At 39.0% G+C, this 205,308-nt stretch overlaps 3 protein-coding genes across 9 annotated transcripts; 1 reads left to right on the forward strand and 2 right to left on the reverse strand.

Moving 5' to 3' along the window:
• Positions 1 to 1,077: 1,077 nt before the first annotated feature.
• TMEM242 (transmembrane protein 242) lies at positions 1,078 to 24,865 on the reverse strand. 3 transcript variants are annotated; one of them, XM_056343458.1, is made up of 5 exons: positions 24,695 to 24,865; positions 22,540 to 22,640; positions 17,227 to 17,364; positions 6,492 to 6,546; positions 1,078 to 2,299 (listed from the first exon to the last, which is right to left on the reverse strand). In XM_056343458.1, exons 1-5 carry the CDS (start codon positions 24,822 to 24,824, stop codon positions 2,280 to 2,282), a joined length of 444 nt encoding a protein of 147 aa, XP_056199433.1. In that variant the 5' UTR covers positions 24,825 to 24,865; the 3' UTR covers positions 1,078 to 2,279. The 3 variants fall into 3 exon arrangements, with proteins under 3 accessions (XP_056199433.1, XP_056199435.1, XP_056199434.1); XM_056343460.1 differs by lacking the exons at positions 6,492 to 6,546; positions 24,695 to 24,865 and adding an exon at positions 24,634 to 24,652; XM_056343459.1 differs by lacking the exons at positions 6,492 to 6,546; positions 24,695 to 24,865 and adding an exon at positions 23,090 to 23,146.
• An 8,839-nt stretch (positions 24,866 to 33,704) lies between these two features.
• On the reverse strand, positions 33,705 to 47,067 carry LOC130151150 (uncharacterized). The gene is made up of 3 exons (XM_056342966.1): positions 45,834 to 47,067; positions 37,561 to 37,777; positions 33,705 to 36,762 (listed from the first exon to the last, which is right to left on the reverse strand). The coding sequence occupies exons 1-3, from the start codon at positions 46,378 to 46,380 to the stop codon at positions 36,678 to 36,680; spliced, it is 849 nt and encodes a 282-aa protein (XP_056198941.1). The 5' UTR covers positions 46,381 to 47,067; the 3' UTR covers positions 33,705 to 36,677.
• ZDHHC14 (zinc finger DHHC-type palmitoyltransferase 14) lies at positions 47,067 to 160,212 on the forward strand. Of its 5 annotated transcripts, none has more exons than XM_056342960.1 (9): positions 47,067 to 48,713; positions 106,716 to 106,888; positions 121,584 to 121,742; positions 135,034 to 135,171; positions 139,064 to 139,112; positions 143,914 to 144,016; positions 145,703 to 145,812; positions 148,838 to 148,940; positions 158,959 to 160,212. In XM_056342960.1, exons 1-9 carry the CDS (start codon positions 48,463 to 48,465, stop codon positions 159,358 to 159,360), a joined length of 1,488 nt encoding a protein of 495 aa, XP_056198935.1. In that variant the 5' UTR covers positions 47,067 to 48,462; the 3' UTR covers positions 159,361 to 160,212. The 5 variants fall into 5 exon arrangements, with proteins under 5 accessions (XP_056198935.1, XP_056198938.1, XP_056198936.1 ...); XM_056342963.1 differs by having other exon boundaries at positions 159,004 to 160,212; XM_056342961.1 differs by having other exon boundaries at positions 106,716 to 106,876.
• The last annotated feature ends 45,096 nt before the right edge of the window (positions 160,213 to 205,308 follow it).

The raw sequence follows: 205,308 nt of genomic DNA on the forward strand, positions 1-205,308 counted from the left end.
TCTACACAAACCTTTAGCTAGAGAAAACCAGTTTCCAGACAGAAACAGAGAGTAAAGCTTGGAATAAGATGATCTATGAATTCCTCTGTCTTTGGAAGATGTTTTATGTTTGGCCTTATACCTCAACGTGGATTTACTTGATCACTCTGTATTCGCCCTATGAGTGTGATTCCGCTTTAAAGATTTCTGTCTGTATATTTCACTATGTTAGGATTTTTTGAAGAGCATCATCTGGTATGCCCATATAACTGGGCACCTCCAGGTTTAATTCATTCTATCTGTCATAAGGGATTTTTCTTATAATAAGTTACATTGATCCACTGGCTAACCATTACCAGAAGGGACAGCTCTCCCTTCAAGAACCAGCACCTGTCTAACCCTCAGAGCTCTAAGCACTAGAAACCCACTCGTTTTTTCTTCTGAGTTTCTCCTGAACTGTGCCCATGCAGTCACCATGCTGATGGGAGGTAAGCAACGGCAGAGCGGCTCTTTTCAGAGGCAGCCAGCAGGTAGATCAGGTCAGATGCTTCGCACAATTCCAGGAGCAGCCATTCATTTCAGTACAGGACAAGTCACCCTCTGAACAGCCCTGTCTTTCCCCACTGATCGTGCACGGAACTTTGGCTGACTGATTTGGGTGAGTTATTTAACCCAACAAAGACAGATATCCAAATCCCACCTTAGAAACTAAAGCATTCTTACAGACATCATGTAATTTGCCTTTATTTACTTCAGTACTTGACTGGTTTTAATGACACGGCTACTTGGCTAAACTTGGTAACTCAGCACTAGTACGCGTAAGTGTAGGCAATACAGGTATCACCCTGCACACGAACAGAAATATGAAAATAGCACCATTTTTCATGTGCAAATGATAGCACATGTATTCACCACAATTTACTTAATATTGATTACAAGCATCAAGCTGTGGAGAAGATGTCAACTATTAAACTTCAGTTGCTTTAAAGATACTACTTTACATGTTTCATAGGAAACCCATACTTCTCTATTATTGATCTGACATTTACAGGTTTTTTATGTTCTTCCCTAGGAATATAAAGACTTAATCACAAAAGACAGGTTTTAAGAGAACTTTATTAAACCTGACAACCTACTAACTGGACTGTGTGCAATTAATAAAAAAAATCCAGATAACTGCAAATTCAACAAAGGATTGTTCACCGATAGCTTTTTTTATTATTCTTTCTGCATTTTTACAGATCTACAGTTCTGCAAACACAATGTTTGAATAAGACATTATTCTTCCTAGTTTACACCCACACTTCATGAGATTGCTGCAGTGTGGAAAATGTCATGTTGCTTCTCCTGATGGAAGATCCACAGGAACCACTGAAACAGAAAAAAACAAGCCCTGCCCATACACTTTCTTAGCTGAAAATACTTGTGTAGGACAGACGGGTATCTCACTGTTTTATACTATCTTCACTGACAACTTAAATTGCTATACAAATATACTAAAGAGTTTTATGCAAACTGTCTGGTTCAGTATTGTGTAATCCAATAAAAAAGCTAATACTGAGAAAACTGCACTTTGTAGAGCTCTCTTCTGATGCTCTATAGAGCAGCTCAGTATGTCTTGCATATTGGATGTTTTAAACTTTCCCTTCAGACATACAAAAATAATTTGGCTTAGATACTTTCTCTGTTGCAAATTTAAGTAGCTCCTTTATTTTTAGAAGAGTGGTATGCTTTACCTTCAGGCTCAGTAACAGATCTGTTACAATTGACTTGATGGTCATATTCTTAATTGAACATGTAAATGTCACTCAAAGTACTGTTATCTGTCTCCTACAGAAATTTCCTAAAATTCCTCTTAAGACACAGGATGGGATAAGAGTTTATTGGGGTTTTGTCCTTGTATTTCCTACTGAAGATCAGTTTCTACTTTAAGTGTTCATAAGAGAAAGTCTTTTTTCAAGTTGGAACCAACTTATCTTGGAGGGTTTATTTCCTCACAAATCAACTATACCAAGCACACTGAAAACCACAATATAAATTGTTTTTCTTTGTTTTGTTTTTAATTCCCTTGCTGCTACATGTTAACTGGTGTCCCCAGGTTCAGTGAACTCAGTCAGTAACTTGCTCAGTCTGAGTTTTCTTTATTTTTCAGATGGGACACTTCTGCTACTTCTGCTCCTGTTCTTGCTGAACGAGACATCTCCAAATGGCTCTGAGTCTTTCACTTTGATTTAAGTAAGTCTTCCCATTCAACAGTGGACTCACTATTTTTAGGAATTGCAGGAAACATTGACTGCATTTTAGTTCGGAATTCTTTCATCTATAAAAGAGATTAAAAAATAAAATCAGTTAACCATTAATAAGAAGCAAATAAAGTAGTATCATGAATCTCGGGCTTATTCCACAAAATAAGTTGTGTGAGGTAAAGAAGAGGTAAAAAGACTTTAAAAATAACAGAAAAGTAAGACTTTCCCTCTGATTATGTTGGTTTGATTAACAAATGAAAAAAAGTATGAAGGGACCCACAACAATCCCCCCTTCTAAAGCACCACACTGGGCTGCCTAAGTTGGACGACTTGCCTGAATGATTCACTACTGTTACACGAACAACTACATACATATATACACACACATATAAAATCTTCTGTTTGGAGGAAAACTAGTTCCATAGAATGTGCCCATACGTTCACTTCTTCTACAGTGCCTTTTTCTACACTTGTAATGCATTAAAGGCCCAATAGGTCTGTTCAAGGATTTTAAAACAAGGATTAAATAAAAAATACTGGTCAGCTCTGACAGTTCAGGTTTATCCCACCATATGGATACAGCTGAAAAAACAAAGTCTTGTTCAAATTCACACATTAGTAGGAAGGAAAACAGGATTTATAATGATATACAGGACCAAGCTTTTCTTGCACTGTTGTTAAATTAAGAAATTGTGAAAGAGGAAGTTTGCTAGTTTCATATTCTGTATATCAATATATTAACAGCAATTTCCAAATCTATATTTATGATAACCATTTTACCACCGATGTCTGATTCAATAGCCCTGGCAGGCCAGAACTGAAATTTATTTAAAAGTCACTTCTGTTTGAAGAGAATATTTAAATTTAGCAGGTTACTTTCTTCCAAGATTTTTACATATATTTTTACGTATAATATATTTTTTAAGGATAGGCATGGAAAAGTCAAATCAGTGAAAATTCTGTTACACAAACAGCAGGATGTACAGGCAAGTTTTGGACTGCTATTTTTAGGAAGCCCTACAGAATCTATGGCATTCACACAGAGAAGACAAGATGTGGTATTCAAGTACTTGATGCAACGACCTCTTGAAGACCAAATGTTGTCTCAGGCAGTATGTCCCACGGAGGTTCCAGGAAATCCAGATATTCTAAACAGCCACATAGGAATCTTCTCTAATATGCCTACATTTTGTGTGTTATGGGTCATCAGGTTTTTTTACAAATACCTTTGAGCCATTTTCTGTTCAAGTCCTTCTGCATATGAATAATTCTGACAAAGAATTGGTACTTCTTTAGTGAAACCTTGCTGGAATGCAATTATTCAAGTTACAGCTGGTACAAAGAATGAAACAATTTACAAAGAAATTACCAATCCTTTACTAAGACAATAACTAACTATGATGGATGAAAGCCTTTTAGAATTAAAGTTCTTGTGTAAAAATACCTGGGTACTGCTAATCAAATGAAAATACATGTTATATAAAGTAGGAGAAAAATGCAGAGCCAAATGGTCTTTTTTTGGTTTATCCTGATTGTGTTCTTCTGTAAAAGCTAATTCACTGTCTGCTTTGTATTTTATTCTGATCAGATAGCTGTTTTGATTAACTATTCATTCTTGGTTTTTAAAAACCTTGGCAATTGCACACAATTGCTCCTGAACTAGTATTTTCGCTGCTTATTTAAAACTGAAAACCTCTCATAGACAGCTAGCATTTCCAAGAATAATAAACACCAGTATCAGAGCTGATGTAGGGGAACAGCCCAAACTACATTAAACAACTGTTGACAATTAAATACAAGCATTCACAATAAGAAATGCTTTAGGAGCTTTGGCTTAGCTCTTTTTTCCAGTCCTCTGTAATTAAGCTACCCCAGCTCTCTGATGTTCAGGAAGTACTCAATTTACTTAACACTTCTGACTTCCTAAAGAGTGAACCAACTCTTCTACTCTTCCGTCTCCCTCTAAGAATTACCTGGCTGTTTGGTAACACAGGGATGGTCAGATCTTACCCTGATGTAAACTGCTGTAGCTCAGCTGGTGTAACTGGAAATAAATCATTTTATATCCGCTAATGATCTGGTGCAATGTAGATTTTTTTGTATGTTTCTAAACACAGACTTCTAAATTTCTTTTAGTGTCAAATTTAAATGATGCACTCATAAGCTCTACAGGATGCCTCTGTTACTCCACTGAAGACACACAAAACCAAAGGAAAACTAAAAGCATTTATATAAAGCCTCCAAAAGGGGGATGATGGCTGGGACAGCCATTCAGAAAAGTACAGTGTTTCCTCATTCTTAACAACTACCTTGTAATTACTAACATGCCAAACTAACCCTCGAATGCAAAAAAAATCTTGTCTGTGAAATAATACGGCTCTGCTCTAAAAGAAAAACGGTATCTATTTAGAAAGTACTAAAACACTGCTAGCAGCTGCAGATTTAAAAATAGTCAGATTTTTCTCCCCTCAGAACGCTAATTTATGTTCTGCATGTAAAAGCAACTAATTTCCTGGAAAAACAATTTTTCCTTAACACGTGGACCAGATCTGAAATATTCAATGTCTTTCTTTTGCTTTGAACACTCCCTGAAAAACCTCCTCAGCCTTGTCTTCCCAGATTTTGACGCTTACTTGTAAAATCATTTTGCAAGTGATGCCAGACGCAATGCCTCACTTACCACTTCCTCTCTTACCAGCATCTATGCCCTTTTCCACAAGGCCCCTCTGCAAAAAAGTAGTTTTTCACTGCAATTCACAACTTTGACCATGTTTTATATTTCTCCACAAACTACCTTCCTTTGTGATTCCTGGACAGTGAGCTATCTTAATAAATCGTAATGCCAAGCTGATCACCATTGTGCATTGTCTTCCCAATGTTATGCTTTAGGTTGTCAGCGATTTAAGAAGGGTGTCATCTACAGCGACTGGCATGGGCCCCACTAATACAGTATGTCCAAACAGGGCCAATTTCTTCACAATACAAATGCACAGCGACTCTTAGCAGAAATTTTCATTTCAATACAGCTTAAAAGATACCGCATCCTATTATTTCTCTCCACAACAGTTTTTCAGTTCTTACTAACAATACATTAAGCAACACAGTACTAGGCATGGACTTCTATCTTCCCCATCTCCATCTCCTCCCAGTAAGAAAGTGCAGTACAGTATTTATTAGGGCTTTGATCTGGACTTCTAAGGTATCTCCTCTTTCTTTTCTGTTCCACTAAATAACATCAGATTCTGAGTTTCTTCCTCCATTTCCACATTTGTGCTTGTTGCTATCCTGAATGTACTTCCAAATCCTAGCCACTGTTCTCGCTGCACTCTGAGCTCCTCTAAAGCCCACTTGCCCCACTGCCTAAAAGCATGGAGAAGACTTTGAAAAGTAACTGTTCTCTGAGGTAATGGAACCAGTGTACACACACGAATGACAGTGGAAGCCACATCCCCAAGTTCCTATCCCTTCTGTCCTAGTCACAACGTCTGCCTGATTATGAACTGTTCTAACACCAAATTTTAGGCTGACATCTTTCAGCCAAAGACTATCAGCTTGATATTCTGGGCCTTGACTGGCCAAACTCTACTTAATGTATTTATATATTTAGGAATATATTTGGCCTCCAAAGTAACTCACGCTGGCCTTGGGGTTGTTCTTGTTTGCATCTAGTTGACAGCATCATACCAGGTGTATTGCAGCTTCAGATGATCCTTGTAGTGAATTTGTTCCCTGAACATGTACCAGCTGTCCTTCAACAAACTGGGCTTACCAGTATCCAGTCACCTCCTGCAGTGTGGTGAGCTTCTTGTAATGATGAATCTGGCTTTATGTTCTATTAAAACAGCACACTTGAGGTGCAAGAATTGGGATCTTGTCTTTACCTGCTTTACCTCTCAGGGGACAAGCACACTTCTCGATGAGGGAAATGCTGCAATTAGGAATCTGTGTCATGCCTTGCCTTTTGGATTTTTAGCAGACATGACATTCAGGAGGTCTCTTCTCCCCTCTCCCTTCCTGGAAATCTGTATTTCCTCCAGATTCCACAATACACATACCAGTGGTCTCAAATCAAAAAGCATTAATTTAATTATGAAATCTAATGTGCCATATGTGTACTAAGTACTTGATTGTTTTGAAATAATTCACTGAAATGCCTGCCTCTTTATTATTGTCAGCCACGCTGACACTGGGGTACTCGGTTCAACTGTTATGATGTCTTCAATTAACAGCGCAGTAAACCAAGCAAAAAAGCTGAATGTATTTTACCTCGTTCTGCTGCCTTCAGTACTGCAGGCCACTCTCTTAGCTGTTGCTTCTGAACCTAGTGGTACATGAGCGATTTGTAACACATTTCTTAACATTCCAGCATGCTCCATTCCTGGAGGCAACTCTCTGAAGTGAATTTCACTCAAATGAATTTTATTTTTTTATCACAGATATTGCAAAGCTTGACGCTGTTTTTTCTTGCCAAATAAATTACAGTAACTGTTCCACCTCTGTCAGGCTTCTTTCTAAAAGGGTATCATCTACCTTACTGCATTAAATAATCTGTAATAGCTACAGATCACTGTTATTTTCTTATCTTAACCTAATGATCCTGCCTCAGATGGCAAAAATATGGGGACCTAAAAGCATCTTCCATTTAATAATCTCTTTTTAATGTACATCGTTGACAGAATGTCATGCAAAAATTGGGATAGCACTATTACTGAGAGCACTTATGTGGCCGTTCATATTAAAATGAATGAAAGAGGGGCTAAAAGAGTCTATTTGAATCCTAGAATGAAAGTTTTACGAAGAAATGTTCTCCTTAATGTCTGACATTCATAATAGGCCAACCCAGATTCTAGGAATTATTAGTTTCCTATTTCAGTACTTGCACCAGTAAGAACTGCTTACATTAGCTTCCAAGTGAAATGAGGTTAGATGCCCTGAACTGGAATATCGACTGGCAGCAGAATACAGTACGTACATTCCCTGCGTTCTCCTCAGCCACCTTCCATTTCCTAACGCCCGAGGATGAGATGGGCTGCCCTGGATCTAAAAGCATCAGCAAGGACTGTGCTTGCCACCTTTTCCCATATCTTAAAATAATTGCTACTGCCCTTGTGAGCAAACAATTACCAAGGTCCACATACAGAAATAGCAAGTTATTTGTAGAAAACGGCAAGCGCTGAGCCCTTACAGTACTGGAAGAGCAGAGCAGGCAGCCTGCTGCTGAGGGTGATTCTCTGAGTCTCAGTGTAAACTGGGGCACTCACTGCAGGTCACCCTGTGCCAGTTTGCATGTCAACCTCTAAAGTAAGCATGGAAAATAGAGCCCTGGTTCATATTCTCAGACCTTACACATCATTGGCAAAGGCATTATGAATGCTTGGATTATTCAGAACTACAGGTATATGAAAATGGCCCTCAGAGGGTCAATCCTGGCAGAATACATCCCAATATTTAACTGTCTTACGCTGCACTGTTACAGTACACTGTTCAAATCCTGTTTGCCGATTACAGTGTTTCAGGCTTGCAAAGAGAAAAGAAAAGCAGCAGCAGAATTTTATTAAAGCATCTAGAGAAGTCAAGAGCTCCTATTAACCCCCTATCCCATGGAGACTTACACACATGCTTAACTTTATGCAGTGTTGAATACTCTCTTTGAAATCAAGAGGGCCATTTACAGTGCCGAAAATTAAACAAACACGTAGACATGTTTTCCAGAAACTTATCCCTATAAATCCTGTGTAATTGGATAAAACAGTTCCCATGCTTTTAAAAAGAAAAATAACATGAAAATAACCTACGTGAACTTTACAGGGAGAGGGGGAATGGGTCGTCACTGTTTAGAACGCAGCTGTCAGTTCCCAATTCATTATACATATGTAGTAGCTTCCTACAGCTACTACATATTCTGTCTCAAATTACCAGTGAACTACCGAGAGCTGTCAAGTCACAAGGGTCAGGCTGCCTCTTTTCCAATGATTGGGTCACATGAAGAGATAAAACACATGAAATATCTTCCTCATCTTACTTGTCCAAGTATGCAGCAGCCATGTTACTCATTCAGAAATGAATGCATATCACAAATGGGAAGATAGCTGGTCTGCATCACAAACGTGTTTTACTAGCTCCACTTTGTCTGCTTTAATTTCTGTGTGAATGTCACTCAGCTCCCAAAAGTGAGATTGTTAACTGGTAGCCTGAAAGTGTCTTTCTATACATCTATTGTAAAAGGAAGAAGATGCCATTCTAGTAGAAAAGCCTAAAGAAAACAAAACTGTTCTGGTTTATGGCTAGATTATTTTGAATTATTAAAAATAAAATAAAATAATGATAAGCTATTTATGATCAATGGGAAAGAGCTATTAATTTATATGCACCAAAACAGTGATTTTGTAAACCACAATCCGAAACAAAAAAGTAACTTCCTTAGGTTCAGAGATATGGAAATACCCTTTTAAAATTGGATACATGTCCATGTTAATCTTTCTGAAATAAAATGCCAAGGATTTAAGTTTTTGTTGTATATTTTGTAGTATACAGTATGTCAAAGGTGACTAAGTAAGTGTCTCATTCTCAAGTATTCTCATTGATTTCAGTGATGCTACATCAGGCTTCAAAATAAAAGTAACAGTACAAAGTTTGGATTATACAACCTTGTTGCAAAAGGCTTTCATGTCATGAAGAAAAATGGAGTGAAATACTTTTGAAATCACTGAGGAACATGACATTTAGTTCTGCAGAATTTTACTTTCAAATCTGAGTGCCTGGAAAGGACATGCACAGAATTAGTCTATTATAGTGTATTAGTCACTGCTCCTTAGTCACCCTGGGCAATTTGAAAAATTAATATTGAAGTAATTTAAAATTTAAAATAGTTAAATACCTAACTGTATAAAGCAAGTTGGTTAATGGACCCGAAATCTCAGGATGTGTCCCAACTCCATATGCTCTTCTGTGCTGTAACTTGGATTTCTGAATTAAATTAAAAACACAAATTGTCTGCAAGCAGGCAGTTCCTGAAAAGGGCAACTTGAGTAATTTTTTCCCTCTGCACATCCAGGAATTCATGATATGTATCACCCCCAAGTAAGATTCATGGCTGGGAAAAGAGCCAGCACAAAACCAAAACTCTTCAGTGATGCATAAGCCTCGACTGGAGCTGAATTCCAGGCAGGAAACCTGCCAGAGCCAGTGTGACACCCAGAGCCAGGCAGGGACGGCTGGGTGCCTCCAGGGAAGCAGAGCAGCTGAGGTCTTGGACCACAGAAGGGCGAGACCAGCAGGGCCATACCACCCCACTAAATGAAGCACAGGAAGATCCCAAGGGACCAAGATATAGCATGAATAATTTGCACCTAGCAGGTAAGCTTTTACTCAGATTTCAGTTGTACACTTGCAGTTCACAGTTAGTGCAGCCAAGAAGTGGATCAACCCACTTATGGTGATGCAGAACTGCTCCACAGAGGCAATTTCAGACCACAGACGAACATGGTTTTGTTCTTTCTAGCTTCTTAACGGGTTGGTGGCAGCAAACAGCTACAAGTCTGTCCCAAGACATAGCAGAGTAACTCCTCAAGACAGCTACAGTTACAGTCTGCCCATATTCAAGACCAATACTTACAACTGTCCCCTGCTACATCTGCAGCTTTCCAATAAGAAAATTACGATCTTATTCCTTGAATAAGCATTCTGCCTGATCAAGTACACAGTGAAGTTCATAGGTTACTTTTTATTTTAATTTACTTCTTGGATAAAATACCAGTGGTACCTATATGTCTTCTCCACACCAAACTAATCAGGCAATAAAAGCAGTATTTTTTCTGTGTATGTTTTCTGTACGTATTTTATGCTTTACTGTAAAAACAGGAGGAGGAAGAACTAACTTGTACTCCATCTTCTTTCTAAAAGCTTAAATTTTGGTTAAGTGTTGAGGAAATAAGAGAACATTAAAAAAACCTGGGCAAATTTGATTTATATTGAAATACATGATCATGAAATAGCAAGGAAAATACATGCTTTATTATGCAATCAAACATAAGCAGGATAAGGAATAGAAACTTCATGAATAATACTTAGATGAGGATTAGGTACAACTATAATTAAAAACTAATATCAATAAAAAATTTAGGAATGACTCTAGGATGACTCTAGAATGATTCTAGCAGATACATTGCTTTTACAGCAACATTTGTTTATTTATGAAATAGCATAAAAATTTCAGCCCCTGCAATATGTCTATACTTGGTTGGTACCTACAGCTCTTAGTACTATTTACAGATGCCAACACCAATAACTTTTGAAGACTATGTCTCCATGTTCTCATTTTATTTTTTAAATTAATCCATCCTTAAAACCAATATTCTTTTTTATACTGTACCTATGACTACAGTCTCACAAAATTGTATCAAATATCTCTCAAAGTAAGCGGGAGGGATGTTGTTATTTGTGTGCTTAAAATGGTGATTTAGAGGTTTGATTTCCTCTAGAGAAAATCTGCCCACCGAGGAAATGTCCTTACCAACAAAACCATGGTAAGCATGTATTCTCTATTGCTTTAATTGTTTTAGATGTCTCTTTACAGCTGTGCAGTTGTTTTAGTCTGTTAATATTTTAAAGGTTGAGACCAATGAAAACCAGGATATTTCATTAGGAGTCACCATAAAAATGATAAACTAATATTTTATAACTATATTAGTTACAATTTGCTAAGCAATTCTTCTCACTATTTTTACAGCTTTCCATGGAACAGATGTGGAAGCAACAATCAGAATCACACAAACCTTCATATGAATCATCCTGGCCCTTTTCCTATGGGAGAATGAATGCTTTTATGTCTGAGGAAATAAAACCTAATTTATTGAGGGCATGAAGAGCAAAAGGGTTTTTAAAGTATAATTTATCTTGTTTGTTAATTGTGTATGCTTCAGTCTACAAGGGCTGAGGGTATTGTTCTGCATTTAAAAGGTGGCTCATAGTTACTGACGGTTTAAAAAAAAAACCTAAAAAGAAGAACATCAGGCATTCACAGGTATGTTTTAATACCTGTCAAGTATTCTATTGCTGCAAATTTAATATAACAAAAAAAACCAAAACAACAAACAAACAAAAAACCCCAACTGCTTATTTAAAACAAGGGTTTACAGCTCAACTGTAATTTGTAGAAAATCATGAAACTAACATTTTTCCAAGCAACCAAAAGGTATGGTGGATCACACTTGTAGAACAGGTAAATAAAATAAGAAAGGTTTAATTTTTTGACACTTCCACGAAAACACTTGTTTAGGTCAAGTGTAACAACAGGGGTTTTAAGATCATTTTCAATTTTTTACTGAGTGAAACACCATTTACTATTCAATTGAAAATTTAAAACTTCATTGAGCATTTCAGATGGAGAATGATGGAATAAGATGTTTCAAAACACTTCACAACTTCAAAAAAATATTAATAACCAATTGGCCAAACCCTTTTTTTTTTTTTTTTTTTTTTTTTTTTACACAAAATTTATTTCAAGACCTCTGTATTTTGCATCACAAACAGTCAGCCCACTGCACCAGGAGTGGGCAGCTACAGGGTTCTGAGGTTACAAGCTCAAACCCCTGTAAGATAATGACACGAGGTGGAAGTTGTTAAATAGCAAACACACTTGTTAAAAAAGGGGGTGCCACTTTGTTTCAAGCCAGATGCCAATTATTAAGCTTGTGCTTAACATTTCACATGCCCTTCTATTTTTTGAGGGCCTAGAGAGGAAACTGTGGGTGTGTCTGGATAAGCCTGGAGTTCAGATCAGGAGTGCCCTCCAGCAGCAGATCTCCCAGATGTCCATGCTTACTAGGCATGAGTTTGTGTACTGTCTCAGAATACATGAACTGAGTTTCTTTACGGTGACACAAAACTGAAGCAGCGCTCTAGGAGCGCACATAACATACTCCAACTGCAAGCAGGCATTCAAGCCATGGGGCAAGGCCAGAGTCAGTCCAAATTTGAAAAAGCCCCTGAATGGTTGTAGGTGTCAGGTCCTCAGGCCCCAACTGCTTCACTGCTCCAGCGCTGCTGGTCGGTGATACTTGCTAATATAGACAGCTTCTACGACCAAAGATAATCAGAGCGGGACTGACTTTAAATATTTTCCTAAGCCATGGCTGGGAGCAAGTTGCAAGTTCAAAAGGTTTATTACTAACAGCTGGTTATTTTCTGCAAGAGGTACTATATAAAACTTGATAACCACCATCTCCTAAGGTTCTGAAAATGAAGATTTCTCTTTTACATTATTGAAAAACAGAACTTAAACCATTGTCACACCAAGCCCTCACTGATCTACCACTTCTCCACTTAGGAATAAAAGTTGACTGGAATTTAGTTGGGTTTACTACTTACCAGCCTGTTCTTAGATTACAAGAGTGGTTACTGCAGTCAGGGGATATTAACAACCCAACCTGAAACAGCATAAAATCTTTTATATCCCTTAGATATAAAGATCAGTTACTTACTATCACCCCTGGGTTTTCATGCTGGCATAAAAAGCAGCAGACTAAAGCTACAGGGAACCCACCTTTAACAATAAAGCCATTTAAGAGCTGGAAGTAGGCACTGTCATAGCACTGTTTTAAAAACCAATAAACCACAAAGATTAAACAAAAATCTATTATCACCAAAGCCAGTGCACCACCTCAGTGTCTGGAACAGATCTTAGCAATGACTTGCTTCTATGGCAAGCACAGGCTGCCTCAGAAGCTGTAAGGATGAGGCACGCTGAACCGTGGCTTCAGCTTCTTTCCACGACACAAACTGCTGAGCAATGGCGACGCTGCTTCAGAATGACGGACATGGACTAATTACAGCAATTATAACTCATCAAGGAAATATCGTGCCAGTTTGCTCTTGTCATTTTATCTCTGACTTTGTAAGTGGTGACAAGATAATTTAAACAGTCACAAAGCTTAGAGAAATACATATTATCCTAATAATACCTGATAATTTGTGCTTCTAGGAAACACATCCCCAAACGTTAAAAATCAGTGTTCTGGCAATGATACCATGGGAAACCGCTCTTCCGGGCTCTAACTAACGGCAACACCGTCTGCCACTACCGCACCGCCAGGTCTGAAATCCGGGTCGGTGCGAGACGATCAGACCCGCTCACCCCGACCGGGCTCCTCTCGCCGCCGCCACTGCTGCCGCGGCTCCACCAGCAGGTGTCGCTGCAGCGCCGCGGAGCCGCCCCCGCGCTCCCGCCTCGCCCCCGAGCGGCGCCTGGCGGCGGCGGGCGGTAACGCAGGCCCCTTCCCCCCCGGAGCGCCAGAAATCCTGGCAGCGCGTGGGAGACGCTCGCCACCTCTTCCTGCGGACACCGGTATGATCACAACGGGTTTATGGCTGGCACGCTGACAGGACGATTGGGGCAATTCAGTCACTCCCCTTGCACAGCCCCGTTTCGGCCCAGCCCATGGCTAACGCCAGCAGAGTTCACAGCGCCAAGAGCACTGAGCACAGCTTTCACCGCACATCTCCAAATTCACCGAGGAGCTTTGCTCTCCTCCTCCTGCAAAGCAAAGCCAGCCCAAGCTGTGGCATGCACGAGGTTCAGCCGTCTCCACGGGATGGCCAGTCAGGAGTGGAACTGCTCAATGGCTTTCCTGGCCAAACCAGCTACGCTTCAAGATCTGCTAGCTCCCCTGCTCCTTTTTGGTGTGATGCCTGCCAAACCATCATGTCTGATTTTCCGCTGTGGCTTCTTGTATTTTACTCCTGGAGATGACATGAGGCATTAAACAACACTTAGCAACTCAGTCTTACTTGACTCGGAACTCCCCTGCAAACTCTGCAAGCGAAGGTCAGTCCTTTATCCACTAAGATCCCACCAAGACAGTCACAGTGAATATAGTTGACAATGGATTTCAGAAAGCGCTGGAGTTAACGAACTCCCACATGTGACAGAAGCAGCTTGCTTGTTTGCTAAATGAAACATCTGCATTGCTTACAATCCGAATGTTATTATCCTTAATAATTTAATATCAAGAGACTATATTAACTGTCAGGACTGTTACCACTATTACCAGTAGCTCTACAACACATCAAACTGCTGCCTAGCAGGGCCGGATCACAAATTAGCAGGTCCCAGGAGCTGCTGGTTACTGTTAAAGGCAGTTAAGGTGAAGCAGCTTTGTCCAGCTGCCAAAGCTTTAGTTACAAGTTCACAGACTCCTGGCATCAAAATCAGCCGAGTCTCCCCTCAGGTCATGTATAGTACAGCACTTTCCAGGGCTAAAGTCTGCGTTAAGTTCATAGCTTTCTAATCTTGATACTGTGTTTGAAACTGTAACTTGAACTTCTACAAGTATTGGGAACCTGCAGGTACTACAGAGCAACTGAATTCACAGCGCTCAACCACGCTGAAGGCTCAAGACATTGTTATTCAGGTAAATCTGTAAGACCCTCTTTTTAAAAAGCTTAACTGAAACTAAAACGTTCATTTGAAAATGCTGAGCTTAGTGCAGTATCTGTGGTGTCCTGTGGTCTGAACAGATCATGTGGAAAGAAACTATTTCAGTGATCACTTCAGTACTTTCCCACAAATAAAACTTAATTTTTTTGTGTCTATCTTATAATTATTAGACACAACACATGCATCTAATGTGTGTCCTTAAAAATCAGTATTTTAAGTGACTGATTGTTAATTTATTATCTCTGGTTACATGATAGCAATTAAGAATTTTCGAAAGTATCAGAACGTCCCCCTGAAATAGGAAAATTTAAAAAAAAAAAAAAAAAAAAAAAAAAAAAAGAGGCCCTCCTTAAAATGAGCTATGTTAAAGAGTTCAGAACTAATGATGTACCAGGCAGCTTATAACCCTTACCTAACCTCACCTGTTCAGGAAGATGATATTTAAGGACAAAAATACTATCTTTCAATAGCCAGTGTTTGCTCCTGAGTGTTATGTTAAAGCAGTATCCAAAAAGAATCAACAACAGTAAAAAAAAGAAATATGACTTACTCTAGAAATATATTTTAATGCTAATAAACCTCTTCTCTTTGGTCAAAATATTTCATTTTTAACATACTTCCGCTTTTGTGCCTCCAGCAATTTTAAACATATTTGATTTCAACAGATATATAGTAAAACAGGAAAAAGAAATGTGTGACAGGAAATCTACAAATCGCTAATTTTTGATTCTGCAATAATGAGTAGCACTATTGTATGTGGTTCCCTTCTGCCGTGGGAATTTAAAAGTCAATAGTGAATGCAATAAGTATGTCAGTGGAGAGCAGAGAGCGAGCTGTTCGAAATCATGTGCAGACACAGTCTCCTGACAGAAATCTTGCTTCCGTCAGCGTCTGCAGTTCTCACCACGCACGACAGTGAAACGTAAGCGCTCCACAGCAGAAACCTATACCAACAGGCATTTGCAAAAGCCTCTTAAAACAGCTTCCCCCAACTCCTTTCAACAATAACACAACACACAATACAATAAGGTAAAGCTTTCTGACTAGGCACAATGCTCAACGAGTCTCTCCCATGGCCTGCAGCATGCTATATGCCTCCGACACAAAAGCCGCTGCTGTCAGGTAACCAGAAGCCCCATTAGCCTCTGGCATGTCCTGGGACTTGGCCATCTCAAGCTTACAAGGATGTTCCATGTCAGCAGTCCCAAGGAAAGCAGCCTCAGAGGGAAACCAGGCAACTGTGGGTCTAGGCTAGTACAGAAGTCAAAGGAGGTAAAAATCAAGCTCACCAAAAAACGGTTCATGTAAATTGCAGACTAGGGTCAGATTCCGCTGTCCTTCAGCAGGACCAGAAGTACTCTGACAGAACGAAAATCAGAATCGGCAGCATAGCGTGAAACGAATCCTTTTGGCTGATAATATAACTGACAGTAAACTGAGTGGACTGATGGAGCTCAGCACGCAGAGCATAAACGGGTACTCCCGCCCTTCCTACCCCTTCTCTGCCGTTCCACTACAGCCTCACAAGAAGGACTGGAGTTTAAACAAATTGTGTTGTTGCTGTTTCCTGTGTCCTGCTATGCTTTTTTGGCGTTTTGCCTTCCTTTACTGCCTCCTATTGAGAATCAACATTGAAAACTAAGGAATAAGGAAGGCACTGTGTAGTGCTGCATGTTGGGATCAAAATCATGACCTACAGGATACATCAGCAGAGTAGACAAGAAGTGAGAACTTGAATAAAGACATTAATGAGAACAGTACTGGGATGAAGCAGTATCTTCTTCCTTTTAGTTTTGGGAGACACTTTGCCGAATATATAAATAACTCGCCATGGAAGGTAAAGGAAGTCTATTCATTCCTAGTCCTAAAGAGGATGCAGACAGCTCTGCCGAACTTAAAGCTGCAGGGGACTCTCAAGTCATGGCTCATTACTGCTTACATACACTTCAGTGTTCACACTCAACACTGTGAAACACTGGAACATAAGCAATTTACTAAAGACAGCCTCAGCCTCTTGGGATGTACAGATGTTTCCTGAGTTTCTTTGCCTTGATGTCACATTCTATTGCATGTGAAACTCAATCTCCTGCCCCCTTGTCCCTTCCAGAAATGCACTAGAAAGCAAGCTGGTTTCCCCTCGGTTTTTTCTTATGCCCAAGTGTCCTGATGCAAAAAAATGGAACTTGGACAAATAAATACTCTAAAGATAGGATTCAGGGGGTAGCCTTCAATTCAGTAAGCAAAAGATACAGAAAGTTTGTGGCTACTATTTTAGTCTCTAAATTAGAACACTGTGTCTTTTGTGAAGAATCTGAAACATCTGTGCAAATAAACATAAGCAGGACAAAATTGTTCCTCCCCCCAAATTGTCTCCTCCCACAACATCCCATTTTTTGCAGATATAAGAATGCCTTCCCTGTGTGCATACACTCTGGTTAGTCAATCTATCTGTGAATGAATGAATGAATGTGTAACTCCTAGGCTGAAGCAGTGCAGAAATGCCCCCCCAAGATGCATTACCCAAGGAAAAATATGGCATTTGAGGGGATCACACTTGCTACTCACACTGTGCACACCCAGAGCCTTCCAGATGGCAAAACTTAGCAATCCAACTCCGCACCACGCATAGAGGGAGCCCCATCCTAGGGCTCGTAAGGCCAGTGATGAACCACTCTCTGGTAGTGCAGCTGTGGCAGTAATCCCCTACAACCAAAAATAAAGTGATCAATACAAAGTGAACAATAATTGGGAAAAAAATATAAACTAAGTAAGTTCACTTAGTGATCTAGCATTTTTCCTGACTTGCCAGCTGTACTAGTATGACCACAGAAACTGTTATGGCTGCCAGCAGACCCAAAGACCCAAGGAAGCGGGTAGATGAGCTGCCTTCCCACCAGGATCAGCTTTCATGGTTGCCAGTACCACCTGGGGATGATTTTTATTACCCAGAAATGCTGAAGTCAACCGTTTCATTGGCACAGAGTCCAACACTTAGTTATCCCACCAGTCAAAATACAAAACTTAACCAAAATCAGTTACAAGCCCTTATGCCAGTCACATCAGAACATAATCACTGTAGGTCATTGATTTTGGTACTTTTTCTTGAGGGGTACAGGTGTGGGGCAACTGTTGGCCTACAAGGTCTTTATCTGCACTCCTGAAACAGCAGGGTAAGCAACTGGAAGAACCCAAGTAGCTTTCATCTGGACACAGAGAGGATATAACAGTGACTGAGAGACTAATTTCAAGGGGCTGCAATTCTGAAGGAGCTCTGGAAACCACTTAGGGAAATTTTGTGAAGAGCAAATAACGCTGAACCCTTCCCCCTGCGGAGTTCACCAAGGGGCAACATGGAAAATGCTCTGCAGCCTCCATACTTCTCATTTTTATCAGAAACAAGAGTAGGTGGTTTTAACCATTTGTTAAGATACAGCTGCATAAGAGTCTGCCATGAGTCCTGAAAACACAAAACTGTCACTTGGAAAAGCCACCTCAGGCCAAGAACAACAGAGCCCCAGCCACAATGAGGTCCCAACAGCAATGAAACCTTCTCCATCACAGCACATAAATTGCAGCTACTAAGGGCATAAGCCACACACTGGCTGATGTCAATCAATTTCCACCACACATTCACTGTTGGCCAGTTGATCTCATCTCACAACACCCACCTTACTGTACCTATTTGGTATAGGACAGCCTCAGCCTATGTAGCCTGCAACAGCAGTAAGACAGACATAATCCTTTTGCTCATTGTGGTAAACATCAGCAAGAGGATTTGGTTGGGTTTTTTTCCTCAAAGGATCACTGTTCAATTCTTCACATGGAAACCCAGACTCCAGATGGTAAATGTTAGACTGGCATCTATGGTCCTTAGACAACTGAACAGTCCTACTTACTTACTGGGTATCTTGGAGAAAAAAAAAAATTATTGCTCAGAGGTAAACATAAATAAGGCTGCAAGCATACAAATATATTCAGAAAAGAATTAGTTCATCTACAGTCTAAAATACTGAAAAGTAAAACTAACTTGCAAAAGGATCCAAAACATTTTCCTCCAAAACATGCCAAAGAGCTGCACTTCTCTATTAATCACAAAAAGTGGGAAAAAAATATTTTGTATTCTTGCTTTAAGATGATGATTTTTTTTTTAATGGTTCTTCTTTCTTCTTTGATATAATTAAACATATGTAGTGTTTATCACTATGGTGTTAGGTCAGTGAAATAGCTCCAGCAGGTTTTTTTCCTCCTGGCTTCCTAATTATTGAAATATTAAAATGATCCTCAGACAGTCCTCAGCATTAACACATTTCCTTAGGATTTAGCTGTAGGCACAGTTACCCAAGGACAAATCTTGATCCTTATTTATTCTGATTTGGACATCCTGAAGTGGAAGCTGTTAACAAAACAATGCTCTGCAAGCACACACACAGACACAAACAGCAGAAATCTCTAGTCACACTATATACCACATCCTATTGTTTCCTTACCATAGCTAATGAACTTTCATAACTCTTTCAGCAGTGACTGCTTTGAGTAGATTTAAAATGCTGATAATTATTTGACATTTTTCCTGGTTCTATAGTCTAACCATATGCAACAACATGCAGAAAAATTTCGCCCATTTGAAAGATGGGAAATGAATGGACAAAAATATCCTCTACACAGAATCTTTAAATAGGAGTCATTACCTGTGAAAATTGCTGAGGAAAAAAACCCCTAACCCATTCAAATACTATTTAAATGCTTGATTGCCCCAGAAAAATAGTGGTAAGTGGAAACAACTGATCTGGTTTTACTGACAGCAGTCAAACAGCATTCAGTTACACGCTGATTCCTCAGGGTATTAAGTACACAGAAAAGGACTTATGTAAACAAGACAGTTTATTATATGATTATCAGATACACTGTTCAGAGCATCAAGAAAGCTGATCAATGAAATGCTAAATAATTTAAAAAGACAACAGTAGCATGGCAGAAAAGATGTCACCAACGAAAGCACATTTTTAAGAGAACTGAGTTTTATTCACAAGCCCATTATACTAAGCACAGATTGTCTTACCTTCATTACTGGTCCTGTATTTTTCTTTAAAAAAGCAACAACTTAATTTAAAAAACAAGCTATTAAACAATACTTGAGTCTTTCTAAAAACCAGGCCAGGAAAATATAGGGCAGAAATAGTTGATTTGGTTACCAAAATATATGCTTCTTTTTTTTTTTTCTGGAGGATATAAGCAGGAAGTGGGAGCAGGAGAAATTATGTTGTTTTTCACAGACACAGGCCTCAACCCTTTAACTATCCCCTTGTGGATAAGAACGTGTCTGAAAGGCAGCAGTGCCTAAAATAAATGGTGTGTTCAACTGCTCTCTTAGATTGTATTCAGCATGTTAATCGTTTTGTATGACATAATCCATTGTGAAACTAAACACCTGGATAGATGCCGGTAAAACTGGACACATCATAGGAGGCTGCTGCATCTGAGCATTTAATTTTAACCAATAATTTCTTAACTGAAGTTCTCTGCAGTGGTTCATACTAAACAGAATTATGTAATCTCAGTTTCGAGTCAATTTGGGCATGAGTCCCACAAATGCTTACATTTATTTACTTCACTGCCACAGAAGAGGTACAGTAGGTGAAATTTCAGCTTCATCTCTTACCAGTAACATCAATGCTACTCTACAAGAGTAGGGTCTCATATTGTTGCTTCCTGGAAGTCTGAATGCAATCATGAGTTCATGATGCTGTGATGCTACAGCCTCCCCTCTAAACTGCTATTTTTTTGCTCCCATAAAACCATTTAAATCTGTCCCAGGCTGCATTATGTTTGCTTCCTGTTTCCACCTGACTTCCATGCTGCCATTTCACTGACATAAAAACTAGCACAAGCCAGCAAAGATGCTGAAAGAATAGGTCTTGCATTTCTTCTCAACATTGAGCATGAATTCTCATTCCTTCAGACCTTGCCCCAAGCTTGTGCCAATGCAGTCACTCCAGCCATGCAGTGAAGGGGATCAGAAGACTGATTTGGACTAAAACTAATGCAAGAAATAAAAACCCCACGGAATTAACCAGTATCATCACACCAACCCAGTAGCACAAGTATTGGTGCCTTTACAGGGGCTGGCATGAATTGCCAGAAACTAAGAACTGGCAGGATTACGTCTTTCAACAGCAATGCTGGCTGACGACTGCTTGAAGTACCTGTCAAACTACAGCCTCACCCTAACATGGATAAAAATAATATTTAGGTACTGAACATGTAAGAAGGATGCAATCATCTGTAGTTATTCATAGTTACGCTTTTGTTATTATACATGATGTGTTATTAAAAATTACTTGCAGTTAAGTAACTATAAATTTAATTAAGAATGCCACTGCAAAACCGTTTACCTTGTTGGTGCCTCAGAGAGCCTCTACAGACAGTTAAATCATTCTCAAAGTCTAGCCTCCCTTTTTGAGATTGCTCACCTACAAGTAGCTCGACAAAAAAGCATCTTCCTACACTTTGCAGTATTTAAGTTGAGGGGCCCAAGGAATCACAGATTTTTGCTAGCAAACCGTTGTAATTCATTTTCACAGATAGTAGCAGATACAGGTTTTCAGCAAAAATCGAAATAGTATGTATCACTTGGTGGCATTTGTAGCATATATATTCACGGATGTCAATGTAGTGTCACTCTTGATAAATTTCACACTGATAACAGGACAGCTCAGCCAGCCAAGAATATGCGTGAGCTGGAAAAAATGCAATGCTCAGGAAAAAGGAAGTTTTAAAGAGCTTTTTTTTAAAAAAAAAAAAAAGTTAAAAAAATACTGTAAAATAACTTCCCATGCAGTTTTCCATTTTGCCTATTTCAAAAAAGAAACCATACTGGCTTTATTGTTGCTGGAAAGGCAACAGATGGGTTATGCAACAGCAGCCTACAGAGGAAAAAAGAATGGCAATAGAAGGATCTCATGCTCTCTGACCACAAAAGGAGATTGTGAGTGATCTGATTCAAAGGCTCTGACAGAAAGTGCAATGGAGAAATTTTTTTTCTATTGATATGCACTGTTATTGAATTAACATTTTAAAAAGTTATCAGCTCCCTAAAAACATCTTTAATATATGTTGTATTTTATGGGCTTGGTGGAGACAATACTGAACAATTTTAAGGGTCCATTTTTGACATTTTGCGCAGTAACAAAGCTTTAGCAAGGAAAAAAGCATTCGTCAATTAAATACGCTGTATTTCAGATTAATATACCAACATGGTATAATTGCTAGCTTTGCTATGCATTTTTTTGTCTTCAGAATGCTCAGGTCGATCCTGTTAGTAATTGCGTAAGATCAGACTATTTTTGGCCATCAGATCTCATAGTACAAAGCCAATACCCACTCTCATCAGTCCCCTTACACAGTGGGAAGGGAGCAGAGAGAGCTTAAATTTTGACTAAATTATGCTACTTGCATGTTCCACAACTTACAGGCTTCCTACTTACTCATTCTCATCCTTACTGCAGTTACCTCGCTCCCTGATTCACTGTGGCACTGTAGGACCACATGGTGAACTGGATCACTGAGGCGGATACAGGCTCTGGAGCGTGTTCACATCACAGCCCTTCAATTATAGTCCATTATACAGCAGCAGTATGATTCCAGCAAACAGTGTAAGCTTTATGTATTTCAACTAATTTTGAATACTAAAGTACTTAGCAGTGCCAACTCTGAATCAATTTTTAAATTAATCCTACCCCTACTGACTTCAATTGTCTAGCGCTCTCACCATCAACTTTGTACAGCCAAACTCCACATACATCAACATTTCTATGCAGCATTTGATGCATTCTTATTTCCTGCATATCACAATCAGAAAACAGTTTAAAAGCAACAAACCTTACTGAACCAGTCTGGGTTCTTCTTTTTTGTCATGGCAAGTGTGGTGCCAAAACCTGCCATCATTCCTGCTGTAGCAACGGTACCTAGAAAAATTCCACCTGCCAAGAAAAGTTTAAGAAATAAAAATGAAGATTTCGTTAAGGGGAGGAAAAAAAAAAATCAACAAAAACCAAAACCACAAAACCAAACCTTTTTGAAAATAAAACCTAAAAAATTAAGATCTGTCAGCACATGCTGAAGGGAAAGGCACAGCTGTCTACATTATTTACATTAACTCCATATGGCAAGAAATAATATTGATTCTATGAAATAGAGCACTGTCAAGATTAATGGCAAGTGTACCTATTTTCAAGCCACACACACACACACAAATCATTCAAATCCCATGATGCCTTTTCACAGTATTTTGAAATTTCTCACTCCAGAGCCAGGCTGCTAAAATCATCTTGTTCTCTAGTTATGCCTCACCCTTCCCCAACAGGCAGATGTAGTTATATTTGTTGCATCACTTGTTATTTCAAATGGCCACCTGAAAATCCACCAGCACCTCTGAAGACCATTCCATATACAACACTTGTTCTTCAGCTTTCTTCGTTTTATGTTCCAATGCTCTATTTAAAAAAAGAAAATGAGACGAGCAGGAAGCTTTTCCAGGACAGAAAGTATTGCTCGCTTTTCAGTTCTTTCGGAGTGTTCCCAAAGCCACTTCGGGTCCCTTGATCCTTCTGGCTCTTACATCAAAGGCACATGTAACCATACCTGCCCACTTTTTAAAAAAACAGGCATGTTTTTAAAAAAACAGGCATGTTACCAAGACTAAGTACAAACCCATCTGATTCATACTAATATTAAAAAAATTCAAGGGATTACAAGTTATTCCTTTGCAGCTATCGACACCCAGCCTGTTTTCCCCCGTATTCCTTTCCAAATACCAGTTAGGTAATTAAAAAACTGGTCTGAACAGGAAGTAAGAAGCAAAACATGTTTATATGTCTTACTTATAAAAAATTAATGATCCTGTTATTATGATGTAGAAGTTTGCTGTACTTGTGTCAATGAAATCCATAAAGCACCTCTTGCGCCTGGGAGCTGAAAGCCCTCACGGGCTGCCTGAGCTCTGCGCGCCCCCTGCGCTTTACATTTCAAGGTCTGCCAACCGAGATCTCCCCGATTTCAGAAATAACTGCTTTTAAATTAACTTCTCAAAGCGGCGGAGCTCGATGCACGGCCTCCTCGGGAGGGGCCGGCTAGCGCTGCAGGGGTGGGCAAGGTGCGCGGCCGCAGGGGACAGCGCCCTGCCCGACACGCTCGCAGAGGCACGGACCCCGCTGCGAGCCGGGGAGCACCCACCCGGCGGCCCGGCCCCGCCGCTGCCCGCCTCCGCCACGGGACGGGACGGGACCGGGCAGCCTGGGCGAGTGAGCGGGAGGAGCTGCGGCCGCCGCTCCGCCAGGGGGCGCCCGGAGCCCGGGCAGTGGCTGGGGCCGCCCGGCGGGGGGCTGCGGCCCCGCTCCCAGGCCGGGCTCTCCCCGCGCCTCAGCTGCTGCGGCCGGCACCGGGCCGGGAGACCCGCTGGTCTGGTTACGGGAACTGCTTCAGGAGCCCGCAGCGCCTCTGTGCCCCGTACGAGCCGCCTCTGCCAGCGGCTGCTCAGGGGTTCCCGGCAGTGCTAGGCGCGGACCCCGCTCCCACCCCCGCAGGGTTAATCTCCCTCCAGCCCCCGCCGCCATCTCGCTGCCGTCCTCGGCCCGGGCACCTTTGCACCCCGCTGCCGCCCCCGCCTCAGGGCCCCGGACCCCGCTCGGCAGCGCTGGGGCAGCCCGCGCCGAGCCCGAAGCCCCGCGGCGGGGCCGGGCGGCTGAGGGGCGACGAGCGCCGCCGCCGGATGGGGGGGGAAAGGCGGGCGGCGTTGCGGGGCTCCCTCGCTGCATCCAGACGCCTTGCCCGAGGCCGTCCCAGCGCCCGGGCGGCTCCGCGGGGACAGGAGCGGGGCAGGCAGACCCCGAGCTACGGCAAAGGAGGCACGGGCAGCCCTCCGGCTGCGATGCCGCCCTCCCGGCGGCCGGGACCGGCGGCACGGGGCTCCCGCACCTGCTGCTCGCCGCTGACCCGTGCGGGCGGAGGGGGGGGAGGGGAGGAGGGCGCTCTGCACCTTTGATTAAGAAGAGCTTGTCCTGGGACGCCGCAGGGCTGCCAGCCCCCCGGGGCAGCCCGCACCCGGCATCCAGCGGAGCCGCCGCCGCTGCCCCCTCCCGGCCGTCCGCGCCGACAGCCGCCCCCATGGCGCCGGGCCGGGAGCAGGAAGAGGCGGTGGCTGCGGGCCGCTACCCGGAAGGGAACGGAGCTGGGCCGGGACGCGCAGCCGCCGTCCCTCCTGCGCCGCCCGGGCCGTGCCGGCGGGCACCAGCTGCCCCCGGGGGCCTGGCCGGCCGCTGTGGCCCCGCGGACGGGGCGCGGGAGCCCCGGGGGCGCCTCACTGGTGGCCGAGGCGGCTGCGCCCCCCTGCGCGCCCGGGCGGCGGCTCGGGGCGCTGGCGCCGGCGGCAGAGCGTGCCCCGGGGCGGGGGCGCCCCGGTGAGCCGGGGCCCGGGGGTCCCTCGGCCGCTGCCGGCTCCGATGCCGCTGCCAGCCGCCCCGTCGGCGAGGGCCCGTCGTTGGGGCGCAGTCGGTGGCCCCCACAGCCCGGGCCGCGCAGAGGGACACTTGGCGGCAGATGGCAACGCCTGTGACATCGGGGCTCTTGTCGCAGGCTCCCGGGGGGGGGTGTTGGAGCCTGCGGGACAGCGGCATGGGCATCGCGGAGCAAAACCGGGAGAGATTCCTACTTCTCGTGAATTGTACTGTATCTTGGCGAGTGGTGTTGCTCAGGAATATGTCTTCTTGTTCAAAATTCTCATTCTCCTGAGTTACATAAATAAATCTTAATATACATGTAAATTATGTCCGGGATCAAAGTAATACTGAGAACCACACATCGCTGTTTTCTGTCATGCCTGTGCCACAGTAATTATCAGCTGCTGTTGCTGATGGGTATCGATTGCTGTACACTTACCGATCACTCTACAGAACGTGTTCATTTATTAAATGGTATACTAACCTACAAGCATTCGGTACAGGCAGGTAAAGTATACTTCTATTTATAACAGTCAGTGCTTTAACAGCAAGCAGAGAATGTAAATAAATCTAAAACATATTTTTTTCCCCAGCTTCCTTCTTTGTTGTCTTTTCATCATCATTTATAGTCTGTATCTAAAGGGTCTAATTATAGGGGCTTGGGTTGCTAGGCAAAAATTTAGTATTTTGGGAAACTTCCTGTTCATGGTCCTTCTGAAAAAACAACCCAAAGATGTTTCCTAATAGCCCATGTACCGTGTCAGTTAAAATTCCACACACTTAAGCAGTTACTGCAGAAGAAGTAGGCAGTATCTCTGCTCTGTAGCTGACCCATTGTCACTAACTCAGTTTTTCTAATCTGGACAGCACCTAAATGACTTCTAGTTGTCTTCCTTCGTTTGGAAAAAGCACCCCAAAATCCTGCGTGTGTGTTTTGGAATAGCATTAGACTTTGCCACAAATAGTAATAAAACCTCCTGGAAAGGCTTGGAAAAAGGTAGTCTTAGAAAAACTGCACAGCAATAGTATTAAAAGAAGAAAACACTTTTTGTTTTATCTTCATACTGAAGTGTATATGACTATTATATAAACTAAATGTTATTAGTATGCATAAAACTAAATAAGCAGCATACGTGTCATTTTGCTTGTAAATTGTGTCAAGATCACCATTGCATCTGCTAGAAGAATCATTGAACTATGCGAGAGACTAATCTTTTTTTTGTGTCTTTGATGATAAAGTCCTAGATTTTCTTCTCAGGATTTTTTTTGAGTTGGCATCAGTCAAGACATCACTTGCTTTCAAATCTTCTCTGGAATGAGGAAGAAAGAGGAAAGGTATGATGTTATTTAATCCTTGTTTGAACGATGCCATGAATCTATCTTTTTAGAGAGTCTGATAAAATCTGTCTCTATTAATCATTCACAGAGACTTAAAGTAGGGCAATAAAACCCCTGAAATCCACTGTGTGTTAGTGAATAACTAAAAATTCTTAGTGTTGTAAAATAAATTGTCCTGGTTTAAAAACATGAAATTTTCAGCAAAATTAGTTTAGGTTACAATATTAATATCTTGTTATATAATTGAATATAATGCTTTATCTCCCTTTATGTATACCTCACCAAAGAGCCTTGCATTTTCCATTCTTATTCCTTCTCTGTCACTGTTACGTTACGCATACAAGTGTAGTCATCTACATATGGCTACTCAGAATTAATATTCAGAGTACTCTGAATTCATACTCAGGTAGCTTTTCCTATAATTTAGTTCTGTTTTTCTAAAAGCGGACACATTTTGTTTGGATGACAGATTTTAATGATTCTAGTATCAAATAATCAAATATTCATAAAATGAGGGCATGAAAAAATATATACAAGTAAGTAGACATAGGTGATGGCAGAGGTGAAAAATACATTACTTTTACTCCTTCCATTTGACCACAGGTCTGAGCTCTCATAGCTCTGAATTTATACGAAGCAACAGTAATTGCATGACCAGGTTCACACACTGTGCTCATGTTTACTTTCTGTCGAGGTCTACAATAGCCAGGATACCCTGAGTTTCTCAGGGAGGCAATTGTGCATGGTGGGCTTCCTTCTGTGGTCGTCTTCTTCTATTACAAAAAACTTGGTGAGCCAAAAGCAGACAGTGAAAGGCAACCGAAGTTTTCAGCTTCAAAAGTACATGTAAATCTCCACTTGTGATTCTGAAGTTATGGTTAGGATTTCTACATCAGCCCCTGGGTTTTAATGAAAAATTGGTAACATGGTGCCCCTCTTGTGGAAGTTCATAAAATCCTACAGTATTGGTGAGGGAGAAGTGTGGAAAGAGAGTAAGCAAAACCACAAGATGGAAAATAAATTTAAGAAAAATACAAAAGAAACAAGTTTGCATAAATATATTCCCTAAGAGATTTCTATAATCTTTGCAAATGCATGGTATTCCTGCCAATAGCAGCTCTATCATGAGATAAAAGCACGGTTTGCAAACTTCTTAACATAATGCTGCAAAATATTTCAGTCCTGGCCTGTGTTTCTCCCACTCCCCTTCCTCTTCTGTGCAGGACTGCACCGTGATACCTGGCCATCTTCTACTGAAGGCTAGTTTCACTTGAGGACCAAGCCTGTAATTTAGTTCCTTAGAGGAGAGGCAGCTCATTTATAAGCTAACTGGGACATAATAAATGCAGTAATTTGATATATTTGCTAAATTATCCAACTGTCTGATTTTAAAAATCCAAAACAGTTTTGAGTGCCACTGCAAAAAATGTTGGCAGCAGAGGCACAGAATCCTGCTTGGAGTTTGAAAATCCAATTCCAAACACAGAGGAGGTTGATTTGAATACTGGTTAACTGTCATGTTCAGTAACAGAACTGGATTATGTAATAGAATTTGGAAAAGAGCCAAACACTGGTTTTGGAAAGAGAGAAAATGAAGCAGTGGAGGTACTCTCCGGCTCTCAGGAGAGCTGAGCTTTGCTCTCTGCCTGACTCACTGGGGTCATTTCTTGCATTTATGGAAGCTTTGATATTCCTGAAAGCACCATGCAGCCTCAGTGCTGCATACAGGCAGGGGCATGAAGAAAACGTGTTATATATTTCCAAACAATTTTCTGGTCAATTGGACAAGAAATGAAAGTGTTCTGCAGCTACGATTAGGTTTCTGTTTTTACAGTAAACTGGTTACTGCTGTGCATCTCTTAAACTGGTGGCTGAAATTCCCATGTTAAGGGTAAGTCCTCAGGTTTCTTGTCTCATATTGCAGCACGAATCTGGGCACTGAATAATGATTTATAGCCTTTAACCACAGAAATATTGACAGTGCCAGTGCTCATTTGTCAAATGGAAAAACAATTATCAGAAGAGCCTTGCATCAGAGAATCAAAAGACACTTTAAAAATACTAGTTAAGCTAGCTTCACATGTTTGTGGGAGGGGTATTTTTCCATTTGGTGAAGATGAGGAAATTAATCAGTTTGCACAAAGTTCTGCTGCAGTTCTCTGGCAAAGGCAGGACCTGAGAGGCCAGATCTCCAGATTCCTGGTCACCTCCCCCAGCCCTGGAGCTGCCTTTCTAAGACGCAGCTTACCTCTACAGAGTATGAAAAGCTTCTTTTTTAATTTCACTTTTACATTTGGTCATTCCACAGGGCATGTCAGGCTTAACGTCGGACAAGACCAAGTGTGCTGGCATGCTGCACTGACTCCGCAGCGGCATTGCTTTTTATGGCCAGAGCCTGGCCGCATTTCAGTAAATGGCAAAAGTCCCATTGGCAGTATGGCCAGAGTTTCAGTTATAAATCCCAAATTAACACTCATGGATGATGACATTATGTCTGGTCAGAGGCACACTACAAATTTCAGAGCTGTTGATAACTCATATCAAGGCTGTCATATGCCTTGGACAGCATTTATGTGGGCTGTAGAGATGAGAACACTTATGGAGGGTCTTCTTGTGTATCTACTTGTTTTCTGTTCTTACCCTTTACTAAATGATGTGTGTTTTATTACCTGCTCAGTGTTTACAATATTCTCTCCTGGCAAGTAAAATATGCCCATGTCTCTTTGGCTCTGCCCACATTAACTAAAGAGGCAAATCATGGATCCCTTCCCAATTCCTGTGGTATTACCACTGTCTTTAGAGACCTAGCAAATATGTTTTTAAGCTCTTTTTTAGTTTTACTGGGTAGTATGTCTTTAATGGTGTCAGCATGTTTTTCATTATAGAATAGTACTCTAGCAACTTTTAATAGTTACTTTTCTGTACCGTAATAGAAAAACCTTTAACATCGTCCAGAAAAAAATGTATTTCTGACTGAATTAAAAAAAAAAAAAAAGAAACAGCAAAAATTAACTATTATGTCCATGGTGACATTAGACCATGGCCTGGTACTTTAAGCTCAGCCACTCTGCCTGGATGCTGCAACCTGGGGTAGCAGCGGGTGGTCCTGCACCACCATTTAGGTTGACCAGCTGACCAGGTCTGCCTGATGACAGCCTGGATGCAGCATTTTCTCCAGAGAAAATCTGCTCCTGGCCTACACGGCCATAATCAAACTTCCAAAATTACGGTTGGCAGGACAGAGGGGGCCTCTTGGTGACAGTGCAATAGGCAGGGCTGTCCATTCTCTGGGAGGTGACTGCTGTAGTTCAGACAGGTCCCCATGGGACGGTCAGGCTCAGATCAGACTGCCTGGAGAGGCTGTGCAGTTCCCTTTCAAGGAAGATTTCATGAGGATAGAGCCCTGAGCTCACAGCTGAGCCTCCCTTGGGGAGGAGGCTGGGCCAAGACCTGGATGTCTAGGTAGAAACACCCCCGCCAAATTAGTTTGTGGGTAAAGGATAACTTAAAGCTCAGATCACTTGCACCTGGGTAACACTCTGTGCTATGGTGGCCTTGGCCTTGGGGCAGGAGGGATGCGCCACTGCTGGGCAGTAGAAGCCCCTCAGATGCCATCTTCAGAGGCTACTGCTTGGGTGGGCCTGTGGGAGGGCTGCTGTGCCCACCCCATGCCACTGGCTGTCCTTGTGTGGCCAGTGATACCGGTTCGGGGGCCTGCGGTGCTGGCATGTGCTGCAGAGCACCTGGCAGAGGGAAGCAATGGGACTAGTGTTCCATTTGTCACGGGGAGGTGGCCGGTATAAACTTGACTCATGTATAGTAGTAGTACATCACCTGCTGAGAAATCCAACTGTCAGATTTGTTGGCATGAATACGAGATCAGCTTCAATCCAATTATATCCAAAGGCCCTTTTCATGGTCATTCACAGAGCTTAATTGCTATAGTTTAATATTACAATTAAAATTAAAAAAGGCCTGGAAGGAGAGCTGAATACTAGGCTCCTGATGGATGATAATTATCAATTTATGTAGATGGATGGAAAACATTTCTAATTAAATTATTCTTGTTACGTAATAATAGTGTGATCTGGATAAAATCTTTCTGATTTCACATCTAGAATATTTCTAAGGGCACCAAGTTTGTGCCAAAATTTCAGTTGGCAGGTCAAATTTTCAGTCAGTTTCGCAGCTTATCATAGGTTTATGCAGTGAAGATGTTCAGCAATGATAGAATTATTCAAACGTTGCACAGAGAATAAAATTAAATAAAATAAAACTATGCAGCTAGCATAATCTCTTAGTTCTACGAGCATGGGAAATTCACAGTCTAAATGACAGGGATTCATAGCGTAACTGTCACACATTTTCTTCCTGTATTAATTTCATCTCCATCTGAGGCTTTTTGCAAGACATAAGCCATTAAGCTAATACTTTGAAAACAGGAAAGCTCATTAGCAGCTCTAGGAAGGGAGTGTGATGGGCAAGGAAGGTGCAGGTCATTAGGGTTTGAAAGAGAAGGAAGTGTGAAAGTTTTAAGAATTAACATACAATCTGTCTGTGCTCTGTAAAAATTCAATTTATATACCTCGCATTTCTTTCTCATTAGTGAGGCATGGAATGAATTAAGTAAACAGGCAAATGTAAAGGTCTCAGCTGAAGGTGTCAGGCTGCATTTCAAGAAATGGATTATAGATAATTCTAAGATGACCGCTGGCTTCATGGCCTAATACATGTAGTTGACATGTTGGGTGATGACAGCAGCCTTTCCCAACAAGCCTCATTGGGCATTAATTTTAAGTTTCTAGAGCAACTGTCTGTGACTCCAGCAGGCTATTTTTGAAAGGCATAAAGTCGGAGCTAGATGGCCAGTTTCTGTCAGAAGATAATGGGAATTCTGTGTCAAGGCACTTTCTGTGCATACGGAAGACTGTCCCTGAGATTTTCTGCATGCCTGCCCTCTTGAGTATGCACTACATTAGTGCTTACTGTATATATCAAAATTTGGCACTACTGTATCTCTCTAAACATTGCATTAATCCATCTGTCTGTCACCATGGTAACAAGGCTCCCTATTGATGCCTGAAGAAGAGCTAAACCATTAAAACTAAATGTACATAGTTAAAAAAAAATTGAGTAAGCTCACTTGGTGTAGCGCTACAGAGACACAAATAGTTGAAAGTGGGCTAATTAATATTTTCCCTTTTTTTCTATTTCTATTCATAGTTATAGATCTGAAATAAAGCCTATTGCTAAAATGATCCTTAAATCTGATCTTTGCTTCTTCACATTTTCACATCTATTTATTACATACTCTGCTGAATTTAATATTTTAAAATGTGCATTTTTTCCAGAATTTTACGTGTTCTGTGGTAGATATGTGTCCTGGAGGGTAGAAAGATTAAATGAATATCTTAAAGATACCAAGTACAAAGCAGATTAGAAATGTTGCTGAATATTTCACTGCACATGTTCTTTCACCCGCTCGCTTCCATGCTTGTAACATTGCCAAAATATAATCAGTAGACTGCACACATTCATTAGAGGATCAATGTCTAACTGAGCACTGTTAGTTGGACCTGAGATGTTTTGAGAAGCACAATGTTGTGGAAACACTGACATGAAATACTGAACTTCATAAATCATTCTTGGACAACGAATTTCCATTTTTTATTACACTGGCGCCATGCATGCTATTAATGGTAGACTCGAGTCTATAATTCTATTAGGCTATAAAGAGGTCTTTGATTTTAGAGCAGAAATAAACCTTAAAACTAACAGCTGACATCTCATTTCCTTCTGTGTTCATTGGATGGTGCTTTTTGTTCTCTAGAAAAATGCTGTGTATTTTCTTGACCCTTTGCAGAGTTTCTTTTCTAATCTTCTCTGCTTTTCTCACAAGGTTAACACTAATAATGGCTACAAAGTGGATAAAATGAGGGGAACCAGAGAAGGAAACAGGAATACTGCACTTCAGAATGCTTTGCCACATTCACTGAGCTGAAAATATGATTATTCTTTTTCATGTCAGGATTTACAACTCTTTGATATCTGGTTTAAACTATAGCCCTGATCTTATAATAAGCCCTTGGGTCAGGAGGTAGCTCACAAGAGAGTTTTATCAGCCTCATGGAAGGCTGACTGGTTGGAAGGTCAGATGGAGCCATTGCTCTGTCTGCCTGTGCATGTGGGGGTAGAGTTTGTACATATGCATGTATGTTGAGCATATGTATATGAGGCAGATTTTATTAAATCTGAGGTTCTAGTAGGCAAACGTGGATGGTTTCTCCTGTTTCAGGGTATACGAATCTCTGGAGGACCTGGAAGGTCAGCAAAACCTACTTGGTAGAACAAGGAGGTACAGATGCTACCAACCAGCCTAGGGTTTCTGATTCATGGCTGGCATTTAAAATGTTTTCCGCTCAGCAGGAGTCTAGAGGAACTTGCAGGTGTGGAGAAAAGCAAGCAAGCAACCCACCAACCTCCCTCCTCTCCATCTTCAGGTGAAAGAGGGTGATCTCTTGAACTGATAGAAGAAAGTACTTCTATCTGATATGGAGCAGAGGAACAAGAAAGAAGTAACAACTGAAGAGAGTCTTCCTAGTTTTCTCTTTGTCAGAAGATAAAAGATTAAATCTGAACTTCATGAATGCCAGAGTTGTGGCGCGTATTGCCCTGGGTGAACAGAGACATGACAATGTGATCTGACCACAAATGCTTTTGGGGCATTTGGCATGCAGATGGCACTTGGCCATGCAGATCAGGGCCACCTGTGATGTACGTTGTGATCTAATTTGTCTTTGTTCCAAGCAGTACATCACCTCCACCACTGGATCCAGCAGGCCTTCCAAAACAGTGGCAGCCACTAGCACATACTCTCAGTGTTCCTCTCATGAGCCAAGCTTTCGAAGATTTTTAAGGAGATCTTTGTTGATCAATACAATTCATTCTGCTTTCCCAAATGTTAAAACAATGTAGTATGTTCCCCTGATACAATGGATTTCAGATAGTTTATTCTGTAAAGAATCCTACAGTGCAACCAAATGGCATTCCTAGGGATGGAAAGAACTTTGCTTTTTACTTACAAAATCATACATTGCAGTAACTTTTTAATTAAAGTGCAAAAGATTGTGTTAATGTTCAAAATTTAAAAGCCTTACCTATTAAAATTATTCCAATATTTTTAATTTTTTCAAATAGAGTATTTTCAAAAAAAGTATTCTTGTTTTCATTGGTTTTAGAAATAACAAAATTTATCTTTGATTCTTTTTTTTTATACTGATTTTTGCAAGATCTGGACAACGTCCTTTGTCACTCCAGTGAATTCCTTTCTCTCCTGAAAACTCTTCTGAAAATTTCCTTTTCTTCAAAATGTGCTGTGCTAATAAAAACTTACTTTGAACCCTCACCTAGCACAAGAAAGTTACTTCCTTGCCAGCTCTATTTCTGTCTTCAAGCAAGGTAGTACCTATGTCCCCTCACTCCAGAGGGAGAAATCTGAGCATCGATGGAGGGCATACTTCTGCACTGTCTATATATTTGGCTGCTATTCATATAAAATGGAGCGTGTTCAACTCTCATTTCAGTTCTCAACCACTCAACAGAGACAAAGCATTTAATGATCAAAGATTTTATTCAAACAGCATAGTTACAGGCCAGCTAGGATTCTTGCTACAGCACTGCTATGATTCCAGCTGTCTTATACCAATGTCCTCTCCCAAAGTTTAATTTTATCCACATACTATGTGAATTGTACTCCATACACACATGGAAGCATCTTAGGTGTATTTCAGATAAATGTTCAATCTGACAGCTGCTGAGGATATCCGTCAGGCGCTTGCTGGACTCCAGGATCTATGTGGTCTGCTCCCACCTGGAAGAGAAGCCTCTGCTTTCACAGTATCTCCCAATACCGCAAACGACATGTTCCAGGCAGGTGCCATTTTTCAAAGAAATACAGAACTGAAGATCTCCTTTCTGCTCTCCTTCCTGACCATGCGTGATAACGAAAAGCTGTGAGCCACACCAGGGATTCAAGAGATCATTGGTTATCCCATATATACATCACTGAAAAAAACCTGTTTCCTGCACTTGGTGATAAAGCCATGGGAAATTGCTGAATCACCTTGTTCTCTTTCACCTTCTCTACTAAAACTGAGGAAGATGTGGGCAAGATGCCTGCATGTAGCCGTACGAAGTTCTTGATCCACTTGCTGCCCAGAGCAGGCTGCCAAGCTGTGACAGACAAGTGCTATTAAGGAGGCAGTGGGTCTTGATGGAGATGGGAGATGCATCTTACCCACTAGCAAGGTCACAGTGGTTTATTACTGGAATGACAGGTTCTTCAAAAGCTGTTCAGGCACCTTCTGACTTTCACCCCTGTTAAAACTTCATCCACGGAGGAGCCACATACTCTGTCAGCCTATCAAGCAACAGAACCAGCCCAAGCAGCTTCCAGCCTGAGCATCTCTTATTCATGGTGGCCAAATCCAGTGCGTCTCCACTGAAGTGCTCTGCATAGCAACACTAGATGAAGCCTTAACATGTAAGCACTTGGTTTTATTTAATTTGAAGGATTAATTATGACAAACTCTTCCAGTTACAAGAAATATTTTTGCATACAGATCTAGATGTATTTTACAGCATGTTTTTATTTAAAGTTTTCTGCTTGCCATCTGTTTTAAGGGCTTGGAAGGCAAGTTATTTCCTTCCCTCAGCTCCACAGCTGGCCTTCTGGAGAGGGATGGTGGGAAATGTGGGCTGTTTCTGTCTGGAGGGGATATGGGGCAGGCAGCAAAGCAACAAGATACTGTCAATCTGCCTGAGAGAGCTTGTGGTTTGTTCTTGTGTGAGCCTTCATTGCACCTCACCACTGACCTTTGCAAAGAGCATTCCTCTGCCTGCCAGCTTCTCAGGGGCAGGGGAGTAACTGAGCTTACAAGGTGTTAAGAAGATGGATAGTAGTATCCTTTGGGTGGGTTGGTGGAGAAGAGACATGAACAGGTGCTTTTCATGACTTTGGAAGGAGGTGGGAAAAGGAAGTGGGAGGACTGGTTTTTTCTGGTCTTTTTGTATAAAGAGGAAACTCTTGCTTTTGTCTACTTTGAGGAGGTGTGGAGGAAGGAAGGAAATCAGTGCTTTTTTTTGGTCATGTATGGAGAGAAAAATTCTGCCCTGTGAGTACCGGTTGGAATGAACATTCATTAAAGTAGTGCCTTTCTCACCCCACAGACCCAGGTGGTGCTTGTGAGGCTGTGCTGTTGCCAACACACATTTGCCGGCCATCCCAGGGCTCAGGATTGCTTGGAGGCAGCAGCAGTGCTGAGATGGATATAGAGAAACATAATCTTACAGGGCTAATCCACACTGAAGGGTTCCTCAAACCCCTCATAAAGAGATTGTGTGACATGCATCTGGTCGTAGGGATTCTCACAGAATGTGGGAAATTGGCATCCCCTGTATCCTGGCAGTCCGTGTGGTCAGCAAGCTGAGTGCACCGTCCCTCCCAATGCTGCATGTGTGCAGCTTGGCTAGGTATGGACATGTCATCCAAGATTAAAAAGTTGTGCCTGAAATAAACACAGGTTCTCTGGCTTTGCAGAAGCCATGATTTTGCAGAGGGGGGAAGAGTGCCAGCTACCCACTCTGGAAGAGTGGAGAGGTGACAATGACTGATATGTTTTCCCTTACTGTAGTTGTAAGAACTGTGTAGACACAAGCCTGTGGGAATGAGAATTCTGTCTTTTGTTCCCTGCAGTGGGGAAGTCCACACTGCGAAAAGAGCTGACAGTATTTTCAGTGTTGCTGAAGAAGATTATATGGGAATATAGGCTGTAGAGAGTGGCTTTGAAGATCTTGACCGTAAATAGACCACCTTGAATTTCTTGAAGCTAATCTGAACCAGATGCCTCCCGAATATGCATGGATGCCCAGAATACTAGTTAGTGCTGAATAGCAAGTGCTAACTCTGAGACAGGCATCTCACATGTGGCTTCCTGTGGCCAAGAATTCTTGATTATCTACTGCTTGTCCCAGATACAGACCATAATGTAGTGCGACAAGGAATGTAGTCTCCGAGATGCAAAGCTTCCTAAATTATGAAGTATTGGTTATTGCAGAAAAATTGGTCCTTGGAAAAAAAAGCGGTTTTATGTAAGTCTAGAAATTTCTGCAAGGTGTCGAGACATTTTACTTGGCCCAGGCAGGCTCAGGAGAGGTCTGAGATGATGTCATGATTTCTTGAGCTGTGCACAAGGAGCAGGTACAGTGGCAGCTGCAGAAAGCAAAATAATGGTAGGTGAGGTGTGCCTGCAGCATAGGCTATGCAAAGGTTACCGATGTGTGCTAGGCTTATTCTGAGCAACATGTTGTGGTTAGGTATTGTGGTTAAAGCAGACAATTGCTGAGCGTTGTGCATAGTGCATAGCAGACAGGGCTGTGGTACGCAGATAAAAAAAGCATGGGATGGATTTTACACTAAAATATGCTTCTCTGAGTGTGAAGAAAGGATGAAGTTGGTCTGCTAGGGAAGTCCTAGCTTTGACCTGCCTGCTGAAAGCTGGTCTGCACCAGTTGGCCTGGATGAGAATCACAAAAAATGGAAATTAAATTGCGTTCTCATAAATCCCCGTGAGCTGCCTCTTCATGCCACCAGTAATTTGCTTTTTGCTAGCATTACTCTGTGGAGGAATCCTTCCTAGTTGCAGTTATCTTCAGAAGTGGAAAAATACAAGGTTTTAAGGATGGTTTCCCCTTACAAGATGTTCCTTATCAGTGAGGTGTCCCTAAAAATCCACCTGCAGTTTCTCTCATGGGCAACGAGCACCAGACTTTTCCCCTCTTGATGTCCTCTGTCCCTGCTCCTCAGCTCTGAGCAGCCACCTCAGCCATGAACTTTACCAAGTATTTAGCATCTCTGAGGCACCCAGGGCTGATGCTGTTTGCATGAAGAACTCAAGGCTCCTTACTGTGGGTATTTGGAGACTTCCTCCTTCTACATGTAACCCCACTTTGCAAATTTCCACACAAATATTTATGGTTTACCTCAAAGCTAAAAGGGTAGCCTACTTACTAGTAACTGAAGCTCTTCAAGTTTGAATATTCCCACAAGCATTCCCCTTGAGCTCTCTTTCCTTCTGATATTTGCTGGTCACTTGGGGCTGTGTAGCCGAGAGGCAACTGAATTAGGATGGTCCACTTCATGTGCTCTGAGCTGGAGGGAAGGCAGGCTGAGTGCACCCTGCGACGGTCAAAGGGAAAAGGTTTCTCCAGTGTCTGCTTACACACACCTGTGGTGAAAATAAGTATGTGGATTTCACACTGCGAGGAACTCTGGTTACTGGTAAACAGTTCTGCTATCTTTACATCAAGTCTGAGTTTAAATTGCTCTCCCAGCATTTCATTCTGAAGCTGATTTTTTTTCTGTTATATTCCTGCTAGTATTCTATACCTACACTCCTTTTAATCAAATAAAACATACCAATTCATAATGCCTCCAAGACTAATCTTTGCATATTATTTATTGCATGAATAATTTTCTTTAGCATTCTGAATCGTTTTTCTGCATTTGCTGGTTACAGTTTTATTAGTTTAAGATGTGATTATACTGCAGACTGCCATTTGCTCGTCAGAATTCATTTCTATGAATGTTAGTAGATTAGTATAAACTAATTCTACAAAAATTAAGATTTATAAACTCATTCTCTTATTTTGGTTTAAAAAGCATATGTTCTATATCTCAGAATGTTGGCCAGAACCTTTTCTTAACCATACAAATAATTTTTTACCTTTTCTTCGAAGAAGTTCTTGAATTTTTTGAGGAATAATTGTTAGTTAAAATAAATAATGGCTAATAATCTTAAGGAAAAAACTAGAAATATGTCTTATGAGGCCCACTTGGGCATACTTGAAGAAAACATATTTCTGAGAATGGTTAAAAGTAAGCCATTACATTGATTGCAATATGAAATATGCATTTATTAAGTTAAAATCACATTTCCATCAGAACATGTTTCATCAACTAGTAGTAGAAGTAACTGCTAAAACTCTGGTGCCATAAACACACATCTAGTTAGGCACAAGCTTCTGAGCAAAGCAAAGCCCATCCATTTAAGTGTTTGTAGAAATAAGGGAATGATAACTATAGTAAATAAGTGAACAAAAATAGCAGAAAAAATATTTTTGTTTTATGCATCGGACCACACTTTTGTATGATCAGTATCACATTTCTGTTGATTGTCAGACTTCCTTTCTCTACCACAGTGTTTTCAGCCATATGACTCATGAGTCATATCTAGTCCTTTGTATACAGAGCTCATTGAATATTCCAATTCTACAGAGTATAAATTATAAAGTAAATTAAATAATTTTTTTTATCCTGTTTGCTGGGGGGAGAAGGAAGGGAACCCAGGCTCTCCAAATCTGAAATTAATTCAGCCCTTGCAGTGTGAATCTGTCATGGCTTATTGTCCTGAAAACAATAGCTCTGAGAGGTATAAAATGACCTGTTCTCCCTTATTCTTTCTGCTTATTGTTTTATGGTAGAAAGGTAGGAAAGAGGGGTGGGTATGAAACCCAAGACCAACACTGCTGTTTTCTGAAGGAAAGTATATGCAGTGAGGGAGGGCAGATCTAGAAGAGACACAGAAACAAGGCAGGGAAAGAAAAGAAAGGAACAAGAGAAAAGCAATGAATCTTCCCCATTAATGATGCTGAATTGTGACAATGAAGCATTAAAGAGATTTTCAAAAGCAGTTAGTTCCATTTTGGAATGGCCTAGTTAAGTGTTTAATGATGCAGATAGCCCCCCTCTGGGATTTACAGAAGTCTCTAATTGCATAAATTCCTCCAGGAAAAGTATTTTGTATTTCGTGTTAATCCATATAAACACACATCATGGATGTGTTCCACTGACAGCAATGGATGGTTCTGCTGTAAATGCTCAGAGCGTATAGTCCTAAACAGTGAAACAGCCCACAACTATAATTATAAAGAAAGCTTTTGTCAAAATGAACACCATGCTCCTGCACGAGCTGGAAGGAATCACTTTCTTGCACTCCACTGCAGAGCACAAGTTCTGACTTTCCCCCAGTACCGTAAGCGGCTGTTTGCTGAGGCAGCGGAGAAGAGAAAGGAAGAGGCAGCCAGGAAACACACACAGAGGAGGGCAAAAAAGGTTGTGTGTAAGATAAATGGGAGCATATTTGTGGTTATTCTTTTGTCAACCAGGACTCCCGTCCCTTCTATAGCCCCAAGTAGGAAACAGGAGGAAAAAAGAAACACCTGTACAAGGAATATTCTTTTACACAGCAGATATTAAAGAACTCCATCTCAAAACATTTTTACTATTTTAATTGGTTAATTAAAATAATTGCAGTTGACAGCATTCCTTTAATTACATAACCATTTGTAGGTGTGTATTTTATTATTTTTGTTTTGTTTCCTATGGGAACAGACTTAGCAACTGTTTAAAGTGTCAGTCAAGACTTAACTTCTCTCCCCATAGGAAGACTTTGGAACTTGCTTGGCTGAATAGGAAAGAGAGTAGAAGTTTCAAGTACAATAAATTCTTAAAGGTTTCCTGAAAATCAAGGGAAGGCAAATCAATGCCAACGCTGTGGAAAGGACTTGGTCATTATGTACTGTCATCCTGACCAAGTCATAATGAGATGACCTGAATTTATCTAACACCACTACCAGAGGCAAAGGTCCTGCTCTCCGATCCTTTCCTGTCTTTAAGCTGTGTGTTGGCTCCTCTCATTTTTTGCCAGCTCTTGCACCTATGGGATGCCTCCATGAGCACATCTGATTGAGCCTGAAGTTCAGTGGCAGCCTAGACCAAGCTAACTGCTGTCGGTAGTCCTGTCTCTGCCCCTTTATTTCATATATATTTGAACATATATATTTATAAGGAGGAAAACTTTCCTCTTTCACTTCTCTTTTCCTGGGCAATGTGTTCCTGCCCTTCCATTGTACCAGTACTGGATGCTTTGTCATGTCCTTTGCTGAGTCATTTCAGCATGATAAAGTGGCACAAAATTAACTCGGTGAAAAAAAAAAGTGAATAGTTTTCTATTTCAGCTGATACTTTTGTACCAAGACAGCTCAGCAAAATATCCAAAAAGCAGTGTAGAAACTGCAAGGGAGACTGTGGAAAGGTCTGAGCAGAGGGAAGGACAGGACAACTGCCACTCCTCACTGCTAGTTTAGGAGCAGGGAAAAGTGGAGAGAGGGAGGCCTCCCTCCCTTGGTGCTAGCGAGCTGCTAGCTCTGCTCAGCCACTCACCCATCTTACGTCATTTCACTTTTGGTCATTTGGTGGCAGCCAGCTGGCCCCTGGTCAGCATCTGTGGAGCTCCCAGTTAGTGACAGTATATGATTCTCTTGTCACAGGGGGGGGAGTGTAATGCAGACCATGGGGGAGAAGCAAGGTTGTTATGATGGGGAAAGGAAACCCAGCTCCATTTCATCCACTGCTCACACAGATGCTTGTTTTAAAGCTAATTGTGCTGAACACAAAAATGTGGCCTGGCTCAATAGTAAGGAGTTTAGCAACAAAGACACTTAAAAATTGGAAAGCTGATGTGTGTGACGAGTACAGATGGGTATGACCCATGATTGTATGTTTATTTCTCTGAAGTACTAAGTTCATTTCCTGTATGTATTGTGAAAAGGAAAAAAAGAAAAAAAAAAAGTGGTTTTAAAGAGGAAGTTTACTGAACAAAAAATACCGGTTTGGTGAACTGGGGTTAGGATAAAGCTGTATGATCTGTGTTAACGAAGAATCAGTAGCGTGGATGCCTGACCTTCACTGAAGTGTACAGAAATTTCTGTATAGTACTGACTGATGCAATGACGCTGTTCTGCATCAAGCAATGATGAATGCAAGGTTCTTCACAGGGAAGCAAAATATCAAACAAACTGTAACTCACTCCACTGTTTGAACAGTGTACTTTACTAATACATGATGTAAGACTGAGGAAAATTATTTCCTGGCTCCAGTGAGGGAATGTTTGATTTGCTCCAAGGCTGATAACACTGGAAAATTTGGATTTTTTTCCTCATGTAACTGTACTTTCCTGGCCCTTCCTTTTGGTTGGCTTGTATTCTGTGTCAGCTTCCCAGAATGAATGACTTTTTTATTTCCTTCACTCGAATTAAGCAAGAAAAAATGTTAAATATGGTTAAAATACCACACTGATGACCTTGCACAATGCTCGTTTTTATTTTTTCAGTTTAAATTGTAAGATTTTGAGGCGGTCTCCCTTAAGTTTGGAAGCATTAATCATTAATCAGGGAAGCATGGACAGTTCTGAAAACTTCTGGATTTTGGTTACATTTTTAAGGAGAATTTGCATTTTATTCTACTGGAATAAATTAAAATATCCATAGATTCTAACTTCTATCCAAAGCAATGAAGCTATATGGTAAGAAGCCAAAGTTAGAAGATGAAAAACTACAAAAATATTCCAGACTCTATATGATTAAGCCATTTCAGATTTTTAAATTATAAACAACTGTGTTTTTGTAATGCTTCTAAACAGAGAAAAAGCCACCTTGATCAAGAGATATGGTTTTAACATGCAGTGGATAAACGTAAATAAAAAATTGATTCTGATCGCCAGAGCTTGCTTGCCATGAAAAAGCTTTCTTAGGTCCTCTTGCCTGCTTTACTTACCTACTGCAGAGTAGTATATGTTACACTTTGTTGGAAGGCTGTACAATAAATGACTATTCATCTCTGTTCTTCAAAAGCAAGACTTAAGAGACACTTAAAAGCTTTTTGGACCTGCTTAACTTGATCACGTTGTAATGAAAACCTTGCTTTATTTTTTTGATTCCTTAGAGTGGTTCTGATTTGCATTCTCACTCTCTCTTCCTGCCAACATTTAAGAAATTTAATATTCCTAGTTTACCCGAAACTTTTTTTGAGGAAATTAAGTATTTTCACAAAATGAATAGTTGATATTGATAAGACTTTAAAATGATGGCTCACTGTCCAAGCAGTGGTACAGGGAGAGGTAACTTCTGAAAAACAGCTGAGAAAATGAGAAAAATCTTTGGTCAGGAAAACAGGTATATTGTAGAAAACTCTTAGCATTACGCACTCTTGACATTGTCAACTGGCATGTATGATGTACTGTGTGTAGTATTCAGCAAGTCTGGATCCACAAGGCTACATTCAGCATCTCACATGACAATGGTATTATCAATACATTGTTCGAATTCTTTTAAATTTATTTTTCAAAATTAATTGTGAAAGATGTGGAAAATGTGCCTAGAAAATGTGTCCACTGCAGTGCCTAACTTTCTTTCCACCTGTAAGAATATCAGAAGATCCTTCAGTTCAGTACCTGTCACTTCATCCCCCTTTTTTGGTTGGAAGTAAAAAGCAATTGGTTTTGGCAGTGTAGGATGTGTAGAATACAGATATCTTATGTCCAAAATGCTAGTTCGCTAGTTTGTGTTTCTTTAATCACTTAAATACTTTGTCCTGACAATGCTTCCAGCATAGTCAAGCAGATTCTGCCATGAAACATGGCAACAGATGTTCTATATGTGTAAGGTGACATGTCATCTCAGCAAATTAGCTTCCCTGTTGTTTTAAGACTTGCCCTTACGACACCTCTACACTGCAGGCAGGGCAAGAAGTAGCAACTGTCAGTGGCAATAGCTCTTTTATTAGTCTTTTCCTAACAAAGATAATCTGTCTTTTTTTTAAAGCGAGTAATATTGCTGCAACATATTTATTTATTGCATGAGATCAACCTGAGTCACAAATAAGAGATCGGAAGAACACATACTGTAACACATGATCCTACAAAGTTTTATGAGGAGAGAACATTTGTCCTACTGTATTTAAGATTTAATCTATTCAGTGCTTCAAACCAATTTTCATTAATGTTGTGAATAAACGATAACAAATGCTTTCAAGAATAACATTGAATTTTATGAAATATTATCTGTATACAGTCCTTTTTCAAATTTTTTTAAGAAAGAACTTCAAAGAGGTGTTGATAGTGTGTTCATAGTGTTTGCAAAAGGACATAAAAAATACTGTACATTCCAATGCAATACTGGTACTGATTAGGGACTAGAACAGGCTATTATGTGAAAAGTACAATGTGTGGCACTGGATGATCCTGTTAGAATCAAAGCAGATTCACTATTGAAAGTAAAAGTGTGTTTGTTCTCTTAGTTTGACTTTTAGAACTATTTTTCCAGGCACTCCTTAAATTCCTTTATGTATTTCTCTCAATTAATGCGGCTGAAGTTCACTTTCCAGCCATAACATCTTAAAACCCAAGGGGAAGACTGTGGAATGAGACAGCAGCTTGAAAGAGGTGCTGGTATTGTTTACAAATGTTTTGCTTCTGAAGAGTATTTCTGAAATTAGCCTGAGTGCTACCTGTGAGGATAAGCCAACAATGACATTTTTACATAAACTGTTTGCTCTGTTTGTGAATGTCTGAAATATTTCATAATCTCAAGAGATAATAGTGCCATTTGACATCATACAGTGATTAATATTGTCAAAGCACTGAAGACAGATCTGCAGCAATATGCTAATAAAAAACTGATGAAGACTAAAAATGCTTGTCAGTGAACCACAACATTTCTGTCAGCAGCCTTCTGGTGGCATATATTGATGCTGTATTCACGAAGATAGAAAAGTTATTAGCTGTTTATAAAGAACATTTCAAAGAATAAAAAATGCTGTGATATCTAAGTTACAAGATTGCAGGCAAACTATTGACAACAAGCACTACAGCAGGAGGAGGAGATGGGAAGGAATAATGCAGCAGCATCTGTTGCATATGGGGAAAATGGATGCCAATGCATTTGTACAAGAGATTCTATCAGAAACTGTTTTTAACTCCTGCTGCCCACTTGCCAAAGGACTACTCCTTTACATCTTGCAGAGGGAGACACCCCTCCATATTTTTCCAATGTGGCATTAAATTTCCAAAATGATTCTTCTGTATCAATAAAATGGATGATAGACTCATGGGGAGAGTGTCTACCAGGCTACTTTATGATTTGTTTACCAAAGTAATTAATTTCCTCCAAGGAATGGAGAATATCCAGTGCTGGTCAATCTGTTCCATGGTTCCTTTGTTATCAGGCACTGTTTATGGATAAAAAAATTAGCTTATCATATTAAAGGGGTAAATATTTAATTCCAAAATTAGTAACAGAATTATGAAAACAGAAAACACATTGCCTATGTACTAGAACTCAGCTGCATCCTCATGCTGTGTTATTGGTGTCTCTCCTAGGACCACATTCAACCATGAAAGATGCAGGTCGACTGTAATATATCTTAACTTTTTCCAGAAATTTGTTCAGTTTGCTTTGGATTTTTTTGAACTGAGGGTTGATTCCTACTGCATGTTCCAAGGTAGTCCATTCTCTGCAGATTACATAGCTCTGCTAGGAAGTTGCAAACCTTTGTAAAAGATGCATCAAAGTGAAACACTTGTTCGCACTGTGTGTGCCTGCTTATCTCCAGCAGTTCATAGAATCACAGAATCATTTAGGTTGGAAAAGACCTTTGAGATCATCAAGTTCAACCGCTAACGTAGCACTGCCAAGTCCACCACTAAACCATGTTCCTAAGTACCATATCTATATGTCTTTTAAATACCTCCAGGGATGGTGACTCAACCGTTTCCCTGGGCAGCCCGTTCCAACATTTGACAACTCTTTCAATGAAGAAGTTTTCCCTAATATCTAACCTAAACCTCTGCTGGTGTAACTTGAGGCCATTTCCTCTTGTCCTGTGCTTTGTTACTGGGGAGAGGAGACTGAGATCCACCTCACTACAACCTCCTTTCAAATAGTCATAGAGAGGGGTAAGGTTCCCCCTGAGCCTGCCTTTCTGCAGGGTAAGCAACCCCAGTTCCCTCACTGCTCCTCATGAGACTCACGCTCTCCTCAAACTACAGCCCGCGGGGTGGATACGGCCCCCCAGGGTCCTCAATCCGGCCCCCCGTATTTACAGACACCCCCACCGGGGGCTGGGAGGGAACCAAGCAGCCGCAGATGACTGCCTGCCACTGCACCTGCGCGCCGGCCCCCTGGTTAAAAAGTTTGAGGACCCCTTGTCTAGAGCCTTCACCAGCCTTGTTGCTCTCCGGTGGATGGGCCTGCAGAACATGCTAGGTGGAAACAACAGCAAGCAGCTTTGATTGCGGTTCTGCCTTAGCGGTGGGAAGCCTCCCTCCCTGGGCTTGCTGCAGGGGACCCTGCCACCAGTGCCACTGCACACCAGGGCTGCGCTGTGCAAGAAGGTCTCAGTGCAGGACTGTGCTTCTGGAAAAGCATTTCCTTCGTGGCTCATACCTTTCTGGGATGGCCTTGTTAAGCCAGGACAGAGCAAGGGTCTGTACGAACATGTCATCCTTGGTGTACAAGCCCGTTTCTTCCAGCCAGTGTAACGGAGTATGCGGGCGCTGCTCCTGAAGCCGTGAAACATTTGCATATGCGAACAGCAGCAGGGAGAGCCGCCCGCCGGCCCACCGCACCGGGCGTGCGGTGGTTGGGACAGACCAGCCTCAGGTTGTGCTGCGACCAGGACGCCGGGGCGGGGCAGCGCAGCGCGGCCCTCAGGCCCGACAGGAACCCCAGCCCAGCCATCGCCCCCAGCCGCACCCATCGCCTTCAGTCGCAGCCTCGCCCGGCCCGCGGGGCAGGCGGAGGGAAGGCGGGGCGGCCTCGGGGGAGCGGGGCACAGACCGGCCGGGCGGAGTCGCCTCACGCCGCGCACGAGCCCGCAACCGCCCCTCAGCGGCCGCCGGGGCAGCCTCCCCTCGCGGCGGGGCCCGCCACCGCTCCCGCACTGCCCCGCGGGCCCGGCCCGCCCCCTCCCGCCGGGGCGGCCGCAAGGCATGCCGGGGCTTGTAGTCCCCCGCCGCCGCCCTCCGCCTCCGGGGCCGCTTCGCTGGAGCGCGGCAGCGAAACTACAACTCCCGGCGGGCGGAGGGGCGTGCCCCGAGCGCCCGTGTCTGAGCCCGCACGGGGCGGGAGGCCGGTCCCGCTGGGTCGGGCCGTGTGGGCGGGGCTTCTCCTTCGCCGCCGCTCTCCCGCCCAACTCGTTCGCTTTCGGCCCGGCAGCTGGAGCGGGGGAGGACGGGGCCGCCGCCGCCCGGGGCTGACGGCGGACGTCGCTGGCGGCTCGTGCCTGTGTGCGCGCGTGCCGGGGGCGGCGCGCGGTCGGTTGCGCGGGCCGGGGGCGGCGAGGGCTGAGCGGGCGGGGAGGCGGCGGGAGCGGGGCTGCGGCGCAGGCACCCGCCGCCCGGGTCGCTCCCCTGCGCCTCCAGCGCGCCCGGCGGGCGGCCGCCTGCGGAGGCGGCGATGGAGAAGAGTTAGCGCTGCCGCCGCGCTCCCGCGGCCGGGGAGTGGGCTGGGCCGGGCCGGGCCGGCGGCGCGGCGTCCCCGCCGGGGCTGGTGCGGGGTACCTGCCCGCCCTCTCGCCGGGAAGCGACTGACCGACCGACCGCGGCGGGGGGTGCGCGCCTGTGTGGTCCCGTCCCTCGCCGCCTTCCCCCGCTTCTCCCGCGGGCGGCCGCCGCTGCGGCGGTTACCGCCTCCCCCTGAAGATGAATAGGTGGCAGCTGCTGCTTCTGGGTCTGGCTGCCGGGGAGAAACCTGGATAGAGGCACTAAAACAAGGGGGCGGGGGGGGGAAAGAAAGTCGCCGCTCTGCGGCTCGGGGAGGGGAAGCCGGGCATTTCTCTCACCTTGTTCCGAGCAAAAGCCCAGCGAAACTAGGGACGCGGGCGGGAAGCCGCTCCCCCGCGCCGGGAGGAGGGGGCAGGATGCAGTGGGGACTCGGCACCGCCGCGGGCCGTGGGCGAGAGACTGCGCCGCGACGGCCCTGAGGGCGGGCGGCGAGGATGGTGAAGGCAGGGACAAGTCCCGGCAGCGATCTCCCGGCGGCGGCGGAGCTCCCCTCTCCTCTCCCTTACCCACCTCCCTTCCGCACGGCCGCCCTCCCCGCGGGGCTGGGGAGCATGAGGCGCCGGCGGGGACCTGTTGTGTAGGGGGAGGCGGGGGTTAAGCGCGGCGGCGGCGCCGCCCGGGGCGTGAGGCGGGGGAGCGGTTCGGCGGGAGGGAGGATGAGGACCTGCTCCCGCAGCGCTGGTGTCTGTCGGCGATCGGCCCTGCCCCGCGCTGCCTCGGGGGAAGCCTCTTCGGTGGAGTCGTGACGGGGGACAGGGGTCGGCGGGGAGCCCTGCGCCCCGGGTCTGCGCGCGGCGGCGGCCGCTTCCCGCTGAACTGCGGCTTCAGGAAGAAGAGAGCTCGAAGTGTTTCTCGGAAGCTGGAGTTGCAGCCTGGTTTCTTGCTTTTTTTTTTCTTGCCTTTTTTTTCTTTTCTTTTTTTTCTCCCCCTTAACGTTTTGTTACGCGTGTCTCTTGAGGGGACGTCTTAGGAATGGTCATTTTTAGCAGTGAAATCTGCTGCGCAAAGGAGGATTATAACAAATCTCTATGAATGATAGACTCGATTGCTAAACCTTGCCTTGACCAACCTCCTGACCCTCGGAGAGATCTCTCAGGGTGTGTGTGGGAAGGAAAAAAAAAATCCTCCCATTTGAAAATAAACTTGACAAAAAAGACTAATCTTTTTTGGACAGCCTAATTGCTTTATAATTACTTTTTTTTTCTTGTTTTGTGATATGTTGTTTTAAAAAGGATTTACCTACATGGTTGTTTTGTAACTGGTGGAGGAAGGAAGGATCCCTCTGAAGCATTTCTGATGTGACAGCTTTGGTTTCCGAAGAGTTAACTGGTGTTTGCATGATACACCTATTGCTTGTCTGGTAGCAGACTTTTCATCTTTTTATTTGCTTTTTTTTTAATTAACTGGGGCTGGTGGAGAGGGTTATCTTGGTCAGAAGAATATTTGCACGTATCTCTCTCTCTCCTGTATACATTTTTGGTGGGGTTCTCCCCACATTTTACTCTCTCTTGATGACTCCTGGAGGTGGTAGTGGGCCCATGAAAGACTGTGAATACAGTCAGATCAGCACACACAGCTCTTCGTCTCCCATGGAGTCTCCCCATAAGAAAAAGAAATCAGCTCCCAAGAGAAAATGGGAGGTTTTTCCTGGAAGAAACAAATTCTTCTGCAATGGGAGGATCATGATGGCTCGACAGACTGGAGTCTTCTACCTGACGCTTGTTCTCATCTTGGTCACCAGTGGACTCTTCTTTGCGTTTGAGTAAGTGACGTTAAACTCTTCATATTTTCCTTCACTTTCTCTAGTTACTTATTTTCTGTCTGAAAGCAAACTAAACATGGTTATCCAAATGTGATGGAGAATGCTGACTGAATTCAGCTAATGTCGGTTTATATGATTGAAAATGTGATCGGATAAGATGCTGAGGGACACTCAATCCTGTTATGGTTATTGTACTTTGTGGAAAACTGATACTTGAAGATTAAGGTTGTAGTGCTTTTATACTGCAGGTTTCCAGCTCTTGCTGATGTTGAAAGAGGAGTGTGAAATAGCAGGTTTGGGATGGTCAGGAAATGATGTAGCTTCTTGTCTGTCAGTTACTCTGCTGAGAATCAAAACCGGCAGGTGCAAAAATACTGACCCTTTGTCGCAGAACCAAATGGAAGAAAAGCAGTATCTGTCATTAGTTTATGATTATGAATTAGGCTGGCTTTTTTTTTTTTTCTCTTGAAGTCATTTAATAGCTTGTAGATGAGAATTCCAAGTTAAGAGAGAAAGAAAAAAAAGCTGTACAATTTTGCATGTACCTAGCTTTCCACCACTAGGTAACAGCATTACTTTGTGATGATAACTTGTATGTGAGTTTGGTCTTAGTTTAAGCTGTGTTTGTTTTGGATGTTTGGATTTTTTCTAAGCAAGCTTCTGGTGTCCTCCTAGGGCTATTATTCTCTTGGCCTGAATCTTCAGGACTGCTTTACATCTATATGAAGTGAACATACAGTGACAGCAAATCAAATATACTGATATTTGCATGTATGTTGGAGTGGTTAAATTAACTATGCACACCGAGAAAGAATTAGTCACTTCATGTGAACGATACAGTTTAACTTCTATTTACTTTTTTTTTTTTTAAAGCAGAGTACAAAGGTGCTCACACTGCTAAAACACTTCCTATAGGAATAATTCTTTTTAAGGAGTTAATGCAACTTTACCTGTTTTAAACTATTGTAGCTTGATTTGTGGTTTGTGGCAGGAAAAAAATCTTTAAGTTATTTATACAGCTCTTACAATTTTGTGAATAGGAACTATTATTTATAAGTAAGCTTCAGTGCTGCCTCCAGAAATTCTGTTCGCTTTGCTAAGCGATACAGTTGAACAACAAAGGTCATTCATTGCTTGGTGTCTTCAAGGAAGAAGATGGTGACACTAACAAACCCTAAATTGTACTAGTTAAATGCAGACCATCTTAACATACTGGTAGTAGTAAAGAAGGAAAAAATGCTCAGCAGGTACCCAGGGAGACCAGCAGATTAATTGTCTTTAGTGGGCTCCAGATCACTTTAGAGGGATTTATTAACCATGTATCTTCTGCAGACACTATGAAGCTGCTTGAACATCCTTTGAGTACTTGAAATAACACAGTCAATGATGGTATCCATGTATTGCAAGTGTGTTTACTTTCCTGGTTTTAAAGAGGTATTAAAGGTGTAACCTGATAGTATTGCATCAGGACTGGGTGCTACTCTATTCTGTTTGCCGTGATTAGGCCTAGTTTTGGAAAGCATTTCTGTGTGGGCTGACACTTGTATCTGCATGCGGTCTCATCACCTCTGAAGGCAAGTGCTGGACTTACATTCTGGTATTTGCAGGAAGTGTAGGATCAAAACTGTAATGTTTTATAATCATAACTGTACAACTTATTTATTAAGCCATCATTTACAGTTTGGTTATATGTTTGAATCCTTTGATCCTTCAGAGATAAATATTCTCTGCAGCTGCATGATTCAGAACTGCTAAAGCACGATGAGCTGCTAGTTGTTCATCACTTTATGATTTCATTACTACTGTGGGTTATGTGCTCTACCATAGCTGAACACTATTAACTTCTGTTGTGTCTTTGAGCTTATTTGCAGTGTAACCGTATGTGATGGACAACATTTTTAGTCAAGCTACAACATTTTGGTATATAATTGGTGCTTATTCTAATTGGCAGTCTTGAAGCAGGGAAAAATCTTGGGCTTTATATAACTATATAAATTCTCTGTGTGTCTACTGGTCTTGAGTCATTCTTGTATCACTTGCATTCTCCTTTTAAGGAAAATCAAAGTAGAGGGTGGCAATCATATTTCATTTTTATAATAATAAGGTAGATTTTGGTCTTTAAAAAGCACTTGCACTGGAAAATTATTACTTACCCTCTGAAGGCTAATTAAAAAAACAAACCTTAAGACTATGAGAATGGTATTCAGCATGTTTATGATGCTGTAACTGCAGAAGGTTGTTAATGTTACTAAGAGAGGTTAGTCTCTTTGATTAAACAGTGTTACTTTGAAGTGGTTCCTGATTGCAGCTCTTCCTAGTAGTCTGAAGTTACTATTTATTGATCAGTTAATAGCATCTTCAGTTGTTAGTGTCACTTCCATTATTTGACTGGTTTGGTTATGATGCTCCTCATTAACCAGCTGTTTACAGAATATGACAGAACTGTGTTTAAGTCCTATGTCTACAAGTGGAGCAAAGTGATTTTTAAATGGACATGTGCCTTATGTTTCTGAACTGTAAGGTCAAACTGTCTTTGAAGAGGACAATAGCGTTTTTGTCCTTGGAATTGTTTGGTCTTTTTGCTACAATCAAAATGAATTATTTTATTCCCTTTGGTTTTGGAAACTGGAAAATAGGTACTCATGTTCCAAGTCATTCCCTGCTTGCAGACAGTGAAGAGAGGGAGTAGGAAGGAGATTAATTTGACAGCTAATTCCTGGAAAAGCATCGTGCTCACATAAACACTTGTCCTTTATCCTTTTGGCTTCATTTGTTCCTCCAGTGTGATACCCCTGCCTCCCCCTTCTATTTTACTCTTGACACCCATTCATCCAAAGCTGTATCTCATGTGCTTTGGAATCCTCTGCACGGGAGAAATAAATTTCTCTGAATCAACAAGTCCTAGCACTCCAAAAGCAAACATATTTTATACATCTTGACCTCTATAGCTTTTGACATTTAACCATGCCTTTGTAATCTTTGTTTCTTCATATTTGTGCTTCTGTGTGTTTTCCTACCTACTTTTTCCAGCTCTTATTTTCAGCTAGTTTTATTACTTTCTCCCTGTTGACTTTTATCTCTCATATACCAAGTGCATCACCACTTCTTTTTATCATTTCAGTGTTGTTTTCTATTTTCAAAGAGGTAAGCCAGAATTTGCTTAAAAGAAAAACAACAAACCATGTGCTTTCAAGCAGGTAAAATATTTATAATTCCTGCCTCCCTCATCCTCCAAAGGAAGAGAATGCAAATAGCAAGTAGTTTTATTTCTGTAACTTGTCTATTAAATGTAACATGAATTATTGTGAGCCCTTTTGGGCCTCAAGAGGGATGCTGTACTTGAGGTATTCTTAAAAATTATGCCTGTTTTAAAATGCTCAAGATGAGGCACCATAAATTACTTAATTTGTCTTTAAAATCTGGGTGTGTTATTTTATCTTGGAAATATATTTCCTAACTCTAACCTCATGATATTTAGCTGGTTTTCGTCTTTTCTTGGAAATTTGGCTTTGTGTTGCACTTTTTTTCCTTTGCCTTGCCCTGTTACACAGGCATACCCATTTTTTTTAAACTATTCAGTACTCATGTAAAAGTAGCTGCATAAAAAACTTGGAAAACAAATTTCTTTCCCCAGAGCAAAGATAGCATCTGTAACTGAAGGGCAGATCTCACTGCTGCACCTCGTCAGTTCAACCACTGAATTTACACATATGTGAAGTCCTTTATTGGTGCAATAAAAAACCTAAGGCACTTCATACTTACCGGTTTTATTTAGCTACGTTTACATACTCAAGAGAGAAAAGAACCCTTTGTGCCTTATGGTTATCTGAGGTATTGTTCCTGTAGGTTACAGGAAAGCAAAATGGAGGCTGAATGACATATGTATCAGAGTAGGATATGTAAAACAGGCATGTTGTTGTTCAGTAGCAAAGCTTGTATGGATGCACAATCTTCACAAGTTCCAGAGCACTGGTAGATGAGCTTGGCAGCTTTGATACTGTGAGTTAACTCTGCCCCTGTGTGCCAGCTCCCTTTCTTCTGGACCTCACTGTGCAGGTAGCAGGAGGGAACGTGTCTGCACCTGAGCTGCTGTAGTTCAGGCAGGCAAATTAAACTTCCTATAAAAGGTAGGTTTAAGTGAAGATGCCGACTGAACTGAGTTGACTCAGGCACAGTCATGTTTTCTTCTGTCAACTCAGTTGCAGGGTGAGTGGCTCTGGAGGAAGGCTGGAGCAGATGGTAGGATGCCGGAAGGGCTGAAGCAGTGCAGCTTTTTTCTCTGTAAACGTGAGTCAGAGCCCTATCACTTCTGATACCGTTTGACACTTGCACTGATTCAACAAACTGGAGATTTTTAAAGGTTTTTTTGAGCTAATTAACATTTTATTTTTGTGGGTATTTCTGTAACTGCATGCCTTTCAAAAGATGGATGGATGCTGGAAAAAGTATTTAAACTGAGACTGTTTATGTGCATATGTGTGTACAAATCATTGCTTTCTATCTGCTCTTGCAGCTGCTGGCAACCTGCTCCGTGCCTCCCACTTCTAAAATGAGTGTGACTGGAGGACATTCATGAGTCACATTTTCTGATGCGGTGTAGATTGTTCAATATTGAACTTCTATAGCATGTGCGCTATGGCAAAGTGGTGTAACTTGCTGCTCAGTGTGACAAACCTCTATGTGTAAACACTGATGTCGGTAAGCTGAGCATTTTCACTGTGTTATCAATAATCACCTTCATCTTATGGCAAATGTGTTCTGCTCTTGCAAGAGGTGGATTTTTAGTGTGAAGTTGTATTCCAAGAAGGTGAAATGTTCTTCTAATAACCTCTTTTATCTTTCTTCTTCGGCTCCTAAGATGAGTAGGTTACTTGTGTCTTTTGATGACCATGTTCTTAAACTATGACTTCCTTAGTAGGAAGTGCTACCAACCTGACTTCGGCTGTTAAAGTCTGCTACAATCGTGTATGGCACTTCCTGCTGAAAACTGCAAAATGGATTTTAAAGCAAAAATCATGGTGTATAAGCTAAAATGATTGTTCAACAACAGAACTGCATCCTTTTCTACATGGAAGGCGGTAGCTGTCTAATAGTGCATAGTGGCATAGGTGAACGCAGTGATGAGTAGGTGGTTCCCCACCCCACCCCAGTTTTCTTTGTTTTAAAAAAAAAGTCATTAAAATTAAACCAGAGCAATGTTTCTGTTTCTCATTTTGCCATATTATGCATCTCTGATAACTTAGTGAAAAAGACATGGAATACAGTAAGCCTAATCTTCAGGGTTTACTTTTTGTACTGAATTTATATAGATATACAAAATGATACAGCAGACTCCTAAGGGATGGTGTGCATTCCAACCAGATGTTATTTATTCTTTACACTAAATTACTTTGAAAATACTAACTGTCAGAATCTAATGTCTTTCAGGTACAAAGTATATCTAATACTTTTTCCCTTGACAAGGGACTTTCCTTGGTCACAAAAAAGTTTACTTAATTCCTCTCATCTAAGTTTCCCAGTGATCTGTGCAAGTATGTCTGCTGGTTTCTCCCTGGCCAAAAGGGAATAGTTTTGTACTACCCTAACTTAAAGTAGCACTTCACTGAGCAGGTACATCAGTTTAAACTTTAAAATCTGCTTTGAATGAATTATACGTTATAAATCAAAATCCTTTTGCCCAGCAACATACTAATAGCATTTGATATTAGGTCATGCACTTCTGCTTTTCAAGGCTAGGTCTATTTATGAATAATGATAAAAATAATTATGTAAACGTAATGATATAGATGGATAATGATTCAAATTTTTCATTTTTCAGGGTAAAATTCTATGAGGATAACGGAAGGATAGCCTCTTGTTTTTTGGAAGTCTTACCTCCTTCAGTTCCCCTGAAACTGCAGAGGCTTTTTATGGTTTTGTAACACTAACTCCTTTTCCAAAAGAAGTGTTAAATAGCTTTTTTCTCCAAGGGTGGGGGTTTTTGTTTTATTTTGGGTTTGGGGATTTTTTTGTTGTTTGCGGGTTTTTTGTATTCAGGTTAGTTGATGGCCTTTATCTGCTGTTTCATGGAGAAGACAAGTTTTGAACACAATTTTTGGTTTTTTAATTTACTTCTTTCTCACCTATAGTTCTACTTACATTTCCACCTTTTTGGAGGTGGAGGGCAATGAAAATAGTGGGTATAATGGTGTAAGAAGTGATGTTGGCGTCTCAGATACCGTGTTCTCTTAGGACCTCGAGGAAATCACTGTATAGCATTGGACCATCGACATATGCATCTTCAGAGTAAAATGTGAATGTTTGTGATTTTTTGCCTGATGTTACCGTGACCCCTTGGAGAAAGAGGGGAAATTCCATCATAGCCCGCTGTGGTGGTGTTTTCTACACTCATCATAGCTCAGCCTGATTGTTGTAGATAGGTGTAAATTCTCACCTGGGATATTTGATATTCCTTCCAGAATGGGAAAAAAGGTAATTTCAAAAGTTTGGTTATACTTAGCTATATAAATGTCTTCAAATATTTACAAATGCTGATGGATAAAACTTCTGTACATCTTCAGCCTCCAGAATGTGAGGTTAGATGTGTAATTTTGTGACAGATGCTTGGTAAAATCTATTTTAATTTATCCCTCAAAGTTTGAGGTTTGTATTGTTGATATAATCTGTATAGTATGCCAATTTTGTTTTCTGCTTCCCTGAGTAGGTACTGTTGCCCCTTAATGGCTGTGTACCAAAGATATACAAAATGTGTCTTCTGGAGACTAATGTAGGGAGAGTCGTACCAAATAGACTTAAACTATTGAAAAAGTAATTTCTATTCGTTGTTCCTGGAAGATTGACGTTGTCAGGTGACCATCTCTGGGACTCTTCTCACATCAACCCTGCAGAAATTTTCATACCTTGTTTGAAGGAAAGACTTTTTTTCCAGATGTTTTCTCAAATCAGTTTCTCAGGAATCATGTTATGTGTTTAGGTTCATGTAAAGTATTCTTACTCATGTTTGAATTTGGAGTAATGATACCAAAAATACTTTTGTTCCTACCTGATTTATTTTCTGTCATAGCTGTGTTGCATTATTATCTTGTAAATGGCGTTTCATATGAAACTAAGTATATCAGTGGAACTGGATGGCTGAGAAATTACCTTTCTTTAGAATGGAAAGAGAATTAGTCTGTGCAGAACTTGAACCAAACTGTTCTGTTCATTCTTTTATTTTTTGGGGGCTGGAAAAATATATTATTAAAAATACCTGGGCATATTTGTAGATTCAGTAGAAACTGAAATGCTGAAACTTGAACTGGACATTAAATATATAAATTATCTTTTAACAACTAAGTTATACCTTCTAGGTCGCCATTCTAGTGTAGCATTAAACTGTTATTTGTAACATTCAAACATCAACTAATTAATGAGAAAGTGAAGATGACTGCAGAAGAGGAGAAAGCTGAGAATATTTTTGACTTTCTAAGCTGCATGATTGTTTCAAAATAGTTCAGTCAAAACCCCACTGGCTTAAAATACTGCCATATTTTGAAAAATCGCTTAAAACTATGTAACTTTATCTAGAATGTTTTTGTTATCCTGATTGATGATCCTTCCAAGAGACTGTAGTAGCTGATAATCACTTAAGTTCCAGGCTGCCAGTAAAGGCTTGTACATATCAATGCAGCTCATTCATTTGGCAAAGCTGATGAGGAAGGGGACAAATCCCCCAAAGTTAGCTGGGACTACCAAAGTTTATTAAACTTCATATAATTACAGCCTATTTTTTTCAGAACTCAATACAAACACTTTAAAGTGGGTAAGCTTTTTACAAACTAACAAAGCGGACTAAAATCAAGATTAAGCCTATCTGTAATAGCCAAAGATAAGATTCTGTTCATGTTTCTCACATTACAGAAGTGTAAAATGTACTTGGGGAAGGAGGCTCAAGTGTTCTGGAGTTTCAGTTTTATCTAACACCCCCCCTGTCCCTTAGCCTTCTGTACATGTTCATATTCGAATGCCTGTTGGTACAGCAGTTACTAGATGAAGGGGGCTTTGTATTTGCAATACCTGACCATGGGCTTTCTGCAGTGTGCATTAGTGGAGCTCTTACCCAGTTGCATTTCAGAACTTCAACTGCTAATTTGACAGCGCTATATGATTATTTAGCTTCTGTATTCCTGATCGCTTCTTTTTCATAAGGGTTTATTCACGTTATTGTGGGATAGTGGCTAATGAGGTCTTACATAATGAGCCTGGCTAATGAGATCACAGCTGGTTTTGTTTTATGTTTTTCCACTCCTGCTGTTCTCTTAAGTTGCTTACTGCAATAAATACTGGCAGTGTGCATTTATTGTGGTGAATGTGCAGTCAGTTCAGTTTCTTTTTCAAATTTTACTCTTATTTAAAAAAAAAAGTACAAAAAAGAGATTAAATAGAATACTGAAACTAAGTTGAAAACTTGGGAACCTGAACTCAGAAATGAAGACATACGTAAAATCTGTATCTTGTTAATTTCATGTTATAGTTTAAGTACAAGAAAACAGTTACATTGCCTGCATTGAGTGAATGTATGAAATAAATTTCTGGGGTTTAGCATACTTTTCTTATACGTGTGATCAATATGTACTAGTTCTTAAAAGCAAGGAACAGATACATTAGAATTTGTTACTATTTTGGCATAAACATTCAGTATATTACTAGAAGTTAAGAATGTAGATTAAACAACATTGTCTTTTTTGAGCTGTCTGAATATCAGGAAATTGCAGTCCTGGTCTTGTGTGCAATACACTTGTCAGATATCCTACTGGTTATGAATGCTGTGTTTCAGGGTAGAGAAGCAAGTGTCGGACCAACTTGTACTTAAATTTTGCTGTCATGCCTGTTCTCATGGTATAGGTTTTTATGACACAACTGTCTATGCATGTTCCGTAGTAAATACTGTTTTATTGGCAAAAAAGGCTTTCTAGTGTTGAATTAGAATGTGGAAGTGTTGTAATTCTTTTTAATTGAGAACTATGTAAAGCAGTTAAAAGCACTAAGAAGAAAAGTAAAAGCTAGATAGCGGTGACTTCTCTCATCAGTTTTGCAACTCTGTAATAAACTTGCTTCTTGTGAATGTGGTTTTTTGAAAGCTGAAGGTCATAGTGCTTCTATATAGTGAAAAAATACAACTTTGAAGATACATGATTTGAACTCTTTCCAGGGCTGGACAGGCATTGAGTGTGGAAACAGCCAAGTAAACTTTGTCATTAGCCTGAGTAGACTGGTACATGAAACGTGTTGCATGGTGTGATATAAAAGATTGGAGTACACTGTGTAAAGAACAGTCGCTTCTGATTTGCCTCAGTGAATTAGCCTGGAGAAAGGAAGGCTTGGGGGGCATCTTATTAAAATAAGTACCAGACTGGAGGGTGGGAGTGGAAAAAAAAATATAAAAATTGAGCCTTGGACTCTTCTCAGCAGTGCCCAATGACAGGACAAGACACAATGGGCATGAAATGAAATACCATTTAAACGTAAGAAAAAGGGTTTTTGGGGTTGGTTTTTTTTGGTGTCTGCCTGTTTGGTTTGGGGTTTTTTTTGCTGTGAGGATGATTGAACAGTGGCCCAGGTTGCCCAGAGAGGCTATGGACATACTGAAAATCAACCAGATGCAGACCTGAGGAGTTTCCTCTAGTTGACTCTGGGGCAGGGGGGTTGGACTTGCTGACCTCCAGAGGTCCTAGCCCACCTCAGCAACTCTGTGAAAATCTGAGAACTTCTTCCCTTAAGACAGCAAAAGATAAATCTAGCGAGATAACTTTGATCTTGTTTTAATGTCCCTTTTATTACATGTGTATTTCATAAGAACTTCAGTCTTATGTAGTCTTAGGATCTGAACCTAAAGTCTCAGTCCAACAAAATGTAAACATTTTCAAGTGAAATATTCGTAGCTGTTCATTGTCCCCTCTTGTGTTTTCTCACCTTTGAATATGGCTTTCTCAGTTCAAAGTGCATTTTCCAACATTTCTTGGGAGTTTCTTTTCCTGCTTTCTTTTGCTGATCTGCTGTTCCTCACCAAGCTTTGTCATCTACTATCCACCTGGCTTTTGCTGAAATATAGTTAGTATTTTCTTATCATGTAAACAACATCATTAAGTTTAAATAAAATCAATTTCATCCAGAAGAATGTCTCTGTATACAGTTGTTCCAGCAGTGTGATGTGTTTATCAGTTTGTCCGTGTCTCACTTAAATTTAGGGAACTTTTCTTCCATCTAATCTTCCTAGCCACTTGTTCCCTTTTAATAGAACACTGTTGCTGTAGAAGGGATGGGAAGGCAGTAAAGGTGAAATTGAAAGACTTAGTTTTCCCCTTTCCATAGTCATAAGGATGAGAGTATTATTTTTTTTCTGTGATCTACATTATATTTGCCTGTATCACTGTGCAGATATGTAAAATCATGGGGTCTGTCTCCCAGTGCTTGAGCCAGGTCAAAAAAGTTGTTTGGGCTCTGCAGGTTCAGCTTCTTCCTTGAGCCTGCTACTTGACAAGACAAGCTTCAGATCGACTCTTGGACCTTAACGGATGGCACGTTCTGGCTTCTGGACTCCTAGACATGGATGAAATGGTTTGTCTGAAAAGCTGCTAAAGCTGGACTTGTCTTTGGGGAAGGGAAAACACCCTAGACCTGTCAGAGTAATCCAAACTCCCTTTAAATATGCATTTGCTTAAAAAAAAAATAATAATTGTAAATTCCAGTAAGGCAGGTGTCTGGTTCTGGATTACAAACTGGAAAGAAAAGGATAATAGGAGAAAGCTTAAATGAAACAGTGTATTCTATTTGAACCAAATATATGTGAATCTCTGTCCTATAGTAGCTGTCATTGCTAAGTTTCTCTGAGGCTGGTGGAAGTCAAAGGGGCATTTCCCCGTAACACATATTCAAAGAACTATTTTTGAGTGGACCTCATGTCTGTAGATCTGCCTGCTTTTTCTGAGGGAACAGGGGCTGGATTATTACTGCTCATGAATTCAAAACTTCAGCATCCCAGTTTCCTTTCTGTTTAGCAAGCTCTGTTGCAGCAAGAGATCTGGTGGTGGTAGGCTGCTGAAAAGGATGGACCCACCTCTTCCCTTCTCCCAGGTCTCCAATGTTACTTCTTTTTGTCTGGCTCTGCTGTTTTCCCCCACCCAGTAGTGAACCACTTCAGGGAGTTCCCTTCCTGCAGAAAGCTTATCCTTTGCTTCTGCCCACACAAAGAAAAGCTTTCTGCTGCTTTAAAACCCTGAGCTGAATCCCTGAAAATTCAGAAAAATGTTATTACAAGCACAAGAGAGGAAGCGAGAGGGAGGGCATTGTCAGATCATCTTAGTTGTGATTTGAAATTGCATCCCAACTTGGTAACACTTGTCACGTAGTCTTGGTTTGTTGTTTGGCATCTGTGAGGGTGCAAACAGAACAACTTTAGGCTTACCTATTTAGTTGCTTAATAAGAACCTACAGAGTTGTGACTTCTTAACCATAATTTATTTCTGAAGTAACTGGATTGTAGTTTACAGAACACGAACTGCAGCATCTTTCAAATAACACATGAAGTGCTCCTTAGTTGATGATGTCTTAGTTTTTTCTGTAAAAGTTCTGTTTTGTTTTGTTTTTTAAATTTGTTTTTTAAAACCCACACTATACCCAATTCTGTAACACAACACGGGGGAAGTGACTGAAGCAGTTCTTCTTCCTGCATCCTTGCCTGTGTAGACTGTGTTCCCCATATCCAGATTGCAGAGCTACTGTATTGTATTGCATTTGATAGCAGAGCCAATAGAAAAGCTGCATGAATGCTTCTTCACCTTAGTTTGTATAAAACCAGCTAAGTTAGCCCAAATATGCTAACCTGAACCAGGAAAGGAGTATTCTTAATCCTTGCCATTTCTGCCATGCTTCAGCTGATATAGCAAACAATGCAGGGAAATTGCCTGTTTCTTCACAGTCCCATTTAGCTGCCTATTCGAGTGGTTGTTTTGTTTATTGGTGTGTTTGGTATTGTAAATGTTGAAAGTTTCAACTCAGGAGGGTGAAGAAAGAATCATAAAGCAGTTAACTGAACAGCCTGCATGCAAGAGTCAGTTGGAATGGATGTCTCTATTCACAGTGCCATAAAAGAATTGGCTTTTAAAATTATTTTGTTAATAAGACACCTAAAGCTAATCAAAGCAGAAGGAAATGTCTATAGAGCAGAAGATGGGGAAGAAGTTGTGGACTGAAATCTGTCAGAGATTAATCTAATTCAGTATAAGACCTTGGAAGAATAGTCTTTTACAAGACACTAAGCTCAGAAGGCTCTCTTCTCTTTACCTTGAGCTGTAGAGGTTGTGAGACTTCTCATCACTGACATGAGTGTTCATCTTAAGAGTAAAATATGGGGGGGTTTCCTCTAATGTAATGAACCCCAGACCCTTTCAGGATCAGGCTGCACTGTGCGTTTTGGTTTTTTTAATGATAGTCCCTGAAAGCCAGAATCTCATTTCCACTACTTGAGTATATCCAAAAAAGTGTGCTGGAGGTAGAAGGACATTTCAGAGGAAAGTGTATAAAGATTAGGTGGGATAAAAAAAATAATTGCTTTTTTTACTGGAGAGGAGCTTGGGAAACAGGCAGTTTGCTATGAATGTGAAAATCAAACCAGTCTGATATAAGAAAAGCAACTGCCATGCTTGGATCCCAGTCAGTGAAACTGTTGTGGGCTGACATCCAGCTTGACTGAAAGGTAAACATGCCCTTCCCAATGCACATACCTTTCTATTATGGCATCCTAGAAAACTTCAACCAACAGTTAAAGTTGCTAAATGATAGTCTGGAGATGCAGCATTACCCAATGATTGGCTGTTCTTGGCAAAAGCCAGTTTATTTTCTGTTCTGAACCTTTTTTTTTTATTTTTTTTAAATAGTTGTTGGCACTAGCCCTTGCTGTTCCAACAAAAGAAATCATATTTGTAAAAGAGAACATAAGTTTTTTGCTTCTTAGTTCAATACAAAAAAAAGTGACATTTGTTGCAAAGTTAATTTACTGTTAATGAAATAACACTGTCACTGAAATAAGCTTTTAATTTGAGCTTTATTGTAAGTATTCTTTCTGACTGCAGAAGGTCAAAGATTTAGGGAGCATACAACTTGTCACTGAAGCTGATCCCTACAGATAAGAGTTGCATAGTTATGCCATTCATCCGTAACGAGTACATCCCTAGGCCAGCTATGCTTGCCTTCATGTTCTGGATGATGAAAAGACTGACAATTTCAGAACATTGTTCAATAATTGCATGGTTCAATGGGGGGGATGAGGAGTGAGGAGGAACTGAAGTATCTGCTGTAATATTTACTTCTGGGAATTAATTTCAGTTACTTGAGGGACAGTTGTTTTGTGTCCATATTTAGTTAGTACTTTTAGGCAAGCTAGTAATAACTTTTGATATCTGTGCTGGATTTTTCAGTTATTGTATCCAATACTGTAAACAGAGTTGGAGTGCACTCAAAATTGCTTATGCATGGTTGTGTCCTACCAACATCTCTCTCACTTCAGCAGCTGAAAGTGAAAAATAAACATGACAAAAGCTGTGAATAGATACGAGGTATTGAAGTGGCTTGCAGAGATACATTGGCAGTCCTAGTTCATCAGTGCAGAATTAAGAACTCTGGGAATGACAGCGTGGTGCATACATCTTCATGATTCAACTCCTTTTGGGATTTGATTGTTTATCTTTGTTTCAAGAGCAGGTCAGAAAAGAGAGCTGTTAAGGACGCTAGTGCTTTAAGGTTTCAAAATCTTTTTGTTTTTTAATCCAGTTCCCTTTTCTTACTGTTCCTGATTTCTCTTGTGCTTATCTTTCATGACGGAAGCTCTGTGGCTCTGGTTGAAGTTGTTTGGGTTTTTTTTGTTTGTTTTGGTTTTTTTTACTTCCAGTGCCATGTTGGTGAGGAAAAGACCCAGAAGACAAGCTTGCAGGTTACATATTGAAGAGATAATGGGTTACTCTGAATCTTTGTTGTTAATAGGCAGGAGTATGCAAGTGTGACAGTCTCACAAAGATTGATGTTGCGTTGTCTTCATAAAAGTATTGACATCTGCCCAAGCTTGAGTCTTTCGTGTGTGGCAAGAACTTTTTTGTCAAGTAAAATCTTTGAAACCTGTGCCTATGCCTCGCATGCCTTGCTGAGGGCATGGCAGTACTCTTTCACTGAAATGACAGTTTTGAGCAGTGCCAGCCTACTCCTGAGTTTGGTAGCACAACTGTTTTTGGGAGCTAAGCTCTACTCTGTGGAGCTTCTTTCACCTGTGGCTACAGGCAGCGTAAATGAAGAAACAGTAAAACTGCTTTATTCACCACACATCTCCCAGTTTCTGCAATCTCCAGTTGTGTGTATTATTACCACCAAAGTTGTCTTTGCTTGAACCCAAGTTCATTTCTAGAACAGTCACACCCACAGCTTCAATTGAACCAGGGCTTCTTGGTGGGCTGGGGGTCTTGAAATGAAAAGCTCTGTCATAAGGGGTATGACAGGGGAAGGAGAACCTGCCAGAAGGGTATGAAATTTAAGTTCTACAGGCATGCTGGCATTTTATTTAATTTTGAAATGTCTTGAAAGTAGCAATCTTGCAGTTTGTTTTACCATAGGTTTTTTGCATGTAATTTTTAAACAAATAAATTCCCAGCCAGACACTATTTCTATTCTTTTCCACATACTCTCTCCCAAATCAATGTCTCTTCTTTCCAAATACTTTTTATGTACTTGCTCTTTACCATTGTGTTCTGTGGACTGATGCTTCTTCCTCCAGTCTCTTCATTCTGTTCAAAACAGCTTTTGAACTTGATGCAGGATGGGAGAGGTAAAGGCAAGGGGCTGCATTCATTTTGTAGTGGTGGTGTAGTCTTGCCCTGCTTTATTCTCATTTCTGCAAGCATTGCAGATAAGTCTCTTAAAGTTGCTTTTGTTTTTCTGTGCTCCATGAATTGAGGAGGGAAGCACTGTAGATAGCCAGAGTACTAGAAAAGAAGAGGTGCTGTGCTGCGTGCTTTTACAGAGGTAAGGCATTTGGCTGTTCAGGTGGTACTTGTTTGCCACTGTTACCTTTCACACTGCTCATGATGTGGGTGACTGGAAGAAACCGAGGAAGGTTTGGAGATGCTCTTTGCAGGCAACAAAATACGAATGAGTAGAATTGGACAGCCCAGGTCGTGGCAGAAATACTCCTGCACGGGAAGGGCTACTGCTCTGCTGTATAAAACAAGGTGGCTCAATGCATAACGTGTCTTTAACATGGTACATCATATGTTGTACAGAGTACTTGATTAAGTGAGTCTGAATGCTGCTTGTATAGGAATTGTTATAAGAAAAAACACTTTGTAATCCTAAATACTCATTTTGCTTTTCAGTTAAAGTTCCAAGTAGTTTGCATAAGGGGAGCTATTTGATTTAAGTACATGTCGATAGTCAAACTTGTGGAATACCAAAGAGGCCAGTGAAGCTGCCTGTGCCTCCATGAAATGGAAATTCACAGCAAATTTACACTGGCAGAGTCCATGGGGTAATAGTATTTCATGCAGATAATTTTAATTTTGTGACCATTTTATGCATGGGCTTCTTTACATTTCCAAAAGAACAATCTTTTAATGCTTAAAGCACTGCTTTTTACAAGGTAATGTACTGCAGATAGGTAATTAGGCATGCCAGCCCTGTATTGACTGTTTTTAATTTTTGTATTGCAGTGCTTCAGAACTTACATTTTTTACTACTACTATTTTTTGTAATTACTTTCAACTTAATTTTTGTATTCCAATTCTGACAATCAGCTTTCATTTTTGCTTTCTATATGATAGTATTAAATATTAAATATTTTCTGTTTTGAAGGTGCAGGAAACTTACTGCTGCTTCAGCTTTGACAGATTATAGTTCTAAATTTATTTTCAGTTTGTAAGATGACTCCACCTTCTGATAGCTGTGTTGACTAAAGTGGACTAAAGTTCATTTGCTGGTAGGAAACTGAGGAGACCAGCTTGACTCTGCAGTGACAGCATTGGTCTAGCATGTGTGAAAAAAGTATAAATAACTCAAAGTATTTAACACAAAAACGCTCAAAGTATTTAACTGTATTTGGTGGTTATAAAAGGGCCAAGTGTTGATCAGACTGCAGGCAGCTCAGAGATCTGTGCATGTGTGTGACGGACATGCTGGGTGATAATTTTTGCTTCAGTACAGATTTTCCTCAGCTGTGTTGATCAGCAGGCACAAAACCTAGTTAATACTAAATAGCTGGCAGGATGGGGAAGCAAAACTACTTTTACTTTGCTGTTTATTGTTATTTATTATTAAATTATTACACTATGGCTTGGGGTAGGTTTTTTGCAGTAAGATTGGCACTGGCTGCTTCCTCAGCTAGTTATCAAGGCTCCCTGCCATCTTGAGTTTATTTTCCTTGCACAAAGCCTGGGAAAAAAAGATGAACCTTGTTCTTGGAGGTCACTATGTCCGGCTGTCTTTCTGAGCAATGGCAGTGAACGCATTTCAGAACTACTGACCTTTCATATATAGTATCATGCCACTGGGTGCCCTCGTTTAAAGCAAGGACCCTCAGGACACTGCGGGGATTTCAGCAGCTGCAGAAGTGAATGAAGAGGATGTCCTGTTAAGGCAGCTGAGTGCAATCTACTCTTGTACTGGCAGGTTCCACTGGAATTTTCTTTAAGCAAAAACTCATCCACAAACAAACCTTTTTGTTTATTTGATGAAAGCAGAGTTTTAAAGGGACTGTCTTATTCTTATGGGAAGACATAAATTTAATTTTAGTATTATTTACTTTGATATAGGAGGCTGGCTTCTGGGAGAGCTTGAATCCAGTCATCCACATCTGTTTCTTTTGATCTCATGTCATGTTTGCAAACACAATTATGTCACCAATTTATTAAAGGTATATCAGTAGAATGGAGTTTGACATGTGGTGGAATCTTTCCAAAGGAGAAAATGAGCATTGACAGATGCAGCCCCGATAATATATTGACATTTTTTTCTTTCTTTCTTATTTTTTTTTTTCTTTTTGACTGGCAACAAACTTACTGTGTCCTTTCCTAAGAAGTACCTAAATGTAGTTGTGTTTTAGAGGTGTGGTTCGTACTATAATTCATACTACAAATTGAAGGCCAGCTCTAAGATCTTGTTCATTACAGCCAAAAATATATTTTTAAACACACTGTATTTTAAGATGGTATCTTCCCATTTTAATTTTTTTTCACATGCTTATGCTTTAAATTGTTCTTCAGAAAATTTGCTTTCAGTTTATACTCCACTAATAGGACTAACCTGGTCAAATGAAACTCCTCAGAATAGTACATTTCTCCTTGAAGCATTGCTCGGTTAGATGCAGGATAGCGATTCAACAAATTATGTGTACTTGGTATTGTGCAAAACAACAGTAAAAAATTCTGTAAAGAGAAATCTGTTGGGGATGAGTGGACTTCTCTTTCAGTGGCACTGAACTATGATAAATATGGCATTAAGTATCCATGCAGAGATCAGATTAAATCAGATTATTCTTTTCAGACTTGAATGATGATTTCTTTGAGTGAAGTCTTAACATGTTCGGAAGAGATCACAGGCAATGCTTATGATGTGTACAAAACCCCCTGTTAATTTACACTGACACTAACAGTATTTGTTACTGTAGATGAGAACTGGCATGTGTTTAATTACTTGAACATGTGTTTTTCTGTTGCTTTTGTTGGAGAACACTGTCTCCTTCCTTACAGACCTGGTTGTGCTTGGGGTGATGTATAATGGCTATGTAATGAAAGATGCTGTCTTCCCTTGGGCATTGTTTCTCTAACAACAGATAAGTTAGGTAGTTAAACTGAGAAATGTCTTGAATTTTTTTAATTTCAATTTTCTGAATTTCTTCCCTTCTATTTCTCTCAAATTTAGAGAACCTATCAGTAAAACTGGCAGTTTCTTTATCACAAGAATTTCTTCCTTCCCTTCCCCTTTCCTCTCAGCACTCCAGGAACCTTAAAAAGGTTGGCGTTTCTCCTACCCAGAGAGGATGATGCTGAGAGAGTTATGGTGATTGTCTTTGGATATATAGAAGAACGATAAAAAAAGCTTCTTCATCTTGTTTTGAGACATGACAGGAAGTTCTGACTTCAAGTTGCAGTGGGAAGTATTCAGGTTAGAGGTTAGTAGATGTTAGGGGAAAAGAACCCTTTCCAAGCACAAGGATGGATAAGGACTGAAATAAATTTCCTAGGAAGACTGTGGAATTTGTCATCATTAGAAGTTTTTTTCCAAAGCAGGCTAGACAAAGCTTTATCTGAATTGATTTCATGTATAGCTGATCTATTCTTGGGGAAGGCTAACTTCCAAAGGTGGTTTCACTACCATTATTCATGAATATATCTATGAAATACTAGAAGGATTTTAGCTGAAACTGTTACTTTTCTTGTCTTACTAATAATGCAACACTATTGCGGTTGGGGAGAGGAAGAAGTGTACTGTATATTGGGTGGAACGTAATTACGTCAGTTACTGAATGCATTGTAACTATTACTAAATAGAGGTGATATTAGGAGGACTTTTGACCTTTCAAAAAGAGGAGGGCTATTGGTGACTCGTATAAAAGAGTTTTAAAAGGAACCTACAATCTGGAGTTTAGAGTTATCTTAGTAGTCTATTAAAGTGGCAAGAAATTGATCTAAATATTCACTGATGTCTTAGGAAAGGTAATTAATGAAGTACAACATTAAAAATTTAATAGGGTACCAAATTGACCAGATGGTGTTTTCCAGTCCTACAGCATACAAAAATTTATAATTTTATTATAAAGCATGTTCTTTTTCAGTGTTCATATTAATCAGCTAGTTATAAATGTATTTTCTTGTTACTAGGAAAAATCATACCCCACTAGTAAACATACAGTTTGCTTATTGGCTGCTAAGGCAATTTGTCAGTTTTTTCTGATGAAAAAGCAATCTTTTGCAAAGCCTGAGGGCTTTTTGGAAACAAATAATACCGTACTCCTGGGCATCATTTTTCCAGAAGATGATGTCACTTTTAATATGTATCTTGTCATAGGGAAGGGTTGGGCCCCTTTATTCCCCCTTGAAGAAAAATGGCAGATGGGAACAACTTGCTGATGCCCACAGCTTCTTTGATGGCTAGAGGTAGATTGGACCGAGTGATCAGGAGTAGCTCCTGTCTACCTGAGTTTTTGGATAGTGTATGCATAATTTCTAGGAAGCCCTGGAACTGGAGTATGTACGTTGACCAACTGTGACATATAACTTGGAAATGGCTATTGCCTGCAGCTGTCTTCTGCCACTGGAGAAGCTTATGTGGTAACCTTATTAGAAATGGAGTGGTCCAGCATCTTAAATACATTGAACTAAAATCAAAGGTAGAATATGAAACTTGCAAAACTTTCAAAGTGCTTCCATGTGATACATTAAGCTCTAAATATGTGAATTTCTAAATTACAGTATGCATTGGTGAGAGATATATTAAAAGTTAAGTGTATGAGAACATGAATGTTTGTTTTGGTCTACATAAAATAAATACTCATGGAATCCATTCTTACTGTTTGTATTAGTAAACACCTGAGTTTTAATGAACTAGTACTTAGATTTTTTTTAACAGGTCTAAGCAAGTGTACCTGTCCAATGTTAGCCTTGAAATCGGAAGGAATAACAAAAACTTCAGTTCAACAAGGTAACTTTGAGATAGACAAAGCGATGAAAGCATTGGCAAATGTTGCAGGAATGGTCCTGAATTGACTGGGAGGACCACAGACTGGTCCACAGCGGCAAGTGGAGTGGAGTTTGCTTCTCTCAAACTGTTGAAGTGTATCTGGGACAAGTTGTCAGGGTTTTTATGGGAAATAACCTCTTAAATTGGTGTGGGAGCAATTTGACAGTGAGAGAACACTTCTGGATCTGGTGGCATGGCTGTAATTACTGTGCTTAGTTTGAGTGTTCTAAGAAGTAATTTGGATAGATAACCACCTCTGGACCTGTTGTTTCACAGATCTTTGAGATCTTATTTGTCTGCTGTAGCTAGATATTCTCACTCGGTACTGTTGATAGTCTCTTCAGCCCTTAATAAGCAAACAGCTAACCTGCTCTGTTTGATTAGAGTTAGCTTGTAAATTGTTTACCAACACGTGGAATCCTGTGCTCCTGCCACTCAGCCATACTTTTTATCTCTTCCTTTTCTTAGGAAAGGAGAAAGCTGTGCTTAGCTGCAGAATACATTGCAAACAAGCTGGTTTGTACAGACCAGACTTGACCATGACTTTTAATCCTTCATGAAGAGCGTCACGTTAGTCACCCTCTTAACTGGAGTGGTAATGGAGTTTCAGCTCCTATGTCTCTCTCTCTGTGACCCTAGCTGTGGTGGTTCATTACAAAGGGGAGAGAAAAGGTCTCTTTGGATGAATGGACACCAAACTATTTTAGCCTGTATGTGCTTCTATTACTTTGTGGCTGGAATATTTTATGTTACAAAAAAAAAAAAATAAATTACTGTTAAAGGAACTATATGGGAATTGTGGAGAACAGAAGTTTCAAACTGTAAAGCTTTCATAGTCGAATGTCAAAAGTCTGTGAGATGGGAATGGATCATAACTGCCTGGTATCGTATTCTGACTCTGCTAACACGCTAATTGTGCTTCTGCCTGAGTAGGGGAAAAGGCTAGCTGTAGATTGTACGTTCAAATATATATATTCCACCACCACCCCCAACTTCACCATGTGCCTATTAAAAATACTGCTTTTGCGGCATTCTCTTAACTGTATGAGAGCTCTTAACGAGTTACTTTTTAGGCCTGACTTGACTCCTAACACTGGGACTTTGCAACTAATTTAATCTTTGTCCTGTTTTTGGATTTCTGTGGGTTTTTGTTGTTTTTTTTTTTCAAAGTCTGACATGCTGTGGTAAAGAAAAAAAAATTAAGGTAACTAATGTTACCTGTTTTCCATTTTCAGATTTGGTAGTGTAATTGATTGTAGGCTTTACTGAGGTAATGTGTAGAAACAGGAACATACTGCTGTGTGATGTTAGACAAATCGATTAGTGCTTGGTGTTACCATGATCTTTTCAACTGCTTCCTTCCAAAAGTTTATAATTTTTTCTGACAAATGTAATTCAAATCAATACTGTAATTACCACTTGGATGTATTTGAGAATTAACAAATGGATGGGATAAATGCCATAGTTATCCAGCCATCTTTCTTCTGTTTCAGTTTGCTGATAAAGATAAGTTTTTGGAACCTTTAATATTAATTAACAAAGAATGATTTGTATCAAAAAGATCAGAAACTAATGTAATGTATAGAAGGAAAATATAAAATTAGTTTTCTTTATAAATTACTTGTAGTGGTTCATTTCTAAATTCATAGTTATGGTTGCATTAGGTCTGTGTGTGCTCATCAAGAACATAATGCTCTATTTTTTTCTATTAACTATTTGAAAATATCTTGCTGTGTTCAAATTTTTCACAGAAACACTTTGATTTTCTGTGAATCTAGGGATGTTTAGTCATAGATTGAAAAAATGAAAATATTTGTAAATATTATGTATACTTGAAAAAAACACTTGCCTGTGAAGTAGATTTAAAAAACCCTCATTTATAATATTTCATTTTGATTGACAGAAAATTATGTAGTATTTATTCTAGGTAGGTGTTTCAAGGTATATAACTTCAGACTAGATGAAAACTCCCTATGGTAAAGATTCCTAGGCACCTCAGTGCCTTTAAACCAGTAGGCAGTTGTTTGTAAAAACCTATTTCTTCATATATTCTGCTTTTTTTGTAATGCGAGATCTGAATAACCATCATAGCTCTGACTGGTGTATGATTTAGAGCACGTTCTTTAGGGTACACTTCAAGCCTGCTTTATTTATTCTCCTTTTAACTGTGTTTTCACGCTGATTTATGTTAAATTTAGGCCTTGTTTTAGGTGTGTGTAGTGTGATTAATAAAATTCATTGGAAAATCTGCTTCTTCTGTGTCATTTTATGACAGAATTATGTCTTTGTTATTTTAATCAAAAATGTAGTCACCAAGAGTCCTTATTTTATCTTCCTGGTTTGACAGCCCTTAATATACTTGGATTTTGCGTGTGAGATTTACCAACAGCATATAGTTTGATTCTGGAGAGTGAATAGCAGTAGACTGTTTTGTGTTTTCTAAAATATAAATTTTAAAAAAAAATCTTTAAAATAATAGTTCCTACATTCTTGTGAGGGAGAAAGTATATCATTGCTTGAATAATAACCAGTTTCATTCCCACTGAAAGACAGAAAATATTTCCATGAATATTATCAATTGTAGAATTTTGCAGAAAAAGAACAATTAACTCCTTTGATACAAGACAGAAGATTATGAAGCTGACCATATGTGGTCTTTTAGAATTTATCAGTGCAACTTTTAAGTTTTTTGGTTAGGTTTACACTAATACTTGCTGACACCTTCAAGGCAGAAACATGGAATTTTTGATGAGGAAGCTCATTTAATGCATCACATGCTGCCTATTCTTGCCTTCTTTTGAAAGCCTGTGAAAGATCCTGGGTGGATTTTTTCTAACTTTAAATGTTTTGCATTATCCTACACATCTATATGTTAACAAAGATCCTATTTCTTTTTGGATGCAAAAGTTTTTTTTAGATATTTATCTGTAATATAGTCCTCTCTCAATGTCTGAAAAGTGCAAATTACAATACTTCTGATCATTTTTCTAACTTAGTAAAAATGCTGTTGCAGAGTCCATGGATTTTCTTTCTCTGCTTTTCTCAAGTAAATGAATGCAAGTACCAAATAAAACTTTCTTCTAGGTTTTTCTTTGGGGTTTGTTGTTTACTAATTTGTTGATGATTTCATGCAGCAAAACACCAGACAGTTCAGTTCAAGGACTTATCTTTTGTATCTGTTTTCTTGAATGCACTTAAGAGTGATCTGGAGGACTTTGAAATGAAACAAAATGAGTGCTTGCAGAGTATTCTGGAAAACTGAATCAAACTTTGGATACCTTTTGCGATGTGGATTGTTATGTCTTGTGTGTATTGTCATTGGGGTTTGAAGAGATCTTGAACTTTGGATCTTGGTTAGGTGAGCAAGATCAGGTTGTATGGATATTGTTTAAATAGATCTGTGTCTTCCTTTCTAGCAGATAATGAGGATTATATTAAATGAGCTGTAAAAACTCCTTTGCAAATGTCCTAGTGTTTAACTTCCTTGCCAGTGGAAAAATAGGTTGACTTCTCAGATTGATTTATTTTTTGATGCATACTATTTTTGGTATAAGCAGCATACATGGAATTATTCTTCGATTTCCACCATGCCTCTTTTTAAAAGTTTCTAGGAAGAGGCCACTAACAAAAAACCAAACCAAAACCTCAGAACTGTTTTGTCTACATTGTCAGCAGTTTTTGATGTTGCTATTCATAATGTTTTCAATTTTTGTTTGGGGATGAGATTATCCAAAGACTGAGGTGGGGTGAGGAGACCACAAGAACAGTTCCTTTCTACACCTGGATAGAACAACCAAGGTACATTAATGAGTCAGAGACAACTAGAAGTAAATATAGTCATGGAAGACATAGAGTAACACAAAGCCCACTGTAATCTTTGTGTTGTCAATTCAGATACATCTGCCAGTGCAAATCTTGACCTCTGGTGCTTAAACTGATGTCTCAGCCTCTTTCTCTGATATTTTCTTAGGAATATCTGACTGTCAACTCAGGCTTAGTGTGACTAAAACAAAGCACCAATGTCCTTTTCCTGCTTCCTCTTTGATCAGTAGCAGCAGTAAATCTACTTCCTATGGGTTTTTGGCTTGTTGACATTGAGTGATGGCCACTGGACATCCAATGTCACAAATGCAGTTCTGCAATTTGCCTTTTCTCACTTGTGATGGCAGCAACAGCAGGAGGTTTTGGTTTTGCGTATTTGCAAGGAGAAATACTCAGTTGCTTGAGTGCATTGTATATATAGCCCCTAGTGGTATTGTGATTTGCTCAGTGGTTCGCTTTTGGTGACCTGCCAGAAGCCTGCAGGGATTTAGACATTTACAGAGGAAAAAGGGTTTGTAAAATACCTTCTGTAAACTCATGGAAAGGTATACAGGAAATACCTTTATAGAAGGCATTCTGTGTATTTATAGAAGTGTTTATAGATGACACTGTTTTTGAGAGTTTGACAGCAAGGGTGTAAAGTCTACCTTTGAACATGAAAGAAAACTATTTTTGGGCTACTTTACTTAACTGCTGTGTAGAACTTGACATTTGGTTGTGGAGTCCTGTCCTGAGTTAATCAGTAGTGCATAGTCAGGAGACTGAATGGTGTTACAGCAAGTCTAGTTAAAGATCAAGAAGTGGGTAAAGCAGTTTTGTGGAGCAGTTGTAATTTTTTCAGGTTTTGTGAACAAAGCAAGTTTTAGTGCTGTTTTTCAGAGAGCAGAAGTCCAAATCCAGGGGTTCTTCTGAATACTTTAATTATTAAAATCTGCTGTTGGATAGTTGCTTACATGGGAAAGCAAATGTTTTTCTTTGTTTCAGTCAGCAGAGATATGAACAACTCCTATCAAAGTAAGAATTACTCTAAATTATTTTTGGGGTGTGTCAGTCATTTCTACAGAGTAAGTGGCCTGTTCTGGCAGTTTTTTATTTCATAAATTTAGCCTTGTTATCAAAATTGGTTTCCTCCCTCCTTGCAGTGAAAAGAATTATGTAAAATCAGACTTAACAGAAACACAGCAGAAAATACAATCTGATTTCCTAAGTTTCACAATAAATGGGATTATTTTAACTTACATCATTAACAAACTCTTCCTTTTTTACTTATCAACATGCATTTTCATTGCTTATAGCACATACACTCTGAAGAAGCATTTCTTCAGAGAAGGTGTTTTCTTTTGGTGTTTTTTTTTGTTTGTTTGTTTTGTTTTGCTGGGGATTTTTTTGTGGAGGGGGTTGGGTTGGGTTAGGGTCTTTTTAAGCAAAGATGATAACTTTTGTCTTTGGCCTATTGAAAGGAATAATGTTAATTACTGTATATGGAATTATTTGTAGAAGAGATTAGACAAAGTTAATTAGTTAAGGGGTGGTCTACATGGATTATAGTAATTTTCAGAGTTTATTTAATGCAAATACTGGAAATCCATTTTTCTCTATAAGCAGATGTTTGCCTACATGACATAGTTAAATAGGGTCTTAATGAAAAAGGAAACTGAGAATGATACAATCCAAAGAAATGCAGTGATGGCCTTCTAATGATTTGTAAGTATGCAATTTGATTAGGAAGTATGATGTATTTTGTGATTTAAACTCAGACTTAAATATTCATACCATTTTGGGATAGGATCATGTGCCCTGCCTGCTTTATTGACAGCTGTGTGGAGATATAGTTTAACCTCATTGAGAGCTGTATTGATTGTTCAGACAGTAAGCTGAGTTGCGCTTACTCTTTCAGTTTTGTAACAAGAAAGACCAGTTGTAGGATATAACAAACATAAAGTTTGAAAGATTTGCAGTAGCCAGAGGAAATCAATGCAGTTATGGTGATATTGCTAGCAATGTAAAAATTGAAGGCTTTCTTACAGGAATTGACAGCATTTCCTATTATGTTTTTCCCTTTTGAGATTAAAACAAAGCATCTAGACAAGTGAGAATCTATTTTTTCCTCTCTTTCATAAACTGTACCCTTTGGCTGACTGTTGAAGTAATTGAACAGAAACATTAATGTGTTTTTATAAATAGTGCTTGTGACTTCTAGCTTAAGTGTGGAAACAATCTTTGCTGCTTTTCAACATGATGGTAGTGCATTAACCAGGCACATGTTCCTCTGCTGACTAAAGAATGAATGTAGATACCAGAACTGAAAATTCTCAGTGTAGCTTTTTAGTATTAAAATGCACAGATGAAAACATATGATGACTATTGAGAATTACAATACAGTGCTTTGACTTTGGTTCCCGTTTCCTCATTTGCTTATAGAAGATACAGCATTGTAAAATTTCTATTGACTCTTGAAGGTATAAACCAGTGTTTAAACAGGTTAAGTTTGTAACCTTTTGATGCCCTTTTGTTGTAGCAGAAAGAAACTTTGAAAAACTGTGGCTTGAATGCGAGAGACTGTTACACTCTCAAGCAGGCAGCGGAGCAAACCAGACTTCATTTTGATAGAGGTCACAAGATACATTTTTCTATTGGATCTAAATCCCAAGTATTTTCAGGCATTTTTGTTTAAGAAGTGGATCTTTCTAAGGGGGAAATAATAAAGCTTTTTTTTCTCCTGTGTCATTTATAAAATCCTTTTAAAATAACTGCATCTCCTCTCCATGAAAATGCTGTACCTGGATTTCTTTGGAGAACCCTCAGATATAATACTTGCCCCCAACACCCTCTTACTGTGGGAAGGAGGGTATCTCCAGTATAAAAGGTAACTGTTGGCAACAGCTGCTGCTTTAGTGGAGTACTTACTTCTTTGTCACCTGTACCTTTAAGAAGAACAAACAAGCTTTTAGATATCCTTTATTCCTTTATACTTTGTCAAAATCAGGTGGAAGGTTTGTCCTGGTCTTTTGGAAGATTATGGAAAGAAGCTGGAAAAGGAGTAGACAGACTGCGTGACTCTGTGCGCTCTGGTCCCTTAGAATGTCTCAGATAAAAATAAAATGGTTGAATTGTGTTACGGTTCTTCACCTTCCTTGTGTGGTGGAATGGCCACCAGAGCATTCTGAGTGATTTTTGCAGATGTGTGCATACCATACCAGATGTTTCCAAGTGAGGTGAAAATACACAGGTACTATTTAATGTAAAATGTAACAGAAGTGCTTTTGCATGTTTTCCTGAATTTCTTTCTCTTTAATTATTTTAAATGGAGGAAGATAATGAGTTGAAACTTTAAAAAGGATTTTTGAAAACTTTGAGCCCAAAAATCATGCTCATGGAAAGAGAATGTGCACAAGATCTTAGAAGTAATCCAAGTGAAAAAGTGATACTGTCTTGAATAGACTTTTTTAGCTCATGAATATTATATGCTGAATGCATATAAAACAAAAAAAATGGTGGTTTTCGTCATGTCTTTGTTACCAGTCATGTCTTTTTTTTTTTTTTTTTTTTTTTTGACTAGTGAAAGAACTGCTGAGATACTTTGACATTTTAACAAACTGCCTCAGCAGTATGTCATATGTAATAGTTACTATCTGCCTCTTTCTCAAAAAGACCTATGTATGCTTTTGGGTGTTGTTTTGTACATACTTTAAATTATTAGAAGAAGTTAGAGAGAACGCTGTAATCGCCCATGCTGCTTGGCCAAGGAATTCTGTGGCAGTTGCAAAGTCTGGATCTGCAACTGAAGACAGTACTATTGCAGCTGACTGGCACAGAGTTTTCCTGGAATTTGTATTGTTAGGTGGTGTTTCTTTTCCTTGTATAGGAGTTGTAAGGAGACAAGCAATGCTTTGTGTGCAGTGTATGCTTTCATGTGTGTTTGACTGAGACACATGCCTCCCAACTGCACGTTTTTGGTTTGAGGGGACTGCAAGAGCTCTCTGAACTTGCATGCATAACATTTAGTTAAAATTTGATTTAAATGGTAGCTAAGCAATATCATATAGATTTTTCTTGTTGTTTTTCCCTGCTGCTTGTATTTAATGGTATTGGGTTTTGTAGAGGACAGAGGAACTGGCGAGTTTGTTTTCAGCAAATACATGTCATCTGTTTGGCCTAAACAGGATGCTTGTACGTATTTTTAGCATAATTGACTATCCTTCTGGTAACTTCAGATATGTAAACTCCTTATTGTGATGTATTAATAAGATTTTTATTTGAAAGAAACAAACTCTTAAATCATACTACTGTTATTTACTTTGCTATTATAGCAACAAAAATAATCTGTTACAACTTGCTCATAATAAAATTGATTTATATGGGATTAGTATGATCTGGTCCACAGAGATATTTAGATGCCTAGCTTCCTGCTGGAATCAGTAGAATTTCAGACAGACACCTTAAATATATTTCTGAACCTGGCCACAAGGACTTTAAATGCTTTTCAGGCCTTGATGAGAATTTTTTTTTAAAGTGGTCACTATAAAGTGATCGTTTCAGAAGTGTAAGTTTCTTTTGCAAGAGATATTGATATAATACCATATACCACAGAGAATACCATCACGAATAAATGTATTTTAAAATTATCGTATAGATTTGAATTGAGTTTTCTTTGCACGCTGAAAGGTGCTGTGCTGTTCTGTTCTTTAAGGGTAACTTAGCTTTGCTTTAGGAGCTGTGAGAGACAGTTATTGTTTTGCTAGATATCCATGGTTTGCATATTAGATTAAGCTGCCTACTGGCAGAAAATATTCTAATTGAGAAAGTAATTTAAAACCCACCAAACCTGCTTATCCTTAATTTATTTAACTTTTCTTTTTTTTAAAGAGCAGCAGTGTGTGTGAGGGAGATTAAGATGAAGGGGTAAATGTGTTCAAGTTCATAGGAAATTTTATTTGGATACAAAGAATAAGGAAGGAGGCTGTGTAGGGGATTCATTTTGCTATTCTGCCTTGTGGATAACACCTCCAAAGGTGGTGGCACCTCTAGCAATGGGGATAGTGAGGGACTTTAGGGTTAGTGACTGTGGACATGATTTGATTGATTATAGTGATGTGTTTATTGCATGGTTTCCTTTGAGACAGTTCTTGATAGTGCTTGTGGCTAGAAGAGACTATTAAATCCTCTAGTCTGCCATACTTTACATACTACAGGTCTTTATTTCATACAGTTCTGATAATGAACCTTTTGACATAACTGACCAAAATGCAGTTTGTGCTTAGCTAAAGTGGCTTTGTTAAAGGATACCCATCCTTCATTTAAATACATCAAGGGACAGAGAAGACACTACATTCTGTGCTAGTTTTGTTCTGATGATTACTCCACCTCCTTGTTTGAAAGAGGGGCAGGGGTTGGGGAGGAAGTGTTTCTGCATTATGGCACTGATTTAAAATTGATCCTGACTTCCCAGGTTGGTAACACGTTTTACAGTTGTGTCTGTGTAATAAAAATGTGTATGCGCATGTGGTCTATACATAGGTCCATACTCTCAGTCTTAATTCCATTTAATATATTTTTGGTTTGGGAATTCTGCTATGCCCTTTGGTATTTACATATGTGCAGATACAGTACAAAAATTACAAATTGATTTGAATTAATATAAAAGTTCTGTTGTAGTTTTATCTAGTACAAACATTTCATAAAATCCTGTAAATTAATTGAATAACAATAACATGATTCTTCCAGGTTTTTATTAATTACCTTTGCCTCTGCAACCATTTGCAGCAAAGAGCTTCCATTAAACAGTATCAGGACTGGATTGCACAAACATATGCCATAGATATTAATAACTTTTGACTGGTATTTATCTTTTAGCATGTGCTAGTTATATCTAGCTTTTCTAGCTTAAGTTTTTCAGTGTTCTACAGAAGTGGTATTTTTATATTTATTAAGTTTTTGTCTCGGGTATATGTGTCCATAGTGCTCATCACTTCTCACGCTGTATGTGTACTGAAAAACCATTGAATTGGCCCAAATTCCCAATTCCTTTACAGTCTCCTATGAGAGTGTTCTTTTCCGTCAGGTTTTGAGTTATTGGAATATGCCTCACATAATATTACTAGACCTTCAAATATAGTGTCATTTTCCATTCTTCTTCATTAGGTTGCTGTTTGGCATGCTGTTGCATTGAGGTGCAAAATTGTTTTCAGGATGTATGTTTTGGTATACATGACTCTAGTTTTCTGCATTGTGTGGTTTGGTTTTGGTTGTGTCATGTGTGTCCCCCACCCCAACAAAATTTCAGATTTTTGTATGTAATCCTTTTATTTTTAGTATGGTGACCTACATTTTTTTCATCCAAGTATATATTTGAGAAGCTTGGGACTACCAGCCACATCATTGACTTTATTTTAGAATTTAATTATAGAGTAGAGCTCAGGGTTGCCTTGAGAGCTGGACTGTGTTTCTACCTTTACCAGGTTTCTTACAGTGATTCACTTAAAATCAGAATTTCTGTAGGTAGGCACTACTTGCATTTTTCTTTTGGTACAACTTAAGAACCTGAAATTTGACTTGGAAAAGTGCTGTGAGCTCTGAAATGCAATTGAATTCATGCTAATTTTGTGTTAACTAAACATAAAATACTACTTTTATGTATAGTAAAAATACTACGCAAGGCCACCTAGTCTGGAAAATATGCTGCTAGATGTTTCACTTTGGCATCCACAAATCTTGAATGCTTTTTGCCTTTCTGTGCCTTAATTCTTACATCATGAATCTTGAGGTAATGTTTTGTAGATTTTAGGGATGTATTTTGAGGACAGTGTTTTGTAAGACACTTGGTTGATATAATAATGAGCCTTATGGAATAACACACAGGAAACTGAGGAGTCTGCCTTCATAGAAATAATTGAGTAGTGCTCAGTATAGAAGGCCTCAAGCTATTTTTCAAATGCTGAGAAGAAAACAATATTGAGTAGTTGCTCAGCAAATGTGTGTTGATTCTGCTTTTTAACTGAATCAGGGAGCAGCCCTGGGGGAGATAGGATGTGGTCCTATAATTAAAAAATTGACCATAATGTATACACACAGGGCAAGGGCAAATCAAGGTTCCCAGGCATCTTGCCCATCATTTCTGGCAATGTCCTTGACATTTGCTGACTTCGGAGTGCTTGATTTTGCAACTTGATTTTTCCCTGGTCCTAGTTTCTGTTCATAACTGTGTAACTCCAGGAATAGCCCACAGAACCTATGGCACAAGTGAGATACGGTACAGAACATTGTACATTGCTGGGTTGAAAAGAAAAGGTTCATACCCAGAAAAAGGTCAGGCGTTTTTTAATTAAGAACAAATAGCTGATATGCCACTGTATTTGTAAACTGTTTAATCATTGCTGTGGGCAATCCGTAATTTATCTGCCACTAAGGAAAAGGAACATGAAATTTCCTTCTCAGAATGAGCAATTCAGTGTGGGAGCTATTCATCAAAGTTTGAATGTCAGAAAGGTCATGGGAAGAGATTTGTAAAATTTTCATAATTCCAGAAATAACTCCTTCGGCATCCAAAAAGAAACTTGAGTGTTTAGGAAAGAACCCATAGCGTGTCTGATACCATCCTGTGGCGGGTGGGTTGGCTCTGTGTGATGGATGTTCTGTCCGGCAGAGCTGTATGCTTTCACATACCACTCCCATGTGGGAAGAAAGCGGGAGGTAGAAAGCATATATTTTTGTGTGTGACAAGCAGAGTTCATTCCCTTTGCTGTTTATGTCTGTCTTATTTTGATTTTGCTACTCTGTATGAAAACCAACAGTATACTTTAGAGACCCTATATTAAACTTGTTGTTAATTAAGTTCTTCAGATAAATTTTTCCCAGCAGGAGATTTTTGAGCTGGGAAGATTTAAAATGGAGCTCTCATACAGAGGCTCCTGCTGTAACATGCTGTGCTCTCTGCAAAGGCTCTATGTATCTCAAATGTTAAAATAGCAAGGTATTCATCATGCAATTTGTTAATATTTTTTTTCCATTTAGTAGGCAGAATCATCATAATTCCCTTTTGTAGCTCCAAGTATCTTCTACTTCTGTTCAGTTTTCTCATGGCCCCTAATTGTCCTTATTTCTAAACACATGTTCTATGTCAAAATGGATTTCCTAGTATCTTTTTTTCAAGTTCTGACTCAAACTGTTAAAATCCTGTGATTGCAGGTAAGAAAAGGAAGTAGATTTCAGAGATATTTTTTTCCCCTGGGTTAACTATGTCAAGATGTGAAATAATCAGTTGCTCATTGTAGACATCTGTGAACTGTCCTTGGAAAATTCTACTCTCAAAAATATTATTATGAGGAACCAGTATTATTCCCTTTTGGTGCAGTCTTTTCTCCACTCCCCCAAGAGTGTAACTAATCTTTGTGATCAGTATTAATGCAGGTAATAGCAAAGAATATAAAAGTTCTTTTTAAAAGAACAGTGACAGGAATAACTTTAATTTCTTCTTTTTGAAAGCAAAGTATGTGACATTTTAATATAGAAAAAGATACGGCATAATTGGAGCAAACCGGTTTCAATTTGAAATGTTTGTGGACAAGATTCACTTTATAGAATAAAAGCTGCTTGCAAACATTCCCTGTATTTTTCCCCCTTCCTTTTTTTTATGTCTGTGTAGTGTACAGGTCCATGGAGTATTATGTGTGCAGTGTCAGATAAAGGAACACTTGCTACACAATTAGTAGACCAATATAAATCTTTTAGGGAGGTATTTTGACTACAATAGGTAACACTGCCATATATAAATTCTCTTAACAAATGCCAGATCAGCAGTGCGTAGGACTCTTCCTGCCAGTTTTTTTAATTTGCTTTTTGGGTAAGACTTTGTTGATGGCTGATGTAATCAAGGTAGGCAGAGAGCAGAAGCAAATCAGGAACATCTTATGGTCTTTCCTTAGTGTTTTGACTGTTGGAAAAGAGCCAGTATGTAACAAGGTTTTTAAATTACTCTCCCATCCATGACTGGAGGCTATATATACAGTTCACAAAAATGTGAAGCTTTCAGAAAAGACAGTGGGTTTAATAGTTAAAATTTTAGTTTCAAGCATTTTGAAAATAAAGATCACAATGAAGAAATATTCCATTTTTCTATATGGGGTAAATGTGGGGTTTATGTGGTTTTTAGTGTTGCATTGATGTTTGGCATTATGGCAACCATTTAATCTGTCTGCATCCAGTTTCATCTTGTGTGATACTCTGTGCCATTTTTCCCTTTCTCTTTTCATAATCTAGAGTGCAGCCTGGCAATTTTATTCTTCCTGTATAGTGCTTTGTCTCTGATATCTGATAGTTTTGTAGTAAAAGATTGGCACAAATTTAGCAAAGCCTTATCTGGAGAATTGCTTTATAGAGGAGTTGTGATTTTACAGTCATGTGTTAATGCTGTATAAGTATACATAGAGGGCAGCTTTAATTGTAGTAATGTTTTCAAGTGGATTGACTACTGAAAGTGGCTCCAGAAAGATGAAAACTGCAGTTCTTTGGCTGAAAGGAATTAGCAGAGCACAGGAAGTGCTGTGTAATGGTTTTCTTGACAATTCACAGCATATTTCTTTTAGCCAAGAAAAAAAATTACATTACAATCTGGTGGTGTTCTAAAAAACCTGTGAAAGAAATTGAAAGGTTTGTTCTGGAATATATCACTCCTATTGCAAAATACAAATGGATATAAATTCAGTAATCAGAATTTTTTTTTATACATTTGGTTGTTGTAACAATTCAATCCTAAATTTCACTTTAACTTTTTTTTTTTTTAAGATGGACTTACTTTACATCTTTATTTTGTGGCAGAACACTTTATTTTTAAAGGATTCTTTCAGGCCAAATAATAATATGACTTTTATGACTTGTGGAATTGCACTGTCAGTTTTACTTCCTCTTACTTGTATCAATGCCACTATGCAACAAACTTGCTGATTTTAAACCAATTGCGGATTTGGAATAGTTTTGGTTAGAGAAAACAATTTCAGAAATGTTTCTAATGAGCTTTCTTTAACAGATGTCCTGGGAGAGAATTCCAGCTTTGCTATGCTCAGGCTAAGTGTATTTTTTTTATTCCTCAGAGTGCCTATTTGGGTTATGATTAGTAGGACAATAGTATGAAATTAGGACTGTACAACCCTCTGTCAGAAAGGACTGCTACTGATGTGTTCAGGCTTACAGCTACAAACATTAGAAGTTGCAAGGTTTTTATATTGACTTGTCATAGATTATTTTAAGTGCATTTTTGTCAGATTGCCTCTTGTAGAGCTTTATATAGTTGGTTAAAAATAAAAAACAAAAAGTGCTTGACTGTGGCACTGCTAGTATGAAATCTTTGCTTTGATCCTGTTGGGTTTTCTTCTTCCTCAGAGTTCTCAAATTCTCCTGCACTAGGTAATGCCTATGTCATCTGTCTTTGTTCTTTAGAGATAAAACTTCGAATTAGCTTTTGGATTGCTCCATAGTTGTAGTTACCTTGGAAACACTTCAAAGTTTCTTGAGACCATGAGGGTCAGAATACATGTGTGTGTACACTCCTGTAAATAAATATGTATGCATATTAATAATTGTGTATGTGTACATCTATACATACATGTGTTACTTGATTCTGAAAAATCTGACTTTTGTACAAGACTGGTGATGGCATAAAGAAGTCTAGCAAATTTCTTGGTGCTTGTGAGATTTACTCATTCAACTATTTCAGAATTTAGAAATGTTTTTAATTCATGCTTTGCATGGGAGGATGGGTTTTAGCGCAAAACATCTGTTTTCAGTCCCTATTTTGCCAAGGCAGCTGGCTTATTATGGTGAGCAATCAAGATGCTTGTCATTTCTTATACACAATCAGGTATCTAATCACAGTTGGAAGTCCTGTAATCTTGGCCATCACCTTTGGAAGCTTTTATAGAAGACCAGTCTTAATGCTTCTGTAGCGAAAAAGTTCTTCCAAGGTTGGATGACACTTAGGTTAACATACTGTGTTGTGCTGTATTTGGTGTACACTGTTACTGTATCTGGTATGTGATTGCCAGCTTTTCTGGTTGTTTTGGTTGTAGCACGATGTAATGTGGTATTGAGAGTGAAATTAGTGTTATTTATAATTAACATTTTTTGTAAGCTTTTAGTAGTTGTATCTAGCAATGCCATGAATAAAAATAACATTTTGAAGTGGTTTTGAGGAAGCAGAATGAAATACTGAGGAGAAGTGATTAATGAATAGCTTACTGCTTTAAAATAGTGGCTGCTATTATAGCTGGAATTCTTCAAATAGGAGTGAGACAGCACCAAATGTAGTACTGGAAAAAAACTTCAGTGCTCTTTGTGTTTCGTGTTGGCTGTCTACTGGGGATGAATTTCATGTCCTTTGCTGGGTGAAGGTGCTGCTTAGGCTCCTCAGGGGTGCTGGTGCAGGGTAAGTGGTGGGACTGTACAGTTGCAGGGTGTGTGGGCAGAGCTGGACAGGTTGACTCCTTCCATCCCATGGAGTCTACCTTGTGTGTATTCGCTGTGATTTTTTTTCATACTACAGAGCAGTCATTTTCCAAGTGCACCCTACATTCAAGTTCTAATTTTGTCCATTTCAAAACCGTATTTCTAGTCTTTCCTACGAAAGCTGCTGTGCAAGAGATCAGACACATCTCTCCTTGACCTCTGGTCCCATGGTTTTTTTTCTTTTTTTATTGGACTTGCAGATTTTAGTCCTCACCTCTTAAACATGTATCTTCCCACTTGCACATTTCAGTGACTTAAAATTCTTTTTACTGGAGTTGGACTTCTTAGCCTCCATATTTTGCATAATACCTTATCAATATGCTTATTGTTATGTCTAAATCCTCTGAGTTTCAAACAAGCTGCAGAAGTCCTTTCATGTGAAGCTTTCAGTATGCAATGTTAACATAATTTTCTGCCTCAGCTCCTGGTTGTTTTTTTTTTTTTAATCACGTGCCTCTGTTAATCTAGGGATTAGTGTTGGTTTCCTATAAATTAAACAATTTAGATGAGGATGGTTCTTTTGGCTGGAAGTATGTAAACGTGCAGCTTTGAATTATTATTGAGTTTCTTACAGACAAAATTTTACTATTTAATGCAAGTTAATCATTAAGAACATTACCATTTAATGTAAGTAGGTTTTTTGTAGGTTTTAAGTTCATCAATAATATATTTTTATCTCTTAGCAAAAAAAGTGTAAATCTAAATAACTGTAATCAAGTCTATACTTCCCCTACCTCGCTTTATTTACTATATGTCAGAGATCCTGACTTATATAATTGTTGGTTTTGGGGTAATTTACAAGATTAATCACTTTCTGTAGTCTATAGCTTGGTTTATTGTTGTGCGGCTTGGTTTATATTGTGTGTGGCTTGGTTTATATTGTGCACATGTATTATGAATCACTTAGTAATCTGAGAACATGTTTTTATCTTTTTTCCTTCTGCATAAAATTATATTTAAACAGCAGTTTCCAGTGGTGCTAATTTATATGTCTGTTTAAATCAACTTTGCTTCATAGCAGTCCTTTTAATCAATTAGGGTTCTTTAGTGTAGCAGTAATCTAGGATCAGTAATCTGCTTTTGAAAAGTGCACTAATTTGAGGCAAAATCATTGAAGGAGACTGTCAAATAGAGGGTCAGTGCTTCACATTGGCTTTTGGACTTATGCATGGAAAGTGTAAATTGCGAAAGCAACTGATCAAAATGTGATTGTGTTGGCAATAGTAATGGATTATGCTCTTCAGAAATTTCTTGCTCTCATTCTTCTCCTCTAACCGGTAAACTTTGTCCTTTGATTTTAATACGCCATTCTGCTATTGCGAGCCTCTGTTATGGTTTAGGTGAGCCAGAGATTTTTGGCAAGTCTGAGCAGAGAAAGGCTTTGGGATACCATTCAGGTCTTTGCCTGGTTCAAGGTCCCACACTCTTTGCAATGTGAACTGGATAGGACAGGGAGCAGGAATTTCTTTGGAAGTTTTTATGGTGAAGGAATCCCAGTTAATACGTTTGCCTCTTCAGTGTAATTGATTTTACACATTTACTTAAGTATCATTAGTTCACCTTCAGTTCATAAGTAAATGTCAAAAGAATAATAATGGAAGATGAGGCTTTCACTGTCCTATTGCTGTTGTGGCTGCATTACACACTAGCTAATGCCATTTTGACTAATTGGCAGTCTTTGTTTCAGTTCTGAGTCCTTGTTCTCCATCAACTGCTGAATTACTGAGTGTCTTGAGTATTTAAAACCTTGTGGATAGAAATAAAAACAAGAGCTTCTTGGCTTGTAGCCTTGCATTTTGAATTTTTGCAGTTTATAGGCCCGTCTTTGTATTCCATGAAGGAATATTAAAACCAAGTTACTTTAATGGTATTGTTGCTGTCTGTTTATCCTCAGTGTTTATGAAGTTCTTAACTGAAAGCTTCTTTCACAGACAAGTAGCTCATCTTTTGTTAGGTGTCAGCTGAATGGTCCGACCATCTTTCAGCAAAGAAGGAAGACACTGTTTTTACTGATTAGGTTATTTGAAATAAAAGGGATATATTCCTACTTCCTCAAATACATCATTTGAATTTTGATATCTCTGTAGCTGAATTTCATGAACTCTCAGCAATCTAAAAATGTGAATAGCACTTTTCTGTTAAGTGAAGAGCAACAATAACACCGTTCTCTCCAGAGTAGCATATGACCATGGTATTATGCTAGCTTGCTTGTCCGAAGATGTAAACGGTTAGACACACTGGCAACACACACACCTGAAAACAAACACAGATGCAAGACACTGAAATATGCTAAAAGTAACTGCAGCATATGTTTTTCTAAGTTTATATCTACTTTTTAGTTCTAGTTCTGTTACATTCCATGTTCGTCATAACCAGAGTTAGGGCCTCAGAATCTTCTATCTCCAGATTTTGAGAAATGGGCTGCATTTTTTAAAAGATATTTCATGTCACCTGAGGCAAAAGGTTCACTTTTTAGAAGCTACGTATTAGACATTCTAGGTACTAAAATTTGGTGAGCTGAAATAATATGATTTTCTCAATTTCTCAATCAGATAAAACCGTCAAGTTAGCTTTCCTCTTCTGGTTTCAGTCATACAAATACCATTCTGCGGTTTGTTTAATACTCAGACTGTGTCTAGTGCAAATCACTTCCAACAATGTGAAACCTTTAATATAAAACTGTGTTAAAGGAAACATTTAATATGGAAAGTAAAAGATTCTGATAAGCTGAAATTCCATTTTCAAAAAATTTTACTGAAGTCCAGATAGACTATGTGGATTGCATTTTCTTCATCTTTTTTCAGTCCCTCAAAGGCAGATACCAAGTAAAACTTTGCAGTGGGCCTTTGTTTACTTTCAATTTCTTCAGTTCTTTCTTTCAAAATGCATTCTAAAGCTTTTTTGTGGTACTTAAGACAAATACAGAGTTCTATATTTGTCTGAATTGTTTTCACAAATGCAGTTATTTGCTGCTAGATAGTCATATGATAGCATATAGTTAATTTCATAGTCTGATTAAAGAAGTCTTTGTACTTGATTTCCACTTTAATATGCTGCTTTTTTCAGTTTTCTGGATTGTCATCCCCACAGTGGAGCATGGCATGCTCTCTGAGTTTCTTTCATGTTAAGATGTAGGCATTTACGTTTCTCTTCAGCCTTGTTAGCCTTCTCTCCATGCCTCTATTTCACTGATATGTTGTTTCTTGGAAAGGGAGGCAAAACATCTGTTTGGATGCTCACGTTATCTACAATTTCTAGATGGTATGAATGGACACATCTTTTCCTGTTGTTTTTTGGGGGGAGTGGAGGGATGTGTCCATTAAGAGAGTGACAAAACTGTACTTTTTGTTCCAATTTCCTAATTCAAATGTTTATTTGAGCAGTTCTCTTTTTGAGCAAACAGTTCTTGACTTCCAGGATATAAATGTCTTATATCAGTATATCTTCTCTCAGCATTTCTGCTAACCTTCTATTCAGTCCTGGTAACTTTCTTGAGGTGTTTATTTGTATAGGGCACCTGTTTCTGTCTGTGCCCCCACCTACAGTCAGGTAATTTTTATGCTTTTAGACTTACTATTCAGGTTCTTGTGTTTTCCAGTTCTACTGTCTTTGTCCTTCTGAGTTGTGGGGGCTGAGGAGGGGGGAGGCTAGGGTTAAGGAAGTACCTAATTACTGGCTGTTTTTTCCTTTCATCTATTTAAAGTATTTAAAAAGCTGATTCACTTTAATTCCAGTTTATTTCCTATGACATGTTCCTCTTTAAAGTCCTTCCTACTATCCAAAACCAGATTTTAATTAACCATTGCTTCCTTCTTAGAGCATTGCTTTTTGACTGAAGAAGTCTTTGTCTATCAGGAATGCTGCTGTTGGGTTTTTTGGTACATTTGTGAAGATTGGTCTTTCCAAGGTGATGACATTTTTGTTCTGTTAACTCCTATTCATCTCCCAGTCCAATTATTGCAAACTCTTAGTAGTACTGTAAGTACAACCTTTTAAAATTTATCATTTTCCTAAATGACTCTGACCAAAGCTAATTCTGCTTCATCCAAGAAATGCATATTTCTAGTTGGTAAAACATTACTAATGCACTTCAGTATCTAACTGGCTTTGCTTTTGTTTTACTTTGCTGAATATCACTTACCTTTCAGCTTAGATGTGGATATTCCACTGTCATCTTCTGTAGTCTCTTTAATGTGCTCAATTTAATGTCCTGAACCAGTATTTCTAGTTTTTCTTATTGTGTCTTCCAGGCTTCATGTATTCCAGTGTAAGTGCCTGCGGTTGCTCTCTAACCTCTCCTGAAAGAGCCAGTTCAGGTTCAGTTCTTTCATGAAGCATGGCAGTGGCTAAAGCTCCCATCCATATTAGACCCTCTTCTCTGCTGGCCTTGTAGCTCCACAGAGAATTCTTTAGTCCTTTGCTGTGTCTGTGTATCCAACTTTGCTTGGGTGCAGAAGCCAAAATTCTGCTATGACTCTCTTGGAGTCCAAGGATCCAGAATCTTCTAGGGTACTGACTTCCTGTGAAAACAGGTTTAAGTTTAAGCTTGCACACACAGGAAGTTTCCATATTTCCTACCTAATGCATCTGTTAGACATTTTTGCTTTGGTCTGCAGAATTACACATAAATTAGCCTTAAGTGGATTGGGTGATTTACCAATAGAGTATAAAGCTGCTTCAACTTGCATAAAATCCTGCCTTTAATTAGATGATGCAACTCTGAGTGTGGATGAGACCTGATTAAAATCCAAAGTGCAGTTGACAGTGTCTTTCCATTCTGCTTTCTTAGACCAAACAAAAAATGGGTTCCAGAAGAATTGCTACTAAAGTTGAAATAATACACAAAGCTAGTCTGAGTGTTACCATCATAACACATAAAAGCTGGTGGATTTTTATTTTTGTACATTTTATCAACATTTTTATACATTTTATCAACAAGATGGAAAATGACCATCAAGTGCATTGTGTTGATCCCATTTACTCAGTGTCACCTCACTTAACAAAACAGTTGCCAGGGATACTTTAAAAAAAATCTTGAAAACAGCAATCGTCTATCTCTTGAATGTTTGCATTTCTTCAGGAATCTTACTTTCCCTGTCCTGAAGCTTGAGGCCATACAAGGACATACATTTTTGTATGACATTCATAATTCACTGCACTGTCGGGGTTTGGTTTTCTGGTGTCATCCCCCACCCCTTTTGACTTTGCCATTGATTGCACAGTCACAGAGTGAGTGTGAGCTGTAGGGCAGAAAGGGAAATGTACTTTTCTGTCACTCAGAATTTGCTTTTGTTGGAGAAAGCAGCAGTGCTGCAAGGAACAAAAATGAAGCATTCAGTGCTGCATTAAAAATGCCTTCCCCACAAAAATGATTCTTTTCTCTTTATTATATGTGTATAACACCGGGATATAGTTCTTTCCTGCCAGACTGAGATCACTGAAACTGCTGAGTTACGACATCCTCTTGTATAAAGAGCCTCTCAGTAGTCTGTCAAGTTGTTTCTCTGTTGAGCAGAGGGAATGGTCCCCGGCTGGAGTCTGCAGTGCTAGAGCACTCAAGTATTTGTCAAGAGCTGAGGTAGACTTGTTGCCTAACTAGGAAGACAAAAAGTCATTTACATTTTTATTTGGAAGAATTGATTATCAGGAAGCTCCCCTGGACAGCTATGTTATTGCTGTCTTCTGAAAGAGTCTTTTCACTGTGAATAGAAGGTACTGCTGTTAACAGCTGCTATCCGTGTCTCATGGCTGATGTGCATGGGAGCCTGAAGGGCAACGCTCAGAACTCTTGAACAAGGGTGATGGGGATTGATCCATTCACAGGAAAAGGATGTGAACTAAGGAAAGCTATTATCCAACAGTTAGTTTGGGGAAAAGGAATTTTGGTGCTTCCCAGCTCAGATGGTCAGTAAGCTTCACTACTTACTCCCTTTGTAGTCCCCCTCCAGTGCTACAGAGTTAATCCTTTTCCAATTCAGAGATGTTTGTGTCATCTTCAAAATGATACTGAGCATTTGGCTTTCCGATCAGTATCATGTGATTCATTCTGTGTTTGCTGGAGTTGATTTGATCAACTCATACAGGCACTGGGAACAAATATGGATTTGTCCAGTTTCTTAAGTGAAGATTTCTAATAGTAAATGCCAGAGAGCTTGACTTGGAGATGTGGTTTTCTTGCAAATAGAAGTTGCAAAATGCCTGATGTCTGTATTCAAGATTTAAAGAAAACAAGCAAAAAATAAATGAAGTTTGACAGCGTAGGGAATTTCTTAGTCTTGTTACCATAGGATTATTTTATAATTTACTTAGACTTAGAAATCATGTAGCTACAGAAGTAATGATGATAAAGTTATACTGTAATATGGAGAATATGTATCAATTCCTATAATTTAACAGTCATTCTGTCCCAAGAAGATTTCAATTCTAAGTAAACTCATCTTGCAGCAAATATTTTTGCTTGACGCCAGAGCAAATTGCAGAGTAAATGAATTTTATATTAAGTAGCAACAACTCCCATGTAACACCAACATTTTTTTATTATCTAGGAATCAGAAGACTGCTATATAACAAAATCAACAACAAAAGAAAGTAAGGAGCAGAGTGAAACTTCCCTTGGTTTTGTTGTTATGGTAATGGTAAAATTTGCTTTGTAAATGTAGTTCATATTGCTGCAGATAATCCAACCTATTTAAACTTAATTATTTAAGTTTAAAGAGACTGAGTGGAATTGCGGTTTCTCACTGAAAAATGTTCAAAGGGCTAGGTATTTTTAGGTGCTTTGGATTGTTTTTTTTAATCAATCATCTCTAACGGGCAGCAAGTATTGCTTAGTAACACCTATCTATAAATGTCTGTTGCTTTCCTTGAAAGTTTTTCTTTGGAATATTTGATTTTTAATTCTTTTTGCAGGTTCAGTGTTTATATAGAATACTGCAGGGATTACAGACGTGATTTACAATGTTACTGTGCAGTACTTATTATATTGTCAGGCTGGAGTCAGTCCTATGGTATGCCTCAAATTAAATGGAGGTGTCTGATTTTTCCCTAAAAATATTTCAGTGTGTTTCTCTGTTGTAGCTGTGTTTACAGTTTAACTGAAGATGATTTCAGATCTTTGAAGGCTGGTGATTAACGATCTAAAAAAAGAGACAGACAGATCTAAACAACGAATACCAGCAATTTAAAAAAAAAATCAACCAACCAACTCACTTCTCGCATTAGCACGTTTTCTGCTCTTCATTTTTTCCTGGGGAGGGTGTCAGTCTGGTCTGTTTCCTCATTCCCTGGAACATTTGTGTCACCACAAGTCAGGGGTGGAAATGACTGGGCTGGCTGAGAGGAAGAGGAGCTTCACTTGGCACCCTCAACAAAAAGTTACTCACTGTCACCATGTTGGTGGAGGAAATTACTTGGGTCTGTACAGATAGTGTTATTCCTCACAGTGGCAAATAGTTAATATGTGATTGTTTCAAGGCTCAGATACTGTAATTCAGAAACTCTAGGGCTTTTTTAAAATGAGGATACTCTCTTGAATCATGCATGTTATTCAATATCATTCACTTTACAGAAGAAAGGAGAATTCAGGTATCTCAAGAGTCTCTTTTCTCCCAGAACTCTGAAGTAATTTTCTCAGTTATTGCCTAAAAAGTTGACAGACATGTGCTGACTATTTGGAAATAAACTATTGCTAACGTATCTGTCAACATCAGGTTCTTATAAATGCTTTTGAAAACCAGTTAAGTTCTTGTCTAAACCTGAATGGTATCATTTTATAAAACAAAATTTAAGTCTAAAGGACAAACACACTCTTTAGGAGAGGCTGAAACTCTTCTGGTTCGGTATATTTTCTTAATTCTTTGTGACTGCAGTATACTTTTAATGAGACAGCTAATAATCAGCATAGTAACATATGGAGTTACTATTTTAAGTCCTCCTTTTTTTTCCTATTGTATCGTGTAAGCCAAGCTGTGTATCCTGTTAGTAATTATTTGTATTTCAGTATTGCCTAGAGATTCCAGCTGATTTGCTTGCTGCTTAAACAGTGTTTTTGTACAGTAGAGTCCAAGACCATCATCAGTGTTCACTGGCAGCAAAAAAAACCCCAATAAAAATAAATAACGGGGGATTTTTAGAGTCACGCAGAGTTTGACACATAATTATTCTGTCTTGATTGTGTCCTGGATAGGTGTATGCTCAAAAAAAAGCAGGGGATAATAGAGGTGAATTGCCTTTGCTCAAGGTCATGCAACAGATTCCTGGCTGATCCAGGAAGACAATTTTACTGATCCCTGGTCTCCTGTCTTATCCACTGAACTGTTTCTGACCTTGGTTGTAATGGGCTTCTTTTAAGTTAATCCATCCTCTTTTTGAGAGAAAATAAAATATTATTATTTCATCAACCAAAAATTAAGTCCAAAGCACATATTCACTGTCCTTCAAGAGAGACAAAAGAAGCAAAGATGGATTTTTGTATTTAGCAACAGTTGGAGGACACAGTATTGTTTTTGCAATACTCTCTGGTCTCCAGAGATTCTTTCCAAAGCATAGAAATGCTGAGGAAGTGGAGGCATTGGCATGGTGTTGAAGCAGCTGCAGAGGGTTGGCTAAGGTACAAGCATCCGAGTGCAGAGTAGGTCAAAAAATAAGGAATGTTGCTTTGTTGTTTTGAAAGAATATATAGTTTTAGCTAATTTTAGCATGAGTATTATAATGTCGTATACAAAATAGAGGTGATTGCAATATCGGTTTGCAGTGCGGCACATTAACAACTGGGGGGTTTATGCCATATATTTTCAATACTTATTTTTGTAATCTAGACACTTTCTTGTACCAGTTTGAGTGGCCACCTCTGGCCAGTAATGCTGCCAGGGCCTTTCTTTACATTTCATTTACTCTTGTTGACTTCCTTTGTGTAGATGTGTAGAGATTTCTTTTTTTTTTCTTTTTTTTTTTTTTTGCTTTAGTTTTAGTGAAGGAGAAATACTCCTTCAAATTAAGAATTTTTAAATTGTGTTTATAGATTATAATTTGGCTCTTCAGTACCATATGAGAAGTACCTTGAGAGGTTCTTGACAAGAAGACAAAGAGAACAGTAAGGAAAAACAAAAGAAAGAAGTCTTTTGCTTTGGACATTGCATAGTCAGTGAAGAAATAGAAAAAATAAAATAATAATGGATTTGTTGCTGTTAAAATTTCCTTCTTAAAAGACTCAATTTTTTGTCACATTTGACTTTTCTGTTTTAAAATATTATTTAATTTACTGCTCTATTGAAGTTTTTAATATAGCTGTCATTAACATGCTTTTCTGTGACTGTTACTCTTTATGCACTGATGCTCTTGACCATGACAATGGGGATTGGGCTTCAAGGAACTTTCTGCTGAACAGCTAACAGTAAAACCACAAATCATTCAGTTTATAGACCTCCATTGTATAAGGCATTCCCTTTTGTTTACCTTAGTATCTAGCTAGATATTACATGTTTTGAACACCAAAGTGTGGACTTATTCCTAGGGGTGTTTTAATTAATTTTTGTCACGCATATGTGCGTATGTATGTATGTATGTTTCCAGAAAAGGGAGAGAAGGGTTTAATAAGAGTACGAATGAATAAAACTCACAAGGATTAGATTTATATCGGCACCTAAGTCCCATTAAAATTGGTGCTAATTGTGTTCCTAAATGCTGCTGTTTTCTGGGATCTTATCCTAGTGTAGGATAGACTTGCAGAACAAGCACTTAAATTTTTTAGGTTACAGACCAGAACGCAGCTTAAGATGCCATTGAGAAACAGCAGGGTGTGTTCATGTTCATAGAGGGAGACTTGTGGTGTCCTGAGGATGTTGATTGTACCCTCTGCACAGTGCATGAGCCTGACATACAAGCCTGGAACTTGCAGTTGGCACATGTGGGCATTTTAATAGCTGTTCACAGTTCTAACAGACTGAAAAATTGCAGAGAGCTCTTTCTTATCTTGGTATTTCTCAGTGTCTGTGAGGAGCTGGACACCAGTAACAGGACTCTCATGTATTCATGGCCATGAACTTTAATTCAGAGATAGCTGCATTAGAAACCTTTTTAGGAATGGATACATTTATATTAGAAACTTGGCATTTGCAATGCTGCTTGCTATTTTGAGTTTTGTAGCTTTTCTGAATAGAAAAATTGCGCTGTCTATGCTTGCATATTTACGTCTATTCCCCTCCAGCCCCAGTATTTTCTGCTTGTTTTGAACTAGTGAATAGGTGGTTAGTATGTATTTGGGACATAGAGGATATTAATGTTGTTTTGCAATCCAGGACAAAATGCAATGTTTAGAATTTTAATTAACATACATTTGAAATGTGAGTTCCTCGCTATATTACAGTGTGGGTTAGGATCATGTCTATTTTATAAGCTGTTATCTTCAATACTTTTTTCATCCTTTTGGCAGTATCTTATTAGAATCTTCTGTCTGCTAGTAAGAAGCTTTGACTTTGTGAACAGAATGGAAATGTTATCTGACAAAGTGTCAAATGTGAAAAAAGAAGTGGTCCACTAGTGAGAGTGATTTGGTTTATTACTTTAAAAAGGGCTTTAGGAAATAAACAAGCATGAATTGAATACTCTGTTCAACTAGAGGTTCAGTTGCCTGGCAGTGCTTCCGGACTTCAATTTATGAACTTCAGTGATAAGATGAATTATTTGGTGTGTTCTTTACACCAGCGAACCTTTTGAGGGTTTGATCTTCTTCAGGCTAATGAAACACTACGTAATATGTTATTGTTTAACAGATGTGAAAAATGGAATTTTGTTTTGGAGTGTAAGACGGCAGAATAATTGCTCTTGGAGGAATAAGTGCACATAATAATATTTAAGCTTGTAATGTAAAGTTCAGTGGACTTGAAATTAGATTTACAGCTGTATTTTGATTTAAGATTGCTTATATGAGTGTCCATTCTTCTTTGCCTTTTTTTTTTTTCTTTCAGGCATAGCAGAGTATTGGAATAAGGGATTCTATACTTAAGCTGTAAAGCAGAGTATTTTCCTATGCTTGTAGAAGCATTTTCCTGTGAAGAAACAAAATATTGTGCTCCTGGTCTGTCTTTTATTTGTAAACAGAAATTACTTACTCTGCTGCAGTGTTGCATGTCTTTCATACACTTTGCTTTTTCACTTATTCATAGTGAGCATTAGCCTAATGTTTATAATAGGAGCAAGATGCACCAAGATCTCTCCTTTCTGAACACATGTAGACAGAAAATGCTGTAAATCCCCAAATACTTTGCATGTTTACATAGGAAAACTATTGAAAAATGAAGCATACACATGATATCTCCTGAGCTTCATCATGTTTGTAAGGACACAGAAAGGAAGGAGGAGGCACATGTTGGGCATTTATCCTTTCATTTAGTGCAAGTATTCGAAGTAACATGACCAGCATGTTGCTTATAGTTACACGTAGTTCATCTTTTTGAATGTAGTATGTTTTGCAAACCTGAAAAACAAACTTTTTCATGGAGAATGGACTTAATCAGAGGACAGGCTAGAAGAAAAGAGTAAAGGCTACAGAACATTACCAAACTCTGGATCTTCCTCCTGGTTAGGGTCTATTCCTGTTGCCATGTGCGAAGCTGCTGATTGATCCAGGGTAGCAGCTTTTCTCCAAGTTCTGTTGCCAATGTCTTCAGATAAATCAGGATACTGGCAGAGTGTTGTAAAGGCTGCAGCTCCCCTCTGGTACTGTAGCACAAGGAGTGTTGTGCTTTTGGAGCTGTCAGAAGGGCCTGGACAGCCTCTGTTCCCTGGTGATCAGTCCAGCCAGAAGAGAGCCTGAGGAACTTGGGAGGGACTGACCAAAGGCAAGCAGCAAACCTGGTTGAAGACAGAACATCAGGACACAAGGTGAGGATCGTGATAATCAGTGCCTGAAGGACTCAGTGAAATAGGTTACACATCATCAAATTACACAGAGAAGTGGTGGGCTGTGGAGATACGTGATGTAGCATGTTACGCTGTTTTATACAGGCAGTTAGCTGCTTGTTTTTGTGGGGTGGTGGTCCTACAGTGCTGTTTCATTGGTTGCTGCAATCCTGGTTTTATTTTAGCTTCTGTGCAATTGTTTTATGTCTTCAGAAGATTTCTCTTTCTATTTGACTTCATGCCCTGCTAGTTTCCTGTTTGTGCAGAAGTGCCAAAGTGCAGACCAACAGCTGGAGTGATATTTGCATGGTTGAGTGTGTCTGGGAGAATTGTTTACATGTCAGCATCTGAAACTGGGAGGAGGACAGCAGAACATGTTTGACAATGGAAAGATGGAGAACAACTCTTGTGTTGCAATTCCTTAGAGTATATTCTGGGAACAATGAAGTAACTGAGCTTTGCTCTGATTGTCATTACTGGCTTGCCGTAGGGAGAGAGATCACGTTAATCCACTTGCAAAATCATCTACTAGATGTCTGTATAAATAGTGGCAAAAGAAATGCTTTTTCAGGGGAACTTGGGATCGTATCAGATGGGTGGTAACAGGTTGCATGATTAAAAAGTTAAAAGAAAAAAGTTTGAATTTTATAGTTGGAATGGATGTAATAAAGAGCTTCTTTGCTTTGTTTCACCTTCTTGTGACACTTTTTAAAAAAAGTCTTGGCAGTCTGACAGACAGATGTTAAATTGAAGAACTAGATTATACTTTTCAAGAAGGGTAGCAGTAATACCCTGTCATTATTCTTCCCTACCTGAAATCCTGGTTCAACTTACATTAAAATTTGGGGGTTGTGGTATTTACTGAACAAAATTGCAGTAAAATGTCAACTGGGAAAAGCCTTAATGAAGTCATAGAAATCAAAATTTGCATATAAAAAAATTAAAATTGAGTGGGAATTTTAAATAAAATATTTTTAAGAAACACTGTAAAAGCTGGACATTACTACTTCATTCATCTTCTGTTCAGGTCCTGTTTATGCATTAACAGTCAAAACAGTTTACAGTTAGGTGTTTTACAGTAACAGTGGTTCTGAAGTGACAGACATTTGTGTGAAGAACAATTCTCTTACCTGTAGAATTATTTTTTTTTCTGTTAAGCGTGCTACAGAATGTTCTGTGACAACTGTCAACTTTTAACCATTAATATGGTTGATTTTTCATCCTTAGTTTTTAATTTTCAAAATAACCTTTCTGTTAGGACTTCAATTGTATTCTTCTGTAATACATATTTCTTTCTGTAGTTGCCTTAGGAGGAAATATGCTGGAGTTTGTTTCCTTTATTTAAACAATTGATTTCTACCATACATCAATTCTATGACTTAAATAACTTTTGGTGAAGTATACAAGTGTTCAGGAAGGGAATATGGAATTAATAATTTTAGTCTGTGGCCCTTCTCAAGAGGAAAGAGCCTGTGCTTGATCTATTTGTGGAACTACAGAGAAAAGCATAATATGATGAAGCCACTGATTTTCAATTTAAATGTGCTTATCTAGGTTTGATAAGTATTTAATAGAAAACTGTATACATAGCATTTTAGATATCTTAAAAAAAAAAAAAAAGGAAAAATTCAGATGAAAGTATTTCAGTATTCAATCAGTGCAATTCTTTCTGCACACATCCCTGAAGATAATTAAATGCTATGACATTGCTGACTCTGGTGATTCAGAAGCAATCTTTCAATGCAGGGTATTTCTTAAATGTTTAATGCCTGGGCTTGCATGGCTTGCACCCAAATCTCAGTTCTAATGCACAACAGTGAAAGGCTATTCCTAGTTGTTCAAATTACATTGTTAAGCAAATTGTGGTGGTAATGCTTTCTGTGTAGGTAAAGCACTGTGTGCTTTATTTTTTCCGTGAAATAAAAGATTTGCCTCAAGCTGGTCTTGCAATTTGTTTATATTTGAACTGACTCATTTTTAGATATGGAGAGCTGACACTGCTTTGACATGATGTGTGCCTGTTAGTTGTTGGATTTTTTTAATCTGAAGCAGTCTGCAGTATGCCAATCTGTTTGTCCAAGGAACATTTAGCCTGGAATAGGAGAATTCCTGTGATACTGTGAGGAGACAATAGGAAAAAGCAAAGGATGCAGTTTCAGGTAAAACTTTCCCAATGCTTGTTGGACCCATGCCTGGGAAATTGCTACGAACAGGCCTCTTGGGTCTTTGAGAAGGATGATTAAGTGGCTGAATTGCTACTGCTTAGCTCTGCTTCTTTTAGGGAAGAGGAGGTTGAACTCTCATGGTTTTATACTCCTCCTTGCTTTATGTTCCCAGTTGCTTTATTTATGATGTGAAGTATACTTCAGATACATAGTGTGGGCAGGATCATCAGTTCTCTGCTTTTTTATAAGTAAAGGAGCCCCGGGAAATGTTGTGTCTGTGAAACTTGGCTCTGTTTTTCAAGGAAAGAGCAAAGGCTTGTATCATAGTGGGTTCCACTGAGAAGTTAAAGTTTTAATATTCTCCCTCAGTATTTTAAATTAAAGTTCATTTGTGTGTTTTATGTAAAAGACTTACAATACAGGAAAAAGACACAGTAAAAAAAATAAAAATAAAATCCGTATAAGACAGTGGGTTTACTATTCCTAAGCTCTTATGAGTGTGGTTGAGATTTAATTTTATGGCTAAGTCCGCACAGCAGTTCAGTGCCTCTGGAAATAACAGTTGAACTTCATCCTGCCCTCTGCATTCCGAGCTGTTTGCTGGCACTCGTTACATCAGGAGTGAAGCTGTTCAGGAGACTGATCAAACACAAAATGAATGTGTTTTTTTCAGAAAAGGGAACAGGTTGAAAGCAACTCCTCTGTTTTAACTCAGTGTTAGTTAGCTCACCTGTGCCTGTACAAGGGAAGTGACAGCAGAGTGTGGCCAGGGGTAGGGACCACATTGACAACCCTCTGCCCTTTAGCAAAAGCTAGGCTTTACATCTAGCCTTTAGACTTTACAGATTGTGCAAGGCAAACACAAAATAACTGCTCACTGAAAGCTTGGAGTCTGCTATCTGGCAGCAGCTTACTTGTGTATGTTTCAGTTTCCAGAGAATCCCGTGGAAAATCACCTAGAAGCTCGTACTCCTTCAGCGACTTGTTTGTGGCATAAGGCATTTCCGCTTGTTTTGTCCCAGTTTTCATTTCTGTTCATAAGTACTTGGGATTAACCTGATGGTTTAGTTATAAAATCACATAACAGGAAATAATAAGAAATAATAAGGAAGTAATATGAAGCATGACAGGAAAGAAAGTGTTCTATGTGAGCTATTTAAAAGAAATTGTAAGTTTCTGCATTTAGTGGAATTCATTACTTGGTAGTCTTTTACTATGGAAACCAGACTTTGCACTTTATGCAAAACCAGAGATTTAAAGTACAAATATATTTTTAGTCTTTCAAGTAAGTAATTAGTCAAAGAACAGAAATTGCAATAAAGCAAGCCATTGATTGGCTGCATGGTTGGAAGCCGTGGCATTTCTGAGTGTGTTTTTTGAGGATCTCTCAAACTTGCATTGGCCTTTCATAAAGGAACTGATTATTTGGGAAGACTCAGGTTCTTGATACACAATTCATTAGATATTCCCCGTTTTCTTACTACCTTACTTGAAAATTTCTGGCCAACAGTTGATGCAATCAAAATTTTAGAAATTGTGTTTTGTAAAACAAAAGTTCCTTCTCTGTATAACAGAGTAAAATTTAGTTGCCCTTGTAGGAACTTCAGTAACCACATCTGTTTTACAGACAGGTTCTTTTTGCATGATGCATTTTATCTATCCCAGCTTTGAAGCTTGACAGTGAATCCTTAGAATTAATTCATGTAACAATGAAAATTGGGAGGACATGCAAGGCTATTACTTTGATTGTTGCGTATTTGCTGCATTAAACCCTTAAGATCTTTACCTGTAGGAGGGAGTTTGTGATTATCTTACACAATTTCATAATCAACACTGCTTGCTTAGCTTCATCTAAACTCCTACATCCAAATCCATGTAGTGTAAATTTGTTTTCAATGCTAATGCACTACAGTTCAATGGAGTCAGTGCTGCAAGGAGTTCCACTGAACACTTGATGGTTTGTGCAGGGGAGAGAGAAGTCTCTGCGCTCTTTCATTCTTGGTAATGGTTCGCATGTTTTGGTATTGGCTTTAAAGACCAAACTCTGTCAGGTTTTCACATGGAACTCTGAAGACCAGTTGAGCTTTTGCTTTGTATTTTACTTTGTACTAGGTTTGAGAGAACTTCTCAAGTACTTAATTTATTAGGTTTAAGGATCATGCTGTTCTGTAATCTGTGTGGTTTCATTGTATTAATCTTCTTTGTGTTAAGTAATTTCTAAGTGCTGGTAGAGGCTGGGACAGTTAAGTACACAATATAATTACTATTATTCTGTATGTGTTCCCCCTTAAAAATTATTTTTAATTAAAAATAATTTTAAGTGGGGTTACCCCCAAGCAATATAATAAATACAGGAAAAGTAAGATGCATCCAGTACCATAAAATACAGAATAAACTAGCAAAGTATTCAAGCAAGGTTAAATGCTTCTTGTCTGAAACCATTCAATAAATCTGCTTTTATGATTAGGATATAATATTTTAGATTATTAAACTGAGGAGGAGGTGATACTCTGCCTATTTCTTCCCTTCCTACAGTCATTCTGCCTGTTGTTTGTTAGCTGTTGCATTTTGCATAGTCTTAACATGTTTGCAGCATTCCAGATCTCCTGGATTTGAAATGAAGCAAGTATTGGAAGAGTGAATTTTTGTCTTGCATTTTATCAAATATGTTCTTGAAACTGATTGGTTATTCTGAAATGAGGAGCGTGTGATTTTTAGAAGATGTTTCAAAACACAAAAAAGAATAATGAAATCCATTTTTTTAAAAAAGCAAATTTCAGATCCCATTGAAATTAGTTTGTGGTTTCCTTAATACCTCTTGAAATGGCAATTTTAAAGGCTGTGCAAAAGAATCAGATGTAGGAAAGTAATGCAAACTTCCCTAGCTAATCTTGTTAGGCATTTCATGTAACATTACTTGGACTAATCTGTACTGAAATTACACCACATGTTTTGTGTGCCAAAATGCTTGTGAAGAATTAACAATTAGCTGGTTGATGCATTGCAAGTTGTTTCCTGTTGTAACTTTTTTTTCCTGTCAGACCTTTCTTAAGAGTTTCTTCACCTTAAATTTAAAGCAAGGTCCTCTCAAAGAGGTAGTTGTAGGATGTTGGGATGTGAAGGTGGAAAATACTGACTGAAGATCTGATACATTCAAACATTCTTTGATCTTATTTTTCTTCGAGTCTTTAAATTAGCTATGTATTCTTTTCTGTGGCATTGTTTTCTGCTGTAGCTACATTTCTGCTGTAGTTACAGCTATTTTATACCATTCTTACTATTCCGAGTGTATTAAACTATGTTTTAATATAGTAGATGCAGTACCTTTGAATTTATCTGTAGCAGGTTGAAGCCTGCATGATATGTGAAAATCCACGGTGCAGTCTTTAAATGTGATTCTTTTTATACCTCCTTATAATTTGCCCATGCTTTTTTCCTAAAAGCAGTGCAAAATGTAGTGTTCTCTAATTGAGATTCTGCTGGGAAATGCGTAAAAAGAGGCAACCCTCCAAACCCTATAACAGTGGAATCATTTTACTCTAATCATTCTCATTGTCCCATTTACCTTCCTATAGTCTTTGCTAGGCAGCAGTCTCCGAGGTCCTTGCTGTGCCCTCATGTTTTGCCCATCCTGCATCTTCCACTGTCTCTGTTGTGGTCGACGTGCACGTCTTTGGCTGCTTTTAAATTGGTAACTTATTATTAGAAAAGTAAATTATAAGGCATTTTTGTTCTAGCCCAGAGTCTTGATTTGCCTCATCTATTTGTATGGTTATTCTGTTATCATCTCTGGGTTGAAAGAGGTCAAGGTTAGGATGTGGTTGCACAAGAGGCAGTGGTCTGAATGAAAACCTTACTGACAGCTGCTGAAATGAAGGTCTCCTTCCTCTGTCCCAGGTTCCCTCTCCTAGTTTTGTGTGCGCTTCTGTCTCTTTTGCTTTGTGCTAGTATCAGCGTTCCTTTCCAAGAACATAGTTGATTTGTTAAAGAGGCAGAAAGCGAAGTGAACAAAATGGTGGGGTTTTTTTCATATATTTTAGTAAAACTAACTTGGCTCACAAAAGAACCTGATGAATATTTGTGTTGGCATGAGGGCAGAAGTTTGGGACTGAGTGGCTTGGAGCAATGATGCAGTGGAGTTGAAAGGAAGGGGAAGCTGAGAGGAACCGTAAATAAGAGTGGAAGGACAAACAACAAACCCTTTGGGTTAGTTTAAGGAAAGCAGAACAGTCTCATTCAGATCTTAACTGGTAACATGTGGAACCAAACCCAGTGTTCAAGGGCAAGCCTTCTCTCTTAATGTTGGACACTGGTGCACCAACAGCTACAGGTAAACTTAAATAGGCAATACCTGCAGAAACATAAATTAAATTGATGATGTAGGTAAATGAACCGTATTTTTTTGCTTATGTTACTTGATTCAACTATACTTATTACGCTTTTCCTAGAGTATATTGTTTTGTATCTGCTGCAAAGAGATTTATGTTGATGAAAAGCTTGACATATAGTATTCTACTACTGGTCTTGCCAGCCAAGCTTGTAAGGTCCCCCTTTTAAAAAAAAAAAAAAATGTAATTAAGCGTGATGGCTACTACATCTTTGCAGAAAATCTGTACTTTTATTGTTTTCTGTCTGCCAGCTGGGCAAATACTGAGATCTCAAATTTCTCACAGGTATAAAACCCTGTCTTTGTTGTGCTCTTTAAATGGTTTTGTTAGTCACTAATGTGGGGCAGGGGGGTGTTAACTATAGAGTTAGCCTCTCTACAGGTTAGACTCTTTTCAAATCTCCAGTACCCCTACTGCATAGATTTGTCATTTACTGTATTTCCTCATCAGTGAATGACAACTGCCAGTGAGCTGTTCAGGAAAGCCTTCATCTTTCCAGGAAAGACCTTAAGGAGACTTATTTCTCTCCTCCCTTTTTCTAATGAAAGAGCCTGAAAGGTGTAGGACTCAAACTGTGTGTGTCCTTCATTACAGTTACTGTGTGGTTTTCTGCTAATCTCGGTAGCCATGGAGCATGGTTACACAATTAAGAGGCCTGCTGGGTGCTAAGAATTACTTTTGTTGTTCTCCTGCACCCTTCCTTCACAAGAATGATACTCGATAATTATCTCTTAAATGCCAGTGTGTTTTTATTTTTATCTAGCTGTGACAGACTAGTCTTCCAGCAGATTTTATTTCCCTCCTACACTCATGCAAACCTTCACATGATGCTTCAAAAAAGCAGCTGAGAAGCCAAGCAAAAGTAGAGCTGATTTGTATAAACCCCCTCAAGTAATTAAAAACTTCAGTTTGTGTTACTGGTTGCTATGTGCAAATCCAAATATGGTTTCTGAAGAAGATGTTTCCACAATAACAATCTCTAGCGGGATCTGTGGTCAAGTAATACTTCCTAAAAATGTGTTTTCTGGGGTGGACCTAGTCAGTGCATGACCTACCAGTCATTACAGATACTGGTAAAGAACAATTGTTTTACTGTGTCAAAGATGCAAACTGAGGATGTCAGTTCATGTCTAGTGGTGACCAAGTACTGATTTTAAAAGGTTTGTCAACTACTTGTTCTGAGACAGAGATTTGTTCTGGATCTTTATGCTACTTTATCATAAGTGGTGCTGTAGGTGGGTAGTCCTCTGCGCAGGGAGTCCCTCTGTGAGAAATTTCTGAAATTTGCTGTCAGGAAATACCTGCTATTTACTTAAACTCACTGAAAATACCATCCAGAAAAGATAGTTCTTGTAATATCAGAGGAAAGCTGATGCCTAAAGGGGTGCAAACTCAATTGAAGCAAATTAATTAAGGAATGGGAGCAAATACTAGGAGTAGTCTTTCTTTGTGTATAGTATTTGACAATTCTGAAAGTTGTAACACTAAAACAAATTGTTTAAAATAATATTGACTTAATGTAGCAGTACGGATACATTTGTACATAAGCATGCAAATATAAATTATATAAATATGCAAGTGTATTTCTACGATGTATTGAGATGTATTGTACAGATGTATTTTGAGCTAAATTCCACTTTTTAATTTGAAGACACTTTTAGTGGATTGTTTTTAATAACCCAGGTGATATTAAGATTTTTTTCCCCTGTTTTGTTTATATATATATATATATATATATATACACACACACACACAGACATGAAAAGAAATATTATCTACATGGTGTCTGGGTTTTTTAAACTTAATTGACAGGAATTTGGAAGATTGATTGGGCTTTTCTAAAGGACAGATACCATTGAGCTCTCTGCAGACCCACATAATAATATATGCTGTGTTCGTATGTAAGTCAGACCGGATTGATGGTCCTGCCTAGGCCTATTCTCTGAATCTCTGTGAGGAATGGTTTCTCAGCTTGAAATAACTCCTGAATCGGTGGAGCGTTAATTGGTTGTTATTGCCAAAGATGACATCTTCAGTCTTTTCTACATTACTGCTGAAGTAATTCCAAGTCAAAGTTCATAAAATACAGGTTGTTAAACCCCGAAAAACACCTTTAGGTAAAGCAGATTACCTTACACTTGTCTATGGTGAAGAGTGTGCAGGGCTTTGGGAGCAGTGGAGGTTTTTTTCACTGCAGATGGACCTCGTTCAGCAAGGCAGAGATAGACACTTTAATGCTGTTTTTGCTGTAATGTAATCATCACTTTTCAGCAACACAAGGCTTTCTCAGTGTTTCGGGACAGGAATTTGTTCTTTCTGCCAATTCCCTACAAAATTATTGTTAAAACAAAGCAAGTCACTGTCATGGTGGCCCTTCAGTTTCCATTCTCCTGAGTATCACTGAGAATTTGTGTAGGCTAGACACTATTGCTATTTCTGCGTTAGCACCTGTCTAAATTGTACTGTGCCTACTGTGCTGCCCTAGGATTATCTCATGGTACCTTTCACACACATACAGCTCTTGTTTGGTCAACAGACTTCATCACAGTTGCAATTTCTTTGGTATGTGTAATGAATAATGCAATAGAAGAATAATAGCGCTGTGCTATATTTAGTGTTCATTAATGTACATGTGCCCTCTAATCCTTTTAAAAATACGTTCTTGCAGCTATTTGTACTCTTGTCTGAGCATATTACAGACATTTTGATTTCAGTAATCCTTTGCGGCAAGAAATAAATTGAGCAGTAGGACATTTATGTGGTATGAAAGCTTCTCTTTGGTTGTTCATTCTGACTGACTTCTCTGACATGAAGGGAGCAAGGCTATATCTACCAGCTGTCTTGCTGCTGCTTCCTTTAGTTAGCACTGATTTCATAAATCTGGGTCTTTGAAACAGATTTTCTAAAAGCGTGTATTTGAAGTTCTTTTCCTGGTGTTGAAACAGTCTATTCATTATATGAAAACTACAGTAGCTCTTGCCCTTTGCCTTTTTTTATACCTGAAAAGTTGTCTTTGTAATCTTTTGTAACTTGTTACACCTGTAATATTGCAGTCATGAATGCCACTCATAGTGATGGTATGAGGCGCCTTGTAGTGTGTTTGGACTCACTGCATCCTTGAAACCCACAACGTTCAATGAAACAGCCAAGTACCTTTAACAGGATTATGCAGGGAAATAAATGTTTGGTACATGGTAGCTGGTGTGAAAAGTGTTTCCATTCTCCCTCATCCCGTCAGCAGAAATGATGGACAGTGAATCTGACATTGTCATCACTTACTCAGAGTTAACGTTCTAGTGAGGTTAACTGACTTGCATTGCAAAAGCTTGTGTGTCTGAATCATCATTTAAGGCAATCGGCAGAAGAAGGGAAGACAATCTTAATTAAACTTCATTGACATCTGGAAGCCTTAGATGAAGCCCTAAAGCCCAGAACTTGTTGGGGTTGGGCTTATGTTGTTTTTAGGCATATTTTATGACTTCTCATGCAGACTTCAGAAATGCATGATCTACTTAATATAAAATCTATGGAGTCTTCAGCCTGTGTGTTTTCCAAGATGATGTTGTAGTACTTACTGTATGACTCAGACTAACGGGAGTGGTATACTGTGTCTTAAGTGTTCATATCCCTTCCTTTTTGCACAACTGTAAAGAGATACTTAAATTTGTGTGGTGTTTACATTCTGATGCTTCTGTCTGTTTTGATTTTATTACATATGAAGCAGAGAGGAAAATTTGTTAAAACTGTGGTCCAACCTTAAGCCCTGCATGTGTATAGTAAATTTGATAACCGTAGAACCTGGTTTTGTGCTGGTAAAGGGCTGTTGATGTTGCTCTAGACCCTCCCGGGCTTATTTGTTTCCAGGTGTCATTTGCAATAGTCTTACTTTGTAAATGAGTGAAGAAGCTTACCAAGTTACAAGAAACTGATTAAGAAAAAGATAGTGGTTTCGTAATATTGATGTATACCAAGGCTATTAAAAGAATGTGTCACACGTGTAAGTTCTTGAGTACCATCTTTGTGATGGATGATAACTTAGTTTTATAGACTCAACTACATTTTTTTCAGTGTGGTTTTGTAATGTTATGTGCTTTGCCTTTTATTGCTGAAAAGCTTCAGGTTATTTCTCCTTCCTCCCTGCACACACCCCACACACCCACCCCTTTATATAATTGGGCAGTAGATGAACAAATATATGAACTTAAAATATGCTGTAATAAAAATATTTTCTTATGTAAATGAGTATTGTGTATTAGTGAGGTCATTGTTATGCTATTTGGACCTTTATTATATTGAACAAATTATGAGAAATTTCAAGTGTCACAAACACATAAACAGAAATTTCAACTTCAATAAATATTCCAAGCCAAGTAATGTGTCGGTAGAAGAAAGTGAATTCTCCATATGCATTTATAAACAACTTTTGAGAGTAAGTTGCACTATATATTATTGATTATGTTTAATCTTTTTTCTTTTTCCAGTTGTCCATATCTGTCAGAGAAGATTACGCCTGCTATACCTGCAATTGGTGGGATTCTTTTCTTTTTCGTGATGGGGACCCTGCTGCGTACTAGTTTCAGTGATCCTGGTGTCCTTCCACGTGCAACACCAGATGAAGCAGCAGATCTAGAGAGACAAATAGGTAACAGTGAAGGTCTGTTGTCTCTTCGCTTTCCTCCCAAGGGTGCATGTACTGTATGAAGGCAGTGTGCTGCTCTGCTCATGGGAGGAGTTACTCCTATCTTGCCACAGTAATTGTTCTGGCGTTGTAAGGTCTGATAGTAGTGCAGTGATTTCTGTGGAAAGATAGTTGATCAGTTCTTCTCAAGAAAGATAGTAAACAAAATTCTGGCCTTGGAGAGTGATAGGTATTACTGTAGACACATTTCAGCAAGTCTGGTTAGAAGTCTGTCTATGATGCACAAGAGAGTAATTTCTAAAGTGTTTTTGGCAAGAAAGCTGATATTGCAAAGGTTCTACAGTTGTGCATCTGTTACGTTAATGTACCTTCAGAGTTTAACTGAATTTAATTATGTTGTTATTTATATTGTGAAAGAGTCATATAAGTGTTTGTATACATCTGGTAAGTTGATGCAGTCTTGGGAAAATTTTTCTTCAGCAACAGTAATAAAATGTTACTATTTTTATATCTGTGTAAAGCCAGCACAATTAAAGGAGACTGAACTAGATTTTAATCAGCCTTATTTATCAAGAGAATTGTTAACTAAATTCTAATTGTGGAATTTCTACAGCTACAAATAATGCTGAATAGCTAAAATGTGCTACCTGGGTAAGAAAACAGGATGAATTTGCAGAGCTGCTTCATAAACAGTGGCTTTGTTTATTTTTAAGTAAGCTACTAAAGGCTACTATACCTGCTTTGATATGATAGTCAATGGAAATCCCGTTTTCTGAAGCAATTTCAGAGGAACACTCACTCAGATAATTGAAAAGACAGATAACAGGTTTATGCAAGTACAGGAGAAATACCTGTGGGGTCCCTGATGTTTTAATACTATAGTATAGTCTTAGGCTTTGTTTACGGTGACAAATATTTTAATGCACTATAAGCAAATGAGTGCACTAAAGCTGTTGTTGCAGGTGATTCTGCATCTATAGAGTATGAATTTGAGGGGTTTACTTCAGACTAGGTTTTGTCCGGTTCTCTAGACTGCCTTCCACAAGGCACTGGTGAACATGTCTGAGCTAAGTAATTGGTTTAGACTTTTAACACCATGTTACGGGGTAGACTTCATTTGGTGTACACATGGAGCAGAAGTTCTGGTTTGGTTTTCTCAGAAAGCAAATGTGGTTTGCATGCAGCAAAATCACACTGTGAACCGTGCCCATGTAAGTGGGAACAATAGGAGATTTCATGTCAAAACAGCAAAATGTTAGCGACAATATGACATTAGTTTCCTCTTACTGTTTAGCTGCTAAGAGAGTAAGCAGATTTTGCAGCTGTATCTTCCACTTGAGATCTATTGGACAAAGAAATTTTGTTAAGGTAAAACAAAAACAGTAGCTTGTTTTTGTTTTGTGTTTGACTTGCATTCACTATTTTAGGTCTTTTTGAGCCTTTAAGAGAGGAAAGGTAACAAGTTTGTTTTTAAAAACATACATACTTTAGTGGTTGTTTGAGTCTAATGGTTTCATTGTGATTAAAAAAAGAAAAAAAAAAAGTTGTCCGAAGTGCGCAGTTCCAGAAAACTGCTGTTGGGGGAGAAAGAATGGTTTTATTTTCTGGAAACATGCATGTTATCTTTGGTATGGATTATTTTAAGAAGAAGCAGGATTTCAAAATGTAGCGATGAGTTTCACTGATTGTCACTGCAGTGAGATCACTTCCTTTCACCAGATTTGCAGTCCTGTTAAGACAAAAAGGTGTCTGAAATAAACTGCATCTTGTATATTTCAAAGTGTTTGGATTTGAGTTCTGAAGGGGAATCAACACATCTGCAGCACGCGGCATGCAGCAGCAGTACTTAGCTGTATGTTCTTTGTCTAGGCTTGAGACTTTTGGAACTGTATGATCGTGTAGCGAGGTCATTGAATTTTGTGGGAAGGAAGTCTCATTGGTGTGTTAAGTCTGAGATGTGTAGTTCACTACACTTTATAGACCTGGTATAGCTTTTCCAAAACCAGTGTATTCTCCTGGCATTCACACTTCTAGAAGAAAACATACATTGTTTTTATACGTTGTTTGGACTAATTTGTAGAACCAGGAGCCATCTCTCCTTGCTATGACAGGAAGAAGGTTACATTTAGCCAGTCAGGACTTAGCTTTGGACAAGAACCATACTGTACATAATATACAGGGAACAAAACTGTTAGGTCCTAGATAACCCAGGTGGCTCCATCCTAGCTGGATGAATTTAAATGCATATAAATTTCTTCCCTTTGCTTACTTTTGGATGTGGCACTCTGGATTATTTAAAAAGAAAGTCTTCAGTCAGCCTGCCCTTATATGCCATAAAGAAGTTAAATCAGAAATGGAAGAGCATTGTGAAGCTGTGTTCTTACTACGCTGTAAGAAAACATTAAAAATAGACATGGAATATATTTGTGCTGAGGAACTGGAATTGTCTTTAAACACAATAATTTCATTCCTTGTTTGCGTAATAGAAGAATTCCTAATATTCACAGAATCCAGATATGTGGAAAACAGATGCCAAAGTTCAAATTTGTGTTCTTGGGAAAGCCAACACATTTCTTCAGAAGACTGATTTTAGAGCTTAGTTTTTAGCTTTTGCTAGTGCTGTCACCGCAAGCATTTTTCAGAGTGAAATACTCAATGTGTAATGTGCTGCATAGGAGTGTGTAAGTTGCTATAATGGGTAATGGGATTATTTTTATAGCTGGGAAGGAAAGGATGGAGAGTGGGGGGAAAAAGCATCTCAGAACTATTTGGGGTAATGTGGGAAAAGTTATGATTTCCACCTCCTTTCTCTTTTTTGCTGCACCTCTTCTCAGAAAAAGTAGGAATAACATGTGGGAGGAGGGTGGAATTCAGGCAGATATATTCCTTAGTGTTGCCAAAAAGGAATGCCCCTTTATAAGATAAAAATCTAATTTGCAGATAAACGGTTGTATAAACTTTAAAGTTTTTTCAGAAAGAGCCATTTTGAAACAGCTTCACACATAATTCCCATGTAATTATTAGTGCTGTAATTGCTGTGATGGCTCATGAATAGTCTGTGGTTTTTAAGATGGAGTTTTTTTCAATTTCATTAATGCAATATTTGGGGAGCAGTAGACATTCTTTGCCTGCTTCAGTACTGGAGTTCTCAGTAAAATGTCTTATGATTGGAAGGTAAATGCGTTTATTAGATATCTGAAATCATAAGGATATCTCTCTAATTGAATAACCTTCTGTAAGGTTTACTTGAAGAACTTAGATTTCTGTTAAACCTTTACGTTTCCTACATCTTCCACCATGACCTCTCCTAGCTGTTTCACTCCAGCAATCTTTGCACTCCTGTTTTTTTCTCTTCTTGTGGTGAAGCACAAGTAGTCTTAGTTTACCAGTCATCATCCTGGTCTCTGCTGTCCTAATGATAAATAACAGAATCTCAGCCATTTCCAAAGAATAAAAGTAGATGTTTATTATATCTGATAAGAGTTACTTAAGACATTTAATAAAGGAAACAATGGTGCTTTCTAAATAAAATGAAACACGAATGATACTTTTAAATGTCACTAAAATTTACAACTTTTAAAGTATCACCTGTTTCTACTGAACAACATGCATACCATCTTACTTAAACACATACAACCAACACATTTGTGTTAGCTGGCCTTTTACCTTCTCAGAGACGCGACATTGTGTAGGACACTGCTGTACCTAATCAGAAGAGGTTCTCATTAAGAAAAGGCTGGACCACCATAGGAGGGCACTGTATGGCACTCGAAGCATATTTAAACCAGATCTAGGAGAAGGAAAGATGTTTCTGTCCAAGTCTGTTCATCAGCAATGATTTCTTTCAATTATTATATTAACAGATTTCTTTAAACCCATTTTTGGCTAAGGATAGGATTTCAGAGTTGGTTAGAAGCAAGATGTGCAGACAAACCATGGGACTTCTTACTGCTGATGTCTGTTTTGTTTTGTTTCTTTGTAATGAGACAAGCATTGGTGACTGAGGGAGTAATTTTATTCCTACTAGACTGTGAGATCATTGTAAGGAAAAGCTGGAGCATAACTGTATATGAAGAAAAATTTATTTGGGGGAAGTTATCTTTACTCTGGTTAAAGGAAGGATATTACTTGTTGCTTCCCTGACAGAGAACAGTTTGTTGAGTCAAAACAAATGGTTGTCAGTTTAGAAGAGAAAGACAGATGTATGGTGTTTTGAATTGTGCCCCTGGTGGCTGATAGTTCAGCTATAGAAAAAATCATAATCCAAATTCCTTTGAACTGTTTGAAAATTCATTAAATACAATCTTCCTAAACAGTGGGAGGTGTTTGCACCTGCCTTTGAGAAAGGAACAGAGAGGAGGGTAAGATGCAGAAAAGAATAGCAGTATACACCTAGGTAGTACCATGTTTCCTATCATCTCTGTAGGTACTGTTCCATTCTGTGTCTGCTTCTTTTAATTTCTTGAGTTTGGTAGGCAGAAAATGATATTAAAATCCATTAATGAAGCTGCTACTGAAATTTACTTGCTGATTATCTACCAGTAATAATGATGGTGCAGCTGGGGAAAAATATTTCAGAACAAATACTTGTATAACCTATTATTTTTATGTTAAACGGATGGGATTTTTAATGGAATTTACCTTTTCAATAATTATGTATAAAGATTATAATGATGATGGTCTGCTAAATGGGATTGTGAGCAAGTTATTGAAGAGTAGATATTAGGATTTAGTTATCTTGCTGTGACAGACATTTTTCACCACTATATCCATCTGCTTGGTGAAATCTTGAGTGTTCTGTAATTCATATTTTGAATTGGGGAAAATCCTTTATTAAAAAAATGTTGAACCACAGTGAACAAGTTCCTCAGTTTTTAAATCCAGTACCCATATACGTAGTGCTGAATTGTATGATTTTGAGATAGAAGTGTTGTAGTAGTCACTTTAGAGTTTTGTGATGCACAGTTTAATTCTCTATTCTTATAGAATGGCAGATGTATGAACATGCTATAAATGTTAACTGAGTGTGTTCTTGGCTCTATTTGGAGGAGGAGGGTTTTTTTTTAATTCTTTGAATATGCTACTTGGCATAGAAAGTGGCTTAGATACATTATTTTCATAATCCAGTGGTTATAAAGACACACACACACAAAAAAAAAGTATCAAAAGGAGCAGTAAGTTGTTCTTTGAGTAATGAAAACCCAGACAGGTAAGGCAGAAGGCAGCACTGTAACAAGGCACTTCTTGTTATTACAGCCTTGACACAAAAAAGGAATTATTGCGGTTTGTTCCCAAAAGTTCTTTGGGTTTTGTTTCCTGTTTCTGGAGAATCCTGTGCTTTCTGATTTTTAGAGTCCATTCTGGGACTCTTTTCTGCCTCTTAAATGTTCAGTAAATACACCCTGAGTTCTGCCCTGTCTTTTGTGTACTTCTGTTCAACGTGGCTTCTTATCTGGATCCTGTTTGGTTGCATCTTTTGTTGTCTGTCACTCCATCCTCTTTTTCTGATCCTTCCTTCCACTCTGCTTTTTACTCACCTTGTGCTTCTGTAATGGGATTTCCTCAAGCTTTTCCTTTCTCCAGGTTGGGCAGGTGCCTCCACTTTCTCATGAGGGTGGTAGGAGGGAGAGCCAGGTTCCTTGCTCTAAGCTCTTGACTACAGCAGTCTCCAATAAACCCCGTTCTGCTGGAATGAGACATTTTTAGTCTCTCAGCAGTGATGGAGAGTTCATAATTTGTTCATAAAGGGAGTTAACCTGTGCTCTGCAGTAGAGAAATCTGGAAGTTAACTCTATAGCTCTTAACAAGCTCCTGATGAGGATAACTGAACAGTGACCTCTCCCCTCCCCAACCCTGCCCATCTGCCAAAATTTGTGCAGAAAATATTGCAGGCTAAGCTCAATGGCTACAGGATGTGCTAGGTTTCAAATCCTTTCTTCAAATTCTCTAATATGATAGAGGTATTAAAATGTTTGCTTTTCATCTGAGCTTCAGAAGTGGTTGAATCATCTTGCTTAAGCATCTGAAAACCTCAGAAATAAGGTATACAGCTTAGGCTACAAAATCTCACAAGTCGTTTCTTTTAAGCATAAAAATACGGAAAATATTTTTTTCATTTTGTTCGAAGTGTTCATTTAGCATCTTTTCCTAATCAGTGTTACTGTCTAGTTTCATTGATCTCATTCAAGGAATCCTTTACCTACAGTATGGTACCAGCTTTGGTCCAAAATACAGGCACGGTTTCCTGCTCAGGTAATTGCTTATTTTCCCTGTGTTCAAAGAAACATTTATCTAAGTCAGGAAATAAATTATTTCAAATAAGCAGCTGACGATGATAATTTTTCCTTAAAGAAAGAGTCTGTCAGGTAGGGAGTCTTGGCTAAATACAAAATGAAAAAATATAAATTTGATACTGAAAAAAGACAAAGATTATGTTAAAAAGTTGATTAGGTGAGTCAAAATATTTCCATGTGTGACTGTTTCAGAACTTGCATTAACAGGTTTTTTTTTTAAAAATGGTAACACAGGACTTGCCTCAGAGGTTCAGACTGATGAGCTGGTCAAAACCATTGCAGTCTTCAGCGACAGCAAAACAAGTCTTCCAAAAAGAGGCAATGGAGTCTTGAAGTGAGGAACTGTATTGCTAGCAAATGTGGAGTTTGGTGCTCAAGTTCCCAAGCATGAGGGCTTATGGCAAGCCTAATGGAAAGGAGCAGTCTAGGTAGCCCTAACAAATCTTTCTGCCCTAAAATTGTGATTCTGGAATCAACAATGGAAATGGGAAGAAATATCTTTGTACTATTAAAACATGTTTTTTAATGTGCTCTAAAAAAGATGTAACCTAGTAGAGCAGCATCTGTGCAGCAGGAAAAGCTCAAAAGAAAACTTAGACATGCTCCAAAACTAGATTGCATTGGAACTTGCTGTACCTTTGAACTTGAGGTGCCTTCTAAAGATGGGGTGCAAAGTTACCAGTAATATAATCCTAGGCAAGAGATTCTTCAGATAAATCACCTAAAAATAATGTCTTTACAAAAATTATTTTTTAAAATTTACGCATGTGACATGTCCAGTCTGTGGCTTTTACTTTATTCAAGTTGTTCTTATGTACTCGAGTCTTACTGTGCCCTACCTGTCTCTTTGGGAGGCAGCCTCACAGACATTATTACAGATGCAGTGAGAGATGTTGTCCCAAGAGGAGTAATTCTGATTTAAGAACCCTATTTTGAAGTTCTCTTAAAGCTTATTAAACTTTATTTTTGTACATCAGAAAGCATAGAATAGGACAAGCTGCTTAAGGAGAACACTTCTCAAAAGAAGACCTTCTAAAGAAACTGCTGGTACTCCATTCATTCAAGTGACTTTTTGGAAACAGAGTGGTCATGCTGACAGTGTGACATGTTTCCACCTGGGAGATCACCTTTTTCCAGGTGAAGATTGAGGACTAACAGAGCTGTGATGCTGCTGTTTCTACCACCGGGTTACAGAAATGGAAAGTTTCTTGAGGATTTGGTGATGTGGTAGTAGCCCAGCCACTATTTGTGTTCATAGCAAAACAAAAAGTAAAAGCATTTGTCAAAAAAAAAAAATGTCCACAAAGAAAAAGGAATATCTGTTACTGAAAAACACTATGTTAAACGCACATCATCAAGCTATCCTCATACAGAAGGAGGTTGGGAGTCTAGTAATAATTAATTCTGTCTGTAGGTTTATGAAGATTGCAGTCAAGATGCTTGCATCAGAAGTGGAGACAGTTTCTATAGGTGAACATAAAAACACGGCACAAGTATATAGGGAAAGTGTCAGAAAGGCAAAAAGGGGAATAAAGTCAGTTACAACCAGCAAGGAACAGTAGAAGACACAGGATGGGTTCTGTTGGAGGTCAGAGGAAGAAAGAGAAGCTGAAGGCTTCAGATCTCAGAAGAGAACTTGCACAGTTCTTGCCAGCTGATGGGAAGCACAGGTTAGAAGAGGGAAAGTAGTAGTAGTAGTTAAAGCAGAAATAAAAATCTGCTAATCCACTATACTGTATCTCTATCAGTGTATCTAATATTCTAGTCTAATAGAAATCTCTCTGTTGTGTCACTAGAAACTGTTCTCTGTCTGGAAAGACATGGAGCAATGCTAAATGATCAGATTGTAAGAATTGAAGCTAGGAGGGGCTGGGGTTTATGGCCTTTTAAGACTCAAAACAAGCATTTCAAGAGCAAATCAAGTGTAACCACTGATGTCCTTCAAAGAGCAACTGTCTTGGCCACCGGGGGTGGGGGGTGGGGGAAGAAGATGATGTGCTAAATTCTTACTGTAATGGAGCTCTTGATACTGTTCTGCATAGGTTTCATTCTATATAGATTTTGGAAATAAGGTCTAGATGAAATTATGACGAAGTCAATGAGCAACTTTCTGGAAGTAAGTGGCAAATGGTAAGTGATCAAGTAGGATCTTGCAGAGACTGATTGTGTACTCAAGGAAAGAAAGAATATGCTTAACTGATGCTGAGTCAGGGAAATTTGCAAGCACTTGGGTTAGCATATATGTATTTTTTTAATATACTCTAAATAATTTAGTCTTAGCAAAATTTGGGAACAAATACAGAATCATAGAATGGTTTGGGCTGGAACGAAAAGGGGGCTAAGTGGTGAGTGGTATGTAAAAGGGCACTTGAGTATTATCCACAAACAGATTGAGTCAGTATCATGATATCGTGACAAAAAGGAGAAATTATTTTTGGGATGCATTAAGAGTCATTACATAAACCAGGAGGAGTGACATTCTGCAATACCTAGTGATGGTGAGGGCTCAGTTCACTGTCTAGTTTTTTGATACCATGTGTGGAAGCCTAAGAGGAAATCAGCAAAACAGAGAAGTCTGAAAACATGACCCATAAGAAAATATTTAAGAAATATATGTTTGGCCTAAGAGAGGGGAGGAGCATAAATCTTAAAATACTTTAGTATTTTTTCGTATAACATAATAGAATAAAAGCAACTAGATGTATAAGGCTTGTATAATGCTTAATCACTGAAGATAATGTAGGGTTATTTGCTATAAAAGCGTTATAATCTCAGGTAAATGCAGCAGGAACTTTTTTTGTTCCCTAAATGGAAATCAAACCATGTTGATGTAATACTTTTATTCTATTACATCTTTCATGAAAATCGAAAAGTCATTTTTTCCAGGGCAACCCCAGTGGTAGTTGCATCCCTTTCATGGTGCATGTAAGCATGAGTTCTGCAATCATGCAAAACACTGTACTGAGAGGGGCTGTTGTTTCTACGGGAACATGTAAACTAGGAGCAGCCTTATTTTGTAACCTCTTTGCAGTTATGGTGTGTGTTTCTTGTAGTTAGTTTAATGTGAAGTCCCCTCAAATGGAAAAATGTTCGTAGGTTAATAAACTTCTAAATATGAAGGCTTAAAGGATAACCAAACGCAGCACCATGGCTTCCACAGGTGGGAAAGTGTTTGCCCATTTGATGTGTACAAGATAAGAATTATTCCACAATATCAGGCTTTTTGGTATTGGTTAGTTGATGCAGATAAATAAAAAAGTTATTAGGGTCATTTATCCTTCCAGCCTTAAAAAGGCCCATCTATAGCAAGCAAATACTTTGGATTTCTCTTCAGGGTTAACGTATTAACTTATGTATATCTCCCTAATTTATTCTGTACAACCAGCTCAGGCCAGCCCTGAACTCAGTATATTAGCTACAACACCATGCCATCTCTGGAAGTTGTTTTTGTCTTGACTCTCTAATTTTCACTGGTGCTGGAGACTGTTTGAAACTTCTCCACAATTCCTTGCCTGTCTTTCATTTGTTATGAAATGCATAATTTGATTTCCTTAGAGACTTATAAAATTAAATCTATGCCACAGCATAGGCATTTCCTAGACTTGACAGTAGCCTGAACAAATACATACTGCTTGTGGGTACAGCGTGGGTATGTTTTGCTTTCTCTCCAAAGGTGGGATACCAGCTGGATAGGCTTATAGTCATACCTGATATTGCATGCTTTAAACAACATTTTTTAAAAAAGATTAGTGACATTACTTTGTGCATCAGGTAGGTCTTTCAGAAAGCTCTTACTCTCTATGCTTCTTGTCATCAGCAAGTCACTGAAGATTACATTTCTTTCTCAGAGCGAGAATATCTTTCACATAAAGTTTTAGACTTCAAGATGATGCAATTCCACTCCTAAGAACATTATACATAGGTTATTCTGAAATCAAGGCAGTAAGTCTTTCATCTAAAGTCAGCAGCAATATTTGGTCAGTATCTCTTGTTGGCTATCAGATGAAGAATTATGTGAAGAATGCAGTTAGCAGCTGCTGGTTTCAGTCGTAAGCCTGGTTCCCAGTATTGTTTGTCCCTGAGATTACTGTCTGGAAACAAAAAAATTTTATTGGATTAAGTTCTTTTCCCTAGAAAAAATAAACCACTCTTTCCTCTTGTAGCCCACTGTTGTTAAGCACATAGCTTAGATTTAAGTGCTTAAACACAGAGGAAGACATTTCTTAGAGGTTTGCATTTTTGCCAGGCTTTTTTTTTTTTTCCATAAAGATTTTTTTTTCATTGCATTATCTGTTTTTCTTAGCAGGAAGGCATTACAACTAAATCAAGTTACCAACTTTTCTAATGATGTTGCTTGAAGAATGAAATTGTGTCCCTTTTAAGTTGACAGCAAACCTTGCATGGTATGATTAAGTTTGTGGAGAGACCTAGAGACCGTTTGTCCTAGAATCTTAGGGAAATTGACCAAAAAAGCAAATGCTTGATTGCACAGGAGAATCCTGGTGACACATATGCAAAATTCCAGCCTCTGTGTCTCATTTAAACAGCACCTCCCATTTGTTTTCAGCATAATAATTTGAAATATTTAGGTGGAGTTTTTTGTCACATTAGAAGGTTGCTAGGCTGCTGTATCTCCATTAAATACTTGGAGTGACTTTCTTGCAGCAGTTCAGGTACCTTGGTCCTGCAAGGACATGGATTGTATGTTTGGGGGTTTTGTAATAGGGTAATAAAAATGCTGGAGCCCCATCTAGTGCATGCACATTTAATGCTGCTAGAGAAGTTATAAAATATGTCAGAGCAGAAAGGGTGGAAGGCAACCCTGGAATATTGTACATTTTTTGTAAAATAACTTGCGTTACTACATCAGTAACAAATTGGAAGAGAAAAATGTAAAAAAAATAGTGGTCAAACACAGGTTTATTTGGGGAAGGTGATTCCATAAAGGTTAATCATATTGTGCCTGAAAAGGGACCACATATATTAAAGATTTAACTGTGTTAGTACCCAAGTATGAGCAGTCCAATTGAAGGCTAATTAGAGTCTGAAAAATCACTGTGAGACCAGGACATGTTTAGCACATTTAGGTTAGATAAATCTGATTAAATCCAAGCACACTTGATGATGCTCTGTTGCTTGTTTCCAGAAAAAAATTGTTAATAAACAGAAAGACTGAGACTTTCAGATTTGATTATGTAATTTAGGATTGTGTGTAAAATCCTGACTCCATGGAAAGTCAGCAAGACTGTTTTCATTAATGTCATTTACATCAGCTTTCACCCTTGGATTTTGAGATTAATTTTACTCAGAGAGCTAGGATTTGCTGTCCCTGTGAACTTGAACTTCCCTGCAAAGGTTTGGAAGGAAATCCTCTTAGTATGCACTGTAAGTATGGTGGGCTGGCGGGTAGTCTCCCTGCTCTACCAGAGAAGAGGGAAGTTGCATTTGAGATTCTACCAGAGCCCATTTTAAAACAAAATGAATACAGTGCACTTTTTGAACTAGTTTGAAAGGTGGGGAAATACTGGGTTTAGTCAATGTGCGTTTTATCCATGTTTCATTAGGAAAAAAGAGCATTTTTTCTAAACAATTCATCTTGACTGGTTTAAGTAATTTTCGTTAAATGAGTATGTACATATTCAGGAATAGTAAGATTTTTCTAAAAGAACAAAATATGAAAAATTCAATTCATATGAGAATAACAGAAATTCAATGTATCGGCATTTCTAGCAGTACAGAAAACTACACCTATATGAAATCTAGGCTTCATTAGTATTTTTGACAATTATACACCTAAATTTGAGTATGAGTATCAAATAAAAGTCATTGGTTTATTGGTGAACAAGTTATGCATGCACATGTTAAATGCTGTATTGGATAAAAAGTTAATTAGGGCTAATGACCTACATTTTTGTTGACAATCTAAGTCTATCTTGACCAGACTATGGTCAGAAATGGGCATAATGCTGTGTTTTGTAGGGCCTATGGATGTATAGAAGGACTGAGGATATTAGAAATCTGCTGGTGATGATATCACTGCAAGTACATTGGATTAACATATATTTGTCTTTTTTGGTAGTAGTAACTTAAATCAGCTGTAGGGGATTTTTAATAACAAGAGCTTACTAGGGTGTTTTTCTTCCCTAAAAAGTATTGTCTTATCTAAATCTGTATTGATACAAGTTATTTATTTCAGCGTTTCATGCAGCCTATGATAACTTTTTCTATGGAAAAGAAGTTTTCATCATAAATGTGGAAGCTTTTTTAATCTCTGAATTGTAAGAAATTCTTTCCTGTTTTCTGGATTTAGGAATCATCCATGTCTCTAAAGCTTTAAATGGTATAAACATAGTTGTTCTGTGCCTTCAATAGAATGTCTTTTCATGTTAGTTCTGTCTAAATTGGAATGCAAAAATCAAAAATTACTTAATTCAAACTGATGTGTCATGAGAACAAATAAACTCTTATGCAAGCAAGTAAAAAATGTTTTTTACTATAACCTAAATAAATTAAATTATTTCTTTTGACCTCATCAAATTCTTGTATCTGCTAGAGTGCCTTAAAATCACAATCATTTCATTAATGAGTTTCTTTTAAAATACATAACTGTAAGGAACAACAAAATGGAAACTTAAGATAATGTCCATATTGCACATTAAATAACTTGTATTGTCTAGTTATGCTTCAGCATGTAAATACACTAGTATCTTGAAATGCAGTATTTAATCAAAAATACTGTGTCAAGTAGTATTGGCCTTGAGGTCAAAATCGGTATTATTGATTGTTACGGGAACCACACAGTAATCTGAATTTCAATAGGACCAGGTCATGGGACCTGGCCCAGCATCGCAGGAACACGGCAGGGACTGGTTTAGACCCAACACAAGCAAATGTCTGTACTTCATCAGGGTCTCGTAAGCTGCTTCTAGGCTGCTGTTTCTTCAGTATTCACCACCTCATTCTCATAAGGGACGCTTAGGAGCTTCACACCCCAATTCCAACATTCTCAGCTATTGCTCCCCTCCTTCCACCCTCTTCTCCAAGAGAGTTTTCTGAAGTCCAGCTGTTTCAATGCTGTCCAACAAATACTTTTATTGATGCATATTTATGGAGCGGGTAAGCATGTTGCAGATGGGAACTTCTTAAGCTAGATTTGCTGCTAAATCAAGGATGTGGTATGATTACACCTTTGCTAGCACAGCTATGCTGTCCCAATTTGAGTACCTTGCTAAGTCGGAAGCTTTTTAGTTGCCTGCTTGGAAAATGTATAGTTTGTAGGCAGACACTAATTGTGAGTGATATCTCTAACAATTTGAGCTCAAATACAAGTCATGGATCGTCTAGTAACCTGTAATCCAGTCCCATGCTTATCCATTGTGAAAGTGAGTGGGACAATTTAAAACATAGTTGTGCAAGTGACTGTGACTTTGAAATGCAGTTTCATTCATATATTGGAAAATAATTTGTTTTACTTAACAATTGTTCTTGCTGTTCTGTCTGTCCAAGAGTAATAATCTAGAGTTTTTCACTTCTGTGGTTTATTTGATTGTGATTACACAAGAACAGATAAACTGAGAAAAAGGTACCACTTTTACGTGTTCAACTTCCAGAATATAGTTCAGCTTGAGCACATTTAAAGTGCAAAATTGAATTTCAGTGATTTAGCCTGATCAGTCCTTTAGTTGCTGGAAAAATGAATGCTGATGTCCTAAAATAAAACAAAAGCAAGCAAACAACAAAAACAACCATACTACTTGTACCAAAGGAGGTAGTTGGAAATTATTTTTATGCAACAAACAGAATTCAAGATGTCTAAAAGTAACACTGGGAGTTTGATTTTCAAACTTTGAAACTGCAAGAGCTGCGAAATACTATTCTGAATGTGCTCCATTGTATCACAGCATCTCAAAGTGATGATTGATCTTATTTCTACCATATGCCAACTTCTAATGACGGAGCTGCTGTTGCTTGACAGATTCTATATTAGGTTGTAGAATTGTAGCACTTGTAGGGAGAAGGTCTGCAATTACAGGTGCTCTAAAAAATTCAGGAAAACCCTAAAGATAACTTGTCCAAGTTTTACCATCCTGCACCAGTAGCTATAGTTGTCTTCAATGTATTCTCTATGAACTGTTAGGGGGTATGAGAATGTAAGAGTTTTGGGATCAAGGTAGCTGTCAGCATTCGGGAGTTGGGTTTTAATGGTTTCTTTAATACAAATTGATTTGCTATGAATGCTATTTGTAATTATTTCTTTGCTACATGCTGTTTTAGGAGAATGGGAAGGGAAAAAAAATTGTTTATTTTAAGTGTGTTAATATAAATTTGAAACTTGCTCTAGATTGCCATGAAGGACAGTTCTGTGCATCCACCATAGCTCATGTGAAAAATTTAACATGTTTTATTTTCATGCTTAGATATTGCAAATGGCTCCAGTTCAGGAGGATACCGCCCCCCTCCCAGAACAAAAGAAGTGATCATCAATGGACAGACAGTGAAACTAAAATACTGTTTTACTTGCAAGATTTTCCGCCCACCTCGTGCCTCACATTGCAGCCTTTGTGATAACTGCGTAGGTGAGTAAAAAAAGATAGGGCATATGTTTAATTTAGTAGCTTATATATTGTTATGAATACTTTTGATACAAGACAGAAAAGAATCAATTAGTGACAGGATTACTCTTGAGGTCACTTGCTGTGTTCATCCTTTTTTCCTGCAATCTCTGTTAAATGTTAAGAATTTTAGAGGAGGCAGAAGAAGAGATTTGGCCTAACGGATAGTTGTTGCTAATCTAAACAGGAATAATATTTCCCAATGCATACACCTTTCCTAACCTGCTCTGCAAGACAAAGAACACACCCAATTCAAATAGGGCTGCTAATATGTGTGATGAACTTTCCAGTGCAGAGAACCAAGCTTTATGGGAGTCTCAAAATTATTTCCTTCGCCAAACTAAATGGAGGGCAAGGAGCTGCTTCTCCAGTTCGTTACAGACTAACTCTAAGTCATGTTTCAAATGGTTAGGGCTTGCACTGTGACAGAATACACACAGAATCAGAATCCATAATAAACTACTGGGCAAGCTTGCTATTTTGAGAGTAAGTAGATGTTGTCAGGACCTAAGGATATTTTGTAATGATAAGGCTTTCTCTCCTCTGAACATCTTGTCTTTTTTCATTACTATTTTCTTCGGAGAGCAGACAAGGTGATTAAGATATGCTTGGATTTAAAAGCAAACAAAAAAAAAACCAACCACCAATCAAATCTGAGGTAGTTTCTAGTTAATTATATCACATTTGGATTTTAGTACAGCTGATTAGCACACTGTTGAGCCTGGATCTTACTCATTCAAGAATATAATGTAGAAAGATGTCTCCAGCTGAGAAATGTAATTGCGGCATTCAGCAGTGATATTTTTAGATATAAAGCAGTCATTGGAAGAATTACAGTTTCATGTTTAGATGATACTCATTTAGGGAGTACACTTACAGAAGAGTTTAGCTTTTTGGCCCTTGAAAAGTTTAGCTTTTTGGCCCTATACAATTGATTGGTATTGGTAGAAGTTTCCTTCAGTAAAGTTTTTCTAATGTGTTAGAATTTAAGTGTTGTAAAAGCTATTGAGCTTGGCAAGTAGGGATGTTTATGAGTTGCAGCTGACATATTTTGTGAAAAACATTAATGTAACCTGGACATTGCAGTGTTGTGGTATTGCTCAGCAAACCTGACAATACAAAAATGCAGTTCTTGACCAGTGCAGTAAATAAAATTTAAATGCTGCTGTTTTCACCAAGAGTGCATAAATAAGAGGAACTCCCATACACGCATCCTGATGTTTATTTTAAAATAATGTTTCAGGTTTTTTTAATGAACTGCGATGAAGGATTTTTCTACAGGTTATTGTGTAATCTGATTGTGTCTTTTTCATACTATATTTTGAAAACCTATTCTGTGAAACATAGTGAGGGCGGAGTAACAACTTAAACCATCTTTGTCTTCTGATTATGTCTGTGATAAAGCAACAGATGTGAATTATTATGAATGTATATCAGAAAAGTGTCCGAGCAAGTGACTCATATTGATAACTACCTAAGAAGATTAGTCTTTTCTACTTATAAAATAGGTATGATAAATGTAATTTCCTCTTGCACATTTCTTAATTTGAAGTTACTTGCTTTAAAATAATTCCATCCATTTACTGGAATGGATTTGCTGTGATTTTTCTCCTCAGAGTTTATAATGGGGGTTGCAGTAGACTATGACCTTTTCAGGGTACATTGCATAGTGGTTTTGTTTCCTGATCAGGTACAGGTCTTTTTCATATAAATATTCCAGGTGTATTGAACGCAAAAAGTGAAATCTACAAGTACCTGCAATTAATTTTCTGTGGAAAAATAGGTGTCAAGAAAATCTAATTGCTCACGTACCTGTGGAAAGCTAACAGTCTAAGCACGTGCACTTATTCAGAATGTGTTACTCAGTTTACCACCACTCTTAAGTTAAGATTGTCTATATGATGATGCTTTTATTTGATTTTAGTTTGTGAATAAATCTTATACCACTATGATTATGCTAGATCCTTCCTGATGTAACTAAACCAATGCAAAAATATTCCTACTTCACACACATACAGATATTTATGTAATTATGATTGCAAATCACTACCAATATGGCTACGCGTTCCATTTTCCACATAATTCCTGAAGCTTTTGCTGCATAGTTATAAGCTAAGTACAGAGACTACTGTGATACAGAAATGGAGTCTTTCTTCAAACCAGCACTTGCTGCTCAGAAAATCCAGTGGCAGTGTGTTACTTTTACCTAAAGGTGTTTCATGATACTAGGCAAATGAATGCAGTGTGAAAGAGAGGTTCTTTCATTCTGTATTTTCTGTTGATGCTTTTCCTTCTGTAAGGAAGCCTTAGCAGCATTTTAAATATGTAAGTACATACAAAAATTTATTCATTGCTGGTTTTTTTCCCCTCATTTGAATTAATCTTGACTTTCTAGTTGTCTACTAAGTGTATCTGTTACTTGATCTTGTTTCTGATTTTCATGTTATCGCTGATTTTTTTTATAAATGGCTACATAATATATTTAGATAAAACCATGAAGAAATACCTTTAAAAAACAAACTAATTTGAGTTCTACCCATAGTAATACTTCAAACTCCTTTTAGCTTTACAATATTTTCATAGTTGTATCCAGAAAAATCTGGATTTTCATACAAATGCAGCTTGTTGCATTTATGTAATACCTTCAAAAATTTGGTTGAATAGGTGTTCCCTGAGGCGAGTGTCTTGGGTGTATTCCTGACCTGCTTTCTTTAACTGCCTTTGTGAATGGCAGTTGGAAGTTAGCCCCTCAAGGTTTTTCTGTGTACCATTATGTTGCTTAAAAATTATAAATGAATATAAAATAATGTACACATAAACACAAGAGATAAAGACTTTCAAAAAAGAATAACCCCTGCAGACGTGGTGAATTCTGAGCTCAAGCTAGTTATTGCTGGGTTTTACCAAGAGGTCTTGATTGCACTCTGTGATGCTAGTAAGAAGCCAGTGGTTGGGCTTGCTTCTGAAATGACCAAATAACTTTTTAAAGGTTACTTTTGGTCACTTGAACACCAACTGTGTGATTTCACTTTTTGTTTGTTTTTAAGAAATAATGTTTGTATTTGTTTAATTTGACTTCTATAATAAAAGCTGAACAAGAAGCAGCTATTTCCAAACAATGTATTTAAATATAGGATAGAATGACTAACGAGAAACAGTTATGATTAGCAAGCAGTCACTTTAGTCCAATAATCTAAATGTCCAAAGCTTTCCTTGCATTCACATGCCACAGTTTTCCTTATCAGGTGAAATATCTGATTTTGACTAAGGCAAAAATCCAGTATGGTGGAAGAAATCTACCATTTATATTAATCTAAGAGAATATGGCCTTTTTATTTGTTTCAGTATCTGCATATCGTAAATTTGTGTGTGAATGATGGATGAAGATAGCTTCTCCTCTCCAGTTCCTCTGTGTTTCTTTCAGTACGTGATTTCTTTTTTTCCACCGAGGATTCAAATCTCAAATTTTTTAAAGTGGATGTCACAACTTAACTTTGAAACATTTAGTTTGATTTTTCAGAGATCACTGATGAACGTGAGAACGGTATACCAAGTTAGACCAAAGTTTCAGTTTGTACAGTAGCCTGTATCCCACCATGGCCAGAGTTGGATCCCTGGGGAAGAACGGGAGAGGAGGGCGAGCGTGTGGGGGTGCTTCCTGCTGGATGTTCTCACGCTCTCAGAAATTTTCAGCACAGGCCTTCTTGAACCTTGGGGGGTTATCCCTTTGTTTTCCAGTAGCTCTTGATGGATCATAGTTGGCCACCTTTGTACCCAATATAAACTTTCTGAGAGAGGGACCCAGGATGCCAGTAGTGCTGAAGGCACACGTACTGTACTGTACTGGTGTTTTCTATCCATGTTTTCTGTTTTCTGTAGGAGACAGGATTCCTCTCACTTGTAAGTCTGATTGCTTTTCTATAGAACCTAAACATGAGACCAAGTGTCAAGATTTTGACAGAAATTTTGACATAAGATATGCTATATTAGAAGCCAGTAGACATCCCGTTTCTGATTACATCTTTGCTTCTGTAAAGCACTTCTGCCAGGCAATGGAAGGCATTACTTTTGGATTTGGTCTGAACCAGACTACGTTAATTTATTGTTTTCAAAATACAATCTGTACCCAGCAGTATGCCAAATAGCAGAATTTGGATAAAATGATTGTTTTTAAAGTAGTTTCCTAGATTACGCACCAGTTGTTGTAAACTTATTTTCTTAGAGGGGGAATTAATTATTACACATACAACCATAATGTGCGCAGCATAAGACAAAAAGTGAGAATTATCAGTGTGTTCTGGGAGAAGCTCCTGCATGTAGTCACTCCAGATACCAGCATCTTCCAGCCTGGAGAACACAAATTACTTCAAAAACAGGCTGAGAGAGGTGTCATTGTAACAGTTTGGGTTTTGTAACACGCTGTGTCTGAGAGTACTTTTCCCAGGATTTTGTTGTCTTTTATAATCAGTGTGTATTTACTTGAGTCAGGACTTTGTTTGGTTTGGTTTTAATTCTGTTCTGTAGCACTCTTCCTTCATTACCTTATTATCACCCTTCTTGCTTTTAGTTCCTTTTCATGACCTTTACCCTTTTCTTTCCTTACATTTCCTGCAACAAAGAGAGAACAATTTTCACTTCATTTTGGGGCCTGATTTTTGAACCTGTTACACTTTAGCTCCAGATCTCTTGAAGTGACTTTTCAGCTGAACAGTAAAAATGACAAAGTTGATTGCTATGTTTTGGGATTTTTTTTTCCCTTTCTTTTCTTGTGTATTTTTTCCTAGTTTTTACATATGAGAAAGTACTTTGGCTCTTTGTGTTACCTTTTTGGGGCACTCAAAAAGCTGCCAAATGGAGTACAGACAGCACTTACAGAAATTATATATTATTTGTTTATGATTGTGCCATCTGTATACTAGATGTACTTTAGAAATTCAGGAAGCATGGCATGTGTGTCAAAGAGTTTTTAAGTCTAAGCTGAAGCACTGGGAAATATAGTACAAAGCCTCTTTTAGAAAGATAATAGTATTATAGGTTACTTCAGAGAGATATTGTGGCTTATATATTGTTAGATTTGTATTTTTATATCTATATAAAAGCAGAAATGATCACAACACCCAACTGTGTAAATGATGTAAACCTCAGACGTCAGAGTAAAAATTAGAGAGGAGTTACCGGGGGAGAGGGGGAAACGCAGGGAAAAAGTTAGGAACCTAAAGTTTATTTGGTGCAATAACAATTTGAAAGATAGTTAAGGAATTCAAAGGCAGATGCAAAGCAGCAACAGAAGTGGGGTGGGGGGGAAGGGTCTTCATGTAGAAGAAAAAATCCATGAATTTTGTAGAAGCTAATACGTGGTATGGACACTGTGCTTCCCATAGGGACAAGGTGGAGTTTTTAGCTCTCATCCTTCACAGTTGGGTGTGTGTCTGGCACTTGTTTGGCTACTGATATGTGAAGGTATTGTATTGACAAGAATAGGTATGTAAGGAGAGGTTGTTAACCAGTGAGGTCCTTTACTGTGCACTCCCCATACCTATCAAAGAACAGTCATTCTCAACTGCTGCTGCTGCTGCCTTTGAAAATGCCATCATTAACATGCATGCAGTAAAAGAGGTTTGTTGTTAATTAGTCAACATTTATTATTGGAGGTAGCAGTGAAGTGAGCTATGTGACAATATAGTTTAATTACTATGAGCTGTCCTAGAGCAATGGCTGGATGTTTTCCTAACAGATCAATTCCTCTTTTTATTAAAAAAAATTAAGCATGAGGGTTTGGGTTTTTTTGTAAATAATATTAGTCTGCTACTATTGAAGTTGATTAGCATGGCAGAATTCGACTTGCAACTGATTTTCTTAAAAATCTCACCCTGACAGTTTAGCTGTCTGGAACAGTATTTAAACAACGAGAGTGAAATATGTGTTGAGTAGTGTGTTTCTGATTGACTTTTTGCTGTAGATACCCATGCGCACTATTAATTTATTTCATTAATAGAGGACCATCTTTCCCAATATTACATTGCTGTTTCAGTTTGCATCACCTTGTAGAGATTAGTGTAGCATACAGTATGTAATCTGGAGTAAACCTTTGGTAAGTGGTTCCCAAATGTAAACTTGAGGCTAGAAAGCTCTTTCTGTTCCATTTGATTTTCTTGGGGAGTTTTGATTTGGGATCAGAGTACAAAAGTACTGAAGCTCAGTGATTTAAAGGACCCATTGTGCATTGTCCATAACAGATGTTCTAAAATAACATCAGCATGCATATAAATGTAACTTGCAATCAGTCTTTTGTTATTCACCTTCTTTTTTTAATATGATTTTCTACTCTGATTTTATTTCACAAAAGTAACAGCAAAAGCATTGTCAGGGGAATGACTGTCACACAGGTGAATGTTGTGTAAGTTAAATTGATCCATGTATTTGATTGCTGTTGCCAATTGATGGCAAGTCCCATCAGTGTTTTTTTTAAATATAATAAGCAATTTTCTTAGGAGTGGTGACTTCGGTCAGTGGAATGGAACATCTGAGCTAAGGATAGTTTTTATGAATGTGCTATGTATATCAGATACAAGATTTTTTTATTAATTATGTTAAACTACCAGACATCTGAACAGACTGTAAAGGTTTTAATGCCATGGTTATATTTGCTTTTGTGCATGCATACATAACTTAGTAGGCTGTTGGGATTGGACAATAGATACTTTTTGTAGTAAAAAGTATTCCTTATATGGACTTCTAAAACCTCATTTATTTTCCGAAATATTCCAAGAGCAACCAAATTCTGAAAGTACCATTTGTCATACAGAATATCAAGTCAAGAAGCCTGAATAGATGTGGTCATATCATGACATCATAGTCCTACAAAAAGCTGTAATTGTCATCATTATAAAGATGTGCAGATGTCTCTATCTCTACATAATTGCTCAGTGTGCATCCACAACAATGGACTTTGTAGTCCTATGTTGTACTACTGCTATCAAAAGTAATTTTGAGTAATGCTGGCCTGTAGAAGAATGGCTGCAGAAGCATGGCCTTAGAATCTCTGAAGATCTGCACAGTCCAGGCCTGGTATTAGAATAGGCCTGTAATCAGAATTGTACTGAAGTTGCTGTGCTGAAGTTAACAAGAAAGGTAGCCTTGAGCTATTCTTGAATCCCGAGACCAAGTAATTATGTTGTGCCAACAGGCCGTGGCTGTAACAAGCTACAGCTGCTGGGAGGGCAGATGCAAGGCCAAGAAAGATAGGGACCGGTATGGGAAAATAGGGAGTAACAAACTACAAGGCTGAAGCACAGCAACACAGTTAGCTACACGGATAGAATGCTTATTTTAGTCATGATAATTAGGGGTGTGAGAACCACGCGCGTTTAGAGACTACTAACCAATTATATTTCTGCTTTACGAATATGCATGTGTATCGGTTCTATGTAAGTAGTGTTAGAAACTAATAAAGTTGAGCAAGATGCATAAGTCATATTGAGCGTCTTCTTGACTCCGGTGAACCCTTCTTCCAACACTGGCCCAGTTGCTTGAGTTGTGATATGATTTTTTGAGTGATGCAAGGTTTGAATAGTGGGTTGTTGACCCTTCCCAGTCCTGGGATGCATGTTTGCATGTGTTAAAGAAAGAAAGTAACGTTTGGTGAATGACTCAGGTTTGTCTTTGCCCTACAATGCTTTGCCTGAATGGGATGGAAGAATTAGCAAGTGAATTCTAACTTGCGCTTATTGGAATCTCATAGTAATGTGACCTAGATATTTTTGCACCTGTAGACTTTTTCTTTTTGAGACATGCATTCACATAAAGCTTTAGAAAATGTATGTTAGCAGTGATCCAGTTGAGCAAAAGAAAAAGGAAGCAGTTCATAAATAATATTAATGTTTCTGAAGTCACAGTGTGAACAGATGAGAAAAGCTGCAACCTGAAGGGCCAAGCTGGCCTACAAATGTTCCGTGTAAAAATGCTTTTTTGTTCATTGTCAATTTTAAAGCTTTTATTAAGTGTTTTGAAAGAGGAAGGAAAGCTTTGGGGTCATTTTGTATGTGATTTCCTGGAGTGCAGTGACTGAAAAATGGAAGCTGAACTTTTAAGGATTTAAGAGTCTACTTGCTGTGCAGTAGAAAAGTAAGAGATTTGACTCTTTGGTTCTGAGCAGCAAGGAGCATAATTTGGTGTGGCTTCTGAAGGAAACACTCTTTATTTACAAGACCACTGCTTATTAAAAAGGGAAACGTTCTCAGTTTTATGTGTTGTGCTTTAACCTGAGCTGGCAACTAAGCCCCACACAGCTGCTCACTCCCTCCCCTCACCTGGTGGGATGGGGGAGAGAATCAGAAGGGTAAAAGTGGGAAGGCTCGTGGGTTGACATAAAGACAGTTTAATAGGTAAAGCAAAAGCCACATACACACGCAAAGCAAAACAAGGAATTAATTTACCACCGCCCATGGGCAGGAAGGTGCTCAGCCATCCCCAGGCAAGCAGGGCTCCATCACGTGTCATGGTCACTTGGGTAGACAAACACCATCACTCCGAATGTGTCCCCATTCCTTCTTCTTCCTCCAGCTCTATATGCTGAGCATGACGTCCCATGGTAGGGAACATCCCTTTGGCCAGTTGGGGTCAGCTGTCCTGGCTCTGCTCCCTCCCAGCTTCTTATGCCCCTGCTCACTGGCAGAGCATGGGAAACTTGAAAAGTCCTTGATTTAGAGTTAGCACTACTTAGCAACAACTAAAACATCAGTGTGTTATCAACTCATACCAAATCCATAACACAGCATCGTACCAGCTACTGAGAAGAAAATTAACTCTCTTCTAGCTGAAACCAGGACAGATACCCAGCAGATGATGTTTCCTAAGCAAGTTTTAAAATGTAAATGTTTCAGGGAAGGTGAAACCTGATAAATGTCTAAGGTATGATGTAACTTATATGTTCTTCTGTCATCCAGTTAGTATATATTATTATGTGAGTGTTAATGAGACAGCTGTATCATGCTGACAGCTTGCTGCTTCCAAAGGGACAGTATCTGAACTTCATCCTCTCTTTCCTCCCTCTCCCATTTGTGTGATTCTGTCCTTTGCATCTGTTCATACAGCCCATAGTAACACACAGCCATTGGCAAGTCAGTTTTTCTCACTGAGCAATGAGCAAAATAGTTCCCTTTTTTTCTTTCCTGCCAGTTCAGGGAACTGACCTGAGTCATCAGCAGCTTAGACAATGAGAGAAGGAAGCGGGATGAAGTGGCAGGAAAGGCAGCATGTGACATCTCTTTCACTGCTATAAGCTTTTAGATTGGCTTGGTTAGCTTGTGAAGCCTCACGCTTTGGATTTGGTTACGGGGATGCTGGTTATCCTCAAAAGTTATTATCCAAATTTGAAGTTGCTAATCACCTGGTTAAAGACTGGTAAAATAAAGTCACTGATGCAGGTTTACTGACAGCTTTTGAGGTTTCTTGCCTCTCTGGTGGTCAGTGGTCTTTACAGCAACATCTTGTCTCCATTTACCCATCTCCTCTTTTTCATTGATACTTCACCTTATAAGCTGTTCACACATTTTCTCAGTCTTTTTTGTTTGCTTCAGCCTTTGTTGTCAGACCCTGAAAAATTAATCAAAACTGGATTTCTCCTGCAGTCCTGATAAGTGTTAACCTATAGTAAGGTTGGTGTTACAGCTAAGCTGAATTAACACGCTGCTGCTGCTGAAAGGATCATTTCATCCCTTCTCTGGTAGTGTGTTCTCACTGCTTCACTTAGGCCAGCTTTGGTGTTTGCCTGATATTGTAATGAGCTGTTTGGACACACAGGCAACAGAAAATTAACCATAGTTTTAAGTTCATCTGGCTCTGTCAGCCAGCTCCCCACAAGGCAAAATGAACACCAAGCTTGGCCTGAGGACGGAGAGCCATGAACACACAGGCAAGAGATTGTTCACAGGACTGCTAAAAGGGGTGAAGCTGGCCCATCTGTTTCAGTAGTAGTTCTTGATTAGTGTGATAAAGCTGTAATGTCATACTACATCCTGAAGACAAATACCTTGCTGCCTTTGCTTAAAATTGAGTGCAAGGAGATGATCTGTCGCAACTTTTCTATCCAGGGGATGCTTCTGTAGACAAACTTTGCAGCTCTTGCAGCTTTCTTCCTCCTTCATTGAGTTGTAATACACTTTTTATTAACAAGAGTTTGTATTGCCAGTGTTTTGATGCTCTTCATTTACCTCAAATATTTTTACATTAACCTTGTCACAAATGTATGATTGAATACAGCAGCATGTATTCTATACCCTATAAATGTAAACCAGGACTGCAGTGATCACCTCTGAACAGTCTATTATTCTTTATAATAACCAGTTGCATTTGTATTTGCTCTGCATTTTAAGTTTACGAGGGCTGGAATTCACAGTTTTTCTCAGCATCAGTAGTTTCTCATTGCTCAGTGAAGGTAAATCTTAATTTTGCTGCCAACATTGTCCAAGCAAGTAGAGATGTCAGGCAGAGCTTCCTTCTCCAAATCATTGGTTGTTCAGTTTGCAGGCATCTGGAGTGCTGGAGGTGAACCTTAAGATATCGTGTTATTTCTTCATTAATACTTACTAAGCCATGTATTTTTCTAAGGAAGAATAAACAGCTCTAGATTTAAGAGTTTGGATTTCCTTAACAGCATTAGAAGCTTCTGTTTTGTATGCGTCTGTTCATCTTGCCGGGATTGGCTGTTTTCTCTTGTGTTAACAACTAAGCAGAGCTGCTCACAAGCTGTAAGGCTATTATCTTTAACTGGCATTTACATGTTTGTGCTCTGCTGAGTGGAATAATTCCTTGCTTTTTAATATGCTGGTTTGTGGCATATAGCATAAATGTCACGTCCCTTTCCATTTTATGACCGAGAAAAATGAGGCCCAGTTTATTCATTTGTAACACTCACGTAAACCCTTATAATACTTGCCCTTTTTCATTAGAATTGATTCGTATTTAACACTGTAGCAGTGTGTTTCATATCCAGCCTTTTTTGTCCATTTCTGCTTTATGAACATCTTAGGTAGTTATCAATCATATGAAGCTGTTAATTGAGAAAGCAGAGCCTTTCAGTTTACCAAGAAAGTTTGAAGACAGAAGTTGGAGTGACAAATTAGGTTAAACATACCGAGTCAGCCTTTAGTAAGGAGTATATATGTGTCTATATATATGTGTATGTGTGTTTATAGATGGAGGTGTTGGTTTTATGTTTGTCTACATTTATCTGAATCTATCAAATAGATGTCTACATACATCTAAATATTGTTTCATGGCTAGAAACTGAGCTTTATGTTGATATAATTTATTGCTTCCTACAGTGTCAGCATAGAAGAGAATGAATGTGTATATGCAGAATTTGTCTTCCAAAGACATGTAATGATTTTTTTTTTTCTGAAGCAGTAGGATTCAAAAGTACCCTAGGATTATGCTCCTTAAAAGGCTCTGTAACTGTATTTTTTTTTGTGTTATTATTTGCTCAGGTCTGTATTAAGTACCCATTAAATGCTGTTAAGTGTTTATCAAAACATAAGGACTCATTCAGAAGCACAAATGTGAAAAGAAACACTGTTCAAATGCAATGTCAACTTATTTTGGGAATACAACTGTATCGCACTAAGTAAAGATAGTATCGTGTACCTTTTCAGATAGCAGTGTGTTTAGTTCTTGGTATTCTTAGTGGTGCTCATTAAATCAGGTTATTTCTGAAGCCTTATCCTAAGAAAGTTCAATAACTTTACCTTGAATAGCCCCATTGGAATCTGAAACAGATTTATGGAAGAAACATGTGGTCCAAACAGCTGTCACGCAAAACCATTTTAAAAAACCCTGAAAGTCTGGTGAAGTCAGAAATCTGTTATACATGTTGGTTTGACATTTATTATTTTTTTAAAATGAAGATAGTACTAAACACATCCTTCAAGGAAAACCTCTAATCTAGGTCTTTAACATAAAGCCATAGCTAAAATAAACTGATGTGCTTGGACAGATGTGCCTTTTTAACATAGGACTTCAAATGTATAGATTGCCTTTCCTGTGGAATTACAAATATTTTGATATCGTACGTCAATGGAGGCAAAAAAAGTCACAAAACCAAAACAGGATTTGGACAAGGATCAGAGAGTGAGAGAGAGTCAGCATGAAAGCATCTGGTTTATGATCTTGGATTTGATTAAAAAATTTAAAATTCTGTCAGTGTAATCTCTCCAAAGCAATATTAGGAAATGCCAGAATGTTTCCTGACAATCACTCTGTTTCCATTCCCTGGCATACTGTGACGGGGAGCAGGGGGCCAGGCTGCCTGGGAAGAAGCAGAGTGAACCGTTCCCTCTGGTGTTTTCCAGCACTGGGGCATTTCCTCCGCACTGGGGACACTTACCTGACCCGCCCTGGTCTTTTCCTGTCTCATGAATGAGTTAATCTCTCCAGGAAATAAAAGGAAAGGGTTTGCTTTAGTAAAAAGAAGAGGGAACCGATAGCGCAAAGGGTAACAGAGCATTCGGATGACATCTACCAGTTTTTATACCATGTGGTTTACAGAAAACTTCTGCAAGATGGAATAGATTATTAAAACAAAAAGAAAACCCAAACCAAAAGCAGTACAAGCAAATTTTACAAGACTGAATTGTAACATTTGAAAAACGGTTTATGTGAATGATTTTGCTTTTTTTAATGGTTTTGTATGGCAGTGTAAACTCTAGGTGGAAAAACAGGTGGTCTCGAATAGAGAATATTTTGAGTGAAGCAATAGAAGGAAGTGAAGCGTGTAAATATTTCAACGTACCATAATGGATGGATGAGAAGATGGTAGACATATGTCAGAGTTGTGATCATGACATATATAAATAAAAAAAGATCAAAACCTCCAGTTTTTAGTAGAAGAGTCACTAGAAGGAAAAAAAACCTTATTTTTTCAAAATAAAATACAGCTTCAGTTGGTACTGCGCCATGTGACAGTGGATAAATACATGCTTACTGGTCTGACTGCACAATTTATCACAATAATGCTGCTAGTTTTACAGTTCACCTCAGCCATGCTTTGATTTCTTTAAAAGTTGTAAGGTTTCATTGAAATACTCCTTTTTTTTTTTTCTTTTCTATTTTTTCCTTTCTAAATAAGAATTTCTTTGTGGCTAATTTGCAAATGCCAGTTAAATCATGAGTTTTAATGAAGTATTCAGAGAGCATTTTTCAAATAAACAGCATTTTATTAATTGTTTTCCATTTTTTTTTCTTCTGCCTCTCATTTCAGAACGGTTTGATCACCACTGTCCCTGGGTAGGCAACTGTGTGGGGAAAAGAAACTACAGATTTTTTTATATGTTTATTTTATCTCTGTCCTTTCTGACAGTCTTTATATTTGCATTCGTTATCACCCACGTCATCCTTCGTAAGTATGCTGGTGAAATCAGATTACGTATGTAGCCATTTGCTTGAGTTCTTTATTTTTAAGTTAATCTTTTGATCATTCAGGGTTAATTTATTTATTTATTTATTTATTTGCCTTTTCTCTGAAGCTTCACAATCCCCAGTGAGTCCTGTTCTGGTCTATAACAGACCCTGGTCATGATAGTCATTGATCTAGTGCTGGCTTTATCTTAATACAGTGTTAATTTTCTTAATGTTTTTGTCCTTTTATGGATGATTTATTGGAAAGGCAGCACACATACTGTATGTCTAAATATACAGATAGTATTATTTTGCCAAAGAATTTTTGTGTGCTTTTTTACCTGCAGTCGTGGGTCACTTGTTGTCCAAACAAACAGGTGAATTACTAGGAAATAGATTGGAGCTATTCTATACTTTTTGTTGTTTGCTCTTTAGTTTTACATCTTTATCTACCCTATTTTTAACACAAGTTACTTTCATTTGCATAGACATTTCTGAGAATAACCAATTCACAATGGAGTGAATCAGACAAGTTATAGAAAGACGAATATTCATGAGTGTGAGATTGATTTTTATTTGTATTTTGGGTTGGATGAGATCAAGACTTTTTCTGGTACTGGTTTTTTTTTTCACACACTTCAAACAAATTTTCTTAGCTCCTGTATTATGATGATGTTGTAGTTTATGGTGATCGGTTATATGACTTGTCTTTAAAGACCTTTTGTATGTCATGGAGGTTTTTTAACCCATTACCATTAGGAAGCTTTTCACTAATCTTTTCACTAATTATATAGGATATTACCTTGAAGAATATTTCTTTAATCATTTTGAAAATGTGATCTTTATATTTCTTTGTATTCTGTGTTACAACAGTAACCTGATAGAAGTAATATTTCAGTTTCTAACACATTTATAAAGTTAACTTAATAATGGCAATAATTAGACAATGTTTTACTGAAAAATATGCCAGATTGTTTCCTAAACTGCTTACACTGTGCAGGGAAAATTAGTATTTTAAAAAGCACAACTCCTGTTCATATTTGTCCTTTACAAAAAAAGGATGTGAGCATTGCATGGCTCTCCTATAGCTCAGAGATCTAGCACATAAGCTAGAACTAGGGGCACCTAATTTTGAGGGAGTCTGGATCAACAAGTTGTTCTCACTGCCAGATGCAGCATTTCTAATACCAGCTGAAAGAGCAGAGATAAGATACACGTATTGTTTGAAAAGGGAAGAGTAATTATTGGAAAAAGAACCCTTTCCATAAATAGTTCAAATCCTTGACATTTATTTGAGCATACATGAGTATGCACATACGCATGTTTTACATGTAAAAAGGACACATGGGATTTTTTCTGTCATCTTACTTTGCTAGAATTCAGTAGTTGAAAACATTACCAGTCTGACAATGTAAAGCTACTTTTGAAGCTAGCTTGTCTTTATTTCACAGACTACCGCGCTTTTTTTCTTTAGTTTTCAGCATATGAATTACCAATATTCTTCCAATATTTCATGTTCTCTCTGTTAAGTAGACTTACCCAGTGGATTTTAACTTTACAGTGTCCATGCCTAATTCTAAGCATGAATTAGACAAAGAGCAGAGAAATGAAATGTGTGGTTGAGAAGCGCTTTAGCATTGTGTAGGTAACACAGAAAATGTACAGTGAATGTGAAATGCTAAATTGTCTAAGAATATCAGCTGGGAAATATTTTTGCTATGGAGGTTTATCTAGTTTGGATGAGACAGGAAAAACCTCCTTAGTTCTAAAGATTGGTTGGTCCTCAAAGGCAATGGGAGCAGGTAAGAATTGTGATTAGTTCCTCGATGTCTGTTTGCTCCATTTGAGCTTCAAGCCCAACTTTCAAATTTATCTACTGTAATCTTAGACTGTGTCTAAAAAAAGAATTGTTCACAAACAAGGTTTTCTTATATTGATCGCTCCACTCTCTCTGTGCCCACCACGCTTCTAGAAGTCCTCATATCTACCTTCCAAATAGGTACCACTCAACCATTTTTGTTCTGTTTTGCAGCCCTGCAGGTCTTCAGCTGATGCTAACCAGTAAGCAGGATTCTCAGTTACTTAATTTGAACCTTTGCATTTGGCACAGACTGCTTTGTGTTACCATGTCTGAACAAAGTCTCAGTTTTCAGACTTGGGATGGTGATCTTCCTGCCGTGTTTCAAAATAATCCATATATATTTCCATAAGTCCTGGCAAAATTTTTGATTCTAGAGACCTGCTGATTTAGTCAAATCCTGTTCTTATCTTCTTGGAAGACAATCCTAGTAGGATTACCTTCAGCAGCACTTTATTCTAGTTATCTTGTGTTAAACTGCCTTCTGATAATATTCCTTTAGGAAGGGACTGAGGGATACTTAGAACAACTTATAAGCATTGACATTAAAAAAAAATTTCCTTTTTGGTTCATCCTAATAGAGAAGTTCCTTTTCTGAGATTGTTGATTACACAGGAATATTTTTTTTTTATTTATTTTTTAAATGTCCCTTGATTTAGATGGATTTTAAAATTTGTATCACTTTTTAATACATCTTGCAAGCTGGCGTTTTTACAATTTTTTGGGCCTAAGAAGTGATGAGATTTATTGGAAAAATGCCCTTCCAGGATTAAGACTACATGCACATAATATTATTGAAGATAATAAAATGAATTTGTAAATCAGATACTTTAAAGGTATTGTCTTGCAAGATCTTCTTCCATATCCCCAAGCTTAACACATTTTCAGTAGCAGTATGTGTCTTCATGGTTACTCAGCTCTGTTTGAGGCATCAGTATTTCAACTGTTTGTTGCAGTGAGGAACCTTCCCCTTCTGATGTATTGGGAACTGCTTGGAAGAGTGTCATCAGCAGTAGGGAATAGACATCACACCTACCTGCTGCCATTGCCATTAAGGATCCTAAAAATAGTAAGAAGGTAGGGGAAGTTCCATTAGTCTTGTACCTTGAGGCTAAGAAACAGTTATGAGAGTCTGAAAAGGCTCACAAATATGAGGTAAGTAACTTTCCCTTTGTAATGGCAAACAGTAAAATTGGCCAGGCAGGTCTAAAGAATATATATCTGTGTACACACATACATATGTATTTTTCTTTTTATTTTAAAGACAAGATTCTTTTCTCTTCAGATGAATTTAGCTAAGGAGAACATTTTTATTGTGACCTTGCAGACTTTCAACCTGATGCATTTAAATCATTTAAATTATACAGTAAAATATGAACTATGTGCCTATAGCTATGTGAGAATGAGTCTGTTTCTACAAACATATTCATTTGTTGCAATCAGCAAATTGTCGAACTACCCTTTTTGATTAATATCTCATGGTTGTGGAACCCAAGTGGATGCTTCTGCATTTCTTATTCATTGGATCATGCTGCTTTTGAGACCTTTTCAGCTAGTAGATAATCTCTTATTTGCCCAGAGACAACAAGCACCTATAAGAAAAACCTGTGCAGGTGCAGTAGGAGCAGGATTATAGTCTTTGGCTGCTTCCAGACAAAGGAGGGAAGTTGAGAATCTGCATGTATAACATAAATTTTCCAAGTCAAAAAGTTACTCTGAAAAATATTATTTCAAATTTTGGAAGTAGCTTATTATTTTTTCTTTCCATATTAGGTCTGAAAAGAACAGGGGTAATCAGAGATCTTGTTCATGGGAAAGTATGTGTGCATCAGTTTGGTATGACTGAGAAAATATTCTGCAGATGTTAGACCTGATAACTTACCCATTTTTTTTCTGATATGGCTGCTGCTGAGCAGTATTAGTAAATCTATTCTATGATTACTTGGTTATCTTCAAATATTGTGTTAACTATGGTGAAAACAGCTTATAGTCCAATTTCTTACTCAGGTGGTATTTTTGGGTTCTATTTCTACAGGTTCTCAACAAACAGGGTTCCTTAATGCCCTGAAGGACAGTCCTGCAAGATATCCTTTCACTGAAACAAATTGTAGATCTTGTTGCAAAATAACGAGATGTGGTTTTGCTTGTTTTCATGCTGTTGTTGGATATGTGCATTTGGGACTTTTATCAGTTAATGGTTTCATCACTTCCTGCACAATAGGATTTCTCGCCACATGTTGGAGGTAGGAAGGAGACTGCATAGCCTGGCCTGGTTTTATTCTTCATTTTTTGCAGAATAGTGCTCTTGACAAAGGTCTGTAGTTCCCATGTGTGATGGAAATATGCTCCATATATTTGTGATGGAATTCATATGTGTGTGTATATGTATCACACTATAACCATGCTGTGGTTTAATTTAAGATATTCAATAATTCCTCTGCTTTTACAACCGAAAGTATCCAAAATGGCTGATTCTTGTCAGGATAGGAAGAGTAGATTGTGGAACAACTGAAACCGTAAGGTGTCCCTGAAGAGTTCAGTTCCTGAAAACGTGCTTATGCTGATTTACTGTTCTAAGAAGTCATTTTCAGGTATCAACTTCTGTTAAGTTACATAAAAGTGTACACATGCGTACACACAGGGGCTGCTACTGCTCATCAGGCTGGAGAAGACTGTGGAGATCTCACTGTGGTCTTTTGAAATATAAAGAGGGCTTATAAGAAAGACCTTGAAAGACATTTTACCAGGGTCTTTAGTGACAGGACAAGGGGCAGTGGTTTTAAACTGAAAGAGGGTAGCTTTAGGTTGGCTATAACAAAGAAAGCTTTTACAGTGAGGGTGGTAAGATACTGGAACAGGTTGCCCAGAGCAGCTGTGGATGCCCCATCCCTGGAAGCGTTCAGGGCCAGGTAGATGGGGCTCTGAGCAACCTGATCTAGTGAAAGATGTCCCTGCCCATGGCAGGCAGGTTGGCTTAAATGATCTTTAAAGGTCCCTTCCAACCCAAACCTTTCTGTGGTTCTGTTCTGTAAATACTCCATGTTCTTTTCATCACTTCACAGGAGCTTTCTGGTATTTTCTACTCTGTGAGAATGGAAAAGCCTCCTTCTATCTAAAAGCAGCTAACATAATGGGAAAATGTGAAGCTGATATAATTACTGTTTAGTTTCTTCTTTACATTTCTGTACAGACTGTAAGCTTCCCACTCTTTACGTATATGTTTTGAATGGCTTATGTCTGAATAAACAGTTTGCACCTCCCGCAGAGATACTATTAAAAGAATTCTTTCCCATACTTGTGCCAAGGACAAGTCTTTTGTCCATTGTGCCTCACGCAGTTTGCTCTTGTCCACAGAAAAGTAGGAAGAAAAAACTTACTCTGTCATGTGTAGTTGTGCATGAAAACAGATCTCTCTTTCCAGGTAGTTTTTCAAAGTGTCAAATTCTCCAAGTTCTGCAGATACAGTTTTCTTTCTGTGTGTGTGTTCATCAGGTAGTCACTGAGCTGTGAACTCCCATTTTTAAACAAAGCCACCATTCAGATTTTTTTTGTGCAAATAATTTTACAAAGCACAAACGAACTGTGCTAAATGGCACAACAACAGCTTCCAATTAAAAGAATTACAATCACTTCTTAGAAAAGATGATTCTTTCAGACTATTTTCAAACTGAGAATAGCTTTCAATTATCCTTAAATCAAAAGGTAATTGATTATGCATTTGAAGATCCTTGTGCAGGAACAATGGGCTGCTTATTCATAATTTGTATTCAGGGATGTGCTGCTTTGAAAGGCTTGGTAGCGCATCTTGTAGAAATGGCCTGGTTTGATAGTGATATATTAGACAATTTAATATCTTGGTTACGATTCCTAACAGCAAAAAAATTATGTTGTCCAAATAGTGTTGGGAATGCTTCCTTGGTGCAAGCCAGTCAATTCAGGCACAGAGAACACTCCCATTTCTATCTTGCTAACAACCCCATGTGAGATGCCAAGGGAGCGTTATACCATATTATGACAGTAAGTAATACTTTGTTGAGAATATATTGCTTTTTTTGTGTTTGGTTTTTGATTAATGGACTCATGTTTAATTAATGGACTCATGTTAAAATAACATAAACCACCCCTGCTGTTCTAGAGATCTTTTTGGATCTTGGTGTGGGAAAGTGAAAGAAGTCTCTTTCTTAGGAAGAAGACTTCCCTTTCAGCGGGAAACTGAAAGATGTTTTGAACTGAGTTCCCCCTGTTGTCAGTAGGAATTAACAGGTGGAGGGAGAAAGTCGCGTTTCAGCACTCTCTGGAGTGTAATGGCAAGGAGCGTCCTGTTAGTGGTGTCCTCAGTCATCTGATGAGGTTGCAGGGAGCCCTTTTCCCTTTAAGGTTCCCCTTTTCTGAGCTGGTGATTCTGCCTCTTAGTCTTGGTGTGTAGACTTTGCCCAACAGTGCTCATCTACAGCCTTCCTTACTATTTCTACCCTCTCAAAGCCCAGTTTCTGTTGTGCTTAATGTTTTGGGGCTGTTTCCTTCTCCTACACCTTTCTGAACCCTATGCTAACAAGAGTCTGCTTCCTTGTCCGTGCTTCCTCATTCTCCTTGCTTTAGCTGTGACTTGCACAGTCAGCTGCGATCCAGTTCCTGTCTTATGAAGGTTTGACTCCACATAGTTTGAGGAGGAGATGAGAGGGGTAGTAGTGAAGGTGCTGCTCAACAGTGCACTTCAGTCGTCCTGTTGCTTCTGGAACAGATTTGCTCAGAATGCAAATGGCTCTTTTCTGGCTTTTAAAACCACCCTGAGTAAAGTAGGTTCTAGGGGACATTATACAGACAATTCTGGCATTTCCCAGTTCTTTAGCTGAGAGCAGACCTGCAATACAGAACTCTTCACTGTTAACTAATATTAGGATTATTTATCACAAATACTTATGTCCATCCATGCATTTTCTAGTCTGTGTCTCTGCAATGGTGAGGAGCTGTCATATTTCTTTTCTATTGAAAGATTCAGTGATAAAGATGGTTTTGTGTGTGTTTTAAGGCTGTGTCCTTGTTGTGGAATATTTTGATTTGATGTTGTCTTGGAAACTGACTTCACTGAAGGTTGGCATATGGTTAACATACAGATTAATTTTTATTCCTATTCTATTTCTGTTGTCTTGTTCCTACTGATTGATTATATCTGTTTTTCTCGGAACCAAAACCTTTTCTGCTGTTGATTCATGTTCCCTAAAAAAAATTTGCTATTGAAGTGTTGTAGGAAATAACAGTCTCAAAGCAGATGTATTCTGCATTCATGACTATTGTGTGTAAATAAAATTGTATATAAATAAAAAACTATGGCAGGAAGCCTTCTATAGGAAGTTGCTCTTTATGCTTGATTATATAAAGTTTAAAAGCAACTTTATTGTCTTATTGCTGAGATCATGACTCCTTTGGAGTTAGAGGAATGATAGAACCTGTAGTAAGTGTGCAACACTGAGCACTGACTGGCTTTCCTAGTACACCAGTCTCACTTTCAAAGCCTGATTACTTCTTCATGGCATTTGTGTTATGCAGTGTGTAAGGAGTGAAAACATGGGTAGTTTGAACAAAGTTCTAGTGGTGCACAGAAACAAGCACATGCACACCTTTGCTGCCCTCTCGGAGGTGGGAGTGCATTTACTGTATGTTTGCCTGTGCTGCTCCCAACAACATGCAGGTGAGAAAGCACCCCATGAGCTCACATATAGGAGTATCTGAGTGCCCTATGTGCAAGCCCCCATATGTTGCACCCCATTGTGGCAGTCTGCCATTGGGATGCAGACTAACAGCATTTGACAGGGCGGGTGCTCTGTCTGTGCTAGGCAAATGCCAGCAGAGTGACTTGTGGCTGTACCAAAGCATGTTTTGACTGCTTCTGTTCTCACTTCAAGTTCTGTTCTGCAATTTTTTGTGATTTTCTTAGAATTTGGGCTGATGTCGCCTTCAAAAAGTCTTCTTGTAATTCCTCAGCTACTCTTTAATAGCAGCACAGTGAGTTGGGCGTTGATAGTCTTCCTCTTTAAATGGTACATTTAAATGTACATACAAATGCTGCAGAGTTTTGAGTATTCAACCCTGCCCCAACTATTCACACTCACGGGCTTAACAGCAGTTGTTCCCCAGGCTGTTTGCTGGGGCTGGGCCATTCAGTTGTATTACAGCCCCCACAGTTGTAATGTAGAATATATCCAGTTATTAGAGGGACTTGAGGGAGTAAGTGTGCTTTATATTTTACTTGGACTCGTGCACTTCGAGGCCAGTGTTAGGATCCCTGCCAGCATCTGAGCTTCAGTAACAGAAGAAAGACAGGAGAGTCTAGCAGTTAGGACATGACTGAAGTGCCGCTTACTCAGTTGTTGTTGCTATACTTACGAGCACAGATCTAGAACCCTTAGTCCTGGCTCAAGACTCCCATTGTGCACTAAGTATTTGTACAAACATACCTCTGTTCAGTCTTTGCTCTTTGGCTAACCTTGGCTTACCTCTCTTGTGTTTGACCTTCCCCTCACCCCATCAGAACTATTATTTGCTGTTATTTGTCAATTTACCTGTCTTAATACAAGGACTTTTACAGGGTGAACGTGAAAATTTGCATTTCAGCAATTAAGATCAGAACTGCTCATCGGTAGTTTCTAGCCTTTTTCAGTCTGCAGGCCCTCAAATATTTGCTTGTGTAGATGGTATTCAGTGGCCTGTACACTAAAGCCTAGTGACAGTAGGCTTGCTTTTCTGAGTTTCGTTTTTGCTGTCCCAGGGATCTTAAGGGACTTGTGGACTCTAAGTTGACTACCTTGAATTTTGTGATTGTAAATACTTGTTATTGGATATAATTATTTTTTCCCATTTGTATGTATTTCCTTGACTTTCAATTACTGTGCTGGAAGCTGTGGTGTGTTTTTTCTCAGTATGGTCCATTGTTGGCCTCTCAGGTTTTCACACGTATTTGATCAGCTCCAATCAAACCACAAATGAAGATGTAAGTTCATAGCATATTTCTACATATATGTTTCTAAATAGTAATGAGAAAGTTTTTCCGTTATTTTTACAGAAGCCATACCTATCTGTGTAATTTTATGAATGTCTCGATAGGGAAGTAGTAGTAACTTGGTCATGCTTGATTCAAAATATCAGAAGAGATCTTTTGAACTGTATTGGTTGTGGCTTGATGATGTGCTGGTTACATACTCTGTCCAGATCTGTATCTTGAAATAGGAAATATAGAAGAGGCAACACAAAGAAACAAGTATATTTTATACAATAGGAAATTACTAAATAATATTCAGTACCTGTTTTTTACTGGGAGTCCTAAATATTCTTGGACTCAAAAATTGTACTGTAAAAAATTTAAAGTATGTTGAATTCTCAAAACAAAAATTTCATCCTTTATTTTTCCATTGAAATTACTTTGTCAGTCAGTTCTAAAACCTCCAGCAAGGAGCATATAATTAACTTCCTCATTTCTGCATATTTCACACATAATTTCCATTTTTTTGGTGTGGAATTATGTTTAACTGTGTGTAGAGGTTTCATGTGTCCTTCCCTAACTAAAAGGAGAAATAGAAAGTGAACAAAAGGACAAAATAAAAACATCTAGGTAGCTGATGGTATAGAAAGCTTGTTGGAATTTAGCAAGTAACCTAACAAATTACTGCAAGCTTAAAATTATTGTAATTCTCTGTTGTACCTTTTTTCATAGGTATCTGGCAAAAATAGAAGTAGCATCTTTGGGAGTGTCAGACACATGTTTTATTACTGTTTACGGTCACAGTTAAAAATACAGATTTTACAATAAATACCAATCAACCAAAAAAAAAACTTACCAAGCAGGCTCAGAATGAATTGTGTCTCAGCATCAAGTATCCAAGCAAGTAGCTTGACTTTGAAGAAATCTACCTTGTTAGTAAGGCAGATAAGATACTCATATTCCTCAGTTATTAGGTTTAGACCAACATTGTCTGTCTAGATGGACCCGCTGTGCTTCCACTGTCCCCCCTTCCCTCAAATAAGTATTTCTTTTGAATTGTTGAAAGTCAGGTAGCAGGGAACTGCAACAGTGTGACATGTCTGAATTTCAAGTAAACTGTTTGGTAATTTCATTTAAAGCATGCATTTCCAGTTGAATACAGTAACACATTTTGCTCAGACTCTCAAGTATCTCACAAACACAAGAGCATGACTAGCTAAAAGAAAGTGTACTATGCACTAAAAGGTAGTAATGTCTGTAGTTGCTTCATAATATTTTAAAGCCATTTGTGAACTTTAGGCAAGGTAATGTTGTGTGGTAATGCGCAGCTTGAGAACTTACCCAAGAGTATGGAAAAGTGCTCTATTGCTGGCTTTAATGGTATGTTGCATTTCAACTTCATTTGTAAAATTAAACTTAGACCATTATGTTTAGATGCTGAAATTCCTACTGTGAGTATATTGATCCTTTGAGATTTTGGGTTGCCTAAATCTGTGGAGGGTAAAGCATGCGCTTGCTTGTAAGGGTCCAGCCTTTCCTAAAGCCCAAAGCTCTAAGCTGTTTGGAAAGTGTGATCATGGGTTTTCTCTGATCTGCCTCTGATGTAACTAGCATGTTGCTTCTTTGGTAACCCTTAATTTGCCTCATCCATTTTCTGTGTTGTATTATATGTGATGCCTCTTGTTCATATCTCTTCAGATTAAAGGATCATGGTCAAATAAAAGAGGTAAAGAAAACTATAATCCATACAGTTATGGCAACATCTTTACTAATTGCTGTGCTGCACTCTGTGGGCCCCTCTCTCCAAGGTAAGAGCATTAAAGGTATTGCTAGTGTAAATGAAGCCACATGATTATTGATGAAAAAAAAATATTCTTTGTGATTGCTTGAGTTTACTCAACAAAAATAAAGGTTAGTTTTACTGTCCATTAAAAGCTTTAATTACATTTTTATTTAGTAATAATGAGATAAATTGGTAAATTGAGGTTAAATGAAGTTAGTGATCAGATCCTGTAAAATATATTTAAGGTTGACATCCAAAATGAAAATAACTTTTTTTTACTTGTTGTTTGAACTTTTGCCACTGCAGTTAATAACTCCTAGCAGTAAAAGATTTCATGTAGTTAGCTGTTGCATGATGGACGATTTGAAACTGTATTAAACTCCTACATATCTAACAAATGTCACATGTTTAGGAAAGTTTAGGAACCTTAATTCTACAACAAGCTTGATAATTGTCCTTTTTTGTCTTTTCACTGTAAACAGTTTTATTTAAATGGACAATAATTTTTCTTTATACTATGATTAACATATACACATTAGGCTGAATTTGATCTTACACCGAAGCGATTCCAGAGAAAGTGTAATGGATTAACTTTTGCTGCTTACATTTTGACTTTTGAAATCCAAAATATTTGTATAGTCAAAGTTTCAGAAAAGTTTTTCAGCCAGCTTGAACAAAATATAATACAGAGCTGAGACTAGAGAAGTAAACCTGGCGGCTGGAAAGATTTAATTCTCTCTTTATTCCAATACTCAGAGGTTAGATAGTTCATGTACTACATGTACAGTAGAGGCCCTCTTCCTCTGTGGAGAGTAGCTGATGTAGATTACTTTTGTGGCGTACTCATCAGTTGAAGCTGATTTGCTTTGTCTGGAATTAAGTAGTTATGAATCTGAACTATGGAGAAGAAAGTAAATGATTTTATAGTCTAGTGGCTAAGGTGTTTCATTGGAATTGGGATTTCTGTCTTTGCTGTTATGAATATCAGAGGTGGTTCTTCTTGAGTAGTCAAAGGTCAACAGAAGAGACAGACATCTTTCCCTAAGAGGAAGACAACTAAGTTAAAATGTCCACGTACTGCGTTAACACTGTAATACCTGTGGTGAGAAAGAGTAATCCTGTCTCTGCTTCCTGCCTTTATGGATGGTGCCTGAAGCCAGCCCTTTAATTCTGCCATTTTGCTTTCCATAAAAGTATGTGACGTAAAACCTCAGTGCTATGCTTCAGATTCTTTTGTTTGACTGGCATTGGCTCCTGTGTTTTAAATTCCATGTAGCAACGTAACTTATTCAGATGATGAAGTATGTAGAGTTTCTGCACAGAGATACTTTGTGACCAACAGTAAAAAAATTAATGACTGTAAAATGTAAATTATAACCTTGGGTTTTTTGACTTTTAATCTCAGTTGTGTCCCAGGTCACTAAATATTATTTTTTTCCTTAAATTCTGACAAATTGGTTTAGCGGCAATTACAGTTTTAAATTCAAATTGTTCACGTGCATTTTAGAGTGGAATGCAGAGAGGATCTGTAAATAATGCAGACTTTTCTTGCTTCTGTTAAAGATCATGTTTCTAATTTTTAAACCTATTCTGCCCAATTCAGAATGCATTTTATATGTCCTCAACAGTAACTTTCAAATCTTAATTTGTTCCATAACTGTCAGCATTGGTCTAATTAGTGCTCTGATATAATAAATGATACAACTTTTTTAAGCATCTGATTTTTGAAGAAGTGCTTTCCATTTGGAAGACTGTAATCTCAGGTGGATTTCTAAGTGTTTTGAATGTACATTAAAACCTGTCCTGCAGCCTTCATGAGGAAAGCTTAAACTGGTCTCTGAAGTGGTGGAAACCTCAATGACTTTTGAGAGGAGAAACACCTTAGATTTTTCTAAGCATCCTGTTCTTATCCTTTAAAACTGAAGCTATCTTGACTCTTAGTGAATTTAGAGGTCCGATAAATCAGCAAGTAAAACCAGTTCTGTGCTGACTTTAGCTCTCAAGTGTTTTAAGGCATTCCTGTTATTATGTCTTAGTAACTGGAACCATAAACCCTCCAGTTAAAATTTTATATCCTGTAGTAAAATTTGTAGTTTTCCATGGAAAGTAACATTGTTCAGGTCACAGGAGAAAAATTTTGGCCTATGATTAAAAATATATGGAACTATAATTGAAACCTACATATAATAAAAATGTTTTAAAACACACCAAAAAAACCCACCCAACTTCAAATTAATTCAAGCATAAACAGTTGAAAAGGTTTTGGGTTTTTTTTTTTGTGTGGAAATGATATGAGCTAATACACATGCAGAATATAGTACTTTGATATATGTACATTCAGCTTTTTGGAAGTATTAAGTAGCAGAACCTAAGTGATGTTTATAGTTCCTAAACTGAGAGTAAAATTGCATGTGGAATTATAGCAAAATCTTTAGCTAGATAAGATTATTCCATTATTTTTTTATATATATAATCTTCTGTAGATTTTTACTTGTTTTCTTTGATTTCTCAAAAAAATTTTCTTAGAGGAAATAAGAAATGAGTGCATCACTTTGGTAAGAATAGTGGAGCACTATAAGCAGTTTGAAGTAGCTGTCATCAAACACCTGGCAAGTAAGGTGTCTGAACAGAAGTTTTGCTTGCTTTCTAAATTTTGTGATTAAGTAGCTTTAATTTAGAGGTGTGGAAACCTTCAAAATAGATACTGATTCAAAGTGCACTAGTGAGTTTTGTAATTTTTTTTCACACCTGTGGTTTAAAATTCTTGGGGTTTGTGGTATCTGCTGGTAAGCTTCTAGATCTTTTGTCTATGATAAAAATCCAGAAAAGTACATAGGACTATGTGGCAGGTAGTATTACAAGGAAGCAATTACCTTGCTGATGAGTAGAAATGAAGTCTTGTACTTCAGTTGAATAAAAGGGGACATGTGAAGGTATTGGCGAGGTATTAAAGAAAATGATAGACAATTTTTCTTTATTTTTATTGAAAGGAGGTAGCTATTAATCAGAAATATCTCTAACAGGTTTTCTTTATTTTGTTTATTCTGTAGCTTAATTGACAGAAGAGGATTTATACAACCAGATACAGCACAGTTAGCAGGACCATCAAATGGCATTACTATGTACGGGGCCACACAATCTCAGAGCAACATGGTAGGAATCATCCCATAGTGTTGTTCATCAAGATTCCTGTGAATGTTTTCCTTCTCCACTTTCATGTGAACTAATCAAGTAATAACTAACTGTGGATACAGCTGACACTCTGGGTGGAATTACTTGTTTATTAACAGTAAAGAAAAAAACCCCAAGGCTGTTTTTTTTTAATGTATGTTTTACAGTGTAATAGTTACTGGTCATGGATTCTAAAAAAACAGACAGGCTTTTCTACACTGTTGATTTATTGAATATACTGGCATTTTGACTTGTACTGTTGCCAACTGTTTTGAACTGGAATATTCAAGAATCATGGACTTGCTCTGGTTCATCATTTTCCAGCTGACTGTTATTTTGTGTGGCACTTTCTTCATGCTGCTTCCTTCTTTGCTTGTACACTGAGGTTTTGTATAGACTAATGTGTTTTAAAAAGCAAAGAGGAGCAAAGAGGAGTTTCTAGGGGAGAAAGACGAAAGAGCAGGAGGACACTGAACTTCCAATGAACAAAAAATGGCAACTGGATTGTTACAACAAAAGCTTTTAAACTTCTTTGAAACTGTGCCAATAGTTTTTACCTTTTTTTTTTTTTTAATGCTGGTAGCATTGGCTATCATAATGGAAGATAGGATTTCCAGTGCCAAGAAGAAGAGAATAACTGGAAAGAGATCTTTTTCCAAAGGCAAGCATCTTACATATGTGCCTATTTCTGAATTGTTATCCACATATCTTTATATTATGTGGGTTCTAAGACTGTGTCAAAGAAGCCATGAGTTATGGACACGCTCCCTCTGCCAAAAAAAAAAAAGAGGTGGCCACAAGGCCTTCTGACATAATTTAGCGCTTCTCTTGAACAAAAGAAGAAAAGACTCACTCTTCCCAGACAGATTAGTTTTAGTGTCACTGATAAACTGGTATAAAATTTTTGCTGTAGTTCCTAAGCTGTTTTTACTTATTATTTTGAGGATTAAATAGAATATTTGTTAGTCTTCTTAATGAGAAAATGTACTAGAGACACAGTATTAACTCTGAATCTTCTGTGAGGTGCAGTGGTGCAGAACAAGGTAATGCTCCATGCAAATTTTACTAAAAAAAAAAAAAAAAAGTTACTCTGAAAAGAGAAAAGGGGTTTAAAAAAAAAAAAAAAGGGAGACATTCTAGAAATAGTCTGAGGTCTTTCAGGGATTACCCAAATTCTCTGACTCTATCAAAGCTTCTTGTTTGCAAGGATCATTAACCCACAATAAGCCCCTTGCATTAAATTATCTTAACATTCTAAGATTTATACTTGCACTGTAAGAAGACACTATCATTATTACCAGATATTAATGAGAAAATCCTGTGCCAGTTTGATAGAAAGTTGACTCTAAAAAGAATCTAGAAATTGAGAAATCTGTTATGGTATTACTTTAAGTCAAACAGGTAGCTGTTATGAATTTAGAGTGTAATACCTGTAATTACGCAAATTCTGCAAGGATTTGAACTCCTTATATCCTAGAACATCACACTACTTGAACTGGGGAAGGCTTGGGTTCTTTAACAGTCATCAGAGTCACTTGGAAATGTGTAGCTTTCGTTCTTGAAAGTGATCTCTCAGGAAAAGCTTGAAAAATGTGATGTTTGGTATGGAGGAATATCTTTAAGACTGTGATATGATTTTTCTCAGGGTATTATTCATGGTCTGTATCCAAAACTAATTGGCTTCTAGTGGCAGCTGGCTATCAACATTAACATTTCTCCCTTGAGTTTTGTTGCAAACTGTTAAAGACCTGCTTAGTTTCCCATTCTCTCTAGCACTGTTTTCTGTTCCCTGTGTAAACTCGTGCATTTTTCCCTGAGTTGTTTAAAGCATAAGAAATAATAAATTAATTTCCTGCTGGCAGCAATGCAGTGGGATGTAACTTCCCTTCTGATTTGTTCTTGTTTCACATTTCCCTTTTTCTGTATTCAAAGGTCAAAGTTTTTACTCTTCTCAGCAGACACTGTGCCTACTTTCAGGTTCCCATCTCTCCTGTCTCATGAAGCAGCAAACAACAAAACTGATTTCTCTATTTCATAGTTAAGATCTCAATCTCATCTACATAAACAGACTTCCTTTTTTTTCCATACCAAAATTAGCTCACCTTACTGCTAGTTTTAGCTGTTTTCAACTATTCTGGTGTTACGAAATTTCCTGTTCCAATTTAAATTTAGACAGAAATAATAAATTAAAACTTCATCATTCTATTAAAATCTTTTCCCATTAAGTGACCCCTATAGTACTTTTCCAGACTTTACAGTATCTGTTTCTCTCAGCTTTCTTCCCAGTACACAATCTTAGATTTTTCTGAAGAATTTTGGGAACAGGAGTGCTGGGAACACCAGCCATTCACTTTTTCTCCCCTGAAAAGGACTGCAAGAAGGTTCTTGAGTGAAAGGCAGTTGAGTATACTTTATGGCAGAAGTAAAACAAGACATGCGGCATCCTGTTACTTGGTTTTTGGTTGGTGGAGTTTTGGTTTGGGGGTTTTTTAGAGGAAGAATCTCTGTAAGATTGTATAGAATCCCTTGTGCTAGAAGTTCAGATGCAAACATCGAAATTTCTTTTGGTGATTGATGGTTTAAATAATAGACTAGCTCAAGCCCAAGACTCTAGTGGAAGCAAAACAGTAGAGGGACAAGTCCTTGTGGAGGAAGAGGTTTCCTTTTTACCTTGTGTCCTCACTGACAAAAGTTAGGCAAAACATGGAATATGATCCAGTCTTCCCTTCTGGAAGGTTGCATACCTCTTGGGGAGGACTCAGAGGCATAAAATGAAAAACACTTTCTTGGAGGTGAGGCAGGTGCACCACAAAGAACTGGCAAGTTTGAAGGAGATGTATTGGTATTGCAGCTTGTATTCATTTGGTTTCAGATAAGGACAAGCAAAGTGAAATACCTTGACTTAAAAGCATGTGTAGATCATAGTCTGATTCCATAAATACTTTTTTAATGGCAGAGGTTTAGCCATTTGTACGTCATCAGGGATAATTACACTATTTTAGCAAGTTTAATGCTTTTGAGTACAGGAAATACCTTATTAGAAATCTGAGATGTGTTTCAGTACACATTTATGGGGTGTCTCCTTGGATTTTATTCCAGATTGCATTACATCTTATCTCTACACTGAATCTTAATGTCTAGATGTTATACTTCTTAATCCATATAGCATGCTAAAATATCTCTCCTGTCCATTGATATTAAAGGAAGATTTTAATGAGCATATTCTCTCACACTTGTCTGCTCTTATTCCTTGCCTTCCCTTCCCTCAAATCTTTTACTCAGTGCTTTTGTCTTTCTAAATAGATTTCTTGTGCCTCACCCAGCTAGCCTCTCATCATTCTTTAAACCTCTCTGGTTGCTTAGAATTATATTCTGCTTTTATATATTTTAATACATCTTTTAGCATAGCATTATTTTTGCATTTAAACCTCAAAATACATATCAGGTTAAGTTTAAACTTGCCAGACACTTTTTTTTTTTCAGTGCAATACATTATCTCTTATTCAGGATGCTATTGTGGGGCACTATTTTTGTATTTAACAGCTTTGTGGTAATTTTGAGACTTAGAATATTTCATGTAGGAGCTACCCTACTTGTGCTAGTGACTCAGTTTGTCACAATCTCAGAAAGTCGGGGTTATTCCTCTAATCAGCGCTTCATAGCCTTTTACTATGATTTTTTTTCCCTAGAGCTTTTAAAGAGTTTTTTCTCCTGTTCTCTCCTTAGTATCTCCCTTATTTTACTAAGAAATGAAATTGTATTTACTTTTTCAAAGGCTGGAGCCACATATAATTATTTTTTCCTGGTACATTCCCAGTGGTTTTTTTTATCTGTTTTCCAATAGAATTTGAAATTAATCTGGTAAATTCATTAGCCAGCTTCTTAATATCCTTATCCACGTGACAAGCATGATCACTTGGAACTCATGAGCTGTAGACCTGGTATTTCCAAAGTATTTCCCTGTTGCACTTTATTGCTGACTGTTTTTACAAGCTCTTCATTAGTTTGAGTGCGCAAGTATCTCTTCTCATTCTTAAGAACTTTTTTTGCATGAAACACAGTATCTCACCCATTGTGAAATCATACTTTTCTCTATATTTTATTCTTTTTTTCTCTTTTAAGATTTGTTTTCTTTTTATTCTGAAAAAAAGTTGTTATTTGACCATAAACCTTTCAGCTACCATTACCTGGATCTGCACTTCTGTAGCCTCAGTAGAATTGTGCGAGAGTAGAACTCTTTGATGGTGATGAAAAGATTAATGACTAAAAGTGATGTGATGAAAAGATTAATGACTAAAAGTGATGAGACAAAGGCCATGTATCATAGTAGAGATTAGGTTCATAAAATTGATGCCTACTCTTCCAGCCTTGTGAAGCTATTGTTGATGACTGATGTCATTCTGAAGAATCAGGGGCGGGGGGGGTGTGGAGGGGAGCTTTTGGAAGGAGGTGACATCATATGTTTGCTAGCAGGTAAATATCTTGGAAACTCTATATGCATTTGCCGAACCTCTTACAGAGACCTTTCTCAAATTCTAGCATTTAACAATTTCTTGTTGGCAGAAATTGTATGTATGTAGCAGAAAGCGAGCGGTTCCTCATCTCAACCCAGAAAGCAGGTAGCAGAACTTTTGTGGTGTCCTTCACATGGCTACCAGGGCAAAGGGAAGAACCACCAAAGAAATCCTCCCTGGCACCTTCTCTGGTGGAGCTGTGCATGGGGGGTTCCATGAAGCATTTTGGCTCCAGAAGAGTGCGAAAGTGAGCAAAAAGTGAGGTTTTTTTTCTATAGTAACTTTTTTAAAAGTGCTATAGTGTCCTAGTAGTGGTTACGTTGTGAAAAAGCAATATTCTGAACTCACAAAGGTAATTAAAAAGTAGTTGTATTTATGAAAAATAAGCTCAGCACCCAATGATAAGACAGAACTGCATCTTTCCTTTGAAGTTGTTTCTGTTTTTCTTTGGGGTGATGGGACCCAAAAAAACCCAATAGAATGCTCTTTCTGCCAACACTCCTTTCATTTAAACATCTCACACACCTTTGGATCAAATGTCACACCAACGGCTTGGGTGTGAGTAGTACAGCTCCTTTTTAAAAAACAAAAATTGCAAGATTTTTCTTAATAAAACCTTTCATTTTTAAATTTTGAATTTGAAAAACACTACATTTCCAACCAGCAGTTTCAAACCAATTCATTTTCACGTTCACCACTTAGCTTTCTCTTAAAAGCTCGAGTTGATTCTTGGGTTTTGATACAGGGTATGTTATTCTTTAGTAATCCATTGTGAAGAAAAGAGAATCTATCTCACTCCATGCACTTTTTTGAGGAATTAGTTTGGTTTATTTTTCCTATAGTATCTCTTGGAATTCTCTAATACCTTCCTTATAAAGTGATATATTTTGCTTCTCTCTGCCTCTGTGTCAGGACAGGTTTATTTCTTTGATTTTAAGAAATTCACTTGTACTCTTGCATTCCTAGGCCGTTGTTCTTCAGTGTTTAAGTAGTTCCTTGTATGCTAAATTCCTTTATTTCCAGTTCTCCCTCTATTTTCCTGGATGCAAACTCTGTTTTCTTACTTATATGTACCACTGAAATTGTAGGAACCATAATAGTGCGTGTGCAACATTTGTTACTAGTGAGAAGTCCAGGAAAGTCCTCTCCCAAACAGTCACATCAGTATTTCTAGCACTGATCTGGAAATCGGAACCCAGCTGATCCAGGGAACATTAACTCTGAGCCTCCTATCGTACTGCTCCTTTTGCTTTTCATATTCTCATTATTATGAGTAAGTATTTCTATCATGAATGTAAAAGGATCAGCAAGGATAGGAGCCCCACTTTGCTGGGAGTTTTATGAGTGTGTTTCCCTGTATATTTACTCTTGTACTTCACAAATGCAATTTATCATTGCCCGAAACAGAATTTAGGGCTCTTACCAAATCAACGTTACGGTAGTCAAGGTTGATAGAGGTTTTCCATTAAAGTGTTTTACTTCACAGTCAAAATGGGTTAAGGGCGCATGCAGTAAACCAACTTCAGCATTTTGCTATGGGTTGAGGTATGTTTTAGTAGCAGTTATTTTGATTGTACTTATTTACTGTATTTTTGTTCACATCGCAGAGCAGTATCAGAGCACATGAACTGAATTTCTTTCAGAAGATGTGCTCCCTGAATACACCCACTGTGCTCTAACCATTCATGACATTCAGTCCAGAAGAACAAACAGTAGCTAGTCTGAAGTAAGATCCCTGCAGCAGGTATAGTTTCCCCTTTGGCTTCAGAAGCGTTAATCTTCATAGGTCTAGTCCTGGTGCACTGTACTACTTTCAAGGGGAGCCATTGGCTTGGTGGGTTTTGTGGCTCGGTTGTTGCACAGTATCTGCAATACCATGACTGTGAGCGTGCAATCCTACAGGTGTTGGGGATAGTTGTACAGCTCCATCCCTCCACTCTTTACCCATCTCCTGTATCCGTCTAGTATGGCGCTGCAGCATCCTTTCTGTTACTTCACAGCACTGTCATTCAGTGCAGTCGGTCTCCCCTGAACTTTTTGTTCTTTGTACGTTATTCAGAGATGCTGAGATAAAGCAACCTGCTTTTCTCCGTCTTCTGAAAACTGTAACAATTCTTTACTGTTCCTAGTGTTTAGAAAATTATTTACAGAGTTAATTTAAAATTCAAAGTAAATAAGCTCTGGGTTTGGCTTTAGAAATGTGAAAAATACACTGCCATGTACAACAACTGTGTTAACGTGTATGTTTTGTGTAGCTTAGAAAAAAAATGAGACTTTCTTCAGAAAAAATACCTTGTTTCTTTAGTTGTTTGTATTTATTATTTGTGAAATAAACACAGAATTTTAGGTTTTGTCTAATTTGCTTTAATTTGTGCCTTGTGATGTGAAAATAAATACAGAGACGGCTAAAGATTTCTATGCACATACATAATTGAACTTCTCTACTTGTAGAACTTATTAAACTTGTCCTAACTTCAGAATCTGCTGTTCCTCTGAAACAGTGGAAATTGTAAGTGGAAAATAAAATCAGTAGATCTGAAGTAAGAAGGTACTGGTGGAATAATTTCTACAGTAAAATTTTAGCACTTTAGATTTCAATGCTTGGCTCCCTTTTTGTTACAGTCATAGGCTTTTTTATTTCATTTGAAATGCTGGCATTGAATAATTCATGTAATTAATAGCTGTTAAGATTTTTGCCCTAAATTTTATTTAGTTAAGCGTGAAATATGGAATCAAGGAAAAGCCACCATGCCAGCCCTATAAACAAATCTGATTTCCTTGTTTAGTTTTGTGTTGGCTGTTTAGACTCAAAAGTAGCCTGCCCGTATTGTGTGCTGATTTTATCAGGTTTTGTCTCCCTTTTCTAGTATAAACCCCACTCCAGTGCACTTTTGAAAGCTGTTTTCACAGCCTATATTTTTCTAAGATATTTCATGTTCATCACTGTTAAATAGAACCAAAAAAAAAGAAAACCTGAAATGTATCTGAATAAGAGGAGAGGCTTTAGGGAAGTGACAAGTGCATGGAAAATGAAGGAAAGAGAGCACCTGAAAAAGTTTTATAACACACTGTTTAATGGAACTTTATGAGGCTGCTTTATCCTCCGATATTGATTCCGTTGAAATGTACTGGCGTTCGGTAAGAAGAAAACTAATTCAGACTATACAATGAGCTCCAGTAAATTACATTCACCTAATTTAAAACTGTGTACTTGTATTGCCTGGAACACATTAATGATTTCCTTTTGAAGATCAGAGCTTCACTAAAGCAGTAAGTCAGCTGCTAACATTATTTGTTTTCAATGTACCCCCGTTGTTATAGATATTCCTTTGCTATTTAATGTGCTCTTCGGCCACTGCTTTTCAGAGAAGATGCATTTTGTTGGTCTTTTTGAAGTTTCAAAATTCAATTAGCAGCTTTTAGAGTTCTGCATAGTAAGGTTGGTTGAAGGGCTGTAGTTTAATGGAAATAAGCAGGCATGAATAACAGTATATTAATCAAGAATGAGTTATTCACACTGAATTACTAATTGAAAGCTTGACTTTAAAAGATGCTGACAGTTTTCTTCTTTGTAAGGTACTTATGCAAGGTTTTGGCTTTAAGCCTGTGAGTAATCCTGCTGAAATGATACAGGGCTATTGCTGATCATAATTTGTTGGGGAGAAAAAATGACTTGCAACGTAGATGAACACAATTTATGCAACACGATGTCAGTCCATTTGTCTTTCTGAAAGTGGAAGTAAATTGGAAAATAGATAACTGAGTAAGGATCGGACTTCTCCCTGTCAAAAAGTAGTTGGTGTGGGAGTCCTAAACCACTTAGACACATTTGAAATAGGTACTACCTATCTACTGTGACAGAGTAGTCTGCTTGCAGGCTTTCTGAATGTAATATGTGTACATCCATCATTAAGCTATTTAGCAGTGGAACTGAAGGACTTGAAAGTATCAGAGGAAGCATTCATAGTGATGGTTTTCATACAGTAAAAGAAGCAAAAGTCTTTCCATGACTTCGCATAGAGTATATCACGGTGCCTCATTAAACTCAAATGGGCGTTTTAGGGAATTGCTGTAATGTTATTAGCAATGGTTATGATTGGGAATATCTTGAACAGATGCAGTAATTTGATATAGATTGAAGAAGTCAGTCATAAAGCGGAATGTATTTCAAGGGAAATAACAACAGTGAATAGGCATGTCTTACCTCTGGATACATTTTTTTTTATTCTGCTTGCTTGCTTCCAAATTTTGTTTGCTGCATTGAATTTATAATTGTATTCATTGACTGCAGTGTTTCTTCTGCACGGAGAACAGCAGGGCAAATGAATCCAACAGGATTTTGAAAATCTGCAGATGTTATAACTGGTCAGGCTGTGATTTGAGAATTGTCCTTGGAAGCTTTCAACAGTCATGCCAGTTTATGTTAAAGAAACTTAATCTGACAGTAGCTGTACTACCCACTTAGCTAGTTGGACATAATTGAAACACCTACCTGTCTTCTCATCTCAAGGAATGAATGATAATTTTGAGTAAACAGTTCTTAGGAATGATGTAGAGCCAAAAGCCTTCCTGGTAGTACTCACTGAGCTTTATTGGAGTTATATAATGCTGAATTCGACTTCTTATTGTGAAAGTGCTTGCCAGAAAACCTGTTTTGTACCTTGATTCTTCACATTATCAAGATTAAATTAATCAAGAAACAGCCTACAAATCATTAAAGTTGATATCCAATTAATACATGTGCAGTGCTGCCTGATTTCTACACATTCTTCAAAGTATTGAGTATAGTGTAGTATATTCTCGAGTGTGTATGTATTAAATTGAGGGGCGTGGGGGGGTGGGAGTGGATTTTTGCTCAGAGGCTGTATTGTCAGCAATAACTTTATAGAACAACCTGAATCAAAGGAATTCTTGTTCTGCAAAACGTCTGTAAGTGCCTTAATTCCTATGTGTGAAAACCAATGAAAAAAAGACGCTTGCCAATTGTTTTTTAACTTGGAACGATGCTTGGATTATGCCTTTGGGCCTCTCTCTGAACTGCTAGTTACTCCAGGGTAAAACGAGTAGTGTGGAAGTGATTCACCTCACCTGGAACGAGGGAGGTTTTGAGGTGCCTGGTGCAGTTAACTACACACAGCTAGGCTTTCCAGATGGCTTCAAACAAGAATAAGCAAAGCGTTTGAATTACAGTACTCACAAAATACTATTTTAAAGGTTACCAAAACCCTTAAGTGAACACTTTAAATGTTTATCGTAATTTACTTCGGTAGTAAACCAAAGCACTGGCTCAGTTATGCATGCTTCCCTCCCACCCCACCCCGGGCAGCATGCAATGGGATTTTTGGGTGGCTAACCATGGAACGGTACTAATGGCTTTCTTTTTTTCTCTTCATATCCCATTCTTTTTCATACCTTTTTGTCCATATTCTCCCTTTTTTCTCTGTTTTGTTTGCCTTACATGATTTTGACACCCTTCCATTCTACAGTGTGACCAAGATCAGTGCATTCAGAGCACTAAATTCGTTTTGCAGGCTGCTGCCACCCCCCTACTACAGAGTGAGCCAAGCATAACTAGTGAAGAGCTACCTTTACCAGGAAAGACTTCTATCAGTGGGCCTTGTGCAACTCTAACTCTAGGGCAACCAACACCACCATCTTCTATGCCAAATCTCACATCAGATACAGGTTTGACAGACATGATACCATTAAAAGAGGAACATGAAGGTCATCAGTTTCTCACTCCTGAAGAAGCTCCGTCACCCCCTGGGATGCTGCCAAGTGGAAGTCCTATTACACACAGCCATACAATGCACGTCCTGAGTCTAGCCAGCCAGGATTCATTGCATGAAGACTCAGTACGTGGTCTTGTGAAGCTTAGCTCAGTTTGAACAGCTTTTTTGAACATTGCACCGTTTCTTGGTGTCTATACAAATCTCTACTTAACAGGAATGACACTGCAGTACCACTGTAAGACTTCGTAACATGCCTATAATGGAAACTTTATCGCGTAATGGAGTCTACTAAAAAGACGCGTTATTTTTTTCAGTGGAGCTATGACATTTTTTTGACCAGGTTGTTAATGATTGTGCTTTGATGGTGACTGCGTTTTATTTTTAAACAAAACCAGAAATGGTCAATAATCTTGTTTCCTGAAGCTTGGGTACAGCAAGTTGGAAGTCAGCCTGTAACAAACACCGTGTACAGTACAAAAGAGAGATTCTTGGATGTAAGTGTCATGCTCTGTGTTCTATGCTCTTGTAATACACACTTGTTAAGGCTTACCACACTTGTGGCCAGAATGATCTGCACTTACATGTTATGCTACTAATATTTGAGATAGAAAATTACCATTCCATTTGTTTTAATACAAAAAAAAAAAGACTGCAGATATGGATTTGCATGCCACGCTACAGTATGTGTTACAGTGGTGTTGGTATTAAGAGAAAGTGCTGCTTTTTTATTTGTGACTTTCAAAGTGCTGTTTCATTTAAAGACAGTGCAACAAACAAATTAATGGACTGTATTATTTTTTCAATTTATTAAAGTTTATTTTAAATTAATCAGTGGTGCCTAGAAGATGGAGAATTACTGATTTGATCATGTTGCATATCATTTAACCTTCTGTTTAAGTGTTTAGAGTGAGGTATTGTGTTGTGCCATACCACAAGATTCTTCCACCCCCCTAATGTGATACAATTACCTGTGGACCTCCAATAAAATGACATCCTCTATTTCCTGGACATGTGTACAGTTATCCTTGCACAGTTTTCCTGGGGGAAGAGGGGGAAATCATGACTTGTTGGCATAGTTTGTAAAGATTTGACTTGAACATGTTTACATTATGAAATGAGAGCTATGGAGGAAGAGCTGGTTACAATTAGGATTGCTTCAGCATCTTCTGTGGTTTTGTTTGAGACGTGTATTTGTTCCTGTAAGAAGTCTCTTTGGAAACAGTGGAGTTAGCCTCTGCTTGGACTGTGATTCTGTGTTCGTTATGGTACGGCTGAAGGGTGAGGGGCTTAAGATTCAAGACAAAACCAGACAGCTTCCAGCCAAAACTGCCTCCAGCCATCACCATTTATATTTGTCCTTTAATATTTTCAATGGAAATGTTGATTCCATAGAATCATAGAATGGTTTGGGTTGGAAGGGACCTTAAGATCATCTAGTTCCAACCCCCCTGCTACTTCACAGAATTCTGTGCTTTTTTGTTTTTGTTTCAGTAAAGCACCACAAAAAGGTTAAAGACATTTTTATATTTTTGACATATGTCATATGACATATTTTGATATATGTTTTTTTTTTTGTGACAGGTGAAGAGAACCTTAGTTAACCTAAGAAAGTTTAGTGGATTTAATACTGTATTTATCATGCTTTTCAGGATGTGGAACCTGGATTCTTCTTTTCTCAGGACAAAATAAGTGCAGTATGTACTTTATCTGATGCTTCTATGGCATGAAAGCATTCACCAGTTAAGAAATTGAACAGTTCTGTATTGTTCACCATGGTTCATTTACTGACACCAAGCTAAAAATCTTTTGGGTTTAACTGTCATTGTTGACATTGAGGACAGTCAGCCTGCTGAAAATCAGTCACCCATGCTATTAAAGCTTCCAACAAGATGCTGACAAAACCCCTACTTCTCTAAGATTTCATAAGCAATCTGTTTCTATAATTGACGATGCTAGCTTTGACCTAATTTGGTGTGGAGAACATAGAAACACTTTGTGACTTTAAGTGCTGTAACTGGGCAGAAAGTTCTGTCCCAGCTATTGGAGCCACCCTCCCAGCGTTTTCCTGAAGCTGGGACAGTCTTCTTTGCACTAGCCAAACCGTAGTGACTGACATGTCCCAGTTGGCTGGTCTCCCAGTAAGCCCTGAGTATCAGCACTTCTGCTGTGTCTGCTCTTGAAGAAGAGCCAGTGATGCTCATCTTACTGATTTCATCTTTGTGGATGTAGCTTCTCATGCATGAAGCCATGAACATCTGCATTAAAGCAGGTTGAGGGCTGGAGATACCAGCCTTCTAGACCTGGGTGGAGAATCCCAGCTTTGAGTTTGTAGACCGGTACTAGTCTGAATCATTATTTCAGTCATGTGTGGGGGTAGTTAACTGTGGATGCATTACTCGCTATGTGCAAGGACAAGTCAAATATTTTTAATGTGGTTTCAAAACTTGTAGCAGTAGTAATGAGGATCACTATTTTAAGGAAAGAGTTCTTTTTAAGTCTCCCTGAAATACATGGTGGATTTTATGCTTCCAAGAATACCAACTTCGTGACAACATTTGTATGTCATTGCCACTAGGGAGTAGTGCAGAAAGTTGCGCTTCAGCTCTGTGCACGCAATAAAATAGCGTCAGTTTTAACAAGAAATGAAGGGAGGATGGGATTAGAGTCTTTATGCTGTTTTCCTCGTGTTCATACTTTTCACCATCGTTTTTTGAACCTGCTGTTTTGTTTATAAGTGGGGTGTAAGAATTACCGAACAAATTGCAAACAGGTATGCTACTTCAAACAGATGTGCTGGTTATATACTTGTTCAGGTGACTTTTTTTCTTCTAGTTTTTTAAGATGACAGCTTTATTTTTTTAACATGCTGCCTATGTTTTTAAGTTTGGCATTGGAGAATAAATGAAATACTTCGAATTTGTTTATGTATTTATATCACCGTCATTTTAAGTTGTATTTTCCTTCCCATCTGCCTTTTCTAAATGGTGCCACCTCTCACACACACACACACACCCCCCGCCGGGCCTGCCTTGTGAGGCCATCTGCTGGAAGGTTCGGGAACTAAGGCTGTTAACCCCTCCGGGGTGGCGGTGGTGGCAGCCGGTGACTGACAGCTGGCAGGGGTTTAGCAGCAGGTGGATTGAAGAGGTGCCGCTAACAGGGCTTTTGGTCCGGTCCCCTCGCCTCCATCACAGCTGTCTGCAGTCGTGGGCGCTCCCTTCCTTGGAAGTGGTATATACACCTGGAATGAGTCAGCAAAGTAACCTCATCACCCTACAGATTCGATTTTTTTTAATTATTTTTTCTTTCCCACTTTGAACTATGATTATGAAGCGTGCACGCTAGCAATCCAAAATGATGATCCTAGTGAGTACTGCCCAGGGGTTTATCTATGGGTTTTTTTCTTTGACAATTAGTGTACTAATAGCTCTTTCCATGTTCGTCTGATTTATAAATGTAGAATCAAAGTACAAGTTAATACCTTCAGAACGTAAATATTTATTTCTTAAAAATCTAAAATCTTTGAATGTGTAAAAACTGGATAGTTTATCTGATAATAAAATATTCTGCTTTGTTGGTTTTTTAAGTAAATTTCCCTTCTAGGTGTTCATATAATTTTCTATGTAGAATGAAATACAGTGCTTCATAAAATGTTTTTAAAGGCTCTTGATTCTTGTGATTTATCAAAGACATTTCTATTTTTAAAGGGAGTTTTATATAAGTTAACCATTAATGTAATACATGTTAAAATATTCTATTTTTGTAATATACTGCATCCTTTATCAACTTTTCATCTGTTCATATTAACTGATGATACAGGTAGATACATTTCTGCAAAAAGTGGTTAATACATTCATTTAAAATAATGTTATAGATGGAACATTAGCTGTTTGGCGATTGATCCTAGTGAATCATCCTAGAAGAAGCAAACTGATCTCATAAACCCAAAGACCTATGCGTTAGCAGCATGTTGTACAAGGGAGATGACCAACTTGTGATATTGCAGATTTTGTATTTGTTTAAATCTATACAGTGAGTATAATAGTCCATGGTAAGTACATTACTGCCTAATGTTCAAAATACTAAATGAAGGAGCATCTCTGCAGAACTAACAAGGCTAAGCTGCTGTTTGTCTTTTAGTTCCCAATTCAATACAGCTTGAACAACAACTCAGTAATGTTATAGAGAGATCCAGTTCTTACTTTAGTTCTCATCTGGTTTAAATTATATGTGGGAACTCTTATCATGTACTTGTTGTTTTTTTTTCATTATTATATTTTTCCCCTTCTTATCAGCAGTGGTACCCTGAAGATGAATGTGGTGTGTTCAGCTGTAGACCAGCCTGACTTTGCTTTAAAAATCAGTTGCTGCCTGAATGATTTTGTTTTAAGGGCTGAAGTGAAACGAGGGAGTATACTTCAACACACTTTCAAATATTCTTGGGCCCAAAATACGAATGGAATCTGTTTGAGACAGTTGCACATAGATTTAGTTCACTTAAACTGGAACTGTCCTAGTTTTCAGGATCCATCTGGGTCAGGGCTTCCTGGTTTTGATTGTCTGCCTGCAAAGACATTGCAAGTTGACATCTGGTTCAGTGCACTGCCTGGACTTCCAAAAGACTCGTGGGATTAAGTGAGCTATTTAAGCCTGTGCAAATCTAGATTAATTCTGAGTTGATACAGCAATTCAGTTCCGTCACCAGAAGGCAACTGTCTGTTAACATCCAACTGTAGAATTTGAAAAGCTCACCACAAACAGTGCAGGATGGGGAGGAGAACAGCTTTTGGATGTTATGAAGAGATAAAATAGGAGTTTGTTTCTAAGATAGGTCAGAGAGGACAAGAATAAGAAGATGAAAGGGAGAAGACTGAGTGAAAGCAGAACAGAGATTAGTAAAGGACATGAAAGAAAAGAGGAATTACCTGCAAGCTGTGGAAGAAGAGGCAGAGGGTATAAACAGAAAAAACACATGGGGGGGAGGAAAGCTGTCTATTAAATAAAATTTAAAATAAAAAATCAGTTGCTCACTGGTATTCAAATATATTTGTGAGAAACTTCTTAAAAATTATTCTGGGGAAAAAAATTAGGATAAATAAGCTCAGACTTTTGAGACAAAACAACTGTAGGAGGGTTGTAAGAAAAAACATGAGGAGTTGATCTGTCCTTAAGCTCCTCTCCCCTAATACCTTTTTCTACTTGTGTTTTGAAAATACATCTGTACATATAAATACAGATGAAATCTTAGTCCCTTTGGAGTTAATGGGGAAACTTAAGTTATTGACCATGCAAAAAATGGTACTTGCTTTAGCATTTTGCATTTCCATACTGATAATTGTTTTGTCATTCTGTATTTCCATACCAAAAGTGCCGTCGCACGGGGAAAATGAATGGTGTATTATGGTTCTGTTTCTTGGTGATACCTTCATTAAATTTGCTTACCTTTTAAGTCAAAGTGTTTTCCTCACCAATTGGACATGAAACCTAGAATTCAGGCAGTTTCTGTGACTAGTGTGCATCTAGGTAAAACTTTGTGGTTTACTAACCAAAAAGATCTGTCCCACAGAAATATACTTACTTTGCAGCATGTACTGAAGCCGGTTCCACTGGCAAAAACATTAATGCCAGTGTTACTGTGATGTATTTTATGCCCTTCCCAACTTCAGCTACATTGTCTTTTCTGAAAACTTGGAAAAAAACCCTAAATTTAACCCCACTGTAATCTAAATCTCCCCAAAGCTGGTAACAGCTGCTGGGACTTACCTGTGTGCGTGTAGATGTAGTTACAGAAAGGACAAAAAGGGATCGCCTTCAGGCAGCTTGGCTGAGCGATCTGTGATGTGAGGAGAACTCTTGGGGCCTTTCTTGAGCTCCTCTTGAAAGCACAACATGCAATCGAGAAAAGGATGTGAATTTAGCAGGCTCAGCAGTATCACTTTGGCGTTATGCTCTGTAGCCTGTCCATAGCAATCGGCAGGGCTCTGTCCGCGCTGGGGGCTGCCAGCTGTGAGGCAGAAGATGAGGTGGACTATTTAGGTGTCATATAGGGAATGAACTTCAAAGAGTGGTGGAAAATTCAGTCAGGGTGGTGGCACTGCAGTTAAAGCCATGTTCATGTGAAGGGTATGAGTAAGTGATTCCCATTGCGTATGTGTTTACTAAAGCATGAGGTTTGTGGTAGCAAACGTGTTAAAGTCCTGTGACCTGTTTCCTGAGTCGTCTCCGCTGTCAGGAGAGAGAGTAATAGTGCACGATGGGTTCACACTGTTTGACAACAGGAAAGTTCATGTCTCTGTGAAAAAAATAAAAGCTACTTATAGGTGACTGTATTAACTTAATTCAGTGTAAGCAGGAGTAGTTATTGCATGGTTGTGCTGGTTTTGGCTGGGGTAAAGTTAATTTTCTTCACAGTACCTAGCATGGGGCTGTGTTTTGCCTTAGTGCTGGAAATGGTGTTGATAATTCAGGGCTGTTGTGGTTTAACCCCGTCTGGCAACTAAGCCCCACGCAGCCGCTCACTTACTCCTCCCCGCCGCCTCGGTGGGACAGGGAAATCAGAAAGGTGAAAGTGAGAAAACTTGTGGGTTGAGATAAAGACAGTTTAATAGGTAAAGCAAAAGCTGCATGTGCAAGTGAGGCAGAACAGGGAATTCATTCACCACCTCCCATGGGCAGGCAGGTGCTCAGCCATCCCCAGGACAGCAGGGCTCCATCATGTGTCATGGTCACTTGGGAAGACAAACACCATCACTCCAAATGTCCCTCCCTTCCTTCCTTCTCCCCCCAGCTCTGTATTCTGAGCACGACGTCCCATGGTATGGAACATCCCTTTGGCCAGCTGGGGTCAGCTGTCCTGGCTGTGTCCCTCCCAGCCCTTGTGCCCCCCCACCCCTGCTCGCTGATGTGTAGGGTGAGGGGCAGAAAAGGCCTCCTTGACCACTCAGAAAAAACTTAAGCATCCCTGTGTCATCAACACTGTTTCTAGCACGGATCCAAAACACAACCCCATACCAGCTACTTTGAAGAAAATCAACTCTGTCCCAGCCAAAAGCAGCACACGTAGGTTTGCAGGTGAACCACAACTTTGTTGCAATAAACAGAGAATTGGTTATAGGATTTCTGATTCATTTGCCCTGCTAAGTGCCTTGTCGTAGCACAGCAGTTGGTTGTGATTATTGGCTGGAACAGGGAGAGTGGAATGCCTGGCAGAAACCACAGCTTAGATGATCTTTTTTTTTTCTTGTCTTTTCTTTTCTTTTGTAGCTAAGTGTTAAATTTCCCTCCAGGTAGGTCACAGAAAATTAAAAGTGTGCTCAGTAGTGCTGACTAACCAGTTAAGTTTCTAGCCTGCAGAAAATACCTAGGGTTTTTGTGTGCTTGGTTTTCTTTCTAAATTGAAAGGAAAAACAAGGTTTTGAAAAGTTTCCACAGGTTCTGAAAATCTCAGTTTAAAAACCTGTTGGAACACGAATGGTGTTTAAGCTTTAAATAAATAGTAGGCTTATGTATTTAGTATTTATTACCTGTGTGACTTTGCATCTCTATTGTAATATTAAAAGAACATCTCAAATTCCTACTGTTGTTTTCATGTTCATAATACCTATCTTTTATTATAGTTACATTTGAAGAAGAAAACAAGGTTAAATGCTTTATTTCAAAATCACGAATAGCAGCTGTTTCTAATACTTTTGTCTTACTCCTGAGTATTTTCTCTCACATCAAAGATTAAAATGCACTTCCATCCCTAAATCAATATTATGTAATATTTCATACCTTGGATTTTTAATTATTTAATAATTAAACTTCTGATAGGGTAAGTCAGAAATACTAAAAACAGTTTACACAAATCAGAAAAAAAAACCCAAACAAACCCACAGTATTTTCAGTACTAGTGTTGCAGGACTTTACTGCACAATAGTAATAGAATTAGCGCAATTGGTAAGAGATGACTTGCTCTAGATTCCAGATTCTGATCTCAAAGAGAGAGAAAATTCCTATTTTCTATTTCAGGGTATCTTTTCCCTTCCATCCTCCTGCTTTCCTACCTCCTTAGAAAGGCCTGGGGCAAATGAGCGTATAATCCTCCAGTCTGGTAGACAGATGTATCTGACTCAGCCTTTACCCCCCTGGTCACCCCCCCCTCCCCCCCTCCATGTGCTTACCCAGCACCCTGGTGCGCAGCTTCCCTTCCTTCTGTGGCTCATGGGAAACCTTCAGTCTGCAACAAACCAAGCCTGACTCTACCGCATCATGTGGGGATGCTCTTGGAACCAATAATGTCACTGGGCTCACTGGGGGGGGTTTCTGCAGAGCATGGGCGGCACACAGGGACAGGAGGAGTTTCTCAGTTGTTTTCGTGGAAAGCACAAGATTCTTGGATTTGCAAGACCCCTACCCTTTTATATAATTTGATTGAAATATATTCTTTTTTAGGGGAATGGAGACAAAGACACACACTGGCCATACACTTGCATAGGAAACCAGACTGAAATAATTATTAAAAATTCGCATTGGCAGACTAACGTATGTAATGGGAAAGGTATATATGGGTGAAGAGGGAGTAACAAAAATTATATCCAGAACTTTTTCTGTGAATGCCTGGGAAGGGGCTGAATTTCTTCTGGCCTTTGCTTCTGTATATATCCACATTAGTAATTTAATGCACTTTTGAAATTAATTTTCCTGTTACCTCTGCTTAGCGCTTTGCCTCATATTGTGGAGCAGTCTTGTAATATGAACTAGATTTCTCTTAAATAAAAAATAAACCAGAAGATAGGTTCCAGCAGCATACCTAATGCAATTCAAATGCTAGCAGGACCAAACTGGAGCTATTCCAGAGTTTCTATCCTTAAAAGACATGCAGTGCAGACATCAGGTCATCAGCACCAAATGTCTTGCTGCAGAAATCTATGCATATTAAGCTCACCACTTGTGAAAGTAGTTATAACCAACAAGCTTGTATTGTTCCTCTCCTTCATAGTGCTGAAGTTGTGTTCTTCCTTATTAAAAAAAATCAAAAAGTATCAAAATATCTAGTAATCTGTCAAAATTAGCTTTTGTGAATTTATAGGACATGTTCCTTTAAAATACAAAAAAAAAATTCATATGCGAGAAAGTCATTAACCATGAACCCAGAACATGCTCCTGGAATTTTGCCAAATGCAAGTCTAACACGTACAATTTGGGGATACTCTTTCAGTAGCAGCACATACCTCCATAAGCTACTCACTCACTCTGACAACCTGTTGTCTAGAAATCTTAGGGCCTGATTTCTTGTATGTAGCAGTTTCATTAGTTCATGAACCTTAACATGAATTATTATAAAAAGATAGGTTTTGCTGGTAAGGCTTTGTCTTTATGCAAATCCATTTGAAGAGATTAAAGTTATGTATTATTTTAACTATTTATCTTGTTTCAAAGTTATGGCAAGTTTTGTTCCTCTCCTATCCAGGTCAGTTGCTCTAATCTTACATTCTTGACATAGTAATTAGCGATCCTGATGCCTGAGGAGTGGATTCATCTTTTGAGACTGATGGTTGCATTTCTTCTTCCTACAGGTTTCTGCTGGCTGTAACGACCATTTTGCTAACACATATTTTAAGGATAATTAAGGTGTACAGCACTGATTAGAATACATACATAAAATATCTTAAAGATATGCTCTCACTGACTGTAAGGAAGGAATGTCAGATCCTGTTAGAGAAAATAGAAACATGGCATAGTGTGTTGGATTTTATCTGGTCTCATGTGAGCCGTGTCACATTCGTACAAACGGGTACACGCCTGTGGTCACTAGTGTTGGTGGGAATGTAAAGCAACATAAGAGCTAAAAAGGTTAAAGAGGTAGCCTCACAGTCTTTAATTTAGCATTTTTCCACCGAGATAACACAGCAACAAGTTGTTAATAGCACCAATACAGTGACAGACGTATTGCATATACGTTATGAAGAAAATATAAGTAGGGATGCTGCATGGAGCCTGTTACATGATTCATGATGCCTGTGCGCAAACTAAGCATGTGTACAGACCCCAAAATTACAGCTTGTTAGTACTTTATCTTACTCTAGGTATTAGCCATTGATCCAGCATGCTGTTGGTATTTCAGTGCTTGAACGTCTGCATTATGTTTGTTCATACAGAGAATTCTGTATTAAACACAGTGAGTAATCAGTCTCAAAACATACAGAAATTTCTCTCTTGCTTTTTCTGAAGCTGGCTTTTGCTTATTTCTTGTAGAAAAGAAAAAAAAAAAAGAAAAAAAAGAGGAAAAAAAAGAAAAAAAAAGAAGAAGGTTTATTGTTGATGCCAAAAGCTCTTTCCTCCCTCTCCCCTCCCAGAGACCCAACCATACCTGAGACTAATGACTTCTGTTTTCCCGCTCGGCGGTTTGTAGCCCACAGGACTTGCGAGCCCGCTCCACCGCAAGCAGCAGGCTCTCCAGCCCCGCGCACTGCCCGTCGGTGCAGCTCCTGCTGACTGGTTGTTGGACCCAACCGCTGCCCTGAAGTGGACTGGTAAGTATGAGCCAGATACTGGTTCTTGCTTGCTGACCCGTTTCCTTCTGCAGAATCCATCCAGTTTAAGGGGTAGTGACACTCAAATGAAAAAGAAAGAACTTTTCAAATCATTCTCCAGGATTATAATTAGGCAGCTTTATATAACTAAAATGTTTCAATACTAACATGCAGTAAAGAACATGCAGTGTGCCATGATTGGTTATTAAGATTAATTTTTTAATTTCAAGTAATTTAGAAATGTTTTGCTTCATTATGGCCAATGGTAAATCTTTTTCAAACAAACAACACAACCAGTTGCTGTTCTGCCCCAGACAAGGAGCAGAAAAGATTTTTGGTTTCTTTTCTGTCACTTGAGTTGCATAAATACTTCCCTCTACAATTTCTCCTGCAGTTTCTTCTTCTAGGTGGCAATGAGTGATTCTGGGTGTTGCTCTATACTGCTTTGTTTTTCTGATTTTGTTATGAGGAGGATGTTCTCCTAGGAAGTTTATTCTACAGGAACATTTAGCTGTGTTTTTCTTTTGATTTCTAGTTGCATCTCTCTGGAGGGGCGATCACCTATTAAGAGAGTTGCAGTATGAACAGTGTTTCGGATGTTCAGTTCTTAAGTTGGAAGATGGTAAGGTCTGTAGCCTTCCAGTGGGCCTGAAACGTCATGTCTTCTGTCTTTCAGACAGGACTTCAAATGCTTATTTTCCCTTGCTTGTGTAGTTTTTTATTAGTTTTGTTAGTGAAAATAGGAATTTACAGGTATAGCAAAGATGCGGTTATATTTATAATCAAGTGAGCAGATAAATTTTAATTTTTTCTGGTGATGCATGAACTGAAAACTGTTTTCCCCACAATTGTATAGGTTTCAGCGATTAGCGGGACAACAAGATTGCATTGGTTTTGTCAATGTTTCAAAAACAAACAAAAAGCCACATCCAGTTCACATGGGACAAGAGCTGCTCTACATTTCTGGGCTTTCTAAGTAGTCCCTTTCCCTGGCCACGCTCACCTTTGTTACTTGCGCTTAAATGTCACTTGTCGCTGCTACTCTGGTCAGTGTTTGCAATTGCCTCCTACATTGGAAACACACCAATTTTAAGTCTGATTCTTCACTTGAAGGCCTTGGGCTATCAATTTCCTGGCCAAGTCTCAAATTTTCTGTGGTTCTCTTGCTGCAGAGGGGCATTGTGGTCTGGTTGCTGGGCTCTGTGTTGGTCCTTGCTGAACTTCACAGGGGTCCTGTCTGTCCCCCAGCCTGCCTCTGGCTCTCTGAGTGGCAGCCCTGCCCTCAGTACCTTGGCTTAACCTCCAGCTTCACCCCACTATACACCACCAACAGCTGGTGGTTGTCATTCTCTGGTAGCCTCAGGGTTATTAGGAGTACTGCATGCACACTAGCTCTGGATGATTGCCTAAGTTTATTTTTCCTTAGCAAACCCTTGTAAACAATCCATACAATTTTGCTTTATATTTTAGTTCTTCTTACGTGCAAGTCCACTATAGCATGGACTTTCAGCCATGCACATCTAATGCTGACTATTATCTGACTTTGTTTTCCTGTTCAAAGAAATTCATAGAATAGGGCAGCTTTCAGTGTACTTCTGCAGCTCCCCAGTGTTTCTGAGTTTTATCCTTAAGCTCATTTGAAAGTCTGCTGAAAGCTTCAAGATAGCAGATTACTTTGTGTAAGTGGCTTGGTGAGCGACTCAACCTATAAATGATTTAGTACCTGTCTTTCCAGACAGGATGAAGCTAGGTTATGTGTTCTATAATTCAGAAAATACTTAACACTTGAGTGAACAGGCACATACAAAAAGAAACATGATTCACCCAGCATATTCAGCCAGCAAATCTATCGCTGGTAAATTTTCTTTTCCTTCATCATTGTTCAGTGTTCGTCGTTCGGTGTTCAATAATGTCAGGGATATAGGGTTGTGCACCCAGGTCTAGAAGGCAGCAGAAACAGTAACAACCCTGTTGAATTGTACTGTTACACTGGAGCATTTAAAACTTGCTGGATCATAAAAGCAAATAGTTTATTGTTTTTTCTTTCAGAATAATTGCTTACTTCAGTGCAGTTGGGTTCAATGATGTGCTAGCTCACTCCTACAGAAAATGTAATGGTTCTTTTCCTGTGAAAACAAGTATCTGCAGCAGGTTATCTGTGCAGTAAACAAATGTATTGTTTATCAGATCATCTTTAGATACATGCTTTTCCATTTAAATAAATATTTATTTACTAAGTATAATTCATAGCCAGTGTCATCTTAAAAAGGAAAGTTTCCAGCACAACAATGGTGCAACAATATGAGAAGTTTCTAATGCAGTTTTTGATTAAACTGATGAAATACACTTTGTGAGGTGGACCCACATACAACACTTGTGCGTAACTGTGGTCTCTGTGTCTTTATGTTGTGAAGGCCTTGTTCTTGAAATGTGAGTTTCACTGGGAATTAATATACTTATCAATCAAAGTACAATAATTGCTTTTTGCAGAATCTGGTATAGACATTTATGTAGAAGATACTTCTATATAATGAAGAATTAAGACACTACAGAAAACTCGCCTCCACCATTCATTATAATGTTTACAACAGTACGACCTTGCAAAAGGATTGTAATTCCTCCCAGAGCAGCATTCTTTTATTTCAGAAAATACTGTGTCCTATATTGGCAAGCATTACCTCTATAACAACATGTTTTGACTATATTGCAATAACTGAAGAACTCATGTTCTGGAGGGGGAAAAAACCTACCGTGAGAAAAGCCCACTCAACTAGCAAAATCGTTTTTGCGGTTGCCAGTATATGGCAGCTATTTAGTGAATAGTGAAGAGTTTTGTATTCATTCCTATATGGAAAAAAAGGTCCCCATTTCCAAGAGATAAAATTTTATCTGCAGCCAAGGTCTTCTGAAAATCTTTTCATACCCACCAGTAATGCTGCAAAATTGAGTAAAGAACTGTTTTATCCATTGTATGTAACAGGTATTGGAAGCTAGCACACATGGTATTATACAAACCTTTGTCATCCAGTGGTTTGATCAACTAACATTTAGGAAAGATTAGCAATTAGAAAAAAAATCCCTTGTCATATGACCTCTCTATTGCTGTACCTGCCGAGCTTTGAGGCACTGTTGCCCCAGGTTAATGTTTTACAAGAACAATTAAGTAAATAAGTTTACATTGATGAGAAGTTCAATTCTTAAAATGTAGAATCAGTACTCTGTGGTGATGAGAGCTAGACGCATGCATGAGCTAATAAACAGATTACACTTTGCTATCCTCTCTTGTTCGCTGTTTTAATGTTGCCATCGGTAAATTCAGGGACTTTAAGTTTTTATTTGTCCTTTATTATTTCCAAGAAAGTGAGAAACTTTAGTGTCTTTTGGGAAATTAGCTGGGTGGTTTTCTGCTTGAAGCCTTCCAGTCTCAATATTGGGGTCGTTTGTTCTAATTTAACCTGCGTCCTAGGCTCCAGGAACAGAAATTTTAGCTCTACAAGGAAGTGAAATGTATTTTGTAAGGGTGGTTTTTTTGTTCCCCATCCCCATTTTCACTGTGAGGAGACTAAATTTAAGGTGTGTAGTCCAGTAAAGTTGTTAAACTGGTATTAGTACTGCAGTAGATTGTATTTCACAGAAAGCAAAAGATCTGGGTTGAAAGTGTTAAACCCCAGGTTAAAATCAGGAAATAGTCACTGAGAAGGATTGCTGGAAGGGACCCTGAAAGCATCGCTCTCATCCTTGTGTCTTTAATACCTGTATATTATATCTCATACATACATATCTATATCTGTATATCTCAAATACCTGTCTCTAATGCCTGAACAATTTTGGCTTCTGCTGTGTGTAGTGAGGGAGACTTCACAACCTCTGCAGACTCACACCTTCTGTTGCTTCACCATTAGACACATTTTCTTAGTGTATAAGTTAAATCTCCTGCAAGGTAACTCGCTCCTGTTACCCTGTGTCATGGCCATTTGGGGCATGTTGGGCAGAAATCGCTTTTCTCGGCGCTAGCAGCTGTGCTCTCCTTGGGCTGACACGCTGCTGGTGGGACTGCCTCCAGCTCTCTGGCCATGCTCAGTCCCATTCTCTCAGCTCTCTCGCGGCTGGCAGCACCCCCATAAGGTGCAAGGCCTATGGAAAGCCAGATCTGAGACTCTGAGCCATAAATCCTTTACTGAAGAATTGCTACTCAGCCAACTTGTTTGAGCCATGTTCTTCACTGTTGCCATGAGGTACCTGGGGCTGTTCTGTAAAAAAGGAATAACCAGCTGTTTACGGAGGCTTGTGAAGCTTGATTAATTCTGCTTGGAAAGATCTTTGGAACACCTCACAGAAGATCCATTACTGAATTTGGTTTGATTTTGAAAAATTTTTTCAAAGCTACAGTAGAAGTGAAAAAAAGCTGAACAAGTACTTAGATCCTACTGTCTTACCTGAAAGCATAGGGAAGATGATGGAAATTTTAAAGAACATAGTTTCAGTGGATGCGTTTTGACAGTCTTTTTATGCCAGCTCATCCAAAATTCATAAGACGACTGGTATGATTCTTTGGAAATAAATTTTGTCTTTGTCATGCAGTTGTGATAAAGTTTCAATACAACACAGATCCCTGTTCCTTGCTATGAGAAGACAGCTAGTGTGGAGGGCTTCATTCTCCAGACACTCATGAGAGTCTGTGGGCAACGATCATGTGCATCTTACATTAGGTGACACTGCATAGCGTGGGAAGGGGCATTGCGTTGGTACATCTCTGTCGGATACTCCCAGCTAAAGTGCTCTCAGAAAGGCTGCAGAGCTGGATGGATTGTGTATATGGTCCTGGTAGTTCTGTGCTCTGGAAAAGGGACACTTCTGTGAGAGATTTGTGTGATGGTCTGACCACCCACTGAGCATCTCATTCTGTGTATACCATAAACGTCATGTCTTCATCTCATTCAGAAATGGAGGTCTGTTGGGAGACTGATGTGGGAGGAGAAGGGGAGAAGGAAGCGAAGGGAAGGGAGGGGGAACATGTTTTGTACTTCTACAGGGATGGATTAATACCTGTTTTAAGTCTAGGTAAGGAGGTTATTTGTACAGGGTTCTGTGCTTTAGGATGTGTTGTGCTGAGATTGTTCAGATATGTGGAGAGTCTGTCTCACTTTTACATGTGAGTTCTGCTTGCTCAGCACACAAAGTAAACAGAATTTACCCTCCAGCCGCTGTCTTCTGATGGCTCTGGGGAAAAGGACCTTAAAGCAGCATTTCTCATGCTTTCACCCCACGTAAAACCACAACAATAGCAAATAGCTAACCAAATGCAACATAACATGGAATTTCAAGCCATCTAACAGTTATAAAGCATTTGTGGATTTACAATGTTTGGTTAGTCCCTCAGGCTTCCTTCTCAGTCATGGGGAACACCAGTGCTCCCCATTAATGCTCCAGTAGGTGCTGAGTCCACTTGTTCTGGTGTGCAGTGTCCTGGTGCTCAGCTGTCTCAGCGTGGCCATTCTTCCTCTGAGCATGCAAACAAACTGGTCAGGTCAGGGCTCCTTAGCTCCCTCCCCTCCCACGCTGGAAATGCAACCTGTTTCCATGAGAGAGATTTATTGCTGTATGTATGTATTTGTTTGCCAGAGAACTCAAATTAAGCAGTGTTACTCGTGTTCTCTGTTTGGTGAGAGGCTGTGCAGGGCCAGAAGGGTGCTGCTACTCACCGGCAGGTAGCATGTGCCTTACGCTGAGATTCACGTGGTGCTGTAAGGGCATTTAAAGGATTGGAAAGGGAGCTCTAAGGATTGTGTGAAAAGTGTAGGCAAGAAACTTTGGTTACACGTACCTCCTGCCCTAAACTACATTTCCAACAGTTCAGTCTTTTCCAAACTTATTTTTAATTATTATTTACAAACGCCATGCTGGAGTAAGAACAGATAGTTGCAGAGGAGGAGAGAAGTGTGAAAGATAAGTAGAGCCTAGAGTGCAAGCCAGGCTCTGGTTCAGCTCAGCACCTGGCAGAAAAGTACTTCTGAGAAGACTGGCGTCGCAGTGAGCAGAGGTGAAAGTAAAGTCCTCAGAAATCCTGTAAAAATCTCATTGACCTGGAAAGAGCAAACCTCTGAACTGTCCTCTTGGCTGAAGCTATAGATTACACAGGGAATTAAAAAATAGATAAATAAAAATTTGGAAACACTAAAATTTTAATAACTATTGATATGGAAATTTGATGCCTCACAAATGCTCAAACCTCATGATCTTTCAGGTTGTGTTTCTTGTAATTGGAAAGAGGTGAAAGCCCTATTCTGAATGCAAGATAGTAGTACTAAAGGTTTTTTGTGTGACTGGGAACCATTTAAGGCATGTCTGCACAGTAATCATAGGCTAATTAATCTTGGTGTTCAGTCAATAGAACCAGTCGTCTGGAGTAAGTGTGCCATGCAGACCTACCCTTAGTGACTGAGTCACAGGGCTCAGCCAGGGCGCTGGATCACTGACTCGCTGTGTGATCTCAAGCAAGTTGTTTATTGTCGTCCTGTTTATTGTACCAAATGTTCTACAAACTGGTTAGGTTCATTCTGGGAACTAATGTTGTGTTACAATATAAAGATGCAGTTCCCAGGCAGAAAAGCAATTTTGCTTAATCTTCTGTTTCCTCATACGTAAAATGTGACTTCTTGCTCCCTCCCTTCCCCCCCTAGAAAGGGAATTGTGTTTAGTTTAATTTACTTATTACAACAATACACATACCAGTGATTTTGAATTTGTGAATTCTGGGATTCAAATTTATCATGTTCTACAGCCCCTAGGTTGATGGGTTATATGTGCTGTATTGTGAAGTGGCTTATGTATACTGCATTAAAGAATTGTCATGGATCAGATATTTTTCACACAGGCGTTTACTGTATGTATGTATTTAGTACATGCATATGTACACACATACCTACACGTATTGTAATAACTATATTTTTGTGTAGATAAACATGTGTCTTGACACTAATAGGCATGGCAGGTTACAGGCAACAGAGAGGAAAATTGCTCCCCTTGACTATCTGAATTACAGTTAGGCATTAAACTGCCTCCATTTGGGGATGCTTTATTCTTGTGCCAGACCCTAAGGAGAGAAAATGTGATGTTGTTACACTTAAATTGATGTTTACTTTATTAATGCAAAGTGGCATTATATTTCTTCAGCGGAATGCATTTCATATGGTTCACTCCTGAAAGAAAGTCTGTGGGAACTTCGGCCATATCTTAGTTGCTATACAGGAATCTAATGACAGGTAAAATATGAAGAGAATAAGGTCTAATGGTTTCCAAATTCTATTTCTCAGACTACTTGCAATTTTTGAACTTCATTTTAGTAGTCCACAACAGAACTGAGCTGTTCTTGTTTACTGTTGCAGCTGCACTGGACTTAGAAGAAGCCCAAATTTTTAATATTTTTTTTTGTAAATGTATTACCTTGGTAAGAAACAGCTGCCTGTCATTGTCACAAAGATGGTATCAGTCACTAGCAGAAGAGAGAGCAGTTGTTTTCATGCTTTAGGAACAGACTGAGAACCTCTGGCTCTGCCAGACTTTTCCAGGCAATTTTTCCAGTGTCTGTAGTGTAGGCATCTGCCAAGCCACGTGATTTTATACTGAACTGAAACCTATTCCTGCTCTTCCAGAATCTGTGGAGACAGGTTGCAGTCCAGGTTCAGAAGATCTTGGTGCAGCTCTGTTGGCTTCATTATAAACCTGTCCAGATTGCTGAGAGTCACACAGGGGTTTGAACATAGAATCAGAGAATCATGTAGGTTGCAAAAGACCTCTGAGATCATCAAGTCCAACTGTTAAGTTGAAATGCTAAAACATGCCTCTTCTCCCCCAGCTGCCTCTCCGAGGCATCAGGGAAGAACTTTGCCGAGGCATATTGCTACCACCTTCCAGATCCTGAAGCAGTTTTTATGGAGTCCTTATGGCTTATACCACAGTGCAAGAGAGATGGATCCTGCACAGTGACCATAGGCTAGATAGAACAGCTCGGGGGGAGATTGTGCAAAAGTGACTTCAGACCCTGTGCTGCCCCGACCAGTGGTAGCTGCAGGCTCCTCAGCAGGAACAGGCTGGTGCCCTGTAAATTGCTGCAGCCCAAGTTTAGCTGATAATGTTTTCAGGAGAAAACTGGCAGAGTGCAAGGATCCAGGCTTCCTCATCCAAGAGGAATGCAGTACAGATGCTACACAGTCGTGGTGCCACAGGAGATTTACTCTCCAGTGTAGAGACCTTGCAATGACATTAGACTTAGAGCCTTGTAGTGCTGCCAGGGTAGTTCAAAGCATTGACAGTGCAAGCCAGAATCCAGGCCAGTCCCTTTTTAAGCACACAGGGTTGGAAGAGAAGAGGAAATATTCTGACTTTTCATATTTGGACTGTGGCCTGAATGAGTATATCTCATTGTTCACATAGATTAACCATATTCACTGATGTCTGGCAGACTTGTGTGCTGGGAGAGTTGAGAAGCAGTGGTGAAATCGTGTTGTCCTAATGCTAGGACTGTCCTTAGCAGTTGCAAAATAAGGGAAGACAAATGTCCTTCCAGCTTCCTTCCCTCGCAATCTAGATCTAACCATCCCCAATGTGGAGAGCAAGTTTCTAAGTATGATAAGTATGCCAAGTATGCCAATAACTATGACTCTTCCCACACCTTCATGGTTATCCAGAGCCGAACATGTGCCTGTGCTATAGCTATCCTTGTTATTAGCCTTCCAGATCCTCATTGTTACCTCCTAAGGGTGTGCAAACCACTGTTTTCTCTGATCTGCATTTCTGTGTGGTACATAGGTCTATATCCTTAACAGTCTTATTTCTGCACATTGTCTTTTGTCCTTTCAACCCACATTTCAAGATGATTCAGATATCTTCATGTTGGCTAAAATTACTACGCCTTTGAAGGGAAGATATATGTTATTTTCAGTGCATCATTCAATTGTACTGAAATTTGAATGACAGTTTTCCAGGTTGTAGCTTTTTTAAAAAAATTATTTTTGCTTGTTTGCGTGATTTTGACAAGAAAATAGATTGCAAGATAGTAGGAGTTGTGACTTCAGTCAGCTGATGGCAATGATACATACCTATGATAGACATGGAATGAGGACCAGCTATATCTACGGGGCTTGCAACTGCTCTCCCAATGCCCAAACAAACAAGAAAAGATGCCAACAGCTCAGTGAATTTTATGTCATTCTGAAGCATTTGCTCTATACCAATTAGCCTACTAAAATAAATAACAATAACTTCTTTCCTACTGAAAAGACCAAAAAACAGCAAAGAACTTTTTAAAATTAGGTTAATCTCAGCAAACTTCAGGAAAAATTAGGTTTTATCTCTCTCTTTCACTAGCACCAGTGTAAAAGTAACAAGCTGTTATGTAGAAAAGTTTTGATGAATAGCATTGTTTTCTTCCCTAAAAATCAACTAGTAGATCAAATCTGTTCAAAAGAAACTGAATTTAAATATTTATTTCTTTGGATTTAATTCCCTGAGAGCACGAGGGGTGGCATCTGTAGTATCCTAATAAATCATTTAGACTAATTCAGTCTGGGTGGTTTCACATGGAAAGGTTCCTGCAACTGGTTAATTTCTTTATTTCCTTATTAGTCAGGATACTTTTAATCAGTTTGAGATGTCTCAGTACAATTAACAAAACAGGATGTCAGAACAAGTTTCAGAAACCGAACTATGTGTTACTGTAAGTTACAAATTTAAACTCTGCCTCTTCTTTAAGCTTCATTACAAATACAACGTAGAACTAGAGCAATTATCAGGTCATCGGTCTGTTTAGTCCAGTCACATTTGTTTGCAGTGGCCAGAAGGAAGATGCACTGTATCCTGCCATGAGCAATGAGGAAAAAATCTGCCCCAGGAAGTGCAGGCCTGAGATGCGAAGCCTGATGATTTTTAGCCATTTCATAACATCCAGGATGATAGTGTTCAGTTTTTGTTTAAAAACAAAACAACAAAAAAAGTGCATTTGTGCTTCCCTGGAAATTTCCAGTGGTTTTGATTCCTACCAAGATCTTGGCACTTGTGATACATGTGGTAGTGGGTTTCCCTAATTATTCAATACATGTTGCCTCCCCAAAAATCATTCTTTTAACTTTTTTAGTTCCTCACTTTTGACCTCCATATTAAATTTTTTGTTTGGTTGTTTTTTTCAGTTGGGTTTTTTTTCCCATTAAAGGCAAAGCAAATAGAAGCATCACCTGCCCATTGCTTGTTTATGGTACTAGTTCAACATTGAATTTAGGCTAACTGTAATTTGCTTACACATAGAGACACATGTGGGGCCAGTTGTTGGGAACAGCAGTCCTTGCAGATCATATACAGGTTCCTCTGCTCTTCTCCTTCAGAAGCAAAGCCCAGAACCCCCTGGGCTGTCTCCAGAAACAGCTTTCTCCAGGACTTGCATCCAGTTAAGTCACTTAAGCAAGTGTTCAGCATCACTCTCTGATCTTGAGATTTGCCCCCAAGTAAACTGCACCAAAATTCCTTTTAGGTACCTGTGTTTCAGAGGTGAACCAGCATGTGAAAGCTGCCTGGTGGTACAACTAACTGTGGAGCTTTAACCACCAAAGTGTATATTTAAATGTACAAAACCTTCTTCAGCAGAGGCTGAGAGAACGTACATCAAGCTCTCCATAGAGCATCTTTCACCATAACATGGACAGATGACTTCTTACGTGACACTTTCACAGTGCCTGCATGGGAAGCTGCAGTGTCGATTGGGATCTGGAAATGCTGCATCTGTCATTTTGACTTCTGGCCCCCTGATACTTGTGCGGTGGTGGCAGAAGCCAGTATCTGTCACCTAAGCCCTGCATTCAGCCTCTGATACGTAATTTGCTCTTAGGGTATGCTTCTGTAAACCCACAGTGGCTCCAGCTAATGTAGTTGTATTCCAGAGAGCTTTCATTATGCCCATGCTTTTCCTTTCCTCTCCCCTTGTGTCTTGTTTTAGTGAAAAAAGACCTGATCAGAAGGGCAGGGAAGGTTGAGCACCAAGGTTGATGACAGCAGGCTCTGGGGGAAATGCTCAGGCTTTCCTCCCGGAGCAGCAAGAGACTGGAACAAGAAGGATTTGGCTGCCTTGTGGTTGCTTGTGTTGTCAGTCTCTCAAAAGAATTCTGAGAAGGCAAAGATAGGTTGCCTGAATGTCAGCATGTTCATAGCTTTTGTGCATGATGCTTGTCGCTCTTTTTGCATAGCCATTTCAAAAAAAAGGGGGTGCATTCTGCTGCCTGCTGCACAGATATTCAGCTGGAGTAACTCCATCACTAGTCCAGTGAACCAACTAGTTTTGTTTGAACAAGGGATTTTCTTGGTGAATAAAAGCAGAAGAAATGAGTGCTCCCAATGTATTCTCAGCAGAGGTCATCACCTTACGTTGTGTACTGCACTAGCGGTGCTGTACAACCCTTTCTGCCCAAGTTAGGGAATTCAAGGCTCAATTAAGTGTCTGTGCAGAAGCAAAGCAAAGCACCCAAAAACCTGTGCTCTGAAACAGCTTTACTTTTACCAGGAATGATTTGTGACCTTTTCCTGAATGTTTTGCCATGCTCAGTAAGGCATGCCTGAGGTGTCTTTTGTCTCTTAGCAATTGTTCCAAACTCCTTCTCGGTTCTTATAAAAGACAGTGAAGAAAGCCACGCTTACTTACCTAACAATGAAAGTCTTGGATTCCACCTTCTGTAAGTGACAAGCTGCAGATGCTAAAAAACATTTGATCATGCTATATATTCTGTCTTCTCAAGGTGCAGCTGGTGTCGTGTCTCCTGTCTTTGGGGTGTATTTGTGACAGAGAACCTCAGATTAACAAGGTAGGATCTTTAGTATATTCTATTTTTACTTTACTTTTGAGCCTGGAGTTTCAGGTTTTTTGCTGCCCTCTCCTGCTTCAGCCTGACCACGTGCAGTTACTGCCTTCCCAAATGTTAAACTCTATTGAGCAACTGCCGCTTCAGAGCCAACCTGAGTCCTAACAGATTGCAAACCTACTGTGAAGCAGAATGTCCTTCCGCATGAGGCTGGACAACATTCATATTCCAGATTGCAGGTTTTTTCACATAATTATCCATGTATTTGATATGAGTATATGAATTTATGGGGTAGTATATAGTATGATTTCTCATGTGAAATTCATGGGATTTGATGCACAGAAGCCGTTACTGTGGGCACAGCATTAATTAAATCCCTTCAGTGCAGTATAGCCTCCATGAAGAACAGCTTGCTCGAACCCTGCTTCTGAAACAGACAGTGAGTTATCTCTGCATGTGACATATTAGTCATTGAAATATCTTTTAATCAGGTTGCTTTGGCTTTTCTTCTCTAAAATGTGAGACCTGAAATATTACCTAAGACCAGTTGATTCCTTCTGCAAAGGAGGCCTGGGGGAAGCTGAGGGACAAAGTCTCTGCCAGCAGACCGCACCGCAGTCCCTCGCTAGGGCAGGAACTGATGTTCCCAACTAACCTCCCTGAGGGGTGGCAAAACCTGGGACTTCACAAGACCTCACAGAGGACTCTGTCCTTCTGTTGTAGGTGCTTTTCCCCATTTCAACTCCCTGAGCTGCAGCTGCCTTGGGTTATTTAGCTGTCAGGATGTCAGGGGTTGTTACTTTTGTCTGAGGTGCTGGTACAGTCCCTGTCACTGTCATGTCTGAACGGTTTGCATTTGTTCTTGCAGCTAGCCCAGGATACGTGCTGGCAGACTGGTTGGTAGCGCAATTCCCCTCACCCATGCTCACTCTGCCTGTGGCCCCGTGCTAAGGTGCTACGTACGGTTGGGCTCTCACCTCCCTTCAAGTCTTGGCAATGGGCTGCTTGTGCCTTTGCTCCTCTGCCAGTGCAGTCACACCCAGCTAGTGAAGACCAGCTCTGCAAAGATGGTAGGCACCTTCTGCCTGCTTTGGCGATGTTGGTAGGAGTGCAGGCACATAAACAGGTGGCTGGTGCTTGAATTCCTTTGCAGACTTCCTGTGAAACATATAATTTAGGCCATGTTGGAGCAGAGAGTTGAAGTACGCCTTCCAAGCCAACGGCATTGACTAATTTATTGGATTGAGTTTCTTCTTTTGACCTCTGCTTGACCTCTTTGGGGACTGGAAAAAGAAGTCAAATCATTTGTTCCTGGCCCACCCCAATGCACTTCCTCCCCAGCGCAGGCTCCCAGCCACAAGGCAAATGGTCTCACGGCACCTTCCGACACAAGGTGCCCTGCGAGGGCGGGAGGTGTGGCACGTACACATGCCCGAGTGCTGATTTCTGTCCTTGCTGGGCGCTTCGTCGCTGTGTCCCTGCAAGAGCAATAGGAATTATAAAGCAGCCAGCCAGCTGGTGCCCTGGCAGGTATTCAAGCTCTGCTTAGTGTAGCTGTGTTGGTCAGAACTGTGTAGCCCCCTTTTCCACCTTCATCCTGGCTAAATAGATGTAGAAAGGCACCCCTCAGTTAAAGAGCATTTTGGCTCCTTCACTGGTGCTTTGAAATATTTTCCCATCTCTTCTATCTCTTAACACTGGCAAGTGCCTGAGCTGACAGGTTCTTGTGTGGCCAGCTTTCATGCTTTTATCAAAAGGCGTTGGGTTTCTCTGCTAAGCTTCAGCTCCTGCAGCCAAATGATAAATTACAATCTCTAGCTTTGATTTATGGATGAGGAAAAAATGCCACCATATCAGAATTTTGAAATCTAGAAACTAGGAGGAAAAAAAAAAAAAAAGAACTGAATCTTCATTGTTAATAATGGTAAAACCCTGATGTTATACTGCTAGTCATATTACATGTGGGACACATGTGGCAAAGAACCCTTGCCAACGGTCACAGAATATAAATTTTACCATTAAATTTTGCTAGGAGGAAATTTTCCAGGCCACAACATACTGACACAAATCCGTATCAGTTCAGCCATTAGGGCAGCACTACTTCTTGTTTCTCATGCAGTAGGTTTGTTGGTGTGATCGTGGGTGTCTACAAGGTCCCTTGCTTTTTAGTGAGGATGCTCAGGTATTTTCTGAGGCAGAGCAGTTCCCTTCCTTCAAGTGCCTCTTGGTGTCCAAACCTTAGGCTATTGGTCCTACCTGCAGCTTTTGCTGTGACCTCTTTCCAAGTGGGATGTGGCAACCAGCCACCCCCTCTGAACTGGGGCTGTGTGTGTGTGTGTGTCACGCTGTTGGTAAGCAGAGGTCAAGCATGATCTCCTTCGTTACAACGGGGAGACAGAATAGCTTGGTGTCTACGCTATACCAGCTGCAGGGACCTGCACTACTGGAGCTCAGGAAAATCACTTACAGGGGTTAAAGATTAGCAGCAGTATATTACAGGTCACAGTCCAACTCTGCCCCTTGCACTTTGCTCGTCTCCATGAGGACCAGCTGCCCTGGGGAGAGCGCTGCCTCTGCGCTCCCAAGCAGCCCCCTGTTTGTTTCTAGGGGAGGGCTGTCTTGCCCAGTCAAATCCAGCTGCTTTGTCCTTTTTCAGCAGGGGAGCTAAAGGCAGAGAGGTTAAACGACTAAGTAAGGCCAAACAATGAGTCAATACCAGCAGTCAAACTGGAACTCGGGAGCCCTTGGCTTCTGCTCCCGTGTTTTCTCTCCTGCTTGAGGAGACGGAAGCTGAGAGGCGAGCGCCTGCGAGAGGGAGCCTGCAGAGGACCAAATAAGTACTCGCTTGTGTGCAAGTGAACACAACCTCGTCTGTCTGTGCCTGGTGCTCTGAGCAGCTCAGTGTGCGCCCCTGCCATAAATTGCAGAGCCAGATCCTCTCCCGCACTGCAGCTGCTTTGTGCTGCACAGAGGAACGTGGCCCCAAGGCTGGCACAGCTGGGCCAGAGGGGACCACCATAGGCTGGCTGTGCTGTGCCGTGACAGCCTTCCCCAGGACTGCCGGGGGTGCTCCTGCCTGGGGAAGAGAGGCAGGATTTGTGTGCACCCTCAGGAGGCTGTCAGGGGAGCACACCGCGGCATTCCTCCAACCTCCGTACTGTGGAGGGGTCTGAGGACAGGGGAACTCACGAGACACCAAGATCCACTTTGCTTTCCATTTTTGAGCGCTCGGCCACCCCTTGTAACAGAACAAGGAGAGGAAAATGTGTTACAGTGTTAATAGATGAAAACAGCTCTTCTGAAAGCATTGCACGCTTTCGATCAGCATTATTCATATTACGAATCCAGATGGTTTGATGCCAGATTTCAGTCCAGATTAGAGCTTGTACCACTGAAATCCAGCCTCTCGGTGAGGGAGCTGCTCATGGAAAGAGCAATAGACCTTAAAATGCAGTGAATGGCAACACTGGAAATAATTTTCTTACAGTGTCATTTGATGTGCAGATAGAATTTAAAAACTTATTTGCTTTATATCTTTAATGTATGACTTATTCAAATCTAATGAACTTGTCAGAGAATAGTATGAATCTTGAATTATATAAAGCTAGGTTGCTTGTGTGCTTGGCCCCAAGAATATGAAGTGACTAAAAGGTTACTTCTCTGTCCTCCTGCCTTTTTCTTCCAAGATACTTTTGACTGTTTCCTGGCTTTGTTTGGCAGAAGCATCCAGTTCTGTCACTGAGCTGACAGTCACGGAGGGTGTCGTGCTATATTTATGCTTTACGCAATGTTTATGTCAAAAAGCCTCTGTCTAAATAGACCCGATGTCAGTAAAAGATGACCCTGGAACAAATGGTCTGAAGTCCAAGAAAGCTGATCTTTCCCAAAAGTGACGAATGTGAGGCAAATGGAAAATGTTGGTCTGAAACAAGTCAGATCCAGATGCGTGCATCTGATTAAAAACATCATTTGCTGGACATCTAAACCAAATATGTTATGAAACATTTTGATTAAGGAAACCCAGGAAACTGTTACCATTTTTAGGATGTATTTAAATGTGCCAGTATCTATTATCTAATATAATAATACTTTTCAGTATCTATTTTAAGGGACTCCAGCGCTCAGGCTCTGCTCAGTTACTCTGCTGTAACTTCTATCCAAAATTCCTTTTGTTTCCTTGCATCCAAGATGGAAATTCTTGTCCCCCTTGACCATCCATCCCAGGATCAAATACAGCTGGTTTTCCCGTAACTCAGGGTCTTCTTTCCAGCTGGCCTTCTGTGCAACTGATTATTTTCAGACCTTGTATATGTCTATCTGTAGTGTTTTCACTAGAATTTGCATAATCACAGGAAAACGGCTTTCCAAAACTTTTAAAGTGCATAACAGAATATAAAATCTGATGAAATCTGAGAATGCAGCTAGAAGAGAACAAGTCAAGACAAGGAAAATTACGTCATTTCAAACACAAAACGTGACAACCAGTATACCGTAATTCAGAGAAATTCATGTTAGCATCAGCATGGATATATAATCTGGGAAAGCGCTGAAAATGCATCCTAGTACATAGGGTACCGTTCTTCTTAGGACTTTGGATACCATTATTCTGGTATCTTATGTATTTTTGTGTCTGAAGTTTATTCTGTCAAACAAAAAACATGCTTAGTTCTCCAGTTGAAAAGCAAATCTAATTCTTAAGGTGTATATTTCAGTCACTTAACATATCAATAATCATAATCATCTGCTTCTAAAAATTAATTTAGTAATTATAGACAAACCCTAGTGGATAGAGTGAGTGGTGACAGTTGTGGCAAGAATTATTTTAGAAAAGATATAGCATTTCTTTCACAAATAACATAAGCTACAATCTTAATAGCACATTTTCAGGATGCCGGGCTGCTTAACTACTCTGATCTGCTGAGATTTGGGCAGGTGGCCTGACAGGGGATTCTGTGTAGGCGTGCAAGGGGTTGATATTCCCAGTTATGATGCATTGTGGCCTGACAAAAATTTGAATTTAGGAACTAGTTTTCAGGAAATTGAATCTCCAGTGGGCAGCTTGGGATACAGAGCAGAAGTACAGTACAGCAAATCAAAGCTGTATGAGATATATGTTAACGCCCATGTGTATGTTTTAATAATTTATGTTAGACAGAAGCACTAAGGGGACAGCAAAGAGGATTGCTTTTGGATCCAGCATGAAGTGTTTTCACAATTCTCCTAAAGAAACAAAAGGAGCTGCTTCTGCCCAGTTCATTTTGAGGAAAGGGTGAGCTGGTCCATTACACACAGTGTAATGGGAATGTCCTCAGCTGTTCCAGAGGATGGCAAAATACAAGTTGCTTCAGACTCAATCTGTCTGTCCCCACAGTGTGTTTTGCCATCTCTGTAACAGTGTGGTGATCCCAATTAGTCAGTTCCTGATCCCTCTGGCGTATCGCCCTAAGGCAGACAAGGAGATTAACCTAAGTTTAGCATGATATTGTTCAAAAAATAACCCCATCTCGATTCTTTTTCCCCAAGTAAGCAATACGGTTCTGGTGAGTGGAGAAGATAGGAAAGGGAAATGCCTTTTTTTGTAGAACAGAGGCCTCAATTGCAGGATACCGTCCATCTTCTCAGGATGTGTCTGACACTGAACTTCCTTCACTGGCTTGTGAAAAAGAAATATTTTATCAAACATCCTGAATTTTGCTCCTGTTTGGACCTAATTATGTAATTTGCTAGTCAGGGTGATTCTGAGAGCCTTAAACATGCAAAGGTAATTGTGAAGGTCTTTGAAGGTCTTTTTGAAAATTAGTTTGCAATTATGCATAAAACCAGTCTGAAACCGATGCATACAGATACAGCAGTGAAGGTTGATTAAAGGTATGTTGGTCATTAGGGTGAAGATTTGGTTGAGCTGATTTATGGTCTCACTGCCTCTATTGGATGCAGCCCTGATAGCTGCTATATGATTTTAAGGAAAAAAGATGTTGACTCTTTCCCAAGAACCTCTGTTAAATCTATTCCTCCTGATGCAAATCTAATTATAATCTAAATTTTATAAATCCCTGTTGTGTATAATAATTGCTGCTTCCTCCGAAGTATTTATGTATTTGTGACAGGTGTCACAGCAACTATCAGGGGCTAGCTTTCCTACAATTTCTATGCGCTGAATGCAAAATTCTTCTGAAAACTGAGCTTATATGAAAATGTAACTTTGGATGTATTTGGAGAGTTTATACAATGTTGGAAAATGTAGTCAGATGTTCCACACAGGCAATGTATATGGAGCCAGTTCTGGGTTTACTGATGTTTATTGGGTCATTTTCTTCAGCAGGTCTCTCTGTAGAGATGAGAATACAAGGACCACAGAGAAAAAATAGGGGAGAGCTGACACTGTTTTGCAAATGAAGATCAGCACTAGAAACCATAGGGACACTAGACCTGCACATTTGCTTTGCTGCAGTATAGATTGCTTCTCAGAGACATGACCTTATCACTATGCTTTTCAAGCTGCTCCTCACTTTCTTATCACACTGTCCTTATGGCTACTGCATCTGAATAGTGTGAATAGGCTCTGTTGGTGGAGGAATGATTTGGCAGAAGTGTCTGATTCACTCCATAAAGAAATTTGGCCAGGAAGTCATCAAAACACATGCACACGCATGTACACACACAATGCGCCCAGATCTAGGGAGGATATGTACATAATGAGCAACAGAAAGTCAATTAAATACCTGCTGGCCCATTGGAGTTAAAGAGCAGAGAAAAGGAAGTTGCCTACGATTCAGAGCAAAGCACGTGATGAAATAGCAAGAAACTCATGACTCAGGAATCCCTGAGTGGGTAATTCAGCCTCTCCAGGCTGCAGTGATGAATCACTGTTTTCCTGGGTGTGAGTCCTCAGGTGATGGGGACAGTGTTGGGCAGAGTGGAAGTGGCCTCCACAACAAGCTCACTGGCACGGGTCGGGGGCCTTTCCAAAGCAGAAAGGCAGCAGGTCACCAGCACAGCACACAGCTAAGGTTTAATTGTAAGGTTAGGATCAAACAGTGATTTGTCTAGACTTAATGGTGCAGCTCTATTACATGTCTGAGACCAGACAGCTGCTGTCAGCATCTAGCTCAACAAATGATAATTATATATGCTACTTTCAATGGAAAAGTAATTCAAACTGCAGTGAAACAAAGTTGTAAAGGCAGCAGTGACTTGACAAAAGCCACAAGGGGTTTTCTCCTTCTTTGCCATTCAAAAGTCCTGACGGTGAGACATGACTTGTGATCAAATATAATTTTGTTGTAGCACCATGAAAATCAATGCAGTTACATTAAGGATGGATTCAGTCATCTTTCTGGGATCACAGCATGGTGTATCCCCCTTAAAACTGTAATATTTGAACAAATGCCTCAGAAACCTTGACATGCTCCAGTTTTTAAAATGCATATGAATTTTTGACCAGAGTAAGTATGAGTAGCTGTGTATGCTTATACAATAGTTCTTCATGAGATTCTGTAAAATAGATTATCTTCTAATACTCTAAGTACCTTCAAAAATAAGTTACTGAAAAAGCAAAGTAATAGAAACAAACTAGCTGTCCCTACATAACCAGCACTCCTGTGCTTCAGGAGAACAGACAACAGACACCACTGTTAATTGTAGTGGTGGCCCATACCTTGTAGGGTTCAGTGCTGTAAATGAGGGTTTGGCTGTCACGAGTTTCCATGACCTTGTTGCTCACAGAAGTTTCTGTTGCAGCAGCATGCCAGCTCTCCCCCCGGGAGAGGACTGCATGGGGAGGGTAATGAGGGGGAACTGCATAAAACCTGGCAAATCACTGCTCCCACTCGCTGTTACAGGAACTGTCAAGTCAGAAAACACAGGATTTATCCCTCTATACCTCCCAGACTGACATGTAGGAGAGTCCACAGTCAGCAACAACCTAACTCTGCAGCATTCTGCAAAACTGGTGGCTTTAAAGGACAATCAAGTCAAAATTTATAAAAAGACAGCTCTTCCTGTTGGCATGCAATGACTGCCTGCTCATTGTACTGAGTCGTGTTCCCATCAACAAAAAGAGGTTACCCTGCCTGCACAGCACAGTTCTGACTTTTGGGCCACATAAGGCTTGATCCAAACCTTGTCCACAGTCAGTAGAGGGGTGTGTGTCAGGAGCGTGGCAGTTATTTCTAATAATGAAATACTAGAATTAGGTAGTGCATTGTACTCCACCTTGTGAAATCCTTCTAAAATTTTCTTCCTGTGCCCAAGAGAATGTGTATCCTGCATTAGCCTGTTTCCGTTTTTAAAATTACACAGTGTGGTGTGGCCTCTCTGTGAGAATCAAGCTTTGTAGAGACTAAAACTATGTGAGGGTTCCCAGTGTCAAGATACATCTGTGCAAGGTCTCTTTGGCTACAAAAATGTACAAACCCAACACATAATGTCTAGTTTTAAGAATCAACATGAGGAGTGTGGACTTGGGCAGAGTGTGGTTTAAGAGTACTTGAGTAGTGTCAGTGCCAGTAGACTGCTGAATGGATTTAATTCAAGAACCCCTTTGCTCACCAGGCTCTAAAGTCTCCATAAATAAAAATTTAATATTTCAGCTCTGTTTATTCTATTATGAAAAGCTGAAAAGTGAGACATGGAAAAAAAAAAGCAGTTTACAGTTTCCTGAAGTTTGAGAGAATTTAAGAAGTTTTATTTTGTCTTGAACTGCTATTTAAGTGCAAAAAGAAATTTCCTGTAGTCAGAAACTCTCTCTGCTTTTACAAATCCAAGTGTACATCTTCCACCAGCTCAGGCAAAGCCAAAATGGTTTGGAACTTGGCGGAAAGTTTTTATAAATAGCATTTATCTCAGAAATAATATTGCTTTGTTTCAGTCTTGCATAGAACAAAAACACATTTGAGTTTTAAAAGCCTCCACAAGACCCTTTGCACTTGAGAAGTGGGGAAATGGAAACCAGCATGCTGTGCTGACTGTGCCCTCTGTAATTATCCCTCCTGGAGACAACCCTGGTTAAAAAGTTGCTGCCTCCCATGACAGCACCTGCTCTAGCATTTTCAGTGGCAAGAGAAGAGCAGATCCAGTTTGGGAGCACTGTCTTTTGTGGGGACAAGTGATCTGCCACAAGTCGCAAGAAATGGCTGGAAGGGTGGTGCTAATACAGGGCACTTTGTGAGGTGGCTACAACTCCCTGGCTAAAACACTTTGAATTTAAATATTGTCACTTTTACAATATTTTTCTCCCACTTAAAAGTTCTGCAGTCTCTGGGAATATGAAGTCCTACAGAAACTTTTTGGGAAATATATCAATCCAATATTATCATAAAATACTACATGATTCATGCTGTGCATTAGGCTATGTTTACTTCATAAACCTGGTTAGTGATCTTTCCTAGGTCAGAACCAAAAACTGTCATTCAGAGGTAGACTCCATCCACCTACATTTTAACTCACTAAATCCAGGCAGACACCTGGCTTCTCTTCCCCAGTCCATTGACATCCAAACCCAAAAGTCTTGTTCTGGCTGCTGGACAACACAGAATGGCTTGTGGGACCAGCTCCTCCACCCAATAAAACCACTCATGTCACAGAGAGGACTTTGCAAATTGACTTTTGATTTGCTACACAGGGTATACAGTTTTGGGTGATGCTTGTCCATGGGTCCCTTTTTTCCCTGCTCTTTTATTCATGTGTTACCTCTTGCCATTAGATTTTACCACAGTAGTTGACTTGGTATTTTAATACTGTTGAACTTTGCCTGTTTGATCAGCAGAGGTGCTAGAATCCGGAGACTGCTGCCAGCTCTTCCGCGCACTTCCCATATAACCTTGTATACCAGGCTTTTTTGCTGGGTAGTATCATCCTTACCGATGTTGATGAGCGTTTAAACACATGAGCAGTCCCACCCACTGCTGTGGGTAAGACACTCAAGCGAGCAATCACCAGCCTGAGCAAAGGTTACAAAATCTTGTGCATGAATTCTCTGCACATGGGTTAACTAGTAGGAGACAGTATTATTTAATTTCCTTGCAAAGTGTTGTAAGCTAAAATACTTAAGCAGCTTGAGAAGAAAGATACTGCGGAAGAGTGGTGCACTGCCAGTATGAAGTTATTAGGCTCCCCATGCTATGTTGTGATGTTCGGCAGCCCCAGTAAAGCTCTCTCCAAAGCCCCGGAGAGGAAACTTTCTCCCAGGTGTGAAATATTCTGGGTCAAGGCCCAATTACTGTCTCTGAGCTGTGCTCCCACCTGGCCTCCTGCAGAACTTCTCTCTCAGATCAAGCATCGTGATCACATTTTTAAAGATTTAATCTTTAATTAATCTCCTTTGAAGTGCATTACCAAAAAGCTTGACTGAAATCCATGCAGAACGTATCTGTTTTCCACATAAATTACCAGTTTGCCTGCTAGGGGAGTTGTTTGTTTCTTTGTTTCCCTTTGGAGGAAAAAAATATCCATTTTGTCTCTGCCTGGATGAGGAAAACAGGTCATGTTTAAAAAGATGGGGGCTAACACACTCTTAACACCCCCACCCCCAAACAAACCAGTGGTAAATGCTATTTAAAACAGGTTTAACATAGCTAAGAGATTAGGATCAGTCTTTGTCTCTACCCCAGCTACCTTGCTTTTAAACGTGACCTCCTTTCCTTGCCTAGACAGATGCTCTTTGTCTGCTGGGACCACTCTGCTGTAAAGCCATCCTGACAGCTGCCTCACTTCCCAGTCTCTCCCAAAGGGCCAAGACTCTTCCATGTGGTTTCCTCCTACTGAAAAGACTATAATTAGCTACTTCCCCCTTTTTTCCTCTGTTTAAAACTGGCATTATACAGCCTTTCTTCCTATCTTCTGAAACCTCATCCCCCCTTCCTGTCTTGCTTTCGAACATATGGAAAAGGAAATGCTATGCTATGGGGGTATAAACACATTGTTTAACTAAGACAAAATGCCAAGTTTTATAGTAAAAAAAAAAATCAACATTTTCTTCCTTTCCCATTAGGCTGTGACTTGTCCCTCTGTTACCCAAAATGCCTGTTACCTGTTTGTTTCTGAGCTATGGCTTCCTCTCCATTTTGCTGAACATTATTATTACCCTGCTTATTTTGGTAGCCTGAATATTAAGATTTCCTTTATCGCTCTAGTGTCTTATTCTCCCCTATAGCTAAGTGATTGCATGTTATGTTTTTTCTGTCCATTTCTATCAGTAGAATAACTTTTGAAAATGTAAATCCAGCTGCAGCACTCACAGATTCAAAGATTTCAGCTAAGACTATGTTTTAAAAGTGTGTTAGGGAAAAATTCTTGGCTTATAAAGGATTTGAAGCTGAGAAGTCTCCAAAATCTTATAAGCAGTGACATTTTCTTACAAAAATACCATGTCAGTGTCAGATATCGTACATTTAAAAAGAATTTAGTGTCAGAATTTCTAAGCTTCTCCAAAAAAAAACCCAAACCCAGCATCTTCTAAAAAATGGCACTTCAAATTTATGAAACTCATCTTAGTTAAAACAAATCATGCATCGGCTTTTCCCTGCTCAATTACGCAGGTCTCAAAGCTCAGTTCACCAAAGAAATTACTGAAAAGCTATTTTAAATTATTTCATCTGCTAGTTTATCCAACTCAAGCTTCTTAATCAAAATGTGACAATTAGCATTCCATTGTAATTTAATACAAACATATTCTTTTGTAATTTAATACAAATGTATACCTTTTTAATTTGTTACAAATTTACTTCTTTGTAATTTATTACAAAGGAGGATACCTTTACAAAATTGTTTTTTAGCTTTTTGCATAGGCTTTGGCAAGTACACTGTTATCTACTGAACTGTATGTGTTCAAAAATAAATGTTAAAAAAAAACCAAACAGCAATTCTGAATTATTATGGAAGCATAGCTGCTAGTACCTACTTCCTTTTAGCTTTCTAGCCTAGGACATTTTGTAGGACACGTTTACTTTGCCAGTTAAAGTCCTGTGTCAGTCTTGGTCTTGAGAAACCCTGAAATGTTTGTTTCTACACTTTGTTCCTGTTGGTTCTATCCATCAGTTCATAAATCTGAAGTCTTTCATTTGCTGAATCCAGCATCTCCACCTAATCTAAAGGGATTCAGTGTGTTTATAAACGTTAATTTCCAAGATAATTACCCTATCAGACCCACAGAATAGCACCCATTTAAGTTTTGTCTCTCAAACTACACAGATTACATGCTATAAAAATCTCACTTATTCCTTCTCTACTGCTCTACATAAAACCTGCTTCCAGCTCTTCTGCTAAGGTTTTTTTTCTCTGACACGGTCCACAGTCAAGCAAGGATTGGCCCAAATAGCTAGAGATATGGAAACTGAATTTAAGGCGCGCACTTACAAGATATTGAGCTGCATAAGGAATACAATGGTAAATAATCAGTGACTATTGTAACCTTAGATAACTCAGGGAAGGCTTTGTCTGCTGGCCGCATTCACAGTGTTCTAGGCAGCAGGCTGTTAGCTCAGAGGAGTACAGAGAAGGGCAATAAAACAAGCAAGGACTTGGGAGAAAAACTGCTGTATGAAAAGAGCGAAATAGCTAGGAATGTATTCCTGAGAAAATGAGGTGGTGGGTAAGTGGGGAGCTGATGGAAGGATAGCCATCAGAGAATGTATATGCCAAAATAAAAGCTCCCACTATCATAATCCCAAAACCAAAGTGGACATCTGATGAAATTCAGAGTCAAAAAATGAAAAAAATATGAAATAAAATTATTCTGAATGTCTACTTTCTAAGGATTTGAAGACAATTCACCTCTGACAAGAGTTAGTTTTGCCCAGCAATACAGAACAGCCACCTTCCTGTTGAAAGAAAACAGGTGTTGTCAAATAAGCAATACAGCTTTCCAATTAAAAATAGTCATGGAGGAAGATAAGAAGTAAACCTTTATTAATTAGCATTACCTGGAGGAATTTCTGGTAGTCAAAATGCAGTTAGTTGAACAGGAAAATGTCTAAGATGTGAGCAGTTTCATTTATGCTCTTACAAAACTCGGAGGCTATTCAAGATCTTTATTCTACACCTTGTCTAAACCCAAACTTATTGCTGGGTTTTCACAGTCAGGATCTCTGGTATTGTAGGCTGTACACTCGTGAGCTAAGTGTATACCCTAGTAACTCAAGCGTGCATGGGAACGTTCCCAGACACGGAGGCTGATTGGCATGGCACAGCTCACATCCCTGCTGGTGAACACTCTCCGTGTGGCTGCCTCAAACTGCCTGTTGGGAACGGTCCCTGTAAACATTATTGTTCTCCGCCTATGCCAATAAGTACTTTAGGAGGGCACTAGTTAGTATGGGCTAAACTGGAGCCAGGGAACAATCTGCTAGTTTACCCATGTAAATGATTGTATTTAGCCTGCCAGTACTGGCAGTCACAGAAAACTGGCAAACCTTTGGGATTTCTGCTGATAAAAGTAGTCCTGTAGATGCTTGGTTCTGTTTTGTTGGTATTAGCACAGGCATATTCTGCATGGATTGATGTTCAGAGCAACAGCAGTGTGCCAGTTCCAGAGTTTTCATGACTATGTGGTATCAGAAAGGAGAATTGTTAAGTGTCATGGGGAGAACTTATGCTGAAGTTAAGGAGAACCCCATGAGATGTTCTGCCATAAGGGTTACACAGTAAAATAAATGGTTCTTTTGTTTGACCAGTAAGACGCCAATCTGATTTAAACAGGAATACACTTACACTGTGACATCCTTTATCAGTGGAGGCAACTTTTTACTTAAGAAAAAAAAATAGTGGTACAAGAACACAAAGCTGACATCAACGTACAGAATCATAGAATGGTTTGGGTTGGAAGGGACCTTAAAGATCATCTAGTTCCAACCCCCCTGCCATGGGCAGGGACACCTTCTACTAGACCAGGTTGCCCAAAGCCACGTCCAACCTGACCTAAAAAAGATAACTACACTTTTCAAGTTTTATCCCAAAATTACCTTTAGCCCCTAATGCAGCCAGGGCACTTCCCCGCATGTTTCTGCCACTGGCAGCCGAGGATAAGCCTTAGAGAGCAAAGTGCAGCAGCAGCAGTGGCAGAATCATCTCTGCCAGGCCCCAGCCCTCTGTTGATTCAGGTTGTTACTGAGCCAACAGCAATTTTTGCTGCATAGTAGTTCATCTACTGATGCTTTAAATAGGAGACTGTGCCCCATCCCCTTGCTTGACTGGCTTACTGAAAGCCCATGGCAGAATCTGCTGGTTTAACTTTTCCACAGGATGGTAACATTCCAATTATTTTGACATGGTGAAACCTGGACTCTGCTAAGAGGTAGGAAAAATAATAAATGTTATTAGGTTACTCTGAACTGTCTGTTGGCATTCACATCCCAGAAGCCAACTGGTAGGAATAACAGCTATCAGGGTCAGTTACTTTGGAAAGACACTTGAAGCAAAACCTGCTGGTTAATGGGGATACCTGGAAGGAGGCATGTTGTCAGAGGAATGCAGCTGGACGCAGCCTCAAGTGCCCTCACATCCCCTGTAATTAAACCTAACAGAAGTCAAGATTTCTCTTCAGACAAAATACTTGTAAGGAAGACTTCATACCTTACAAAAAAAAAAGAGATGTCAGACAATTACTGCACAGTACAAAATCCAAGCCTGTAACACAGCCAGAGGTATTTGGCCAAGGACAGCGAGCCAGCAGCGACTGCTGCAGCAGAAACTGCTGTAGATTTGGCTGCAGAGACGTTTCCAGGCAGTCAGCTGGTCGGCATCTACATGGACCAGAGACATCACTGCTGGACTAGATCAGGGTATTCCAATGGCTGAGTTAAAGAAGCAGTCCTCTTTGTTTAAAGGAAGCACATCTTTCTATTGCACTGGCCATAGGATACGTGGTTTTGTCTCTTAGCTTCAGGTTAACAGCCTTTTTGCAGAAGTTCCTCTCTGTCTGTTCCCGTCCTCTCCCAAATCATGAGACTGAGAGGCTGGAGAGTTTAAGTCTATAAGGCTGGAGAGTTTAAGTCTATAAATCATCTGTCCTTGAGGAGGTCTGCAGTTATAACTGCTTTTGTACAAAGAAGCGTCTGAGCAGCTGTAGCCTGAGAAAAAAAAACAAATGGTTGTTGCCAGCTGGGGTCAAAGCTGAACCTCAGCAGGGTTTGGTTGGGAACTGCTAGGGAGTGGTGGAGAGGTTAGCAGTGGAAGAAGTGGCCTGGAGAATGCAATCAAAAATGGTTTTCTGTGTGTTGGGGAAAACAGCTCAGCAGGTTAGGAACCCACCGTAGGGACCAGGATGAGGGAAGGCTCTGATTTTTATCTGTGTTGCAGCTGCCTCACTGATGCATGGTGGTCTATGGTGCCAAGGGCTTACCTCTCCACAGAGACACTGTGGGCCTGAAAAAGTGCTAGGAAACTCTTCTTGTCAATTTGACTGTCATTAAATGTTTGAGGGCAAAGAAATTTCTGGGTGTGATGTGGAATTTAAAGCTTCAAACTTGTCCTTTAAGCCAAAGAAGGAGCCAGTTTGGAAGCACAATAAATGTGCTGGTTATTGGAAAGGTGTGCAAAACATTCAGTGTGGCTACAGTCCTTTGCACAGAGGGCCACGATGATAATTAGGATGGCCAGGGACTGCCACCATACCATGATAAAGCTATGAAGGTATAGTACAGCCCCCCCCTCACACCCCAGCATCCTACACAGCAGCACAGGGCTATCAGGATGGCTGGGAGACTCTCACCCATGAGGAGCACGAAGGCAGCTGCCAGCACAGATGTTCAGTGAGCTTAGAAATATTTCTGGTAGGATGTCTGGAATTAAATTCACATTCGGGAAAAATCAGTCAGGATGCTTTCAGGGGGAAAAGTCATGCACAGTAGTGATCACATTTGCAACCAACCCAATTGCTGAAGTCACATTATGCAGAAAACTTATCATGCTACCTAGGAATTAAATTATCAAATAAATTTCATGAGTCTGAAGCCCTCAAAATGCCTTGACAAAGTCACAGATAAAGAAATGTAGTGAAGTAGTAAATTGAAAATTGGAAGGAGAGCAGGCAGGTGGAGAGCTTGCAGTCATAGGGCTTCAAAACATCTGTCTGAACCATGGCGGGGGAGAGAGAGAGAGAGTGTGTGTGCGTGTGTGCGTGTGTGTGTGTGTGTGATGAATGTTAGTGGTGGAAAACAAAGCTTGGAAATAGAAGATTCACAAAACAAAATTAGAAATATTAGTATGTTTCATGGCTCACTGCTGTGCTTAAGGGGGTTTATGTTGTGTTTGGTTTTTTTTAATGTCATATGACAGTCACATTTCCTCTTTCATTTGTTATTATAACTTTAGAGGGGTATCCTTTCAATTTAACTCTTCTGGGGCAACATTGTAGCAGCATTTTATTCTTGTAAAAACTTTGGCCTGATGTAGCTATGACAGGCGAACACCAGCAATCTCCTGATAAAGAACACCTTTTGGATAAATACATTACCACAGACAAACTGAATTATGTGATATGCTGAAAAAATGCACAGGTGGGGTTCAAGCAAAGGAGAAAGGGTACTTTGTGGTACAACAGGTCCTTTTTTTGTCCTCAGCATTTCTTAGGTAAAATCACTCTGACCGATTCTAAATGTCAGCCATTAGTTGAATAGCATAGTGCTTTTTTATTTCTTCAGTGACTATTTTTGATGTTGAGAACAGCTGTGTTCAGTCTTTTTTCTTAAAAAAAAAAAAAAGGAATAGAGCCTGGGATCTGAAAAAATTGGCTTTGTGTAGCTAACCACAAGCAGGGCACATGACTGAGTGCTGCATCTGCTATGTTTCCCTTCAGTTCAAACAGTTTGGACAAAAATATTCTGTAAACTTAAAGGGAAATTCTCTATTTACAGAATACATTTAGAGCTCCTCATTAAAGCAAGCTTCAAATTTTACCCCACTATCAAAAAAAAAAAAAAAAAAAAAGATAATCTGTACTCTGGAAAAGAGAGCTGCAGAATTTACTCCCCTCTGTCTCCTCTCTTTAACCTCAGTGTAAGGGTCAGATTTCTAGGAAATATTTGTAGATTTTTGGACATCTGCCTTTCCAGGATAGCTAGAGCTACCTGCATGGCTGTTTCTGGTAATTTGAAGAAAAGACGTGTCAGCTAGTTTGAACATCTTAATACTCACGTGCAGAAAGATATGAAGCACTTAAATCCCTAAGATATCATTTTTATTTTAGCACTGATAATAAATTAAGTGCTTGAGTAGACTTACTGGTCTCACTAGTAATAGTGGATTTTTCAAAAATATTTGAATACCTACACTTACAAGGTATCTTGGAACTGCTAACTATTTACTACTCCTACTAATGAATGATACTGCGCCCTGCAAACAAAGAAAAATGCTTTTTTGCAAAACCAAATCTGAGGCAGTGATTACAAAAAATTTCATAGATACTTGAAATTTTCTGACCTGCCCACAGTCGCATAATTTCCTCAGCAGCAATGCAAGGTATGCAGCCTACAAAGCCTCTTTTGTAGCCCGTCATCTAGCCACAGGCTTTGCTTTTTCTTCTGTTGTACATTATCTCTTTACTAGGATAGCATGGTCTTTTTTAGCTACAATGTACAAAATGGAATCACACAAACTAGGGTAAAAAGGGACCTCAAATTTCCAAGCTCCTTCCTCAAGACAGGAAAAACTATGTAAAAGGACTACATCTAGTTATAATATAATGAAATTCATGAAAGCTTTTACTTTCTCTCTTTTCTTTATCCCCCTTTGGGCTTGTCTGGGCTAAAAGACAGTTTATGCACTGGAGATCTAACATGGATTGACACAGCAGAGAAATATATGTGCACTAGCAAGAGGCTTCATAACTTCCTTTAGCTGCAGGACACCTAAACCCTACTACAGAAAATGCAGATGAACAATAGCTCCTGGAAATTCATATTGCTTTGCATTTTCTTTGGAGCAGTTCTCATCACCTGGACCTGTGTTCATCAAAGATGGCCTCATGAATGCTGGGGGGCTGCTGATCAGCAGCTTCTTTCTATGAATTAATTCCATTGTCAATTATTTCTAAAGGACAGTGGCTCAAAACAAGATTTAAGTGGTAAAGGACACTATGGCCTAATTTAGTCTTTTGGTGTTCTCACCATATAAATGCCCCAGGACTGAATTTCTTGTGTATGGAAGCACAGCCTGCCAGAGACCCTGAAATCCCCCAAATTCGCATGATGAGAACACAAAAAAATGTAATGAAATAATAAATCTGTTAGAATGGGAAAAGCACAAGCAGTCTGAAAACTCATAATCACATTGCTCAAAAACATCTGTTGGTGTCATGGGGAAAAAAGCATGAGTGAATGCTGTGCTCTGAAATGCTGGAGAGCCAACACTAAACCAGGGATATAACACATTCGAGATCCATGTTGGTCGGGTCAGTAAAATGATAATTTATTTTTATAAAGGAGTGCACCTAACTTAGTCGTGACAAACAGCATTTATCCGTATGCATGATCACTATCACAATGCAGAGCATAGCATGCCTTACAATGGTTTGATACTGACTGTGCCGTTCATTTGGATGAAAATGCAATATATGTCAAGTGCCCATAGATTTGCTCCGATTTCATTCAGCTGTCTTGAAGAGTGCAGCCCGGTGCTATGCTGGCAGGCTCATAGAGTGCCACCGCTCCCCTCCACAGAAGCTTGGAGACCGGAGCAACAGGGCTCAAATCTGTCAGGTTAGTCCTACAGCCTTCTGTAGCTTTCTCCTCAATGAGCCACTCGGTGAGGATGGATAACTGGACCACCATCTAGCCGTGACTGCAAAGAATAATTAATGACAACTTTAGTACAATTAGCAATCCGTGTGTCAGAAGACAATTTAGGTGCAATCCTTGGCTTCTTAATGTTAACAGGACCTCATCACAGATGTACCTGTACCTTTAATCGAAGTATGTAGCAGATCACACTCCTGTTGCTTTGCTTGTTGAGGCTGCAATCCCCTGAGACAGCAGGGTATGACAGCCAGCAGAGCCCTTCCACCACGACAGGAAAAAATGGAAATAAGCCACAGGCAGTCAGCACTCTGGCTGGAAAGGGTCAGTGGTGGTAAGGATCAATAGTGCTAACGGTATCTCACTTTTGCTAAGGCTTGCAAACAGCAAAACGGAAATATTTATACCTTTTAAAATATGCTTTTTACTAAACTGTATTCTATTTTTCAGGAAAACAGCGTTCAAACCCCACTGATCTCAGCAGGCCTTGCACTGAAACCCAAATGAATATAAAGTATGAACAAAAAATCCAAATGCAAACCAGCTAAAGTGCATGATACGTACACACGCACAAGTACCCTACCTCAGGCATAAGCATGTATATTATACTACCAATCAGTGTACAGGTCAGAAAGGAATGCATAAAGTATGAATGATATTAGTGTTAGGTGTTTCAGGAAATCTGTTTTATTCCTTGTACAAGAAAGCATGATTCATTGTATCGTTTCTTTCAAAGCTTATACTGCTAAAAAAATACATACCTCTATCACTGACTGTTCTGCTGTAAAGGCAGAAAAAGAACGCTAGAATTGGTCAAAATGTTTGTTACACTTAAAGGAGAACAGGGAGACAAAGAGTTGTTTCACATACTGTTGTCTAAAGAAAGAACAGATCATCGTGACCAAGCAACTTCCTAACTGTTGCAGCTGTGGAACGCATCCATAAAGATCTGCACCCGGTGTTTAATCCACACATCTTCCCCTCCCTCAAGTTGATCAGATTTGCGCTGAAACATGACCTTTCCAATCAGCTTCACAAAAAAATGAAAAAAGTGCTCTCAAAAAATTGACAGTGTCCAGAAGTGTATTGCAACAACGTTTTGCCTCTGGAACAGCCACCTTTTCTTTTTTTTTTCTTTTTTTTTTTTTTTTTAATCTGTAGGTTTTTCATACCTTCAATGGTCAGCAGCAGTTGTTATGGATTTTTAAACAGAAAACTGAATCCAGGGGGTCCATCATGACTTAAACCCCTCAGCTTCACAAAGATGTGTTAAAAAACACCAAACATCACCCTCAGAGTACACAATTTAGCACGGCATAGTATCACATTTTTCCCCCAGTGTAGAGAAAACAGTGTATTCATGCACAGCACAAAGCCAGTATTAGCTGTGTGTTTGTTGAAAACGTAGCAATGTTAAGCCAGAACTTACCCTGGAAAAGGCCCACATAGTGTGCCACAGTTCAGATAATAATGGTGTTTGATTACCAGCTCTGAGGAGACAAACCCCTGAAGTCAAAAGCAGATATGTGAAGCATAGTTTTTCTCAGAACTGCTTATTCAGAGACAAATTTGGAGACTGAAAAACTCAGAGGAATTTGGGTGCAATTTTGGGTGCATTTTTCTAAAGCAGCTTTTATGAACTAGGGAAGCCTTGACCTAACATCCTACAGTATTTCAGGACTGGTTGCCTTACTGGTTTGATAGCGATCTTCCAGCACCAGGTGCAGAATAAGATTGAAAAATGTGTCTGTAATCTCTTGAGCACCATTTTAAACTGCCATATAAAATTCTGGGTAAATGAGAGGCTATCGTGCTTTGGTGCAAATACCATATGATTCAAGAGTTCACGGCCTTTCTAGCCAAAGACTTTCAACATGCAAGAAAGGAAAATATTCCTCATAACATGTGTCATGAAATGTATTTTTCAGATAGAGGTTGCAAATGACACCATGATGTACAGAGCAACGTACAATGGGATTCAGCAGCTGCTCCCCCTGTTGCTCTGTACAGATAACATTATCTTTCATGGATGTGGCAGCTTCTGTTGTTTTCTGTCCAGTTTTGGGGGAGAGGAGGAGACAGGATAGGAGTAAGCAATATTTTATCTATATTGCTCTCTAGTAAACTTCTCAGAAACACCCAAGAAATTGAGTTGACCCAACTCTGAAACAGAAGCATTGGCGAGTTGAGAGGAAACACAACACCCAAAGAACCTCTTGGGCAGAGGTGCGTGAAGCTGTATGGATATGATTTCTAAAGGGGAAGAACACACTACTACTATTTTTGATTTGTAAACTAAGACATTGCCTGAACAGTTCGCAGTGCTTAGCAACACGGTTTACTGATCGACTTGGCAGTCCTGGGTTAATGGTTGCAATTGATGATCTCAAAGGTATTTTCCAACCTAAATGATTCTGTGATTCTATGATTAATTGTAAGGCTTTGGAAATGTGAAATCTCTACCCCTTCTTAAAACAAGAGGTGTATCGGGTGATTAAGGTAAACATGATAATTAAAAGGAGTAAGAAAAGCTTGAAATGTTTTTGTAATTACTTTCTAGTCATTGTTAGGCTTTCCTGATTAATGTAGTTAGAAATCTTGAGCTAAAAGCATCTAGTATGAAACTGATGTTATTGTACACACCACACTGATAGCCTCTCAATCAAGAAAAAAAAATCACTTCTTACTTTATAAAACACCTTTGAAAATAAAGAGCTAGGACAATATACTCTCAGTATGCCTCCTGCAAAGACTTTGGAAATACATGTATTTGACAGACTGCTCCATTTGCAAAGTTGTTGCTACTGAAGATAATTTTTCCTCAAAATTCCTCCACAGCTGTGGTAAATGCCTTGGGGCCACCTGAGTCACTCCTGGGCATCACCTAGGTAATGCTAAGGGAACAGCGGGCTAGCAGGGAGAAATCCAAGGTGCACTACCTCAAGGAGCTCCTGAGGACAGTAGCTTAGAAACAGAAACCATAGTTCTTTCTCCAGATGGTTTTCAGCTTGAAGGTTATCTGAATAACCTTTTTTTTTCTTTATCATTCCCCACCACGTTTGCATAAGTCAGAACGTACAAGGTCAATGACTTTCCATGATCTTGAAGCTACAGGCAGGCCTTGCCCAGCGGAGCACAGTATTCGGCAAATGTTCTCCATGTCCTTTCTCAGAGTCCGTCTTTAATTAAAAAATTTGCATAGCACTGTTGGCAGGAGGTTTTCATTTGATGAGGCTCTGCAACAAATCACTTCTTGCTGAACTTTGCTGCACCAGTTGTTCCTGGGAACTACTGCAGGCAAGTTAGCTGCAAAAGTACACGCTTAGTGGAGATCTGTAGAGAGATCTTTAAAAACAATGTCACTTATGTGCTAGGTGAGGGATTTTCTTATGTTACTGGTTTTTTTCTGGGGTGGAGATATTTAACTATTATAGCATACGTTGGGGCTTTAGTGCAAAGTGAATAATGAGCCAGTTGCGTTTGAAAGCTGGTAAGCTCCACACAGAGCACTTGACTTTCAACCTACCAAATGCTTAAATATGTAAACAACCCCACTGAAGTCAATAAGATTTCTTACATGTCTTATGCTAAGCAAACATCTAGTCGTAATTAACTTGGACTCATCTTGGTAGCAGAAAATCAACTAATTTAGAAAATTTTGGAAATTTTAGGTGGTTTCATTAGCAATTTGTTGGTATTTGGTGCTTTCTGTCAAGCAGTAATAAAGCTTGCAGGTAAGAGAGACATGTATGTGCCATCCGAAGTGATTCCTAAGAATGTGTTTGCTAACGCAAGAATTAATGGCAATTAATTGCAAATAGTATTGGAAAGATCCCATTAAAAATAATCTTCCTGTAACATTCTCTCACCCTGAAAGAAATGTTAGTGTTTCCTTCATCCCTCAAAGTTGTCAAGCAAGGCTTATTTTTAGGAGTACCTCACAGTGGAAAACTGTAAACTGGAGATTTTAAGCATAGAGGGTCTGAATAAATCATGACTTTGTTCTTCATTCCCCAGATGGAAAGCAGTGCTCTGTTAGAGCATACCGGTTACCAGCTGTAGACTAAGCTTTTCTGGCAGTTGTTCTGACCACAGGTAAAGAATGACACAGACTCGAGCTTATGCAAGAGCCACAAATTTATTATAAACCACACAGCAAAACATAGCATCTGGTGAAGGGATAAAGCTTGCTTCACACACCTATCAGTTGGGGATCGCTAAACAAGGCAATGCTGGGTCTCTTTTAACTTCACACCTCTATCCTTTTTATAAGATGCTCATTAGATGAGTGGGTCAAACCATACAATGTTGGGAAGACTGTTAGCAAGAAGGTGGAAGAACGGGGTCCCTTAGTACAGAGACAAAGGCAGCTTCGCAGGGTTTTGCTGCTATAGTGGATGAAATACCAGCCTAGGAGGGGCCCACATGGCAAAACTGAACCTTAATACAATACCTCAGCATAACAGTGGTGTTGTAAAAGGTCAGTTGTGGGCCACACACGGAGGTTTTCCTTTAGCTACTGCTTTTATAAAGAATAAAAAGTTGGAAACATTGCATTTAATTGGATTCTGAAACATTTTAAAACTGCAGTAGACATTTGAAAACTTCTGAAGTTCATCAGTTCAATCACTCTAAAAATGGTGGTGCCTGAACAACCAGCTTCTTCCTCATTCCTCATCCTCACTCTCCATAGAAACTATGTCACTGGTCCCAGCTGGAAAATTTTTTCCAGCTTAAAAGAACTGTGAACATATTTTTCTCTTTTAACAAAGCTGTCTCACTGAGAAACTATACCAATAGCAGAAGAGAAACCTGTGATTTCTATGGACAAGGAAATGCAGATGTAAAGAATTATGCAGCTTCCCAACAGCCCACCTGCCTCTTAGGGCTCTCCTTGGCAGCCCTGATGGTTACACTGTGTATTTACTTCTACAGAATGGAAACACCTCCCGATTCCAAGCCAGCCAAGTCTACATACGTAGATGAGAAGCTGCACTTTTTGAACGGTGCAGTACCTTGCAC

This window comes from Falco biarmicus, chromosome 6 (genome assembly GCF_023638135.1).
Source record: "Falco biarmicus isolate bFalBia1 chromosome 6, bFalBia1.pri, whole genome shotgun sequence".
Lineage (NCBI taxonomy): Eukaryota > Metazoa > Chordata > Aves > Falconiformes > Falconidae > Falco > Falco biarmicus.

Excerpts from the sequence above, each read along its gene's own strand:
- TMEM242 (XM_056343458.1), bottom strand. The coding sequence starts at position 24,824 with ATGGGGGCGGCTGTCGGCGCGGACGGCCGGGAGGGGGCAGCGGCGGCG. Across the intron at positions 6,547-17,226 it reads AGGCTCTGGGTGTGCACAGT|GTTCAGAAGCAACAGCTAAG; the intron begins GTGAGTAGCAAG and ends ATGTACCACTAG. Across the intron at positions 2,300-6,491 it reads ACTGAAGGCAGCAGAACGAG|ATGAAAGAATTCCGAACTAA; the intron begins GTAAAATACATT and ends TCTCTTTTATAG.
- LOC130151150 (XM_056342966.1), bottom strand. The coding sequence starts at position 46,380 with ATGCCTTGCGGCCGCCCCGGCGGGAGGGGGCGGGCCGGGCCCGCGGGG. Across the intron at positions 37,778-45,833 it reads AACAAGGCCATCCCAGAAAG|GTGTGTGTAAGCAGACACTG; the intron begins GTATGAGCCACG and ends TTTTCACCACAG. Across the intron at positions 36,763-37,560 it reads TTGAAGAGCTTCAGTTACTA|CTGCCACTGTACCTGCTCCT; the intron begins GTAAGTAGGCTA and ends TGCTTTCTGCAG.
- ZDHHC14 (XM_056342960.1), top strand. The coding sequence starts at position 48,463 with ATGACTCCTGGAGGTGGTAGTGGGCCCATGAAAGACTGTGAATACAGT. Across the intron at positions 48,714-106,715 it reads GGACTCTTCTTTGCGTTTGA|TTGTCCATATCTGTCAGAGA; the intron begins GTAAGTGACGTT and ends TTCTTTTTCCAG. Across the intron at positions 135,172-139,063 it reads TATCACCCACGTCATCCTTC|GTTCTCAACAAACAGGGTTC; the intron begins GTAAGTATGCTG and ends CTATTTCTACAG.